This window comes from Macrosteles quadrilineatus, unplaced genomic scaffold, assembly GCF_028750875.1.
Source record: "Macrosteles quadrilineatus isolate MER2022 unplaced genomic scaffold, UCM_ALF_1.0 Scaffold_3__2_contigs__length_128488019, whole genome shotgun sequence".
In the NCBI taxonomy this organism is placed as follows: domain Eukaryota; kingdom Metazoa; phylum Arthropoda; class Insecta; order Hemiptera; family Cicadellidae; genus Macrosteles; species Macrosteles quadrilineatus.
In genome coordinates, this window is record NW_026542596.1 from 116,090,618 (window position 1) to 116,378,975 (window position 288,358).

Sequence of the window (288,358 nt, forward strand, 5' to 3'; positions counted from 1 at the left end):
AGTAAAATGCCAGAACCATTAAATAATTCTTTGCTTTAGGAGGTTAAACTTGAAGTTCAGAACCCTAGATTTGACCTAGTTAGATTGAAAAGTAGCTTGACTGGTTTTATGGAAAATTTGTTACGTTTCTGGAAGTACTAGACGTTGTAAAAATAAATGTTTGTAATCCTAAACTAGTAATTTCTGAATTTAAATGTTTCAAATATGTTTTAAAGGTTTAAATGTTGTACTGTATTTGTGTGCTTATAAATTGTTATTTGCAGGTAAAATCGTTTTAACATAGCTGTATTTGAAAACAAAATCATTCATTTAGTATCTAATTATTTTGCAATTTTAATGTTCATAAAAACACTCGTATTTCAGTAGCCATTATTTTATTGCCAAATGTTTGTATAGTTAAAAATCTGTTCATATTGAGTTTATGTAGCCTATTCTGTTTAAAAAAAAATGTAAATATATGCAGTTTAAGTAATGTGTTTATCTTTGAGATTTTAAAAGATAATTTTGCCAATTTGTTCCAAGCATTTGCTAGAAATATGATTATTTGTCACAGTTAACTAAAGTTGTCACTGTACATAAATTTTTGTGTTAGGAATTTTCCTCAGATAAAATAGTGTTATTAAGGCACGTACTATTAATTTACTGTGTACACACAGGGTTTTTTATACCGACCCACTGTTACCGGACTTGTCACTACTACGAGAGGCTACTGTTTGGACATCTCTGGACGCCACCTTGGTGTCAGCCGCTCACGTGCCGACCTGCCGCTCACGTACCGACCTGCCGCTCACGGCCTACCGCTCGCTCAACTGTTGGACGATACGTTTGCCTCAGACACCCGGTCTGGCCGGATATCTTTTGTCTTTTGGACACTGTGTATGAAGTCTACATTTGGTGAGTGACTTTACGATTATTTATCTCCTGTGCAACGGACACTTGGACAGTGGCTAGTGAATCGTCGTGGGACGTCCAGGACCTACGGATTTATTTGTATATTTGTATATTGTAATATTTTGTGCCTTGTATGTTGTCTGTTATAGGTGTTCCGGTGGCCACCGTCATTATGTACCATTTTATAGATTTAAGAGGGATCCTGTTTGAGTGATTATTATTGGTTATTGATTAAGGGTTACGTATTGATTATTGCTGAATATTGATTCTGAGTATTGAATTTTTATGATTATGGTAAATTGATTATTATCGATTATTGAGTGCCGATTATTGATTATTGTTTGTAGATTATTGATTTTGATTATCTTTGAATATTGATTAATGGTTCTTGACTATTGATTACTAAACTTGTTTATTGATTTTGAATATTGAATATAGATTATTTTGGATTATTTAGTACTGATTATTAATTAGTAAGCTTTAATTCTGAAGTACTGCTATCCTATTCACTTTGAGACTGATAATAGAGTTCAATTACATTATTTGCTCATTTAGCTGTAGAATTTCAACTTGATTTGTTATCAGGGCATGCTTATCTTGAGATAAATAGAGCTTATCATACATATTTGGATTTTTATTTGACATTCCAGCTAGTTTCTATTTGGGCCGAATTAGTATAGAAAATCTTTATAGCTACTCTAGTTCTTAAGTATTTTGAGTGATTTTGGTGACAATTAAATTTAGGTATTTATCGGTAAGATAAATGGTTAGGGCAACTCAAGTCAATGTAGAGTATGGTCAATTGACATCACAGGTGTTAGGTTTACCCTGCTTACCACAAATATAGGCAACACTACTGGGAGATTGGTTCCTTGTGACAATCGACAGACAACTTGCCCATATCACAAGGTGGCGCCCTTTTTAATAAATACTATCCATCGTAGTGTAAACACCTCACTGGCCTAAGACACATCGCACCCCGCCCATTGAGCTAGTCTGGAGCAAACTTGTTGGCAGTTGGTCAATTTAGTCAAACTGTTACAATAACTACTAAGGGAGTATGTTTTATCCATGGTAAAATCAATGGAAGCGAAATGCTTATGGAGAATAGTCAGACTGGAATTTTGCCTCAGAAAAAAGACTTCATTCTGTATTCACCCGAAAGGGTTTGTGTTCATTGGTAAAACTACTAATTTGAAATTTGTGGATTGTTGATCTACACTATAAAGATGGATTTACCTACCTCAATCAGGTTACAGTCATAAATAAAAGTGGACTATTAAAGTCCATTTCCATGAACTACTGTTCCATCTCTTGTTTGCAATCAAATTCACACATTCATTTAAATCCGTTATAAAGAAAGTTGATTAGCATCATCGGATCTTATAAACTACTTAGCTCAACAATATAAATACAACTCGTAACATAAAATCAATGTATTTTCTCTTTAAACTCTCATAGCATTTTCAATTCTTTTTTCTGGATAGAAGCAGGATTATTGTCTTTGCACTGCCGACTGAAACAATATCATACATAAAATAAATAAAGTAAACAGTCTTTAACAACATCAGATAAAAACATAAATACATCATCTCCTTCTAGTCTGAGTAAGAAACTATTGATTTTGTGTGGTTGTACCTTAATTGATACAACTATTTTTATAAATAAAAATGTACAATATCTGACTAATTAACAAGCAGAAACAAATTAATTAACCATTCAATTCCCAAAGAACAATTATTCAATTATCACAAATAACATAGCAAGGTCTTCATGCTATTTAATTATTCATGCAAGCGTAACTTACCAAAAAAAATATTTGAACACTTAGCCTGGCATTTGATGCACTCTAAGGCGTGTTGTGTTGTCTCGTTGTGTTTAACACTATTTTGTGTAGAATTAGTTCTGATCATTGGCTGGGCAGACTAAGGATTTCTTGGCCAAACGAGACAACAATATAGGGCAAGGAATTAAACTCTGTCCAGTACTGGATTTACCAAGGCCGACTAGGCCGGTCTATGGCTGCAAGCGAGAGGAGGGCCCAGCAATTTGTAAAATAGTTATTTGTGTAACTAGTGTCCAAAGTGGCACTTTGCTGCACATGATAGAAATGTTACGGCAAGCCGCAGGTGAGTGTGGAGAGTTTATCGAGTGCAGCAAAGACCCTTTGCACTCAAGTTACACATTGTTCCTAATTACTACAAAGCATATAAATAATTATTAGTCTTTCAACACTATACAGCACATTTTTAGGTTAGGTTAAGTCCAAGCGTTGAACAAAACGGGATCTTGGCGTTGCCAACTTTTTTTAAACCATACACTTATTTATTATTGTATAAATTCAATCTACAAATTCTGTTTTTTTAGTGCCTAATAAAAGCAAACTATATGGAACAGTGGAGTGCAGCAAAAAAATGAGTGTGGCAACACTTGTTAAAATGAGTGCAGAAACTCCATCTAAGGGGCGGGCTGCTTTTGTTAATTTGGCCTGGGGCCACCAAGTACCCTAATCCAGTATTAACTCTGTCTTTGTCTGTGACAAGAGTTTATTGGGACGTACTGCATATTCAGATGTAAGCGAGCAGGATTGGTGGAATGTTTGCAAGTGATACCTCAAATCAGACATTTCGTTTTAGTTTTCAATAATTTTTACTGTATGTGACACTATTACAAATTTGTTTTATAGATCATGTGACAGGTTCCATCAAACAGACAGTAATGTAAATGCAAGAGTTTAGGATTGTTGGGGGGGCGTTGGGGGCGGATGAAAGAGAAAAATCTCCTTGCAAGGAACGAGGAAAGATGGTGCAAGCCTCGGGCCCATACCGTGTCACATACAAACCGCGGGCTGGTCAAGTACCAATAAATATATCACCACGGATGTATCTGTGTCTTACCAAGCTTCTGTTTAAATCCTCTCGTTGTCCCCTATACTTATTCACATCCCTGTAGGCTCCATCTTCTATTTCATTGAATCTTGATACAATATCCTCTACATTTCCGCCTCCCTGTTTATAACAAACTGATATTACTAATGGTATTTAATAAATTGATATTTAAAGCCAATTAAATAATTTACTCAAAGGAAATAGATTAATTTAAAATCAATGATATGCATTATAGCCAAATCCAAACCTTAGTAGCAAAAAATGCTGTAACCACTTTGTAAAAAGTGATGATCTAGGATTTGTTCAGAATGAATGTTGTTAAGCACCATAAACATAGGCACCATACAACAAAGATCTCTAACCACAAATTTTGTAAACTCAATCAAGGAAAATCAACAAAACTCAGATCAAAATTACACCGATTTAAGAAATATATAAATTAAGACAACCCATCCTGCTATGAAAAAATCGTATTGACAATAATCTAATATGTCGATCAATGTCAGCTCCCTAGCTGTTTAAGGTTCTAGTAAATTATTCTCGTTTGAGAACATTTAGTTTTCATGTTGTTCATAATGCCAAGCAAACCAAATGCACCAACTTACCATAAAGTTACCATTTTACAATATCTTTTGGTAATACCGGTAAATATATTTTGGATAAACTTACCATTTTAGTATATCCTTTTTGTGGGACATCAGCTGTAAGGCCAGGGAACTTAAACAAAATAAAAATTATTAGTTAGTTTTCATTCATAATGTGTAAAACATTCACAAATCTTCAGTTCAAATAATTGTTACTGTAATTATTTTGATTGCTATGTTGAAGAGAAGTAGATACTGATAAAGAAGAAGAAATATAAATAAAAAAAATTTACACATGAATTGAATATACCTATACTTGACTCTTTAAATCAAATATAAAAAATAAACCATTAAGGCAACGTCATGTAAACAATATCGTATTTCTAATTCTGTAGTTTATAGTTGATTCTTTAGACAATTACAATATTCATAAACTGAGTAAAAACCCCGCAAACACAGAAACAAAAATGATTTGCTCAAATGAAAACACTGAATAAAAGTTCTTGTATTTGATTGATTGTTAGTTGTCACCTCAAACACTCCTATAAAAAATAACAAGTTAAACCTACCGACACAGGCAGTGTTGTATAGATTGAAGGGGCTGGAGGTTGATCCAACTCTTGGCCACCTTTCTGTAAAATAAATGTCAGAAACAATTAAGATATTCATCATAGTATGTGGGGCTAACCAAACAAAGAATGTTTATTTAATTTGAAATGTGTTGTTTCAGAAAATGTACCCCTTTCTATTTTTAATTGAAATATTAAAATATTTAAAATATATATAAAAAAATAGATTAAAATATATTTTAAATGTATTTCAGTTATAAGAATACAATTTCAAAAATACACAAACACAATATAGAATTAACTCTTCACATTCACACCTTAGATACATTAAGACAGACAATACTCTATAATTTCAATAATCTATAATACTACAGTCAAAGGTGTTTTGAACATGTGACTTAAAGGAAAAAGTATTGTGCTTCGGCGATGTTTGCTAATATTTGGTATAATTAACTTGTGAAGAACTTTTTTTGTCATACTTACAAAGTTAGAATACATGTACCAGTAGGCAACAGTTTTGATTTGCTGCAATATTTAATACAACAACTATCACATGATTCTGGGTATGAAATTAAAAATGACCCACTAGTTTTGTACAGTGAACTTTATGGTACAAATTAATGTCAATTCAACTCAGCTGTAATAATTACCAACACTTGTAATTGCTCGCAACCAATACATACTGCTCGCTACCAATACTCACCGCCCACTCCTTCAAAAACAAGTTGATGAGAAGTTGCTTCTCGGTGAACAACCGGAGGAGGTCATCACCTTTAGAAAAGTTACTCTCAAAAATCTCAACTTTGCAGTATTCTATTATTGCTCTTGGATTATTCTACAAAAAACAACCAAAGATTAATGGAAATATTAATACTTAAATAACGTGAACAATGCCTCTTACACCATCTATTAATTGTTTTCTGGTAGATATTCCAATCTCACAATTAGGAAAAAATTATTTGTGTCTTTTGACAACGTTTGCTGCTGAAAACCACTGTTTCCTTTCTTTTGTACCAAAATTTCAACCATACTAAATTGAAAGAGCAGCTTATCATCTACTACACCATCTTTTTAGTCGCTATCAACTACCATAGTATGGGAAAACTAGAAGAGTCAAATACAAATTTTATTTAAGAACAATCTTACATCAGGTTTATACGGTTGTCTACTTCAGTATCCAATGTCAATAACCAAAGTTGATATGACTTTACTGTACTTTAAAGGATCATAGTAAAAATTATTTGCAATGCCATCTAATTCCAAAAACTTCATTCTAAATTACACATCTGTATTAAGTGTTTTTTACGGATTCTCAGTAGTTTCTGTGGTTATGTCCATTTAAAGTAAGTTTTAATTTGGGCACACCAATACCAATACCAAAGGTTGCAGGTATTTATGTGTTTCCAACATTTAAAATTACAGTCAATTTTTAACCTAAATTATCATTAGGCGTTTTGTGTTGGGATATCTCCAAATACATGGACAGGTTATCAATTCATGTTGTCTTTCTTTTTTAATTGAGTTTTGTTAATTTCTTCAAAATGTTGAGCTAAAATTAATTGGTCTTAAAAACATATTATTTTGTAAGTAGTCTTGCACATAAATTATAGGTAAATTACCATCAGTTGGCTGTCAGTGAAGACAATGAACTGACTAGTTGTGTTGGTATCAACGCTGCACAAATACAACGCCTCCCGACACAAAACAAGTGTAGCTGCGAGTAGATCTCTGAAAGCTGACTGAAAAAAATCTTCAATTTAATTTCTTAGTTTATATTTTTCATTAATTTTTTTAATAGAACAAAATAGGTGGCTTTGTAGCCTGTAAAATAATAATAAGAGTGTTGATATGGAGGACTGTATAGAGAGAACCAATATTATGAAATTTACATATTAAGTTCTTGGGTACTTTGGTATTATCCGGAGGCCACCCTCTTATACAGTGCGCTGCGGTGGTTATGTTAGGTTAGCTTATCATAAATATGTTTTTAGACCATTCCTCGTTTCGTTATGAATCAAAGGATACTAGATAAGTTAAGTCATACTTTCACCCGCCAAATCCCCTCCATGTAGGCCAAGATCAGGTTGTTGAACGGAGTGCAAGCATCACCTATCACCGCATGTATCTGTGGTATCCTTACACATTTGGTATCGTTAGATTCATAACGAAATGAGAAAAGTCCTACAAACATATTTATAATTAATGATAACCCAACCTAACATAACCGCCGCGCTGTATACCAACTTGGCGGAGTACATGTGGCAGCTAGCAGCGGTGACACATTCAACTCAATCCTCGCAGACATCGCTGCCTTCTGGGAGGCAGAACTTAAAGGCCGCTACTAATAGTAATCATGTCAAATTCGGACAGTAAGTCAATTGAAGTATGTTCTTTCCAAATATGTAGTTATTTTGGTCTCCGGTAAAAAAACACCTCTAAAATAAGTGGCCTCCGGATAATACCAAAGTACCAGTTCTTCTTATTAAGTGGCATATACTCTCATTTAAATCTTGGTATTCTTGTTAGAAATTTTACAATTTCTACCTGTTCAAAAAATTGGGTTCCTGATAGCAGTCTATTTTTGCTAGAAAAGAAAGATTACGGAAATCTAGGAGGACTGCTAGGTAGGTTAATAAAATCATTTGTTGTCTTACTTGAATTTTAAAAATGGATGGTTTTATAGTTTTCATCCTTTTATGTGACTTTATTGCATTGTGATATTATTGAACTGTGGAACTGTGTAGTGTAACTCCTACAAAACTAATCATAGTTTTTTAATGATTTGTTGTGTTGATTACCTGAGATACCATAGGTGAAATGTTGAGACCAGCCAGGCTTGGAATAGGGTTCTTTACGTCCTGAAAATTAATTAACAAACTATACATTTCAATCTAATACTTTATATAGCTGTCATAAAGTAACTCCACAAACTAAATTGGGTGTTTGGGTTCAAAAGATTGTACAGTCAATAACTACAGAAATTACATATATATTAGGTGAGGATGAAAAGTTAGGAAACAAAATATTTATGCACCTCAACATTTTCATTTAAGGCTGAAATAAAGCTTGAAAAAATATAGATAAAACTAGAAATGGACATGTTGTAACAGACTATTCTGGTAATACTTACGTTACAGTCTCGTAATAAGTTGCGGTAGTAGTCTCGCAGCTGTTCCCACAACAGTTTCAGTCCCGGGATCAGTCGGGAATATGTCTCAACCAACTCACGGGCAGGCACAACTGTCCCTTGGTCTGGGTTCTTTTTTATTTTTTCCTGAAAATGTATCAAAATATGAGGAAAATAACATACCTATAGATTAGAATATTATGGTCATCTTAAAACATTGAAGTTTTTTTAGTACTATATGTTGAGTTTTATAAATACAAATTATCAGTCAGTAATACTTGTGTTTTGCCAACAAAACAGTGTTAAAGCTGTGTTAGGGTATGTTTTATTTATAAGAACAGTCTCATTTGCATACTGCCCAACAACAATTTTCAGTAAAATAAAAATGAACTTGATCCAAAATATAATAAACATAAGCCAATTTTGAACAAAATAAAGAGTATTTGATCTAACTTTCACCATTAGGTTTCACGCTTTGAGTGGATTTTTTTTATATACTCACAATGGATATTATTATTTTAGTATATTGGTCATGTCTGTTTTTCAACATAACTTGAATCCCAAAATTCAACAGGCGTTGGATGTTGACTAGAACAGGTCTTACTATATTCTGCAAACATGAACAAACAATTAATGATTTGAAATAAAATCAGTTTTAGATTGAAACACTACTGTGCCCAGAGTTAAAAATAAGAGTGTGACAGTGTTCACCTTTTTTTACTTCCCCCCCCCCCTATACCATAGGATATGGAGAAAGTATTGTTTTTGTCATAATTTGACCCAAAAAAGTGGTTTTCGAAGTGATGTCTGTGTGTCTGGAAGTGTACAGAGCTAGGGACTACACCTGTGGTCCGATTTCAATGAAATTTGGTATGTAGGTTTTAATCCATTGTATAGCCAGTTGTTTTTTTTTATATTTTTTTATTTTGATTTTTAATGGGGAATTTCCCATAAAACCCCATAAAAAACCGGAAAAATCTGATTTTCTCAAAAATGGCATAACGATTTTGATAAAAATGTAGTACGTTATAGTCCTTTATATTCAGAACAAAATGGTACAAATTCCATTTCTGTAAAAATTACGGTTCAAAAGTTATTGTAAATTATGTTATTTTCCCATAAAAACCCCATAAAATAACAAAAAATAGGATTTTAGAAAAAAATCCGGTTTTGATTTAACATAGTATGTAATAGTCCTTACAATTTTGATAGTTTTTCATTTTTTAGAAATTTGGATTTTTAATGGGGATTTCCCCATATTACCCCATAAAATAACAGAAAAATCAGATTTTCCCAAAAATGGCCCAAACGATTTTGATAAAAATTTAGTATGTTATAGTCCTTTATATTCTGAACAAAATGGTATGAATCCCATTTCTGTAAAAATTACGGTTCAAAAGTTATTGTAAATTATGTTATTTTCCCATAAAAACCCCATAAAATAATGGAAAAATTGGATTTCCCCAAAAATGGCCTTAACCATTTTGATAAAAATTTTGTATGTTACTAGTCCTTTAAATTCTGAACAAAATTGTACAAATCTCATTTCTGTATATTTACTCTAACCACTTACACATGATAAAGGTTGTTGACAAACTTATGGGAGAAAGTATGTGTCAGAATGCTGATACCGTTTATTTATATTTTGGCCAGAAGTTGAGCTGTGTCTAAAATCATAGACAAAAAGAAATAAATATAGACTGTCAGCTGTGCTGCGGTTAGCATATATTCCGGCGCCGACCGCTAGGGGTAATGTGTAGTTACGGCGCACACCGCTGCAGCATCAAGCGCTAGCGACCGTTTCCATAACAACTTCGTAGTTGGGAGTAGTGTTGCCAACTTTGGAGGAATTCCCCGGAATTGGAGTTTACTGACTTATTTAATAATAAGCAATAAATTTATTTAAATGCCATTATTTATTGTATTTTTTTTAAAACATATATTTGTTATACTTTTGTAGTTTCATTACAATGATTCAAAGTTTTTCTTTACTAATCCATAATTTTAGCAAGTGGTTTATTGGAAGTTTTTGTTTCATATTTGCAAGGTCAAAATCTAATTAACCAGGGTGTCTAGTAGTCGGGGAAAACGGGAAAGTCAGGTATTAGTATTGATTTTCAAAATGGTCTTACAACGTTGGGATCTAAAGTTGGGTTAAAAAGTTGTCTTTATTTTGATATCAAAGTCGGGAAATTTAATGATTTTACCGCGATCGCGCTAGACAACGATCACGTTTCCGTGACGGCGCAAGACGATGATGATGTCTACACGACTGCGGGAGATGTTCTTAAACCGCGACCGTGCTAGACGACGTTTTCGTGACCGCGGGAAAAATGATCACGTCTTTTCTACGATCGCGCAAGACGAAGACGATACGATGATGTCTACACGGCCGCTGAAGATGTTCACGATTTTGCGGCAATCGTGGACGACGATGACGTTTCGGGACCACGGCATTCAATGATGATGTCTACACAGCCGCAGAGGATGTTCATGATTTTGACGCGATTGTAGAAGACGATAATAGCTATATAGTAAGCATTTCGTTTGCAAGAGTGGTAGTGCTGGTAACAGCTGGCGAGTAGTCGACGATGAAACCGAATAGAATACCGATAACCGATATCGAATGGCGATAACGCTCTAGCGGCAGATCGCAAAACCTTTCTTTGACAGTCTATATTTACTCTATTGTCTATGCTAAAATATACTCAGGAAGGACGAGGATTGGCAATAGTGTAGAAATTATTGAACAAGGAATATGTTCTCTTTGTCCGAAAACCTACATTTTTATTTTTTTTAATGTTCTTGATTTGTAAACCTGGGCTTCACACCACCGGATCACATACCTGTTACTCAGTGCACATAGCAACTATAAACCAAACCTTGATACAATTCATATTTTTATTTCACAACAAAGAAATTTGTTATTTGTATGATTCAAACTGAAGCCATTAAGATAGAATACCTGTTTTCTAAACACTAGTCCATCTGTGCTTCATCCTACAACTGTTACAATTTAAAAATAACAACAACAATTCTTACCGTGTTTTTTGGGTGTAAAGGCACCTGAAACAGAAAACAAAATTACCATCAATATATGATGTAGATTAAACATGATATTAATATGAAATCTGGGATGGTGTTTCTTCCATGAGATGAGGGTCCCGAGTTTTTAGCATGAACTACAATAGTATGAGAGCTTTATATTGTAGAGTAGTTGTACTATTTAAGATCATCTGATATTCATTATTCAGTATTTACTCAAAAATCAAGAGCAGAAGGGCCAGATTTTGAACTATCAAATGGTGCTTCAAACCTACTTTAGATTACAAGACAAACTGTTATGTATATAATATATACATAATATTATACTCTTGCATATAAGCACAGTACAAGCGGGAATGTATATCCATACCATAGCTGTAAATGCTTTCTACACTACACTACAATGTTTTAACAAACTTCCCATGCAAAGATTTAGTTCTGAAAACAGCTGTTTGCCTCCAGCTTAATTAATTGGGGTTTCATTATGTACTACTGTATGAAGTTAAAAACATAACTTCTCTTAGAGGTTTTGAGTAGTGATAGTTAGTCCTTTAATTGGTGAGTAAATCCTGAGGATTTTTTATTGTTAAGTTTTTGTATGGCGTAAAATATCATACATCACTTGTCCAAAATGTGTTTACCGTACTTGTATGGTAAACACCTATTTTCAGAACTAGTACTATTATAATTGTGATTACCTTTGGTGGACAGACTATTGTGACTGTTTTATTGGGTTCTTTAGGATCTTTAGTAACAGGAGGGACAGTAGGATCTTTGCCAGGAGGATACGTAATAGTACCAGGAGGATATGTAGGAGGGACAGTAGGATCAACAGTACCAGGAGGATATGTAGGAGGGACAGTAGGATCAACAGTACCAGGAGGATATGTAGGAGGGACAGTAGGATCAACAGTACCAGGAGGAACGGGGGGAAGGATGGGGTCAGTGATGCCAGGAGGTTTGGGACAAGGAGGACAGGGATCTTTGGGAAAAAGTGGACAAGGGGGTTGGGGACCAACTTGAGGGCCCGGGAAGCAAATAACTGTTCTGTTAGGAGGTGGGAAGATTATGGGCCGTGTTGGTGGACAGATTATTGACCCTTGGGGGGGTGGACAAACCACTGATGGAGGACATGGAGGGCACATTATTTGAGGTGGACCCGAAGGACACATAGCTTGATAAGGTTGACATCCTATTGTTGATCCGCACTGCGGGGAAGATTGAAATTGTGGACAGGGTGTACACATCATTTCTTGAGGTAGGCAGTTGTTGCCAGGTAATGACCCAGGACATTCAAAAGGAGGTAGATTACACCTCGGCAATCCTGAAGGAGTCTGGAGTTGTTGCAAGTTTGACGGTCCATTTAGATTAGCACTGTCTCTTTGGTCCTGGAACAAAAATGTATTAGTATTTTTGTTTTTTTAATTTAAATAGGCTACTATTTGGAAAATGTAGGGTAAAAATTATGTTCAAAATCCATAGAATTATCTACGGCATTGAGATAAGTTAAAACTAAAGATCTATTCAGGATATCACTATAGACATCAAAAATAAATTTAATTTAGAAAAGGAAAACCCTCATGTTATTGAGTTGTTTGGCCATATAAATAAGTAATCTATTCCATCAGAAAAATATTTTACCAAAATTATAAACATAAACACACTTACTTATCATTTACAACTTATCATTTGCAATTAAAAAACTACCAAAATATAACCGTTTATTCTACTAGTATGCTCTCCACTCTTTATCATCATCATATGAGGTTTAAATTTTATTGTGGCAAAATAATTCCAATTGTGACTTACTGAAGGCCCATTGTTAACTGGTGATGCCATAGTGAGTGCTGTAACAAAGTAGTGAAATCAGTTCTCATAATTTTCATAAACATAATTTTACTTCTGAGCAGAGAGAATATATTTATATCGGTAGTAGGTAGGCCTACTGAATAAACCTCTTACAAAAGTGCTGCATCCCACACAAATCACATAAAATTAGAGATAGAAATTAGGTGACAATTAGGTCCTCATGTAGACTAAGACTGGCTATTGTAGTTCTGTGTCTCATTGCACTATCTGGCAAAAATATACCATTTAGCATGCCTACCAATGTAATGGATCTTAATATTACAGGGACTAGGAAATTCTTTGCATTTAGAGGGACATGTACGTACATCAACAGAAACAAAAACATTTGAATTATTCAGTGGTGGGGAAAATACAGAGACCCTTCCCTTAGTTGTAATGTCTAGTGCCCGAGTCATGGAAAATCCACCTGTATATAGTTAGTAGAAGAGGACAAAACTAAAATTAAAGTTGGTCAATTTTGGGTGGTAATTGATGAAATAAAGTGGATCTTTCTTGAGTCATACAAACCAGGCAATATCTAGACTACTGTTTTTCAAATATGAAGTAATTAAGTTATATAGGTAATATACAACCTATTTTTTTTTTAATGTTATTTACCCTTTAGGCAATGAAAGGATGACATTTATTAAAAAGCCTCTTATAGTTTGGCAACGCTAAGATTATGTGATAGAACACTAAATGTATTAGGTAGGTATAATACTTGCATAAACATAATTTCACAACACAAATTTATAGTTTTACTACATGTAAATGTAATACTCACGTTAATTCTATTTATATATATATACAACAATTTTGAATCACGAAAAAATCTTGAGTGTTATGTGTGTAAATTATACAATGTTTGAGGGAACATTTAAAAACAAATATTTCTTTTATGAAACCATATGGATTTAACTATTAATACATTGTTGTACATGTCCCAGAGTATAGTGGAATTATGACACAGATTATATTGGTGAATCATAGATCAATTAATATGTATCAAAATTATAATAATGATATACATTTTTCAAAAGCAAAATGAAATAAAAATTATTGTTTTTTTTTTACTTATTTGTTGTGGTTGTTGATTCAGCTCTTTAAGCATTAACCTTTGAATACTTAAGTTGTATTAATTAATGATCAAAGCTTTTGGTGACAACATTATGTCAGGGGACTATCAAATATGGTGAAATTTAAAATGTCTTTGCCGCAGCAAACCTCCAGACTAAGCGAATTTCCATTTACCTGGCAGGATTTCTACTATAATATTCCCTGAAAAGTTTAAAATTTATTTTAGTGAATTTCCCCATAGGGAAGTAGCTATTACTGTAGGTGGCATGGTAAAACCATAGACTAACCAACACAAGTAGACTTCTCATCCCATTGTAAATTTTGAAGCTCATTTTAGATGTCTACTTAATGTACGCCACACTAGGCGCTAGAGTCGACGAAATTTTGTTTCTATTATTTTAGGGTTAATTTCTTGATTTGTGCTTTACTGTTTGGTTAAATAACTAGGGGACAATTTATTGTTTATGATTAGATCGTATAATTTGGCTAAACGAGGTTTTAAATGACTGTATTAACGGGAAACAAATTGTAAACAAAACACGACCTCTACATAAACCGTACAGAACTAACAATAAAATTGTCTTCAGCTGTTCCATTAGGATGAGAAATCTACTGAGGTAGTATGTATTATCTATGGTAAAACCTAGGCCCGGGACCGATTTACTTTTTCATTTTGATGTCTACAGAGGCCAAAAACACCATTTGTTCAAATTTTGATACCTATATGTATATAGCCAAGATATAATATATATACGTCCGTGAACGCGATAACTTGAGTAATTTTTGTCCGATTTTGATGATATTTGGTTTGAAAGTGTAGGATAAACTTGAATGAGTTCGGAAACCAGCATGATCGGACCATGGAACGGGGATTTATGGGGTAAAATGGTTTTTCTCATTTTGACCCTCAAAACACAAAATTTCTCAATTTCTCTCTAGACCTTTTTAAAGACCTTAAAAATCAAATAATTTATTACACAAAACTGTTTTTGTACCGTTATTGGTAACAGAGAAAATAAAATTAATTGTAAATTAAAATTTCCATATTATTCTTCTCGAGAATATTGTACAATGTTGTGGTTTGCTTGTTTATGGATCAAACTTGTCAATTTTATTTATTTTATACTAAGCCATTAATATTTTACTAAAAAACACACACTTTATTAGTTTCCTTGTAGCAGCAAACCTTGGTACTCATTGAACCTAATGTTATTTAAATAGATTTAAATTGAAAATCAATTCAGACAAATGGAAATCTTGCTTAGTTTGCAGGTTTGCTGCAGCGGGGGTATTCTATTTAAATAACACTAGCTGTGTGCACGTTGTACACAGGGGAATCTTGTAGTCAGTTGAAAGCTTCTTATATTCAGAACAGCAGTTGATTTGCACATTTCCAGATACGCTGACAAAACTATCATCGGACATTAATGTGCAACACCAACTATAACTAATTTTTATATAGTGATGTGTTGGTAAGTAAAAATTATTTTTGCTGCTACTACCGTTTTTAAGGAAAAGAGCCAGTACAAAAAAAAAAATGTTTATAGTTAAGAACTATAGTACGTCCAACCAATAAAATGCGTTAAACAAGTCCCGAGGTTATTAATCTCCCTTGGTTTTGGATTTTCGAAAAAAAAAAATTATCCGGAATCAAATTTATTTCCCATTAATTGCACTATTTGTAAACAACTTTTAATGTAAACATATCGGCTATCGGTGACAGTTTTTAAAAAACAACCTTATCTATGTTGGACTTTCACTCATGACCTGTACATAAGCAAACATGATTAAAAATGCTCTCCCCTTTAGGTTGATAAGCATCTAGACTGCCAGTGCAACTCCTAGGATCGTAGGATCGTGGATCAGATCGAAAAAACCCCCACCACCGCTCAGTGCCGATGGCGTGACGTCAACCAACTGCAACGATACGGAACTGAGTCATGAGCCTTTGTGGTGTAGTGGATAGCGTGTCGGGCTGATAATCTGAAGGTGCCGGGTTCGAATCCCACCGGGAGCACTAACTTTTTGTCAACAATTTTTTTCATATCAGCAAGTTTGGTTGGTTTGGTTAGGTTATAACAGTTTAATTTTATAATTAAAAGATTGTAAAATTGAATTTGAGACATTTATAATTTTATTTTTAGAACAGAGCTATTTTTTGATTAGTAAACCTTCATTCGAGTTTATCATTATCAGCAAGTTTGGTTAGTTTGGTTAGGTTATGATAGTTTAATTATATTTAATTCAAATTCAATCTACAAATTATACGTTTTGACAGCGACAGTGATACAGATAACAATTTTCCGCGAAGAGTTAGATAAGTTATGCTGACGCGCCGGTATTATTCGGAAGCGTACGACATGGTGCGGTGGTGGGGGGTGATCTACTGATCTGATCCACGATCCTCGGGCTCGGAGTTGCACTGGCAGTCTAGACGCTAGTTTTAGGTTGTGGGCCCAGGGGGTTCTAGACTCATGAATTTAATATGTTCCTAAGTAAAAACTTTTTTAATCTAAATAAATTTATCAGTCAGCCTAGGTTAAAGTGTAACGTTTGTTCTTGTAACATCTCATAACATTTTCAAGATATGACTTGTACTGTAAATTACCGAATTGAACCTCTAAACAAAAAAGTGTTGTGCCCAAACAAAGTTTCCAGTGGGTTGCGCCAGAACCTATGGTAACCGCAGCATGGCTGACAGTCTATATTTAATTATTTTTGTCTATGCTCTGACTTACAACTAGACATTCCATCCCCATGTTAAAGTTGTTGTCAGTTTTTAAATTAAATTCGTCGTAGTTGATATGAGCCACCAACAGATTGCGCTGATCTAAAATGTAACTAATTTCTGTCGAATACACAATGTTTTTTACCAAGTCAAACTTCTGCAATGACTTATTATGAGCTATATCAACTGTTATGTATGACCCATCAACTTTTTCAGCAACAAAAATTAAGGTAGAAATAGAGTTTTAGACACGCATTCTGTGACTGGCTCACACAACTACATGTTTTTTAATAAAAAAAAGTTGCAATGGCTGGTCTATAGAAGGGATGTCTACTTCACTATACAATAGTCAGTGAGTGTAAATTACATATTTTTGGTCGAGTTTTCATCCACTGGATGACCAACTAGTATAAATAAAATGCCTACTTTGCAGTATTTTAAGCCAATGGCACTTCTGGTTCAAGTAAATGTGACATCTACTTGCAGTAACTTAAGTCAATTGGTATATTTGTTACACATAAATCAATGAAATGCCTATCCAAAGTTAATGGTACGTCTAGTTCACATAAATGGAATAGCTATTTGGAGTATTTAAGTCAATGGTGCATCCACCTAATTCTGGCGACCCTAATTATTGGTAACTCATTTTATAGTAAATTATGCTCAATGATATTCATCCCATTGTTCTTCCCTTTTTCTCTGTTCGGTGTTTGTAATGTGCTTGTGCTATATTTAGATTGTTCGTTGACTAACATATATTTATGACTCTTGTTTACCTTTTTATAGTTATCTTGCAAATACAGAAACCTTCGTAAGTTTAAAACTCCCTTGCAGTTCGACAAGGGCTGAGCTATTTTGTCAAGTGATATTTAATGGTTTCTAACGTGATGCAAGCTGACTTGAACATTTGTCATTTATTGTTGACTTGAGACTTAACTAATTAACAGTGAAATTGTTAAGCTTTTTAGTATTTAAATTTGGGTGATTTCTATATAAAACTTATATTTTTACTTTCCTGTATATTAAACTCCATTTACTCCCTATAGTTCGAAGTCACAAAGTGTCCAACTATCGAGGTTCTACTGTAGTACGTCCATGTTGAATTTCTAAAAGTTTAAATTCACATAGGGAAGTGCCCTGTGGTCCAATTTGTACCATTTCAGATATATACCTTCCTGTGGTTGGTTACTCTGACTGTGCTAAATTCCTTGCAGATCACTTCAGCCGTTCAGGAGTATTTGTAAAACAAAAGCAGGAGTGTGGTATAAGAGCTTCGCTTCGCTTTGCTCAGATATAGAGCTACAAAGCTTTGCACAAAGTTACTGGATGTAATAATCTATTTGATCACACATTTAGTGATCCGCTACTTCCTCAGGGGGACAGCCCGCTACAAGCTAGGAGAAAATCTTAAATGTAAGCATAGGTTGTTATGCATATTATGAAATGAGAGGTATTTATAGTAGAGTACAGAGCCACAAACCCGACCTCAAACGAAGGCCCTGAGGAAGTAGTGGATCACTGAATATGTGAATAGTTATATTTGTGTTACTAGAGGGCGAAGTGGACCTTTTGGTTTTTCTTTTCCGAGTTCGTTTGCCTCTTCTACTTGACCGATTTTCATGATTGAGGTCTCAAATTGAAGGTGTGTACGCACAGATTTCACATCAAGCATTGGCATTTATTTATCTGCTGTATTAAACATTAATTACTCAACCCAAAAAACATAAATTTGATTTATTTTCTAATTCTTACTTCAATTTACTGTAATATGAATTTCACTAGTTATAATAATTTCAAATTGGATGAGTTTTAAGCAAATACAAGGTACCAATATAAAAGTAATTTTTTATAAGGTTTTTCTATGAATAAAAATCAATAGCTCCAGTATTGTTACGGTTTTTTATATGTTTTGGACTCATAACAATCATTAAATTATAGGCTTTGATTTGAGCTATTGATTGTTTCAATCAGTTAAGTTCAAGAGCAAAACTTAAGAGTTAAGTTTTAAGAGTTGTATTACTCAATCAAAAATCGTAAATTTGATTATTTCTCGGATATGATATTTATATGATATTTTTCAACGCTGCGGAGCAGCATGGGTCCTCTAGTGTTAAGAAATGAATAATTTTTCAAAACTGTTTTCTATGCAATAATGTATCTAATTGTATTCAATGTAAAATAATTCCAATTAAGGAGAAACATTCAAATAATTTAACTGGTAATATTTGGAAAATAATTTATTTTAAGGAAGAACGTCTGTAGTTCTAAATTTGTGTTCAGTTAGTAAATTTTTGTTTTTATTTCATTATATTTTACGGTACAGCATATTGTCAATAGTCGTTCAGTTATGATTTGTGTTAGACTGTATATTTTTAGTCTTAATTGTTTTCTTTTTTAACAGGAATTTTATTTAACTTTTTCAAGACGGGCCATTTAAGTTGAAATTTCATGTTAGCAAACTTACATTTTTATTACATTGATCAGACTTGTAACTACTATGTGAGAGCAGTAAAAATAAATTTTCTATCACGCCAGTATTTGCATAGACAAACGTAGCTTGAAACTGAGATTTTTAAATTTCATTGTGCATCAGAGTGTTTATCTTATCATCTAAGACTAAAGGAAAGGTTGTATATTTAGGATACATGCAACCAAAAGATTTATATTTCATTATGTTTTTTTGTAAAAATATCTTGGAAATAAAAATATTTTTTCTTTGACTACTTAAATAAACATTGTCTACATAACATTAAACGTACAAAAGAAAGAAAAAAAACTACTGGATTGGTATTGTAATTTGTCTTTAACGCCAAAATAAAGAGTACAGCAATACAAAATCATTTCCCTGCGCTTTGTGGGCTTGCATTTGCTGTTGCCACACTGGGTCCTTTAGGATTTAAAGGTTTACATTTTTCAACCATGTACAGTTCACACAATTCATCCCTGAAACAAAAGTATAAATAAAAAAGATTATTAGTTTTTTTTCCTACTACTTTTCACAATTTTTTACATAACATAACTGCATCACTTAACAAGTTTATATAACAAATTTCAACGTACCTTATTAACTTTCAAGGACTCCTCATCTCCTGCAAACAAATTTCAGATCAAAATAAAAAAAAATCAAATTCATTACAACCAAGATCTGTTTTGTTGCAGCACAGTAGTTAAAGGTAGACTATAGATAGGAGTTTTTTTTAGGATTATAGTCCCGCAGGCTTACCTGAGAAACTTCGAGTTCAGGGATAATAGATAGGCCTACACAATACAACAACACAAAACAAAACACTGATATTTCATCCTGATGTAGGACTTTTTCACAGAATAGTTTGAAGAGAATCTCATAAATATATTCTTGGTTTTAATATATTTCAAGTACAGATGTAATTAAAATGTACTTAAAAACTCTTATCAATTCTCATAAGCATATTTATTTAAGTTTTGCAAATATTTCATGATGTCTCAATTTTTAATAGGTACCAATTAAAAATGTTACTAGCTGGCCTGACAGATGTCGTGCTGTCCTAATGTTGTTTTATGTCAAATGTTCGTTCCTTTTCAAGATTAACTCGTTCAATCACGTCCTGGTTGAAGTTCGTTTGCTACGCTTACTCACCATTAGGTTGGAGCTCGTTTGCTGCGCTCACTTGCCTTCAGGCTTAGCTCGTTCGCTACACTAACTCGCCTCCAGGTTGAAGTTTGTTCGCTACTCACCTTTTGGTTGCAAATTAGCTGTGTTAATAAATTAAAAAAAAGAATAGTGCTGCACCCTGTAGGTAAACCTATTCACTTTTGAATGCCATTGAACATCACAGAATCAAACAGTTTTTTGAACTAGCTGTTAAGATTCTTTAATTCCATTTAAATATAAGTACTCATAAGGTTAACATGGGAAACTCCAGAGCCACTGGGGCAGAGCCCTTTTTCGGATCTGCACCAAACTGCACACAAACTTTTCTGGGGGTGTATATATAACAACCCCAAATTTTCATCTTGAAATGAAATATTACTTTACTATCACAATAAATTTCACAGATCCAGCGTTAGCTGGTGAAACAGGTTATATTGTCAGAGATCTTAAACACTAAGTTACATAATAAAACTAAAATCCACATATACTTATCATTTAAATATTCGGAAATGTTATTATAATTTTTCTGTAAAAGGTATTGTTTGAAATCATTTTTAAATTTTGAAATACACTGTTAATTTCATTGAAACTAGTGGGTAGACTGTTGTAAAGCCGTAATCCCATATAATAAGGAGACCTTTCATAAAAACATAGGCGATGTCTTTGGATATTGAAAATTTGTTGAGCGTGTAAGATACGGATGACTGACTTGTTTATCATTGTACATTTGATAATTAATTTTAAAATTCACCATAATTTTAAATATATAAAGTGAAGGCAAATTTAATATCTCATATTTAGCAAATAAAGCTCTGCATGAGGTTCTTTTAGGCATAAATGATAAAATCCTTATAAATTTCATCTGAATTTTGAAAACTGCTTTAGAAAAAGAAGTTGCTCCCAATAATTCAATCCCGTATTGCAAGACAGAAAAGAACATTGCATAGTATACTGTGAGTTTAATTTTTAAATCACATTTAAATTACATTTCTCAAAACCAAAACATACATTTGAAAGCAAGCGGTATTTAATTTACCAACAAACATTCATTTTTATGTGTGTTTTCCATGTTAAATTCTTATCGATATTTAAGCCCAAAAATGTTGCATTTTCAGTAAAGGTGAGTGCATAGCAACGCTGGTGGCGCTGCCTAGGAATTGACAGGCAAAGCTCTCTCAAAGTACTTAACGCTTTTTACCATGCAGTTGGCGTTCTGGGTTATAGTAGTATGTTTTCTGTGATTGCGTGTAGTTTAGTTTTGTTCTCCATCCAATAAGATTGTACAATTGCCTACTTCGTATGTACTTATTACCTAGTGTTGGTTAGTCTATGAGATTACATTTCAAAATTACACTACCTACCTGCTTAGCCTTTTTAATGGCAAGATCTTGCAAATTCTCCAGTCGCTGACGGACCCGATTAAACTGCAACAAGCAGATAAAATCATTAAAGATGCCTATAGTTTTTCAGAAATTATCAATGTAAATCTGTTTTTATTCATGTAAACTTTATGGTGCTAAACATTATTTGGAGCTATACTAAATTATAGCTATACTAAATTGGAGCTATACATTATTTGAGCAATACAATCATCGAGTACACAATACAATAGAGAGGCTACTTGGAGCGCCCAGTGAAGCCGGCTGAGCGGCCGGAGGTGTCGGGCCAACATGGCGGCGCTGTCCTAGTCCGAGCGTCAGACTTCCCCGCACCCGCCCCCCTGCCATCACTAACACCACCAGCCACCACCACGCCTGCCTCCCCCAGACAGTGCCAGACGTCCAGACGATTTATTTCGGTGTGCAAAGTTGTGACTTTTACACGCATCAAATGTCAGTGTTAGCCGTAATATGTTGTCGGACTCTAGTGAATCGTTCATAAGATGGTTAATTGTGCAGCGTTTGGGTGTACTAATCGGACAGCAAACAACAAAAAGGGATATCGACCACCCGCTGGTATAACATTTCACCAGGTAAGCATTGCTTCTTGATCAATACCTTTTTATTTTATTACCAATAGGCCTAAACACAAAACATCGACAGACCAAATACCGGTATCTAATGATAACAAATACCATAGTCGGTCACCCGATCAACTAATTATTCTTTTTCATGTAGGCCCTATGTCTTAAGTGTTAACGAATTAGGAAGAGATTTGTTTATGCCTAATGAACTATGAAGTTTTTTTACTCTTTGGTTAACGTTAGGTTAATCATTGAATAATGGTAATTAAATTTAAAAAAAAGAAGACCACTTTATTAAACAAAATAACAGTATCAGGCCTAATTTATAAAACTAAATACTGTATAACTATTTTGTTGTTTTTTGTCTCAAAAGGGAATAAACAGCTTCTTCCTAGATTTTCAAAGCAATTATTATTACTTTTACAAGATTTGCTGTTTTTTAAGAGGTTTTTAATTTTTTTAGTTCCCTAAAGACGAGCACCTGAGGGAGAAATGGACTATAGCAGTGAGCAGAAAGGACTGGGAGCCATCGAAGTGGAGTCAGCTGTGCTCCGCACACTTCAGAGAGTCAGATCTGGACCGGACGTCTTCATCATGCGTCAGGTTGAGGCCGGGAGCAGTCCCCTGCGTGTTTCCAGCTCAAGGAAAAGAACTTCCCAAGGAAAGAAAGCCATTGAAAAGGACAGTCGATGAGGTATTTAGCACTGGTGAGACATATGTAGGTGTTTTAGAGTCCCCAAGGAAAAAGAAATTAAAAAAGGAGCTTGACAAAACTAAAAGCTTGCTGCAGACATCAAAAAGAAAAGTTAGAAATCTGAATCAAAAAAAGAGAAGGATTACAAAAAAAATTGGTAACCTTAAAAGTATTATAACTGTTTTAAAAGACAAATTAAATATTGCCGATGAGAACTGTTTACTGCTAAGTTCTTTATCAAAAACATCAGCATGCCTGTTAAAAAGATCTCACGAAAAAAATATCAATCCAAAAATGAGAAAGGTCTACGAGGATCGCCTCAAAGCCTTTGCTATAACTCTCCATTTCTTATCCCCCAAAGCTTACAGATTTGTACGGAAAACATTTGACACAGCCTTGCCGCACCCCAGAACGTTGTGTAGGTGGTACTCAACAGTTGATGGTGAACCTGGTTTTTCACAGGAAATATCAAGAGCTCTAAAAGAATACACTAACAGAAACGGGGAAACATTGTGTGCTTTTATGCTAGATTCAATGTCTATTCGTAAGCATATAGAATTTGATGGTAAAAGATTTCATGGTACGGTAAATGTGGGCGTTCCTTTAGAAGATGATAACGCACCGCTTGCAACAGAGGCCTTAGTTTTTAACTTAGTATTTTTAAAATCCCATTTAAAACTTCCTGTTGGATATTTCTTTGTTTCTGGTTTAACAGGAAGTCAGCTGGGCGCTTTAGTAAAGCAAGGGTTGACTTTACTGCATGATGTTGGAGTAAAAGTATCATCACTGACTTGTGATGGAACAGCATGTAATATTTCGATGGGTAATATTTTAGGCTGCAATCTAACAAAAACAGAATTGATTACCTACTTCCCCCATCCAATTACGCAAGATCCTGTATTTTTCTTTTTAGACCCAAGTCATATGGTAAAACTTGTAAGGAACGCATTTGGCGATCTTAAAATTTTAGTTGATGGAAATATTATTGAATGGCGATACATTGAATCTTTGTATAAACTTCAAACAGAAATTGAATTAACCCTTGGTAATAAACTGACTAAGTCACATATTGAATATTGGAAACAAAAAATGAAGGTCAAATTAGCGGCCCAGTTACTTAGTACTTCAGTGGCTGACTCTTTGAAATTCCTTTCAGACAACCATGATGACAGATTTATAAACTGTTCTGCAACTGTTAAGTTTATAAGATTATTTAATGATCTTTTCGATATTTTAAACTCTAGGAGTATCAATGAGAAATATAAAAAGCAGGCACTATATCCCAAGAATATCGAAAGTACAAACAAATTTTTGCAAGAGGCAAAAAACTATATCTTACAGTTAAAGAATAATATGGGTAAGCCAATTTGTGACACTAACCGAAAAACGGGTTTTATTGGATTCTTGATATGCATAGACAGTGCTATGGGTATGTACAATCGATATGTCCTTCATAGTTCATCAAATGCCCAACTGAAATTTCTTCCAATGTACAAAATAAGTCAGGACCACTTGGAGCGCCTCTTTGGTTATATAAGGTCATGAGGCGGCCATAATAACAATCCAACATGTAAACAGTTTACATCAACTTTTAAAAGAATACTGCTCCATAAGGAGTTGGAGGAGAATGAAAGTGGTAACTGTCTGATCCTAGACCGATCGTTAATTTTTGACGTGAAGTCAAAACAAAATGCGCTAGTCGCATTAAACAGTACATTATCAGAATGGCGTACCTTGGAGGAAAATGCTAAAGAATCTCTCTCAAGTATGGATGAAGAAGAAGATTTATTTGTTCCTTCTTGTCAGTCGGATATAGAATTTAATATTGTAGAATATATAGCTGGTTTTGTTGTAAGGTCAATATCTTCTAAATTATTGTGTGAAGATTGTGTCCAATGTTTAAGAAAGGACAAGAACAATATTTTTTTAAGTTTAATTGTAAGTAAGGATAGGGGAGGGTTAGTACAACCGTCCGATAGTGTTATCAAAATATGCAAAATTTGTGAAAGTTATTTCAAGAGTAAGTTTGGAGTTTTTAATAACGATCAGAATTGTCTAGCTGATAAAAACATTATTAGTAAAATGACAAATTACATACTAAGCAAGTGTATAGGAATAAATTTATTTCCTGGAAACTTACATTTCTCGGAAATTGAACTGGATGATAATCATTTTTTTTTTGTTATAAAATTAATCGCTAACAAGTATTTTTCGACAAGATTACACTATTATTGTAAGCTAAGAAATGAAAGCCTTCATAAAAGTAAAGTGAGACAACATTTGAATAAAACTGTTATTTTTTTAGGCCAATAAATATGTTGTTTAAGTACTTTGACTACGTTATTTTACACCCAAAATCACCTACAGAATAACAGAATGCTGTAAAAATAGTTTTAATTCGTTGCTATACCCTGTCAGTTCTGCATAATCAACCCTATTTCTCATTATGAAAATCAACGTATCAAACTATTAATTATTTATCCTTTATAAAAATATAAAGTCTTGATTAAGAATGAAACTTAAGTACTCTACAACACTTGTACATATAGAGGCGGCAACATTTTATATTTATTGGTAAATGAAATGAAACACAACAAATAAAACAAAATAATGTTCTGGCCGGGCAGCAGCGGATTACGGCGGCGGCGCGGCGATCTAAAAGACCGTTTTGCCGCCTTGCTTCTACCTGGAATTATGAAAAAACCAGTCACGATAGAAAAAAAAGTTTGGAATAAAAAATTAAATTCATTTATTCCTCTACAACTTTCCCGCTGACAAAATGTCTCTGACCAAAAAATAAAAAATTTTCTCACAGAACAACTTTTTCATGTCACGTTTTAAAAATCAGAACGACATGTGTGTAATAAAAAATTCATACAACGATAAATACAACTATTATCAATGTAAAATTTATACCATCGTTATCATTAGAAAATTTTCTAAAATCATGCCAAATTTCATCGATATCCTTCAACATTAACTGTGGGTAATGACAGTGTATTTGTCGCGCGATTTCACCGTGGAGTGAGCGCCCGGCTCGAAGATTTCGGGCTGGGTGTCGGGCCAATATGGCGAATCCTGCTTCACTGTAAATGCATAGGATAATATCCGTCTGTCTTCTCTATTGTATTGTGTGCTCGTTGAATACAATACATGAAATTAAAATAAATGAAATTAAAAATGTCTATATTTAAGAGGGGAAGTTAGGACTTGTAAGTTCTCTCTACCATTTTACCTCTAAAACATAAATAAAAACTATTCACTTAAATAAATAAATTTAAATAATCTAAAGTACCATAAATAAGGAAACATGAAGAAATTAAATTTAGTAGCCTAATCCCATTCACACAAGCCGCCAACAACCTGTCATACCAGCGCCAGAGACTCATACTCATGCCTGCTCAGGCATAATCTATTATATGTGTTCAATATAAAAGATTTAATCTCTGCCCCAATATATGGATTTTATATGGTCAGGAAGAGAATTCCACATTCAAATTGCAGATACCAAGAAAGATTTATTAAAAACTGTTAATACTGTTCGATGAAATGGTGACCATACATAGTAGGTATTTTAAGCCAAGTATGAATGGAGATGAGTGTAGGATGAGTGGCGCGATCTTGTAGTCTTGTTAGTGACTGAACAGTTTTAAATATAAAATGAAACTAACATTATGTTACATAGTTTTTACTTCCATTTCAAAATCATGAACAACACAAAAACAAAAACAAACAAACAATTAAGTCAGCTGAAAACTATTTAAATTAATATATCTGTTTTAAGACAGTACAAACTCTTCCCCCATGAAATAATTCAAAGGATACTGTCGATTCTATATCTTCCGAAGTTGATTTATGTGCCGTCTCCATAGCATGTCATCAACAGCAACGGAGTACATAACTCTTCCAATTCTTTTCTTTATTTCGCCTTTTCTCCAAACAATTTTGCCATTTTTCACCATTTCTCTTACCAAAACATGTTCACCTTCTTTGAATTCTCTTATGGTTCCTTTGAAAGATGTACATCCTTGTTGGGCTGTGCGAAAAGTAGGTTTCAACGTTGACTCTAATGAAGGTCTCAACACATCTAACGAATTCCGCAGTTTTCTTCCAAACATCAACTCTGCCGGACTTTTTGTTGTTGTTGATGTCGGTGTTCGTCTGTGAGATGAAAGAACTTTAAGAAGTTTGTCTTTTAGGTTTCCATTTGTGTCCACTTCTTTTCTTAAGTACCTTTTCACTTCTTGAACATAGCGTTCTGCTTGACCATTGCTCTGCGAATTATATGGTGCAATGGTTCTGTGAATAATACCATTCTGTTTTAAGTAATTACTAAACTCTTCTGATTTAAATATTGAAGCATTGTCACTCACCAATGTATAAGGTAGGCCGAATCTTGCAAAAATATCTTCCAAAAACTCTATGGTTTTCTTTGATGTTGCTTGTGTCATGGGACAGGCTTCTAACCATTTAGAGAATGAATCTACAACCAGTAAAACGTATTGATTTGATACAGGTCCTAAGAAATCAACATGTATTCTTTTCCACGGTGCATTTTCTGGTTCCCATGGATGCCACGCTTTAGCAGGATTCTTCTGATTTCTTTGGCAGGGTGTACACTGTTTCACAAATTGTTCTATATCGAGATCCATATCTGGCCACCAGACATAACTTCTTGCAAGGGCCTTCATCCTAACAATTCCTGTATGAGACGAATGTAGATCATTCAAAACACGTTTTCTCAGGGTGCGTGGTATAATAACTCGATCGCCTCTCATTATACAACCGTCCACTATACTCAATTCATCCAAGTGTTTTTTATACTCCTTATGACCCAATGGTTTACCTCTTAGTAAGCAATCGTAAATATCTTTCATTACAATTTCCTTCTGAGTTTCCTCTTGAATTTCGTCCAGCTTCACAGGCAATACATCATTCATTGAATTGCCTAATTTGGTATAAACACGCTCTGTTTATGTCATCCATGAAATTTTCATCCTCTTTTCCTATTATCGGTGCTCTCGAAAGGGCATCAGACGAGACATTCTCCTCAGAAGTTATATGTTGAACCTCGTAGTCAAAACCTTGCAGGAATATGGCATACCTTAGAAGTCTTTGCGCAGTCATTCGTGGTAATTCCTTTGCGGGGTTGAAGATAGAAACAAGTGGTTTATTATCTGTTCTTAAAATAAACCTTTTGGAAAACACATATTAAAAAACTTATTTACACCCCAAAAGATTGCTGTAGCTTCTTTATCGATTTGAGAATACGACCGTTCCGTGAGCGTAAGAGTGCGAGAAGCGAAACATATTGGTCTTTCCGATCCATCCGGGAGAGCGTGTGAAAGAGTAGCTCCAAGCCCTACTGGACTGGCATCAACTGACAGAATAATTGATAATTTAGGGTCATATGGAACTAAAACTCTATGTGAAGCAAATTCCTTTTTTGTTTGAAGCCAAGATTTCTCACATTCTGAGGTCCAGGTAAACTTTCTACCACCTCTGGTCAGTTCATACAAAGGGTGTAACAAGCTTGAGAGATGATTGACAAACCTTCCATAATAGTTAATGAGACCCAACCAGCTTTTAAGCTCATCTTTATTGGTCGGTCGGGGAGCATTTACTACCGCCTCCACTTTGTCTTTACATTTGTGAATACCCTTTTCTGATATTTCATGTCCTAAATACACAATCTTAGCTTTAAATAAATTACATTTCTTACTATTGACTCGCAAGTTATTATTGGATAACCTTCTGAAAACTTCTTTTAGCCGATCTTTGTGCTCCTCTAACGTTTTACTCACTACTCTAATATCATCGTAAAACACCGTAACACCTGGAATGTTGTCTAGAGCTTGAGATATGAATCTTTGCCACTCAGCTGGAGCATTTTTGATTCCGAAAATGAGTCTATTGACAGCATATACACCCTTATATGTACTAATGGCCTGTACTCTGGCACTCTTGTTGTCCATGGGAATGTTTAAATACGCTTGAGAAATATCAATAGTCGAAAAATACTTACAGCCACTCATGCTCGCAAATATGTCATCCAATGTTGGAATTGGATAATGATCAGGTTCCAAGGTCTTATTAACTGATACTTTGTAATCAGCACAAAGCCGAATATCCCCGTTTGGTTTAACTATCGGTACTATAGGTGTACCCCATTGACTGTAGGTCAACTTTGAGAGAATTCCCTCCTTTTCTAACCTGTCAATTTCATCATTGACTTTATCCCTTAAAGCAAAAGGAACAGGGCGGGGTGGCAGGTAAACCGGCTTAGAGTTTGGTTTCAAACTCAAATGAGCTTCATAGTTCGGTACTTTACCCACTCCTGGTAAGAAAACATTAGGAAATTCGCTCTTAAGATTCTCTATAAACTGGTCTTTTTTATGATCTGTTTGATCTTCTGATACCTGGTTTAATGAAGGAAGCTCAATTTTGAACAACTTTAACCACTCCCTTCCAAAAATACTGTCTACGTTCCCCCGAATAACATACAGGTTGCCCACAGATATTTGATTCTCATAGCAAATTTCGACAGTCGCAAACCCTACCGGGCGAATTATTTCTCCTGTATAGGTTCTTAACGGCATTCTTGTTCTATTTAGAATCTTACCTGGAAATAATTTCTTAAACAGATGCAGCGGTATAGTACTGACCGCAGCACCAGTATCTAACTCAAAAGAGTTACGCTTATCGTCAATGGTGCAGTCTAACATAATCTTTCCCGGCCTGTTTACCATTTCGGGTTGATATGCATCATCCGAGAGCTTAGACAATTTAGTACATTTCTTCTTTCTATCCACAATGGATAACATTGACATAAAAGGTGGATTTTGACACTCACCTTCCTCTTCATACTCATTTCCTGTCGAAGCGTCATCAGCTTGTCGCATGTCCTTTCCTTTCACAATTCCAACATTTAATGTCTGCTGGAATTTCGCATGCACTTATGTGATGGTGTCCCCCACACCTGAAACATGATATTTTACTACCCTTTCCTTGCAAATATCCAGCGCTTTTCTTCCCTCGAATCTGAAATTGTTCTCCAACTTTTGATTGCAAATTTGATTCTTGGATTTTCGTTGTTTCACTTTTGATTTGCTCAAAGTTACTTGCTATTTCAAGACACTGGTTAAACGTTTTATCTTCGTGAATTTCAATTAATCTAGACAGAAATTTTCCATCATGAATGCCCGAAATAAACTGTTGCCGCAGATGAACGTCAGATGTTGATGCATTACATTTTGGACATTTAAAATCACATTTACTGGCTAAGGTTTTCAGATCTTTGGCGAAGCTGCCTACAGATTCACTCGGATTCTGGATTCGTTTAGTGAACTTATGTTGTTCTGCAATAATACTTCCCTTAGGTTCCAGTAATAATTGTAAAGCTTCACATATTTCGTCATAACTTTTATCCTCAATGTCACATGGGCTTAGATTAATTCTCAGGTCGTGAAATACTTTAGGTGTCAATAAATTGATCAAATATTGCTTTTCTTTAATTCTGACGTGATTCCGTTTAGGTCAAAAAAGTTGTCTAGCCTTACCATGTATGAACTCCATGTCTCATTGTCTTCATCAAATTTATCAAAATTAGAACAGAAAATAGGTTGACTGGGTGTTAATATACCTTCTTCTACTAGCTCCTGGTGTCTCTCACCCTTCCTCCTCCTCATCCTCGTCGCCATTGAACAGTTTTAAATATAAAATGAAACTAACATTATGTTACATAGTTTTTACTTCCATTTCAAAATCATGAACAACACAAAAACAAAAACAAACAAACAATTAAGTCAGCTGAAAACTATTTAAATTAATATATCTGTTTTAAGACAGTACAGTGACTAAGGCCGACATTCCTTAGACACAGCTGTTAATTATTAGCCCATACAGTTAATGGCAACTAAGGGACCTACAGTTTATAGTGGAATACGAACCACATTTTTTCCTTGGTATATACGAATTGGTCTAATTATCAGGATAGTACTGCGGATAGTCGTAGTACTCACTTGTGTGGATGTTAATCCACACCAGGGAGCATCACATCCACAGTGCATGCCTATAAATATCCACAATTCGTGACCTCCTAGTAGCTGGATTACAGGACGAAGCCACCCGTCCCAGTCACATACACCCAAGAATTGGTGTAGATAAAAGGTAAGAGCCTCTACAAGTGGCACGTGTGCTGATGTCAGAAAAAAAATGGAAGTTATCTGATAAGTACTTGGGAATGTTACTATTAATATTAAAGGAGAGTAGAAGACGGAGGGTGTGAAATTCCCGAAGTTCTTTTAAATTCATCAATGAAGGCAGGTTGAAATAGGAAGTAACATGGTCGTATCGCCAAACATGAATCTGATACAGGAATTCTGCGCTCACTGAATTCGAAGTCTGCTGGAAACTTCATTAGTCATGTCATTGATCACCACATCACAGTAGTTGAAATATATACATCTAAGATTCCTGAATTATTTGTCATGTCCAAGTACTGTAATTAATACCAGAACCGTTTGTGACGCAAAATTCTAGGGGGGGAATAAACTAGTATTCACCAAAGTCAGGCTAGGCCTACCCCTAGAACCGGCCACACTCAAATTTCTTCCCCGGAGTGCTCAGAAGGAGCCGAGAAAAATCCAGGGGTCGATACGAAGTTGTCACGGCTTTGACTGATCAATTTATTTAAATTTAATCGAAGGCTCAGAGCTCTAGAAGCGCTCAGGAAATCCTGCAGACGCCCAGGTGGAGCTATATCATCCCAGCCTTCGTTAACGTGTTTTGGTAAATTTTGCCTAACCTTTGGAATGACTCTGTAGGACCGACGAGTATCCAATCATAAGCCAATTTGATGTAAATACTCGTATTAAAATGCAACTAATTAGTTAAAGACGTTGGTAATCAATCTAATGTCGAATAAAAGGTAAAAAAACAATTCCTACAGAGTCGTCGGGGCCTAATTAATATAACTGAACGGATAATTTATCGTGATATGATTTAAAATAAATTTAATATGAATATTGTAGCTGTTTGATTGTTCAAATCAGCTGCTCCCAAGACTTGATTCTTTCACCCGCCAAAGACGGGGTTTAGAACTTAGACGACAAGTCTCGGGGTATTAAAACGGTGAAAACGAGATATAATTTAGACGTGATAATTCTTTGTTAAGCGAACGGAGAAATCGTAATTTCGAAACTAATTAATTAAAATAAAATAAACGATCGCCACCGCTAGTCACTGGCAGGCAGGAACTGGCGGGTCAAGACTCGAGTTGAGATATTAAATTAAGATAATTCGTAATGGAATTTTAAGAAAACGAAAAGGTATAATAAGTAAAGTATGCGTAAGATAAAACAGAAATAACGTAAAACGTAAAAAGGGGCCTAACTAGTATGGTAGCTAACCTTCGTGATAATCGTAGTGTCGTTGTATTCGTAACCCGTGCGAGCTAGTCGGTGGTCAAACAGCGAATAATTCTTGTCCGGCTCAAATCATGATTTCCTCGGTCGAGGCTTAATCGCTCTGGTGGTGAGTTTGAGAACTAGCCAACAGCTGATCGGAAATTCACCTGATGAGCCGGTCTAGTTGTCGTCTGTCGATGGTCAACCAACACCATTTCGAGGTTAAGTGATGTAGTCATCGGCGTTAAATATTCGTAAAATCGGTCGTTTTAACTTTATTATGTGAAACGAAGTGCTATTATGAATAAATATATCGTTGTGGGTGTGTTTGTGTACTTCACTGTTATTAAAAGTAGGCCTACGTTCTTTGGCCCATAGCCCAAGCTATGGCCAACACATAGGCCTAGGAGTAGGATGTTGTGGGTAAAAATCGGGTAAGTTATGGTGTTTGTTGACTAGCAATACGTTTTTACCCCCTTTAAAATTTGGTACCTCACACGTTACTCAAAGTTATTGAACACAAAGTTATTGAAGTAATATGGCAACATTAAAAAACTGCAACGCTGAAAATCTAAATATTACACCATAGATTAAAGCAACTGCTTTAGTTGCTGGGTAAGCTGAAATAAATTTTAATACATGTTTTAATCCCTCTTCTCAAGTCTGTTTTGGTTTGATATAACTGTAGTAATTCTTGAGTAGGTTGGTGTACAGTATTCTAATTATTTCTTGTTATGATACTGAGGTTTACATTGCATTATATTATTATTTTATTTTATCATCTATATAATTAATACGCTACATGAAACATTGTCGGTTGAACTCCTCCGCCATTTCTCAACCGATTTTATCCATTGACATCTCATTGGAAAGAGCGTGTCGCGTAGATTTGCAAACTGGCCTTACATTTTTTTAAAGTCCCTTGGGCTCTGCCCCAGTGGTTTTGTTAGTTCTCATGTTATCCTTATGGAGAACTTAATTGTTTACATTTTGATCAGCTGTATAATTTAATTGCTGTTATTTATTTATTTCAATTCAATGAAACACATTGAGTACATTTATTTACCATTTGAGTTTGTTGATATTTACTATTTGTTTACATTTTGATCAGCTGTATAATTTAATTGCTGTTATTTATTTTTCAATTCAATGAAACGCATTGAGTACATTTATTTACTATTTGAGTTTGTGTAAACATAACCCCCAAGACGGATCGTGTTAGTATAGCTGTATCTTAAATTTGTGTATTTATCGTTGTTTTGTGTTGCTATGACGGATCGTGTTAGCATGATTGTAACTTAAATTTGTGCATTTATTTTTGTTTTGTGTAGCGATAATTTGTTTATTTGTTGTTATTTTTTCTTTTAAATGCCTCCGACGCGACAACAACGAAACATAGACAGGAGGCGTAATCGTGATAACGACCGCAGCTACAGAACACTGGGGCGTAATAGGCTTAACTCATCAGTCAGCACCTGACCCTGGACAATCTCAACTATTAGGTTACAAATGCGCCCTAACACTACCCCAAAAGGACTTTTCGTTCTCAATTGGCCCTCTATCAATGACTTGTGTTGCCTGTACAGCGAGGCATTTTGAGAAGGAGAAAACCGGCCGGAATGCTTTAGGTTTATCAATAACAAAGATAACATGGTCAGAGTTACACACCGGTAATCTTTCAGTCGACTCTTTTAAACTCATTGTAAAAATGACTGTTATTCGTTTTGAAATAGCTCCTGTAATATTTTGAAATTGCTCGAATTCGAGCAACATGTACACTAGTTATGACTTTAAACAGAAAATCCATAATTGTATAAACTTATAAGATAAAACATACTCCATTAGTAGATTGTCCATCCGTATGGAACAGCTGAAGCCAATTTTCAATTTGTGGACTGTTAGTTCTGTCCGGTGTACTGTAGAGTCGTGTTTTGTTTACAATTCGTTTCTTGCTAATTCAGTAATTTAAAACCTCGTTTGATTAAATAAACCTATCCAATCATAAACAACAACTTGTCTACTAGCTATATAACCAAACAGTGAGTCACAAATCATGAGAAACTATGCCTAAAATAATATAAACAAATTGTAAACAAAAAACAACATCTACAGTAGCACACTAAGTCTCCGGTAAAAGCCAAACCAAAGCAAATCTTGACACCTCAAAAGGTCATGTGCACAGTTTTCAGGGACAGAAAAGGCATTTTGCTCGTTGATCTTTTGCCTTGAGGCCAAACAACCGCAAATGTGACTAAGACAATTCTTCAGGGCTTTAGCTGGTACGTATTTACCATCCTCCGGGCAGCACCGACCTCACTCCAAGGGATTTTCATTTGTTCCTGTATCTGAAGTCTTTTCTCGGTGGTCGGCGGTTATTCAGTGATTAAGAGCTGAAAGAATATGATACCTCTTGGTTGACTAAACAGTTGGAACATTCTACGATGGTGATATACTCAAACTTACCACATTATAACAAATGCCTGGAAAATCAATGAAGTTACGTCAAAAAATAGAACAAGAGTTGCAGATTGTTTTTTTATAAATTTCATTGTTGTCTATGTACACGTTATTTTTCTATTTCAAAATGGAGCTTATTTTAGGAACATACCTCCCAGTTTGATTCAGCAGTTTGGTTTTTAGTATGGATTTAATACGCACATATAATATACCAGTTTCAAAAATATATTTGGATTTGTAGTATTGAAATATGTCGCTGTACTCACCCCTTGCCGCACCAACTCTATAGGATTGTCAGACTGATCTTCAATGTTATCCATGTTGTGCGGTAATCTGTCAACTACTCCTTGAGAATAATCAATGCCTTTAGGTGAAAAAAGCACTGGGTTGTGTGGATCTACAAAATCAGGCTAAAACCAAAAAAACATATTTACATGTTTTATTTACACTGTGTTATTTTCATTTTTCTCTTTAATCGTAATCCTATTGCTTTTTACTAATAGTTAAGTTAAATTAAAAAATACCCCCGCCGCAGCAAACCTGCCGACTAAGCGAATTTCCATTTGTCTGAATTGATTTTCAGTTAAATATATTTTAATAACATTAGGTTTAACGAGTACCTAGGTTTGCTGCTACAAGGAAACTAGTAAAGTGTGTTTTTGAGTAAAATATTGATAGCTTAATACAAAATAAATAAATTTGCCAAGTTTGATCAAAATATATCCATAAACAAGCAAACTACAACATTTGACAATATTCTCCATAAGAATAACATGGGAATTTTAAATTTAAAATTTTTTTAATTTTCTCCGTTACTAATAATCGAATAAAAATACTTTTATATACTAAATTATTTGTTTTTTTAAGCTCTTTAAAAAGGTCCAAAGAGAAATCGGGAAATTTTGTGTTTTGAGGGTCAAAAGTGAGAAAAACCAATTTTTACCCCATAAAACCCCCCGTAAAGCCCTGTTCCCATGGTCCGATCGTGCTGGTTTGCGAACTCATTCAAGTTTATCCCGCTTTACACCTTTAAACCAAATTTCATCAAAATCGGACAAAAATTACTCAAGTTATCGCGTTCACGGACGTATATATATATATAAGTCTATATATATATATATATACTAGCTGACCCGGCGAACTTCGTATCGCCTAAGTTATAGGTTTCCCCTAAGACAGACCGATGGAAAGAAAGTACCGTTACGTTTAATTTTCAAGATGATCTCGTTCGCATCGCTCAATCACGTCCTGGTTGAAGTTCGTTCGCTACGCTCACTCACCTTTGGGTTGGAGCTCGTTCGCTACGCTCACTCACCTTTAGGTTGGAGCTCGTTCGCTGCGCTCACTTGCCTTCAGGTTAGCTAGTTCGCTACGCTCACTCGCCTACAGGTTGAAGTTCGTTCGCTACGCTCACTCACCTTTTGGTTGCAAATTAGCTGTTGTCATAAATGTAAAAGAAATAAAATAATAGTGCTGCACCCTGTTGGTAATCCTTGTAACTTTAATGCTATTGAACATCATAGAACAGAACAGAACCAACTTGTTTAATTGAAACAGCTGTTAAGATTCATTAATTCCATTTCTCATAAGGTTAACATGGGAAACTCCAGAGCCACTGGGGCGGAGCCCTTTTAAGAATTTCGAAACGGGAAATAGTTTACGTCCGATTCGCATACCTACAGAATTTACACACCAAATTTCATAACGATCGGTGAAGTCGTTCCGGAGGAGTTTGCAGACAAACACTGTGACACGAGAATTTTATATATTAGATATATCTAATATATAAAATTCTCGTGTCACAGTGTTTGTCTGCAAACTCCTCCGGAACGACTTCACCGATCGTTATGAAATTTGGTGTGTAAATTCTGTAGGTATGCGAATAGGAAGTAAACTATTTCCCGTTTCGAAATTCTTAAAAGGGCTCCGCCCCAGTGGCTCTGGAGTTTCCCATGTTAACCTTATGAGAAATGGAATTAATGAATCTTAACAGCTGTTTCAATTAAACAAGTTGGTTCTGTTCTATGATGTTCAATAGCATTAAAGTTACAAGGATTACCAACAGGGTGCAGCACTATTATTTCTTTTACATTTATGACAACAGCTAATTTGCAACCAAAAGGTGAGTGAGCGTAGCGAACGAACTTCAACCTGGAAGCGAGTTAGCGTAGCGAACGAGCTAACCTGAAGGCAAGTGAGCGCAGCGAACGAGCTCCAACCTAAAGGTGAGTGAGCGTAGCGAACGAGCTCCAACCCAAAGGTGAGTGAGCGTAGCGAACGAACTTCAACCAGGACGTGATTGAGCGATGCGAACATCTAACCTGAAGGCAAGTGAGCGCAGCGAACGAGCTCCAACCTAAAGGTGAGTGAGCGTAGCGAACGAGCTCCAACCCAAAGGTGAGTGAGCGTAGCGAACGAACTTCAACCAGGACGTGGTTGAGCGATGCGAACGAGATCATCTTGAAAATTAAACGTAACGGTACTTAAATTAAAAATAGTCAAAGGCAAGACAACAGACAACGTCTGCCGGGTTTTCCATCGGTCTGTCTTAGGGGAAACCTATAACTTAGGCGATACGAAGTTCGCCGGTTCAGCTAGTATATATATATATACATATATAAAAATTTGAACGAATGGTGTTTTTGGCCTCTGGGGACATCAAAATGAAAAAGTAAATCGGTCCCGGGTCTAGGTCTTACCGTGCCACCTACGGTAATAGCTGCTTCCCTATAGGGAAATTCGCTAATAGTTCTCATCTATGAGGGCATTATTATTCTAGAATAAGTAAACTTTAACCTGCAAAAAACTGGTTTAAGCACAAAATCTCCAAGCTTCAATGCTCAAGAATGTTTGATATAAGAATATACAGGCTTCAAAACCTTTTAGCAACAAGGATTTCATTTGACTTAGACAAAACAAAAAACCTGTCGTTTGATTGGATCAAGAGCGGTGTCAATTTTTTTATGACCTTTCTTGTATTCATGATTTTGTTTAGAGATGATACTGGTTCAGTAATGATTTTGTACTTAGTATGACGGAAATTGGCTAAAATAATTCCTAGAATAATTTTGTTTCACAGAGAGCTTTAGGTGAAAATAACGGGTGAGGTTCATTTGTCCGAGTTTTCAACTGTCCGAGTTTGTAAAAAATTACAAAATATTTGAAAAATCAGTTGTCCGAGTTTCATTTGTCCGAGTTTTGATAAATAATCAATAATATGTAGACAAATCAACTGTCCAAGTTTTCATTTGTTTGAGTTTATTAAATTATTTTTAAAAATATCGAAATATCAAGTGTCCGAGTTTTTAACTGTCCGAGTAGAGTCAACATCAAAAATGTGACACCACGCGCCGAGGATCACTCGCACAATGCCCGACTTTTTCGCAGAAGAGGTTTACATCGGCTTCTGACCAGGCGCCTGAGACGCCAGTCTAGGCGCGCGGTGTCACATTTTTGATGTTGACTCTACTCGGACAGTTGAAAACTCGGGACACTTGATATTTTGATATTTTTTTAAATAATTTAATAAACTCGGACAGTTGATTTATCTAAATATTATTAATTATTTACCAAAACTCGGACAAATGAAACTCGGACAACTGACTTTTTTAAATAGTTTGTAATTTTTTACAAACTCGGACAAATGATGTGATCCCAAAACAACTACTATGAAGTCTACTTGAGCTGTACCTAATCTAAATTATTTTTAGCAATTTAAACCTCTTTGATACCCAACAGATATACTTACAACACGTTTTGGACTTTCTAAAACTCTCGCTTGGGGCGATTCTAATATCTCAGTTGCTTCCGATACTGCCATTTCAAGCTGCAACAGTAACATTAATCATTAAAACTAGATAAACAGAAATAAAGCAAAAGGACTAATATAAACACTTCATATAATATAAGATAACAAAAATTGGTCTGAATATCTTTTGAAAAAGATTCTGTTAACTCAATTTTATAAGTGAACTGCCTTTCTTCTTACAGCTTAAGAAAAACAAATACAAATTTCCTATATACGGTATTTTTCTACAGAGTTATCAAGATAATCTTGGTCTTGTACATGTCATGTTCTTTCTAATAATGGTGTATTGTGTGGAAATGACTAAACCAATCTGCAATATCAACTGTCCTGGCCTACTATCACAGCTGTACGTTGGGCTATAGTGAATTACAAGACATAAAATTAACTTGATACTTGTTATTAAAGTTAATACAATTGAATGTCTCTGTCAAAAAAACTTTAAAAAATTCCCTTCTGTGTGGGGTATTTTGTTTTCCAAAAATACATAGTACTTACAACCGATTAAATGGGCAGCAAACTGTTTGTTGCCATTGGGATGGTCAGAATGTTTTTGCGTTTTCTGAAAATATTCACTTTGTTACAGAAACATACTTACCCTATCAGTCAAAGGTATTCCCCTGATGGGACTTATACTAGTGTTTCTCTCCCCTCCATGCAGTTTAGGACTTGCAGACTCACCCCGAGTGGGTCGACCTCCAGACCTGCTTACATGCCCCTGGGGTGCACTACCACTCCGACCAGAGGGCACCCTCAGGCCAGTCCTCCTGTTTGGAGTCGGAGGATGTCCACTTGCAGCAGATGATGTACTTGGAGTAGTCCGCAGTTTCGAGGAATCACGTACTGGTACACCTTGTTGGGAATTATTTTTTTTCAGTTTTCCAGTAGTAAAAGACTTAGGTAGAGGCCTTCCAAACGCTTTTTCTCTATCCTCCTTGTACTCCCTGCTCGGAACAGCTTCTTGGCGTCGGTCCCAGTCTGTCTCTAAGTCCCGGCGAGTCTGCATCTGATGGACGCTGCGCACATAGCCTTCTTCATAACACGAGTTAACTGGTGATGGGGTCAGCCTACGGGGAGGTAGTAGCTCCCCCTGTCTCACACTGTACTCTGGGTCTTGTTGTGTGTACGTGAATGGAAATTCTTCCGCATTATCGTCAGGTCTCGGAGGAATGGCTATTTTGATCACTCTTCGTTTCAACATCACTCGTTTTTTTCTACGGGCTGCAGGAGCCTTTTGGTTCTTAAGAAGTCCTGGGAAATGTCCTTGTAATGGTCGCTGGACAACCTGTAACCAGCATTAATTGAAAGTTGAGGTCAAACCAATTTTTGGCTTTGGGCTGATATTGCTTTGTTATAGGCTATTTACAATCAATTTTTCTCAGCAAGTTATGTGATCAACATTTTATGTAAATGTATTACAGTAAAGTTTACCATAGGTAAAATGTTTTGAAATGTCTAACAAAATAATGAAAAAAATCTCAATTTATCTACTCTTTAAAAATAAACATAAATGAAATGAAATATTTATTTGTCACATAGAATTTACATAATTGTGATACATCACCAGTAAACATATGACACGTCAGTTTTTCAAACAAAATACATGATATTATTTATTTTGTTTTATTGTAGTTACCATAGTAATATATTAAAAAATAAGGTCGAAAGATTAAAATATAACAAAAAGAGTTACCTAGGTAGTTACAAAAAAAAATTCATCAACTGAATAAGGACAAAGTAGTTCCAAATGTTCCCTAAGTAGTTTTTTAAAAATATCCATCTTTTCTGTCGATTTGATTTGGTTAGGGAGGTGGTTGAATAGCTTCCTACCCATATACAAAGGTGCTTTCTCATAAATAACTGTTCTATGGATAGGGAACTGAAGAGTGTTTCTATGTTGAGTGTTATATGGATGTTGGTGATTTTGTGATGAGAATGAGATCAAGTGTTTTTTAACAAATATACATAGTTGATATATATACACAGCATGAATTGTTAATAGTTTCAAATGTACAAACAGAGGACGACAAGAAGTACGAGGTGCAGTGTCAGTTAAAACTCTTATGGCCTTTTTTTGAAGAATAAAAAACCCATACAAAAAAAAAAAAAACATACAAGTAGGATTGAAAGATTAAAAAGAGTTTTATATGAATGTCTTAGGGAAGAAAAGTTAAAAAACAAATGACGTGTTACATGGTTGTGTGATTTGCAAGTCTTAATGCAAATGGCACTAAAAAGATACTCATTGATGGTGAGAAGTAGGATAACTTGATAACTTGTCTATTTTACCTGTGAAGGTTTGGACCAAAGGTCCACTCCACCACCTTCACAGGCTGGAAAGTGGAATATGGTAGGTTAATAGTATATAATATGAGTATAGAGTATGGAATATTGTTCATTAAGAGTTTTTTAATTGCTTCTGTTGATTTAATAAACATCGAGGATGTGTGCTCAATTATGATTACCTTAAATAATTTATCAAAACACTTAACACTCTTTACCTGTGGAGGTGATTGTTTGTACGGACTAATAAATTGATCAACAAAGTTGAATTCATGTTGCATGTCTTCTCTGCTGCGTCCATAAAACCCCATTGCTTCCATTTCTGCTTGCGTTCCTTTTATTTTCTGAAAAAGATTGTAAGTAAAGTTATCGATACAACTTTTGATGTTTAAAAGCCATCCAACCTGTTTTTTGTAGCATTTGGTGGACTATACTTTTAATAAATCGGTGACTTTCAAATGTGAACACGGTATGGAGTTGGATTTTACAACAAATTTAAAATATACGGTAGCCTTCCAGGATTAAGGACTCAAATACAGATCTTTTAAGCCTGACAATTCAAACTGGCGATCCTTGTGCGTTTTGTATTTTGTGTCAGCATAATGATATTGTGTTAAATAAAAACAATACTAACCAACAAATATAAAGAGAGAGAATAATTTTGATCCAAGCTGAAAACCGCATTGCCCAACCAGATAGAATCTATACGCTGACCTTAGTCGGAAAATATGTGACTTCGGTGACTAGTAGACGGTTGATTAATGAAATCAGGAATAATAAACTGTTCACCAAGTAAACATTCTTGTATGTTGAACCCAAACATCTTTTGTATCTAGATAAAAAATTAAAAGTATGGTATTATAGCAGTATGTTAATATCAAACGTATAGGCCTACATTCAAATATCTATTTAAAAAAAGGCGTACATATTATGCCTATATCACTTATGCTTGAGTATGATCATTAAAAATAAAATAATATATTTTTATGTTATTAGAATATATACTGGATAGCTTGATGAAAGACTTCAATATCAAATTAAAGTTTGAAAATATGCTTATAAACTTATAATTTTAAGACACAATCTTCTTCAATTTTAGTAACCTTAACTGTTATAACACTACTTACTCCAGCTGTATTAGCTGCCTCAACTGATTCCTGAGCAGGCCTCTCAAGTGACGCAGGCTGTAACAGGAAAAATAATACCTTATTTTTGAGGAACATTAGAGGAAAGAGGTAAAAAACAAAATGTTTTAAATGTTTTTGGCTATTTTTTATTCCCAATATTTTGGTGTTGCCAGATTAAAGATAAAATATTTACTATGAAAGGGTGTTCAAATTAACTATTGAATCTTTGACCATTTTCCTTGTCAATTTAAAATGTTACAACTAAGACTTATAAGTCCTCTCTAGATGAAGACTCCTTAAAAGTAGAAACCGTTAACCTAAGCAGGGCTACGCAGGAATCACTTTTGCAGCAAAATGAGTTAAAACTACTATTATTTTTACTACAAATGGTTTGGGGACTAATAAAATCAAATTAATTAAGTTGTTTTTTTCAAAAATAGGTTTTTACCACCTTAACAAACTTAGGCCTACCAAGTTTTGTTAAGGCGGATTACTAAAATAATTTGAAAGCCTTCAAAACAATGAATACAGTAGGCCTACAACATGTTATTTATTATTTTATCTTTAATTTGACCCCAAAATAATTTTCTAGAGTTTGATTCTTTACTTCTGGAACTCAGGGTCGGCCTTAGGTAGTGTGGAGCCTTGTGCAAACAATCAGAGTGGAGCCCCCTTAACTTATTGACTACAGTACCAAAAGTTCTCCCCATCCCTGATCACTATAGGTTTTTGCTCATGTTCATATAATGATAAATTTCTGCGTTCGAGGAAACAATCATGATTATTTTTACTATCCAAGCGACTCCCATGGTAATATCTTGATCAAGTTCAGTGATCGTAATTTTTTTACTTGACACGACAATGTAAGAAATAGGACAAACTGTGATTATTGGTGGTTATTTTAGCCTAAATTTGCCAAGACCTTTAATATTTGTGTGTTTTTGTTTGGAACGTGGTTTACGTTTTGTTTTACATTTTGGATTAAGCAAGTCAGCTAATCTGCAATCATAACAATAAAAATTGTAACTAAATCCCTTCAAACAGTAGGCCTTCTATCTCAGAATTTCAACGAATTTTTGTTGATATCTATAGGCATCTACACGAGTAAAATATATCATCAATTAAACAATTTCAGAGGGATTTGAAAAACTGAAAACATGTAATTTAAAAAGACATGTGATGGTACTTGAGATACAGTTACTTACAGAAGCTGGTCTTTGGGAAGGAATGGAGGGGGAAGTCGCTCTGGTTGACAAAGGACTCCTGGATGTAACGCGAGATCTGAAGAGCAACCGAGGGTCATCCTGAGTGAGAGGAGGTGCTGAGGTAGCTGTCGCCCCACTCTGCTGATGCTGAGCAAACAATTAAACAATACATTAAACAAAAATTAACAGAATCTGTTGTATTAAGTCTGTCTTTTTATCATGTGTTTAAATATGTTTGTTGTCAGATGTTTTTGTAAACATTAGTTTAGTTTGAAAATAGAGTTTGTTCAAGCAAGATGTGTGAATAATATTCTTGTATAAGAAATAGAACATGGTGGCAGCTTAGTGGATTTTTTATCGAACAAAGTCTAAAACCACGCATGATGTCAAGTAAGGGCAGTAAAAAACGAAATACTCGTAGGCAAAGGTATGAGGACAATGAGGAGGATGCCCAAAGTGAATTCAACTACATGTCAGAAAGGGATTCTAGAAAGACTGAAGGTGAGTCACTAGGTTTTGCATTGGGACAGACAAACCGAGAAAATAATGCAGTAATGTGTACTCATACTCCTATGATAAATCTGACGTTACCAACTCCAGATACCTTCTCTTTTACTCCGAATGAGTGGCATTCCTGGAGGAATCGCTTTCAAAGGTACAGACGGGGGTGCGGTCTAGATAGCACTTCCGACGCTCGGCAAATCGATGTACTTTTGTTTACAATGGGTAGTAGGAGTGAAGATATTTTCGATTCGTTTTCACCAAAACCGAATACTTATGACGAGGCTCTTCGGGCCTTTGATGCATACTTTGTGCCAAGACGAAATATCATTTATGAGAGAACAAAATTTCTGAGACACAAGCAAGGGAGTGATCCATCTGAAAAATTCATAACAGATTTGCATGGTCTTGCAAAAACGTGTGCATGGGGTGAACTGAACGATGAGATGGTGCTTCTGGTCCTCATTATTGGTATGAAAGATGAGGCTCTAAGTGATAGACTCCAGCTGGACTCTCAATTGACTCTGGAGAAGGCGATTAATACCTTGCGCCAACACGAGGAGCTAGAACGCCAAAAACGTGAGCTCGCCAATACTAATGTTTTTATGGTGAATCAAACGTCAATACAAGTCGGTAAAACAAATCTGTCTGAAAGAGCTGGTGAACAGAAATTCACCGAGGATGCTATGAGAAAAAAGTGCAGGAAATGTGGTTATAACTGGCACGGATCACTGGCCGAATGCCCTGCTAGGAAAGCCAAATGTGACAAATGTTCCGAGATTGGACATTTTTTTCGATGTTGTCCCTCCTGCGAAAAGTGGATGAGAAAAAACAAAAACGTTGTTAAGGAAATCGAACAGCAAGATTCAGACAGTGGTTATCAACAGGTTCCTGAGATTTTCATAGGGAATATAGACAGCAGTGACAAAGCCTGGGTCCAGGAGGTAAAAGCAAGCTGTGGAAACCAAGATTTAGGTCTTATAAAATTTAAACTTGACACAGCAGCTGATGTAACCATGATTCCAGTAGGAGTTCTTGGTGATTTTATTAAGACTCTGCCTCTAGGAAAGTGCAAATCCCCTGTGTTTAGCGCAAAGAAGAAAGAACGAATCAATATTTTGGGAACTTTAAGGCTAAAGCTTGAACATAAGGGTGTATCAGTTTATGATCTTGCGTATATTTCTGAGGAGATCACTGTTCCACTTCTTAGCAGACGTTCCTGTGAAGAGCTGAACCTGGTGAGGAGAAATTTTTCTGTAGATTCACATGATATTGACTGGGCTACTAAGTATCCTACTTTATTTCAAGGGCTGGGAAATATGAAAGGAGAGTACAAGATTGAAATGAAGGAGAATGCAGTTCCTTACGCTATATCCACCCCCAGGGTTGTACCAATACCTTTAAAAACCAAGGTGAAAGAGCAGTTAGACGATATGCTTGAGAAAGGAGTGATTGTTCCAGTTGAACACGCGACTGATTGGTGCGCACCAATGGTAGTTTGCGCAAAAAAGGGAGGTGGGGTTAGGATCTGCGTAGACCTATCCAAACTCAACAACAGTGTGAAACGTCGGTTTTATCCTATCCCAAAGATCGAACTTTCATTGGCCGAGATCGCGGGAGCCAAGTACTTCAGCAAGATCGATGCGAATTCCGGGTTCTGGCAACTGAACCTTGCAGAGGAGTCACAAGATTACACAACATTTATCACCCCTTTTGGGAGGTATAAATTCCGTAAGTTACCTTTTGGAATTACGTCCGCTCCTGAAGAGTTTCAGCGCCGCATGTCAAAAGCTTTAGAAGGGGCAAAGAACTGTTTAGTGCACATTGACGACTGTCTGATATGGGGAAGAACGAAAGAAGAACACGACGAGTGTCTTAGGGCCGTTCTAGAGAGAGTGCAAGCTAATGGAATCACCTTGAATAAGCAGAAGTCGGAGTTCTGCAAGAAAACTGTGACATTTCTGGGGTTTGTGCTGTCTAAGGACGGAATCAAGCCTGATCCAAGCAAGGTACAAGCGATTGTGGACTTACCAGCTCCAAGAAACGCTAATGAAGTACAAAGATTCATGGGCATGATCACTTTTCTGGCAAAATTTATTCCGAACCGCAGTGAGATTTTGGAGCCAATTACGAGCTTGTTAAAGACTAAAAACGATTTCCTTTGGGGACCAGCTCAAGAAAACGCTTTTGTCACAGTAAAACAGATTTTATCATCAGAGCCATGTGTGACTGTTTACGATCCGCAAAAACCCTCGATTCTTTCTTGCGATGCTTCAAAAAAAGGTCTTGGAGCGGTTTTACTTCAAGTTGAAGGAGAAAGCAAGAAACCTGTGGCATATATATCTCGGACTCTAACGCCTGCTGAAGAAAACTACAGTAACATTGAGAGAGAAGCGCTTGCTTGCACATGGGCAAGTGACCGTTTGAAATGTTTCCTGATGGGTAAAATGTACACAATTGAGACCGACCACAAACCGCTTGTCTCAATTTTCAAAACACAAAATTTGGACGAGCTCTCACCGAGGCTACAGCGGTTCCGAATGCGTATGATGAGATACGATTATCGCATGACCTGGACCCCAGGAAAAGACCTTGCCATAGCAGATCTACTATCAAGAAGTCCTATTCCGGCTGACGAAGATGGCGAATTGACCGAAGAAGTGGAAGCCTTCGTCCACGAAATCAGTCTGATTAGTATAAACACTACAGATGAAAATGTGACAAAGGTACTTCACTCACAAATGAGAGATCCAATCTGTGCACAACTTAAGTTACAAATTTTAGACGAATGGCCTGTAAAATCAAGTTTACCTAATGAGATTCAAGAGTACTTTAATGTGAAAGACGAGTTAAGTTGTATTGATGGGCTATTGCTTCGAGGAACTCGGATGATAATACCTCAAGAACTACGAGCGGAAATGCTCGAGAGGCTTCACAGTGGACACTTGGGAATCACAAAAACAAGGAAACGTGCTTTGGGAACCATGTGGTGGCCTGGAATTTCTCAAGAAATAGAAAGGAAAATCAAATCGTGTCCAGTGTGTATTCAGAACTCAACTAATCACAGTGAACCATTGATTCCGAGAACCGTCCCGGATTACCCGTGGCAAAATGTGTCTGTTGACTTGTTCAAACACGAAGACAAGTGGTATATGGTTATCGTGGATCACTACTCAAGATACTTTGAAGTCGAGGAAATGCATCGAATGAGGGCTTCAGATGTGATTCGGGTTTGCAAAACCACATTTTCACGTTTTGGAATTCCTCAACGTGTTTATTCAGATAGTGGGACACAATTTCACCATATTGACTCAAGTGAATTTAAATTGTTTGCAAAGGAGTGGGGGTTCTCCACATTCAGAAGTAGTCCCCACCACCATCAGGGAAATGGGGCAGCTGAAGCAGCTGTGAAAGTAGCAAAAGGGCTAATGAAGAAAAACAAGGATAAATTTGAACTTGCCCTACTTTCTTACCGGACCTCACCTCTTGAAACCGGCTTTTCCCCATCTGAACTTATGTTTGGAAGGAAATTAAGAGACAATCTTCCATCTACTTTGGTTGGAAATCCTGTGGAAAATAAGAATTTTCTTGAGAGGGAGAATAAGTACCAGAATAAGTACAAGATACAATTTGATAAACGACATGGAGCGAGTGGTTTAAGTGAATTAGAAGTTGGAAGCATGGTATGGATCACAGATCTACGTCGACACGGTAAGGTAGTCAGGAAATTGAACGAACCACGTTCCTACCTTGTGGAAACTGACAAGAGAACTATTCGCCGAAACAGGAAGTTCTTAGTTCCTGCACCGTACTACGGAGGAGATGGAATTCTTTCAAACTGTTCATCCATGGTCCTTAATCGTCCATGCAACTCACGTGATCGTCCAGGAGCTGGCACAGTAACCCGTTACGGAAGGTCCATTAAGAAACCGAGGCGGTACTGAGGTTCATAAAGATGTGGACATCTTGAAGCGGGATGTTGTATTAAGTCTGTCTTTTTATCATGTGTTTAAATATGTTTGTTGTCAGATGTTTTTGTAAACATTAGTTTAGTTTGAAAATAGAGTTTGTTCAAGCAAGATGTGTGAATAATATTCTTGTATAAGAAATAGAACACAGAATCGTAAATCTTATTAGACTTTTGACTGACAAATAAAAACCTTTTCTTTGCATTAAAATCACCCTTAAAATGTATAAATAAGCACCCCTTTAGAGTATATAAATAAACACTCTCCCAGACTGTGTGTTTACATATAAATCAAAATCAAAATGTATCATGGTTATTTTTTATCAAGGAAGGGCACAATTGCCAAATGTTTACTACCAATCATGTTAAAGGTTATTTCTCTATTAAAGTGTATTTTTTAGTTAACCTGATTGTCCTTTTGAGTTTCAGTTATATTATTTTTATTTTTGAATCAACTTGGTACACAATCCTCGTATCAGAAATTTAATGTATTTATTTCAGGTTTGGATCTAAACAATTAAGGTCTGATTTGGGCTTTGTTGGTTCCTGCAACATTATTGTTTTGGGATGTGTTTCAACAGTTTGAGGGTCCAAATAAAAGTGTTTTTGCCATCTTTTCATAAAATCAAATAATAGTAATTAAAATAGCCGCCATATTGAAATGTTGAATTGGACCGACTTAATTGTTTCCGAACACAGGTTGCTTTCTACTTTTTCTCTTTATTTTGACCAATAGTACCAAATCCCAGAATTTAGCTGTTTATTTACGATGCTTAAACAATATTTAAAATATAAGCTGCAATAAAATATAAGGTAGTGAGATGAGAAACTGACAGGATCAAATGCCGCTTTGGCAGGACCAGGCGAAGAATCATGGTAGAGAGTGGCTAAGGGTTGTCTTCGCTGGGATGAGAATCCGTACGACAGGGGATGGGGCTGAACACAGAAATAACAACAATTATAATATAACACAAAAAATAAGATTAAATTAAAACAATATAGGTAAAATCAAAATTAAAAACAAAACTAAAGTAGAAACACAAATATAAAAAATTAAAATTATTATCTTATATGGGTTATTTAAAAGAATTGGTTTTTCATTTCCGAGTTCGTTTGGCTCTTCTCCTCGACCGATTTTCATGATTGAGGTCTCAATTTGAAGGTATGCACACTCATGTTTGCCACAGCAAATCAAATAGCAAATCAAGCATCAGCATATATATTTATCTATAATCCCACTCGGCTTATACGTAAATGAAATTTGCTACCCATGTATTTCTTATTGGAGTTAAATTTGGTTTTTCTTTTACAAGTTCGTTTGACTCATCTACGTGACTAATTTTTATTATTATTTTTATAAAATTATCTTTTATAGCGTATTTCTATGATAAAAAAATCAATACCTCCAGTATTGTTAATGATTTTTATATGATTTTAGACTCAAAATAAACAGTAAGGTATCTGTAATCCAAAAATGCTATGGGAAGGGAAGGAAACAGATCCGCGACGTAGGAAGCGATGAAGGAAGTAGTAAAGGTGTGCAGTCCGGAGAGTGGGAACTGTTTATGACGATAAGACTAAGGTATCTGCAATCCTAAAATGCTATGGAAAGGAAAGGGAGGGAAACAGGTCGGTGACTTAGGAAGTGGTGAAGGAAGTAGTAGAGGCGAGTTGTCCGGAGTGTGGGAACTGTTTATGACGGTTAGATTAAGGTATCTGCAATCTTAAAATACTATGGGAAGGGAAGGAAACAGATCCGCGACGTAGGAAGCGATGAAGGAAGTAGTAAAGGTGTGCAGTCCGGAGTGTGGGAACTGTTTATGACGATTAGACTAAGGTATCTGCAATCCTAAATTGCTATGGGAAGAGAGGGAAACAGGTCGGTGACTTAGGAAGTGGTGAAGGAAGTAGTAGAGGCGAGTTGTCCGGAGTGTGGGATCTGTTTATGACGATTACATTAAGGTACCTGCAATCCTTAAATGCTATGGGAAGGGAAGGAAACAGGTCCGCGACGTAGGAAGCGATGAAGGAAGTAGTAAAGGTGTGCAGTCCGGAGTGTGGGAACTGTTTATGACGATTAGATTAAGGTATCTGCAATCCTAAATTGCTATGGGAAGAGAGGGAAACAGGTCGGTGACTTAGGAAGTGGTGAAGGAAGTAGTAGAGGCGAGTTGTCCGGAGTGTGGGATCTGTTTATGACGATTACATTAAGGTACCTGCAATCCTTAAATGCTATGGGAAGGGAAGGAAACAGGTCCGCGACGTAGGAAGCGATGAAGGAAGTAGTAAAGGTGTGCAGTCCGGAGTGTGGGAACTGTTTATGACGATTAGATTAAGGTATCTGCAATCCTAAATTGCTATGGGAAGAGAGGGAAACAGGTCGTTGACAGGAAGTGGTGAAGGAAGTAGTAGAGGCGAGTTGTCCGGAGTGTGGGATCTGTTTATGATGATTAGATTAAGGTATCTGCAATCCTTAAATGCACAATAATAATAATAATCTATTTGTTTTATTCATTTTATTCCGTAAATTTAACTATTGTTGTTGTTCAAGTAGCTTATTATTATTTTCTCAGTGTCTATCGTATTATTTTAATTATCTGTTAGGTATATATATGTTGTGGTTGTTTTAAGTGTGAATGTAACTTTGCTGTGTTGCCAACCTGGCCAACGGCCCTTCCGGCCAATGCCTAAAGTGTTTATTTTGGCAGATGCCCTGCGTGGTATCTGGAAATGTAAATAAAAGCAGCAATAAAGCACTTTTTCATTCATTCATTCATTCAATCCTTAAATGCTATGGGAAGGGAAGGAAACAGGTCTTTGACGTAGGAAGTGGTGAAGGAAGTAGTAAATGCGAGCAGTCCGGAGTGTTTGTGGGAACAGTTTGTAGCAGTTAGAATAATGTATCTCCAATACTGAAATGCTATGAGAAGGGATGGCAACATGTCCACGACACAAGAAGTGGTGAAAGAATTAGTAAAGAAAGGCTAGCAGTGCGGAGTGTGGGTAATGGATTCATGTATCTGCAATATTATGACTGCTTTCAGAGTAAACTAATGATTTTCCCCGAGCAAAGCTCGGTCCCCAGGTACTAACTTTTTAACACCCCTATTCAATCTTTGGTGCAAACTAGTCATCAACACTTACAGTTGCTGAGGGTGCAATGTTGAGTTTCCAAGATGCTTCTTCTACAATATTTTTGACACGTTGAAGAAGATCTTGGTGCTCTGACTGTAAAACAGGTTTTAGATTAAGTAATAAGAGAATAAAATTTATACACATCATGAATTATAATGTAAAATACCCCCGCTGCAGCAAACCTGTCAGCTTGGAAATTTGTATTTGTCTGATTGAACACATTAATTATTCCAAGAACGTTAAATTGAAAGATCTCTCACAAACGCGGTAACTTCGGACTTGCAGTTTAGCTTATAGATCTATTTACAGTTAAACTTATCATTGTACACAAATAATTCCCTCAATATGAAAAATAATTCAACTCACCAGCATTGTCGTCTGCAGGGAAGTAGAACTGACTGCCGGGGTCAACTCCATTCCGTCATGTTGGTCAACCTAGTTGATCATAATAGGTACTACAATACAGGATTGTGTTAACACTTAAGGATTTTTTTAGAAGATTTCAGCTATCTTATTTAGGGAGTACTAGGGGGGAGGGAATCTGATGATTTTTAGTATAGGTACTAGGTAAGAGGTGTGTTTGGTTGGCACACAATGTGCCTGGAAAGACGCAGGTTGCAGCTCACAGAAGGATGAAGAGGAATCCAACGTTATTCAGGAAAGAGCTCTGGTGAATAAGAAGTCTGCTTAAAACAAGTGGAGGAGGGAGCCCTGGCCTCCAAACACCTCTCTCTCTCTCTACATTTGACTTATATCTATATATAAACACATAATATACTGTAGCTGCAAGGTGCAATCATTTTAAATTGGTTTTAAAATCCATGTTTTAGCCCCTGAGTTTTTGGACATAATGTAAGCCTAAATTACTTTGCATTTCCTGTCAGACAGCTCAGAAACATGTGTGTTCCTTTGGTGTTGGGATATCATCGTACTGGTAAATTGAATGTTAATTCAAATAACAACACAATTGTTCCAATGTCTGTCATTCATCGTAAACTGTCATTCACTTGTAAAACACAAAAATGTTTATCCTAAATGACTATGACAAAGTTTCCAACTGAGTATTTTTACAAGTATCTGAAGCTGACAATATGGAACATGCCCTCAACATACAATATTGTTTATCAAATGTATAAAATATATTGAATACCTTAGGTGATTCAGGCATGCATAAAATTAGCCATTTCTTACAAAAGGAAAATGTTTTTAATTGTTTGAACCAATTAGCCAGTATATAAACTAGCTGTTACCCACGGGCTTCAACCCGTTTGACTTCAAAGTATTATAAAAAACTATTGATTGGTTAAGTTAGGATGAAATAAACAAAACAGAATACAGCATTACAATAGTTATTTGTGCAACTAGTGAGAAAAGTGAGCAATTGACTCACTCGAGAGAAATCCTTACTCACGAGCCGTAGGCGAGTGAGGAATGGTTTCTCGAGTGAGGCAATTGTACTTTGAACTCGAGTTGCACATTATACTTTTCCTACAGTTACCATAAAACATATAAATTTGTGAAGAAACATAACCTATTTTTACACAGAAGTGAACTTTTAATAAAACATTTAATGTGAAGAGACAAATACAACAGTACAACAGCTGACCAGCTGATTTACAGCCAGTGCTGCCAACGTATTTCGCGCGCATACGACGTTGCCTACATGTTACGCGCTCACTATTTCGTGCCTTCACGTTGCAAATCTGGAGTGAGACAAAGTAATTAGAGTGAGACAATGTTAACATGTCTCACTGATGAGCGAATTGGCCACTTTGCTTTCTCAAATCAGTGAGAGAACATGTACATTGTTAGGTAACTGTAGGAAAACAAATAATCACACCAGATTTTAATAAGGTAATAAATAATTGAAAGAATAACATACAAATAAAAATAAGAACAGCTGAGGTATTTTTAACATTAAGTATATGGAAAGTTCCCTTTGGAAAGCAACTAAGACCTTAAAGGGCAATTTATGAAAAAATGGATAATTTTGCGCAAGGTTTCTTGTCATGACGAACATTTTAAGTATATGGTTTATGGGGGTGTGACTTGTAGTTTTCTCAAAAGTTCATGGGTACTTTTGCCTTTATAAAGGGTGCGCCAAAATAACCTGACGGATTTTAATACTAAATAACTCAAGAACAAACTACAATTTCATGTATTAAATAACGTTATATTGTACACACTACTATGCCATTTTCATTTACGAAAAATTATATCAAACAGTTTATATCGCCTTCTGCTAAACACAGGCATCCAATTTTTTTTTGCATATTTGCAGTCACCTTCGCCTGATGAATAGAAGCAATCGCTTCCCTGATACACTGCTTGAGTTCAGGGATGGTTTGAAATTTCGAAACAAACATTTTGCTTTTTAAGTATCCCCACAGCCAACAGTCACACAAAATTAAGTCTGAGATCGAGCTGACCACAGCACATCACCAAACCAAGAGATCGCTTTACCGGCAAAGAGTTCACGCAAAACTGACATTGAATAATTGGCTGTATGACAAGTTGCGCCGTCCTGTTGAAACCACGTGTTAGTCATGTCTATCCCTCATAACATCCGCAGTTGTGGAACCAATCCTCAAAAACATATGGTCCGATGACTCCAAAAAGTGCCACACCACACTGCACCACACTAGACAGTAACTTTCTTTTTACGACGTGATGTTTGACCAAACATAACCTAAAAATGGCATAACATAAGCAATCGTTCTCTACAACAATGAGGTCTCTAGCTAGTATAACAGCTGACTTATTACAAAACAGAAACCGTCAGGTTTTTTTGGCGCACCCTTTATATAAGCCAATATATATTAGCCTTTATATATAGAAGATGTATTAGCTATACTACAGGGTAACAGGGTAAGTACTATTTTTACTTACCCTGTTATACTGATCTACTGGAGGAGTCAGCATCATATCCTGAAACACACCTGAGAACTGAATAGTCAAAGGAAAAGATTATAACTGTGGTACTAAAAAGAATCTGTGTTCGAGGATAAATATCTAGATAAATAATTATTACTGTAGTCCCCAACCAACTTTCCAATGGTAAATAGGTTTAAAGAAGAACAAAAACTACAATGTATTATAAGAAGACATAACAAGCACCAATAGTGTATACACACATATTTTATTTAGTTTATTACTATTTTAAAAACAGGTAGTATACATTTATTTGTATTATCTCTAATCATTGACATATTTTTCCTTGACATTTTTTATTGTAGCTGAACATCCTAAAACAATCCCCTATTTTAAAGATACGTTTCTATAGTTTTAAGAACCCTTCTACTCAGGGCCGATTTACCGAATAGGCACGGTAGGCACGTGCCTAGGGCGCGAGGCAATTGGCTTTTCTGGGGGGCGCCAAAAATTTGGAAATTAAAAAAAAATTTGTGGTAGTATTTGCATGATATCGCGGTAAACTTCTGATAACCACTCGCGGCCGTATAGGCATCGTAATCGTCTCCCGCGTTTGCGGCAAGATTCTTACTATTTTCTGCAGTCAGGTCGTTTGGACATAAAATTATCGTCTTCCATGATCGAGGCAATATATGAACATATCCCCCGGTCGTGATGAGATTATTATCATCTACCGAAAATGAGGTAAAATTCTGATATTTTCCAGCGGTCGTGAGGACATTATCCTCGTCTTGCGCGATCGCGGTCAAATTCTGACCACCCCCGCGGCCGTGAAGACATCATATCGTCCCCGTCGGTCGTTTCCAGGACATAGTAGTCGCCTCCCGCGATTGTGGCAAAATGGTAATCATCTCCCTCGGACATATGGAGATAATCGTCTTCGGCGAATGAGGCAAAATTCTGATCTTTTCCTGCGGTCATTTGGACATTATCATCGTCTTCCGTGATCGCGGCAATATTCTGATCATCCCTCGTGGCCGTCAGAAATAGTTATTATATCTCCCGCGGTCCTGTAGATATCGTACGTATACGTATCCCGCAGTCGTGAATCCATGGTAATCGTCTCCAGCGATTGCGGCAAAATTTTAATCATGTCCTGCAGTTTTGTGGAGATCATCATCGTCTTCCGCGATCGCGGCAAAGTTCTTGAGGTTTCCTGCGGTCGTGTGGACATCAATCGTCTTCCGTGATTGTGGTAATATTCTGATCATCCGTTGCGGCTCTGTAGATAGTAGATACCACCATCTTCTTCTGCGATCGCAGAAAATTCTGATCATCCCTCGTGGCCGTGTGTAGACATTTATTATTGTCTCCCGCGGTCACGGAAACGTCACTGTTGTCATGCGCGATCACGGAAACGTCACTGTTGTCATGAGCGATCACGGTAAATTGAAAACTCTGGGTAGAAATACAAAATTCACGATTCAAAGATCTCCCGCATGATTCCCGGATATCCCGGTCGGTGTACACCCTGTTATATATATATATTGCAAAGGGGCGCTACTATTAGACGTGCCTAGGGCGCTGACAGGGTCAAAAACGGGCCTGCTTCTACTGAATTTACTTCCCTTTCCCCCTTGAGAACAACAAAATATATGTAAACTAATCTTACCGAAGTGGGTGGACGAGGAGGAGATATAGATAGAATGTCTGCCGCTGAGCGTTGGCTCTGAAAATATAACACCAAACAGGGGATATGAGTTTTTAGGTATAGTAAAAAATGATAGATACACGGTGCTGAATTTTATAAACGCTTTTTTTCTAACCTGCTATTAAGACAAAACAATAATATCCCACTTGGTTACTGTAATAATATTCCCAAAATATGTCTCAAATAGTAACTACTTTGTAAAAGATTACTTGATGTAATTAGTTAATATTTCATGTTTTTTACCTGATACGTTTAATACTTTTTAAAATTGAAATGAAATGGCAACCATACATTGGGTATTGAGCAATGCCGACATGTTGCTTATACAGGACTTTTAATTAATAGCCCATACAGTTAATGGCAACTATGGGACCTACAGTTTATAGTGGAATCCAAACCTCATTTTTGCCTGTAATTTACGGATTGGTGTAATTATCAGGATAGAACTGCAGACAGTCATAACTCACTAGTGCAACGTTACAGTAATCCACACCAGGGAGTATCGCTTCCCAGGGCTACAGATATACAAGGGCTGGCTCACTCCTTTGATGTTAGCGGTCGCCGCCTGATCCTACTTCCCCTCCCCCGCCCCTCCTCAGTGACGTAGCGGAGATACATCGGCGCGAGGCGCGACGGTAGCCTAGCACGGCAGCACAGCATATTAATAATTGTGTTTATAATAATGTAGCTTTATATTGTGATTTTTAAAGCGGGTTTCGTTAACCCTCCAACTTGCAATGGGCGAACTCTGTAGTGGCAAGGCATTTTTGGCGATTTTGCAGTAATATTTTTGAAAATTCATATAAACTAATCCAACAGATCAAACCTATGAACCGTATTTACTATTTCCAACTTGAAATGTTCGTAATGAAATGAAAAATTTGAAAATGGCAACAAAATTAATATTAAAAATATTGTAGAAAATATTGTCAGTAGGTAGAAAAATTGCTGCATGAACCAAAAATGCTTCATAAGATATACAAATTGTTTGGAATTTATTTCCCTACATGGAAATTCCAATTACCATATATACAAAGTTATGGCCCAAAAATAATAGAATGGCAATTTTCACGATTTTTTGATTTTTCAAATAAAACTGAATAAATGTATTATCAAGACATAAAGTAAAAGTGGTAAAAGTAAACATTTTTAGGCAATAATATTGGAGATCAAATGAAGTAAGAATTTTTTATGTATACTGATCATTTCAATAGATGTTTATGACTTGTAATAAATGTTTATATTTGTCGAGAAAAACATTTTGTTATTTACACGTATATAATATTTTTAAAACCCCACAAACCAACTATATAAAATGAAAGTAAACTTATTCCCCTACATGAATATACATAGTTATAAAGGCAAATATACACAAATAAATATTTTAGTTTTTTTCTATAAAATGCTGCTGTGCCTTTTTCATTTCGCGATTAAATCGTTTGTTAATTATGACGAAATGTTAAAAAAAGGGCTAAATGTAATGTCCCAGACCTCAAATTAAGTAAGTATATCGACATAAAACAGTTTATAAACTAAATAAGTACAATTTTTACAACTAATAAATACGATTAAAGTGATAGCATTTTATATTTGGTACTGTATTTTTTGTCACTCTTTAAAAAACAAATTCAAGTTAGTATTTTTCTTTTTTTTTAGCTCTGCTCAGTCATGAAAGATTCAAACATGTTAGTTCAATTTTGTCAGTTAAAACAGAAATTTAAATATTTGCAAGATCCTGTAAGGAAAAGAGACGACAATTTGATTGGCCAGGGTAACTCAGTGATTGTTTGAAGCACATGGTCTTCAGCCAATCACAGGGTTGCCTTGGTCAAACAAAACTTAATCACCCTTCTTGTCCGGCTCAGTTGTGCAAAACCAGTTGATAAGTAAAGTTATAGTTTGTTAGTTCTTTTGGTCAGTTACCCCACGTTTTGGGTAAGTCTCTTAAAAATTTTAAATTTAGTTAGTTTTATTTTAGATATGTTGACAGATGTCCTCTCTTTTTCAGATTTTGAATAAATCTCAATTCACAAAGATTCTAATTAATTTTATTTCTTTTAGGGCTCATGATTAAGAAGCAACTTAAAAATTTAAATAAAGTCAAGATTTGTTTAAGTATAGTATATCAAAAAGGAATTTTTAAAAGATTGAAACTTAATATAATTTTGATGAGCAGAGCTTATTTTCAAGAATTTAAGTTGAATGTTATTATGATAAAAAATGAAGATTTTAAAATAAAAGTTTTGTTCAATCATTTTCAAGAGGATATTATCTTTACCTGCTTTTGGCATTTAAACAAATTTTTACAAGTCAAGACATTAAAATATATTAATACATAAACTAGATCATGTGGGCCTAGTACGCTACAAATTCAAACCCGCGATATTCGTTGTTGGTAAACAGTCAATGAAGTTCACAAAAACTGGATAAAAAATAGTGTCTCAAGTTTCTAAAAGTAATGTCACATTACAGTCGAGGCACAATAAATAATATCGTAACTAAACATTTACAACTTATAATCACGATGTAAACTGATAAAGTAAAATCACACCAAAACTCGACTTGTTAGTTATTGGTCAACAGAGATTGAGGTTAGTTAGTCAGGCAACTTAATGTATTTTTCCAACTATATGTTATTTTAATGTAATAAAATATGTAGGGCCTATAATAAAATGTAATTGATTAATTGAAATTCTTTTCCTTCCTGTAAAAGTTACAAAATACTAAGTATAGGTAATGTATTTTTATACAACCTCATTTTATATAACCCCAATGAATCCTAAAAGGTATAAATAAGTAATAAATAAATACAATTGATAATCCATACACTAAGCAATTCGAGCACAGATATTACACAGTAACTTAATGCATTGAATCAATAACTTCAGTATTCTTAGCCATCGCTTTACATTCCACTCCCATCCTTAAATATCTAATTTGTTACTTATTAAAATTGATGTTATAAGTAATCCTATTTTAAAATCAATTGTTCAATCATTTTCAAGAGGATATTATCTTTACCTGCTTTTGGCATTTAAACAAATTTCAAGACATTAAAATTAAAATTAAAGACATTAAAGTCAAGACATTAAAATATATTAATACATAAACTAGATCATGTGGGCCTAGTACGCTACAAAATGCGCTACTCTGCTGTACTTGTAAAGTTTGGTGTCAAATGTAAGATATAAATTCTTTAATTTAATTTAAAAAGTGTTATTGAAGTAACTTAAAATGGCTCTAAAAGTAGAATTTTTAGTCAAACAAGAACTTCAATATGAACTAATAGTAAGAGGGATTGAGTTTGATTCCAATGACAGTGTGTCAGAACTAAGAAAGTTATTAAGAGCAGCAATAAAAATTAATGTAATGCCTAACCCTTATAATCTTTCAAAAAGGTTAGTTGTTGTTGACGAAATTCAAACTTTAACTAATAGTTTGCAAAGTTTGGAAAACAAAATCCAAGATCTTGAAGAGAGTAAAGACATAAATGGTTTTATTAGAGCAGAAATTAAAATTAATCACTATGGATCAAGAGTAAATAATTTAAGTCAGTTTAACTACACTGGCCATCACCGTGTTTTATCGTAAATTTAACACCACGGGATTTACTGTACACACACTCCCTTATTACTACACAAAGAAGGCCCCATAAAAATTTAAATACTACACTGGCCATCACCGTGTTTTATCTATGTAAGCTAGGCGTGGATGAAAAAGCTAAAGTAGAGGGTTTGATAGACAATAGACAATAGACAATGATCTTTATTTACATATTCGTTGAGAACAGTACATGCGTCAGAATAATAATTAAAATTTGTTGATTTAATATGTTGTTAAAGCTGGTTGTCAAGGAATTCTTTTTCTGAGTAGAATGGCCTTTCTTGCAGCCATGTTGTTAATTGGTTCTTGAAACGGTGAGTTGGTTCATTTCTAAGTTGTTCTGGTAGGTTGTTGAAATATAGGGCCCCTTTGTACGATGGCTTCTTTTCAAAGAGACTTAGATGGTGAGGTGGTATTGCAAAGCTTGAGGCGTTCCGTGTATTGTGATGGTGAATGTCTCTGTTTCTTGTTTGGTTTGTGGAGATGGCATGGAGAATTGCCTCACGGATGTAAAGTGATGTCAGTGTGAGGATTTTTAGTTCCTTAAATGCATCACGACTGCTTTCTTGATATTGAAGGCCTGCTAGGCATCTTATAGCTCTTTTTTGTTGGATAAGTACTCTTTTTAGGTAGTTGTTGGATGTACTTCCCCAGACCACCAGACCATACCTGAGGTGTGACTCGACCAGGGCATGGTAGGCTGTTTTTGCGGTGTCCAGACCACCAACCTGCTTCATTCGCCTGATGACATGAATGCCAGAGCGTAGCTTCTTGCAGAGTTGGTCAATGTGCTGTTTCCATGTCAGTTTTGAATCCATGATAATGCCGAGATATTTGGTACTATTTTGTGCTTCTATCCCAGGGATTAATACGTTTGTGTCTTTATTTTTAGTAGAGTAGTTCAGCTTGTTAGTTAAAGACATTGACAAGTTAAAGTGATTGACAAGTTAAAGACAGTAAAAGAGTCATTTGGTAAACTCAACTTTGATACAAACGAAAAAGCTACAGTAGAGCGTAAACTTAGTGAAAGTATTTTAGAAGAGGAGGAACTTGAAAATGTTTTTACAGAAAAGTTAAAGTGTGTAGAAAAAGTATCACAATCTAATTTAAATGTGCAAGAGGACCAAAAATGTAGTTTTGCTAAGCTACCCAATCCAATCCAAATACATTTAAGAAATTTTAATGTTTGTGATGGACTTGATGTAAATAAGTTATTAGGTTTCATAAGTAACATTTTGAAACTCAAGGATGAAACTGAGCTTACTGATGATCAAGTAATAGACTTAAGCTTAGGATACTCAACAGGACCACTGCATATAAAATTGCTAGAGTTCAAGCGTTCCAAGGTAAGCTTAAGTGTGCTTCATCAAGGATTACTATCCTATTTTGTACCTGTAGGTTTAAGGGAAAATTTGAAAAGAAACCTTGTAAACAGACCTCAAAGGGTTAATGAAGCTCTCAATTGCTATATGCTACAAGTCAAGGAAAATGCTAGGTTGTTAAATTGTGCCTATTCAGAACAAGAATTGGTAGAGTTAATAACAATAGGAATGAACCCTGAAACCAGATCAAAGTTGGTATTTTATAGTATGCCTAAATCTTTTGATGACTTAGATAAGTTATGTATACATGCTCAGAATGTCGCATACGAGGATGACTGTCGACGCTCCGTGAGGGTACCGGTACACAACACAACCCAAGGTAGGATGGTAAATAATATAAGTAGTCCGGTCAAATGTTTCAACTGCAATAGATTGGGACACATAGCAAGGAACTGCTTCAGGAGACAGGTAAACCCAGGACCGACACCTCAGAACAGATTCATTGTACCACCTTTTGCTCCTCAAAACCGATACAATGGACCACCTTTTGCTACTCAAATCCATTACAATGGACCACCTTCCGGACCACCTCCAGGACCGCAAAGTAGATACAACGAACCACCTTCTGCTCCAAAAAATGGGGTAAGTGGGGGAAAATCATAGATCTAAATAGGAAAGTAGGTTTTCCCCAGAGGAAGAGTAGAATATTCTACAACAAAAGCCAGATACAAAGGAGAATAAATTGCAATGAGGTAAGAAGATTTAATAAGCTAAATAATAATAATAATAATAATAATATTTAATAAGGTGTTGAAGAAATAAGTATGAAAAATCAAGACCAGTAAAAAACCAAAAGTCAAAATTATGTATGCTACCTACATTGAAGGTAAATATGGGGAAGCGTTTATCTGAAAATGTTCTATTAGATTCAGGAAGTAGTGTTAGTCTTATCAATGAAGATATGTACAAGAAGCTAAAGTCAAATAATTTAGTGAAGGAGATAAGGGGAGTTAATGTCAGTTGTAAGTCAGCAATAAATAACAACATAGATATCATGGGTCAGTGTTCCATAAAGGTTAGGATTCACAATTTCTCTTGGAATGTAGAATGTTTGATAGCAAGGAATCTAGTTTGGAAGGTGATTTTAGGTTCCGATTTTATAAAGAATTCTAACATGGTTTTGGATTTAAGTTCAGACACCTGCTATTTTAAATTTAGTCCTGAAACAAAAATTGATTTAAATAACAATCCCACAGTTATCAGCGCAAATGTAAATAAAGATATAGTAGTAGGTTGTAACAAGGCGAGTAATGAGATAAGACAACTTATTCAAGATAACCCAAGTGTGTTTACTAGTAAAATAGGAGAAGCCATTGATTTTGAAGTTGATCTAAAGTTAAAGGATTCTGAGCCTGTAAAACAAAAATGTTATCCCTTAAGTCCTCCAAAAAATAAGATAATGAAAGATATTGTTGATGACCTGTTAAAACAAAATATTATCAGACCCAGCTTGTCTAGCTATGCCAGTCCCAGTTTTCTTGTAAAGAAACCCAATTCAGATAAATATAGACTTGTAATCAATTACAATGCTTTAAATAAGAAAATTGAGCAAGTAAACTATCCCATAGGAGATCTCCATGAGTTGTACCACTATTTAAGAGACTCTGAGTATTTTACAGTTTTGGATTTAACACAAAGTTTTCACCAAATTAAGCTGAAAATAGTAGACACATTACTGCTTTTACTACTAATTATGAGTCCTATGAATGGAATCGACTCCCATTTGGCTTACATTCAGGAAGTGGAATTTTGTCATCTTACTTAAATAGAGTTTTCAAAGAAGAAAAATTTAAATTTGTCTTAAATTTTGTTGATGATTTGATAGTTTACAGTAAAAATTTAGAAGAGCATTTGTCACATTTAAAACAAGTAACAGAAAAGTTGAAACTACATAACCTAACAGTTAACCCTAGCAAAGCTGTGTTTGCTAGTAAACAAATAAGTTTTCTCGGGTACTTGATAAGTAAAAATCAAGTAACGATAGATCCTGACCGCACCATTGCTATCAAAAACTCAAAACCTCCTAGAGATGTTAAGGGTGTGAGTAGATTTATTGGTATGACTTCTTACTTTTCTAAGTTTATTCCGGAGTATTCAAAATTAGCAGCATGTCTTAATGAGCTTAGAAAGAAAAATAAAAAGTTCTACTGGACTGAAGAATGTCAATCTAGTTTTGATAAATTAAAGGAAGCCATTATCAATCCACCAGTGTTAGCTATTCCAGACTACAATTTGCCTTTCATACTACAGTGTGATGCGAGTGATAAAGCTGCAGGAGCGGTTTTACTCCAAGAGAACAATGGAGAAACTTATCCAGTAGCTTACTATTCCAAAAAGTTTTCTGACTCTGAAAAGTGTTTGTCAGTTTATCACAAAGAGGCCCTTGCTGTTGTAAATGCTATAAATAAATTTAGGAATTATTTAGAGCACAAGAAATTTACATTAGTGACTGACAATAGCGCCTTAGCATGGGTTTTAGGCAATTTTAGGAAGCTAGGTAAATTAGGAAGATGGGTAGAAACAATTTTAAGTCTTCCTTTTGAAATCCAGCATGTGAAAGGTAAGGATAATGCTGTAGCTGATTTTTTGTCCAGACACTTTGAAGCCAAAGAAGACAAGGTAGATGATTCTAATGATTTTGTAAATAATGTAAATAAATGTAAGGATAAGTATGAGAAGAAGATGATAAGTAGTGAAGTAAAAGATGACAATGCATGCAATTTATTTGTAAACAGTATCAAAGACTTTCCATTATCTTTTAGCGATTTTAAAAGTTATCAAAATGAAGGTAAAGAAGTGAGTCAAATTATTGATACTGTAAACAAAGGTACAAACAATGAAAGATTTTCTCTGAATAAAGGTGTTCTCATGCATCAAACTAAGGACAATTCTGTTAAGAAAATATTTTTACCTAAAAAGCTATTTGATATGGTATTTAAATATTTTCATGATTCATTTAGTGGTTGTCATTTGGGTGTATATAAAACAATCAAAAAGATAACAGAGTATTTTTATATGCCACACATATCTGAGGAAGTTAAGGCTAGAATCAAAAGTTGTGAACTGTGTAACAAAGGTAAACCATCACAAAAGGTGTTTCAAGGTCCCCTAGTGTCAAGCAATGCAAGTGCTCCAATGGAAAGATTGTATATAGATGTTTTTGGTCCCTTAACTAGAAGCAAAACAATGAACAATAATTTGTTAATTATAGTTGATCAATGCACAAAATTTGTTTGGTTGTATGCTATGCGAAATGCCAAATCTAAGACTATTGTAAATATTTTAGAAAACTTTGTTTTCAAAAACTTTGGTTTATGCAAAGAGCTTATCAGTGATAATGCTAAATGTTTTGTTAGTAGTGAATTAAAAAACTTTCTATTCAATAAAGGTATTATTCACAAAACTATAATACCCTATGTGCCAAGAAGTAACATTTCTGAACGCTATCTAAGAAACATAAAGGCTATTTTTCAAATATATTTTCACAATTGCCAAGACAAATGGGATTGCAATCTAAGTGAAATTCAATTAGCTTTGAATAGTGCATGTAATGAAGCTACAAAGTTTACTCCACATGAATTGATGTTCAGTTTTAAAATAAACAGTTCACTTTCAAATGTTTGGGGTTTAAATGATGTAATAGAAGAAAAAGTAAATGCAAGAAATTTAGCGGAGAAGTTAAATCAAGCTATTTCAAACAACAAGTCAAGAAACAAGTTAAATACAAATTTGCTTAAGTATAATGAAGAAAATAGTAAATATCCTTTCAAGAAAAACAGTATTGTTTATTTGAAGACATATCATCTGAGTAATAAAGTAAAGAAGTTTCAAGGGAAAACAGCACTCAGATTTGAAGGACCCTATAAAATTTTTATTTTTATTTCAGATGTAAGTTGTATTGTTCAAAAATTGAATGACCCTAATATTGTGAAAAGAGTACATGTATCACAATTAAAAGCTGAACAAGGGTAAAATGATAACAGGTAACAGGTAAAAAAAAAGGGTAAACAAAGGTCTGTTATTTTATGTAAAAGAAAATCTTTTTTTTAATTTCAGGTTGTTTTATAAGTTAAGATTTTATTTTATTTAATTTCAGTTTGAAATAAGTAGCCAGATGGAAAATATACATTGTTTTTAGAATTTATAAAATCATTGAAATGTTTATTAATAATGGAGAAAAGTTAAACAGTCAAACAATGTCTTGTAGGCTAAAACCGGTTTTGTACCTTCTATGTAGAATTCCACCAAACTCAAGATGCAAAGGACGACGACCTTGAACCTGAACAAACCACTTTCACTGGACAACACTTGACATGCAATCCAACACTGGAATAATTATATTTTATTTTTAATTTTGTAATTTTGACGCACACTTTGACACACACACAAAACTACACTTGACTGGACAAAACATTTCACTTGTCAAGGTGTGAAATCACTGATCACTTGACTTGCATTTTGGGCTGAGAAAGGAATATGGAATTTTATTGTTTGCAAAAATAGTTTTTTCACAATGGATTTTGAATTTGTCTGAAAGTAAAATAATGAGTAAATCAATGTCGCAAATGATTAATAGGCTGGTTACTAATTTGTCAATTGATATTTTAAGTGTTTAACGATTTTGTATACTTGTTTTATGTAATGTACGAGATTGGTGGAAAGACAGTTCAACGCAGGCCCTGCTTGCAATACACAAACCAGGGACACACTGACTGACATGAAACGTTTGGGACGAGGGCTCCTGTCTTACACGGAATGTACCGGGGAGGTCTGCCTGTCGTCTGCACCATTGTGTCACACTCCTAGCTGTCGCACCACGCGTTACCACCAGACACTATAGCATTGCTTTTTTTTATCTCTTATTGTAACCTTTGTTGTTGATTCTAAATGATTTCATTTGTAGATCAAATAATTTGTTTATTTATGTAACAAAAAAGTTAAGTGAGGGAAATTTGTAGCATTTTATATTTGGTACTGTATTTTTTGTCACTCTTTAAAAAACAAATTCAAGTTAGTATTTTTCTTTTTTTTAGCTCTGCTCAGTCATGAAAGATTCAAACATGTTAGTTCAATTTTGTCAGTTAAAACAGAAATTTAAATATTTGCAAGATCCTGTAAGGAAAAGAGACGACAATTTGATTGGCCAGGGTAACTCAGTGATTGTTTGAAGCACATGGTCTTCAGCCAATCACAGGGTTGCCTTGGTCAAACAAAACTTAATCACCCTTCTTGTCCGGCTCAGTTGTGCAAAACCAGTTGATAAGTAAAGTTATAGTTTGTTAGTTCTTTTGGTCAGTTACCCCACGTTTTGGGTAAGTCTCTTAAAAATTTTAAATTTAGTTAGTTTTATTTTAGATATGTTGACAGATGTCCTCTCTTTTTCAGATTTTGAATAAATCTCAATTCACAAAGATTCTAATTAATTTTATTTCTTTTAGGGCTCATGATTAAGAAGCAACTTAAAAATTTATATAAAGTCAAGATTTGTTTAAGTAGGCCTATAGTATATCAAGAAGGAATTTTTAAAAGATTGAAACTTAATATAATTTTGATGAGCAGAGCTTATTTTCAAGAATTTAAGTTGAATGTTATTATGAAAAATAATGAAGATTTTAAAATAAAAGTTTTGTTCAATCATTTTCAAGAGGATATTATCTTTACCTGCTTTTGGCATTCAAACAAATTTTTACAAGTCAAGACATTAAAATATATTAATACATAAACTAGATCATGTGGGCCTAGTACGCTACAAATTCAAACCCGCGATATTCGTTGTTGGTAAACAGTCAATGAAGTTCACAAAAACTGGATAAAAAATAGTGTCTCAAGTTTCTAAAAGTAATGTCACATTACAGTCGAGGCACAATAAATAATATCGTAACTAAACATTTACAACTTATAATCACGATGTAAACTGATAAAGTAAAATCACACCAAAACTCGACTTGTTAGTTATTGGTCAACAGAGATTGAGGTTAGTTAGTCAGGCAACTTAATGTATTTTTCCAACTATATGTTATTTTAATGTAATAAAATATGTAGGGCCTATAATAAAATGTAATTGATTAATTGAAATTCTTTTCCTTCCTGTAAAAGTTACAAAATACTAAGTATAGGTAATGTATTTTTATACAACCTCATTTTATATAACCCCAATGAATCCTAAAAGGTATAAATAAGTAATAAATAAATACAATTAATAATCCATACACTAACCAATTCGAGCACAGATATTACACAGTAACTTAATGCATTGAATCAATAACTTCAGTATTCTTAGCCATCGCTTTACATTCCACTCCCATCCTTAAATATCTAATTTGTTACTTATTAAAATTGATGTTATACGTAATCCTATTTTAAAATCAATTACTTTTATAAAATGCATTAATACCTAATAGAGTGAAAATTTAAAAACGTACGTTTTCAGGAAAAGCACTTTGCAAATTTTTTCCCCCTTTTTTCAAAACTTTTATTATTTTTTTTATTTAATTAACATTTGAAGTTTCATAAAAAGTCCATGGTAACGCAATATCTTTGGTAGTTTTTTTTAAAAAGAGCATCTTTAGTGGAAAAACACAAAATCCTGTCACGACCATAACAGACGTTTAAATGAATATTGAAAATAGTTAATATTATTTTTATAACTATGTTTTGCTATAAACTAATTTACTTTTATGACCATTATACAGTAAAAAGGTCACTGAGCTTTTGGTATATTTGGTCTTTCTAGAAAAAAATAAAAAAACTCAAAAAATTGAAAAAAAGCCAATAAAATCTTTTTAAGTTTGTATAACTCCGAACAAACTTACCTGAGACCCGAAAAATCGTTATGTTTGTATAAAGGTGTGCTTATTTTGTGTATAAAACATTGAAATATGACGATATTTTAATTTTTGAAATTTTTATGATAGAAATCGTAAACGTGATGGTCAGGGACAAGCGGTACGGTCGTGAATTTTCTGAAATAATCTAAATCTTTCTAAACAATCCTTCAATTATACTGTTAGTTATAATAAAAATATGTGTTTCAATTGAACTAAACTGTTCAATTTACAATTATATTAAAGTTATTGTCACGACCAAACACACTATAATCCATAAGGCTGCAATGGTCGTGAAAAAACCCGCGATGGTCGTGAAACTTTGGTCGTGAAATTACGTGTTATTTGGCTCTGTTCTGGCGGTAGCCCTGCACCTCATGTTCGAGGATACAAAGTGGACTTCTAGGTTAATCTAGCAATTGAAATATCTTATAAACAAAAATTAACACCATGTCTACTTCATCGAATGACTACGTACGGTCATGGACACACCAAAATTACAAAAAACACAATCTTTCCTTTATTAATCTTGTAATTCCTCCTTTCAATTCGAAACGACCGGCACTACAATCCTGACGTACACCCCGAACTAGTCTCTAAAACCAACTGACTCCATCGACGTCAGGCTTGCCACTGTCGTGCTCCAAAGTTGAAGATTTTTCCCAAATGGTCGTGAAGCCAAATCGAGGGACAGACTTATTTTGTCATGGTAGTCAGTTTGCAATGACAATAAAATTATAATATGCTCCTTTTTTGTAAGTTTAATAACCATTGATGACATAAAAATATGGCTTTATATATTTTGGCATGAATAATTAGTCTAAAAACAGCGTGAAAGTTGGAAAATGTACCCTAGGGACACGTCATGGTCGTGAATTTTGAGACTTTAAAAATACGAAAAAAATACCAAGAACCTATTTAAAACCAAATAAATGTGTGTAACATGTTGCCCCCGTCCCAAAAAATATTAAAACACATAATAATAGACTACAAATCCAGTATCAACGAAGTAAAAGGCCAGGGACATGAAAACGTACGTTTTTAAATTTTCACTCAATAATAAATGTCCAACATAGAGCTTAATAAACGCTAAATGTGCGGTAATACCAGCGCTCACACAGGCAATGATATACGGTGCCGGGCGCCCGAGGTATCGCCAATGAATACACAAACTATAAAGAAGAACAGGTCCTATGGACAATATTCTAACAGTATTTTCAAATTTGGCGCGCAAAATATCTGTAGTTCTGCACTGAACCACCACTCAGCGCTGTAGTCAAGTTTAGCACGCGGTGAAGTGCGAGAGAGAGCGACATACACTGTTTTCGCCCCCTCTCTCTTTCTCTCGTGGCCTGGCCCACAGGGGACGAAAACGGTGTATGTCGCTCTCTCTCGCACACACCGCGTGCTAAACTTGACTACAGCGCTGAGTGGTGGTTCAGTGCAGAACTACAGATATTTCGGGCGCCAAATTTGAAAATACTGTTAGAATATTGTCCATAGGACCTGTTCTTCTTTATAGTTTGTGTATTCATTGGTATCGCCGTGACGTCACAGCGGCGGAGTGGTGGGGAGCCACCTGGCATCACTTTCTGAGCTCGCGTGGCCTAGCCCTTGTATATCTCTAGCCCTGATCGCTTCCACAGACCATGCCTCTAAATATCCACAATTCGTGACTGCCAATTGATGACTGAACAAACACTCGTGGTGTTGTTTTGCAAGAAAGGTGTTTTGCCCAAGAAAGGCATAAGTGTTTGCACCTCTAAAAAAACATTCCATAATTTCTAAGCAAAAAGAGTTTAAATTTAAATTATTTTCTTTAAAAAAAATCTCTTAAAACAAATTTTAGTATTACTTACTGGTCCAATTCTTGGTGGTGACTGAACACTTCCAATCAGCTTATTGCTCTATAAAAAAATAAACAGAGTGAACAAATACACTGTCAATTGGTAGACTTATAACTTATAGAGTGTAATTCAAATCAAATTTGACCTCTAAAATTGATCATCTCAATATAACAAAAAATTGATACAAACCGACGGGGTTTTCTTGATGAACTAAAATTTGTGGCTCTCGTGATAATTGACAAATACCCTATAAAGATTTGAGTCTAATTATTTTTTGTCAAATTAGTATTCTGAATTTTAATTTCAACATATTTGTGGTTTAGATAAAAAATGATGAGGTATATATTTGTAATATTATTAATGTTTTGGCAGTAATCTTTTTCGAACGATAAGTACAAGATCAAAAGTATAGAATCATAAAATATTTGGATGTAAATTTTAGATTTGACTTACCATTTTTTCTAGATGACCCTGAAAATGAAAAAAAAAATCAAATCATCAAACCCATGACTTAAAGGAACAGAATTATTTGTCAAAAAGTCACACTCTTTTTTGTTTTTATTTTTGTATTTTGTAGGCCTACCTCTAAGAATGTTAAATCAATTGTCAAACATATCATATCTTATTTTAGTACAGCATTTTAGACTTTCTAGAGAGCAACCATTGATAACTTTATCCAGGTAAGCCATTTAAAATTTATAGGTATAGGATATTTTATTTTGATGCCAAGCTTATATTGAGAGAGAGTCCCACTCACAAAGCTTTGCCTTAATATTTTGTAGTATTTACTAAGCTCACAAAGCTTTTCCTTAATATTTTGTAGTATTTACTAAGCTCACAAAGCTTTGCCTAAATATTTTGTAGTATTTACTAAGCTCACAAAGCTTATCCTTAATATTTTGTAGTATTTACTAAGCTCACAAAGCTTTTCCTTAATATTTTGTAGTATTTACTAAGCTCACAAAGCTTTGCCTAAATATTTTGTAGTATTTACTAAGCTCACAAAGCTTTGCCTCAATATTTTGTTGTATTTACTAAGCTCACAAAGCTTTGCCTAAACATTTTGTAGTATTTACTAAGCTCACAAAGCTTTTCCTTAATATTTTGTAGTATTTACTAAGCTCACAAAGCTTTGCCCTCAATATTTTGTTGTATTTACTAAGCTCACAAAGCTTTGCCTAAATATTTTGTAGTATTTACTAAGCTCACAAAGCTTTTCCTTAATATTTTGTAGTATTTACTAAGCTCACAAAGCTTTGCCTTAATATTTTGTAGTATTTACTAAGCTCACAAAGCTTTGCCTCAATATTTTGTTGTATTTACTAAGCTCACAAAGCTTTGCCTAAATATTTTGTAGTATTTACTAAGCTCACAAAGCTTTTCCTTAATATTTTGTTGTATTTTTAAGCTCACAAAGCTTTGCCTTAATATTTTGTAGTATTTACTAAGCTCACAAAGCTTTGCCTCAATATTTTGTTGTATTTACTAAGCTCACAAAGCTTTGCCTCAATATTTTGTTGTATTTGCTAAGCTCACAATGCTTTGCCTTAATATTTTGTTGTATTTTTAAGCTCACAAAGCTTTGCCTTAATATTTTGTTGTATTTTTAAGCTCACAAAGCTTTGCCTTAATATTTTGTAGTATTTACTAAGCTCACAAAGCTTTGCCCTCAATATTTTGTTGTATTTACTAAGCTCACAAAGCTTTGCCTAAATATTTTGTAGTATTTACTAAGCTCACAAAGCTTTTCCTTAATATTTTGTAGTATTTACTAAGCTCACAAAGCTTTGCCTTAATATTTTGTAGTATTTACTAAGCTCACAAAGCTTTGCCTCAATATTTTGTTGTATTTACTAAGCTCACAAAGCTTTGCCTAAATATTTTGTAGTATTTACTAAGCTCACAAAGCTTTTCCTTAATATTTTGTTGTATTTTTAAGCTCACAAAGCTTTGCCTTAATATTTTGTAGTATTTACTAAGCTCACAAAGCTTTGCCTCAATATTTTGTTGTATTTACTAAGCTCACAAAGCTTTGCCTCAATATTTTGTTGTATTTGCTAAGCTCACAATGCTTTGCCTTAATATTTTGTTGTATTTTTAAGCTCACAAAGCTTTGCCTTAATATTTTGTTGTATTTTTAAGCTCACAAAGCTTTGCCTTAATATTTTGTAGTATTTACTAAGCTCACAAAGCTTTGCCTCAATATTTTGTTGTATTTGCTAAGCTCACAATGCTTTGCCTCAATATTTTGTTGTATTTGCTAAGCTCAGAATGCTTTTCCTTAATATTTTGTTGTATTTGCTAAACTATGTTAAGGAAGCGTACATTTCCCAGGGACATGTTGACGAGGGTTGAATCTCATAGATTTTTTCTGTTGAGCCCAAAAATACATATTTCTTCAAAATAGTATATTTCGTACCTAGGGCAGAAAATAAGGTTTTGCCGGCTCGAGCTTAAATCGATAGAGAGCTGCAAAACCATTTCGGTCCGTGGTACGAACGCTATTTTTCACCACACTATACCCTATTACCACTATTCACCACTATAATAATGCACACTGATAGTCAACACAATACAACTTAAGGTTATGTGAAGAAATCATTTGAGGAATCAGCAAAAATAAAAATTAATAGTTGCTAGGCAACGGTGACAAAAACACAATTCTATAGCAATTCTATGGATTTTGATTGTGTATTTAAAATGCATGTTTTAAGTAAGTAAGCGGACAGCTGATTTTGCGGCCCCGGCCTGTAAAAACCTGCTCGGTCCCCAAATTACGATGACAGCTGGCATGGCCAGCAAAACGTAACTTTCAACCACTGTAAGGGTTGTTTTTTTACACCTCACTTTTTTTTTTAAGAAGATCACGATGGAAGTCGGAAGAAAATGTTTTTAGTTGAGGGTCATCAAAAGTAGTACGAAAGACCAAAGGTTTTTGAGGTTAAACACGGTGAGGTAAGGCTCAAGCAGTTAGCGCGAGCGCCGATGGAGCCGCCGCCGAGGCCGAGTCAGACTGCCAAAACTGGTTTCTGCGCATGACCGGCCCAGACGTGCAACAAAACCACTGGGACCGGGCGCCGCCAGACAGTCTGTGCCATTTTGTGACCCAATCAACACGTCTCTCTCTAAGGTATAGTGCCTACTTGATATCATTTTATGATTCAGGGAAATTAGTAGTTTTACGTTTTGATATTCACGAACGATATTGATTAATTGATTTGCGATAATTTGTTCACGATAAACGAGGTTTTCGATTTTGATCAGTGATCAATTGGTATTTTTTTTGCAATTTAATTTAGATTTTAAATTGTGAAATAATTAGTTTGAAGTTAATGAAATTTTGCCGACTAGCAATATCAAATCCAAACGAGTTAGCATACACTAGGCTATTGAGGAAAGCAAAAGTTGAGCAAGGCCAATTGAGTATTCTAAAGGATTTTTACCTACACATCTTATATTACATAACCTCTGTGTCACCTTCCAATATCCCTCCTTTTGCTGAAGCATAAGCAGCATCCTTTGGGCAGAACACGCTACTCAATTACCTAAACCCTCTTGTATCGCAGGTAAGGAGTGATTTAATAGGTTAAGCCTTAGCCTAGTTGTTATTGAAGAACTATATAATTTGAGGGTGACAATAGCCTAAGCTTGTGTAATATAACGTCATATAAACTCAATGTTGCCTTCCAAACACCTCTCCTTTTGCTGAAGTATAAGCAGCATCCTTTGGGCAGTGTACGCCATTCTATAGCCTACTACCCTATCTTGTATGCTTAACGAATTGCTGGTACTTAATTCAACGTAGAGAGAGTTACGAGACACAATTAATTAGCTATAAGGTGTTTACGATTTAATAACGACATAACCTATTTGCCACGCACAACACAACAGTGTTCTGCTCGACGTTTTGTTATTATTTTGCGTCTGGTCCGAACTATCGATCGTATTGAAATCGATAGCTATCGAAGTTAACACCGAATCTACTACCGGAATAATAGTTTATATTTAGCCGTTGATTATAGTTGTTAGTGATTGGATCCTCGACATTGACTAGCGATATAGCATTTGATTTTGATCTGAATAGCCGCTAGCTATAATAGCCTAACAACTGATTGGTTAATAACATCTTTATTTCGTATAATAATAATACTTATTATTATTATCCAACTTGATTGACTTGAACGATTGCGTGAATATAGATAGCTGTTTTATAAATAGCCTAGGATAGCTGTTTTAGTGCTCGCATAGCTAGCGTTAGCCTGTTGATTATTTGGGATCATTAAAGGATAGTGGGGGGTCTTAGTTATCCAAATTAACATACCGTAACCTATCCTAGATTGCTGAAGTATATTCAGCATCCTAGTTAGCTGTACAGGCTATCTACCCTTAACCTTTTTGTTGTTTAGAGCGCATTTGCGTGGGTTTAGGGTAGCGACCGAGGATTATACGGGCGTTTAGGTAACGATTAACCTACCGTAACCTATCCTAGATTGCTGAAGCATATTCAGCATCCTAGTTAGCTGTACAGGCTATCTACCCTTGACCTTATTGTTGTTTAGAGCGCATTTGCGTGGGTTTAGGGTAGCGACCGAGGTTTATACGGGCGTTTAGGTAACGATTAACCTACCGTAACCTATCCTAGATTGCTGAGGCATATTCAGCATCCTAGTTAGCTGTACAGGCTATCTACCCTTAACCTTTTTGTTGTTTAGAGCGCATTTGCGTGGGTTTAGGGTAGCGAACGAGGTTCATACGGGTGTTTAGGTAACGATTAACCTACCGTAACCTATCCTAGATTGCTTGAAGAATATTCAGCATCCTAGTTAGCTGTACAGGCTATCTGCCCTTAACCTTTTTGGTTGTTTAGAGCGCATTTGCGTGGGGTTAGGGTAGTGAACGAGGTGCATACGGGTGTTTAGGTAACGATTAACCTACCGTAACCTATCCTAGATTGCTTGAAGAATATTCAGCATCCTAGTTAGCTGTACAGGCTATCTGCCCTTAACCTTTTTGTTGTTTAGAGCGCATTTGCGTGGGTTTAGGGTAGCGAACGAGGTTCACACGGGCGATTGGGTGACGATTAACCTACCGTAACCTATCCTAGTTTGCTGAAGTGTATTCAGCATCCTAGTTAGCTGTGCAGGCTATCTATCCTTAACCTCTTTGTTGTTTAGAGTGCATTTGCGTGGGGTTTAGGGTAGCGACCGAGGTTCATACGGGCGTTTAGGTAACGATTAACCTACCGTAACCTATCCTAGATTGCTGAAGTATATTCAGCATCCTAGTTAGCTGTGCAGGCTATCTATCCTTAACCTCTTTGTTGTTTAGAGTGCATTTGCGTGGGGTTTAGGGTAGCGAACGAGGTTTATACGGGCGTTTAGGTAACGATTAACCTACCGTAACCTATCCTAGATTGCTGAAGTATATTCAGCATCCTAGATAGCTGTGCAGGCTATCTATCCTTACCCTCTTGGTTGCATAGAGCGCATTTGCGTGGGGTTAGGGTAACGATCGGAGCGTAGCAAGGTTTAGTTTGATCCTATAACCTTTGATACCGATCCTAGTTTGCTCGAAGAACATTCAGCATCCTAACTAGCTGTACAAGCTATCGAACCTAATTCTTGAAATAGACTCTAAAGCGAGAATTGAATTAACAGATAACACGACACATAGATTATACACGACAACGTTTTCTCTCGCGTCTGATAGGGTAACGATGATGAGTGAATAGCGACAACTGGTTCGCACATTTCACTGAGTTACCCTATCATTTCAATAAAGGAATTTGATTAAACACAGACGATTGATAATTTAGATTATTCGAAACGAAATTAATATTGAGTGGGATTTCACATCAACAATATTTTGTTGATTCACATCGACCCCTGGAAATTTAAACCCAGCACTGCTGAACTATCTTTGGCGATAAGATAACGAAAACGACACACACACGGAAATTCCCTCACACCACCAATTAACGTATGTAATACAGTAGAGTCCCGCAAACTCGGTCCTCGATAACCCGGCAGTCTGGATAACTCGGTCATTACCTGGCTCAGAAAATTCGTGAATTTTTGAGTCCGAGTTAATCATGGACTCAAGCCAGCTTAAGTCAAATTGTTCGTAACTGGTACTAAGGATTTGTTGTACTATATCTGATGACTTAATACTGACTTGTAATATAAAAAAGGCTGTTAAAAAGCTTAAAATCTGTATTGTTCTCATTTTTAACCCTAGTTTCCGATAACCCGGCATTTCACAAACTCAGCATCCTTCCAGTCCACATTACGCCGAGTTTGCGGGACTCTACTGTACAGCCAAAAACATCATAGTGTGGTGAAAAAGATGTTTAAGGCTAATATAAAAAAGGCCTTATGCTAAGTATGAGATTGATTCATATTCATAATATACTGTACTTTTTCAGTTTTACTTACTGCCGTGTTGTCCAGGGCTTCTTCCAACCCCAATAATATATTCCAAGTGCTCTACAACAGAAATTGTGGTTTAAACAGCATCTATATTTTTATTTAATGCGATCTTGTAACAACATTTAGAGAAGTTCTACTTACTTAAACTTAAAATCTTAACATTAAAAGGGTTGTTAAAAGTATTTTCAAATATAAAAAAAAGTGTTAATGGAAAAAATTCTACGGTCTCAATTGATTTGGAGATTCAGATAGTATACCAGAGGAGTTTTGTTTTCATTGTTAGATATTCATGTTAAATACTCCTGTTTCAATAATGATAAAATCAGTTTTATAGTTAGTTTCAACAGTACAAGACTCAGAAAAGAACTAAAATTTATAGAAAAATGTAAAAAATAGGCTTATGGCTTAGTGAATGAATGAACCTTTGCTTTCTAGGTGAAACTTTTTTGTCAATCAGTGTTTAATCTAGAATGTTAAATACAACAAAAAAATTGTTTGGTTTTAACTTACAAGTGACTGATGAAGTGGTCCTGTGATTGCTTGGAACTAAAACATACAAATTGTTGTAACAATAAAACTTTACAGAAATGTAGATAGACAAAACTATTACTAAAGTTATTCTTTAGAGTAATCAAGTAGCTTTTATTGTATTAAGAGCACAATGTCAAATCATGAAGCATTAGCTAAGTGATACATTTCAAGAGCAGCAATGACTGTATGTGCTCGTAATTAGGACATACAAGATTTTTCCTACCAACATAATTAACTTATAGCTTGCAACACACAGATTAACTTTTCAGTTGTTTATTTTGGTACACGTCATATACAGAAGACTCTCTCTTATCCGGACTCCTCGGGACCGAGGCCAGTCCGGATAACGGTTTTTCCGGTTAACTCGACGTCCCCAAAAACTCTTTAAAACGGACTGTTTACTGTGATATTCGACTTAAATTTAGGAGAGCATTGTATTTAGATACGTGATCACTGATCTCAAATCTTTCCCACGAGAACAGTCGTTTCAGTACTGCCCACTTCCTGCCGATCTAGTCCGGTTAAACCAATGTGCTGATAAGAATTGTCCGGTTAAAGAGATGTCATTTCCGCCGAGTGTAGTCCGGTTAAAAGGTGTCCGGATAAGAGGGAGTCTACTGTAGGTTATGTTCGCTTTTTCTGTTATTTTAACTAGCTGTTGTTACCCACGGGCTTCAACCCGTTTGACTTCATAAGTATTAACATAGATTAAAAGAAGTAGATAAATAAAACTATTGGTTGGTTAGGTTAAGCTGAAATAGACAAAACAGAATACAGTAATAGAAAGAAACTAGGGGAAACCCGTCGAAATCGACGGTTACTTTCAAGGCTTACGTTAATTCATCTAACTGCGATGAATTGGGTGAAATATACATATTTTGAGCATTTAACATTGTTCAAAGAGTAAGTGTAAAAACAATAACAATATTGCGTTAGTTGCCAAATTTGGTTGTTCATTCAATGATTAAAATATTTCCTATCCTGTACGTCATCGGAGTTATTATTAGTATGTTATATGGTATCTCTTCCTTTGGTAGAACCTTTAAATAGTATTTAAATCGTATTGGTGGATCTTTTGTAGCTAAACACTTCCGTGATTTCATCAGTGTTTGAGAAAAAATATATGTTTGTTGAGAAGACACGTTCTAACTTCAAAGGGAGGTATATCCGTTACAGTGTAAGTTTGATTTTCCTTCGTCACTTCGCGTCAGTTCATATCGTACTTCTGTGCCAATGAATGAACCCTCTGGCATAGTTTTGAGAAATTGACTGTGGGGTTACTGATAAAGCTGGAATTCCTTGACATGGGGGATGTCAGTTAGTTGTCTCGGCTCGGCCTTATCAATAACATAAAGTTGTCAATATAATCTCTCTACGGAATGTTAGGTGTAGTGGAATACATGAAGTAAAGTTGGCTTTTATTCTTGAACTGTTAGGGGCCTCCTAGTTCATATGATCTTGGCGGCTTCATTGGCAATAAATAATGAAAATGACATAGCAATTGAACATTTCCAAAAAGCAAAAATACTGTAAAATGGCTGTTACGTATATATTGACGTTTACATATTGTTAATCAACGTATATGATAAATACTTTAATCCTTTAATACGTTTTTTTTTCATGGCGACCATTCATAGTAGGTAAGCCAAGTATGAATGGAGATGAGTCTAGGAAGAGTGGCGCGATCTTGAAGTCTTGTTAGTTACTAAGGCCGACATTCCTTAGATACAGCTGTTAATTAATAGCCCATACAGCGAATGGCAACCAAGGGATCTACAGTTTATAGTTGAATTGGAACCAAATTTTTTTTTGCATTGGTATTTATGAATTGGTATAATTATCAGGATAGCACTGCGGGTAGTCGTAGTACTCACTCGTGGGGACGTTAATCCACACCAGGGAGTATCGCATCCACAGTGCATTCCTATAAATATCCACAATTCGTGACCTCCTAGTAGCTGGATTACAGGACGACGCCACCCGTCCCAGTCAAAGGATTATGTGATCTAGTTTAAAAGGAATATGACCTTTCTGTCATGACAGTAGCTGCTTAAATAGTATTTTCTCTTTGTACCATATTTTACAGCCAAAATGTCGTGTTATTTTCAATAATGTTACTAATTCAGTGCGCCAAAGTCCGTAATATAGGCAGGTGCAAATTATTTGTCAAGATAGGTACCATTTTAGGCAATGTTAAGTTTGGATTTTATTAGACACAATAAGAGCAGATATTTCTACATAAATATTTGATATTTTGTAGAATAATATGATAAAATGTAGGCAAAAGTGGCGAAAAAGGCACACACCAACCCGTACAATAGATATAAGATAGTTCAATAAGAAATAATCTAAGAATTGCTGTGATAAAAGGATTTTCCACTGATTTCGTAATGGAACGTTATATTGCAAAACATGGCATGATAAAGAAGAAAATCAATTTTAAAATCAGAAAATAACATTGCAAATACTTATTTGGTAGAATTCAACTCCCAATAAATATGTGTTGTTTGAAATACAATTTAAAAATGAACAGCTGTTTCATTAAAAAGTATTATTCTCATGGCCAAAATGTAAACAACTCTGTGGAGGGATCTTTAAAGGCTTCTGGGGCAGAGTCCTAAGGGATTTTGCTAAGTTTTTCTTTTCATAACTCATCTACAGACCAAGACCTTTCTTTGGACACCTCTACCAAGTTTCTACGCCCAACCGTTCTCTCAAATTAGTGGGGACAAAGTTTCCAATCAAATATTTAGATTCCCCCATGTTAATCTTATGGGAGAAACTCCAACTTTGATGGCCTGTGGGGCAAAGCCCGAGGATTTTTACTACATGAATTGGTGAAAGGGGGTGTCTACACAAAAAATATTTTATTTTGACACGTCGTTTGTAAAAATCCGTCCATTATTAACGGAGGAGTAGTAAGTGTTTTCAAGAAATCGCCTTCACGTATTATATAAGGATAATCTCACCTGATTTTAATAAGGTAATAAATTAAAAGAATAACATACAAATGAATACAGCTGAGGTATTTTTAACATTAGGTGTATGGAAAGTTCCCTTTGGAAAGCAATTAGGACCTTATAGGGCAATAATAGATATAGAGGAAATAATGGATGGTTTAGAGCAAGGTTTCTCGTCATGACGAACATTTTAAGTATATGGTTTATGAGGGTGTGACTTGTAGTTTGGTCAAAATTTCATGGGTACTTTTGGCTTTATATACTGTATAGATAGATATAGAAGATTTTATGTAACCTAGATTGTCAATTTGGTGTAGTTTATCAACCAGGGTGGGGTAGTGAGAACTATACAACTTTATTTTGGTTACTAGATGATAAATATTGCAACAATGAGTAAACAGCAGATGTTCTCATAAACAAAATTGAACGTTACCATTTTAGTAACCATGGTGTTTTGGAATCCTGATTACCGTGCTATGCTGTAGAAACGTTTTTCTTAGAATAAGTTATTGACTCTTTTGTAAAAACACAGAGATTGTTTAGGTTGCATTTCAATATTGATTTGAAAAGGAGTTGTTTTGAGTCAGTTAACGATAGAGAAATGGGTATTATTATTTATAAGAATGGTGTAGGCCCAAAAACAGATTCGCACACCAGCCAATGTGGAGAGAGTATGAGCTGCAATCACTTAAGTCCAAAGAACAGTGGCGTAACAAATTTTTACAGGCCCCCCTGCAAACTTACTTTTTGGCCTCCCCCCTCTCATGAGTTATTTTTAGACCACCGATACAAAATAATCAAAACGCCCTCCCCCTCCCCCCAGAGTTATTTTTGGACCACCGATACAATGATCAAACAGATTAATTATAAAAAGAGTCGTAAATAGGCCTAAATTATGAAAAAAATATTAAATTAAAAATTAAATTATTAAATTATGAGTTATGTTCCATAAAAGCGCGTGTTAAGTATTAAATACTGAAATTTTCAGTTGTGGTTTGATGAAAGTGTTACATCACTACATCATTATATCCATTTTTATTACCCTGATAATTAGACTAATTCGTTAATTACAAGGCAAAAATGTGGTTTGAATTCCCCTATTAACCCCCTTAGGCCCCTTAGTTGCCTTTTGCTGTATTGGCTATTAATTAACATCTGTGTCTAAGAAATATGTCGGCCTTAGTCCCTTTCAAAACTAAAAGGTTGGGCCACTCATCCTACACTCAACTCCATTAATATAATCTATCTATCCTATACTCTAATACGAGCAATGTTTGCTTGTAGTATGTATGTATGTATGTATGTATGTATGTATGCTTGCACCAAGATCTCGAAAACGACTCCGACGATTTTCTTCAAATGTAAAGAGTTTATTCCTGGCCTAAAAACGAGTTTACTGCAGTTAGAACTGCTAACAAATATCTAATTACATAGAAAAATGAAACTAAAAGTCACATTTTGTTAACATTAGTCTTATGGGTTGCTAAGTAACCATCTTGGCTGAATTAAATAACAAGGAAAAAGTAAACAATAAAAGTCATGTAAGTTGTCTATCCACAGTATACAAGCAAAACAAAATACATTACAAAAAGAAAAACACCAGTTGTTACTATTGAGCAAAGATTATAGGTACTGAAGATTACTCAATACATTGTAGTCAAGGGAAGCAGTGTGGAGTGTGGGATCTGTTTATGACGATTAGATTACGGTATCTGCAATCCTTAAATGCTATAGGAAGGGAAGGAAACAGGTCCGCGACGTAGGAAGTGATGAAGGAAGTAGTAAGGCCAGCAGTCCAGAGTGTGGGAACTGTTTATGACGGTTAGATTAAGATATCTACAATCCTAAAATGCTATGGGAAGGGAGGGAAACAGGTCCGCGACGTAGGAAGTAATGAAGGAAGTAGTAAAGGCAAGCAGTCCAGAGTGTGGGAACTGTTTATGACGATTAGATTAAGGTACCGGTATCTGCAATAAAAAAATGCTATAAGGGAGGAAAACAGGTCCGTGTCATAGGAAGTAGTGAAGGAAGTAGTCAAGGCGAGCTGTGTGGAGTGTGGGAACTGTTTATGACGTTTAGATTAAGGTATCTACAATCTTATAATGCAATGAGAAGGGAGAGAAACAGGTCCGTGACGTAGGAAGTAATGAAGGAAGTAGTAAAGGCGAGCAGTCCCGAGTGTGGGAACTGTTTATGACGATTAGATTAAGGTATCTGCAATCAAAAAATGCTATGAGAAGGGAGGAAAACAGGTCCGTGACATAGGAAGTGGTAAAGGAAGTAGTCAAGGTGAGCTGTCCGGAGTGTGGGAACTAATGACGTTTAGATTAAGATATCTACAATCAAAAAATACTAAGGGGAGGGAGGGAAACAGGTCCGTGACGTAGGAAGTGGTGAAGGAAGTAGTAAAGGTGAGCAGTCTAAGGAGTGTGGGAACTGTTTATGACAATTAGATTAAGGTATCTGCAATCCTAAAATTCTATGGGAAGGGAGGAAATAGGTCCGAGACGTAGGAAGTGGCTGAAGGAAGTAGTAAAGAAAAGCAGTGTGGAGAGTTGGAACTAGAAACCGTTTGTAGCAGTTAGATTAATGCATCTGTAATACTGAAATGCTATGAGAAGGGAAGGAAACGTGTCCACGGCATAGGAAATGGTGAAAGAAGTAATAAAGGCTAGCAGTGCGGAGTCTGGGGAAATATTTGTGGCAATTATATTAATTTATCTAAAATAGTAAAATGGAAAGAGATGAAAACAGGTCCACGACGTAGGAAGTAGTAAAGTTTAGCATCGCAGAGTGTGGGAACCGTGTGTGGCAGTTAGATTAATGTATCTTCCATCCTAAAATGCTATGCGAAGGGAAGGAAACAGGTCCATAACGTTAGGAAATGGCGAAAGAAGTAGTAATGCCAGCAGTGCAGAATGTGGGAACTGTCTGTAGCAATTATGTATATCTGCAATTCTAAAAAGGTATAGGGAAGGAGGGCAAACAGATCCACGACGTAGGGAGTGGTGAAGGAAGTAGTAAATGCGAGCAGTGTGGAGTTTTGGAATGGATTAATCTATGTGCAATACTAAACTGCTTTCAGAGTAAACTAATGATATTCCTCGAGCAAATCTCGGTCCCCATCAGGTACTCTATATATTAATAGGCAAGCATGTTTCTTTAAAACCTTTTTTCTCAGCTCGTGTGCATCGTAGGGAAAATCTACGCATACCGTTAGAAAGATGTTTTCCTGTAGAAGTGCAGAATCCCTTTAAAAATTAAAATAGGCTCAAAAATAAGCATGAAAAATAAATTTGAAATTAAAAAAAAATTAACATGGGCTTTATGGGTTGCCATGTTGGCAACAAAATAACAACAAAATATAAACAGAAAATCAAAACAAATGGAAGAAATTGCAATCACATGTTTTATTTACAGCGTACGGTGAAAATAGAGAAGCCTGTACTTTACATTCCATCCCCATGTTGAAGTTGTCACCAGTTTTTTTAAATTAAATTCGTCGTAGTTGATGTGAAACTAAAATGTAAAATAATACAATATTGAAGGCCCCAGCCAACGTTCATGGCTCCAGGCTCCAAAGTAACAAAATGTTTGCAGACGACATAACTTAAGCAGTGTGCAAAATCACCGAGAAGTGAAATATTTCTCGGTGACGAAAGTGAGATTGCATAATAATCAAAGATCCAAGTTATAACACGTTAAATTTGTTACCCTAGTTTGTTATCACTGAAGATGCCTAACATAATTAAACGATAACTGATAACAACATATTATTAATAACATCAATGTTATTACTTGTTCAATGGGCCTACAATTATTGAATGATTGATAATACATTTAAATAAGAATGAACTCCAATTTTTCGGCCCCACTCGTCTCACGGGCCTCTCTGCTCACCGTTTCCCGCTCACCGGTTCGCGGGCCCTCTCATCTCCCGGACCCCCACATTGCGGGCCCTTCTGTTACGCCACTGCCAAAGAGGTCCAACAGGAAGCAGTTCTTGGCAATTCAAATTTCTAGATGTAAGAAGGGGGGGTTTTGCCCCCTAACAGGAAAAGGGTGCAATTCCAAAAATAGGGGGTATACATGGGTTTGTATGTAAAAAATAGAAATAACCTGAAATGGGAAAAATCCCTATCAAACGTGAAAAAGGAAAACTGCACATTTTAAGCTCTCTGAATAACTTACCAGTACTCTAAGATATGGGTTCAGGCTTTTGGATAGATAATAATATAGTTAAAGGCTAAATTTGAGGGTTTGCAAGAGGAAAAATTGCATATAGCCTTTGCTTTATGCTCTATAGTCTAGAGCCTAGCCTATGTGTTATTTTATTATTTAGCCTACATGAGTGTGAAAATATAAGTTTTCATGCTAAACCCCATTTAGAATAAATCTAAATAAAATCTATAATCTATAATATTAAAACGAAACAGTGTTTTTTATTTCACTCTGAGTCAACCACTCGACGGATTTTCATGATTTTTGTGTTGAAAGAAAGATAATTTTGAGAACTAGGGAATGTCGAAGCCATAATTTTAGTTTAGGGTCCCAGTTTTTTAGAAATTACGTTTTAATTTTAAAAAAGTCTAGCAGCCGACGCTAAGATTCTAAACTAGCTTTTGGCGTAATATAATTTGCTTAACATAACAGGTGGGCAGATTTTCCCATCCTTGTTAGTCAGTCGTGACGTCACGTTGATTCGATCGATTCGGGAAGCAGTGGCGTACCGACACAAATGGGGGCCTGGGGCGGCTATTCATGAGGGGGCCTATATATATATACATACACGCATATATACATACGTGTTTCGTACATAGTTTGTGTACGATTATTAAATTTAGATAGTTATAGGCTACTTTTTTTACTATTACTACTGCAATAAAATATTATATTACTAGTTATAGTTACTAAAGTTTCTATTCTGTATCAAATAAATTAGTATCAAGAGCAATATAAATAAACAATATAAATTTAGTAGTAAGTAAGATGAAGGTAGGTAACAGATATAGAACACAGCTAACATAAATTTGTATTTCAAATTTTATTCTAAAATTACAAGAAAATGTGTATATACAAAACTGGAGAAAAACGACATTCCAGTATTTCAGTGAAATGAAAATACGAGAAACACATTAAAATGTTTTTTTTCGAGCCTTAACTTCAGAAAACTGCTTGATTACTTCATCAAAATTTACACGTTTTGCAGTCTCATTTTCAATAGATAGCAAAGCCAAGCTTGTCAAACGAGATTGGCTCATTGTAGAGCGTAGGTAAGTTTTTATCAATTTGAGTTTGGAAAAACTCCTCTCACAAGAAGCCACAGATACACAAATGGTTAGAAACAGTTTAAGTGCCTCTGTTATGTTTGGCAACGATTCACGAAAGTCCATTTCAATAATAAATTGTAGCATTTTCAGTGATGTCCACGAGGCTGCAACATCAGTTCCTATGCTGGAAGCCTTCAGATGCCGTCTCAGTCTTTTTACTTCTGGTAACATCTCTTGTTCTTCTACATCGTCGAAAGCAGTGGTGAATCGGTTTATATAGGTCATCATAGTTTGGTCGTCTTCTAGTTTTGCAAGATTTTCTGAGTGCACAACAGCAAATTGTTCATAAACATTTTCCATTGATGTTAGTCTTTTTTCTAGTTCCTCATGAAATCTGTCGATGCACTCTAACATAGAGCGTTTCAATTCTTGTTGGGGGGTCAAACCTGCATCTTGGGCAGTTTCTCCTGGCATCATTTTTTTTACACGTTTGCGTTGTCTCCGTTCCAAGTCGATGTCCATTTCCGCACAAGTTTTTGTTCCGTATTCTAAAGCTTTGTCTGTCAGCTCTTCTCTACTATCTTCTAAAAATGTTTTCAACGTTTTAAGCTTTAGTACACACTTTTCCAAGCTAATACCTCTGATTTGAAGGTACTTTTGTGCATGGTTTACCTCCACCAAAATGTGGTACCATAAGTGCAAAAAAGAAAGAAAATTAAAATTACAAATGTTTGTCATCAGCAATTCCGCTGCTCCCCTTGTATCTAAATTTTCTGAAGGATCGCGCAGTTTCTCCACAGCATCAACCAGCTTTGTAAAGTTTTGGAGGATTGGTTTGGTTTTACCGCATCATGATGCGCACTCCATCTAGTCTCGCAAAGTCTCTTCACTGTCACGCCTACGGTTTCTTTAAGTATCTCCCATCTATGTGTAGAGCATGAAAACGTGTTGTAAATACTTTCCAAGGTTCCAAAAAATGTGACACAAACTGAAACACTTCCAAAAGCGTGAACGCCACATAGATTGAGGGAATGGTTTGCACAAGGTACGAAAATCGCTTTTGGATTTTGATCTTTAATTCTTGTTTGTACTCCTGTGTGGATACCTGACATCGTTGTAGCATTGTCATAACCTTGGCTCCTACAAAGTTGTAGATCCAAACCGTCCTTTTCAAGTGATTGGATTATGGCTTCAGTAATATCATGTGCCTTTTTTCCACCAAGCTGAATAAAACCTAGAAATGACTCTTTCACCTCTACTTCCCGGTTGTCAATTTTCACATATCTTATAACTTCACTCATCTGTTCCATGTGAGCTATGTCAGGCGTGCTATCAAACAGTATTCCATAATACTTAGCTTTTTTGATTTCGGAGATAATTTCTTTTTTGACGGCGTTACCCATGAGAGAAATAAACTCATTTTGTACAGCAGGCGATAGGTAAGAAACTGGAATTTTTCCTGCTTGCAACGATTGCTGAAGTCGTATGTTGTGCTCCTTTAAAACAGGGTCATAATGTGAAAGAAGGTCAACCAGTTCTAAGAAATTGCCACGGTTTTCAGAGTCAATGCCTTCTCTGTGACCTCTAAAGGGCAAATTCTGTGTAGCCAAAAAAAGTGTGATGTCTAAGAGCCTATGCAAAATGTCCCTCCATTTCTTCCTCTCTGTTTCCATGACTTCCTGGTGAGCAGCATCGATCGTTTTGTTAAGGAAAAGGCTTGCTTGAAGAGTTTTCCATTTTTCAAAGTTGTTAACATGTAATTCCGAGCTTTCGTGATCAGACACTTTAGGATTTAATTTCCACCAACTGTTGAATCCTGTGATGAAACTGGATGCCAAGGGTTTCTTTGGATTGTTATCAAAGAGCTTGCAACAGAAACAAAACAAGCATTTCTTTTCAGGAGAATAAACCATCCATTTTCTTAAAATCTTTTCTCCACTGGGAAGCCGTATGTAAAACCAATTACTGCTTAACTGTCGTGTGTGACCTTTGGAACTTTCACCAGGCTTCTCTACAGCTGCGAACGGCCCTTCTATGTGTTGATACATTTCACTCCCCCGCCTTATTATATCTGTCCTAATGCCATCTGGCACAGGAGTAGGCCAATTTCCAACATCAAAATCGAATGATAACTCCTCTGGTTCTTCTGGTGGATGCAACTCTGGGTAATAACGTTGCAAAGTAGATGTGTCTTCTTCATATTCCTCGTCTTCTACATTCTCTAATTCTTTATCTTCCTTGTCTTTCCCATTCCCTCCTTCTTCATCTTCAATGAATTCATCATTCCCTCGTTTCTCATATTCCTTGTCTTCTTCATTCCCCTGAACTCCTTTTACTTCTTCTTCATTTCCTGGTCGTTGGTCATAGCTTGTACTTGTACTTTCCAAAGATTTGGGCACATCAAGTTCCGCTTCATTGTTTGCTGGAAGTGATACCCTTTGAGTAAATTTCAATATTGAGCCTGACAGACGTTGAATTTCTTGTTCTTTAGCTTTTTGTTTTTTCTTCTTATCCCATCCACTTTGATAGTTTCGTTTCATTTTATCATGAGTCTAAAAAAAAACAATAGTTTTACCTCCATCTTTAAAATCAAAAGGCAAACTCAAACTCAACACTTTAAGCTCTTGCTCTAAGCCTTTTTTTTATATATTTCTCTGTTACTGTTATTTATTTATTTAGGTTACTGTGTTATGCACTACTGTATTATGTATGTTATCAATATCATGCATTAATTTCAACATATGTTCTTATTTACCAAAATAAAAATAAATACGATTATGTGTCTTCCTCTACCTCACCTGTACTATAAATAATAATGCAAAAAGAAGAAAAACAAAACATTGTGCAATCCCTATCAAATTGAAAAGTGCCGTCTAGTGTCTACTTCCACCCAATTTGGACACTGTTCATTTAAGGTGGTCCCTCAATACCAGCTTAGCCACACATTCACATCACAAAGCTAAAAGAGAAAGGGAAACTAATTAGGCCTACCGGTACAACCTTACAACTCAAATTATATTATTAAAACTAAAAACAACCCTACCAATTAAATAGGCCTAATTTGTTATCAGATAAAATACTGCTTCCATATATTTTTAAGATATGCCTACTATTTGCTAAAACAACCTATACTGTATAGGCCTACCAATACTTGCATCAAAACCAAATAATTTTAAATAATCTAAATAATCCAACTTCATACGATGAAGTTTGATATAAACGAAATAACTTACCAAAAACGTAATTTGATGACAAAGAGAAGTCGTAACATACAAGGAGCTTGTAGGCCTATGCCTATTCTAAATGCTTCAATGCTAATGCTTGATGACGAAATAGCACTATCACAGAAATAGAATAAACCACACGTTTATTATGTGGTTTATTAGTCACGTTAAGTATAAACCACAGTAAACGCTTACACTGACCACTACTTTAACACCAACACACTACACAGTGACTTACAACCTTCCAACCTTTAAACTCTAGCTCGTCGGGCAATTCAAATTCGCCAAACGGCCAAAGCGGGCGAGTCTATGTTTCTAACAGCGTTGGCCGTAGGGGTGGAAGCATTGTCCAAGGCCACACAGCCCCACGACAACAGACTACACTACAGAGTTGTTGGTGGTGGACGGCGGACACTGTCGCACATTGCTTGTAACGGCGTGTATCGTGCACACTGCACACACAATGGCATTTCAGTTTGTTTTAGCTCAGTTTTAAATAACTATGTAAAATAATTATAAATCATGATTGAAAATACATATAGTATTTTAAAAATAATTTAATTTTGAGATTTTCTCTTATATATTTTTTGAAAAGCTATTTTTGTATAAAAAAAGTCTACCATTCGGGGGCCTATGCTAGTGTGAGGCCTGGGGCGGGCCGCCCCCCCCACGGTACGCCACTGTCGGGAAGTCGATGTAGTTCTAAATATCGTCTATCGATATTTGATCGTTATTCGCGTCGAATTCGTTAACATAACATCATGGTTGATGGTTATGGTTGTAGGTTGTTATTAATGTAGGTTTAGGTTGTTTCTCTACAATCTATGAATATGAAGTATGATTGTGATAGTCACAGTAGAAAACGCTTTTAAACTAAAGTTATAGAACGGTCTGTAAATTAAATTTACCTCTCATATGCAAATCTAATTGTATTATCGGTAATAAGGAGCTTATAACCAAGTTGGACTTGGCTTGTGACCAAGTAAAAGATAAACAAGAACTTGAAGCTATTATAGTATTATACAGGTTATGGCCAAAATCCTGCTTACAAGCAGGCCTGCAAACAAATTTGCTATACGTAGATACTTCGGTTTCTTGCAATTTTAATAGAAAATTGGTCGTATGTATTAACAAAGTGTAATTTCGATTCCACTTGATCACCATCATTATTATCTTCTGTTGCCTCCATTTAAAATCCTCTTAAGCTGGGTTTTCCTAGACGCGGAGTCGGCCAGCGGAGAGCGGACAACGGAGAGCGGAATTGAAATTAACATGGCTTTCCGCTCCGCTGCTAGGAAAACAGTAACATTAAATTGCCAAAGACCAGCTGAGTCCGCTCTCCGCGTTCCTCTCTCCGCTGGCCGACTCCGCTGCTAGGAAAACCCAGCTTAATAGGCCTAGGCCTAAGTTAATACTTAAGTCATATAAATATAAAAATGTATAGGCCTAGGCCTATCCAGAAAACAACTTCTCGTAAGTTAAGTACGGGTATAAATTAAAAATTAAACTAGTGATGTTATATCTGAAAACACGATTAACAACTTTTCTTTCGTTACGCTTGTCGACATTACATGCAATCCAACCAAACAAAAACAAAGAAAGAACCAAAGAACGAGAATCTAGAGTCCTGAACCTAACCAAGCAAGATTCGAGAAAGAAGATGGAAGCGTTTCGTTTCAGCGATTCTCAAGTAAAGTAAATTAGGGGTATTCGATATCGACTATTGACTTGTGGAGCTATGCGATACCAGTACCATAACTGCATCGCATCAACGATGACGTGACGACTGACTAACAAGGATGGGAAAATCTGCCCACCAACATAACAGCTGTAAACATTCAAGGCGTTTCAGCTTTTGTATCACAAATTCAGCATTTGGATAAAAATGTAAAGACATACCGGTACTTAGGGTTGACTTATTTATACTATGTGTAATGCTAATCATTGATACGTTCAATTCTTCTGTAAGAGGATGGATGGCAGATTAATTAAATATACATAGTAAAATACTAGGATGTTCAAATTATTTTTTAAAGCAATCTTTGTAATCTTCGATCTGTTTTAGAGCAATATAATTTGTTTTAACTAACAGTTGGTTAAATATAAACTATGTAACTATGAGGTTATTTTATTTTTGTCATTGATTATAGGAAATAAGTAAGATTAGTAGAGATAATTAGACCACAGTTTTAACCAAAATTAAAAAAAAACCACAGTACAAATCGAGGCTCTGTACACGAGTCTTAATAAAAAGGATAAATGCAAATTATTTTACTGCTCCACTTTTCAAGGAAAGATTAGAAAAATAACAATGTTTACATGTTTTAATTCTTCATGGTAGCTTTTTGTTTACAATTAATGTTTGTCTGCTTTAACTTTGTTTGGATTAGGCCCGGAAATATTGGTGTCATAAAAAGAAGATCAAGAATAATCAGGAATCACGATTTTAAATTACCACCACAACCTCAGCCGGGTTTTATACAAAGATAAACAGATGGATGACATAGATTGAACACAACGTCAACATTGACCTAGGATACTGCAATTAGACAAACCATCCTTTTATGAAATCGTGTTCAGTTGTGGTTACGTTTGGGGGCGTCTATATCAGCGCCCCCAAACGGGAAAATATCAATTTTCTTTCAACTATGAATATATTGTAGTTTAAATTAACTAATATGGGAAATTACGATGTAGGCTACATTTATTCAATGAGGGTGGGTAATTATCAAGGATAGAACTGATAACGGTATGTATAATAAACATTGACAATTACGTCATTAGCTTTACTAGCGTGTTTACTTTTTATATTCCTGCTACATGTGACCATGATGTGACCAGTTCTTTTTTCAAATGAACGTTATTTGAACCAAACAGCTGTTTCAAAACAAACTGTTTTTATTTTTACTTTTAATTTATTTGTCTACGCTTATTTATTTAGCAACTAGCGGTTGTACCCGTGCTTTGCAACGGGAAGAGGACACAAAATAGAAACATTTTAATCTTTACGTCTGTTGCATATAATAGTTACACATCCGCCAACGCTTTTAGAAACAAAATTCAACTTTTATAGCCTAAATAGAAACGTTTAAGTTATATGACTTTTAAATCTGGTAAGTAGTGGATACCACCATTTTGGTTTTGATTAATTTTAAATCTTGTGTAGGCTGAAATGAGAAAAACTTACCAAATCTTCGAATAAAACATTGACATACATGATTTAAGTCAGCTGTTATAAACTTTAGAAATATTGCTGTGCCTTATCAATACAGTTTTTTTTTTGAAATATTAAAGAAACTATATCTATAGGTACTATAAAAATTTTAAACAAATAATTTAGCATTAAAGACAGCAGACAAAACTAATATCATTATCAAAGCATCAAGGACTAAAAAATGTAATAGCGAATACAGTATATGTTTCATTGCATCTCTGATTCTACTCTACAAAAATATCAACAAACAACTTAATTTACAAACTCGTTCTTTTAGTCAGTTCCATCGTCCATTGCCTTTACATTTTCACACTTACCATTAAGTAAACATAGTAACAGATATTTCATTGATTTTAGAAACAAAAGAACACTGTACTTTAATCAGTGCTGTGGCAAAAAACAAATAATAAATGTATCAAATTAAGTAAATGTGAACTGAAAGCTATGTTAAGATAAAATAAGAGTATTTTGTATTAGCATTTGATAATTAAATATAATTACATATATACAACAGATTTTAGAAAACAAAAATCAACGTACAATTTAGTTATTGATGATATTCTTTAGTTTAATTTAAGCATAGATTTAGCAAAACACAATAACTTAATTTACCTAAATATACATATAAAAAACAATGTGATGTGCAAGTTTAGTTATGTTAAGTTAATCCAACACATGTTAAGCAGTTAGAATTTATTTAAATTAGCCTCCAAATTCATATAAAACATCTATACTTTCTAATTTTAATACTGTTTTCATGAAAACATATCAATAACATTATTTTAATAACTTAGACGCTTTAAAAATCCAAAGCAGAGCCGGAGTTGATACAGCAACGGTTATATAATTTTTTTCTATAATCATTGACATAGTTTCATAATAAATAATCCATTATAAAAGGTTAGATTAAAATAAACCTACCTCATAGTTATGGAAAATATTATATTTAATTTCTTTGTACAAGCTGTCGCTTGGGGTAGCCACTGGTGTGGCGAGGACGCGCGACAGGTGTGGCGAGGCCACGCGTCTGACCGAATTTTTAACAGACATACATGTTTCTCAGGGTGAATAAGTAAAGAAGCTGAACTATTTATTTGACTTTTACTTAAGCGTCGTAAAAGTAGACGAAACAAAAGGATTTGGAGGCAATCCGTTACTAAAAATAAGACCTTCAGGGGTATTTTTCAGTTTTTTTATGATGATTTCAGAGATGACGACAAGATGTATTTTGTTTTTTTTTCGGGAGACGAGACGTTCTTTTTATAACCTTTTAGGAAGAATTTAAGGTGACTTATCCGTATCGCATAAGAAAATAAATAAATTTAATTTCAGCTAAGGAGAGGCAAGCACTTACTTTGAATTAAATATTTTAATGGTTTTTAATTGATTTAATCATAATAGTAATACAATATTAGCAGCAAAACTCAGCTTTGCCCGGGTCAACATCATATTCACAATAATAGTAATAATTGAGTAATAGGCTACAGACAGTATCATGAACTTAACTGATTCAAATGGTCAAAATCTCAAATGAAAGCCTTTGTTTTAAGGGGTAGTCCTATTTTAAGACTAAGACCTGTAGAATAACTCAAAGTGGAGTTACGAATAATTGATTGCAGGTAAGTGTTCAAATAATAATTATTATTGTTGATTCGTGATTCAGTAGCGTGCTTCACGTACGTCCGATCTTAATAATTAATAGCTGAAAATTCAAATCTGGAATTTTACTGAATGTTCTTAGACCAAAACATATAGGATAATGTAACCAGAACTGGCAAAATACGGCTTTATTTTTTTGGTCGAGTAATGCAGTAGATATCTGTTCGTGAATACCTTTAATTTAAGACCAAAATTATGAAAATCGGTCAGGTAGAAGAGCCGAACCGACTCGGAAAAGAAAACCAATATTTATTAATAAATAATTAATATAATAAAATGTTGAAACAAAAATCAGGACTGAGGCGAGGGCAGACAGTAGGGTCCGCTGTGGCCCGCGACTGTGGCTGCGCGTAATATACAGCATATGATAACATGGCCCGCTGGTGACGCGACAGTCGCGTGGGCTTGCGACTAGTAGCGAGGGTGCGCGACTGTCGCGGCGACTGTCGCGTGCCTCGCCACCGCAGTCGCGTCGCTTAATAAGCTCCATATGATAACATGGCCCGCTAAAAGTGGCCTTTGAGCAGTCGCGGTCGCGCGCCACTCGAGTGGCCGCGCATAATAAGGCTCATAGGCTACTGGCTAATGCAGTGAAATTGATATAAAGGATAGGTGTGACTATTAGTTTTGATGTTAGGACACCACAGTTTAATTATGTGTACAGTGAATTTTATTGGATACTATCATTTTATTTTAGCTCGTTTATAATCAGACCTACTGGGAATTGTGAATAGTAGTTATATTGTGGTGATAATTATTATGTAAGAGGCAGGTATGCTATGGAAGGTGGTATCGTTGACTAGGTCTACATACTTTTCAATTGACTATTACCATAGACTAACCAACACAAGTAGACTTCTCATCCCATTGTAAATTTTGAAGCACGTTTTTCGTGTCTAGTTCATGTACGTGACACAAAGGCGCTAGTGTCGATGAAACTTTGTTTCAATTATTTTAGGGTTAATTTCTTGATATCTGCTTTACTGTTTGGTTATATAACTAGGGGACAAGTTATTGTTTATGATTAGATCGTATTATTTGGTTAAGCGAGGTTTTAAATGGGTTTAATAACGGGAAACAAATTGTAAACAAAACACGACCTCTACATAAACCGTACATGAACTAACAATAAAATTCTCTTCAGCTGTTCCATAAGGATGAGAAATCTACTAAGGGAGTATGTTTTATCTATGCTATTACTCTCTCTATTAGGCGATCAGGCTCTACTGTACTTATAATCAGTGCGCGTCTGTGCGAATCGGCTGCAAATCTCACTTCAACGCTTTTCACACCGTAAAAATAGCAGAATTGCTGTTTTATTGTAAAATTATTGGATTCAAAATGCATATCATATAGGCCTATGATGGAATAAAAACGTATTTCGTCACACAACATTTGTTTACAAGAAGATTCTTCACATTAAAACTGCAAGAAACGTTGACTTTATATGTGTAAACTAGCTGATCTGAATTGTACACGGTTTTAACTGACTACTGAATTCCCGTACGTAGGACGGGCTAACACCTCGTTAACATGTTAAAAAATATTAATTTTACTCTAGTTATAGCTTGTAAAATATAAACTGAGGCTATAAGTTTCACCTGTAAATCATCTTCATTTTCAGTATTGCTATGTTTGGTTGAGTTAAGCTGTAAGTTAAAGCCAATTCCAATTTGTCTTCCGAAGACATTCCCCTATTCTTCTTACTTAAATTTACCATTTAGGCCCTACCTTTACCCCTAACAAATTTTCATACAGCAGACGAGAGACAGTAGCAATCTATCTAGCTAGATTGAAAATTTGCTATAACAGCTGTTGATCAGTATTGTTGTGATGCGTTAAGACCTGGGATCTCGGAAAGTCACTACTAATTGCGGGTCTGTGGGATTGTGGAACATATGCATCAATTCCTGGCACGTTGAAAACTACAAAACGTCCTTGGCTTTTCCTTGAGTTTTAGTTTTTTAGTTTAGTCAATATTAGTGCATAACGTTTTGTGGTGAAAGACTGCATTTTTTAGCAGTCGTAATTATCCCGTTTGCTGAGTGTCACCACACCCCAAATGTGTTATATAATCAATGCTGAAAATGTTATTTACGAAAATTACTGCAGACATTTTCCATCTTTCTATTTCTTGTTAAGTACAATAAATGGTATCTCTCACTCACATTTCCTGGAGCACCCAACTGAGGACTCTGTAACAATATAATAAGCTCATAATAAGTTGTTGAATTAATTACCTTCAAAAGACTTAGTAATAACTATTTCATATTGGAAAGCATTAGTGTAGCTGACAAATTAATAAAAGGTTAAAATACCTACCTGATTGTCCCATGGCCATGGATGTTTGAACTCATGGGGAAAATTACATAAGTTGCAATAACTTGTAAACCACAGTTTTTACAGCAATAGGGGTTGTATGTTCAGAGTTAAAAGGACAATAACGTACTAAATTTTAATCAAAATCGCTCAAGATATTTTTTGGGAAAATAATTTTTTTTTATTTTATGAGTTTTTTTGAGGAAATCACCATTAAGATTAAAATCTCAAAAACATGAAATGACACCTGGAGATACCATGGATTTAGTTCCCACAGGTGGTGTGGTCCAAGCTCTGTACATATCACACACATACAGAATTAAATGAAAATTTAAAAACGTACGTTTTCAGGAAAAGCACTTTTAAAATTTTTTGTTTCTTTTTTCGAAACTTTTTTTCTTTTTTTTATTTCATTGACATTTGAAGTTTCATAAAATGTCCATGGTAACGCAATATCTTTGGTGATTTTTTATTAATAGAGCATCTTTGATGGAAAAACACGAAATTTTGAAACGACCATAACGGACATAAAACTGAATATTAAAAATAGTTAATATTATTTTGATAATTATGTTTTGCTATAAATTAATTTACTTTTATGGCCATTATACAATAAACAGTTCACTAAGCTTTTGGTATATATATATATATATATTTGTACATATGTATATTTGGTCTTTCTAGAAAAAAAATAAAAAAATAAAAAAATTGAAAAAGCCAATAAATTTTTAAGTTTGTATAACTCAGAAAAAATTTACCTGAGACACGAAAAATTGTTATGTTTTTATAGAGGTGTGCTTATTTTGTGTATAAAACATTAATATATGATGATATTTTAATTTTTGAAATTTGTATGATAGAAATCATAAACGTGATGATGAGGGACAAGCGGTACGGTCGTGAATTGTCTGGAATAATCTAAATCTTTCTAAACAATCCTTCAATTATACTGATAGTTATAATAAAAATATGTGTTTCAATTGAACGACATGTTCAATTTACAATGATATTTAAGTTATTGTCACGACCAAACACAGTAAAATCCATAAGGCTGGATTGGTCGTGAAAAACCCCCGATGGTCATGCAACTTTGGTCGTGACATTACGTGTTATTTGGCTCTGTTCTGGCGGTAGCCCTGCACCTCATTTTCGAGGATACAAAGTGGACTTCTAGGTTAATCTAGCAATTGAAATATATCATAAACAAAAATTAACACCTTGTCTACTTCATCGAATGACTGCGTACGCGTACGGTCATGGACACACCAAAATTACAAAAAACACAAATTTGCCTTTATTGATCTTGTAATTCCTCCTTTCAACTCGAAACGACCGGCACTACAAAAACTTGATGTACACCCCGAACTAGTCTCTAAAACGAACTGACGCAATCGACACCAGGCTTGCCACTGTCGTGCTCCAAAGTTGAAAATGTTTCCCAAATGGTCCTGACGCCAAATCGAGGGACAGACTTATTTTGTCATGGTAGTCAGTTTGCAATGACAATAAAATTATAATATGCTCCTATTTTGTAAGTTTAATAACTATTGATGACATAAAAACATGGCTTTATATATTTCGGCATGAATAATTAGTCTAAAAACAGTGTGAAAGTTGGAAAATGTACCCTAGGGACACGTCATGCTCGTGAATTTTGAGACTTTAAAAATAAAAAAAAAATACCTAGAACCAACCTATTTAAAACCAAATAAATGTGTGTAACATGTTGCCCCCGTCCCAAAAAAATATTAAAACACATAATAATAAACTACAAATCCAGTATCTACGAAGTAAAAGGCCAGGGACATGAAAACGTACGTTTTTAGATTTTCACTCACTTACGCACACAGACATCACTTCAAAAAACACTTTTTGAATTCAGTTGGACCAAAAACGGATACATCCACCAAAAATTTAAACTCGAACATTTGGACAAAAACAATATTTACAGTATATGGGTAAATCCACAGCTATGTAATCAAAAAGGAACATAAATTTACAGTTGAATAAAGCAGTTGCGAATTTAAAATGTAGACCTACTTTTGCTGTACTCATCAATGGCAACCTCTGTTAAGTGAAAAAATAAGTCAGCCAATGGGTAGCTACAGCGGTTTACAGCTGAAACTATCTCAATCAATAGACTTAGGTTGATTGTGTATTAACCATTAACCATTAGCTATATGTTAAAAGCTACTCGGATAACACACTGTACATCTATATTCATTCACTAATCTAAGTAATCACAATTGTAGTTTAGCACTATAACTATTCACTACGAAGGTCAAATTTTGTAGGCCTACCTGTATCTGATAAGGGTCAAACTCCGATCCATGTTGAAGATAGGCATACCTCATTCCTTCTCTCCTCTATAACACAGTAGAATATGAACAAATATGTGTCTTTTCTACCTTAAACGAGACAGGTTGTCAATCTAACATTTTACGATTTAGCTATGGAGCATCTGGATTAATTTCAATAAATGAAAATGTAATCCTTTGAGAAAGTATGTATCAATAAGTCTTTCCTAGCAAAGACCACACCAAAACGGCCTAGTAACACCTGCATATAACCTGCTAGTAACCTGTTGCATTTAAAGCATTAAAAATATGGTATATGCTCATTTGTGCGTTTGAAGGAAATTAATGTATCGGTTTGTGTTGTATTCTCACAAGAGTTTCTTCAGAGTAACAAAGTGTATTCTGTGAAACAAACTTCTCTTCTTCGGCAAGTGACACTGTGGTTTTGAAAGCCTGTGAAACTTGAAACAGAGCTAAATAATGAATTCTCGGCAGTGTTTTACATTATTTGTTTGATGGTAATTACTCACAACAATTCATTAAGACCTTTATTCTGCTTCTGCTAACTCCACTTAATCTAGAAAGTAGTTTTTATTTGTGTATCTCAACTGTTATCACAAAAATGTGCATTCAGGAATTAGTTTCAAACACTGAACCGATTTCATGGTAAATTTAAAAAACTCACATTTAAAAATCATTGACTTTAGTTTGGATTCAAAAGGTAAATACCCCACCTGTAACTGGCGACAACGTGTTGGTGAGGCCAAGTACCAGCTTGGATATAAGTGGCCATGTCAGTAAGTAAGTGAGTAAGTATAGTCTATTCTAAGTTTTACAGTTTTACACAACAGGATCAAAAAGTTAGTGTGTAACGAAACGAGAATTTACAGCAACACACATTTTATCAGGGCCGGCTAGAGGGTGGGGCAGGGGGGATGCCTAGTCAGATGTAAATTTTTTCTGTACATGTAACATGTAATCGGCTTGAGTAAAAAGTTTTAGCATGGTTTTCCAGTTCCGCCGGCCCTGCATTCTATCTGTGGGTCAATTGAATCAAGTTCTTTCAGTAGCGTAGCCAGGATTACGTTAAGGGGGGGGTTATTCAACGTGACCATGCCGGGGGGCCTGGGGGGTCGAGAGGGGGGTCCGGGGGTCCCCCCCCCGGAAAAATTTTGAAAAATAATAGCTGTAAACTAGCGTTTTTATGCAATCTAGACATATTAATTTTTAAAACATAAATTGATTTTTAATTGAGTTTTTATTATATTTATCCTATTTGATTAAGGTGTTTAAACATGAATTTAAATTTGTAACATTTTACAGAAGAATATTAAAAATGTTACTAAAATAGTTTCTTAATAGTTTTGCATGCTTTTCATTTTGCTCACATTGGCCTAACTTCCGTTTCTTCCCAGGCCGCTTACAATTATCATCACTCATTTCTTCCGGGCTATCTTAGTTAATTCAACTTCAGATATGTAAATGTAATTAATCACAAGGATAATGATGAGATAACGTAATATTTCAGCACCCAATGATCGATACGTAATTTAAAGCCCCGTTCACACTGGGCGAGTTTACAAGCTACACGCCGGATTTTTTACACGCAGCTAGTAAAATAGCTCAGTGTGAACGACGAACTCGCTCAAAAGCTGCTTGTAAAAAAGCTCTTGAAAAAGTTGACGCTGCCGCTACTTTACACGCCAACTCGCCAGCTTTTGAGCGAATAGGCGTGTAAAGTGGCCGAGTGTGAACACAGTTGCTTGTGCTTGTGCGCATGTTATTCAAAGATGTCGGAGGATTTGGTTCAAGCTAGCTACTGAGCGTGTGGAAAAAGCATCGTGTGAACGACTACAAGCGCACTCGCCAACTCGCCGGCGTCTTTCTACACGTCTGCGAGTTGGCGAGTGGACAAGCTCCGTGTGAACGAAATACACGCACACTCCCCGACTCGCCGGCTTCTAACACGCTGGCGAGTAGCTTGTAAACTCGCCCCGTGTGAACGAGGCTTTTTATCTAAAAGTTCACAACCTCAAATCACGGTCAATTGTTTTACAACCCACTCAGTAACGCAGTAAGGGCATCAGTGATCTGTCTAAAGTGTGAGTGTCTATCTGACTACTGAACTGACAGTGACACTAACCAACCAGACTACTCTCCCGCGCAAAATGACGGCTAGGGCTAGCGAATCCACAGTGGGAACGGGGAGCGAGTAGAACTGGTGGAAGTGGAACCACTAGTACTGTTGCAGCTCTGACTACATGGCTACATGTGATAGAATCAATGCCCACCCCCGCACCATCAAAGCTTTTGGTGAATATAGTCGTAGTGTACGCCTTTTGCCGTGACATGAAAAATGTTGTAAAACACTTAATATATTTCTAAGACTAGGTAAATTGTTTAGCATTTTCTTTATTTACTGGTTAGCATAAAAGTATACTACGAAAACATATTTACTTCAACAGTAAAATATATAGGGACACCCAAGGGGGGGGCTGTAACCCCCAAACCCCCCCCCCCCTTGGCTACACCACTGAGTTCTTTTCTACTCTATTACAGGCTTCAACTTTGACTTGGAAATGGAATCTTATGTCCAAAATAAATTTTCTTTACCACTGCAAAAAAATGAACTAGGTACCACTGCTAGTAAACATTGGGTTGAACTCTGTTATTTGCTTTGAAGATTACAAAACTTACTCTGTCAACATAGAAATATCAAAATTTTAAATAGCCTGACAGATAGTCTGCTTCCTTTTCCCCAACAGAGGTATTTTGTTCATATGAATGATGATACATATTTTTCTGATTTCTATGGTTTTAATCATGTATTTAAAGGGTCAAAGTTGTAACTCTATCTCTCTCTTTCTCTCTCTCTCTCTCTCTCTATATATATATATATATATATATATATATATATATATTTATTTATTTATTATTTATCTCTTTTAACCAACAATATAGATAATACGCTATCAAACAATTCAAATATACCTGAGCATGCTCCTCTTCATCAAGAATAGTTTTAAAAATAGTAGATTGCTGAAACAAAAGTAATCATCAAAACACAACTCAAAGTTCATACAGATTATATTTATGGCTTAAATTAATTATTTTTAAATAGTAACAGAGGGTTTCTTTTAGAATTAGAACATCTTCAAAATTTTTAAATTGCACATTTCATCATATTTTGGTTAAATACTGAAAGTTGAAAGTGAAAATTGACCTTGTTTTGCATTTAATAACAGCATAGTACACTTTGAATGCAAAGAGTTTCAATATTTTATTGGACTTACTCGTATAAGGATAGGTTAAGATGAAAAAATTGCCTTACTATTACAATTTATTTTTATTTATATGCCTGCTTTAATATTATACATTTTATATCTTTAATATTTGTTAGTGAATTTCCCTAGGGAAGTAGCTATTTAAATTACTCCATTTTACCTGCTCTGAGGTGTTCTGTCACTATCATTAAAACAGTGATTTTATTATTCATCAATATGAACATTTTGTTTTTTTCTGACCTAACAAACGCACATTTTTGAACCTGTTAAAATGTGGTACAATGAGATATAATGTTTTATAAACCTTACAATCAATGCAAATATATACTTTGAGCTGTATTATCTCACACTTTTGGCAATAGTTAAGGTTTTGTTAAAACATTCTTCTCTTTCTTCCTGTTTCATGTTTTAAATAAAAACACAATTGAAGTTTCAATACTATTTATTATAAATTGTAATTAACATCGACAGAATTACATTTATGCTGCAGTTAATGAGCCGACATCTTTTATTCTGCATCGGAAATCAAATACACTTAAAAGAGAATACACAAAGACCAAAGAGTAATACCTCTAAACATGGACTTAACTATATACATATATCAACATCCCCTCTCTTTTACAAAATTGAAAATTTTAACTTTCCAAAATACAACTTTAACATTTTCCTTTCAAGTCTAACAAAATATACACCAAAACCTAATCATAAGACAACCGCTTTGGATTTCTTATCAATCTACCATTTCGGCTTACACAACCATCGAAACTTTTAACAATTTGTTCTTCTGATGAAATTCTAGGAGTTAGGCCTACTGGTCTTTGAAACAACACTGGACTACTTTGCGGAGAAATAAGGCTATTACCATTAGTACCTGACAAACTGATTTGTGAATCTGACTTAGGACTTGTTTCAGGCATTATGGTTTCATTACCTGTACCGGTATCATTAGACAAATCTGGCCTAATCATCTTCCTATTTCTTACAAACATTTTATCTTTCTCATCAGACAAAACATAGGATCTGGGGATTCTATTTTTTTCTACTACTTTTCCTGATGTCCAAGGTGAATCAACAGTTTTCTTAAAATACACTTTGTCTCCTACATTTAAAGAGGGTAACTCTTTGCTATTTCTATCATAGTACTTTTTAATACAATCTTTTCTCTTGTCTGACAAAATTTTGTTAGGTTTTGTTACTTTAGGCTGCAAACTACTTTTAGACAGTGGCAATAGGCCATTGAGTTTTCTACTAAACATTAACTCTGCTGGTGAAGGTTGATATTGTTTACTAGTGTTACGATAACTTAACAATGCAAGATACACATCAGACTTAGATTCTTTTGTTTTCTTCAGTAAGTTTTTCGCTATTTTGACACCTGACTCAGCTTGACCATTAGATTGAGAGTGTTTTGGACTAACTATCACTAGCTTAAAATCGTACAACACAGAAAACTCGTGAAAAGCGTTAGAAGTGAATTGACTTCCTGAATCAACTACTAAAGTAACAGGAATTCCATGGCGAGCAAATATTGATTTGCATTTCTCGATTACAGTTTTTGAAGTTATGTCTGACAAAGATACTAACTCAATATATTTAGAATAATAGTCCATTAGTACAAGAAAATATTGGTTATCAAACTCAAAAATGTCACCTGACACTTTATGCCAAGGCAAATCTGGTACATCATGAAACAACAACGGTTCTTTTGCATTCATAGGCTTAAACTTAGCACAAACACTACATTTATTTACAAAACTTTCAATGTCTTTATGTAAGGTGGGCCAATACAATAAATTGCGTGCCCTAATCTCACATGTTTGTTTTCCTACATGGCCACAATGCAAACTTTCAAGCATCATTTTATGAAGTGAACTAGGTACAACAATAGATTGATTTTTGAAAACAAGATCATCTACAACATGAAGATCATGTTTAATACTCCAAAATGGTAAAACCATATTACTGACTTCAGGCTTTTGAGGCCAACCTTTAGATATATACATCTTTAAAATACCTAGACATTCATCTGAACTGGTTTTTTCTCTTAGCAGGTTTAGTTTACTTTCAGACACGGGAAGATAAGATTTTAACATATTTACCTCACAAATGATGTCCTCATCTAAAACATCAATATCTTCTTTACCTTCTACTGGAAGTGCTGCACGTGACAGTGTATCAGCTATATACATCAATTTACCTGGCTTGTATACAACAATCAAGTCATAGCGTTGAACTTTTAGCATCATTCGCTGTAATCTTAAAGGAGCAGCAGTAATGGGCTTCCTAAACAAACATTCTAAGGGTTTGTGATCAGTTTCAACAGTTACTTTCCTAGAGAAAATAAATTGGTGAAATCTAGTGCAACCAAAAACTATGGCTAGCATTTCTCGTTCTATCTGACAATAATTTGACTGAGTCTTAGTGAGCGCTCTAGACGCATACGCAATTGGATTATCACCACATAACAATACAGCACCTAAACCAGTTGAGGAACAATCTACAGACAATGTTATTGGCTTACTTGGGTCATAATATGATAAAACAGGAGGAGATACTAACAAAGACTTTAAAGTCAAAAATGCATTTTGTTGTTCGGCATTCCATTGAAATAAAACATCTTTATGTGAAAGAACTCGCAAAGGAGATGTTACAGTCGAATAATTTGGAATAAACTTTGATAAGTAATTGGTAACTCCTAAAAATCTTTCCAAGTCTTTACGATCTTTAGGTATTGGCATCTCCTGTACAGCTTTAAGCTTAGAAGGATCCGGAGTTAAACCATACTCAGTAAACCGATGACCCAAAAACAAAACTTCACTCTCAGCAAATTTACATTTCCTAGAGTTAAACTTAATATTAAAATCCTTAGCTCTTTTTAATACTTCCTTTAATCTTAAATCATGTGTTTGTTTATCAGGAGCACCTATGCAAATGTCATCTATGTAGGTGACTACACCATCAATACCTTCAAATATTTGAGATACAGTAGAATGAAATATATCCGGTGCACTTGAGATACCATATGGCAAACGAAGGTATCTATATCTACCAAAAGGTGTATTAAACGTACACAACTTGCTACTAATATTATCCAACTTAAGCATCCAAAATGCACTGCTTGCATCAAGAGTTGAAAATATCTTACAATTATTAAACTTTGATGACACTTCATCTATAGTTGGCATTTGACAGTGTGTTCTTTGTATATACTTATTCAGGTTTCTTGGATCTAATACTACCTTTAGTCCAGAATTTTTTTTGTTTATTAAAACTAAACTGTGAACCCATTCTGTAGGTTCATTTTCTTTTACAATAATTCCATTAGCTTCCATTAATTCAAGTTCATTTTTCAAAGGATTTAACAAAGCGAATGGTACTCTACGACATGGTTCAATAATAGGCTTAGCATCTTCACTTAATGACAAATGAACTGTTGTAGGAATGTTACCAATACTACCATCAAAAAGTGAGCTGTATTCATTCAAAATGCTACTAACAGAATGTACCCTTTCATTAGGCCTATGCATATTTTGACCTAGAGCAATATTATTTACACTTTGGTTCTTAACATCAGACAATACCTGACCGTTGTAGGCTGTTATAAGACCTAAAACGCGACAAGAATTTAAGCCTAAAATTGGCGAACATTTCACATCAACTATTACAAAAGTAATACAGAACATTTTCCTGTTGAAAGAGCAATCTAAATCTACAATACCTAGTACCGGTATTTTTTCACCAGTTAGTGTACTAAGATTTATATTCGAGGTGCGTATTAATGCCTTTGATAGGCCTAGCCTATTAAACAAATCAATTGGGATGATATTTGTCTGAGCACCTGTATCTATTTTAAATGATATTGTGTGTTCCCTTATGTTCAAATTCTCTAGCCATTCATTAGCCCTGGATTTACACATGTAATTTTTAGGAACAGAATCATTAACTGAACATATATTACTGAATAAAAAGTTTTTGTCAATCACGTAATTAGATATAGATTCAGACGTGAGCGATACCGTATCAATTGAAAAATATTCTTGTGCACAAGTACTTTTAGAAGAACTGTCTTGCCTACCTTGCCTTATAGCTACATCTTTCGAATTAGAATCTAAACTTAGGCCTACTTCACAAACCTTTTTGGCTGATTTGCATACACTGGCAAAGTGGTTGTTTTTACCGCACTTATAGCACACTAAGCCATACGCAGAGCACTTGTTAATACCGTGATTTTTCCCACAATTACGGCAGTTTGAAATAAACTTCTTAGCACTTGTACTCTTGTTAGGCCTACCTGTCCCAGTTGATTTCTGCTGTGACGGTGGATGAAATTTGTTCCGTTGGTCCTGATGAACCTGTTTCTGTCTGAACGTTTGTGGTTGTTGGTAACCCCTCTCTCGTTGCTTATGGACGTTTACTGAATGGACATTATGTTCTGCTTCAAGTTCTCTGATGTGTTGTTTAGACAGTTCAGCAGCTTTACAGATTGCCAAAGTCTTCTCCAAGTTAATCTCCGGCTCTCTCAATAATCGTTCCCTGACATTCTGGTTTTGAGAGTTAAGCCCTGATATTAAGACATCGCAAACAAGACTTTCGCGGACAGAGTCAAATTCACAAGCGAGGCTCAAGTTAACTAAGTCTGTATAGAAACTATCGATGGATTCAGATGGCAGCTGTTTCCTATTTAGAAATTTATGTCTCAGAACCGTGAGGTTTTTCTTAGGCGAGAAATGGTTTTCAAATTTACTTACCACCACGTCATACTTTTTTGCATCTTCGGATGAGAGGTTGAACGAATTGAAAATGTCTATGCATTTGTCACCCAAATTATGTAGTAGTAGAGCAACCTTCCTATTGTCATTTTCAGAATTTAGGTTAGAAGCCAAGAGATAAATCTCAAATTTCTGATACCAGTGCTTCCAATTTTCGGCTAAATTGCCCTCGAAATTAAAATTCTGAAGATTGCATGGAACCATTGTGAAATTATCAGTTTTTCTAGACACAGTCCTTTGTTCAGTTTGTTGAAGCACGTTTTCATCTTCCGACTCACTCATTGTTATAACACATTTTTATGTTAATTTATTACTCACGCACTTGAATTTATTTGTATCCCACTTATAAGACACCATGTTTCATGTTTTAAATAAAAACACAATTGAAGTTTCAATACTATTTATTATAAATTGTAATTAACATCGACAGAATTACATTTAGGCTGCAGTTAATGAGCCGACATCTTTTATTCTGCATCGGAAATCAAATACACTTAAAAGAGAATACACAAAGACCAAAGAGTAATACCTCTAAACATGGACTTAACTATATACATATATCAACACTTCCCTCTCCTTCCTTAATCGTTCTTCTCTTTGCCTCCATTCGTTCTCCATCTTTTTGCTGTATCTGAAAGTGTAAGCACAGACAAGAGAATTTGTAGTTTGATGAAAGTTGGGCGGTGTATTAAACTATAAAAGAGGAAAAAGCGTACTTGTTCTTATAAAAAATGATTCCCAAAAAAAATATAAAAAATTATTATAAAAATGTTAATGACTATAATAATTAAAAAAATAATTGAGGAGGATTTCTTATGTAAAATAGTCTGAAGACCACTGGGAAACACTTTTATTGATCATCTTCTGTATAGTTCAGTGTACATAATTATATATATATGAATTTGAATATATTTTTATTATGTACATTTAATATCAATATCAATATTGGATCATTTATCAATATTGGATATATTTTTTTTTTGTGGGGAGGAGGTAAAAATGTATTTACGCACACTGAGATGCTCAATGGTCTCTCAGTAGTGCTGGACTCCCGCACGGGCTCAATGTCCCCGGACTACAGGACCAGCTAAAAACCCCATTCATCTCCTAGGACACTAGTCTGGAATGTTAAGTACAATACTTCAGGCTAGGGCTTTTTAACTATGCCACTGAGGCTCCCCTTCTTATTTCCTCTGAAAACTAAAGCCAGTCAAAATTGACTTTGTGTCGATTTTAAATTCCAAGGTTTAAAATCCGCGCCAAGGCAACGGACAACACAACTCCATTCAACCATGAGGTAACGCGGATTGAAACGAGGGCAAAGACCAAAACTAGTGCAAGTGCAAACTTCACTTGGAGCAACCCCATCAACTTTGAAGGTGGTGTGTCGCCGGTGTTAGGACAATTCTATCAATGTCTCATTCATAGCTTGGAAATTCGCGTTCGGGTGAAACTTGTACGTGCGTCAAAATGACAGCAAATGTCAAAATTTCATCGAATTGCTAATCGGGGGAGTGTTTTAGTTATAAGTGGAGTCAGTTGAAACTGCCGGATTGATGTTGCATTCCTGAGGAAATTTGTACATGCATCAAACTGATCGCAAACATCTATTTCTCATCGATTCGTCAATTATCGTGGAGGTTTTTCAATTTTTTCAAAATTATGCCAGCTCGAAAAACAAAGAATTGATAAGTCCTACACCGTGAAAAAACCGTTGTCGTGAAAATTTCGCTCGGTCAGACAATGCTTCAAGTCAGTTTTTAAATTTTGTCCGTGTGTCATCTTAGTCAGTATGAGAGGAAGTGTGTCGACCTGTGTACGGATGTAACTGTTTTGTATTGTCTGTGTTTTATAGATAACTTAGTATTGCCAATCTGCCATTTTATACTTTTCTGGTTCATACATAGTTTGCACAATCCTGTTATAGTTGGTCTGTCTACTTCATGTCCTAGTTTGTCAGCCTAGGACACAGTATGTCACATGTTCTTAAATTCAGAAACGAAAAATTATTTATTAAATCCGCCATATCACAATAAAGGTTAAGTTTGTGTTAGATATTATGAGAATTCAAAAAATTTATTACAAATGATTTGTTAAGCCAATTAAATTAAGAACAATGTTTATCTATGATAAAGGATTAAAATTATGTTTATATGTAAAGGTCTATTTCTGCAGTCACTAAAATTATTGTATTTTGTATTTCATATTTTATAATAGGCCTATTTCTGAACTTAAAAAATCATAAATTCCAGTGCGAGTGTTTGATTATGTAAAGAGGAGATTCTAGGGAAAACATTGTATTGTCCGCGGTTGAAGACTAGGAAATTATGGATCACAAGGATAAACTCCCATTAGCGTCAACAAAAATCAATTAAAATAAACAATTCAACAAATAATCAACTCAGAAGTCGATTGGCCCCCTGAATACATCAGTAGCACCTTGCAGGTCTTTGTGAATTATTCCCTCATTACACTCACAGAACAACTGGCCGGTTGTATGTTACAAATTTGGGGATTTTAGTGGTCCAAAATCAATTCTATAACACAATTTTCACAACTTCCCGGGACATTGCATGTTTGTGGGGTTGATAGGAATTAGGAATATTGAAATCACAATCATATCCTCCACTTGGACTTTTTATTGTTTCTTTTCGTCTCATTACATTCAACACTGAAATTGTTATACTTTCTTATAAATTTATAATCTGATTTAAATTTGCATCAATATACAATCTTTCTCTAATTTCTTATTTTATTTACCTGCAGTGCGACTATTTATAAATACCATGATTAAAGAGTGACATAACTTTTGGAGTAATCGGCTTAACCGAAACTTTGTTATATAACAGCCTTGATAGATACATTTTGTCTGGTTATTTAAATACAAAAAGAAGTAACACAAATTATTTGATCAGTATGCAACAATTTTACAACTTCTAGCAGTTCGAAGATTTGAAGGATTCACTATCTATTTTACTGTCACTTTTCAAGATTCCAATGTCACATCAGAAGTATTTATTATACTGTATATTGAATTTTAGCCTCCTGGTCGCATTTAAATACTGTAAATTGGTGTAAAATTCCTGCATTTATGCGATCTTGTTTGTAGCTGAGTTGCTACCGGTTTCAACTCACATTGGAGTCATCCTCAGGCAGTTAAGATGTCTTCTCGCTTCATTCGAAGGTCGTCAATAGATAATAAATAAATAAACAAAACACAAACACGTACACGGACATAAAAAAGAACATTTAAGGCTATAAAATACTGAAAATTGTAGGCCTACGGGACACGACACGACGTGATCGGACGAAAGTTATGTCTAGACCGAGTAGGGCCGGCTTGTTTCCAAGCGCCTAGCGCAGCTTGAGTCGGCATTCCACTTGTTGTAGTTCTATATGGTCGGGACAGTACGACAGTACAGACAGTCCGGGCTGATGGCTTTCCCCATTTGTTTCAAAAAGGCTCGTAAGTAACCGTGACCAGACAAAAACTGGGTCACGTTATACCAAACCTCACCACACTCTCGTTTCACCCATGGTCGGATGCTAGGAATGAGCCTGGTGGTCCAACGTCCCCGAGACTCAGTGTTGGCCTACTATTCGTGCTGCCAGCGGTTGAAACTGTCATGTTCTTCTTTGGCAGCAGTCTCTCTGCCTACTTCAGATCTCCTGCGGTAGATCGCCTGTCACTTCCTCACAAGATGGAAGACGGGGATGACACTGGTTATCACCATGGCTGCAGGCTCGGAGACCGTGCGGTAGGTGGAAGCAACTCGCAAGGCCCCTCGACGATGAACGGGGGAGAGCCTGTCACGGAAGAAACTCCTCTCCAGCACATGATGGGCTCAAACCTCTGCACCGTACAAGAGCACTGATTGGACAGTAGAAACCAGGGTACGTAATAGCTAATTAGTAATTACTAGGTCATCGTGATGGTACTGTGGTAATTGTGTGATCATCAACATTTCACGATGGCTACAACTGATTCAACCACAACTACTTATGTCAGAGTTTAATAAAAAAATATAAAAATACGACTATTACAAAATTGAGTTATATGGAGATATATGTAGCATTATGAGAGTTACATAATTGTACTTGGATATTATGTGCATTAGCCTATCTGAAGTAAGTTAACTTCTTGATCAGCGTTGTACAATTTATTAAATTTACGGAAAGTAAATAAAATATGTCTAATAAGTAATATTTTATATTCCCGCATGCTTTTCTGTTATCAAACGGAATTTTAAAATGGTACAGCAAGCTTGGTTAGTTATGCTAGGTTAGTTTAGAATAGTTTCGTTTCTTAATCCATACCGGTATATTATTTTGCCTAAACAAGATCAATTGTTAGTTGGCAATTTAAATGTGTTTGATGATAAAAACCGGAGGAATATGGATCGTGAAGGGAAAAAAATAATGATATATAGAAAAAAATCATCAATAATAATGATCTCCTTTAAAAGGAAAGTAACAGTAAGAACATCCTTGGAAACACACTTTTATAATGTTAACTCAAAAGGCAGTAAATAAGGTTAAAGTAAAAAAGCTTACTTTCAGACGTCTTACATAATTGACCATTAGCACGATTGTTGGCCTTGGTTTTTATACCTGAAATATTCTATAAGAATGTAGCATTTGAAATTCAACTGTCGTATATGCACTTTGTACTGTATAGTTCTACTGTTAAACTGTCTACTCTTTGTATTGCTATTTTACACATTCAAGCAATTCTCTAGTAACAAATAACAATAAATTGTTTCCCATCGGACTTTTCCTGCTGATCCACAACCAGAAATAGGGACCTGGGGAGAGTTTTGTTTTTGTGTAGGCCTACCCATTAAATTAATGGTCTATGGTTTTATATACCTTATTATAGCTAAATGCTAAATGCATTCATTAGGCCTAAATGAAAAGTGTTTAAGTTTGGCTTATTATCAGCACTAAATACTGTCTTCTAGAAGGATTATTTACCTTAATATTTGAGTGAAATGAGTATGCAAATCTAGAATTTTTCATTTTGTTTCATCTTGATGAAATATATCACATCACAGATAAATTTTGAACATGTTGACTATCTTGAAGCTTAACCAAAATGGTTTATGACAGTTTTTCCAATATCAGCTGGTTTCCCTATTTAATACTGAAGCTGATAGACTTTATTTTGCTGAGTATAATCTTCTATGTATATAAAATCCAATGTATGTTTGTTTGTCCTTGATGGACTCCGAAACCGCTCGACAGATTATAATGAAACTTTCAGGCATTATTAAGCATTATTCAAAGATGGTTTGTGTGAAGTTTGGTGCAGATCCACCCCAGTTGCTCTGGAGTTTCCCATGTTAACCTTATGAGTACTCATATTTAAATGGAACTAGCTGTAACCCGCGGGCTTTGCCCCGTTTAACTTCTTAATTTTCAAGATGATCTCGTTCGCATGGCTCAATCACGTCCTGGTTGAAGTTCGTTCGCTACGCTCACTCACCTTTAGGTTGGAGCTCGTTCGCTACGCTCACTCACCTTTAGGTTGGAGCTCGTTCGCTGCGCTCACTTGCCTTCAGGTTAGCTCGTTCTCTACGCTAACTCGCCTCCAGGTTGAAGTTCGTTCGCTACGCTCACTCACATTTTAATTGCAAATTAGCTGTTGTCATAAATGTAAAAGAAATAATAGTGCTGCACCCTGTTGGTAATCCTTGTAACTTTAATGCTATTGAACATCATTGTTTTGAATCTTGAAATAATTACCAGAAATGATAAAATAATTATTTCACAAACAGATTAGTAGGCTTCTTTATTTATTTCAAAGTCTTTAATAAACCTTTAAACAATTAAATTAATTCAATACAAAATATTTAACATGTGGTAAAACAAAACACAGTAGTTTAGAAAAAATATAACAGTCAGATCAAAAGGAAAATCAATGAAGTGAAAACATATTCAATAAAGTTCACAACATCCTCCCCCCATTTAAAATTGCTAAACAATTATGTGCAATTTTAAATCAGTAAAATCGCTGGGGCACTTTTACTTCTCTTCCACATCTGGTTTTCTTCTTAGCGAAATCAAAAACTTCGTTTTCAACTACTTCTTCTTCTCCAAGTGGTTTATTTTCTTTCATACACTCTTTTTCACAAGCTGTGATTTCTAATGGAAAAAGTCTTTGTAGTGGTCTTGTCAAAATACCATTTCCAGTTTTTAGTCTTGCGACTCTGGAGAATCCATCTCTTCCTGGATATACATCTTGTACCAACCCCAAAGGCCATCTTATTCGTTTTGTGTTATCATCTCCTATCAATACAACTTCTCCAATAATGGGTTCTCTATTTTTCTTGTTTTTTCCATTTTCAACGAGTGTAGCCAAATATTCTTTCTTAAACCTGTCTCTTAGTGATCTTCTTAATTTGTTTATATAACGCACTCTTTTATTCAAACTTAGACACTCAATTTCATCCAAATCTGGTAATTCAGCTGTTGATGTTGGTTGTAAGAATAAGGCTGGGGTTAATGGTTGTAAACAGTCATCATCATTCGAAAGATAAGTCAAAGGTCTTGAATTTACAGTTGCTTCACAATCACACAAAATTGTTGAGAGTTCTTCCTGCGTGACTGATGAATTTCCCAAGTTTCGTCGTAAAATTTCCTTTACCACTCCAATAAGTCGCTCCCACCATCCGCCCCACCATGCCGCTGAAGGTGGGTTGAACTTCCATTTAATCCTCTGGACAGATGAAAACTTTTCAATTTCATCCCAGTTGATCCGTCTGAGAAGATTACTTGTTCCAACAAAGTTCCTCCCGTTGTCTGAATAAATTGTGACAACACGACCTCTTCTCGCTACAAACCGACGAAGAGCAGAAATGAAAGCTTCCGTAGACAGAGAAGTTGTAAGTTCGAGGTGGATCGCCCTATACACAGCACATGTGAACAGAACTATGTATGCTTTTATACCTTCTTTTAAGAACAATGGCCCGGCAATGTCTACACCCGTTGTCTCAAAAACTTTTGAATCACTTATTCTTTCAAGTGGCAAGGGAGGAGGTGGACACTGAAGAGGTTTTCCTTTGTGTCGCTTACATATGACACATCTTGATATTATCTTTTTGACAGAGTTCCGACACCTCAAAATCCAAAATGTTTGACGTAAAATTGACACCAAAGTATTGATCCCAGTATGAAGATGTAGACGGTGCTTTTCTGCTATAAGCTTCTTCGTCATCTCATGGTTTGAGGGCAACAATATTGGAAACATAAAATATTCGTCATCGTTCATTAAAGTCAATTTTGATTTCACTCTTAACAAATCATTTTCATCAGTAAAAGTCTGCATTTTGTTTCTTGATGTTAACTCCTGAGACGATTCCTTTTGTATACACCACAGTAATTTTGTTTCCGCATGTTCTATTTCTGATCCATTTAGTTCACCAGAAGTCTTGCTTCCTTTTAAATTGTTATAGAAACGGAATATCCAACCAATTACCCTGACGTTCTTTGTGAATCGATCAAAATAATTCAACTGATCAGTGAACTTAGGATCTTTAACTGAAACAGATGAAACAACAGTTTTTCGCCTTTCTTGATCTACTTCATCTGCTGTTGCTATAGCTTCACTACGTGGCCACATGTCTTCTGAACGCTTTAGCCATTCAGGACCTAACCATCATTTATTTTCTGCCAAGGATTTTCCACTGCAGCCTCTTGAGGGAATGTCTGCTGCATTGTAAGCACCAGGGATATGACGCCAGTCTTCAACATTGGTATTGCGAGATATTTCATTGCACCTGTTTCCCACAAAAGTACTCCAGTTCCCTTTTGTCTTAATCCATGTCAGGCTAACCATTGAATCAGTCCAAAAATAGTATTTGCAATTAGGAATATTCAGGGTTGACTTTACAGAAACGAACAATCTTGACGCTATCAGTGCTGCTGTTAATTCTAAACGTGGAATAGTCAGAGATTTTGCAGGTGCCAATCTGGATTTGGCCTCAACAAGTTGGATTGTGACATGTTCACCTACTTCAACTCTTATAAAGATACATGCTGCATATGATATTTTACTCGCGTCACAGAATGTATGGAGACTTATGTACAATGAAGGACCTACACAATCACTAAACCTTCGAGGAATCCTACAACTTGACAAATAGTGCAAGTCTTATATCCACTTATCAAACTGTTGTAAGATATCATATGGTAGTTCATCATCCCAACCCAGTTTTAGCTTCCAAACCTGTTGTAGTAAAATCTTGGGGATCAAAGTAAATGGACAAGTGAATCCTATCGGATCAAATATACGATGAGATATCGACAATAAACTTCTTTTTGTGATTGGTTTATCAAAAATGCTTACAGAATTCACATTACAGTAAAGCTCGTCTGATTTTACATCCCACATTAATCCTAAGACAGGAACCGAGTTGTCTGAGAGATACATATTCTTTTCTTCAGACTTGTATATTTCTTCTGGCAGCGAAACATTACTTGCCCAACTATGAAGCTCAAACTTGGCTTTTGACATAAGAAGCTGAGATTCTTCTACAAATCGATGAAGTTCATATTCACTCTCTACACTGGTTACACAGTTATCAACATAGAAAGACTCTTTCAATTTATTTGCCGTATCTTTCATAGTTTCAGGAGAGTTCTCCAGGTGATGAGCTAAAGTAGCACTCAACAAAAATGGGCTAGAAGAAACTCCAAATACCACCCTACAGTGTCGAAACTCAGATATTTCTCTAGAATCATAGTCCTTCCACCACAAAAATCTTAAAGCGTCTCTGTCACTTTCTGTTAAACTAACTTGCAAGAAAGCTTTCTTAATATCTGAAATAACGCATATTGGGTGTTTTCTAAACTTCATTAGAAGAGCTGGAATTAGTTCTATTAAATTAGGTCCCTTTTCCAAACAAGAGTTAAGAGAATTCCCCCTACTATCGACAGCAGAAGCATCAAAGACTGGTCGAACCTTAGTAGTCAAACTGGATTCTTTGACCACAGCGTGATGAGGTAAGTAGTGTACAGGTCTATCAGTTACAGAGGACTCAACAACCCTTTCAATAATGTTTGAATTTAACCACTCTGAAAATACCTGATCATACTCATTGAACTTTTCTAACTTAATCAACTTCTTGGTCACTGCATGTAGTCGCTTCTCGGCTGTAACTTTGTTGTCCATAAGCTCCGGATGGCCTTCAATTCATGGAAGAGTCACCTCGTACCTATTTTCACTATTTACTACAATAGTTTTGTTAAAATGCTCCAAAACATCTGATGCATTCGCCTCCTTTGTTTTACTACCTGATGGATCAGTGATGCCCAAAACATCTAAACGCCATAGATCTGAAATGTCCATTTTAGCAAAGCAACTAATGCTAATAAGTGACTGGTAACTTTTTCCACATTGTCCCATTACTGTCCATCCTAACACAGTCTGAACAGCAACCAGAGTTTGATCTAGCTGTTCAATTTTACCTGTGAGAAGTTGGCCCAAGATATCAGCTCCTAGTAGTAACTGTATTTCTTCTGCTGCATCTTGTCCAATATCTGAAAGGTATATATTCTTCTTCTTTAAAATAGGAAAATACCTTTTTGTATCTAATCTGGGTATGTAATTACAAATCTTGTCTTGATCAAGCACATTAACTGAAATGCTGAATTTACCCTTTGTGTCACGTAACTCTACTTGGTAAAGATTATGTGGAGTCTCTTTAGTTTTAATACCTCCAAACAAACCATGAACTATTAATTCCTCTGAGGAAACTTAAATTAATAGAATCTGGTGAGGAATTTCCTCACCAGATTCTATTAATTTAAGTTTCTCTACACAGTCCTTTGAGATATAAGACCTTTGAGATCCAGAATCCAACAATGCTCTGACTAGTAAAGATTGCTGGTCAGGTCCTATTACTTTTACCAGAAGAGTTTGTAATAAGGTTTCCTTTTGATTTGCAACCAAGGACTCAGATTTGTCATTAATTTGCACACTTTCAATGACATTTGATTTGTTATAATCATGAGTATTACTGTGCACCATTTTCTCTAAACTAGGACACATTAAGCAGTAGTGTTTCTTTTTACAGATAGCACAGGTTACATACACTTTACATTTATTACTGGTGTGACCTAACTTTAAACATGAGAAACAAGCTCCCTTTTTTGTTACAAACTCTCTTTTTTCTTTCAAAGTGAGCTTTTGTAACCCAGAACAGTCTTGAGTGTTGTGACTTCCTTTTTTACAAAATAAGCATGTAGGCTTACTCACCACTGAAGAGCTGTCTGTAGCAACTATTGTAGATGCTGTAGGTAGTCCTTTCTCAAACTCACTTTTCAAACCAGGACGTTGGTGATGGTAAGATCTCTTCTGTGGCTGGGTGTCACTTGGTGTAGTGTCTCTGTCCACTGCAAAACTGTTCCGAGCAAGAGCTAAACGTTCTTCGCTTTCGACCTCGGAACGTATAAAATTCAACAATAGCTGTAAATAATTTGAATTAGATGACTCGCTACCTTTAAATTCACCTAAGCCTATTTTCTTTGTTGTTCTGTACCGCTCCCATGCTCTGAGAGTATCAGTTGGCAGAGCAGATTCAACCAGTGGGTATAGCATGGCAGCATACTTATCTGATGTGACACCGAGTGTTTCTAGGGCACGAAGTTGAGTCTCAAGTTTATCAGAAAGGGTTGAAAGTGGCATGATACTTTGTTTGTTGGCTTGTTTCAAAACTAAATTTAGTAATTCTCTTACATAAACTTCAATCATAAGTTCATCACGTGCAAACCTGGATTTCAATTGTTCAATAGCCGTGATGTAATTTTCACCAGAAGGAGGAAAAGAATCTATTAATTCCCTAGCTGATGAACCAGGTTTCAAGGATTGAATTAAATATTGAAATTTGTCTTCTGGTTTAATTTCACTATCTTCATGAATCTTTTTGTACTGACCCCAAAACCCAATCCAATTCCTAACATCCCCATCAAATGAAGGTAATTGCAATTTAGGCAAATGAAAGTTACGGTTTGGTCTGTAAATGTTTGACTCACCATTGATGGTAGGTGTTTTAAGAAACATTTCATACTTAGCCTTCATCAGGTACCATTTCTTCTTGTATTCTTCTTGCGTGTCCAGTTCATTGTCCAGATCAGCATCAGAAGCATCTTTCATCTGCATTTCATCAGAGATTTTCCCATATAGCCATTAACATGGTTATTTTGTCTTCAATTTGGGAAAAGCTCACTTTTATTTTAGTTTCTTTATCATTCATTGACAGGTCTTCATTATTAAATGCTTCTTCCAGTTCATTATAAACCTTGGTGAATAGCCTTCTGATCTGTGATCTTTTCTTTTTCATAATTTCTAGGCCTTCCATATTGTTATAATCTATTGACTAACCCAGATGTCTTAAATTAAAGAAAAGATCCTGTCACGGTCGCCAAAATGTTTTGAATCTTGAAATAATTACCAGAAATGATAAAATAATTATTTCACAAACAGATTAGTAGGCTTCTTTATTTATTTCAAAGTCTTAACTCTTTTTTTTTTTTTTTAACAAGTATTTATTTACAATCTATTCAATACTAGAATAATAAGTAAATTTTATAACCATCTTAACATGGGTTAGTTACACTCCATCAAGTGCACTAACATAAAAAAACTTTTAAAAAGTTTAACTAAAAACGATTTGGAAGGTCTATTAGATTAACTCTTTTGAGCCTATATGTAGCTTCACTATTGTCGAGGAGGTTGACTGCCAGGAAATTTGGATGGATTTCTAATTTTCTTTGGTATTTTTCACTTCAAAAAGAATTGGCAAAAAACAATATCACAGTTGCTTACAAAACCACGAACAAACTGTCCAGTAATTTAAAAGAAAGACAAACTGACAATAGCGACAAATTAAACAACACTGGAGTGTATAAAATAACATGTAATGATTGCCCCAGTTTTTATATTGGGCAAACATCACGCTCTTTTGCAACTAGATTTAAGGAACATTTACCTAGAAAGAACTCCAAATCAGCTTTTGCCAACCATATCATTGATTCAAACCATAGTTATACCGACATACAAACAAATTTAGAAGTAATGCATACTTGTCATAAAAGTAAATATATGGACACCATCGAGGAATTTGAGATTTACCGAGCAGCTAAAGTACATCCAAACCATATTTTAAACGAACAACTCTCATTCCAGTCTAACATTATTTATAATACCGCCATTCACATCCTGGAACAAGACAAAAGAAAAGGTTCTGATAAGAGAATTGAGGATGGAGGGGCTACCGACTACGGCACACGTCAGTCATGACTTGTCTTCTACCGGCGCCGGACCCCGTGTGTAACGTTTTTAATGTATTGGCCATGTTTATAAATGTTTTTTATCGTACCGTTCGTGTGTTATATGTTTTTCGGTGTGTTTGAATTGACGACCTTCACGTGAGGAAAATGTTTTAACTTTTTGACCTTCACCTTATGATGTGCTCCACGAGCACGAAACTGCAGTAGTGACAAACTACACGCAAGGACCATATTGACAGAGGTAAACTAAACCATTATTACATTTGATTGTATCGTGTTCTTTTCCACATTTAACACATCTAAATGGATGCCTACAGTAGGTTTTTGTGTGACCATATTGTTGACATCTTTTACATTGAACAATTTCCCTTTTCCTATAAGGGGGTTCAAAAGTTATCTTAGCATGTAACAAATACTGAATATTGAAGACGTCTTTGTTATTTGAACTCGGCTCTAAATCAACAAAGAACATTGACAGTGGCTGTTTGGTGGTTGAATGAAGTACATTAGAAATATTTCTTACCTCATGACCCATCTGTCGTAGTGCTTCTTTTAGTTCTTCTGTATCAACTGAATAGTGCATATTCTTCAATACAACTCTGTATGCTCGATCTTGTTTAAGCTGAAATGTATGGAAGCTGACATTACTCTCGTTAAGTTTTCTCACTATTTTTCTATAAATATCAGCAGATGTTGGAAGAATCTTAACTGAATTGTTATTTATGCATTTGTAGGCAAAAGCAGTAGTGTCAACGACAGATTCAAATGTTTGAATCATTGCCTTCACATTACCCACATCAGGAATAAAAATAGGTGGAGGCTTAGGTTCTGATGATTTTTTAGAAAAATTTGTTGGGATGTTAGAGTCCATGTCTTCATTATCTACATTTAATACTTCAAAACTGTTGCTAACTTCAATAGGCGTGTTCATGTCTTGTTTGGCCTTTTTTTTGGTTTCTATTAGAAACTTCTCCTACGTTTCTGCGTTTGGGAATCGTTTGCCAGTTGTCTGTATCGTCTTCTGACGTGTTTATCTTGCTAGGAGAATCAATCATAGCATCGATGATTTCAGATGAAAGAGAACCCTCGGTATTGGAGTAGTTGTGGTCAGAGAGGTGCGAGTTGGTGTAATTCACACCTTCGTCGGCCATTTCAAAAGAGAAATGATAGATAAACGTAAACAAATCAAACGGTACAGGTTATGAAATTTCAAAAGTCTAAATAGTTACCACGTTACACATCAAATCAAGTCTGAAAGTAACTGAGCATAACGGAATACTAACGCACATTCATTTATGACTATAAAAACAAAAACTAGCTATAAAAACCGAGTTTTTTTGTAAAAATAATCAAGAGAAAAATAATTTACAACTATGGTGTAAAACAATACACAGCTGTATTAAAGTCTTAACTCAACCTTTAAACAATTAAATTAATTCAATACAAAATATTTAACATGTGGTAAAACAAAACACAGTAGTTTAGAAAAAATATAACAGTCAGATCAAAAGGAAAATCAATGAAGTGAAAACATATTCAATAAAGTTCACAACAATCATAGAACAGAACCAACTTATTTAATTGAAACAGCTGTTAAGATTCATTAATTCCATTTCTCATAAGGTTAACATGGGAAACTCCAGAGCCACTGGGGCGGAGCCGATTGGACGGATCACGAAATTGATGGTGTATAAACCTATTCCATGAAATTCTACATGTATGTACCAAGTTTCGTGGCAATCGATTCAGCGGTGTCTGAGTTTATCACTGCCAAACAAATATACATATATATATACAAACATCCTCTTTTATACTTATAGATTAAAGAATCATAACAGCTGGTTGAACTAAAGAATTTTGATTCTGTGATGTTGATGTTCAATAGCATTAAAAAGTTAAGGTTTATCAACAGGGTGCAGCACTATTATTTTTTTTTAATTTATGACAATAGCTAATTTGCAACCAAAAGGTGAGTGAGTGTAGCGAACGAACGTTGTAAAGAAAAATAAAAAGTTCTTTTCTTATATTCTTTTGTAAGGAAAAACAACTACTTTATTTCCTTACTTAATTGATCAGTCCATCAAATAAAATCCCCTCACACCTTTATGTAATACAATTTAGGTATTCCATACAGGTGTGAGTATTATAAAAAGTTGCCCCCTGGTGGGGTTTGAAAATGAAATTTAATTTAATTTAATTGAACTACTGAGGACATACAATCACAGAGCAGTGCGCAGTGGAATTAAAGATGTTAAGTGGGTCCGTCCTGTAATTAAATATCCCAGAAGTCCGATTTATGGACCGTGAGAGGTCTGATATGTCCTCCTGAAAACACCTTCAATGATCTTAAATTTAACACTTCTTAAAATGTAATAAAATGTATACCAATACTCTGAATGCAAAATGTACTCTTGTTGAAATTCTATTAAAATATGGCAATGATTCTGTAGTACTGAAATATTAATACCAAACACTGATTAAACCAATATGTAATAATTTGTATAATAATATACAATTGACTGATATTGTATTTTATTGCAATTGTTCGGTTAAGCCGATTACCTTGACAAAGACCAACACAGGAGAATTAATAAAATTGTTGAAAGAATAAGCTTTGTATTGTCACTCAGAATATTTACAAATGTTACAAAATATCAATGACAATTCAAGGTTTTGTTCTACTAATACTTCTATTGAACAAGGGGAGAGTATTGATTGTGATTTATTTGACCTTCTTTGTGTAGTGTATGTCAAAATCATAGCTGGCTAAAAATAAAGCATACCTCTGTAATCTGCTAGCGGCAAAAGCCGGAAGTCCCTTTTTATACATTTTTGGAATGACAACCCGATAACCCCACATTAATATGCCATGCTCAATAGTTAGTTCGCTCCGCCTTATGAAATAAGGTCGTAATTCCTCGTTTACCTCATTAGGCCAGCCATACAAGACATAGCCAAATACCTTACTTAACTCGTGGTCTTTTTGTGTTTCCCTCTTAATATCAACAAAACTAATTGGAATATCTCCCTCCGCTAAAAATTGCAAATAGGTTCCTACATAAGGATTAGTTTTAGTTAGTAGGTAGTTAGGGTAGTTAGTGGGTTAGTTTTACCACAACACGGGGGGAGGAAATGTAGTGTATGTCAAAATCATAGCTGGCTAAAAATAAAGCATACCTCTGTAATCTGCTAGCGGCAAAAGCCGGAAGTCCCTTTTTAGGGCCAAAAATTGACAACAATGGTTTGTGGTCTGTTACTAGTGTGAATTTTCTACCAAACAAATACTGATTAAATCTTTTAACAGCAAACACAATAGCTAAAGCTTCTTTGTCTATTACAGAGTAGTTTGATTCGGCTTTAGACAATGTCCTCAAGATTCCAACAAACCGTAAACATGTAGTCGGCCGGGTTTTATTTAATTCCCCAAATGGTGTTTTTATTTCTAGTCATTGCACCCCAAACGTTCCAGTGGCGACGAGGTACGAAAATGACTCAACGCGTAAAAAGTTTTTAAGTGATTTAAGTGACAATCGAAGTGCACCGTAGCAAGGTACGTGTGTTTTTAAAAGTGACAATTGAACTTCTAGTGCACCGTAGGAAGGTACGTGTGTTTACAGAAGAATTCGGTCAAGTTAACTTCGAACAGTGCGTGTGAGTGAAACATTAATGCCGCTTGATGAGAACCTTATTGATAACCTTGGAACTTTATTAAATTTCAAGATGTCGTTCATCGGTGCGATCGGTCCTTTTGATAATTCGGAAGAAACGTGGGACTCATATATCGAGCGTTTTGAATTGTTTGTTACATGTAACGATATTACCGACGCTAAAAAGGTTAGTACGCTTTTGACGGTTGTCGGAGTGAAAACTTATAACCTGCTTAAAGACCTATGTACACCAGACAAACCTGCTACTAAGAGCTACGAGGATATTGTACGGATCATTAAGGGACATCTTCATCCAAAACCATCTTTTATTGCCGAAAGGTACAAGTTTAGTCTACGAACACAATTAGAGCATGAATCAGTCGCTGATTACATCGTCAACCTGAAGAAACTCTCTGTCAACTGCGAGTTTAAGGACAAACTACCGGATCATCTTCGGGACAGGATCGTAAGTGGGTTGAGGGACGACGCCACCAAGAAGAGGTTGCTGGGCGAAGAAGATCTCACCTTCGAGAAGACGGTCCAAATAGCCACATCGATGGAGTTGGCAGCTAGAGACACCGCGGCCCTGACCTACCACAACACGGGGGGAGGAAGTCGTCTCCACAACGTCGCTTCGAAGCAGCAGCAGCAGCAGCGGAAGCCGTGGCAGCGCTCAAAAAGTGAAGTAAAGTGCTATTGTTGTGGTAAATCTGGTCATTTAAAAAGTGAGTGCCGTTTTAAAAGTTTATCTTGCAATTTTTGTAAGAGGAAAGGCCATTTAGAAAGTGCGTGTCTGATGAAGAAAAACATTGGTGAGTCACAATCTAAATTTGCATTTAATGATAAGCGTAAAGATGGACAAAAGAACTGTACACCTAAGTTTACCTCTGGTAACAAGTCTCATAAGTATAAGCAAAACTATGTAGAGAACACAGGTGTCGATGACAATGACGATGATTATAGTGATTTAGCTAATTTATTTTCCATAAATGATGAGGAAAGTAAACAGAGGGATAGAATAAAACCTATCACGGTTAATCTTAAAGTAGAACATACTGTATTGCCATTTGAGGTTGACAGTGGAGCATGCGTGTCAGTAATTTCTGAAAAGTGTTATAACGATAATTTCTCTGATCTCGAATTAATGCCCACTAATTTAGTTTTGAGCTCCTATACAAACCAGCCAATAAAACCTGTAGGAAAACTTAACGTAAATGTACAGCATGAATCTGAGCATAAAAAGTTAACATTGTATGTTGTGTCTAAAGGGGCTAATCCTCTAATGGGAAGAGACTGGATTAGGGAACTAGAAATATCGATCCAAATCCCTAAAGAAAATAGTTTGAACACGGTTGAAAAGCTAGATCAAAAACCTGTAATTGTCAGTAAACTGTACAGTAAATTTCCTGAGGTATTTACTGATGTGTTAGGTTGTTACAAGGGAGATGCAGCTAGATTAGAGTTGAAGGAAAATGTAATTCCTAAGTTTTTCAAGCCCAGACCTATACCATTTTCGATCAAAAGTAAAGTGGAGTGTGAGATTGATCGATTAGTAAATAATGGGACTTTAACTCAAGTTAGCAATAGTGAATGGGGAACTCCAATTGTGCCTATTTTGAAAAAGGACGGAAGTATAAGAATATGTGGCGATTTTAAAGTAACGCTCAACCCCTATTTAGTAGTCAATCGCCACCCAATTCCAAGGATTGAGGACATTTTTAATAATTTACAAAAAGGGGAGACATTTTCAAAAATCGATCTTTCTCAGGCTTACACTCAGGTAAAGTTAGACGAGGAATCAAAGAAGTATTGTACAATAAGTACATCGAAAGGATTGTATATTTACAACCGAGTTCCATATGGTGTAGCATCCGCCCCGGGAATATTTCAGAGTATAATGGAACGCATTTTAGCTCACATTCCCGGCGTTGTTTGCTTCCTAGACGATATTTTGGTAACAGGAACTGATGACAAACAGCATTTAGAGAGGTTGATTCAAGTGTGTGAAACTTTAAAGAATCATGGTTTAACAGTAAGTCAAAATAAATGTCAGTTTTTCTGTAAATCTGTTGAGTATTTAGGGTACATATTAAGTAAACAAGGACTAGGCACATCTCCTAGTAAAATTGAAGCTATTGTAAACGCCCCAGTGCCTACCAATGTAACTCAGTTAAAAGCTTTTCTAGGTTTAGTCAATTATTATTCTAAATTTGTGCCAAGTATGTCTACCATTGTATCCCCACTGTATCATTTACTCAGAAAGGACACTCCATTTGAATGGAATTTATCATGTGACAAAGCGTTTCAATTAATTAAGAGCAAATTAGTTTCAGCTCCTATTTTGGCGCATTATGACCCAAATTTACCCTTGAGATTAGCTACTGATAGTTCTGCCTACGGGGTCGGAAGTGTGTTAAGTCAAACGCAATCAGATGGATCTGAAAAACCTATTTGTTTTGCGTCAAGGACATTGTCTAAAGCCGAATCAAACTACTCTGTAATAGACAAAGAAGCTTTAGCTATTGTGTTTGCTGTTAAAAGATTTAATCAGTATTTGTTTGGTAGAAAATTCACACTTGTAACAGACCACAAACCATTGTTGTCAATTTTTGGCCCTAAAAAGGGACTTCCGGCTTTTGCCGCTAGCAGATTACAGAGGTATGCTTTATTTTTAGCCAGCTATGATTTTGACACTTTGTTTCTGAGATATTAATAGCAGAGCCTCGGGAACCTAGGTTTGATTTATTTAGTCTATTTTTAGGCTATCAGGCTTCCCAAATTAGTGTATTTATTAACAACTGGCCAGTCGACTTTAATATGCAAAAGGGGCTATTCGTAGTTCTGTGTATAACACACTTTATTGCTCAGTGGCAAACTGGGCCAAATCGACTACTGAGTCGATTGTTTAATTTAGTTAATAAAATGACTTTTATGGCGTTAATGGAAGCCTATCCTTATAGCCTGTATTGAAACCTACCCTTCAACCGGGATAATGCTCTGGTTCAAAACTGAATTGTTACACAATCAAACACTCTCAGAGATCTCTATGTATTTTTAGAAGTGATTTAAATCCAAACATTTAAGTAAGAACAAATTGTAACAGTTTTCGTGACAGACAGATGATGATAGAATTTGAATTTACATAACACTCAAAATTAATAATATCACAGATAAACATTGCTCTTAAAAATTAATATACCATTTCAAATCAATTTAATAAATAATTTTAATTCGACTAGGATCACTATTATAAATTACATTCTTTATAGGACATGACAAAATTTAATAAACATATTTCCTGAATTTGTGACCATGTGCTTCGACATGCCAAATAAAACATGAATTGTTCAGACCAAATGAGACATGTATTCTGACTGTAAATAATTTATAATTAAAAAACTTTTTTAAACAAAACGTTTTTAAACAACGTTTCCAAAATATTTTTATTTGGAAAATAATTTACAAATAATTTATAAATATGTTGAGAGAGTATAAATACTTGTACGATTTAAAACGAAAAACGTTGGGTGCATGCAGTTAATTGATAATAATACATTAGTTCAGTAGGTGAAGGTAATCGTAAACTATCTATTGCATGCACCCCACGTTTTTCGTTTTAAATCGTACAAGTATTTATACTCTCTCAACATATTTATAAATTATTTGTAAATTATTTTCCGAATAAAAATATTTTGGAAACGTTGTTTAAAAACGTTTTGTTTAAAAAAGTTTTTTATTTATAAATTATTTTATACTTTTTAGTTTTAATGTGTGTGCATGTTAAATCTATTTCAATGAGAATGAGAATGAGAATGTGAATGATTTATTTCCTGAAAGCATAATAATATGTACAAGGAAACGTCAGTACATCAAAATCTTAGCCTAAGCCTGCAACACACCATGCAGAGAATTGAAAAACAAAAAACAAAACTTATTTATCATCACACATTGGCACTCATTGGTTAAAAAAACTTACTTACTTGGCCAGGTGAAATTTCAAAATACTCTTTGAATGAGTAAATCGGATTTGCCAACAGAAGAGATTCAATCCCCATTTTGAATTTTGCTTTCGGCAGGTTCCGAGCTGTACAAGGGAGTTTGTTAAAAAACTTATATCTCTGTATACAATAGCTGGATTGGACCTTTCTTAATCTAACATAGGGTACATTCAAGTCGTCCTTCCTCCTAGTATTGTGAGGGTGGATATCACTTCGGAGTTCCAGAGAGCCTGACTCCTGCTTAGTACACAGAAGAGATTGGTAAATATATAAGCTGTACACTGTCATAACGGATTCAGAAATAAAGATAGGTTTGCAGTGGTCTAGAAAATCAGCACCTGCCAAGATTCTGACTGCCGCCTTTTGGAGCGTCAAAACCCTCTCGACTCCCGGAGTGCCACCCCAAAGTCTTAAACCATAAAGAATTATGCTCTGAAAAAAGGCAAGGTAGGCAGTTCTTAGCCATTCAGTGGGTACAGAGTTCTTCAAGTTCTTGAGCAAGTGAATCACCCTGGAAAGTCTACTACATACAAAAGATATGTGACTATTCCAATCCAGCTTAGGATCCATTAATCCAAGTAGTTTAACGCTTGTGACATCTTGCTTCAAGCGTCTATATCAGATTAAGACAGAGGCATGTGGGAAATCTAAGGTTTATTTGAGTTTCTTTGCATATAATTATGTATTAGATTGCATGTATGGCCTACCTACTAACTATAAATATATCAATCTTTTTGATTTATTGTTAACTTTATAGAATACTAAATAAATAACAAATGACATTATTAACAAACTCCTTTATATCTGCAATCAGATTGTTTATCTTTATTTTGAAATGTTTGTTTGTATAAAGAATCTCTTGGGAGCAGAACCTGTACCTCTTAACCTCTGCTTTTTGAACTGTCAAATTTAATCATAATATAAATACATATTTTATAATATTTTTATAATTATAATTATATATGAATGAACACTTTTTAATCATGTTTTTGTTATTAATAATACATATATAATAATATTATAGGAAGGATAATATACAAATAAATATATATAATTTTTTGATCATAATATAAATACATATTTTATAATTTTTTCATAATTATAATTATATATGAATCAACACTTTTTAATAATGTTTTTGTAATTAATAATACATATATAATAATAATATAGGAAGGATAATATGCAACTAAATATTGACAGGTTTTTTTGATCATAATATAAATACATAGTTTAAAGTTTTTTTATAATTTTAATTATATATGGATGAATACATTTTAATAATGTTTTTGTAATTTATTATAAATATATAATAATATTATAGGATGGATAATATACAAATAAATATATATAATTTTTTGATCATAATATAAATACATATTTTAAAATTTTTTCATAATTATAATTATATATGAATCAACACTTTTTAATACTGTTTTTGTAATTAATAATACATATATAATATTATTATGTAAAAGATAATATGCTAACAAATATATATATACATTTTTTGTTCATAATATAAATACATATTTTAAATACATATTTATAAATATATATTTTATATATTTTAATTATATATAAAAGTATAATTTTAATAATGATTTTAATATTAATAATATATATATAATATTATTATAGGAATGATAATATGCAAATAAATATTTATACATTTTTTGATCATCATATTAATACATATTTTAAAGTTTTTTTTATAATTATAATTGTATATGAATGAATACATTTTGATAATGTTTTTGTAATTAATAATACATATATAATAATATTATAGGAAGGATAATATACAAATAAATATATATAAATGTTTTTGATCATAATATAAATACATATATTATAATATTTTTATAATTATAATTATATATGAATGAACACTTTTTAATAATGTTTTTAATTATAATAATACATATATATTAATATTATAGTAAGGATAATATGCAAATAAATATTCACAGGTTTTCTTGATCATAATATAAATACATTTTTTAGAGTTTTTTTATAATAATAATTATATATGAATGAACACTTTTTAATAATGTTTTTGTAATTAATAATACATATATAATAATATTATAGGAAGGATAATATGCAAATAAATATTGACAGGTTTTTTTGATCATAATATAAATACATAGTTTAAAGTTTTTTTATAATTATAATTATATATGAATGAACACTTTTTAATAATGTTTTTGTTATGAATAATACATATATAATAATATTATAGGAAGGATAATATACAAATAAATATATATAAATGTTTTTGATCATAATATAAATACATATTTTATAATATTTTTATAATAATAATTATATATGAATGAACACTTTTTAATGATGTTTTTGTAATTAATAATACATATGTAATAATATTATAGGAAGGATAATATGCAAATAAATATTGACAGGTTTTTTTGATCATAATATAAATACATAGTTTAAAGTTTTTTTATAATTTTAATTATATATGAATGAATACATTTTAATAATGTTTTTGTAATTTATTATACATATATAATAATATTATAGGATAGATAATATACAAATAAATATACATATTTTTTTGATCATAATATAAATACATATTTTATAATTTTTTCATAATTTTAATTATATATGAATCAACACTTCTTAATAATGTTTTTGTAATTAATAATACATATATAATATTATTATGTGAAAGATAATATGCTAATAAATAAATATATAAATTTTTTGTTCATAATATAAATACATATTTTAAAGTTTTTTATAATTATAACTATATATAAAAGTATAGATTTTAATAATGTTTTTAATATTAATAATTTATATATATTATTATTATAGGAATGATAATATGCAAATAAATATATATACATTTTTTGATCATAATATAAATACATATTTTAAAGTTTTTTTTATAATTATAATTGTATATGAATGAATACATTTTAATAATGTTTTTGTAATTAATAATACATATATAATAATATTATAGGAGGGATAATATACAAATAAATATATATAAATGTTTTTGATCATAATATAATTACATATTTTATAATTTTTTTATAATTATAATTATATATGAATGAACACTTTTTAATAATGTTTTTAATAATAATAATACATACATATTAATATTATAGTAAGGATAATATGCAAATAAATATTGACAGGGTTTTTTATCATAATATAAATACATATTTTAAAATTTTTATATAAAAATAATTATATATGAATGAACACTTTTTAATGATGTTTTTGTAATTAATAATACACTAGTGGCTTGTAGGGACATAAGTCCCTAAAAAGCGCAATAATGTAAAACAAATTATTCTAATATCTAAACAAACTCAGAAATATATTATCTATGTGTCAGAATAGATATCCCTGTACACCATATCTTTTGTGCAAAAAACAGTTTGTTGTTTGCCTTTGTTGATATTATTTTCAATAAATAATTTGAATCACTACATAGGTTCAACTCTGCTAAAAGCAGCGAACATATAATTGTTTGTGAATAAATACTGGTTTATTAAGGTAGCTTTGGTCTTGTGGTTGATGGTAATAGAGAAGTCTTCTCTGATTGGAATTTTGGAAACAGTCTTCGTCAAATATAAAAAAATAAAGGTGTGTTGAAGTAAGCTTAGTTCTTGGCCAACCCCGCTAAATTAGCATCCCCTACTCAGTTAATATTTCTAAGTTTATACTTCTTTGTTAAGGTTTAACAACATTAGTGTAACGTAAAGGCATCCCATTGACCAAACTTAACCCTAGATTTTTTCTGGTCAACATAAAAAAAAACTACGATTAGTGTAAGATTATGTGGTGGTATTCCTCTTAAACGTGTGATTAACGTTAAATATTCCATCAAATTAGGCCTAATCATCGGCTGATTCTTAACCCTGTTGTGACTGGTTAGGGTTTTATTACCCAGTTATCGAAACCAATAACGACATTACTTTTCATCATCAATCAATGACATGTATAGTTTTGGTTTGTTTAAGAAACGAAAAGCAACGGGAACTACCTCTAGGTTTTACTGTTATATGTGGATGCTCAATTTGCTATTATAAACCATCCATGCTAGGTTATATTATTTTAACCTCTTTTGCTTAGAGCAACAGACAGTACCTTTTAAAAATCTCCAAACAATATTGTTTTCCTCCCATTGGAACTTCTCATAGTACTTACTTAATTAACAAATATAAATTTCCTGTACGAACCTATTTCATCTTTATTCCCAGGTTGTCTTTTAAAAGTGGCCATTGAGTTTATTCCACTTTATAAAAAATACTGATTAAACACTACAATAAATCTCAGATTTAAAATGTAAGTAAATTTACAAAGAACGTGTAGAATAAATCTTGAACATATGTTTTTAAATAAAAACAAAGTAGGAGTTTACCATTTAATCATAAATCGTTAATTATTTAGTCAATGGGTTATTTCATTTTAAACGTAAAAAATACACAAGTTTAAAAAGTTTCACAGTAAAATAATTCATTTCAACATTCTATAACGTAACTAAAAAGTCTTAATTATTATAGGTGGGCTAACGTTATCCCTTGTTTTTTATATAGTTCATTGCTGAATTGACTGGCAACTAAGTAATCCAAATGTTAATATTGAGTACTGGCTTGATGATAAATCACGATCAGCTGTATTGAAGGAAACAAAAATCGGCAGTAAATGGCTTCTAATGCTATTCTTATGGAGAACACTTTACGTTATATCTCGTTTTCTGGTAACTTTATGGGAATTCTGCTATTTTTCCCGAGTCCCTGGGATCAAGACCTTTAATTAAAGACCTATCCCACTTTTCTGCGACTTACCAGACATCCACAATTTTCTGGTAAAAATTTTGTCTTACAGAATTATATATATAGATATATAATAATATTATAGGAAAGATAATATGCAAATAAATATTCACAGGTTTTTTTGATCATAATATAAATACATATTTTAAAGTTTTTTTATAATAATAATTATATATGAATGAACACTTTTTAGTAATGTTTTTGTAATTAATAATACAAATATAATAATATTATAGAAATTATAATATGCAAATAAATATTGACAGGTTTTTTTGATCATAATATAAATACATAGTTTAAAGTTTTTTTATAATTATAATTATATATGAATGAACACTTTTTAATAATGTTTTTGTTATGAATAATACATATATAATAAAATTATAGGAAGGATAATATACGAATAAATATATATAAATGTTTTTGATCATAATATAAATACATATTTTATAATATTTTTATAATAATAATTATATATGAATGAACACTTTTTAATAATGTTTTTGTTATTAATAATACATATATAATAATATTATAGGAAGGATTTTATACAAATAAATATATATAAATGTTTTTGATCATAATATAAATACATATTTTATAATATTTTTATAATTATAATTAATATATGAATGAACACTTTTTAGTAATGTTTTTGTAATTAATAATACAAATATAATAATATTATAGAAACGATAATATGCAAATAAATATTGACAGGTTTTTTTGATCATAATATAAATACATAGTTTAAAGTTTTTTTATAATTTTAATTATATATGAATGAACACTTTTTAATAATGTTTTTGTTATGAATAATACATATATAATAATATTATAGGAAGGATAATATACAAATAAATATATATAAATGTTTTTGATCATAATATAAATACATATTTTATAATATTTTTATAATTATAATTATATATGAATGAACACTTTTTAATAATGTTTTTAATAATAATTATACATATATATTAATATTATAGTAAGGATAATATGCAATTAAATATTGACAGGTTTTTTTTATCATAATATAAATACATATTTTAAAATTTTTATATAAAAATAATTATATATGAATGAACACTTTTTAATGATGTTTTTGTAATTAATAATACATACATAATAATATTATAGGAAGGATAATATGCAATTAAATATTGACAGGTTTTTTTATCATAATATAAATATATATTTTAAAGCTTTTTATAATAATAATTATATATGAATGAACACTTTTTAGTAATGTTTTTGTAATTAATAATACAAATATAATAATATTATAAAAACAATAATATGCAAATAAATATTGACAGGTTTTTTTGATCATAATATAAATACATAGTTTAAAGTTTTTTTATAATTATAATTATATATGAATGAACACTTTTTAATAATGTTTTTGTTATGAATAATACATATATAATAATATTATAGGAAGGATAATATACAAATAAATATATATAAATGTTTTTGATCATAATATAAATACATATTTTATAATATTTTTATAATAATAATTATATATGAATGAACACTTTTGAATAATGTTTTTGTTATTAATAATACATATATAATAATATTATAGGAAGGATTATATACAAATAAATATATATAAATGTTTTTGATCATAATATAAATTCATATTTTATAATATTTTTATAATAATAATTATATATGAATGAACACTTTTTAATAATGTTTTTGTTATTAATAATACATATATAATAATATTATAGGAAGGATAATATGCAAATAAATATTCACAGGTTTTTTTATCATAATATAAATACATATTTTAAAGTTTTTTATAATAATAATAATATATGAATGAACACTTTTTAGTAATATTTTTGTAATTAATAATACAAATATAATAATATTATAGAAACGATAATATGCAAATAAATATTGACAGGTTTTTTTTTATTATAATATAAATACATATTTAAAAATTTTTATATAAAAATAATTATATATGAATGAACACTTTTTTATGATGTTTTTGTAATAAATAATACAAATATAATAACATTATAAAAACGATAATATGCAAATAAATATTGACAGGTTTTTTTGATCATAATATAAATACATAGTTTAAAGTTATTTTATAATTTTAATTATATATGAATGAACACTTTTTAATAATGTTTTTGTTATGAATAATACATATATAATAATATTATAGGAAGGATAATATACAAATAAATATATATAAATGTTTTTGATCATAATATAAATACATATTTTATAATATTTTTATAATTATAATTATATATGAATGAACACTTTTTAATAATGTTTTTAATAATAATTATACATATATATTAATATTATAGTAAGGATAATATGCAATTAAATATTGACAGGTTTTTTTTATCATAATATAAATACATATTTTAAAATTTTTATATAAAAATAATTATATATGAATGAACACTTTTTAATGATGTTTTTGTAATTAATAATACATACATAATAATATTATAGGAAGGATAATATGCAATTAAATATTGACAGGTTTTTTTTATCATAATATAAATATATATTTTAAAGCTTTTTATAATAATAATTATATATGAATGAACACTTTTTAGTAATGTTTTTGTAATTAATAATACAAATATAATAATATTATAAAAACAATAATATGCAAATAAATATTGACAGGTTTTTTTGATCATAATATAAATACATAGTTTAAAGTTTTTTTATAATTATAATTATATATGAATGAACACTTTTTAATAATGTTTTTGTTATGAATAATACATATATAATAATATTATAGGAAGGATAATATACAAATAAATATATATAAATGTTTTTGATCATAATATAAATACATATTTTATAATATTTTTATAATAATAATTATATATGAATGAACACTTTTGAATAATGTTTTTGTTATTAATAATACATATATAATAATATTATAGGAAGGATTATATACAAATAAATATATATAAATGTTTTTGATCATAATATAAATTCATATTTTATAATATTTTTATAATAATAATTATATATGAATGAACACTTTTTAATAATGTTTTTGTTATTAATAATACATATATAATAATATTATAGGAAGGATAATATGCAAATAAATATTCACAGGTTTTTTTATCATAATATAAATACATATTTTAAAGTTTTTTATAATAATAATAATATATGAATGAACACTTTTTAGTAATATTTTTGTAATTAATAATACAAATATAATAATATTATAGAAACGATAATATGCAAATAAATATTGACAGGTTTTTTTTTATTATAATATAAATACATATTTAAAAATTTTTATATAAAAATAATTATATATGAATGAACACTTTTTTATGATGTTTTTGTAATAAATAATACAAATATAATAACATTATAAAAACGATAATATGCAAATAAATATTGACAGGTTTTTTTGATCATAATATAAATACATAGTTTAAAGTTTTTTTATAATTATAATTATATATGAATGAACACTTTTTAATAATGTTTTTGTTATGAATAATACATATATAATAATATTATAAAAAGGATAATATACAAATAAATATATATAAATGTTTTTGATCATAATATAAATACATATTTTATAATATTTTTATAATAATAATAATATATGAATGAACACTTTTTAATAATGTTTTTGTTATTAATAATACATATATAATAATATTATAGGAAGGATAATATACAAATAAATATATATAAATGTTTTTGATCATAATATAAATACATATTTTATAATATTTTTATAATAATAATTATATATGAATGAACACTTTTTAATAATGTTTTTGTTATGAATAATACATATATAATAATATTATAGGAAGGATAATATACAAATAAATATATATAAATGTTTTTGATCATAATATAAATACATATTTTATAATATTTTTATAATTATAATTATATACAAATGAACACTTTTTAATAATGTTTTTAATAATAATAATACATATATATTAATATTATAGTAAGGATAATATGCAATTAAATATTGACAGGTTTTTTTTATCATAATATAAATACATATTTTAAAATTTTTATATAAAAATAATTATATATGAATGAACACTTTTTAATGATGTTTTTGTAATTAATAATACATATATAATAATATTATAGGAAGGATAATATGCAAATAAATATTCACAGGTTTTTTTATCATAATATAAATACATATTTTAACGTTTTTTATAATAATAATTATATATGAATGAACACTTTTTAGTAATGTTTTTGTAATTAATAATACATATATATTAATATTATAGTAAGGATAATATGCAATTAAATATTGACAGGTTTTTTTTATCATAATATAAATACATATTTTAAAATTTTTATATAAAAATAATTATATATGAATGAACACTTTTTAATGATGTTTTTGTTATTAATAATACATATATAATAATATTATAGGAAGGATAATATACAAATAAATATATATAAATGTTTTTGATCATAATATAAATACATATTTTATAATATTTTTATAATAATAATTATATATGAATGAACACTTTTTAATAATGTTTTTGTTATGAATAATACATATATAATAATATTATAGGAAGGATAATATACAAATAAATATATATCAATGTTTTTGATCATAATATAAATACATATATTTTATAATATTTTTATAATTATAATTATATATGAATGAACACTTTTTAATAATGTTTTTAATAATAATAATACATATATATTAATATTATAGTAAGGATAATATGCAATTAAATATTGACAGGTTTTTTTATCATAATATAAATACATATTTTAAAATTTTTATATAAAAATAATTATATATGAATGAACACTTTTTAATAATGTTTTTGTTATTAATAATACATATATAATAATATTATAGGAAGGATAATATACAAATAAATATATATAAATGTTTTTTAACATAATATAAATACATATTTTATAATATTTTTATAATTATAATTATATATGAATGAACACTTTTTAATAATGTTTTTAATAATAATAATACATATATATTAATATTATAGTAAGGATAATACGCAATTAAATATTGACAGGTTTTTTTTTATCATAATATGAATACATATTTTAAAATTTTTATATAAAAATAATTATATATGAATAAACACTTTTTAATGATGATTTTGTAATTAATAATACATATATAATAATATTATAGGAAGGATAATATGCAAATAAATATTCACAGGTTTTTTTTTATCATAATATAAATACATATTTTAAAGTTTTTTATAATAATAATTATATATGAATGAACACTTTTTAGTAATGTTTTTGTAATTAATAATACAAATATAATAATATTATAGAAACGATAATATGCAAATAAATATTGACAGGTTTTTTTGATCATAATATAAATACATAGTTTAAATTTTTTTTATAATTATAATTATATATGAATGAACACTTTTTAATAATGTTTTTGTTATGAATAATACATATGTAGTGTAACTTGAATTAAAAACATCTTCAAGACATTTAAAATAATTTATTAACTTCCAAATTATAAACCTTGATACACTGACTTCTTTTTCTTTAAATTAACTTTTATTAAGATCATTCTCTGCTCAAATTTGATTTTTAACATTTACTTTTCTTTACACAGTTTTCAATATTTCTTGAATTTGAAATTATTATTATTTAGTTTCATGAGCCCTAAAAAAAATACAATAACATTAGAATTCTAGAATTAATACTGAATTGAGCTGAAAAGGAGCAGATGAGACATACATGAAAATAAAAAGGTTAAGACTATTAAAAATTCAAACAAACTTACCCAAATTGGGGTACCAGAAACTAAGATGGTTAATCACAAGTAAACTGAACTACAGTAATACCAAACTAAACCCGACTGAGGAAGAGCCTTGCAGCACGTGCTGTCTTATATACCTCCCCCTCCCCCAATGACGTCTCATCTACTTTACAAGAATTATTCTGAATTGACTTGTTACATTTTGTTATTTGAGCAGAGTTGCAAACTATTTCTTTAATAGTAACACAAAATTCAAATTTTATTTCAATACATAAACAAAAAAATATTAACCTAATCAAAAATGCTACAAAATTCCCCTGACTAAAATTTTTTGTTGGCAAAGAAATAAAATTCATTTATACGCCTTCACTAAATTCAAACAAAAGATTCTAATTCAAATTGTCTATTTTATCTTGTTACTATGTTTTGGTCCCATCACTTTGACGTAGAACACAACAGGTGAGCTCCCTTTTGGCATTTACTGGACCTTCGGGGAAGCATGACTGGACCTCCGGTGTATTTAGGTAGGTCAGGGAACAGCTGATCGGCTCATCCACTCTCATTAGCTAGTGTGTCTGCCCCGTCTGGTAGGTGGACTGCATTTGACTTCTACACCATATTCTCGTACAGCTCATAAAACAGTTTTAGACCAAGTATAAATAATAGGCATTGTAAAAATAAACAAGTTCCTTCACCCTTTTTAACATTTTCAGATAAATAATCGATTAAAAAGACAATTGAAGAGAAGACAATCATAATATGGTAATTAATACATATAAAACATTTCTTTTTCATTTTCCACATTCTTATTTCAAGTACATTAGTGTTTTGTGGTGGTCTTCACACTTCGAGAGTGTATGTCAAGTGCTAAGTTTGTGTATAAGTATGTTTTCGTGAATCGAAGTGTGTAGGTAAGTGCGTGTAAGTACGTGTGTGAGTGCATGTCTAGTCAAGTGTAGTGATAGTGAAAGTGGGTCGTTGCGGCCGGCTCAAGTTCAAGGTCAAAGTATGTTTGTGTCTTGAGAATCGAACTGGAATTCTACTTTGAGGTAAAAGACAAACATGATTTTGTAATAAACATACCAATAATGTCATCATTCATAATAATCTGAAAATCAAAATAAAAACATTGTTAACATTTCTTTGATTTAAAACCTGTTCATACTGTACCATTAATAAAAATGTGTATACATAAATATTTACAATACTCTTGATGTTTGTTTACATTGTTTATCCAAGCTTTAGTTGTGAAACATGAACTCTTTTGATAACATCAGGATTATTTAACTTTTGAATTATACAGCTGACACCTGAAATAAAGATTAATATTTTATAAGGTCCATCATACCTGAAAGCAGTTTTGGCTTGAAACTGTTTACCTTTGTTACTCAACTGATATGTCTTGACATAAACAATACTATCTTTCTTGAATGGATGCATACTTTTCTCTTCTCCATATTTTCTTAATTTTTCATTTGACTTGTTTCTCATTTTATTATTTACAATAGCTTGACTTAATTTTCCTGCTAATTCCTTCTTGTCCACTTCTTCCTCCAGTAGATCATTTAAATGCCACACGTTAGATAGAGAATTGTTTACTTTGTAGCTAAACATTAGTTCGTGAGGCGTGTACTTAGTAGCTTCATTACAAGCACTGTTTAAAGCTAACTGAATGTCACTTAAATTAGTGTCCCATTTATTTTGGCAATCATGAAAATAAATTTGGAAAATTGCTTTAATGTTTCTCAAGTATCTCTCGGCTATGTTACTCCTAGGAACATAAGGAATTATTGTTCTGTGCATAATGCTTTTACTGAATAAATAGTTTTTAAATTCACTGCTCATAAAACATTTAGCATTATCACTTATTAATTCTTTACATAGTCCAAAGTTTTTAAAAACAAAGTTCTCTAAAATATTTACAATTGATTTAGACTTCGCATCCCGCATTGCATATATCCAGACAAACTTAGTACACTGGTCAACTATGATTAACAAGTTATTGTTTTGAGCTTTCGTTCTTGTCAATGGCCCAAAAATGTCTATGTACAACCTATCCATCGGCGCTTGAGCACTACTTGACACCAAGGGACCTTCAAACACTTGTTGAGCCGCTTTACCTTTACTACATAGCTCACATGATTTTATTCTTTGTTTTACTACTTCCGAAATATTTGGCAAGTAAAAATATTCCGTTATTTTCTTGATTGTTTTGTACAATCCTAGATGACACCCGCTTAGTGAGTTGTGAAAATATTTATATACCATGTCTACCAAATTGTTAGGTTAATATATTTTCTTCGCACCTTTACCATTTGATTGGTGCATTAATACACCTCGGTTTAGTGAAAACTTCTGATTGTTAGTTCTCTCATTTATGCTGTCAATTATTTTACAAATATCCTCGTCTACACTTTGGTGAGACTTAAAATCGCTAAATGTCAATGGAAAGTCTTTAATATTATTAATAAAAAGTACTTCCTTTACTTCTACTTTCTTATTTGCTTCATCGTTGTTGGACTTAACACTAGTATTTACATTATTTACAACTTTCAACTCCTCTTCGACATTCACTTCTTTAGTTTCAAAATGTCTTGACAAAAAATCGGCTACTGCATTGTCTTTCCCTTTAACATGTTGAATTTCAAATGGTAGACTAAGAATAGTTTCTACCCACCTACCTAACTTTCCAAGTTTACGGAAATTTCCTAAAACCCATGCCAAGGCACTGTTGTCCGTTATCAGAGTAAACCTTTTGTGTTCTAGATAGTTTCTAAACTTATTGATAGCACTGACTACAGCTAAAGCCTCTTTATGGTATACAGATAAACATTTCTCAGAGTCTGAAAATTTCTTAGAATAATAAGCCACAGGTTTAACATCCCCATTAAAGCTTTGAAGAAGAACTGCCCCAGCCGCTAGTTCGCTTGCGTCACATTGTAAGATAAACGGCAAGTTGTAATCAGGTATCGCCAAAACAGGTGGATAGCTTCTTTCAATTTTTCAAAGTTACTTTGACATTCCTCAGACCAAATAAACTTTTTATTCTTTTTCCTTAGTTCATTTAGACATGCAGCTAATTTAGAGTACTCTGGTATGAACTTGGAAAAATATGACGTCATACCAATAAACCTACCTACACCTTTGGCATCTTTAGGCGGCTTACTATTCCTAATAGCTAATGTTCGGTCAGGGTCTATAGATACTTGATTTTTAGAGATTAGATAACCAAGAAAACTTATTTCCTTACTGGCAAATACAGCTTTACTAGGATTAACTGTAAGGTTATGTTTCTTTAACTTCTCAGTAACTTGTTTTAAATGATTTAAATGTTCCTCTAATGTTTGACTGTAAATAATCAAATCATCCACAAAGTTAAGTATAAACTTAAATTTTTCTTCTTTGAAAACTTGGTTAAGATAAGAAGATAGAATTCCGCTACCAGAATGAAGTCCAAAAGGCAAACGATTCCACTCATACAGTTCGTAATTAGTTGAGAAGGCCGTAATATGTTTACTATCTTCCGCTATTTTAATCTGATGAAAACTTTGTGTCAGATCTAGCACAGTAAAATATTCAGAATCCCTTAGATAGTGGTATAATTCATGAAGATCACCGATAGGATAATTAACTTGTTCTATTTTCTTATTCAACGTACTGTAATTTATTACCAACCTATGTTTGTCTGAGTTAGGCTTCTTAATAACAAAACTAGGACTGGCATAGCTTGACAGACTGGGTCTTATTATATCTTGTTTTAATAAGTCATCAATAATATCCTTGACAATTTTATTCTTAGGAGGACTTAATGGGTAACTTTTCTGTTTAACAGGGTTATTATCTTTCAACTTTAAACTAACTTCAAAGTTAATAGCTTCACCTATCTTGTTAGTAAAAACAGTTGGATTATCTTGTATTAGTTTCCTTATCTCGGGTCCTGCTTGATTACAGCCGACAACAATTTCCTTGTTTACATTTGCACTGATTATTGTAGGGTTATGACTCAACTCAATTTTAAAATCTGGGCTGAATTTAAAATAACAACTGTCTGCACTTAGATCCAAAACTAAATTTGATTTCTTGATAAAGTCAGATCCTAATATTACTCTCCAAGCTAGACTTCTTGCAATTAAAAATCTTACTTTCCAGGAAAAATTATGTATCTTTACAATTAGCTTACATTCTCCAATTATTGAAATATCGTTATTTATTGCTGACTTGCAGTTAACATTAACTTCCTTTGCTTCTTTAACTAAGTTACATTTGGACATTTTCCTGTACATATCTTCACTTATTAAACTGACACTACTTCCTGAATCTAAGAGGACATTCTCATTTATTTTATTTCCAAACATTACTTTAAGAGTGGGTAGCATAGGTTTTCCTATCTTAGATTTTAATCTTGTTTGTTGTACTGATCCGGAGTGATAATTTATTCTTTTACTGTACGAGTTAAATTTCCTTACTTCCTTATTGTTTATCATTTTCTGAACTTTAATTCTACCAGAGAAATTTGCACTCTTTATCCGGGAAAAACCTATTGTATTATAGTGGTTTATGGTTTTTCCCCAGTTGACTCGTTTTTTGGAGAGGTAGGGGATTCTTTGGCACGATAGTTAGGGGTGTAATTGTTTTGTTTCCTAAAACAATTGCGAGCAATGTGTCCGAGTCGGTTACAATTGTAACACTTGGGAGGTGTTCTTGGAACATTTACATTGTTAACCATCCGGTTGTGTTGTGACATAGGGTGTACTCTAATTGAACGTCTACAATCATCCTCATAGGCGACATTTTGAGCGTGAATACAAAGTTGGTCTAAATCTTCAAAAGTTGAGGGCATTTGATAAAATACTAACTTCGCTCTTGTTTCGGGATTCATTCCGATTGTAATCAATTCTACTAACTCCCGTTCAGAGTATGCACAGTTTAATAGTTTAGCATTTTCTTTGACAGCTAAAATGTAAAAATTAAATGCTTCATTTACTCTTCGGGGTCTGTTAACTAAATTTCGTTTCAGACTCTCTCTGAGACCTACAGGTACAAAATAACTTAACAAGTTTTGATGTAAAGCAGTTAAGCCTAACTTCAATCGTTTACATTCCAATATCTTGATATGCAAAGGCCCTGTAGTGTAACCTAAACATAAATCCACGATTTGCTCATCTGACAGTTCGGTTTCATCTTTTAGCTTTAATATGTTTCTGACAAAGCCTAACAACTTATTAACATCCAAACCATCACAAACTTGAAAGTTTCGTAAGTGAATTTGAATTGGATTTGGTAGCTTAGCGAAACTACATTTTTGGTCCTCTTGTACATTAAAGCTCGATTGTGTTACTTTTTCTACACATTTTAATTTTTCTGAGAAAACATTTTCAAGCTCCTCCTCTTCTAAAATACTTTCACTTAGCTTACGTTCTACTGTAGCTTTTTCATTTGCATCAAAGTTAAGTTTATTAAAGGATTCTTTTACTGACTTTAACTTCTCAATCAACAAGTCTACTTTACTTCTTTCATCCTCGCCCAACTTAAACTGATTTAAGTTCTTTACTCTACCTTCATAATGGTTAATTTTTATTTCTGCTCTAATAAAACTATTAATATCTTTACTATCTTTAAGATCCACAATTTTATCATCCAAACTTTGCAAACTATTATTTAAAGTTTGAATTTCTTCTACAACAACTAACTTTTTTGATAGATTATGAGCGTTAGGCATTACTTTAATTTTTATTCCAGCTCTCAATAATTTTCTTAACTCTGACACACTTTCATTGGAATCAAACTCAATCCCTCTCACTAATAATTCATATTGAAGTTCTTGTTTTAGTAAAAATTCTACTTTTAATGCCATTTTAGTTTCTTCAATAACACATTTTAAATCAAATTAAAGAAATTATATCTTGGACTTGTCATCAAACTTGAGTTAAGCAGAGTTTAGCAGAGTTGCGCATTTTGTAGTGTAACTTGAATTAAAAACATCTTCAAGACATTTAAAATAATTTATTAACTTCCAAATTATAAACCTTGATACACTGACTTCTTTTTCTTTAAATTAACTTTTATTAAGATCATTCTCTGCTCAAATTTGATTTTTAACATTTACTTTTCTTTACACAGTTTTCAATATTTCTTGAATTTGAAATTATTATTATTTAGTTTCATGAGCCCTAAAAAAAATACAATAACATTAGAATTCTAGAATTAATACTGAATTGAGCTGAAAAGGAGCAGATGAGACATACATGAAAATAAAAAGGTTAAGACTATTAAAAATTCAAACAAACTTACCCAAATTGGGGTACCAGAAACTAAGATGGTTAATCACAAGTAAACTGAACTACAGTAATACCAAACTAAACCCGACTGAGGAAGAGCCTTGCAGCACGTGCTGTCTTATATACCTCCCCCTCCCCCAATGACGTCTCATCTACTTTACAAGAATTATTCTGAATTGACTTGTTACATTTTGTTATTTGAGCAGAGTTGCAAACTATTTCTTTAATAGTAACACAAAATTCAAATTTTATTTCAATACATAAACAAAAAAATATTAACCTAATCAAAAATGCTACACATATATAATAATATTATAGGAAGGAAAATATACAAATAAATATATATCAATGTTTTTGATCATAATATAAATACATATATTTTATAATATTTTTATTATTATAATTATATATGAATGAACACTTTTTAATAATGTTTTTAATAATAATAATACATATATATTAATATTATAGTAAGGATAATATGCAATTAAATATTGACAGGTTTTTTTATCATAATATAAATACATATTTTAAAATTTTTATATAAAAATAATTATATATGAATGAACACTTTTTAATGATGTTTTTGTAATTAATAATACATATATAATAATATTATAGGAAGGATAATATGCAAATAAATATTCACAGGTTTTTTTTATCATAATATAAATACATATTTTAAAGTTTTTTATATTAATAATTATATATGAATGAACACTTTTTAGTAATGTTTTTGTAATTAATAATACAAATATAATAATATTATAGAAACGATAATATGCAAATAAATATTGACAGGTTTTTTTGATCATAATATAAATACATAGTTTAAAGTTTTTTTATAATTATAATTATATATGAATGAACACTTTTTAATAATGTTTTTGTTATGAATAATACATATATAATAAAATTATAGGAAGGATAATATACAAATAAATATATATAAATGTTTTTGATCATAATATAAATACATATTTTATAATATTTTTATAATAATAATTATATATAAATGAACATTTTTTAATAATGTTTTTGTTATTAATAATACATATATAATAATATAATAGGAAGGCTAATATACAAATAAATATATATAAATGTTTTTGATCATAATATAAATACATATTTTATAATATTTTTATAATAATAATTATATATGAATGAACACTTTTTAATAATGTTTTTTGTTATTAATAATACATATATAATAATATTATAGGAAGGATAATATACAAATAAATTTATATAAATGTTTTTGATCATAATATAAATACATATTTTATAATATTTTTATAATTATAATTATATATGAATGAACACTTTTTAATAATGTTTTTAATAATAATAATACATATATATTAATATTAAAGTAAGGATAATATGCAATTATATATTGACAGGTTTTTTTTATTATAATATAAATACATATTTTAAAATTTTTATATAAAAATAATTATATATGAATGAACACTTTTTTATGATGTTTTTGTAATTAATAATACATATATAATAATATTATAGGAAGGATAATATGCAAATAAATATTCACAGGTTTTTTTTTATCATAATATAAATACATATTTTAAAGTTTTTTATAATAATAATTATATATGAATGAACACTTTTTAGTAATGTTTTTGTAATTAATAATACAAATATAATAATATTATAGAAACGATTATATGCAAATAAATATTGACAGGGTTTTTTGATCAAAATATAAATACATAGTTTAAAGTTTTTTTATAATTATAATTATATATGAATGAACACTTTTGAATAATGTTTTTGTTATTAATAATACATATTTAATAATATTATAGGAAGAATTATATACAAATAAATATATATAAATGTTTTTGATCATAATATAAATACATATTTTATAATATTTTTATAATAATAATTATATATGAATGAACACTTTTAAATAATGTTTTTGTTATTAATAATACATATATAATAATATTATAGGAAGGATAATATACAAATAAATATTATACGCTACCCAGTACCCCTGTATGGCCAATCACCGGAGAGTAGGTAGGCTAGATTTAATTTGGACTTATTATTCTTCAACACCAAGCTAACAGCTAAGATGAGGTTTGCTGTGATAACCTATCATTAGGTGATTTCCCTCAGATGTTAGGATGCTGCACAAATTACTCCAATGCATGGTAATAACAAATTATAATTTAATTCTTCTAAATAAACGAAAATCCTTTATAATCTTCCTTATAAATGATATCTAATATTACTATATCAGTAATTAAATGGCAACAGTCTTACTTGGTAAAATTCCTACGATTTGACTGGCTTAAATAGGCTGTGATTCCCAGTTCCTACGGACTATGACTGTTTCAAGTACAGTAGGCCTAATGCTTGAACTCGTCTGTAACAATTTCAAAAGAAATAATAACAGGTAAACTAAAGTAATACTAGTTCACATAATTGAGGCAAACATAATTAATTTAAGGTGATTTTACAATTTATAAAATATTCTCAGAACATGTGCTTTTTCAATCCAAATGTAACATGAAAGTTGAGTATTTAATATTTGACATTTACAAAGTTATTAACTGACAGACAATCAAAAGAATATATATAATCATAGGTAAAAACATGGCAAACAAGATTATTTACAATACAATACCACATAAATCAATTTTCTTATTTTTAAAATGTTTTCTACTTACATTTTCACGAGTTTGTACAATTTTTAAGGGAATCAGCCAACTAAGAAAGATTTGAAGAAACAGCTCATTACAAAAATGACTTTAGTTAATTAACAGCTGTTCTCCAGTTCTGCCAACAAGGTGAAGTGTAAATACAGTGAATCTAGTTAGCCATTGATCATGATATTATATGTATATTATATTATGTGAATTAAAATAATTTAAATTTAATTAACATTTCCCTTACATCAGTATAAAATATCCCTCTACCTCTTTTTAAATTTGAATTATTTTAAAATCCAACTAAAATCTCTTTATACAAATCAAAGAAATAAACATACTAATCTTCACAACAAAATTTTCACTTATATCTACACAATTCAAATTCAAAATGAAAAAAGAAAATATATATTTCCCATCTGTGAACTTTTCTATAACTATGCGGTGTTCTTTGCGATGAGTATTTAGTACCAAAATTCACCGCGAGATAGCTATACAGAACAGACACATTATTATTATCCAACATAGTTACAACAGAGGCTAATAGATGGCAGCATCAAACAAGATAATCAATTCCTTCAACATGCGTGCTACGGTGCTACCAACATTCAAAGCAATATCTTTATTGATAATCAATAATCATCTTTTTAAATAATTCAAAATGTTCACGTTTCTTGTCCTAACAAACTATTTACAAATACATTTAAGTCATATACCCTGACAATTCAAGAAGTTGTATAACATTAAGATCATAGAACTCATTTTTCATTTGTTTTATCAACATTCAAAATCTCAAATAAAAAACTCTGTGTTGGCCAACCTGGAAAATAACATCAAGTGATTTGTTTTAAAGAAAAATCGCCATTTCAGTTTTGAATAGCTAAGCAGTGTGTTGTGTTTTGTGTGTCGTGTGATGTTTTACTTTAAATTTATAGTTTTGTGTTTATTTTGTGTGTGAAAGTGTCTAGTGTAGTTAAAGTGTTCCTTAAATCTAAAAGTAACTTACCATTCAAATCATACAAACATACAAACCATTCGTGTCACAAACATTCACGGATTTATACAAACATATACTCCACGCATTCATACTATGGTGCAATAACTTATTAGCGAACTCCATAAAATTTTCATTTCAAATCACTAGGCCTAACTTAACAATATTAAAATAACAAAAATTTCTGTCCCTACGATCTTAATTAATTATACATCAATCTTAATAATAACATAACTTTTCCTTTTCAACTAAAGTTGCATCCCTGGCATCATTCCATTCATGTATTTACAAGTTGAAACTTTGGTTTCAAGATAAGACCCGTGACCTGAATTATGACCTGAAATAACAAACAAACTAGGCCTACACTCATGGGTTGCATTGAACTAAACATTTACTTAACCTTTCTTACGAAACTTCTTGGCCTCATTGCTTAAGTAATGTGTACGAATAAGTACATGAGACTTTAACTTAAATGGATGTTTTGCTCTCTTAGGCGATAATCTCCACCAATGTCTGTCGAATTTCACACAGTTTCTTGAATTTCTCATGCTTTGGTTCAGGCTTTGCTTCATTTCTTCCATCGTTAGGTCGCTGCATATCAGACTCTTACTGTCCCACAGGTTGGTTAGCGCACAGCTGGGCTCATGGTCAAACATCAATTTGAAGTTGGATGTTTTGGTCGATGCATTGATGGCAGTTAGGCTGACTTGTAAATCGAGTTCTTTTTCCTTTTGATCTGGTACATCTTCTTCCTTTAACGTCACAGGAACATAGGTTTCTACGATTGATTCAAGTAGGCCTACCTTATTCATTGTGAATCCAACAGTTTTACACTCCACGATTTTTGTGCTCAAGGGCCGTTTTGTGTGATTGGGCCAGATGCCATACAAATGTTGATCAGTGATGTTAGCTTCATTTTTGCTTATTATTGCATTTCGTAAAAATGAAAGCAAGGGGGTCAATTCGAGTCCATTGCATTCTGTGATCTCACTGAGATAACCTTCAACAGGGTTAGGTAACTTGTATATAGGCATGGTGTGTATTTGCGTGTGATTAGGATTTGTAGGCATATTTAACATATTATTTTGCATGTTAGGGTTTTCATTTAGGTTAGTTTCAGTAGGCTCTATAGGTTTAATTGTAGTTTCTTGATTCGTCCCTTCCGGTGTAGAAGTATGATTTAGGTTAGGCCTATTTGGTTTTGTCGGGCTAGTTAACTGTTCAACTAAGTTTTCTTCCTCGACGATTGACTTATTTAAATCCTCTTCATATTGGTTCAATTCAGGTAAAGATACTTGGTTTTTGATTTCATCAAATTTGCTTTGCAGTTCTTGTAAATTGACCTTCAATTTGTCCAACTTACCGAAGCAGTTTGGACCTAACATACATGCGCTTATATTACTTATTCTAAGGTGCAGATGAGTACATAGAGCTGACATTCTTGCTATGTACAGGTTGCTCGGTTGGGTATCACACTGTTCTATAAGTAGCTGAAATAGATCTACCTTAATTTCTACGGTTTGAAGTTCAGTACTTAAAGCTAATTTCCCAATAAGATTGTTCACATCTGGTTGAACCTGTAAAATAGATCTGAGCTGTTTCCTGAGTGCTTCTACGTTGTTAAAGGTAGAATCTTCTCCTCTACTTAAAATTTCATACTTAAGTTCATCTTTACTTAAATAATTTAAATTGAATTTTTCCATTGTCGGAAATTACTGGACCTATTATACACAGAATAATTTTGGCAGTTTATGAATCACTTTGCTGAAACAAACTAATTTTATGGCAGAAGTTATGTCACTTCTCAAAATTTTCTTGTAGGCTAGCAAAGTTAACTTGAGGTTAGCAAAGTTCACCACAATGTCTTGGTTTAAATAGGCGCAAGGGTTGAAATTAATAATAAATAAGCAGAGTTGCGCACTTCTATACGCTACCCAGTACCCCTGTATGGCCAATCACCGGAGAGTAGGTAGGCTAGATTTAATTTGGACTTATTATTCTTCAACACCAAGCTAACAGCTAAGATGAGGTTTGCTGTGATAACCTATCATTAGGTGATTTCCCTCAGATGTTAGGATGCTGCACAAATTACTCCAATGCATGGTAATAACAAATTATAATTTAATTCTTCTAAATAAACGAAAATCCTTTATAATCTTCCTTATAAATGATATCTAATATTACTATATCAGTAATTAAATGGCAACAGTCTTACTTGGTAAAATTCCTACGATTTGACTGGCTTAAATAGGCTGTGATTCCCAGTTCCTACGGACTATGACTGTTTCAAGTACAGTAGGCCTAATGCTTGAACTCGTCTGTAACAATTTCAAAAGAAATAATAACAGGTAAACTAAAGTAATACTAGTTCACATAATTGAGGCAAACATAATTAATTTAAGGTGATTTTACAATTTATAAAATATTCTCAGAACATGTGCTTTTTCAATCCAAATGTAACATGAAAGTTGAGTATTTAATATTTGACATTTACAAAGTTATTAACTGACAGACAATCAAAAGAATATATATAATCATAGGTAAAAACATGGCAAACAAGATTATTTACAATACAATACCACATAAATCAATTTTCTTATTTTTAAAATGTTTTCTACTTACATTTTCACGAGTTTGTACAATTTTTAAGGGAATCAGCCAACTAAGAAAGATTTGAAGAAACAGCTCATTACAAAAATGACTTTAGTTAATTAACAGCTGTTCTCCAGTTCTGCCAACAAGGTGAAGTGTAAATACAGTGAATCTAGTTAGCCATTGATCATGATATTATATGTATATTATATTATGTGAATTAAAATAATTTAAATTTAATTAACATTTCCCTTACATCAGTATAATATATATAAATGTTTTTGATCATAATATAAATACATATTTTAGAATATTTTTATAATAATAATTATATATGAATGAACACTTTTTAATAATGTTTTTGTTATTAATAATACATATATAATAATATTATAGGAAGGATAATATACAAATAAATATATATAAATGTTTTTGATCATAATATAAATACATATTTTATAATATTTTTATAATTATAATTATATACAAATGAACACTTTTTAATAATGTTTTTAATAATAATAATACATATATATTAATATTATAGTAAGGATAATATGCAATTAAATATTGACAGGTTTTTTTTATCATAATATAAATACATATTTTAAAATTTTTATATAAAAATAATTATATATGAATGAACACTTTTTAATGATGTTTTTGTAATTAATAATACATATATAATAATATTATAGGAAGGATAATATGCAAATAAATATTCACAGGTTTTTTTTATCATAATATAAATACATATTTTAAAGTTTTTTATAATAATAATTATATATGAATGAACACTTTTTAGTAATGTTTTTGTAATTAATAATACATATATATTAATATTATAGTAAGGATAATATGCAATTAAATATTGACAGGTTTTTTTTATCATAATATAAATACATATTTTAAAATTTTTATATAAAAATAATTATATATGAATGAACACTTTTTAATGATGTTTTTGTTATTAATAATACATATATAATAATATTATAGGAAGGATAATATACAAATAAATATATATAAATGTTTTTGATCATAATATAAATACATATTTTATAATATTTTTATAATAATAATTATATATGAATGAACACTTTTTAATAATGTTTTTGTTATGAATAATACATATATAATAATATTATAGGAAGGATAATATACAAATAAATATATATCAATGTTTTTGATCATAATATAAATACATATATTTTATAATATTTTTATAATTATAATTATATATAAATGAACACTTTTTAATAATGTTTTTAATAATAATAATACATATATATTAATATTATAGTAAGGATAATATGCAATTAAATATTGACAGGTTTTTTTATCATAATATAAATACATATTTTAAAATTTTTATATAAAAATAATTATATATGAATGAACACTTTTTAATAATGTTTTTGTTATTAATAATACATATATAATAATATTATAGGAAGGATAATATACAAATAAATATATATAAATGTTTTTTAACATAATATAAATACATATTTTATAATATTTTTATAATTATAATTATATATGAATGAACACTTTTTAATAATGTTTTTAATAATAATAATACATATATATTAATATTATAGTAAGGATAATACGCAATTAAATATTGACAGGTTTTTTTTATCATAATATGAATACATATTTTAAAATTTTTATATAAAAATAATTATATATGAATAAACACTTTTTAATGATGATTTTGTAATTAATAATACAATAATATTATAGGAAGGATAATATGCAAATAAATATTCACAGGTTTTTTTTATCATAATATAAATACATATTTTAAAGTTTTTTATAATAATAATTATATATGAATGAACACTTTTTAGTAATGTTTTTGTAATTAATAATACAAATATAATAATATTATAGAAACGATAATATGCAAATAAATATTGACAGGTTTTTTTGATCATAATATAAATACATAGTTTAAATTTTTTTTATAATTATAATTATATATGAATGAACACTTTTTAATAATGTTTTTGTTATGAATAATACATATATAATAATATTATAGGAAGGAAAATATACAAATAAATATATATCAATGTTTTTGATCATAATATAAATACATATATTTTATAATATTTTTATTATTATAATTATATATGAATGAACACTTTTTAATAATGTTTTTAATAATAATAATACATATATATTAATATTATAGTAAGGATAATATGCAATTAAATATTGACAGGTTTTTTTATCATAATATAAATACATATTTTAAAATTTTTATATAAAAATAATTATATATGAATGAACACTTTTTAATGATGTTTTTGTAATTAATAATACATATATAATAATATTATAGGAAGGATAATATGCAAATAAATATTCACAGGTTTTTTTTATCATAATATAAATACATATTTTAAAGTTTTTTATATTAATAATTATATATGAATGAACACTTTTTAGTAATGTTTTTGTAATTAATAATACAAATATAATAATATTATAGAAACGATAATATGCAAATAAATATTGACAGGTTTTTTTGATCATAATATAAATACATAGTTTACAGTTTTTTTATAATTATAATTATATATGAATGAACACTTTTTAATAATGTTTTTGTTATAAATAATACATATATAATAAAATTATAGGAAGGATAATATACAAATAAATATATATAAATGTTTTTGATCATAATATTAAATACATATTTTATAATATTTTTATAATAATAATTATATATGAATGAACATTTTTAATAATGTTTTTGTTATTAATAATACATATATAATAATATAATAGGAAGGCTAATATACAAATAAATATATATAAATGTTTTTGATCATAATATAAATACATATTTTATAATATTTTTATAATAATAATTATATATGAATGAACACTTTTTAATAATGTTTTTGTTATTAATAATACATATATAATAATATTATAGGAAGGATAATATACAAATAAATTTATATAAATGTTTTTGATCATAATATAAATACATATTTTATAATATTTTTATAATTATAATTATATATGAATGAACACTTTTTAATAATGTTTTTAATAATAATAATACATATATATTAATATTAAAGTAAGGATAATATGCAATTATATATTGACAGGTTTTTTTTATTATAATATAAATACATATTTTAAAATTTTTATATAAAAATAATTATATATGAATGAACACTTTTTTATGATGTTTTTGTAATTAATAATACATATATAATAATATTATAGGAAGGATAATATGCAAATAAATATTCACAGGTTTTTTTTATCATAATATAAATACATATTTTAAAGTTTTTTATAATAATAATTATATATGAATGAACACTTTTTAGTAATGTTTTTGTAATTAATAATACAAATATAATAATATTATAGAAACGATTATATGCAAATAAATATTGACAGGTTTTTTTGATCATAATATAAATACATAGTTTAAAGTTTTTTTATAATTATAATTATATATGAATGAACACTTTTGAATAATGTTTTTGTTATTAATAATACATATTTAATAATATTATAGGAAGGATTATATACAAATAAATATATATAAATGTTTTTGATCATAATATAAATACATATTTTATAATATTTTTATAATAATAATTATATATGAATGAACACTTTTTAATAATGTTTTTGTTATTAATAATACATATATAATAATATTATAGGAAGGATAATATGCAAATAAATATTTACAGGTTTTTTTATCATAATAAAAATACATATTTTAAAGTTTTTTATAATTATAATAATATATGAATGAACACTTTTTAGTAATGTTTTTGTAATTAATAATACAAATATAATAATATTATAGAAACGATAATATGCAAATAAATATTGACAGGTTTTTTTGATCATAATATAAATACATAGTTTACAGTTTTTTTATAATTATAATTATATATGAATGAACACTTTTTAATAATGTTTTTGTTATAAATAATACATATATAATAAAATTATAGGAAGGATAATATACAAATAAATATATATAAATGTTTTTGATCATAATATAAATACATATTTTATAATATTTTTATAATAATAATTATATATGAATGAACACTTTTTAATAATGTTTTTGTTATTAATAATACATATATAATAATATAATAGGAAGGCTAATATACAAATAAATATATATAAATGTTTTTGATCATAATATAAATACATATTTTATAATATTTTTATAATAATAATTATATATGAATGAACACTTTTTAATAATGTTTTTGTTATTAATAATACATATATAATAATATTATAGGAAGGATAATATACAAATAAATTTATATAAATGTTTTTGATCATAATATAAATACATATTTTATAATATTTTTATAATTATAATTATATATGAATGAACACTTTTTAATAATGTTTTTAATAATAATAATACATATATATTAATATTAAAGTAAGGATAATATGCAATTATATATTGACAGGTTTTTTTTATTATAATATAAATACATATTTTAAAATTTTTATATAAAAATAATTATATATGAATGAACACTTTTTTATGATGTTTTTGTAATTAATAATACATATATAATAATATTATAGGAAGGATAATATGCAAATAAATATTCACAGGTTTTTTTTATCATAATATAAATACATATTTTAAAGTTTTTTATAATAATAATTATATATGAATGAACACTTTTTAGTAATGTTTTTGTAATTAATAATACAAATATAATAATATTATAGAAACGATTATATGCAAATAAATATTGACAGGTTTTTTTGATCATAATATAAATACATAGTTTAAAGTTTTTTTATAATTATAATTATATATGAATGAACACTTTTGAATAATGTTTTTGTTATTAATAATACATATTTAATAATATTATAGGAAGGATTATATACAAATAAATATATATAAATGTTTTTGATCATAATATAAATACATATTTTATAATATTTTTATAATAATAATTATATATGAATGAACACTTTTTAATAATGTTTTTGTTATTAATAATACATATATAATAATATTATAGGAAGGATAATATGCAAATAAATATTCACAGGTTTTTTTATCATAATAAAAATACATATTTTAAAGTTTTTTATAATTATAATAATATATGAATGAACACTTTTTAGTAATGTTTTTGTAATTAATAATACAAATATAATAATATTATAGAAACGATAATATGCAAATAAATATTGACAGGTTTTTTTGATCATAATATAAATACATAGTTTAAAGTTTTTTTATAATAATAATTATATATGAATGAACACTTTTTAGTAATGTTTTTGTAATTAATAATACAAATATAATAATATTATAGAAACGATAATATGCAAATAAATATTGACAGGTTTTTTGATCATAATATAAATACATAGTTTAAAGTTTTTTTATAATTATAATTATATATGAATGAACACTTTTTAGTAATGTTTTTGTAATTAATAATACAAATATAATAATATTATAGAAACGATTATATGCAAATAAATATTGACAGGTTTTTTTGATCATAATATAAATACAAAGTTTAAAGTTTTTTTTTTATTATAATTATATATGAATGAACACTTTTGAATAATGTTTTTGTTATTAATAATACATATTTAATAATATTATAGGAAGGATTATATACAAATAAATATATATAAATGTTTTTGATCATAATATAAATACATATTTTATAATATTTTTATAATAATAATTATATATGAATGAACACTTTTAAATAATGTTTTTGTTATTAATAATACATATATAATAATATTATAGGAAGGATAATATGCAAATAAATATTCACAGGTTTTTTTATCATAATATAAATACATATTTTAAAGTTTTTTATAATTATAATAATATATGAATGAACACTTTTTAGTAATGTTTTTGTAATTAATAATACAAATATAATAATATTATGGAAACGATAATATGCAAATAAATATTGACAGGTTTTTTTGATCATAATATAAATACATAGTTTAAAGTTTTTTTATAATAATAATTATATATGAATGAACACTTTTTAGTAATGTTTTTGTAATTAATAATACAAATATAATAATATTATAGAAACGATAATATGCAAATAAATATTGACAGGTTTTTTGATCATAATATAAATACATAGTTTAAAGTTTTTTTATAATTATAATTATATATGAATGAACACTTTTTAATAATGTTTTTGTTATGAATAATACATATATAATAATATTATAGGAAGGAAAATATACAAATAAATATATATCAATGTTTTTGATCATAATATAAATACATATATTTTATAATATTTTTATAATTATAATTATATATGAATGAACACTTTTTAATAATGTTTTTAATAATAATAATACATATATATTAATATTATAGTAAGGATAATATGCAATTAAATATTGACAGGTTTTTTTATCATAATATAAATACATATTTTAAAATTTTTATATAAAAATAATTATATATGAATGAACACTTTTTAGTAATGTTTTTGTAATTAATAATACATATATAATAATATTATAGAAACGATAATATGCAAATAAATATTGACAGGTTTTTTTGATCATAATATAAATACATAGTTTAAAGTTTTTTTATAATTATAATTATATATGAATGAACACTTTTTAATAATGTTTTTGTTATGAATAATACATATATAATAAAATTATAGGAAGGATAATATACAAATAAATATATATAAATGTTTTTGATCATAATATAAATACATATTTTATAATATTTTTATAATAATAATTATATATGAATAAACACTTTTTAATAATGTTTTTGTTATTAATAATACATATATAATAATATAATAGGAAGGCTAATATACAAATAAATATATATAAATGTTTTTGATCATAATATAAATACATATTTTATAATATTTTTATAATAATAATTATATATGAATGAACACTTTTTAATAATGTTTTTGTTATTAATAATACATATATAATAATATTATAGGAAGGATAATATACAAATAAATTTATATAAATGTTTTTGATCATAATATAAATACATATTTTATAATATTTTTATAATTATAATTATATATGAATGAACATTTTCTAATAATGTTTTTAATAATAATAATACAAATATAATAATATTATAGAAACGATAATATGCAAATAAATATTGACAGGTTTTTTTGATCATAATATAAATACATAGTTTAAAGTTTTTTTATAATAATAATTATATATGAATGAACACTTTTTAGTAATGTTTTTGTAATAAATAATACAAATATAATAACATTATAAAAACGATAATATGCAAATAAATATTGACAGGTTTTTTTGATCATAATATAAATACATAGTTTAAAGTTTTTTTATAATTATAATTATATATGAATGAACACTTTTTAATAATGTTTTTGTTATGAATAATACATATATAATAATATTATAAAAAGGATAATATACAAATAAATATATATAAATGTTTTTGATCATAATATAAATACATATTTTATAATATTTTTATAATAATAATAATATATGAATGAACACTTTTTAATAATGTTTTTGTTATTAATAATACATATATAATAATATTATAGGAAGGATAATATACAAATAAATATATATAAATGTTTTTGATCATAATATAAATACATATTTTATAATATTTTTATAATAATAATTATATATGAATGAACACTTTTTAATAATGTTTTTGTTATTAATAATACATATATAATAATATTATAGGAAGGATAATATACAAATAAATATATATATAAATGTTTTTGATCATAATATAAATACATATTTTATAATATTTTTATAATTATAATTATATACAAATGAACACTTTTTAATAATGTTTTTAATAATAATAATACATATATATTAATATTATAGTAAGGATAATATGCAATTAAATATTGACAGGTTTTTTTTATCATAATATAAATACATATTTTAAAATTTTTATATAAAAATAATTATATATGAATGAACACTTTTTAATGATGTTTTTGTAATTAATAATACATATATAATAATATTATAGGAAGGATAATATGCAAATAAATATTCACAGGTTTTTTTTATCATAATATAAATACATATTTTAAAGTTTTTTATAATAATAATTATATATGAATGAACACTTTTTAGTAATGTTTTTGTAATTAATAATACATATATATTAATATTATAGTAAGGATAATATGCAATTAAATATTGACAGGTTTTTTTTATCATAATATAAATACATATTTTAAAATTTTTATATAAAAATAATTATATATGAATGAACACTTTTTAATGATGTTTTTGTTATTAATAATACATATATAATAATATTATAGGAAGGATAATATACAAATAAATATATATAAATGTTTTTGATCATAATATAAATACATATTTTATAATATTTTTATAATAATAATTATATATGAATGAACACTTTTTAATAATGTTTTTGTTATGAATAATACATATATAATAATATTATAGGAAGGATAATATACAAATAAATATATATCAATGTTTTTGATCATAATATAAATACATATATTTTATAATATTTTTATAATTATAATTATATATGAATGAACACTTTTTAATAATGTTTTTAATAATAATAATACATATATATTAATATTATAGTAAGGATAATATGCAATTAAATATTGACAGGTTTTTTTATCATAATATAAATACATATTTTAAAATTTTTATATAAAAATAATTATATATGAATGAACACTTTTTAATAATGTTTTTGTTATTAATAATACGTATATAATAATATTATAGGAAGGATAATATACAAATAAATATATATAAATGTTTTTTAACATAATAAAAATACATATTTTATAATATTTTTATAATTATAATTATATATGAATGAAAACTTTTTAATAATGTTTTTAATAATAATAATACATATATATTAATATTATAGTAAGGATAATACGCAATTAAATATTGACAGGTTTTTTTTATCATAATATGAATACATATTTTAAAATTTTTATATAAAAATAATTATATATGAATAAACACTTTTTAATGATGATTTTGTAATTAATAATACATATATAATAATATTATAGGAAGGATAATATGCAAATAAATATTCACAGGTTTTTTTTATCATAATATAAATACATATTTTAAAGTTTTTTATAATAATAATTATATATGAATGAACACTTTTTAGTAATGTTTTTGTAATTAATAATACAAATATAATAATATTATAGAAACGATAATATGCAAATAAATATTGACAGGTTTTTTTGATCATAATATAAATACATAGTTTAAATTTTTTTTATAATTATAATTATATATGAATGAACACTTTTTAATAATGTTTTTGTTATGAATAATACATATATAATAATATTATAGGAAGGAAAATATACAAATAAATATATATCAATGTTTTTGATCATAATATAAATACATATATTTTATAATATTTTTATAATTATAATTATATATGAATGAACACTTTTTAATAATGTTTTTAATAATAATAATACATATATATTAATATTATAGTAAGGATAATATGCAATTAAATATTGACAGGTTTTTTTATCATAATATAAATACATATTTTAAAATTTTTATATAAAAATAATTATATATGAATGAACACTTTTTAATGATTTTTTTGTAATTAATAATACATATATAATAATATTATAGGAAGGATAATATGCAAATAAATATTCACAGGTTTTTTTTATCATAATATAAATACATATTTTAAAGTTTTTTATATTAATAATTATATATGAATGAACACTTTTTAGTAATGTTTTTGTAATTAATAATACAAATATAATAATATTATAGAAACGATAATATGCAAATAAATATTGACAGGTTTTTTTGATCATAATATAAATACATAGTTTAAAGTTTTTTTATAATTATAATTATATATGAATGAACACTTTTTAATAATGTTTTTGTTATGAATAATACATATATAATAAAATTATAGGAAGGATAATATACAAATAAATATATATAAATGTTTTTGATCATAATATAAATACATATTTTATAATATTTTTATAATAATAATTATATATGAATGAACACTTTTTAATAATGTTTTTGTTATTAATAATACATATATAATAATATAATAGGAAGGCTAATATACAAATAAATATATATAAATGTTTTTGATCATAATATAAATACATATTTTATAATATTTTTATAATAATAATTATATATGAATGAACACTTTTTAATGATGTTTTTGTTATTAATAATACATATATAATAATATTATAGGAAGGATAATATACAAATAAATTTATATAAATGTTTTTGATCATAATATAAATACATATTTTATAATATTTTTATAATTATAATTATATATGAATGAACACTTTTTAATAATGTTTTTAATAATAATAATACATATATATTAATATTAAAGTAAGGATAATATGCAATTATATATTGACAGGTTTTTTTATTATAATATAAATACATATTTTAAAATTTTTATATAAAAATAATTATATATGAATGAACACTTTTTTATGATGTTTTTGTAATTAATAATACATATATAATAATATTATAGGAAGGATAATATGCAAATAAATATTCACAGGTTTTTTTTTATCATAATATAAATACATATTTTAAAGTTTTTTATAATAATAATTATATATGAATGAACACTTTTTAGTAATGTTTTTGTAATTAATAATACAAATATAATAATATTATAGAAACGATTATATGCAAATAAATATTGACAGGTTTTTTTGATCATAATATAAATACATAGTTTAAAGTTTTTTTATAATTATAATTATATATGAATGAACACTTTTGAATAATGTTTTTGTTATTAATAATACATATTTAATAATATTATAGGAAGGATTATATACAAATAAATATATATAAATGTTTTTGATCATAATATAAATACATATTTTATAATATTTTTATAATAATAATTATATATGAATGAACACTTTTTAATAATGTTTTTGTTATTAATAATACATATATAATAATATTATAGAAACGATTATATGCAAATAAATATTGACAGGTTTTTTTGATCATAATATAAATACAAAGTTTAAAGTTTTTTTTTTATTATAATTATATATGAATGAACACTTTTGAATAATGTTTTTGTTATTAATAATACATATTTAATAATATTATAGGAAGGATTATATACAAATAAATATATATAAATGTTTTTGATCATAATATAAATACATATTTTATAATATTTTTATAATAATAATTATATATGAATGAACACTTTTAAATAATGTTTTTGTTATTAATAATACATATATAATAATATTATAGGAAGGATAATATGCAAATAAATATTCACAGGTTTTTTTATCATAATATAAATACATATTTTAAAGTTTTTTATAATTATAATAATATATGAATGAACACTTTTTAGTAATGTTTTTGTAATTAATAATACAAATATAATAATATTATGGAAACGATAATATGCAAATAAATATTGACAGGTTTTTTTGATCATAATATAAATACATAGTTTAAAGTTTTTTTATAATAATAATTATATATGAATGAACACTTTTTAGTAATGTTTTTGTAATTAATAATACAAATATAATAATATTATAGAAACGATAATATGCAAATAAATATTGACAGGTTTTTTGATCATAATATAAATACATAGTTTAAAGTTTTTTTATAATTATAATTATATATGAATGAACACTTTTTAATAATGTTTTTGTTATGAATAATACATATATAATAATATTATAGGAAGGAAAATATACAAATAAATATATATCAATGTTTTTGATCATAATATAAATACATATATTTTATAATATTTTTATAATTATAATTATATATGAATGAACACTTTTTAATAATGTTTTTAATAATAATAATACATATATATTAATATTATAGTAAGGATAATATGCAATTAAATATTGACAGGTTTTTTTATCATAATATAAATACATATTTTAAAATTTTTATATAAAAATAATTATATATGAATGAACACTTTTTAGTAATGTTTTTGTAATTAATAATACATATATAATAATATTATAGAAACGATAATATGCAAATAAATATTGACAGGTTTTTTTGATCATAATATAAATACATAGTTTAAAGTTTTTTTATAATTATAATTATATATGAATGAACACTTTTTAATAATGTTTTTGTTATGAATAATACATATATAATAAAATTATAGGAAGGATAATATACAAATAAATATATATAAATGTTTTTGATCATAATATAAATACATATTTTATAATATTTTTATAATAATAATTATATATGAATAAACACTTTTTAATAATGTTTTTGTTATTAATAATACATATATAATAATATAATAGGAAGGCTAATATACAAATAAATATATATAAATGTTTTTGATCATAATATAAATACATATTTTATAATATTTTTATAATAATAATTATATATGAATGAACACTTTTTAATAATGTTTTTGTTATTAATAATACATATATAATAATATTATAGGAAGGATAATATACAAATAAATTTATATAAATGTTTTTGATCATAATATAAATACATATTTTATAATATTTTTATAATTATAATTATATATGAATGAACATTTTCTAATAATGTTTTTAATAATAATAATACAAATATAATAATATTATAGAAACGATAATATGCAAATAAATATTGACAGGTTTTTTTGATCATAATATAAATACATAGTTTAAAGTTTTTTTATAATAATAATTATATATGAATGAACACTTTTTAGTAATGTTTTTGTAATAAATAATACAAATATAATAACATTATAAAAACGATAATATGCAAATAAATATTGACAGGTTTTTTTGATCATAATATAAATACATAGTTTAAAGTTTTTTTATAATTATAATTATATATGAATGAACACTTTTTAATAATGTTTTTGTTATGAATAATACATATATAATAATATTATAAAAAGGATAATATACAAATAAATATATATAAATGTTTTTGATCATAATATAAATACATATTTTATAATATTTTTATAATAATAATAATATATGAATGAACACTTTTTAATAATGTTTTTGTTATTAATAATACATATATAATAATATTATAGGAAGGATAATATACAAATAAATATATATAAATGTTTTTGATCATAATATAAATACATATTTTATAATATTTTTATAATAATAATTATATATGAATGAACACTTTTTAATAATGTTTTTGTTATTAATAATACATATATAATAATATTATAGGAAGGATAATATACAAATAAATATATATATAAATGTTTTTGATCATAATATAAATACATATTTTATAATATTTTTATAATTATAATTATATACAAATGAACACTTTTTAATAATGTTTTTAATAATAATAATACATATATATTAATATTATAGTAAGGATAATATGCAATTAAATATTGACAGGTTTTTTTTATCATAATATAAATACATATTTTAAAATTTTTATATAAAAATAATTATATATGAATGAACACTTTTTAATGATGTTTTTGTAATTAATAATACATATATAATAATATTATAGGAAGGATAATATGCAAATAAATATTCACAGGTTTTTTTTATCATAATATAAATACATATTTTAAAGTTTTTTATAATAATAATTATATATGAATGAACACTTTTTAGTAATGTTTTTGTAATTAATAATACATATATATTAATATTATAGTAAGGATAATATGCAATTAAATATTGACAGGTTTTTTTTATCATAATATAAATACATATTTTAAAATTTTTATATAAAAATAATTATATATGAATGAACACTTTTTAATGATGTTTTTGTTATTAATAATACATATATAATAATATTATAGGAAGGATAATATACAAATAAATATATATAAATGTTTTTGATCATAATATAAATACATATTTTATAATATTTTTATAATAATAATTATATATGAATGAACACTTTTTAATAATGTTTTTGTTATGAATAATACATATATAATAATATTATAGGAAGGATAATATACAAATAAATATATATCAATGTTTTTGATCATAATATAAATACATATATTTTATAATATTTTTATAATTATAATTATATATGAATGAACACTTTTTAATAATGTTTTTAATAATAATAATACATATATATTAATATTATAGTAAGGATAATATGCAATTAAATATTGACAGGTTTTTTTATCATAATATAAATACATATTTTAAAATTTTTATATAAAAATAATTATATATGAATGAACACTTTTTAATAATGTTTTTGTTATTAATAATACGTATATAATAATATTATAGGAAGGATAATATACAAATAAATATATATAAATGTTTTTTAACATAATAAAAATACATATTTTATAATATTTTTATAATTATAATTATATATGAATGAAAACTTTTTAATAATGTTTTTAATAATAATAATACATATATATTAATATTATAGTAAGGATAATACGCAATTAAATATTGACAGGTTTTTTTTATCATAATATGAATACATATTTTAAAATTTTTATATAAAAATAATTATATATGAATAAACACTTTTTAATGATGATTTTGTAATTAATAATACATATATAATAATATTATAGGAAGGATAATATGCAAATAAATATTCACAGGTTTTTTTTATCATAATATAAATACATATTTTAAAGTTTTTTATAATAATAATTATATATGAATGAACACTTTTTAGTAATGTTTTTGTAATTAATAATACAAATATAATAATATTATAGAAACGATAATATGCAAATAAATATTGACAGGTTTTTTTGATCATAATATAAATACATAGTTTAAATTTTTTTTATAATTATAATTATATATGAATGAACACTTTTTAATAATGTTTTTGTTATGAATAATACATATATAATAATATTATAGGAAGGAAAATATACAAATAAATATATATCAATGTTTTTGATCATAATATAAATACATATATTTTATAATATTTTTATAATTATAATTATATATGAATGAACACTTTTTAATAATGTTTTTAATAATAATAATACATATATATTAATATTATAGTAAGGATAATATGCAATTAAATATTGACAGGTTTTTTTATCATAATATAAATACATATTTTAAAATTTTTATATAAAAATAATTATATATGAATGAACACTTTTTAATGATTTTTTTGTAATTAATAATACATATATAATAATATTATAGGAAGGATAATATGCAAATAAATATTCACAGGTTTTTTTTATCATAATATAAATACATATTTTAAAGTTTTTTATATTAATAATTATATATGAATGAACACTTTTTAGTAATGTTTTTGTAATTAATAATACAAATATAATAATATTATAGAAACGATAATATGCAAATAAATATTGACAGGTTTTTTTGATCATAATATAAATACATAGTTTAAAGTTTTTTTATAATTATAATTATATATGAATGAACACTTTTTAATAATGTTTTTGTTATGAATAATACATATATAATAAAATTATAGGAAGGATAATATACAAATAAATATATATAAATGTTTTTGATCATAATATAAATACATATTTTATAATATTTTTATAATAATAATTATATATGAATGAACACTTTTTAATAATGTTTTTGTTATTAATAATACATATATAATAATATAATAGGAAGGCTAATATACAAATAAATATATATAAATGTTTTTGATCATAATATAAATACATATTTTATAATATTTTTATAATAATAATTATATATGAATGAACACTTTTTAATGATGTTTTTGTTATTAATAATACATATATAATAATATTATAGGAAGGATAATATACAAATAAATTTATATAAATGTTTTTGATCATAATATAAATACATATTTTATAATATTTTTATAATTATAATTATATATGAATGAACACTTTTTAATAATGTTTTTAATAATAATAATACATATATATTAATATTAAAGTAAGGATAATATGCAATTATATATTGACAGGTTTTTTTTATTATAATATAAATACATATTTTAAAATTTTTATATAAAAATAATTATATATGAATGAACACTTTTTTATGATGTTTTTGTAATTAATAATACATATATAATAATATTATAGGAAGGATAATATGCAAATAAATATTCACAGGTTTTTTTTTATCATAATATAAATACATATTTTAAAGTTTTTTATAATAATAATTATATATGAATGAACACTTTTTAGTAATGTTTTTGTAATTAATAATACAAATATAATAATGTTATAGAAACGATAATATGCAAATAAATATTGACAGGTTTTTTGATCATAATATAAATACATAGTTTAAAGTTTTTTTATAATTATAATTATATATGAATGAACACTTTTGAATAATGTTTTTGTTATTAATAATACATATTTAATAATATTATAGGAAGGATTATATACAAATAAATATATATAAATGTTTTTGATCATAATATAAATACATATTTTATAATATTTTTATAATAATAATTATATATGAATGAACACTTTTTAATAATGTTTTTGTTATTAATAATACATATATAATAATATTATAGGAAGGATAATATGCAAATAAATATTCACAGGTTTTTTTATCATAATAAAAATACATATTTTAAAGTTTTTTATAATTATAATAATATATGAATGAGCACTTTTTAGTAATGTTTTTGTAATTAATAATACAAATATAATAATATTATAGAAACGATAATATGCAAATAAATATTGACAGGTTTTTTTGATCATAATATAAATACATAGTTTAAAGTTTTTTTATAATAATAATTATATATGAATGAACACTTTTTAGTAATGTTTTTGTAATTAATAATACAAATATAATAATGTTATAGAAACGATAATATGCAAATAAATATTGACAGGTTTTTTGATCATAATATAAATACATAGTTTAAAGTTTTTTTATAATTATAATTATATATGAATGAACACTTTTTAGTAATGTTTTTGTAATTAATAATACAAATATAATAATATTATAGAAACGATTATATGCAAATAAATATTGACAGGTTTTTTTGATCATAATATAAATACATATTTTATAATATTTTTATAATTATAATTATATATGAATGAACACTTTTTAATAATGTTTTTAATAATAATAATACATATATATTAATATTATAGTAAGGATAATATGCAATTAAATATTGACAGGTTTTTTTATCATAATATAAATACATATTTTAAAATTTTTATATAAAAATAATTATATATGAATGAACACTTTTTAATGATTTTTTTGTAATTAATAATACATATATAATAATATTATAGGAAGGATAATATGCAAATAAATATTCACAGGTTTTTTTTATCATAATATAAATACATATTTTAAAGTTTTTTATATTAATAATTATATATGAATGAACACTTTTTAGTAATGTTTTTGTAATTAATAATACAAATATAATAATATTATAGAAACGATAATATGCAAATAAATATTGACAGGTTTTTTTGATCATAATATAAATACATAGTTTAAAGTTTTTTTATAATTATAATTATATATGAATGAACACTTTTTAATAATGTTTTTGTTATGAATAATACATATATAATAAAATTATAGGAAGGATAATATACAAATAAATATATATAAATGTTTTTGATCATAATATAAATACATATTTTATAATATTTTTATAATAATAATTATATATGAATGAACACTTTTTAATAATGTTTTTGTTATTAATAATACATATATAATAATATAATAGGAAGGCTAATATACAAATAAATATATATAAATGTTTTTGATCATAATATAAATACATATTTTATAATATTTTTATAATAATAATTATATATGAATGAACACTTTTTAATGATGTTTTTGTTATTAATAATACATATATAATAATATTATAGGAAGGATAATATACAAATAAATTTATATAAATGTTTTTGATCATAATATAAATACATATTTTATAATATTTTTATAATTATAATTATATATGAATGAACACTTTTTAATAATGTTTTTAATAATAATAATACATATATATTAATATTAAAGTAAGGATAATATGCAATTATATATTGACAGGTTTTTTTTATTATAATATAAATACATATTTTAAAATTTTTATATAAAAATAATTATATATGAATGAACACTTTTTTATGATGTTTTTGTAATTAATAATACATATATAATAATATTATAGGAAGGATAATATGCAAATAAATATTCACAGGTTTTTTTTTATCATAATATAAATACATATTTTAAAGTTTTTTATAATAATAATTATATATGAATGAACACTTTTTAGTAATGTTTTTGTAATTAATAATACAAATATAATAATATTATAGAAACGATTATATGCAAATAAATATTGACAGGTTTTTTTGATCATAATATAAATACATAGTTTAAAGTTTTTTTATAATTATAATTATATATGAATGAACACTTTTGAATAATGTTTTTGTTATTAATAATACATATTTAATAATATTATAGGAAGGATTATATACAAATAAATATATATAAATGTTTTTGATCATAATATAAATACATATTTTATAATATTTTTATAATAATAATTATATATGAATGAACACTTTTTAATAATGTTTTTGTTATTAATAATACATATATAATAATATTATAGGAAGGATAATATGCAAATAAATATTCACAGGTTTTTTTATCATAATAAAAATACATATTTTAAAGTTTTTTATAATTATAATAATATATGAATGAGCACTTTTTAGTAATGTTTTTGTAATTAATAATACAAATATAATAATATTATAGAAACGATAATATGCAAATAAATATTGACAGGTTTTTTTGATCATAATATAAATACATAGTTTAAAGTTTTTTTATAATAATAATTATATATGAATGAACACTTTTTAGTAATGTTTTTGTAATTAATAATACAAATATAATAATGTTATAGAAACGATAATATGCAAATAAATATTGACAGGTTTTTTGATCATAATATAAATACATAGTTTAAAGTTTTTTTATAATTATAATTATATATAAATGAACACTTTTTAGTAATGTTTTTGTAATTAATAATACAAATATAATAATATTATAGAAACGATTATATGCAAATAAATATTGACAGGTTTTTTTGATCATAATATAAATACATAGTTTAAAGTTTTTTTATAATTATAATTATATATGAATGAACACTTTTGAATAATGTTTTTGTTATTAATAATACATATTTAATAACATTATAGGAAGGATTATATACAAATAAATATATATAAATGTTTTTGATCATAATATAAATACATATTTTATAATATTTTTATAATTATAATTATATATGAATGAACACTTTTTAATAATGTTTTTAATAATAATAATACATATATATTAATATTATAGTAAGGATAATATGCAATTAAATATTGACAGGTTTTTTTTATCATAATATAAATACTTTTTTTATAATTTTTATATAAAATAATTATATATGAATGAACACTTTTTAATGATGTTTTTGTTATTAATAATACATATATAATAATATTATAGGAAGGATAATATACAAATAAATATATATAAATGTTTTTGATCATAATATAAATACATATTTTATAATATTTTTATAATAATAATTATATATGAATGAACACTTTTTAATAATGTTTTTGTTATTAATAATACATATATAATAATATTATAGGAAGGATAATATGCAAATAAATATTCACAGGTTTTTTTATCATAATATAAATACATATTTTAAAGTTTTTTATAATAATAATAATATATGAATGAACACTTTTTAGTAATGTTTTTGTAATTAATAATCCAAATATAATAATATTATAGAAATGATAATATGCAAATAAATATTGACAGGTTTTTTGATCATAATATAAATACATAGTTTAAAGTTTTTTTATAATTATAATTATATATGAATGAACACTTTTTAATAATGTTTTTAATAATAATAATACATATATATTAATATTATAGTAAGGATAATATGCAATTAAATATTGACAGGTTTTTTATCATAATATAAATACATATTTTAAAATTTTTATATAAAAATAATTATATATGAATGAACACTTTTTAATGATGTTTTTGTAATTAATAATACATATATAATAATATTATAGGAAGGATAATATGCAAATAAATATTCACAGGTTTTTTTTTATCATAATATTAATACATATTTTAAAGTTTTTTATATTAATAATTATATATGAATGAACACTTTTTAGTAATGTTTTTGTAATTAATAATACATATATAATATATAATATATAATATTATAGAAACGATAATATGCAAATAAATATTGACAGGTTTTTTTGATCATAATATAAATACATAGTTTAAAGTTTTTTTATAATTATAATTATATATGAATGAACACTTTTTAATAATGTTTTTGTTATGAATAATACATATATAATAAAATTATAGGAAGGATAATATACAAATAAATATATATAAATGTTTTTGATCATAATATAAATACATATTTTATAATATTTTTATAATAATAATTATATATGAATAAACACTTTTTAATAATGTTTTTGTTATTAATAATACATATATAATAATATAATAGGAATGCTAATATACAAATAAATATATATAAATGTTTTTGATCATAATATAAATACATATTTTATAATATTTTTATAATAATAATTATATATGAATGAACACTTTTTAATGTTTTTGTTATTAATAATACATATATAATAATATTATAGGAAGGATAATATACAAATAAATTTATATAAATGTTTTTGATCATAATATAATTACATATTTTATAATATTTTTATAATTATAATTATATATGAATGAACACTTTTTAATAATGTTTTTAATAATAATAATACATATATATTAATATTAAAGTAAGGATAATATGCAATTAAATATTGACAGGTTTTTTTTTATTATAATATAAATACATATTTTAAAATTTTTATATAAAAATAATTATATATGAATGAACACTTTTTTATGATGTTTTTGTTATTAATAATACATATATAATAATATTATAGGAAGGATAATATGCAAATAAATATTCACAGGTTTTTTTTATCATAATATAAATACATATTTTAAAGTTTTTTATAATAATAATTATATATGAATGAACACTTTTTAGTAATGTTTTTGTAATTAATAATACATATATATTAATATTATAGTAAGGATAATATGCAATTAAATATTGACAGGTTTTTTTTATCATAATATAAATACATATTTTAAAATTTTTATATAAAAATAATTATATATGAATGAACACTTTTTAATGATGTTTTTGTTATTAATAATACATATATAATAATATTATAGGAAGGATAATATACAAATAAATATATATAAATGTTTTTGATCATAATATAAATACATATTTTATAATATTTTTATAATAATAATTATATATGAATGAACACTTTTTAATAATGTTTTTGTTATGAATAATACATATATAATAATATTATAGGAAGGATAATATACAAATAAATATATATCAATGTTTTTGATCATAATATAAATACATATATTTTATAATATTTTTATAATTATAATTATATATGAATGAACACTTTTTAATAATGTTTTTAATAATAATAATACATATATATTAATATTATAGTAAGGATAATATGCAATTAAATATTGACAGGTTTTTTTATCATAATATAAATACATATTTTAAAATTTTTATATAAAAATAATTATATATGAATGAACACTTTTTAATAATGTTTTTGTTATTAATAATACGTATATAATAATATTATAGGAAGGATAATATACAAATAAATATATATAAATGTTTTTTAACATAATAAAAATACATATTTTATAATATTTTTATAATTATAATTATATATGAATGAAAACTTTTTAATAATGTTTTTAATAATAATAATACATATATATTAATATTATAGTAAGGATAATACGCAATTAAATATTGACAGGTTTTTTTTATCATAATATGAATACATATTTTAAAATTTTTATATAAAAATAATTATATATGAATAAACACTTTTTAATGATGATTTTGTAATTAATAATACATATATAATAATATTATAGGAAGGATAATATGCAAATAAATATTCACAGGTTTTTTTTATCATAATATAAATACATATTTTAAAGTTTTTTATAATAATAATTATATATGAATGAACACTTTTTAGTAATGTTTTTGTAATTAATAATACAAATATAATAATATTATAGAAACGATAATATGCAAATAAATATTGACAGGTTTTTTTGATCATAATATAAATACATAGTTTAAATTTTTTTTATAATTATAATTATATATGAATGAACACTTTTTAATAATGTTTTTGTTATGAATAATACATATATAATAATATTATAGGAAGGAAAATATACAAATAAATATATATCAATGTTTTTGATCATAATATAAATACATATATTTTATAATATTTTTATAATTATAATTATATATGAATGAACACTTTTTAATAATGTTTTTAATAATAATAATACATATATATTAATATTATAGTAAGGATAATATGCAATTAAATATTGACAGGTTTTTTTATCATAATATAAATACATATTTTAAAATTTTTATATAAAAATAATTATATATGAATGAACACTTTTTAATGATTTTTTTGTAATTAATAATACATATATAATAATATTATAGGAAGGATAATATGCAAATAAATATTCACAGGTTTTTTTTATCATAATATAAATACATATTTTAAAGTTTTTTATATTAATAATTATATATGAATGAACACTTTTTAGTAATGTTTTTGTAATTAATAATACAAATATAATAATATTATAGAAACGATAATATGCAAATAAATATTGACAGGTTTTTTTGATCATAATATAAATACATAGTTTAAAGTTTTTTTATAATTATAATTATATATGAATGAACACTTTTTAATAATGTTTTTGTTATGAATAATACATATATAATAAAATTATAGGAAGGATAATATACAAATAAATATATATAAATGTTTTTGATCATAATATAAATACATATTTTATAATATTTTTATAATAATAATTATATATGAATGAACACTTTTTAATAATGTTTTTGTTATTAATAATACATATATAATAATATAATAGGAAGGCTAATATACAAATAAATATATATAAATGTTTTTGATCATAATATAAATACATATTTTATAATATTTTTATAATAATAATTATATATGAATGAACACTTTTTAATGATGTTTTTGTTATTAATAATACATATATAATAATATTATAGGAAGGATAATATACAAATAAATTTATATAAATGTTTTTGATCATAATATAAATACATATTTTATAATATTTTTATAATTATAATTATATATGAATGAACACTTTTTAATAATGTTTTTAATAATAATAATACATATATATTAATATTAAAGTAAGGATAATATGCAATTATATATTGACAGGTTTTTTTTATTATAATATAAATACATATTTTAAAATTTTTATATAAAAATAATTATATATGAATGAACACTTTTTTATGATGTTTTTGTAATTAATAATACATATATAATAATATTATAGGAAGGATAATATGCAAATAAATATTCACAGGTTTTTTTTTATCATAATATAAATACATATTTTAAAGTTTTTTATAATAATAATTATATATGAATGAACACTTTTTAGTAATGTTTTTGTAATTAATAATACAAATATAATAATATTATAGAAACGATTATATGCAAATAAATATTGACAGGTTTTTTTGATCATAATATAAATACATAGTTTAAAGTTTTTTTATAATTATAATTATATATGAATGAACACTTTTGAATAATGTTTTTGTTATTAATAATACATATTTAATAATATTATAGGAAGGATTATATACAAATAAATATATATAAATGTTTTTGATCATAATATAAATACATATTTTATAATATTTTTATAATAATAATTATATATGAATGAACACTTTTTAATAATGTTTTTGTTATTAATAATACATATATAATAATATTATAGGAAGGATAATATGCAAATAAATATTCACAGGTTTTTTTATCATAATAAAAATACATATTTTAAAGTTTTTTATAATTATAATAATATATGAATGAGCACTTTTTAGTAATGTTTTTGTAATTAATAACACAAATATAATAATATTATAGAAACGATAATATGCAAATAAATATTGACAGGTTTTTTTGATCATAATATAAATACATAGTTTAAAGTTTTTTTATAATAATAATTATATATGAATGAACACTTTTTAGTAATGTTTTTGTAATTAATAATACAAATATAATAATGTTATAGAAACGATAATATGCAAATAAATATTGACAGGTTTTTTGATCATAATATAAATACATAGTTTAAAGTTTTTTTATAATTATAATTATATATGAATGAACACTTTTTAGTAATGTTTTTGTAATTAATAATACAAATATAATAATATTATAGAAACGATTATATGCAAATAAATATTGACAGGTTTTTTTGATCATAATATAAATACATAGTTTAAAGTTTTTTTATAATTATAATTATATATGAATGAACACTTTTGAATAATGTTTTTGTTATTAATAATACATATTTAATAACATTATAGGAAGGATTATATACAAATAAATATATATAAATGTTTTTGATCATAATATAAATACATATTTTATAATATTTTTATAATTATAATTATATATGAATGAACACTTTTTAATAATGTTTTTAATAATAATAATACATATATATTAATATTATAGTAAGGATAATATGCAATTAAATATTGACAGGTTTTTTTTATCATAATATAAATACATATTTTATAATTTTTATATAAAATAATTATATATGAATGAACACTTTTTAATGATGTTTTTGTTATTAATAATACATATATAATAATATTATAGGAAGGATAATATACAAATAAATATATATAAATGTTTTTGATCATAATATAAATACATATTTTATAATATTTTTATAATAATAATTATATATGAATGAACACTTTTTAATAATGTTTTTGTTATTAATAATACATATATAATAATATTATAGGAAGGATAATATGCAAATAAATATTCACAGGTTTTTTTATCATAATATAAATACATATTTTAAAGTTTTTTATAATAATAATAATATATGAATGAACACTTTTTAGTAATGTTTTTGTAATTAATAATCCAAATATAATAATATTATAGAAATGATAATATGCAAATAAATATTGACAGGTTTTTTGATCATAATATAAATACATAGTTTAAAGTTTTTTTATAATTATAATTATATATGAATGAACACTTTTTAATAATGTTTTTAATAATAATAATACATATATATTAATATTATAGTAAGGATAATATGCAATTAAATATTGACAGGTTTTTTATCATAATATAAATACATATTTTAAAATTTTTATATAAAAATAATTATATATGAATGAACACTTTTTAATGATGTTTTTGTAATTAATAATACATATATAATAATATTATAGGAAGGATAATATGCAAATAAATATTCACAGGTTTTTTTTTATCATAATATTAATACATATTTTAAAGTTTTTTATATTAATAATTATATATGAATGAACACTTTTTAGTAATGTTTTTGTAATTAATAATACATATATAATATATAATATATAATATTATAGAAACGATAATATGCAAATAAATATTGACAGGTTTTTTTGATCATAATATAAATACATAGTTTAAAGTTTTTTTATAATTATAATTATATATGAATGAACACTTTTTAATAATGTTTTTGTTATGAATAATACAATATATATAATAAAATTATAGGAAGGATAATATACAAATAAATATATATAAATGTTTTTGATCATAATATAAATACATATTTTATAATATTTTTATAATAATAATTATATATGAATAAACACTTTTTAATAATGTTTTTGTTATTAATAATACATATATAATAATATAATAGGAATGCTAATATACAAATAAATATATATAAATGTTTTTGATCATAATATAAATACATATTTTATAATATTTTTATAATAATAATTATATATGAATGAACACTTTTTAATAATGTTTTTGTTATTAATAATACATATATAATAATATTATAGGAAGGATAATATACAAATAAATTTATATAAATGTTTTTGATCATAATATAATTACATATTTTATAATATTTTTATAATTATAATTATATATGAATGAACACTTTTTAATAATGTTTTTAATAATAATAATACATATATATTAATATTAAAGTAAGGATAATATGCAATTAAATATTGACAGGTTTTTTTTTATTATAATATAAATACATATTTTAAAATTTTTATATAAAAATAATTATATATGAATGAACACTTTTTTATGATGTTTTTGTTATTAATAATACATATATAATAATATTATAGGAAGGATAATATACAAATAAATATATATAAATGTTTTTTAACATAATATAAATACATATTTTATAATATTTTTATAATTATAATTATATATGAATGAACACTTTTTAATAATGTTTTTAATAATAATAATACATATATATTAATATTATAGTAAGGATAATACGCAATTAAATATTGACAGGTTTTTTTATCATAATATGAATACATATTTTAAAATTTTTATATAAAAATAATTATATATGAATAAACACTTTTTAATGATGTTTTTGTAATTAATAATACATATATAATAATATTATAGGAAGGATAATATGCAAATAAATATTCACAGGTTTTTTTTATCATAATATAAATACATATTTTAAAGTTTTTTATAATAATAATTATATATGAATGAACACTTTTTAGTAATGTTTTTGTAATTAATAATACAAATATAATAATATTATAGAAACGATAATATGCAAATAAATATTGACAGGTTTTTTTGATCATAATATAAATACATAGTTTAAATTTTTTTTATAATTATAATTATATATGAATGAACACTTTTTAATAATGTTTTTGTTATGAATAATACATATATAATAATATTATAGGAAGGAAAATATACAAATAAATATATATCAATGTTTTTGATCATAATATAAATACATATATTTTATAATATTTTTATAATTATAATTATATATGAATGAACACTTTTTAATAATGTTTTTAATAATTATAATACATATATATTAATATTATAGTAAGGATAATATGCAATTAAATATTGACAGGTTTTTTTATCATAATATAAATACATATTTTAAAATTTTTATATAAAAATAATTATATATGAATGAACACTTTTTAATGATGTTTTTGTAATTAATAATACATATATAATAATATTATAGGAAGGATAATATGCAAATAAATATTCACAGGTTTTTTTATCACAATATAAATACATAGTTTAAAGTTTTTTTATAATTATAATTATATATGAATGAACACTTTTTAATAATGTTTTTGTTATGAATAATACATATATAATAAAATTATAGGAAGGATAATATACAAATAAATATATATAAATGTTTTTGATCATAATATAAATACATATTTTATAATATTTTTATAATAATAATTATATATGAATAAACACTTTTTAATAATGTTTTTGTTATTAATAATACATATATAATAATATTATAGAAAGGCTAATATACAAATAAATATATATAAATGTTTTTGATCATAATATAAATACATATTTTATAATATTTTTATAATAATAATTATATATGAATGAACACTTTTTAATAATGTTTTTGTTATTAATAATACATATATAATAATATTATAGGAAGGATAATATACAAATAAATTTATATAAATGTTTTTGATCATAATATAAATACATATTTTATAATATTTTTATAATTATAATTATATATGAATGAACACTTTTTAATAAGGTTTTTAATAATAATAATACATATATATTAATATTAAAGTAAGGATAATATGCAATTAAATATTGACAGGTTTTTTTTTATTATAATATAAATACATATTTTAAAATTTTTATATAAAAATAATTATATATGAATGAACACTTTTTTATGATGTTTTTGTAATTAATAATACATATATAATAATATTATAGGAAGGATAATATGCAAATAAATATTCACAGGTTTTTTTTATCATAATATAAATACATATTTTAAAGTTTTTTATAATAATAATTATATATGAATGAACACTTTTTAGTAATGTTTTTGTAATTAATAATACAAATATAATAATATTATAGAAACGATTATATGCAAATAAATATTGACAGGTTTTTTTGATCATAATATAAATACATAGTTTAAAGTTTTTTTATAATTATAATTATATATGAATGAACACTTTTTAATAATGTTTTTGTTATGAATAATACTTATATAATAATATTATAGGAAGGATAATATACAAATAAATATATATAAATGTTTTTGATCATAATATAAATACAAATTTTATAATATTTTTATAATAATAATTATATATGAATGAACACTTTTGAATAATGTTTTTGTTATTAATAATACATATTTAATAATATTATAGGAAGGATTATATACAAATAAATATATATAAATGTTTTTGATCATAATATAAATACATATTTTATAATATTTTTATAATAATAATTATATATGAATGAACACTTTTTAATAATGTTTTTGTTATTAATAATACATATATAATAATATTATAGGAAGGATAATATGCAAATAAATATTCACAGGTTTTTTTATCATAATATAAATACATATTTTAAAGTTTTTTATAATTATAATAATATATGAATGAACACTTTTTAGTAATGTTTTTGTAATTAAAAATACAAATATAATAATATTATAGAAACGATAATATGCAAATAAATATTGACAGGTTTTTTTGATCATAATATAAATACATAGTTTAAAGTTTTTTTATAATTATAATTATATATGAATGAACACTTTTTAATAATGTTTTTGTTATGAATAATACATATATAATAATATTATAGGAAGGATAATATACAAATAAATATATTTAAATGTTTTTGATCATAATATAAATACATATTTTATAATATTTTTATAATAATAATTATATATGAATGAACACTTTTTAATAATGTTTTTGTTATTAATAATACATATATAATAATATTATATGAAGGATAATATACAAATAAATATATATAAAAATTTTTGATCATAATATAAATACATATTTTATAATATTTTTATAATTATAATTATATACGAATGAACACTTTTTAATAATGTTTTTAATAATAATAATACATATATATTAATATTATAGTAAGGATAATATGCAATTAAATATTGACAGGTTTTTTTTTATCATAATATAAATACATATTTTAAAATTTTTATATAAAAATAATTATATATGAATGAACACTTTTTAATGATGTTTTTGTAATAAATAATACATATATAATAATATTATAGGAAGGATAATATGCAAATAAATATTCACAGGTTTTTTTTATCATAATATAAATACATATTTTAAAGTTTTTTATAATAATAATTATATATGAATGAACACTTTTTAGTAATGTTTTTGTAATTAATAATACATATATATTAATATTATAGTAAGGATAATATGCAATTAAATATTGACAGGTTTTTTTTATCATAATATAAATACATATTTTATAAATTTTTATATAAAAATAATTATATATGAATGAACACTTTTTAATGATGTTTTTGTTATTAATAATACATATATAATAATATTATAGGAAGGATAATATACAAATAAATATATATAAATGTTTTTGATCATAATATAAATAAATATTTTATAATATTTTTATAATAATAATTATATATGAATGAACACTTTTTAATAATGTTTTAGTTATGAATAATACATATATAATAATATTATAGGAAGGATAATATACAAATAAATATATATAAATGTTTTTTAACATAATATAAATACATATTTTATAATATTTTTATAATTATAATTATATATGAATGAACACTTTTTAATAATGTTTTTAATAATAATAATACATATATATTAATATTATAGTAAGGATAATACGCAATTAAATATTGACAGGTTTTTTTATCATAATATGAATACATATTTTAAAATTTTTATATAAAAATAATTATATATGAATAAACACTTTTTAATGATGTTTTTGTAATTAATAATACATATATAATAATATTATAGGAAGGATAATATGCAAATAAATATTCACAGGTTTTTTTTATCATAATATAAATACATATTTTAAAGTTTTTTATAATAATAATTATATATGAATGAACACTTTTTAGTAATGTTTTTGTAATTAATAATACAAATATAATAATATTATAGAAACGATAATATGCAAATAAATATTGACAGGTTTTTTTGATCATAATATAAATACATAGTTTAAATTTTTTTTATAATTATAATTATATATGAATGAACACTTTTTAATAATGTTTTTGTTATGAATAATACATATATAATAATATTATAGGAAGGAAAATATACAAATAAATATATATCAATGTTTTTGATCATAATATAAATACATATATTTTATAATATTTTTATAATTATAATTATATATGAATGAACACTTTTTAATAATGTTTTTAATAATTATAATACATATATATTAATATTATAGTAAGGATAATATGCAATTAAATATTGACAGGTTTTTTTATCATAATATAAATACATATTTTAAAATTTTTATATAAAAATAATTATATATGAATGAACACTTTTTAATGATGTTTTTGTAATTAATAATACATATATAATAATATTATAGGAAGGATAATATGCAAATAAATATTCACAGGTTTTTTTTATCACAATATAAATACATAGTTTAAAGTTTTTTTATAATTATAATTATATATGAATGAACACTTTTTAATAATGTTTTTGTTATGAATAATACATATATAATAAAATTATAGGAAGGATAATATACAAATAAATATATATAAATGTTTTTGATCATAATATAAATACATATTTTATAATATTTTTATAATAATAATTATATATGAATAAACACTTTTTAATAATGTTTTTGTTATTAATAATACATATATAATAATATTATAGAAAGGCTAATATAAAATAAATATATATAAATGTTTTTGATCATAATATAAATACATATTTTATAATATTTTTATAATAATAATTATATATGAATGAACACTTTTTAATAATGTTTTTGTTATTAATAATACATATATAATAATATTATAGGAAGGATAATATACAAATAAATTTATATAAATGTTTTTGATCATAATATAAATACATATTTTATAATATTTTTATAATTATAATTATATATGAATGAACACTTTTTAATAAGGTTTTTAATAATAATAATACATATATATTAATATTAAAGTAAGGATAATATGCAATTAAATATTGACAGGTTTTTTTTTATTATAATATAAATACATATTTTAAAATTTTTATATAAAAATAATTATATATGAATGAACACTTTTTTATGATGTTTTTGTAATTAATAATACATATATAATAATATTATAGGAAGGATAATATGCAAATAAATATTCACAGGTTTTTTTTATCATAATATAAATACATATTTTAAAGTTTTTTATAATAATAATTATATATGAATGAACACTTTTTAGTAATGTTTTTGTAATTAATAATACAAATATAATAATATTATAGAAACGATTATATGCAAATAAATATTGACAGGTTTTTTTGATCATAATATAAATACATAGTTTAAAGTTTTTTTATAATTATAATTATATATGAATGAACACTTTTTAATAATGTTTTTGTTATGAATAATACTTATATAATAATATTATAGGAAGGATAATATACAAATAAATATATATAAATGTTTTTGATCATAATATAAATACAAATTTTATAATATTTTTATAATAATAATTATATATGAATGAACACTTTTGAATAATGTTTTTGTTATTAATAATACATATTTAATAATATTATAGGAAGGATTATATACAAATAAATATATATAAATGTTTTTGATCATAATATAAATACATATTTTATAATATTTTTATAATAATAATTATATATGAATGAACACTTTTTAATAATGTTTTTGTTATTAATAATACATATATAATAATATTATAGGAAGGATAATATGCAAATAAATATTCACAGGTTTTTTTATCATAATATAAATACATATTTTAAAGTTTTTTATAATTATAATAATATATGAATGAACACTTTTTAGTAATGTTTTTGTAATTAAAAATACAAATATAATAATATTATAGAAACGATAATATGCAAATAAATATTGACAGGTTTTTTTGATCATAATATAAATACATAGTTTAAAGTTTTTTTATAATTATAATTATATATGAATGAACACTTTTTAATAATGTTTTTGTTATGAATAATACATATATAATAATATTATAGGAAGGATAATATACAAATAAATATATTTAAATGTTTTTGATCATAATATAAATACATATTTTATAATATTTTTATAATAATAATTATATATGAATGAACACTTTTTAATAATGTTTTTGTTATTAATAATACATATATAATAATATTATATGAAGGATAATATACAAATAAATATATATAAAAATTTTTGATCATAATATAAATACATATTTTATAATATTTTTATAATTATAATTATATACGAATGAACACTTTTTAATAATGTTTTTAATAATAATAATACATATATATTAATATTATAGTAAGGATAATATGCAATTAAATATTGACAGGTTTTTTTTTATCATAATATAAATACATATTTTAAAATTTTTATATAAAAATAATTATATATGAATGAACACTTTTTAATGATGTTTTTGTAATAAATAATACATATATAATAATATTATAGGAAGGATAATATGCAAATAAATATTCACAGGTTTTTTTTATCATAATATAAATACATATTTTAAAGTTTTTTATAATAATAATTATATATGAATGAACACTTTTTAGTAATGTTTTTGTAATTAATAATACATATATATTAATATTATAGTAAGGATAATATGCAATTAAATATTGACAGGTTTTTTTATCATAATATAAATACATATTTTATAAATTTTTATATAAAAATAATTATATATGAATGAACACTTTTTAATGATGTTTTTGTTATTAATAATACATATATAATAATATTATAGGAAGGATAATATACAAATAAATATATATAAATGTTTTTGATCATAATATAAATAAATATTTTATAATATTTTTATAATAATAATTATATATGAATGAACACTTTTTAATAATGTTTTAGTTATGAATAATACATATATAATAATATTATAGGAAGGATAATATACAAATAAATATATATCAATGTTTTTGATCATAATATAAATACATATATTTTATAATATTTTTATAATTATAATTATATATGAATGAACACTTTTTAATAATGTTTTTAATAATAATAATACATATATATTAATATTATAGTAAGGATAATATGCAATTAAATATTGACAGGTTTTTTTATCATAATATAAATACATATTTTAAAATTTTTATATAAAAATAATTATATATGAATGAACACTTTTTAATGATGTTTTAGTCCAGTCAATTCGTCGTGGATATCTACCTTACGTTACAAAAAATAACTGTTACGAGTTTTTTCCTTAACTTTATGTTTTTTGGGGCGCTGAATCCGAATCTGAAGAGATCCAACAAAAATTCTTTGTGCGTTTTGAGCTAGACGCAAAAAATATGAAAATTTTCGCACTTTTTTCAGTTTCTTGCTTATAACTCTGAAACTATACATTCTACTAAATTTTACCAATTGTGAAAATGAAAGATCATGAAATTTCCTACAAAATACATATGTATCATTCTTTATCAAACGCACAATTAGCCCGCTAGAGTGCGCTCCAAAAAGAGAAAAATATCACATTTTTGTAAAAACAGGTTTATTGCCAGATTTTTACATTTATTATTGAAAGTACGCGTTTATTGAAGGTGGACTATGTAAGTAAATTAAGTTTAAATACTTTACATGTAAGCCCTAATTAGGGTACAATTAAAAAATATCTAATTTATTTCAGAACATATAAGAGCAAAGACAATATTATTTTTAGTGACTTTTTCCACTGCAGTGGAAGACCGCTGCTTGGAGTCCCTCAAATGCGGTTGGTGTTCTTCTGTACAATACGGTTCAGTAATATCTTGCTTTTCCTTGTGGTTGGTGTGCTGATAGCTGGGTAGTTATTAATGAAATTATTTTAATGAGTTTAAAGTTATCGGTGGACAATTGAAATTTAAGACACGGATGTAGTTGTTCACTGGTTATATGCTGAATTTAATATTTAAAACAAAACAGTACAAAGACAGAAATTATGTTAACAGTTTGGAATACAAAATTATTGAATTGAATCGAGAAAAAATAACAAATAAGAAAATAGCTCACTGCATAAATGAGCGATTTCAATATAAAAAAAAACTGTCGGAGGACGCTTTAGGCGTCCCTGCCGCGTGAGTTTTGTTTTAAACACTGATTGTCACACTTTAAGCATCCCCAAGCCCTGACGGGCAAGGGAAGGGATATTAGGAAGTTACTTTAATAATATGACGAGAGCTTCCTTGTCTTCGATCCCTAAATTACTTATTTGTTTGTTATTCTTCAATTGTTTACCTTATTAAAATTAGATGTGATTATTTGTTTGTATTACTGTATTCTCTTTTTTTATTTTAGCTTAAAGTAACCAATCAATAGTTTTATTAATACTTATGATGTAAAACGGGGTGAAGCTCGTGGGTAACAGCTAGTATTATATGGTATACGCATTTTGGGATAATTGTTTCATAATGTAAAAGGAATGTTAGGTGATGTGAGACACGTATTAATGAACATTTAAGTATTATAAATATCATTCAACATGAGAATTCCCATTTCAAGATTTTGATGGATTCTGTGTCGTCCCTCTGAACTCGGTATTCTCTGTTGTCTACACTGCCTACATGCTGCTCAGAGATTTCGAAGTGAACACCACAAAACCTTTCCATCTCTTTGGTAATGTGAATTATGGATGTGTGCATTTGTAATCATCTAAAGGATATGCTATCAGAAATATTATACATTCTTAATCTACCCTCAATTTTAGTACTTCTCATGAGGAATTGCTCTATTGTTTTGTATATGAAGGTGCCATACCATAGTTTATCGGGACGACGGACTGTGAAGGCGTCTCCACAAGTGAAATTGACGATTTATATCACGTCAATGTTTGTAAAAAATAAAAAGAGAATATGTTATAATTAACTGTTTATGTTAAAACTGTGTACGATAATGCTTTATTATTCAACTTACAGGTTAACCAACCATAGGCTACTGTATAGTTGTAAAAATAAATGTCTAACTATGGCAAGTTATGTTTAACAGAATATTTGTCCTTTCGTTCATGATAAATCTTAGGTGTTTTTGGTGAAAGTAATTATTTGAGAGTGATTTTTTTGAAGCTAGAATTAAGTTAAATAGATAGTGAAATAAGTTACAGAAGGGAAGATGAGTGGAAACGCTGTACTTTTAATAATATATGTGAAAATATGGAAAAAAGGTTGTTTACAACAATGTAAAATTTTTGTCTTTTTGGAGCGGGTCCCAATTATTGTCTTTGCTTCTATTTGTTCTGAAATAAATGAGATATTTTTTAATTGTACACTAATTGGGGCTTACATGTAAAATATATCAACTTAATTTACTTACATAGTCCACCTTCAAAAAACGCGTACTTTCAATAATAAATGTGAAAATCTGGCAATAAACGTGTTTTTTACAAAAATGTGATATTTTTCTCTTTTTGGAGCGCACTCTAGCGGGCTAATTGTGCGTTTGATAAAGAATGATACATATGTATTTTGTAGGAAATTTCATGATCTTTCATTTTCACAATTGGTAAAATTTAGTAGAATGTATAGTTTCCGAGTTATAAGCAAGAAACTAAAAAAAAGTGCCAAAATTTTCATATTTTTTGCGTCTAGCTCAAAACGCACAAGGAATTTTTGTTGGATCTCTTCAGATTCGGATTCAGCGCCCCAAAAAACATAAAGTTAAGGAAAAATCTCGTAACAGTTATTTTTTGTAACGTTCAACTACCATTTGACTGGACTATTTTTGTAATTAATAATACATATATAATAATATTATAGGAAGGATAATATGCAAATAAATATTCACAGGTTTTTTTTATCATAATATAAATACATATTTTAAAGTTTTTTATATTAATAATTATATATGAATGAACACTTTTTAGTAATGTTTTTGTAATTAATAATACAAATATAATAATATTATAGAAACGATAATATGAAAATAAATATTGACAGGTTTTTTTTATCATAATATAAATACATAGTTTAAAGTTTTTTTATAATTATAATTATATATGAATGAACACTTTTTAATAATGTTTTTGTTATGAATAATACATATATAATAAAATTATAGGAAGGATAATATACAAATAAATATGTATCAATGTTTTTGATCATAATATAAATACATATTTTATAATATTTTTATAATAATAATTATATATGAATGAACACTTTTTAATAATGTTTTTGTTATTAATAATACATATATAATAATATAATAGGAAGGCTAATATACAAATAAATATATATAAATGTTTTTGATCATAATATAAATACATATTTTATAATATTTTTATAATAATAATTATATATGAATGAACACTTTTTAATAATGTTTTTGTTATTAATAATACATATATAATAATATTATAGGAAGGATAATATACAAATAAATATATATAAATGTTTTTGATCATAATATAAATACATATTTTATAATATTTTTATAATTATAATTATATATGAATGAACACTTTTTAATAATGTTTTTAATAATAATAATACATATATATTAATATTATAGTAAGGATAATATGCAATTAAATATTGACAGGTTTTTTTTATTATAATATAAATACATATTTTAAAATTTTTATATAAAAATAATTATATATGAATGAACACTTTTTAATGATGTTTTTGTAATTAATAATACATATATAATAATATTATAGGAAGGATAATATGCAAATAAATATTCACAGGTTTTTTTATCATAATATAAATACATATTTTAAAGTTTTTTATAATAATAATTATATATGAATGAACACTTTTTAGTAATGTTTTTGTAATTAATAATACAAATATAATAATATTATACAAACGATAATATGCAAATAAATCTTGACAGGTTTTTTTGGTCATAATATAAATACATAGTTTAAAGTTTTTTTATAATTATAATTATATATGAAGGAACACTTTTTAATAATGTTTTTGTTATTAATAATACATATATAATAATATTATAGGAAGGATTTTATACAAATAAATATATATAAATGTTTTTGATCATAATATAAATACATATTTTATAATATTTTTATAATTATAATTAATATATGAATGAACACTTTTTAATAATGTTTTTGTTATTAATAATACATATATATTAATATTAAAGTAAGGATAATATGCAATTAAATATTGACAGGTTTTTTTTTATTATAATATAAATTCATATTTTAAAATTTTTATATAAAAATAGTTATATATGAATGAACACTTTTTTATGATGTTTTTGTAATTAATAATACATATATAATAATATTATAGGAAGGATAATATGCAAATAAATATTCACAGGTTTTTTTTATCATAATATAAATACATATTTTAAAGTTTTTTATATTAATAATTATATATGAATGAACACTTTTTAGTAATGTTTTTGTAATTAATAATACAAATATAATAATATTATAGAAACGATTATATGCAAATAAATATTGACAGGTTTTTTTGATCATAATATAAATACATAGTTTAAAGTTTTTTTATAATTATAATTATATATGAATGAACACTTTTTAATAATGTTTTTGTTATGAATAATACATATATAATAATATTATAGGAAGGATAATATACAAATAAATATATATAAATGTTTTTGATCATAATATAAATACATATTTTATAATATTTTTATAATAATAATTATATATGAATGAACACTTTTGAATAATGTTTTTGTTATTAATAATACATATTAATTAATATTATAGGAAGGATTATATACAAATAAATATATATAAATGTTTTTGATCATAATATAAATACATATTTTATAATATTTTTATAATAATAATTATATATGAATGAACACTTTTTAATAATGTTTTTGTTATTAATAATACATATATAATAATATTATAGGAAGGATAATATGCAAATAAATATTCACAGGTTTTTTTATCATAATATAAATACATATTTTAAAGTTTTTTATAATTATAATAATATATGAATGAACACTTTTTAGTAATGTTTTTGTAATTAATAATACAAATATAATAATATTATAGAAACGATAATATGCAAATAAATATTGACAGGTTTTTTTGATCATAATATTAATACATAGTTTAAAGTTTTTTTATAATAATAATTATATATGAATGAACACTTTTTAATGATGTTTTTGTAATAAATAATACATATATAATAATATTATAGGAAGGATAGTATGCAAATAAATATTCACAGGTTTTTTTTATCATAATATAAATACATATTTTAAAGTTTTTTATAATAATAATTATATATGAATGAACACTTTTTAGTAATGTTTTTGTAATTAATAATACATATATATTAATATTATAGTAAGGATAATATGCAATTAAATATTGACAGGTTTTTTTTTATCATAATATAAATACATATTTTAAAATTTTTATATAAAAATAATTATATATGAATGAACACTTTTTAATGATGTTTTTGTTATTAATAATACATATATAATAATATTATAGGAAGGATAATATACAAATAAATATATATAAATGTTTTTGATCATAATATAAATAAATATTTTATAATATTTTTATAATAATAATTATATATGAATGAACACTTTTTAATAATGTTTTTGTTATGAATAATACATATATAATTATATTATAGGAAGGATAATATACAAATAAATATATATCAATGTTTTTGATCATAATATAAATACATATATTTTATAATACTTTTATAATTATAAATATATATGAATGAACACTTTTTAATAATGTTTTTAATAATAGTAATACATATATATTAATATTATAGTAAGGATAATATGCAATTAAATATTGACAGGTTTTTTTATCATAATATAAATACATATTTTAAAATTTTTATATAAAAATAATTATATATGAATGAACACTTTTTAATGATGTTTTTGTAATTAATAATACATATATAATAATATTATAGGAAGGATAATATGCAAATAAATATTCACAGGTTTTTTTTATCATAATATAAATACATAGTTTAAAGTTTTTTTATAATTATAATTATATATGAATGAACACTTTTTAATAATGTTTTTGTTATGAATAATACATATATAATAATATTATAGGAAGGATAATATACAAATAAATATATATAAATGTTTTTGATCATAATATAAATACATATTTTATAATATTTTTATAATAATAATTATATATGAATGAACACTTTTGAATAATGTTTTTGTTATTAATAATACATATTAATTAATATTATAGGAAGGATTATATACAAATAAATATATATAAATGTTTTTGATCATAATATAAATACATATTTTATAATATTTTTATAATAATAATTATATATGAATGAACACTTTTTAATAATGTTTTTGTTATTAATAATACATATATAATAGTATTATAGGAAGGATAATATGCAAATAAATATTCACAGGTTTTTTTATCATAATATAAATACATATTTTAAAGTTTTTTATAATTATAATAATATATGAATGAACACTTTTTAGTAATGTTTTTGTAATTAATAATACAAATATAATAATATTATAGAAACGATAATATGCAAATAAATATTGACAGGTTTTTTTGATCATAATATAAATACATAGTTTAAAGTTTTTTTATAATAATAATTATATATGAATGAACACTTTTTAATGATGTTTTTGTAATAAATAATACATATATAATAATATTATAGGAAGGATAGTATGCAAATAAATATTCACAGGTTTTTTTTTATCATAATATAAATACATATTTTAAAGTTTTTTATAATAATAATTATATATGAATGAACACTTTTTAGTAATGTTTTTGTAATTAATAATACATATATATTAATATTATAGTAAGGATAATATGCAATTAAATATTGACAGGTTTTTTTTTATCATAATATAAATACATATTTTAAAATTTTTATATAAAAATAATTATATATGAATGAACACTTTTTAATGATGTTTTTGTAATTAATAATACATATATAATAATATTATAGGAAGGATAATATGCAAATAAATATTCACAGGTTTTTTTTATCATAATATAAATACATAGTTTAAAGTTTTTTTATAATTATAATTATATATGAATGAACACTTTTTAATAATGTTTTTGTTATGAATAATACATATATAATAAAATTATAGGAAGGATAATATACAAATAAATATGTATCAATGTTTTTGATCATAATATAAATACATATTTTATAATATTTTTATAATAATAATTATATATGAATGAACACTTTTTAATAATGTTTTTGTTATTAATAATACATATATAATAATATAATAGGAAGGCTAATATACAAATAAATATATATAAATGTTTTTGATCATAATATAAATACATATTTTATAATATTTTTATAATAATAATTATATATGAATGAACACTTTTTAATAATGTTTTTGTTATTAATAATACATATATAATAATATTATAGGAAGGATAATATACAAATAAATATATATAAATGTTTTTGATCATAATATAAATACATATTTTATAATATTTTTATAATTATAATTATATATGAATGAACACTTTTTAATAATGTTTTTAATAATAATAATACATATATATTAATATTATTGTAAGGATAATATGCAATTAAATATTGACAGGTTTTTTTTATTACAATATAAATACATATTTTAAAATTTTTATATAAAAATAATTATATATGAATGAACACTTTTTAATGATGTTTTTGTAATTAATAATACATATATAATAATATTATAGGAAGGATAATATGCAAATAAATATTCACAGGTTTTTTTATCATAATATAAATACATATTTTAAAGTTTTTTATAATAATAATTATATATGAATGAACACTTTTTAGTAATGTTTTTGTAATTAATAATACAAATATAATAATATTATAGAAACGATAATATGCAAATAAATCTTGACAGGTTTTTTTGATCATAATATTAATACATAGTTTAAAGTTTTTTTATAATTATAATTATATATGAATGAACACTTTTTAATAATGTTTTGTTATGAATAATACATATATAATAATATTATAGGAAGGATAATATACAAATAAATATATATAAATGTTTTTGATCATAATATAAATACATATTTTATAATATTTTTATAATAATAATTATATATGAAGGAACACTTTTTAATAATGTTTTTGTTATTAATAATACATATATAATAATATTATAGGAAGGATTTTATACAAATAAATATATATAAATGTTTTTGATCATAATATAAATACATATTTTATAATATTTTTATAATTATAATTAATATATGAATGAACACTTTTTAATAATGTTTTTGTTATTAATAAAACATATATAATAATATTATAGGAAGGATAATATGCAAATAAATATTCACAGGTTTTTTTATCATAATATAAATACATATTTTAAAGTTTTTTATAATAATAATAATATATGAATGAACACTTTTTAGTAATGTTTTTGTAATTAATAATACAAATATAATAATATTATAGAAACGATAATATGCAAATAAATATTGACAGGTTTTTTTGATCATAATATAAATACATAGTTTAAAGTTTTTTTATAATAATAATTATATATAAATGAACACTTTTTAGTAATGTTTTTGTAATTAATAATACAAATATAATAATATTATAGAAACGATAATATGCAAATAAATATTGACAGGTTTTTTTGATCATAATATAAATACATAGTTTAAAGTTTTTTTTATAATTATAATTATATATGAATGAACACTTTTTAATAATGTTTTTGTTATGAATAATACATATATAATAATATTATAGGAAGGATAATATACAAATAAATATATATAAATGTTTTTAATCATAATATAAATACAAATTTTATAATATTTTTATAATAATAATAATATATGAATGAACACTTTATAATAATGTTTTTGTTATTAATAATACATATATAATAATATTATAGGAAGGATAATATACAAATAAATATATATAAATGTTTTTGATCATAATATAAATACATATTTTATAATATTTTTATAATAATAATTATATATGAATAAACACTTTTTAATAATTTTCTTGTTATTAATAATACATATATAATAATATTATAGGAAGGATAATATACAAATAAATATATATAAATGTTTTTGATCATAATATAAATACATATTTTATAATATTTTTATAATTATAATTATATACGAATGAACACTTTTTAATAATGTTTTTAATAATAATAATACATATATATTAATATTATAGTAAGGATAATATGCAATTAAATATTGACAGGTTTTTTTTATCATAATATAAATACATATTTTAAAATTTTTATATAAAAATAATTATATATGAATGAACACTTTTTAATGATGTTTTTGTAATTAATAATACATATATAATAATATTATAGGAAGGATAATATGCAAATAAATATTCACAGGTTTTTTTTATCATAATATAAATACATATTTTAAAGTTTTTTATAATAATAATTATATATGAATGAACACTTTTTAGTAATGTTTTTGTAATTAATAATACAAATATAATAATATTATAGAAACGATAATATGCAAATAAATATTGACAGGTTTTTTTTATCATAATATAAATACATAGTTTAAAGTTTTTTTATAATTATAATTATATATGAATGAACACTTTTTAATAATGTTTTTGTTATGAATAATACATATATAATAATATTATAGGAAGGATAATATACAAATAAATATATATAAATGTTTTTGATCATAATATAAATACATATTTTATAATATTTTTATAATTATAATTATATATGAATGAACACTTTTTAAAAATGTTTTTAATAATAATAATACATATATATTAATATTATAGTAAGGATAATATGCAATTAAATATTGACAGGTTTTTTTTACCATAATATAAATACATATTTTAAAATTTTTATATAAAAATAATTATATATGAATGAACACTTTTTAATGATGTTTTTGTTATTAATAATACATATATAATAATATTATAGGAAGGATAATATACAAATAAATATATATAAATGTTTTTGATCATAATATAAATACATATTTTATAATATTTTTATAATAATAATTATATATGAATGAACACTTTTTAATAATGTTTTTGTTATTAATAATACATATATAATAATATTATAGGAAGGATAATATACAAATAAATATATATAAATGTTTTTGATCATAATATAAATACATATTTTATAATATTTTTATAATTATAATTATATATGAATGAACACTTTTTAATAATGTTTTTAATAATAATAATACATATATATATTAATATTATAGTAAGGATAATACGCAATTAAATATTGACAGGTTTTTTTATCATAATATAAATACATATTTTAAAATTTTTATATAAAAATAATTATATATGAATGAACACTTTTTAATGATGTTTTTGTAATTAATAATACATATATAATAATATTATGGGAAGGATAATATGTAAATAAATATTCACAGGTTTTTTTTATCATAATATAAATACATATTTTAAAGGTTTTTATAATAATAATAATATATGAATGAACACTTTTTAGTAATGTTTTTGTAATTAATAATACAAATATAATAATATTATAGAAACGATAATATGCAAATAAATATTGACAGGTTTTTTGATCATAATATAAATACATAGTTTAAATTTTTTTTATAATTATAATTATATATGAATGAACGCTTTTTAATAATGTTTTTGTTATGAATAATACATATATAATAATATTATAGGAAGGATAATATACAAATAAATATATATCAATGTTTTTGATCATAATATAAATACATATATTTTTATAATATTTTTTTAATTATAATTATATATGAATGAACACTTTTTTATTATGTTTTTAATAATAATAATACATATATATTAATATTATAGTAAGGATAATATGCAATTAAATATTGACAGGTTTTTTTATCATAATATAAATACATATTTTAAAATTTTTATATAAAAATAATTATATATAAATGAACACTTTTTAATGATGTTTTTGTAATTAATAATACATATATAATAATATTATAGGAAGGATAATATGCAAATAAATATTCACAGGTTTTTTTTATCATAATATAAATACATATTTTAAAGTTTTTTATATTAATAATTATATATGAATGAACACTTTTTAGTAATGTTTTTGTAATTAATAATACAAATATAATAATATTATAGAAACGATAATATGCAAATAAATATTGACAGGTTTTTTTGATCATAATATAAATACATAGTTTAAAGTTTTTTTATAATTTTAATTATATATGAATGAACACTTTTTAATAATGTTTTTGTTATGAATAATACATATATAATAAAATTATAGGAAGGATAATATACAAATAAATATATATAAATGTTTTTGATCATATTATAAATACATATTTTATAATATTTTTATAATTATAATTATATATGAATGAACACTTTTTAATAATGTTTTTGTTATTAATAATACATATATAATAATATTATAGGAAGGCTAATATACAAATAAATATATATATAAATGTTTTTGATCATAATATAAATACATATTTTATAATATTTTTATAATAATAATTATATATGAATGAACACTTTTTAATAATGTTTTTGTTATGAATAATACATATATAATAAAATTATAGGAAGGATAATATACAAATAAATATATATAAATGTTTTTGATCATATTATAAATACATATTTTATAATATTTTTATAATTATAATTATATATGAATGAACACTTTTTAATAATGTTTTTGTTATTAATAATACATATATAATAATATTATAGGAAGGCTAATATACAAATAAATATATATAAATGTTTTTGATCATAATATAAATACATATTTTATAATATTTTTATAATAATAATTATATATGAATGAACACTTTTTAATAATGTTTTTGTTATTAATAATACATATATAATAATATTATAGGAAGGCTAATATACAAATAAATAGATATAAATGTTTTTGATCATAATATAAATACATATTTTATAATATTTTTATAATTATAATTATATATGAATGAACACTTTTTAGTAATGTTTTTGTAATTAATAATACATATATATTAATATTATAGTAAGGATAATATGCAATTAAATATTGACAGGTTTTTTTATCATAATATAAATACATATTTTAAAATTTTTATATAAAAATAATTATTTATGAATGAACACTTTTTAATGATGTTTTTGTTATTAATAATACATATATAATAATATTATAGGAAGGATGATATACAAATAAATATATATAAATGTTTTTGATCATAATATAAATAAATATTTTATAATATTTTTATAATAATAATTATATATGAATGAACACTTTTTAATAATGTTTTTGTTATGAATAATACATATATAATAATATTATAGGAAGGATAATATACAAATAAATATATATCAATGTTTTTGATCATAATATAAATACATATATTTTATAATATTTTTATAATTATAATTATATATGAATGAACACTTTTTAATAATGTTTTTAATAATAATAATACATATATATTAATATTATAGTAAGGATAATATGCAATTAAATATTGACAGGTTTTTTTATCATAATATAAATACATATTCTAAAATTTTTATATAAAAATAATTATATATGAATGAACACTTTTTAATGATGTTTTTGTAATTAATAATACATATATAATAATATTATAGGAAGGATAATATGCAAATAAATATTCACAGGTTTTTTTTTATCATAATATAAATACATATTTTAAAGTTTTTTATATTAATAATTATATATGAATGAACACTTTTTAGTAATGTTTTTGTAATTAATAATACAAATATAATAATATTATAGAAACGATAATATGAAAATAAATATTGACAGGTTTTTTTGATCATAATATAAATACATAGTTTAAAGTTTTTTTATAATTATAATTATATATGAATTAACACTTTTTAATAATGTTTTTGTTATGAATAATACATATATAATAAAATTATAGGAAGGATAATATACAAATAAATATGTATCAATGTTTTTGATCATAATATAAATACATATTTTATAATATTTTTATAATAATAATTATATATGAATGAACACTTTTTAATAATGTTTTTGTTATTAATAATACATATATAATAATATAAAAGGAAGGCTAATATACAAATAAATATATATAAATGTTTTTGATCATAATATAAATACATATTTTATAATATTTTTATAATAATAATTATATATGAATGAACACTTTTTAATAATGTTTTTGTTATTAATAATACATATATAATAATATTATAGGAAGGATAATATACAAATAAATATATATCAATGTTTTTGATCATAATATAAATACATATATTTTATAATATTTTTATAATTATAATTATATATGAATGAACACTTTTTAATAATGTTTTTAATAATAATAATACATATATATTAATATTATAGTAAGGATAATATGCAATTAAATATTGACAGGTTTTTTTATCATAATATAAATACATATTTTAAAGTTTTTTATATTAATAATTATATATGAATGAACACTTTTTAGTAATGTTTTTGTAATTAATAATACAAATATAATAATATTATAGAAACGATAATATGAAAATAAATATTGACAGGTTTTTTTGATCATAATATAAATACATAGTTTAAAGTTTTTTTATAATTATAATTATATATGAATGAACACTTTTTAATAATGTTTTTGTTATGAATAATACATATATAATAAAATTATAGGAAGGATAATATACAAATAAATATGTATCAATGTTTTTGATCATAATATAAATACATATTTTATAATATTTTTATAATAATAATTATATATGAATGAACACTTTTTAATAATGTTTTTGTTATTAATAATACATATATAATAATATAATAGGAAGGCTAATATACAAATAAATATATATAAATGTTTTTGATCATAATATAAATACATATTTTATAATATTTTTATAATAATAATTATATATGAATGAACACTTTTTAATAATGTTTTTGTTATTAATAATACATATATAATAATATTATAGGAAGGATAATATACAAATAAATATATATAAATGTTTTTGATCATAATATAAATACATATTTTATAATATTTTTATAATTATAATTATATATGAATGAACACTTTTTAATAATGTTTTTAATAATAATAATACATATATATTAATATTATAGTAAGGATAATATGCAATTAAATATTGACAGGTTTTTTTTATTATAATATAAATACATATTTTAAAATTTTTATATAAAAATAATTATATATGAATGAACACTTTTTAATGATGTTTTTGTAATTAATAATACATATATAATAATATTATAGGAAGGATAATATGCAAATAAATATTCACAGGTTTTTTTATCATAATATAAATACATATTTTAAAGTTTTTTATAATAATAATTATATATGAATGAACACTTTTTAGTAATGTTTTTGTAATTAATAATACAAATATAATAATATTATAGAAACGATAATATGCAAATAAATCTTGACAGGTTTTTTTGATCATAATATAAATACATAGTTTAAAGTTTTTTTATAATTATAAGTATATATGAATGAACACTTTTTAATAATGTTTTGTTATGAATAATACATATTTAATAATATTATAGGAAGGATAATATACAAATAAATATATATAAATGTTTTTGATCATAATATAAATACATATTTTATAATATTGTTATAATAATAATTATATATGAAGGAACACTTTTTAATAATGTTTTTGTTATTAATAATACATATATAATAATATTATAGGAAGGATTTTATACAAATAAATATATATAAATGTTTTTGATCATAATATAAATACATATTTTATAATATTTTTATAATTATAATTAATATATGAATGAACACTTTTTAATAATGTTTTTGTTATAAATAATACATATATAATAATATTATAGGAAGGATAATATGCAAATAAATATTCACAGGTTTTTTTATCATAATATAAATACATATTTTAAAGTTTTTTATAATAATAATAATATATGAATGAACACTTTTTAGTAATGTTTTTGTAATTAATAATACAAATATAATAATATTATAGAAACGATAATATGCAAATAAATATTGACAGGTTTTTTTGATCATAATATAAATACATAGTTTAAAGTTTTTTTATAATAATAATTATATATAAATGAACACTTTTTAGTAATGTTTTTGTAATTAATAATACAAATATAATAATATTATAGAAACGATAATATGCAAATAAATATTGACAGGTTTTTTTGATCATAATATAAATACATAGTTTAAAGTTTTTTTTATAATTATAATTATATATGAATGAACACTTTTTAATAATGTTTTTGTTATGAATAATACATATATAATAATATTATAGGAAGGATAATATACAAACAAATATATATAAATGTTTTTAATCATAATATAAATACATATTTTATAATATTTTTATAATAATAATAATATATGAATGAACACTTTTTAATAATGTTTTTGTTATTAATAATACATATATAATAATATTATAGGAAGGATAATATACAAATAAATATATATAAATGTTTTTGATCATAATATAAATACATATTTTATAATATTTTTATAATAATAATTATATATGAATGAACACTTTTTAATAATGTTTTTGTTATTTATAATACATATATAATAAAATTATAGGAAGGATAATATACAAATAAATATATATAAATGTTTTTGATCATAATATAAATACATATTTTATAATATTTTTATAATTATAATTATATACGAATGAACACTTTTTAATAATGTTTTTAATAATAATAATACATATATATTAATATTATAGTAAGGATAATATGCAATTAAATATTGACAGGTTTTTTTTATCATAATATAAATACATATTTAAAAATTTTTATATAAAAATAATTATATATGAATGAACACTTTTTAATGATGTTTTTGTAATAATAATACATATATAACAATATTATAGGAAGGATAATATGCAAATAAATATTCACAGGTTTTTTTTATCATAATATAAATACATATTTTAAAGTTTTTTATAATAATAATTATATATGAATGAACACTTTTTAGTAATGTTTTTGTAATTAATAATACAAATATAATAATATTATAGAAACGATAATATGCAAATAAATATTGACAGGTTTTTTTTATCATAATATAAATACATAACTTAAAGTTTTTTTATAATTATAATTATATATGAATGAACACGTTTTAATAATGTTTTTGTTATGAATAATACATATATAATAATATTATAGGAAGGATAATATACAAATAAATATATATAAATGTTTTTGATCATAATATAAATACATATTTTATAATATTTTTATAATTATAATTATATATGAATGAACACTTTTTAATAATGTTTTTAATAATAATAATACATATATATTAATATTATAGTAAGGATAATATGCAATTAAATATTGACAGGTTTTTTTATCATAATATAAATACATATTTTAAAATTTTTATATAAAAATAATTATATATGAATGAACACTTTTTAATGATGTTTTTGTTATTAATAATACATATATAATAATATTATAGGAAGGATAATATACAAATAAATATATATAAATGCTTTTGATCATAATATAAATACATATTTTATAATATTTTTATAATAATAATTATATATGAATGAACACTTTTTAATAATGTTTTTGTTATTAATAATTCATATATAATAATATTATAGGAAGGATAATATACAAATAAATATATATAAATGTTTTTGATCATAATATAAATACATATTTTATAATATTTTTATAATTATAATTATATATGAATGAACACTTTTTAATAATGTTTTTAATAATAATAATACATATATATTAATATTATAGTAAGGATAATATGCAATTAAATATTGACAGGTTTTTTTATCATAATATAAATACATATTTTAAAATTTTTATATAAAAATAATTATATATGAATGAACACTTTTTAATGATGTTTTTGTAATTAATAATACATATATAATAATATTATAGGAAGGATAATATGCAAATAAATATTCACAGGTTTTTTTATCATAATATAAATACATATTTTAAAGTTTTTTATAATAATAATTATATATGAATGAACACTTTTTAGTAATGTTTTTGTAATTAATAATACAAATATAATAATATTATAGAAACGATAATATGCAAATAAATCTTGACAGGTTTTTTTGATCATAATATAAATACATAGTTTAAAGTTTTTTTATAATTATAAGTATATATGAATGAACACTTTTTAATAATGTTTTGTTATGAATAATACATATTTAATAATATTATAGGAAGGATAATATACAAATAAATATATATAAATGTTTTTGATCATAATATAAATACATATTTTATAATATTGTTATAATAATAATTATATATGAAGGAACACTTTTTAATAATGTTTTTGTTATTAATAATACATATATAATAATATTATAGGAAGGATTTTATACAAATAAATATATATAAATGTTTTTGATCATAATATAAATACATATTTTATAATATTTTTATAATTATAATTAATATATGAATGAACACTTTTTAATAATGTTTTTGTTATAAATAATACATATATAATAATATTATAGGAAGGATAATATGCAAATAAATATTCACAGGTTTTTTTATCATAATATAAATACATATTTTAAAGTTTTTTATAATAATAATAATATATGAATGAACACTTTTTAGTAATGTTTTTGTAATTAATAATACAAATATAATAATATTATAGAAACGATAATATGCAAATAAATATTGACAGGTTTTTTTGATCATAATATAAATACATAGTTTAAAGTTTTTTTATAATAATAATTATATATAAATGAACACTTTTTAGTAATGTTTTTGTAATTAATAATACAAATATAATAATATTATAGAAACGATAATATGCAAATAAATATTGACAGGTTTTTTTGATCATAATATAAATACATAGTTTAAATTTTTTTTATAATTATAATTATATATGAATGAACACTTTTTAATAATGTTTTTGTTATGAATAATACATATATAATAATATTATAGGAAGGATAATATACAAATAAATATATATAAATGTTTTTAATCATAATATAAATACATATTTTATAATATTTTTATAATAATAATAATATATGAATGAACACTTTTTAATAATGTTTTTGTTATTAATAATACATATATAATAATATTATAGGAAGGATAATATACAAATAAATATATATAAATGTTTTTGATCATAATATAAATACATATTTTATAATATTTTTATAATAATAATTATATATGAATGAACACTTTTTAATAATGTTTTTGTTATTTATAATACATATATAATAAAATTATAGGAAGGATAATATACAAATAAATATATATAAATGTTTTTGATCATAATATAAATACATATTTTATAATATTTTTATAATTATAATTATATACGAATGAACACTTTTTAATAATGTTTTTAATAATAATAATACATATATATTAATATTATAGTAAGGATAATATGCAATTAAATATTGACAGGTTTTTTTTATCATAATATAAATACATATTTTAAAATTTTTATATAAAAATAATTATATATGAATGAACACTTTTTAATGATGTTTTTGTAATAATAATACATATATAACAATATTATAGGAAGGATAATATGCAAATAAATATTCACAGGTTTTTTTTATCATAATATAAATACATATTTTAAAGTTTTTTATAATAATAATTATATATGAATGAACACTTTTTAGTAATGTTTTTGTAATTAATAATACAAATATAATAATATTATAGAAACGATAATATGCAAATAAATATTGACAGGTTTTTTTTATCATAATATAAATACATAGTTTAAAGTTTTTTTATAATTATAATTATATATGAATGAACACGTTTTAATAATGTTTTTGTTATGAATAATACATATATAATAATATTATAGGAAGGATAATATACAAATAAATATATATAAATGTTTTTGATCATAATATAAATACATATTTTATAATATTTTTATAATTATAATTATATATGAATGAACACTTTTTAATAATGTTTTTAATAATAATAATACATATATATTAATATTATAGTAAGGATAATATGCAATTAAATATTGACAGGTTTTTTTATCATAATATAAATACATATTTTAAAATTTTTATATAAAAATAATTATATATGAATGAACACTTTTTAATGATGTTTTTGTTATTAATAATACATATATAATAATATTATAGGAAGGATAATATACAAATAAATATATATAAATGTTTTTGATCATAATATAAATACATATTTTATAATATTTTTATAATAATAATTATATATGAATGAACACTTTTTAATAATGTTTTTGTTATTAATAATTCATATATAATAATATTATAGGAAGGATAATATACAAATAAATATATATAAATGTTTTTGATCATAATATAAATACATATTTTATAATATTTTTATAATTATAATTATATATGAATGAACACTTTTTAATAATGTTTTTAATAATAATAATACATATATATTAATATTATAGTAAGGATAATACGCAATTAAATATTGACAGGTTTTTTTATCATAATATAAATACATATTTTAAAATTTTTATATAAAAATAATTATATATGAATGAACACTTTTTAATGATGTTTTTGTAATTAATAATACATATATAATAATATTATAGGAAGGATAATATGTAAATAAATATTCACAGGTTTTTTTTATCATAATATAAATACATATTTAAAAGTTTTTTATAATAATAATAATATATGAATGAACACTTTTTAGTAATGTTTTTGTAATTAATAATACAAATATAATAATATTATAGAAACGATAATATGCAAATAAATATTGACAGGTTTTTTTGATCATAATATAAATACATAGTTTAAATTTTTTTTATAATTATAATTATATATGAATGAACGCTTTTTAATAATGTTTTTGTTATGAATAATACATATATAATAATATTATAGGAAGGATAATATACAAATAAATATATATCAATGTTTTTGATCGTAATATAAATACATATATTTTATAATATTTTTATAATTATAATTATATATGAATGAACACTTTTTAATTATGTTTTTAATAATAATAATACATATATATTAATATTATAGTAAGGATAATATGCAATTAAATATTGACAGGTTTTTTTATCATAATATAAATACATATTTTAAAATTTTTATATAAAAATAATTATATATGAATGAACACTTTTTAATGATGTTTTTGTAATTAATAATACATATATAATAATATTATAGGAAGGATAATATGCAAATAAATATTCACAGGTTTTTTTTATCATAATATAAATACATATTTTAAAGTTTTTTATATTAATAATTATATATGAATGAACACTTTTTAGTAATGTTTTTGTAATTAATAATACAAATATAATAATATTATAGAAACGATAATATGCAAATAAATATTGACAGGATTTTTTGATCATAATATAAATACATAGTTTAAAGTTTTTTTATAATTATAATTATATATGAATGAACACTTTTTAATAATGTTTTTGTTATGAATAATACATATATAATAAAATTATAGGAAGGATAATATACAAATAAATATATATAAATGTTTTTGATCATATTATAAATACATATTTTATAATATTTTTATAATTATAATTAAATATGAATGAACACTTTTTAATAATGTTTTTGTTATTAATAATACATATATAATAATATTATAGGAAGGCTAATATACAAATAAATATATATAAATGTTTTTGATCATAATATAAATACATATTTTATAATATTTTTATAATAATAATTATATATGAATGAACACTTTTTAATAATGTTTTTGTTATGAATAATACATATATAATAAAATTATAGGAAGGATAATATACAAATAAATATATATAAATGTTTTTGATCATATTATAAATACATATTTTATAATATTTTTATAATTATAATTATATATGAATGAACACTTTTTAATAATGTTTTTGTTATTAATAATACATATATAATAATATTATAGGAAGGCTAATATACAAATAAATATATATAAATGTTTTTGATCATAATATAAATACATATTTTATAATATTTTTATAATAATAATTATATATGAATGAACACTTTTTAATAATGTTTTTGTTATTAATAATACATATATAATAATATTATAGGAAGGCTAATATACAAATAAATAGATATAAATGTTTTTGATCATAATATAAATACATATATTTTATAATATTTTTATAATTATAATTATATATGAATGAACACTTTTTAATAATGTTTTTAATAATAATAATACATATATATTAATATTATAGTAAGGATAATATGCAATTAAATATTGACAGGTTTTTTTTATCATAATATAAATACATATTTTAAAATTTTTATATAAAAATAATTATATATGAATGAACACTTTTTAATGATGTTTTTGTTATTAATAATACATATATAATAATATTATAGGAAGGATAATATACAAATAAATATATATAAATGTTTTTGATCATAATATAAATAAATATTTTATAATATTTCTATAATAATAATTATATATGAATGAACACTTTTTAATAATGTTTTTGTTATGAATAATACATATATAATAATATTATAGGAAGGATAATATACAAATAAATATATATCAATGTTTTTGATCATAATATAAATACATATATTTTATAATATTTTTATAATTATAATTATATATGAATGAACACTTTTTAATAATGTTTTTAATAATAATAATACATATATATTAATATTATAGTAAGGATAATATGCAATTAAATATTGACAGGTTTTTTTATCATAATATAAATACATATTTTAAAATTTTTATATAAAAATAATTATATATGAATGAACACTTTTTAATGATGTTTTTGTAATTAATAATACATATATAATAATATTATAGGAAGGATAATATGCAAATAAATATTCACAGGTTTTTTTTTTATCATAATATAAATACATATTTTAAAGTTTTTTATATTAATATTATATATATTATATATATTATGATAAAAAAACCTGTCAATATTTAATTGCATATTATCCTTACTATAATATTAATATATATGTATTATTATTATATATGAATGAACACTTTTTAGTAATGTTTTTGTAATTAATAATACAAATATAATAATATTATAGAAACGATAATATGCAAATAAATATTGACAGGATTTTTTGATCATAATATAAATACATAGTTTAAAGTTTTTTTATAATTATAATTATATATGAATGAACACTTTTTAATAATGTTTTTGTTATGAATAATACATATATAATAAAATTATAGGAAGGATAATATACAAATAAATATATATAAATGTTTTTGATCATATTATAAATACATATTTTATAATATTTTTATAATTATAATTATATATGAATGAACACTTTTTAATAATGTTTTTGTTATTAATAATACATATATAATAATATTATAGGAAGGCTAATATACAAATAAATATATATAAATGTTTTTGATCATAATATAAATACATATTTTATAATATTTTTATAATAATAATTATATATGAATGAACACTTTTTAATAATGTTTTTGTTATGAATAATACATATATAATAAAATTATAGGAAGGATAATATACAAATAAATATATATAAATGTTTTTGATCATATTATAAATACATATTTTATAATATTTTTATAATTATAATTATATATGAATGAACACTTTTTAATAATGTTTTTGTTATTAATAATACATATATAATAATATTATAGGAAGGCTAATATACAAATAAATATATATAAATGTTTTTGATCATAATATAAATACATATTTTATAATATTTTTATAATAATAATTATATATGAATGAACACTTTTTAATAATGTTTTTGTTATTAATAATACATATATAATAATATTATAGGAAGGCTAATATACAAATAAATAGATATAAATGTTTTTGATCATAATATAAATACATATATTTTATAATATTTTTATAATTATAATTATATATGAATGAACACTTTTTAATAATGTTTTTAATAATAATAATACATATATATTAATATTATAGTAAGGATAATATGCAATTAAATATTGACAGGTTTTTTTTATCATAATATAAATACATATTTTAAAATTTTTATATAAAAATAATTATATATGAATGAACACTTTTTAATGATGTTTTTGTTATTAATAATACATATATAATAATATTATAGGAAGGATAATATACAAATAAATATATATAAATGTTTTTGATCATAATATAAATAAATATTTTATAATATTTCTATAATAATAATTATATATGAATGAACACTTTTTAATAATGTTTTTGTTATGAATAATACATATATAATAATATTATAGGAAGGATAATATACAAATAAATATATATCAATGTTTTTGATCATAATATAAATACATATATTTTATAATATTTTTATAATTATAATTATATATGAATGAACACTTTTTAATAATGTTTTTAATAATAATAATACATATATATTAATATTATAGTAAGGATAATATGCAATTAAATATTGACAGGTTTTTTTATCATAATATAAATACATATTTTAAAATTTTTATATAAAAATAATTATATATGAATGAACACTTTTTAATGATGTTTTTGTAATTAATAATACATATATAATAATATTATAGGAAGGATAATATGCAAATAAATATTCACAGGTTTTTTTTTTATCATAATATAAATACATATTTTAAAGTTTTTTATATTAATATTATATATATTATATATATTATGATAAAAAAACCTGTCAATATTTAATTGCATATTATCCTTACTATAATATTAATATATATGTATTATTATTATATATGAATGAACACTTTTTAGTAATGTTTTTGTAATTAATAATACAAATATAATAATATTATAGAAACGATAATATGAAAATAAATATTGACAGGTTTTTTTGATCATAATATAAATACATAGTTTAAAGTTTTTTTATAATTATAATTATATATGAATGAACACTTTTTAATAATGTTTTTGTTATGAATAATACATATATAATAAAATTATAGGAAGGATAATATACAAATAAATATGTATCAATGTTTTTGATCATAATATAAATACATATTTTATAATATTTTTATAATAATAATTATATATGAATGAACACTTTTTAATAATGTTTTTGTTATTAATAATACATATATAATAATATAATAGGAAGGCTAATATACAAATAAATATATATAAATGTTTTTGATCATAATATAAATACATATTTTATAATATTTTTATAATAATAATTATATATGAATGAACACTTTTTAATAATGTTTTTGTTATTAATAATACATATATAATAATATTATAGGAAGGATAATATACAAATAAATATATATAAATGTTTTTGATCATAATATAAATACATATTTTATAATATTTTTATAATTATAATTATATATGAATGAACACTTTTTAATAATGTTTTTAATAATAATAATACATATATATTAATATTATAGTAAGGATAATATGCAATTAAATATTGACAGGTTTTTTTTATTATAATATAAATACATATTTTAAAATTTTTATATAAAAATAATTATATATGAATGAACACTTTTTAATGATGTTTTTGTAATTAATAATACATATATAATAATATTATAGGAAGGATAATATACAAATAAATATATATAAATGTTTTTGATCATAATATAAATACATATTTTATAATATTTTTATAATTATAATTATATACAAATGAACACTTTTTAATAATGTTTTTAATAATAATAATACATATATATTAATATTATAGTAAGGATAATATGCAATTAAATATTGACAGGTTTTTTTTATCATAATATAAATACATATTTTAAAATTTTTATATAAAAATAATTATATATGAATGAACACTTTTTAATGATGTTTTTGTAATTAATAATACATATATAATAATATTATAGGAAGGATAATATGCAAATAAATATTCACAGGTTTTTTTATCATAATATAAATACATATTTTAACGTTTTTTATAATAATAATTATATATGAATGAACACTTTTTAGTAATGTTTTTGTAATTAATAATACATATATATTAATATTATAGTAAGGATAATATGCAATTAAATATTGACAGGTTTTTTTTATCATAATATAAATACATATTTTAAAATTTTTATATAAAAATAATTATATATGAATGAACACTTTTTAATGATGTTTTTGTTATTAATAATACATATATAATAATATTATAGGAAGGATAATATACAAATAAATATATATAAATGTTTTTGATCATAATATAAATACATATTTTATAATATTTTTATAATAATAATTATATATGAATGAACACTTTTTAATAATGTTTTTGTTATGAATAATACATATATAATAATATTATAGGAAGGATAATATACAAATAAATATATATCAATGTTTTTGATCATAATATAAATACATATATTTTATAATATTTTTATAATAATAATTATATATGAAGGAACACTTTTTAATAATGTTTTTGTTATTAATAATACATATATATAAATATTATAGGAAGGATTTTATACAAATAAATATATATAAATGTTTTTGATCATAATATAAATACATATTTTATAATATTTTTATAATTATAATTAATATATGAATGAACACTTTTTAATAATGTTTTTGTTATTAATAATACATATATAATAATATTATAGGAAGGATAATATGCAAATAAATATTCACAGGTTTTTTTATCATAATATAAATACATATTTTAAAGTTTTTTATAATAATAATAATATATGAATGAACACTTTTTAGTAATGTTTTTGTAATTAATAATACAAATATAATAATATTATAAAAACGATAATATGCAAATAAATATTGACAGGTTTTTTTGATCATAATATAAATACATATTTTAAAGTTTTTTTATAATAATAATTATATATAAATGAACACTTTTTAGTAATGTTTTTGTAATTAATAATACAAATATAATAATATTATAGAAACGATAATATGCAAATAAATATTGACAGGTTTTTTTGATCATAATATAAATACATAGTTTAAAGTTTTTTTTATAATAATAATTATATATGAATGAACACTTTTTAGTAATGTTTTTGTAATTAATAATACAAATATAATAATACTATAGAAACGATAATATGCAAATAAATATTGACAGGTTTTTTTGATCATAATATAAATACATAGTTTAAAGTTTTTTTATAATTATAATTATATATGAATGAACACTTTTTAATAATGTTTTTGTTATGAATAATACATATATAATAATATTATAGGAAGGATAATATACAAATAAATATATATAAATGTTTTTGATCATAATATAAATACATATTTTATAATATTTTTATAATAATAATTATATATGAATGAACACTTTTTAATAATGTTTTTGTTATTAATAATACATATATAATAATATTATAGGAAGGATAATATACAAATAAATATATATAAATGTTTTTGATCATAATATAAATACATATATTATAATATTTTTATAATTATAATTATATACGAATGAACACTTTTTAATAATGTTTTTAATAATAATAATACATATATATTAATATTATAGTAAGGATAATATGCAATTAAATATTGACAGGTTTTTTTTTATCATAATATAAATACATATTTTAAAATTTTTATATAAAAATAATTATATATGAATGAACACTTTTTAATGATGTTTTTGTAATTAATAATACATATATAATAATATGATAGGAATTATAATATGCAAATAAATATTCACAGGTTTTTTTTATCATAATATAAATACATATTTTAAAGTTTTTTATAATAATAATTATATATGAATGAACACTTTTTAGTAATGTTTTTGTAATTAATAATACAAATATAATAATATTATAGAAACGATAATATGCAAATAAATATTGACAGGTTTTTTTTATCATAATATAAATACATAGTTTAAAGTTTTTTTATAATTATAATTATATATGAATGAACACTTTTTAATAATGTTTTTGTTATGAATAATACATATATAATAATATTATAGGAAGGATAATATACAAATAAATATATATAAATGTTTTTGATCATAATATAAATACATATTTTATAATATTTTTATAATTATAATTATATATGAATGAACACTTTTTAATAATGTTTTTAATAATAATAATACATATATATTAATATTATAGTAAGGATAATATGCAATTAAATATTGACAGGTTTTTTTTTATCATAATATAAATACATATTTTAAAATTTTTATATAAAAATAATTATGTATGAATGAACACTTTTTAATGATGTTTTTGTTATTAATAATACATATATAATAATATTATAGGAAGGATAATATACAAATAAATATATATAAATGTTTTTGATCATAATATAAATACATATTTTATAATATTTTTATAATAATAATTATATATGAATGAACACTTTTTAATAATATTTTTGTTATTAATAATACATATATAATAATATTATAGGAAGGATAATATACAAATAAATATATATAAATGTTTTTGATCATAATATAAATACATATTTTATAATATTTTTATAATTATACAGTCCAACCTCAGTATAACGAATCTGAAGGGACCGAACTGAATATTCGTTATATCAAGGATTTTGTTAAAACGAGGTTCGTTATATAGAGGTTAGGTTTGCAGGAATTTCCCTAAGTCGAGGTTCAGAACCAGCGTCGGTCAATATAGGTCGGGATTTGACCTCATTAAAATACAATTAAAGTAGCATAGGCTACGCTACAATACTTTACAGTGTTTACATTGTAAAGTAGAACCTAAATTATCCGGCAAAATAAAGGGGAGGGATCTTGAATATTGCGCAATCATGACAATGGCTTTGACCTTGGTACAGGTTAAAAATTGCAAGTTTAAAATCACAGCTTGTTCTAACCCTCCTAAAACCTAGCCAAATACTGTATTGCGTAGTCATAAACCATGTAAAGAACAAAACAAAACAGTAGAAAGTTTTGTAATCTAATGCTCGTGATGGGCCGGTAGGCTACTTACAGTACAGAACTGATTTATCACAACAGAGGAATGTCAATAATAATCATTAACTATAGCATTGGTGTTGCTAGTTGAAACAAATCGTATTGAAAACAATAAATTATTAGATAAGTCATTATAAAAGTGTATAATCATAGCCAACTTAAGGATAATAAAAACACTCGTAAAAGGAATGTTAAGATAACGATGTTGCTATTCTTTCTCTTTGGTTTTGTTTTTATATTCTTTCTTAGTTTTCTCTTTATCCGAAAATTGTACAATCCACCATAGTTATCCCATATCGCCCAATCACAGCTTACTAAACATTACGTCGTCATCAGTCCTCAGTGAATGAAATCAGTTCAGTTCTCAGTTGCAACATAGCGCGCGCAGCGACAGCAGACAAAGATGTAAAACTGAGCAGACGAATGTTAGCACAAGCGATGACGTGACCTTTCCATTTCATTTGATAAAGAAACAGATTTTCCCAAAACAATAATTGGGTGGGGGATTTGTTATATCGAGGGAAAGACGTAGACAATTCGTTATGCAGAGGTTAAATTCGCAATGTAGAGGTTCTGACAATGATAAATTCGTTATATTGAGGTGTCTTATTTTAGCCGAAATCACGAAAAATTCGTTAAATCAAGGTCGTTGTTATGGTTTGTTCGTTATGTAGAGGTAAAATATACATTGTGTCTTATGGAGAGTTCTAGGGGATTAAAAAAAATTCGTTATAGCAAGGAATTCGTTATATCGAGGTTCGTTATATCAAGGTTAGACTGTAATTATATATGAATGAACACTTTTTAATAATGTTTTAATAATAATAATACATATATATTAATATTATAGTAAGGATAATACGCAATTAAATATTGACAGGTTTTTTTATCATAATATAAATACATATTTTAAAATTTTTATATAAAAATAATTATATATGAATGAACACTTTTTAATGATGTTTTTGTAATTAATAATACATATATAATAATATTATAGGAAGGATAATATGTAAATAAATATTCACAGGTTTTTTTTATCATAATATAAATACATATTTTAAAGTTTTTTATAATAATAATAATATATGAATGAACACTTTTTAGTAATGTTTTTGTAATTAATAATACAAATATAATAATATTATAGAAACGATAATATGCAAATAAATATTGACAGGTTTTTTTGATCATAATATAAATACATAGTTTAAATTTTTTTTATAATTATAATTATATATGAATGAACGCTTTTTAATAATGTTTTTGTTATGAATAATACATATATAATAATATTATAGGAAGGATAATATACAAATAAATATATATCAATGTTTTTGATCATAATATAAATACATATATTTTATAATATTTTTATAATTATAATTATATATGAATGAACACTTTTTAATTATGTTTTTAATAATAATAATACATATATATTAATATTATAGTAAGGATAATATGCAATTAAATATTGACAGGTTTTTTTATCATAATATAAATACATATTTTAAAATTTTTATATAAAAATAATTATATATGAATGAACACTTTTTAATGATGTTTTTGTAATTAATAATACATATATAATAATATTATAGGAAGGATAATATGCAAATAAATATTCACAGGTTTTTTTTATCATAATATAAATACATATTTTAAAGTTTTTTATATTAATAATTATATATGAATGAACACTTTTTAGTAATGTTTTTGTAATTAATAATACAAATATAATAATATTATAGAAACGATAATATGCAAATAAATATTGACAGGTTTTTTTGATCATAATATAAATACATAGTTTAAAGTTTTTTTATAATTATAATTATATATGAATGAACACTTTTTAATAATGTTTTTGTTATGAATAATACATATATAATAAAATTATAGGAAGGCTAATATACAAATAAATATATATAAATGTTTTTGATCATAATATAAATACATATTTTATAATATTTTTATAATAATAATTATATATGAATGAACACTTTTTAATGATGTTTTTGTAATTAATAATACATATATAATAATATTATAGGAATTATAATATGCAAATAAATATTCACAGGTTTTTTTTATCATAATATAAATACATATTTTAAAGTTTTTTATAATAATAATTATATATGAATGAACACTTTTTAGTAATGTTTTTGTAATTAATAATACAAATATAATAATATTATAGAAACGATAATATGCAAATAAATATTGACAGGTTTTTTTTATCATAATATAAATACATAGTTTAAAGTTTTTTTATAATTATAATTATATATGAATGAACACTTTTTAATAATGTTTTTGTTATGAATAATACATATATAATAATATTATAGGAAGGATAATATACAAATAAATATATATAAATGTTTTTGATCATAATATAAATACATATTTTATAATATTTTTATAATTATAATTATATATGAATGAACACTTTTTAATAATGTTTTAAATAATAATTATACATATATATTAATATTATAGTAAGGATAATATGCAATTAAATATTGACAGGTTTTTTTTATCATAATATAAATACATATTTTAAAATTTTTATATAAAAATAATATATATGAATGAACACTTTTTAATGATGTTTTTGTTATTAATAATACATATATAATAATATTATAGGAAGGATAATATACAAATAAATATATATAAATGTTTTTGATCATAATATAAATACATATTTTATAATATTTTTATAATAATAATTATATATGAATGAACACTTTTTAATAATGTTTTTGTTATTAATAATACATATATAATAATATTATAGGAAGGATAATATACAAATAAATATATATAAATGTTTTTGATCATAATATAAATACATATTTTATAATATTTTTATAATTATACAGTCCAACCTCAGTATAACGAATCTGAAGGGACCGAACTGAATATTCGTTATATCAAGGATTTTGTTAAAACGAGGTTCGTTATATAGAGGTTAGGTTTGCAGGAATTTCCCTAAGTCGAGGTTCAGAACCAGCGTCGGTCAATATAGGTCGGGATTTGACCTCATTAAAATACAATTAAAGTAGCATAGGCTACGCTACAATACTTTACAGTGTTTACATTGTAAAGTAGAACCTAAATTATCCGGCAAAATAAAGGGGAGGGATCTTGAATATTGCGCAATCATGACAATGGCTTTGACCTTGGTACAGGTTAAAAATTGCAAGTTTAAAATCACAGCGTGTTCTAACCCTCCTAAAACCTAGCCAAATACTGTATTGCGTAGTCATAAACCATGTAAAGAACAAAACAAAACAGTAGAAAGTTTTGTAATCTAATGCTCGTGATGGGCCGGTAGGCTACTTACAGTACAGAACTGATTTATCACAACAGAGGAATGTCAATAATAATCATTAACTATAGCATTGGTGTTGCTAGTTGAAACAAATCGTATTGAAAACAATAAATTATTAGATAAGTCATTATAAAAGTGTATAATCATAGCCAACTTAAGGATAATAAAAACACTCGTAAAAGGAATGTTAAGATAACGATGTTGCTATTCTTTCTCTTTGGTTTTGTTTTTATATTCTTTCTTAGTTTTCTCTTTATCCGAAAATTGTACAATCCACCATAGTTATCCCATATCGCCCAATCACAGCTTACTAAACATTACGTCGTCATCAGTCCTCAGTGAATGAAATCAGTTCAGTTCTCAGTTGCAACATAGCGCGCGCAGCGACAGCAGACAAAGATGTAAAACTGAGCAGACGAATGTTAGCACAAGCGATGACGTGACCTTTCCATTTCATTTGATAAAGAAACAGATTTTCCCAAAACAATAATTGGGTGGGGGATTTGTTATATCGAGGGAAAGACGTAGACAATTCGTTATGCAGAGGTTAAATTCGCAATGTAGAGGTTCTGACAATGATAAATTCGTTATATTGAGGTGTCTTATTTTAGCCGAAATCACGAAAAATTCGTTAAATCAAGGTCGTTGTTATGGTTTGTTCGTTATGTGAAGGTAAAATATACATTGTGTCTTATGGAGAGTTCTAGGGGATTAAAAAAAATTCGTTATAGCAAGGAATTCGTTATATCGAGGTTCGTTATATCAAGGTTAGACTGTAATTATATATGAATGAACACTTTTTAATAATGTTTTTAATAATAATAATACATATATATTAATATTATAGTAAGGATAATACGCAATTAAATATTGACAGGTTTTTTTATCATAATATAAATACATATTTTAAAATTTTTATATAAAAATAATTATATATGAATGAACACTTTTTAATGATGTTTTTGTAATTAATAATACATATATAATAATATTATAGGAAGGATAATATGTAAATAAATATTCACAGGTTTTTTTTATCATAATATAAATACATATTTTAAAGTTTTTTATAATAATAATAATATATGAATGAACACTTTTTAGTAATGTTTTTGTAATTAATAATACAAATATAATAATATTATAGAAACGATAATATGCAAATAAATATTGACAGGTTTTTTTGATCATAATATAAATACATAGTTTAAATTTTTTTTATAATTATAATTATATATGAATGAACGCTTTTTAATAATGTTTTTGTTATGAATAATACATATATAATAATATTATAGGAAGGATAATATACAAATAAATATATATTAATGTTTTTGATCATAATATAAATACATATATTTTATAATATTTTTATAATTATAATTATATATGAATGAACACTTTTTAATTATGTTTTTAATAATAATAATACATATATATTAATATTATAGTAAGGATAATATGCAATTAAATATTGACAGGTTTTTTTATCATAATATAAATACATATTTTAAAATTTTTATATAAAAATAATTATATATGAATGAACACTTTTTAATGATGTTTTTGTAATTAAAAATACATATATAATAATATTATAGGAAGGATAATATGCAAATAAATATTCACAGGTTTTTTTATCATAATATAAATACATATTTTAAAGTTTTTTATATTAATAATTATATATGAATGAACACTTTTTAGTAATGTTTTTGTAATTAATAATACAAATATAATAATATTATAGAAACGATAATATGCAAATAAATATTGACAGGTTTTTTTGATCATAATATAAATACATAGTTTAAAGTTTTTTTATAATTATAATTATATATGAATGAACACTTTTTAATAATGTTTTTGTTATGAATAATACATATATAATAAAATTATAGGAAGGATAATATACAAATAAATATATATAAATGTTTTTGATCATAATATAAATACATATTTTATAATATTTTTATAATAATAATTATATATGAATGAACACTTTTTAATAATGTTTTTGTTATGAATAATACATATATAATAAAATTATAGGAAGGATAATATACAAATAAATATATATAAATGTTTTTGATCATATTATAAATACATATTTTATAATATTTTTATAATTATAATTATATATGAATGAACACTTTTTAATAATGTTTTTGTTATTAATAATACATATATAATAATATTATAGGAAGGCTAATATACAAATAAATATATATAAATGTTTTTGATCATAATATAAATACATATTTTATAATATTTTTATAATAATAATTATATATGAATGAACACTTTTTAATAATGTTTTTGTTATGAATAATACATATATAATAAAATTATAGGAAGGATAATATACAAATAAATATATATAAATGTTTTTGATCATATTATAAATACATATTTTATAATATTTTTATAATTATAATTATATATGAATGAACACTTTTTAATAATGTTTTTGTTATTAATAATACATATATAATAATATTATAGGAAGGCTAATATACAAATAAATATATAAAAATGTTTTTGATCATAATATAAATACATATTTTATAATATTTTTATAATAATAATTATATATGAATGAACACTTTTTAATAATGTTTTTGTTATTAATAATACATATATAATAATATTATAGGAAGGCTAATATACAAATAAATAGATATAAATGTTTTTGATCATAATATAAATACATATTTTATAATATTTTTATAATTATAATTATATATGAATGAACACTTTTTAATAATGTTTTTAATAATAATAATACATATATATTAATATTATAGTAAGGATAATATGCAATTAAATATTGACAGGTTTTTTTAATTATAATATAAATACATATTTTAAAATTTTTATATAAAAATAATTATATATGAATGAACACTTTTTAATGATGTTTTTGTAATTAATAATACATATATAATAATATTATAGGAAGGATAATATGCAAATAAATATTCACCGGATTTTTTTATCATAATATAATTACATATTTTAAAGTTTTTTATAATAATAATTATATATGAATGAACACTTTTTAGTAATGTTTTTGTAATTAATAATACAAATATAATAATATTATAGAAACGATAATATGCAAATAAATATTGACAGGTTTTTTTGATCATAATATAAATACATAGTTTAAAGTTTTTTTATAATTATAATTATATATGAATGAACACTTTTTAATAATGTTTTTGTTATGAATAATACATATATAATAATATTATAGGAAGGATAATATACAAATAAATATATATAAATGTTTTTGATCATAATATAAATACATATTTTATAATATTTTTATAATAATAATTATATATGAAGGAACACTTTTAAATAATGTTTTTGTTATTAATAATACATATATAATAATATTATAGGAAGGATTTTATACAAATAAATATATATAAATGTTTTTGATCATAATATAAATACATATTTTATAATATTTTTATAATTATAATTAATATATGAATGAACACTTTTTAGTAATGTTTTTGTAATTAATAATACAAATATAATAATATTATAGAAACGATAATATGCAAATAAATATTGACAGGTTTTTTTGATCATAATATAAATACATAGTTTAAAGTTTTTTTATAATTTTAATTATATATGAATGAACACTTTTTAATAATGTTTTTGTTATGAATAATACATATATAATAACATTATAGGAAGGATAATATACAAATAAATAGATATAAATGTTTTTGATCATAATATAAATACATATTTTATAATATTTTTATAATTATAATTATATATGAATGAACACTTTTTAATAATGTTTTTAATAATAATAATACATATATATTAATATTATAGTAAGGATAATATGCAATTAAATATTGACAGGTTTTTTTTATCATAATATAAATACTTATTTTAAAATTTTTATATAAAAATAATTATATATGAATGAACACTTTTTAATGATGTTTTTGTAATTAATAATACATATATAATAATATTATAGGAAGGATAATATGCAAATAAATATTCACAGGTTTTTTTTATCATAATATAAATACATATTTTAAAGTTTTTTATAATAATAATTATATATGAATGAACACTTTTTAGTAATGTTTTTGTAATTAATAATACAAATATAATAATATTATAGAAACGATAATATGCAAATATATATTGACAGGTTTTTTTGATCATAATATAAATACATAGTTTAAAGTTTTTTATAATAATAATTATATATGAATGAACACTTTTTAATAATGTTTTTGTTATTAATAATACATATATAATAATATTATAGGAAGGATCATATACAAATAAATATATATAAATGTTTTTGATCATAATATAAATACATATTTTATAATATTTTTATAATAATAACTATATATGAATGAACACTTTTTAATAATGTTTTTGTTATTAATAATACATATATAATAAAATTATAGGAAGGATAATACGCAATTAAATATTGACAGGTTTTTTTTATCATAATATAAATACATATTTTAAAATTTTTATATAAAAATAATTATATATGAATGAACACTTTTTAATGATGTTTTTGTAATTAATAATACATATATAATAATATTATAGGAAGGATAATATGCAAATAAATATTCACAGGTTTTTTTATCATAATATAAATACATATTTTAAAGTTTTTTTATAATTATAATTATATATGAATGAACACTTTTTAATAATGTTTTTGTTATGAATAATACATATATAATAATATTATAGGAAGGATAATATACAAATAAATATATATAAATGTTTTTAATCATAATATAAATACATATTTTATAATATTTTTATAATTATAATTATATATGAATGAACACTTTTTAATAATGTTTTTGTTATGAATAATACATATATAATAATATTATAGGAAGGATAATATACAAATAAATATATATAAATGTTTTTAATCATAATATAAATACATATTTTATAATATTTTTATAATAATAATAATATATGAATAAACACTTTAAAATAATGTTTTTGTTATTAATAATACATATATAATAATATTATAGGAAGGATAATATACAAATAAATATATATAAATGTTTTTGATCATAATATAAATACATATTTTATAATATTTTTATAATAATAACTATATATGAATGAACACTTTTTAATAATGTTTTTGTTATTAATAATACATATATAATAAAATTATAGGAAGGATAATATACAAATAAATATGTATCAATGTTTTTGATCATAATATAAATACATATTTTATAATATTTTTATAATAATAATTATATATGAATGAACACTTTTTAATAATGTTTTTGTTATTAATAATACATATATAATAATATAATAGGAAGGCTAATATACAAATAAATATATATAAATGTTTTTGATCATAATATAAATACATATTTTATAATATTTTTATAATAATAATTATATATGAATGAACACTTTTTAATAATGTTTTTGTTATTAATAATACATATATAATAATATTATAGGAAGGATAATATACAAATAAATATATATAAATGTTTTTGATCATAATATAAATACATATTTTATAATATTTTTATAATTATAATTATATATGAATGAACACTTTTTAATAATGTTTTTAATAATAATAATACATATGTATTAATATTATAGTAAGGATAATATGCATTAAATATTGACAGGTTTTTTTTATTATAATATAAATACATATTTTAAAATTTTTATATAAAAATAATTATATATGAATGAACACTTTTTAATGATGTTTTTAATAATAATACATATATATTAATATTATAGTAAGGATAATATGCAATTAAATATTGACAGGTTTTTTTAATTATAATATAAATACATATTTTAAAATTTTTATATAAAAATAATTATATATGAATGAACACTTTTTAATGATGTTTTTGTAATTAATAATACATAAATAATAATATTATAGGAAGGATAATATGCAAATAAATATTCACCGGTTTTTTTTATCATAATATAAATACATATTTTAAAGTTTTTTATAATAATAATTATATATGAATGAACACTTTTTAGTAATGTTTTTGTAATTAATAATACAAATATAATAATATTATAGAAACGATAATATGCAAATAAATATTGACAGGTTTTTTTGATCATAATATAAATACATAGTTTAAAGTTTTTTTATAATTTTAATTATATATGAATGAACACTTTTTAATAATGTTTTTGTTATGAATAATACATATATAATAATATTATAGGAAGGATAATATACAAATAAATAGATATAAATGTTTTTGATCATAATATAAATACATATTTTATAATATTTTTATAATTATAATTATATATGAATGAACACTTTTTAATAATGTTTTTAATAATAATAATACATATATATTAATATTATAGTAAGGATAATATGCAATTAAATATTGACAGGTTTTTTTTATCATAATATAAATACTTATTTTAAAATTTTTATATAAAAATAATTATATATGAATGAACACTTTTTAATGATGTTTTTGTAATTAATAATACATATATAATAATATTATAGGAAGGATAATATGCAAATAAATATTCACAGGTTTTTTTTATCATAATATAAATACATATTTTAAAGTTTTTTATAATAATAATTATATATGAATGAACACTTTTTAGTAATGTTTTTGTAATTAATAATACAAATATAATAATATTATAGAAACGATAATATGCAAATAAATATTGACAGGTTTTTTTGATCATAACATAAATACATAGTTTAAAGTTTTTTTATAATAATAATTATATATGAATGAACACTTTTTAATAATGTTTTTGTTATTAATAATACATATATAATAATATTATAGGAAGGATAATATACAAATAAATATATATTAATGTTTTTGATCATAATATAAATACATATATTTTATAATATTTTTATAATTATAATTATATATGAATGAACACTTTTTAATTATGTTTTTAATAATAATAATACATATATATTAATATTATAGTAAGGATAATATGCAATTAAATATTGACAGGTTTTTTTATCATAATATAAATACATATTTTAAAATTTTTATATAAAAATAATTATATATGAATGAACACTTTTTAATGATGTTTTTGTAATTAAAAATACATATATAATAATATTATAGGAAGGATAATATGCAAATAAATATTCACAGGTTTTTTTATCATAATATAAATACATATTTTAAAGTTTTTTATATTAATAATTATATATGAATGAACACTTTTTAATAATGTTTTTGTAATTAATAATACAAATATAATAATATTATAGAAACGATAATATGCAAATAAATATTGACAGGTTTTTTTGATCATAATATAAATACATAGTTTAAAGTTTTTTTATAATTATAATTATATATGAATGAACACTTTTTAATAATGTTTTTGTTATGAATAATACATATATAATAATATTATAGGAAGGATAATATACAAATAAATATATATAAATGTTTTTAATCATAATATAAATACATATTTTATAATATTTTTATAATTATAATTATATATGAATGAACACTTTTTAATAATGTTTTTGTTATGAATAATACATATATAATAATATTATAGGAAGGATAATATACAAATAAATATATATAAATGTTTTTAATCATAATATAAATACATATTTTATAATATTTTTATAATAATAATAATATATGAATAAACACTTTAATTATTTTAAAGTGTTTATTCATATATTATTATTATAGGAAGGATTTTATACAAATAAATATATATAAATGTTTTTGATCATAATATAAATACATATTTTATAATATTTTTATAATTATAATTAATATATGAATGAACACTTTTTAGTAATGTTTTTGTAATTAATAATACAAATATAATAATATTATAGAAACGATAATATGCAAATAAATATTGACAGGTTTTTTTGATCATAATATAAATACATAGTTTAAAGTTTTTTTATAATAATAATTATATATGAATGAACACTTTTTAATAATGTTTTTGTTATGAATAATACATATATAATAATATTATAGGAAGGATCATATACAAATAAATATATATAAATGTTTTTGATCATAATATAAATACATATTTTATAATATTTTTATAATTATAATTATATATGAATGAACACTTTTTAATAATGTTTTTAATAATAATAATACATATATATATTAATATTATAGTAAGGATAATACGCAATTAAATATTGACAGGTTTTTTTTTTATCATAATATAAATACATATTTTAAAATTTTTATATAAAAATAATTATATATGAATGAACACTTTTTAATGATGTTTTTGTAATTAATAATACATATATAATAATATTATAGGAAGGATAATATGCAAATAAATATTAACAGGTTTTTTTATCATAATATAAATACTTATTTTAAAGTTTTTTATAATAATAATAATATATGAATGAACACTTTTTAGTAATGTTTTTGTAATTAATAATACAAATATAATAATATTATAGAAACGATAATATGCAAATAAATATTGACAGGTTTTTTTGATCATAATATAAATACATAGTTTAAAGTTTTTTTATAATTATAATTATATATGAATGAACACTTTTTAATAATGTTTTTGTTATGAATAATACATATATAATAATATTATAGGAAGGATAATATACAAATAAATATATATAAATGTTTTTAATCATAATATAAATACATATTTTATAATATTTTTATAATTATAATTATATATGAATGAACACTTTTTAATAATGTTTTTGTTATGAATAATACATATATAATAATATTATAGGAAGGATAATATACAAATAAATATATATAAATGTTTTTAATCATAATATAAATACATATTTTATAATATTTTTATAATAATAATAATATATGAATGAACACTTTTTAATAATGTTTTTGTTATTAATAATACATATATAATAATATAATAGGAAGGCTAATATACAAATAAATATATATAAATGTTTTTGATCATAATATAAATACATATTTTATAATATTTTTATAATAATAATTATATATGAATGAACACTTTTTAATAATGTTTTTGTTATTAATAATACATATATAATAAAATTATAGGAAGGATAATATACAAATAAATATGTATCAATGTTTTTGATCATAATATAAATACATATTTTATAATATTTTTATTATAATAATTATATATGAATGAACACTTTTTAATAATGTTTTTGTTATTAATAATACATATATAATAATATAATAGGAAGGCTAATATACAAATAAATATATATAAATGTTTTTGATCATAATATAAATACATATTTTATAATATTTTTATAATAATAATTTTATATGAATGAACACTTTTGAATAATGTTTTTGTTATTAATAATACATATATAATAATATTATAGGAAGGATAATATACAAATAAATATATATAAATGTTTTTGATCATAATATAAATACATATTTTATAATATTTTTATAATAATAATTATATATGAATGAACACTTTTTAATAATGTTTTTGTTATTAATAATACATATATAATAATATTATAGGAAGGATAATATGCAAATAAATATTCACAGGTTTTTTTATCATAATATAAATACATATTTTAAAGTTTTTTTATAATAATAATAATATATGAATGAACACTTTTTAGTAATGTTTTTGTAATTAATAATACAAATATAATAAAATTATAGAAACGATAATATGCAAATAAATATTGACAGGTTTTTATGATCATAATATAAATACATAGTTTAAAGTTTTTTTATAATAATAATTATATATGAATGAACACTTTTTAGTAATGTTTTTGTAATTAATAATACAAATATAATAATATTATAGAAACGATAATATGCAAATAAATATTGACAGGTTTTTTTGATCATAATATAAATACATAGTTTAAAGTTTTTTTATAATTATAATTATATATGAATGAACACTTTTTAATAATGTTTTTGTTATGAATAATACATATATAATAATATTATAGGAAGGATAATATACAGATAAATATATATAAATGTTTTTGATCATAATATAAATACATATTTTATAATATTTTTATAATAATAATAATATATGAATGAACACTTTTTAATAATGTTTTTGTTATGAATAATACATATATAATAATATTATAGGAAGGATAATATACAAATAAATATATACAAATGTTTTTGATCATAATATAAATACATATTTTATAATATTTTTATAATAATAATTATATATGAATGAACACTTTTTAATGATGTTTTTGTAATTAATAATACATATATAATAATATTATAGAAACGATAATATGCAAATAAATATTGACAGGTTTTTTTGATCATAATATAAATACATAGTTTAAAGTTTTTTTATAATTATAATTATATATGAATGAACACTTTTTAATAATGTTTTTGTTATGAATAATACATATATAATAATATTATAGGAAGGATAATATACAAATAAATATATATAAATGTTTTTAATCATAATATAAATACATATTTTATAATATTTTTATAATTATAATTATATATGAATGAACACTTTTTAATAATGTTTTTGTTATGAATAATACATATATAATAATATTATAGGAAGGATAATATACAAATAAATATATATAAATGTTTTTAATCATAATATAAATACATATTTTATAATATTTTTATAATAATAATAATATATGAATAAACACTTTAAAATAATGTTTTTGTTATTAATAATACATATATAATAATATTATAGGAAGGATAATATACAAATAAATATATATAAATGTTTTTGATCATAATATAAATACATATTTTATAATATTTTTATAATAATAATTATATATGAATGAACACTTTTTAATAATGTTTTTGTTATTAATAATACATATATAATAAAATTATAGGAAGGATAATATACAAATAAATATGTATCAATGTTTTTGATCATAATATAAATACATATTTTATAATATTTTTATTATAATAATTATATATGAATGAACACTTTTTAATAATGTTTTTGTTATTAATAATACATATATAATAATATAATAGGAAGGCTAATATACAAATAAATATATATAAATGTTTTTGATCATAATATAAATACATATTTTATAATATTTTTATAATAATAATTTTATATGAATGAACACTTTTGAATAATGTTTTTGTTATTAATAACACATATATAATAATATTATAGGAAGGATAATATACAAATAAATATATACAAATGTTTTTGATCATAATATAAATACATATTTTATAATATTTTTATAATAATAATTATATATGAATGAACACTTTTTAATGATGTTTTTGTAATTAATAATACATATATAATAATATTATAGGAAGGATAATATGCAAATAAATATTCACAGTTTTTTTTATCATAATATAAATACATATTTAAAAGTTTTTTATAATAATAATTATATATGAATGAACACTTTTATTAATGTTTTTGTAATTAATAATACACATATAATAATATTATAGTAAGGATAATATGCAATTAAATATTGACAGGTTTTTTTTATCATAATATAAATACATATTTTAAAATTTTTATATAAAAATAATTATATATGAATGAACACTTTTTAATGATGTTTTTGTTATTAATAATACATATATAATAATATTATAGGAAGGATAATATACAAATAAATATATATAAATGTTTTTGATCATAATATAAATACATATTTTATAATATTTTTATAATAATAATTTTATATGAATGAACACTTTTGAATAATGTTTTTGTTATTAATAATACATATATAATAATATTATAGGAAGGATAATATACAAATAAATATATATAAATGTTTTTAATCATAATATAAATACATATTTTATAATATTTTTATAATAATAATTATATATGAATGAACACTTTTTAATAATGTTTTTGTTATTAATAATACATATATAATAATATTATAGGAAGGATAATATGCAAATAAATATTCACAGGTTTTTTTATCATAATATAAATACATATTTTAAAGTTTTTTTATAATAATAATAATATATGAATGAACACTTTTTAGTAATGTTTTTGTAATTAATAATACAAATATAATAATATTATAGAAACGATAATATGCAAATAAATATTGACAGGTTTTTTTGATCATAATATAAATACATAGTTTAAAGTTTTTTTATAATAATAATTATATATGAATGAACACTTTTTAGTAATGTTTTTGTAATTAATAATACAAATATAATAATATTATAGAAACGATAATATGCAAATAAATATTGACAGGTTTTTTTGATCATAATATAAATACATAGTTTTAAGTTTTTTTATAATTATAATTATATATGAATGAACACTTTTTAATAATGTTTTTGTTATAAATAATAAATATATAATAATATTATAGGAAGGATAATATACAAATAAATATATATAAATGTTTTTGATCATAATATAAATACATATTTTATAATATTTTTATAATAATAATTATATATGAATAAACACTTTTTAATAATGTTTTTGTTATTAATAATACATATATAATAATATTATAGGAAGGATAATATACAAATAAATATATACAAATGTTTTTGATCATAATATACATACATATTTTATAATATTTTTATAATAATAATTATATATGAATGAACACTTTTTAATGATGTTTTTGTAATTAATAATACATATATAATAATATTATAGGAAGGATAATATGCAAATAAATATTCACAGTTTTTTTTTATCATAATATAAATACATATTTAAAAGTTTTTTATAATAATAATTATATATGAATGAACACTTTTTAGTAATGTTTTTGTAATTGATAATACAAATATAATAATATTATAGAAACGATAATATGAAAATAAATATTGACAGGTTTTTTGATCATAATATAAATACATAGTTTAAAGTTTTTTTATAATTATAATTATATATGAATGAACACTTTTTAATAATGTTTTTGTTATGAATAATACATATATAATAATATTATAGGAAGGATAATATACAAATAAATATATATAATTGTTTTTGATCATAATATAAATACATATTTTATAATATTTTTATAATTATAATTATATATGAATGAACACTTTTTAATAATGTTTTTAATAATAATAATACATATATATTAATATTATAGTAAGGATAATATGCAATTAAATATTGACAGGTTTTTTTATCATAATATAAATACATATTTTAAAATTTTTATATAAAAATAATTATATATGAATGAACACTTTTTAATGATGTTTTTGTAATTAATAATACATATATAATAATATTATAGGAAGGATAATATGCAAATAAATATTCACAGGTTTTTTTATCATAATATAAATACATATTTTAAAGTTTTTTATAATAATGACATATGAATGAACACTTTTTAATAATGTTTTTGTTATGAATAATACATATTTAATAATATTATAGGAAGGATAACATACAAATAAATATATATATAAATGTTTTTGATCATAATATAAATACATATTTTATAATATTTTTATAATAATAATTATATATGAATGAACACTTTTTAATAATGTTTTTGTTATTAATAATACATATATAATAATATTATAGGAAGGATAATATACAAATAAATATATACAAATGTTTTTGATCATAATATAAATACATATTTTATAATATTTTTATAATAATAATTATATATGAATGAACACTTTTTAATGATGTTTTTGTAATTAATAATACATATATAATAATATTATAGGAAGGATAATATGCAAATAAATATTCACAGTTTTTTTTATCATAATATAAATACATATTTAAAAGTTTTTTATAATAATAATTATATATGAATGAACACTTTTTAGTAATGTTTTTGTAATTAATAATACAAATATAATAATATTATAGAAACGATAATATGAAAATAAATATTGACAGGTTTTTTTGATCATAATATAAATACATAGTTTAAAGTTTTTTTATAATTATAATTATATATGAATGAACACTTTTTAATAATGTTTTTGTTATGAATAATACATATATAATAATATTATAGGAAGGATAATATACAAATAAATATATAAAAATGTTTTTGATCATAATATAAATACATATTTTATAATATTTTTATAATTATAATTATATATGAATGAACACTTTTTAATAATGTTTTTAATAATAATAATACATATATATTAATATTATAGTAAGGATAATATGCAATTAAATATTGACAGGTTTTTTTTATCATAATATAAATACATATTTTATAATTTTTATATAAAAATAATTATATATGAATGAACACTTTTTAATGATGTTTTTGTTATTAATAATACATATATAATAATATTATAGGAAGGATAATATACAAATAAATATATATAAATGTTTTTGATCATAATATAAATACATATTTTATAATATTTTTATAATAATAATTATATATGAATGAACACTTTTGAATAATGTTTTTGTTATTAATAATACATATATAATAATATTATAGGAAGGATAATATACAAATAAATATATATAAATGTTTTTGATCATAATATAAATACATATTTTATAATATTTTTATAATAATAATTATATATGAATGAACACTTTTTAATAATGTTTTTGTTATTAATAATACATATATAATAATATTATAGGAAGGATAATATGCAAATAAATATTCACAGGTTTTTTTATCATAATATAAATACATATTTTAAAGTTTTTTTATAATAATAATAATATATGAATGAACACTTTTTAGTAATGTTTTTGTAATTAATAATACAAATATAATAATATTATAGAAACGATAATATGCAAATAAATATTGACAGGTTTTTATGATCATAATATAAATACATAGTTTAAAGTTTTTTTATAATAATAATTATATATGAATGAACACTTTTTAGTAATGTTTTTGTAATTAATAATACAAATATAATAATATTATAGAAACGATAATATGCAAATAAATATTGACAGGTTTTTTTGATCATAATATAAATACATAGTTTAAAGTTTTTTTATAATTATAATTATATATGAATGAACACTTTTTAATAATGTTTTTGTTATGAATAATACATATATAATAATATTATAGGAAGGATAATATACAAATAAATATATATAAATGTTTTTGATCATAATATAAATACATATTTTATAATATTTTTATAATAATAATAATATATGAATGAACACTTTTTAATAATGTTTTTGTTATGAATAATACATATATAATAATATTATAGGAAGGATAATATACAAATAAATATATACAAATGTTTTTGATCATAATATAAATACATATTTTATAATATTTTTATAATAATAATTATATATGAATGAACACTTTTTAATGATGTTTTTGTAATTAATAATACATATATAATAATATTATAGGAAGGATAATATGCAAATAAATATTCACAGTTTTTTTTATCATAATATAAATACATATTTAAAAGTTTTTTATAATAATAATTATATATGAATGAACACTTTTTAGTAATGTTTTTGTAATTAATAATACAAATATAATAATATTATAGAAACGATAATATGAAAATAAATATTGACAGGGTTTTTTGATCATAATATAAATACATAGTTTAAAGTTTTTTTATAATTATAATTATATATGAATGAACACTTTTTAATAATGTTTTTGTTATGAATAATACATACATAATAATATTATAGGAAGGATAATATACAAATAAATATATAAAAATGTTTTTGATCATAATATAAATACATATTTTATAATATTTTTATAATTATAATTATATATGAATGAACACTTTTTAATAATGTTTTTAATAATAATAATACACATATAATAATATTATAGTAAGGATAATATGCAATTAAATATTGACAGGTTTTTTTTATCATAATATAAATACATATTTTATAATTTTTATATAAAAATAATTATATATGAATGAACACTTTTTAATGATGTTTTTGTTATTAATAATACATATATAATAATATTATAGGAAGGATAATATACAAATAAATATATATAAATGTTTTTGATCATAATATAAATACATATTTTATAATATTTTTATAATAATAATTATATATGAATGAACACTTTTTAATGATGTTTTTGTAATTAATAATACATATATAATAATATTATAGGAAGGATAATATGCAAATAAATATTCACAGTTTTTTTTATCATAATATAAATACATATTTAAAAGTTTTTTATAATAATAATTATATATGAATGAACTCTTTTTAGTAATGTTTTTGTAATTAATAATACAAATATAATAATATTATAGAAACGATAATATGAAAATAAATATTGACAGGTTTTTTGATCATAATATAAATACATAGTTTAAAGTTTTTTTATAATTATAATTATATATAAATGAACACTTTTTAATAATGTTTTTGTTATGAATAATACATATATAATAATATTATAGGAAGGATAATATACAAATAAATATATATAAATGTTTTTGATCATAATATAAATACATATTTTATAATATTTTTATAATAATAATTATATATGAATAAACACTTTTTAATAATGTTTTTGTTATTAATAATACATATATAATAATATTATAGGAAGGATAATATACAAATAAATATATACAAATGTTTTTGATCATAATATAAATACATATTTTATAATATTTTTATAATTATAATTATATATGAATGAACACTTTTTAATAATGTTTTTAATAATAATAATACATATATATTAATATTATAGTAAGGATAATATGCAATTAAATATTGACAGGTTTTTTTTATCATAATATAAATACATATTTTAAAATTTTTATATAAAAATAATTATATATGAATGAACACTTTTTAATGATGTTTTTGTTATTAATAATACATATATAATAATATTATAGGAAGGATAATATACAAATAAATATATATAAATGATTTTGATCATAATATAAATACATATTTTATAATATTTTTATAATAATAATTTTATATGAATGAACACTTTTGAATAATGTTTTTGTTATTAATAATACATATATAATAATATTATAGGAAGGATAATATACAAATAAATATATATAAATGTTTTTGATCATAATATAAATACATATTTTATAATATTTTTATAATAATAATTATATATGAATGAACACTTTTTAATAATGTTTTTGTTATTAATAATACATATATAATAATATTATAGGAAGGATAATATGCAAATAAATATTCACAGGTTTTTTTATCATAATATAAATACATATTTTAAAGTTTTTTTATAATAATAATAATATATGAATGAACACTTTTTAGTAATGTTTTTGTAATTAATAATACAAATATAATAATATTATAGAAACGATAATATGCAAATAAATATTCACAGGTTTTTTTGATCATAATATAAATACATAGTTTAAAGTTTTTTTATAATAATAATTATATATGAATGAACACTTTTTAGTAATGTTTTTGTAATTATAATACAAATATAATAATATTATAGAAACGATAATATGCAAATAAATATTGACAGGTTTTTTTGATCATAATATAAATACATAGTTTAAAGTTTTTTTATAATTATAATTATATATGAATGAACACTTTTTAATAATGTTTTTGTTATGAATAATACATATATAATAATATTATAGGAAGGATAATATACAAATAAATATATATAAATGTTTTTGATCATAATATAAATACATATTTTATAATATTTTTATAATAATAATTATATATGAATAAACACTTTTTAATAATGTTTTTGTTATTAATAATACATATATAATAATATTATAGGAAGGATAATATACAAATAAATATATATAAATATTTTTGATCATAATATAAATACATATTTTATAATATTTTTATAATAATAATTATATATGAATGAACACTTTTTAATGATGTTTTTGTAATTAATAATACATATATAATAATATTATAGGAAGGATAATATGCAAATAAATATTCACAGTTTTTTTTATCATAATATAAATACATATTTAAAAGTTTTTTATAATAATAATTATATATGAATGAACACTTTTTAGTAATGTTTTTGTAATTAATAATACAAATATAATAATATTATAGAAACGATAATATGAAAATAAATATTGACAGGGTTTTTTGATCATAATATAAATACATAGTTTAAAGTTTTTTTATAATTATAATTATATATGAATGAACACTTTTTAATAATGTTTTTGTTATGAATAATACATACATAATAATATTATAGGAAGGATAATATACAAATAAATATATAAAAATGTTTTTGATCATAATATAAATACATATTTTATAATATTTTTATAATTATAATTATATATGAATGAACACTTTTTAATAATGTTTTTAATAATAATAATACACATATAATAATATTATAGTAAGGATAATATGCAATTAAATATTGACAGGTTTTTTTTATCATAATATAAATACATATTTTATAATTTTTATATAAAAATAATTATATATGAATGAACACTTTTTAATGATGTTTTTGTTATTAATAATACATATATAATAATATTATAGGAAGGATAATATACAAATAAATATATATAAATGTTTTTGATCATAATATAAATACATATTTTATAATATTTTTATAATAATAATTATATATGAATGAACACTTTTTAATGATGTTTTTGTAATTAATAATACAAATATAATAATATTATAGAAACGATAATATGAAAATAAATATTGACAGGTTTTTTGATCATAATATAAATACATAGTTTAAAGTTTTTTTATAATTATAATTATATATGAATGAACACTTTTTAATAATGTTTTTGTTATGAATAATACATATATAATAATATTATAGGAAGGATAATATACAAATAAATATATATAAATGTTTTTGATCATAATATAAATACATATTTTATAATATTTTTATAATAATAATTATATATGAATAAACACTTTTTAATAATGTTTTTGTTATTAATAATACATATATAATAATATTATAGGAAGGATAATATACAAATAAATATATACAAATGTTTTTGATCATAATATAAATACATATTTTATAATATTTTTATAATTATAATTATATATGAATGAACACTTTTTAATAATGTTTTTAATAATAATAATACATATATATTAATATTATAGTAAGGATAATATGCAATTAAATATTGACAGGTTTTTTTTATCATAATATAAATACATATTTTAAAATTTTTATATAAAAATAATTATATATGAATGAACACTTTTTAATGATGTTTTTGTTATTAATAATACATATATAATAATATTATAGGAAGGATAATATACAAATAAATATATATAAATGATTTTGATCATAATATAAATACATATTTTATAATATTTTTATAATAATAATTTTATATGAATGAACACTTTTGAATAATGTTTTTGTTATTAATAATACATATATAATAATATTATAGGAAGGATAATATACAAATAAATATATATAAATGTTTTTGATCATAATATAAATACATATTTTATAATATTTTTATAATAATAATTATATATGAATGAACACTTTTTAATAATGTTTTTGTTATTAATAATACATATATAATAATATTATAGGAAGGATAATATGCAAATAAATATTCACAGGTTTTTTTATCATAATATAAATACATATTTTAAAGTTTTTTTATAATAATAATAATATATGAATGAACACTTTTTAGTAATGTTTTTGTAATTAATAATACAAATATAATAATATTATAGAAACGATAATATGCAAATAAATATTCACAGGTTTTTTTTATCATAATATAAATACATAGTTTAAAGTTTTTTTATAATAATAATTATATATGAATGAACACTTTTTAGTAATGTTTTTGTAATTATAATACAAATATAATAATATTATAGAAACGATAATATGCAAATAAATATTGACAGGTTTTTTTGATCATAATATAAATACATAGTTTAAAGTTTTTTTATAATTATAATTATATATGAATGAACACTTTTTAATAATGTTTTTGTTATGAATAATACATATATAATAATATTATAGGAAGGATAATATACAAATAAATATATATAAATGTTTTTGATCATAATATAAATACATATTTTATAATATTTTTATAATAATAATTATATATGAATAAACACTTTTTAATAATGTTTTTGTTATTAATAATACATATATAATAATATTATAGGAAGGATAATATACAAATAAATATATATAAATATTTTTGATCATAATATAAATACATATTTTATAATATTTTTATAATAATAATTATATATGAATGAACACTTTTTAATGATGTTTTTGTAATTAATAATACATATATAATAATATTATAGGAAGGATAATATGCAAATAAATATTCACAGTTTTTTTTTATCATAATATAAATACATATTTAAAAGTTTTTTATAATAATAATTATATATGAATGAACACTTTTTAGTAATGTTTTTGTAATTAATAATACAAATATAATAATATTATAGAAACGATAATATGAAAATAAATATTGACAGGTTTTTTGATCATAATATAAATACATAGTTTAAAGTTTTTTTATAATTATAATTATATATGAATGAACACTTTTTAATAATGTTTTTGTTATGAATAATACATATATAATAATATTATAGGAAGGATAATATACAAATAAATATATATAAATGTTTTTGATCATAATATAAATACATATTTTATAATATTTTTATAATTATAATTATATATGAATGAACACTTTTTAATAATGTTTTTAATAATAATAATACATATATATTAATATTATAGTAAGGATAATATGCAATTAAATATTGACAGGTTTTTTTATCATAATATAAATACATATTTTAAAATTTTTATATAAAAATAATTATATATGAATGAACACTTTTTAATGATGTTTTTGTAATCAATAATACATATATAATAATATTATAGGAAGGATAATATGCAAATAAATATTTACAGGTTTTTTTTATCATAATATAAATACATATTTTAAAGTTTTTTATAATAATAATATATGAATGAACACTTTTTAATAATGTTTTTGTTATGAATAATACATATATAATAATATTATAGGAAGGATAATATACAAATAAATATATATATAAATGTTTTTGATCATAATATAAATACATATTTTATAATATTTTTATAATAATAATTATATATGAATGAACACTTTTTAATAATGTTTTTGTTATTAATAATACATATATAATAATATTATAGGAAGGATAATATACAAATAAATATATACAAATGTTTTTGATCATAATATAAATACATATTTTATAATATTTTTATAATAATAATTATATATGAATGAACACTTTTTAATGATGTTTTTTTAATTAATAATACATATATAATAATATTATAGGAAGGATAATATGCAAATAAATATTCACAGTTTTTTTTTTATCATAATATAAATACATATTTAAAAGTTTTTTATAATAATAATTATATATGAATGAACACTTTTTAGTAATGTTTTTGTAATTAATAATACAAATATAATAATATTATAGAAACGATAATATGAAAATAAATATTGACAGGTTTTTTTGATCATAATATAAATACATAGTTTAAAGTTTTTTTATAATTATAATTATATATGAATGAACACTTTTTAATAATGTTTTTGTTATGAATAATACATATATAATAATATTATAGGAAGGATAATATACAAATAAATATATAAAAATGTTTTTGATCATAATATAAATACATATTTTATAATATTTTTATAATTATAATTATATATGAATGAACACTTTTTAATAATGTTTTTAATAATAATAATACATATATATTAATATTATAGTAAGGATAATATGCAATTAAATATTGACAGGTTTTTTTATCATAATATAAATACATATTTTATAATTTTTATATAAAAATAATTATATATGAATGAACACTTTTTAATGATGTTTTTGTTATTAATAATACATATATAATAATATTATAGGAAGGATAATATACACATAAATATATATAAATGTTTTTGATCATCATATAAATACATATTTTATAATATTTTTATAATAATAATTATATATGAATAAACACTTTTTAATAATGTTTTTGTTATTAATAATACATATATAATAATATTATAGGAAGGATAATATACAAATAAATATATACAAATGTTTTTGATCATAATATACATACATATTTTATAATATTTTTATAATAATAATTATATATGAATGAACACTTTTTAATGATGTTTTTGTAATTAATAATACATATATAATAATATTATAGGAAGGATAATATGCAAATAAATATTCACAGTTTTTTTTTATCATAATATAAATACATATTTAAAAGTTTTTTATAATAATAATTATATATGAATGAACACTTTTTAGTAATGTTTTTGTAATTGATAATACAAATATAATAATATTATAGAAACGATAATATGAAAATAAATATTGACAGGTTTTTTGATCATAATATAAATACATAGTTTAAAGTTTTTTTATAATTATAATTATATATGAATGAACACTTTTTAATAATGTTTTTGTTATGAATAATACATATATAATAATATTATAGGAAGGATAATATACAAATAAATATATATAATTGTTTTTGATCATAATATAAATACATATTTTATAATATTTTTATAATTATAATTATATATGAATGAACACTTTTTAATAATGTTTTTAATAATAATAATACATATATATTAATATTATAGTAAGGATAATATGCAATTAAATATTGACAGGTTTTTTTATCATAATATAAATACATATTTTAAAATTTTTATATAAAAATAATTATATATGAATGAACACTTTTTAATGATGTTTTTGTAATTAATAATACATATATAATAATATTATAGGAAGGATAATATGCAAATAAATATTCACAGGTTTTTTTATCATAATATAAATACATATTTTAAAGTTTTTTATAATAATGACATATGAATGAACACTTTTTAATAATGTTTTTGTTATGAATAATACATATTTAATAATATTATAGGAAGGATAACATACAAATAAATATATATATAAATGTTTTTGATCATAATATAAATACATATTTTATAATATTTTTATAATAATAATTATATATGAATGAACACTTTTTAATAATGTTTTTGTTATTAATAATACATATATAATAATATTATAGGAAGGATAATATACAAATAAATATATACAAATGTTTTTGATCATAATATAAATACATATTTTATAATATTTTTATAATAATAATTATATATGAATGAACACTTTTTAATGATGTTTTTGTAATTAATAATACATATATAATAATATTATAGGAAGGATAATATGCAAATAAATATTCACAGTTTTTTTTATCATAATATAAATACATATTTAAAAGTTTTTTATAATAATAATTATATATGAATGAACACTTTTTAGTAATGTTTTTGTAATTAATAATACAAATATAATAATATTATAGAAACGATAATATGAAAATAAATATTGACAGGTTTTTTTGATCATAATATAAATACATAGTTTAAAGTTTTTTTATAATTATAATTATATATGAATGAACACTTTTTAATAATGTTTTTGTTATGAATAATACATATATAATAATATTATAGGAAGGATAATATACAAATAAATATATAAAAATGTTTTTGATCATAATATAAATACATATTTTATAATATTTTTATAATTATAATTATATATGAATGAACACTTTTTAATAATGTTTTTAATAATAATAATACATATATATTAATATTATAGTAAGGATAATATGCAATTAAATATTGACAGGTTTTTTTTATCATAATATAAATACATATTTTATAATTTTTATATAAAAATAATTATATATGAATGAACACTTTTTAATGATGTTTTTGTTATTAATAATACATATATAATAATATTATAGGAAGGATAATATACAAATAAATATATATAAATGTTTTTGATCATAATATAAATACATATTTTATAATATTTTTATAATAATAATTATATATGAATGAACACTTTTGAATAATGTTTTTGTTATTAATAATACATATATAATAATATTATAGGAAGGATAATATACAAATAAATATATATAAATGTTTTTGATCATAATATAAATACATATTTTATAATATTTTTATAATAATAATTATATATGAATGAACACTTTTTAATAATGTTTTTGTTATTAATAATACATATATAATAATATTATAGGAAGGATAATATGCAAATAAATATTCACAGGTTTTTTTATCATAATATAAATACATATTTTAAAGTTTTTTTATAATAATAATAATATATGAATGAACACTTTTTAGTAATGTTTTTGTAATTAATAATACAAATATAATAATATTATAGAAACGATAATATGCAAATAAATATTGACAGGTTTTTATGATCATAATATAAATACATAGTTTAAAGTTTTTTTATAATAATAATTATATATGAATGAACACTTTTTAGTAATGTTTTTGTAATTAATAATACAAATATAATAATATTATAGAAACGATAATATGCAAATAAATATTGACAGGTTTTTTTGATCATAATATAAATACATAGTTTAAAGTTTTTTTATAATTATAATTATATATGAATGAACACTTTTTAATAATGTTTTTGTTATGAATAATACATATATAATAATATTATAGGAAGGATAATATACAAATAAATATATATAAATGTTTTTGATCATAATATAAATACATATTTTATAATATTTTTATAATAATAATAATATATGAATGAACACTTTTTAATAATGTTTTTGTTATGAATAATACATATATAATAATATTATAGGAAGGATAATATACAAATAAATATATACAAATGTTTTTGATCATAATATAAATACATATTTTATAATATTTTTATAATAATAATTATATATGAATGAACACTTTTTAATGATGTTTTTGTAATTAATAATACATATATAATAATATTATAGGAAGGATAATATGCAAATAAATATTCACAGTTTTTTTTATCATAATATAAATACATATTTAAAAGTTTTTTATAATAATAATTATATATGAATGAACACTTTTTAGTAATGTTTTTGTAATTAATAATACAAATATAATAATATTATAGAAACGATAATATGAAAATAAATATTGACAGGGTTTTTTGATCATAATATAAATACATAGTTTAAAGTTTTTTTATAATTATAATTATATATGAATGAACACTTTTTAATAATGTTTTTGTTATGAATAATACATACATAATAATATTATAGGAAGGATAATATACAAATAAATATATAAAAATGTTTTTGATCATAATATAAATACATATTTTATAATATTTTTATAATTATAATTATATATGAATGAACACTTTTTAATAATGTTTTTAATAATAATAATACACATATAATAATATTATAGTAAGGATAATATGCAATTAAATATTGACAGGTTTTTTTTATCATAATATAAATACATATTTTATAATTTTTATATAAAAATAATTATATATGAATGAACACTTTTTAATGATGTTTTTGTTATTAATAATACATATATAATAATATTATAGGAAGGATAATATACAAATAAATATATATAAATGTTTTTGATCATAATATAAATACATATTTTATAATATTTTTATAATAATAATTATATATGAATGAACACTTTTTAATGATGTTTTTGTAATTAATAATACATATATAATAATATTATAGGAAGGATAATATGCAAATAAATATTCACAGTTTTTTTTATCATAATATAAATACATATTTAAAAGTTTTTTATAATAATAATTATATATGAATGAACTCTTTTTAGTAATGTTTTTGTAATTAATAATACAAATATAATAATATTATAGAAACGATAATATGAAAATAAATATTGACAGGTTTTTTGATCATAATATAAATACATAGTTTAAAGTTTTTTTATAATTATAATTATATATAAATGAACACTTTTTAATAATGTTTTTGTTATGAATAATACATATATAATAATATTATAGGAAGGATAATATACAAATAAATATATATAAATGTTTTTGATCATAATATAAATACATATTTTATAATATTTTTATAATAATAATTATATATGAATAAACACTTTTTAATAATGTTTTTGTTATTAATAATACATATATAATAATATTATAGGAAGGATAATATACAAATAAATATATACAAATGTTTTTGATCATAATATAAATACATATTTTATAATATTTTTATAATTATAATTATATATGAATGAACACTTTTTAATAATGTTTTTAATAATAATAATACATATATATTAATATTATAGTAAGGATAATATGCAATTAAATATTGACAGGTTTTTTTTATCATAATATAAATACATATTTTAAAATTTTTATATAAAAATAATTATATATGAATGAACACTTTTTAATGATGTTTTTGTTATTAATAATACATATATAATAATATTATAGGAAGGATAATATACAAATAAATATATATAAATGATTTTGATCATAATATAAATACATATTTTATAATATTTTTATAATAATAATTTTATATGAATGAACACTTTTGAATAATGTTTTTGTTATTAATAATACATATATAATAATATTATAGGAAGGATAATATACAAATAAATATATATAAATGTTTTTGATCATAATATAAATACATATTTTATAATATTTTTATAATAATAATTATATATGAATGAACACTTTTTAATAATGTTTTTGTTATTAATAATACATATATAATAATATTATAGGAAGGATAATATGCAAATAAATATTCACAGGTTTTTTTATCATAATATAAATACATATTTTAAAGTTTTTTTATAATAATAATAATATATGAATGAACACTTTTTAGTAATGTTTTTGTAATTAATAATACAAATATAATAATATTATAGAAACGATAATATGCAAATAAATATTCACAGGTTTTTTTGATCATAATATAAATACATAGTTTAAAGTTTTTTTATAATAATAATTATATATGAATGAACACTTTTTAGTAATGTTTTTGTAATTATAATACAAATATAATAATATTATAGAAACGATAATATGCAAATAAATATTGACAGGTTTTTTTGATCATAATATAAATACATAGTTTAAAGTTTTTTTATAATTATAATTATATATGAACGAACACTTTTTAATAATGTTTTTGTTATGAATAATACATATATAATAATATTATAGGAAGGATAATATACAAATAAATATATATAAATGTTTTTGATCATAATATAAATACATATTTTATAATATTTTTATAATAATAATTATATATGAATAAACACTTTTTAATAATGTTTTTGTTATTAATAATACATATATAATAATATTATAGGAAGGATAATATACAAATAAATATATATAAATATTTTTGATCATAATATAAATACATATTTTATAATATTTTTATAATAATAATTATATATGAATGAACACTTTTTAATGATGTTTTTGTAATTAATAATACATATATAATAATATTATAGGAAGGATAATATGCAAATAAATATTCACAGTTTTTTTTTATCATAATATAAATACATATTTAAAAGTTTTTTATAATAATAATTATATATGAATGAACACTTTTTAGTAATGTTTTTGTAATTAATAATACAAATATAATAATATTATAGAAACGATAATATGAAAATAAATATTGACAGGGTTTTTTGATCATAATATAAATACATAGTTTAAAGTTTTTTTATAATTATAATTATATATGAATGAACACTTTTTAATAATGTTTTTGTTATGAATAATACATACATAATAATATTATAGGAAGGATAATATACAAATAAATATATAAAAATGTTTTTGATCATAATATAAATACATATTTTATAATATTTTTATAATTATAATTATATATGAATGAACACTTTTTAATAATGTTTTTAATAATAATAATACACATATAATAATATTATAGTAAGGATAATATGCAATTAAATATTGACAGGTTTTTTTTATCATAATATAAATACATATTTTATAATTTTTATATAAAAATAATTATATATGAATGAACACTTTTTAATGATGTTTTTGTTATTAATAATACATATATAATAATATTATAGGAAGGATAATATACAAATAAATATATATAAATGTTTTTGATCATAATATAAATACATATTTTATAATATTTTTATAATAATAATTATATATGAATGAACACTTTTTAATGATGTTTTTGTAATTAATAATACAAATATAATAATATTATAGAAACGATAATATGAAAATAAATATTGACAGGTTTTTTGATCATAATATAAATACATAGTTTAAAGTTTTTTTATAATTATAATTATATATGAATGAACACTTTTTAATAATGTTTTTGTTATGAATAATACATATATAATAATATTATAGGAAGGATAATATACAAATAAATATATATAAATGTTTTTGATCATAATATAAATACATATTTTATAATATTTTTATAATAATAATTATATATGAATAAACACTTTTTAATAATGTTTTTGTTATTAATAATACATATATAATAATATTATAGGAAGGATAATATACAAATAAATATATACAAATGTTTTTGATCATAATATAAATACATATTTTATAATATTTTTATAATTATAATTATATATGAATGAACACTTTTTAATAATGTTTTTAATAATAATAATACATATATATTAATATTATAGTAAGGATAATATGCAATTAAATATTGACAGGTTTTTTTTATCATAATATAAATACATATTTTAAAATTTTTATATAAAAATAATTATATATGAATGAACACTTTTTAATGATGTTTTTGTTATTAATAATACATATATAATAATATTATAGGAAGGATAATATACAAATAAATATATATAAATGATTTTGATCATAATATAAATACATATTTTATAATATTTTTATAATAATAATTTTATATGAATGAACACTTTTGAATAATGTTTTTGTTATTAATAATACATATATAATAATATTATAGGAAGGATAATATACAAATAAATATATATAAATGTTTTTGATCATAATATAAATACATATTTTATAATATTTTTATAATAATAATTATATATGAATGAACACTTTTTAATAATGTTTTTGTTATTAATAATACATATATAATAATATTATAGGAAGGATAATATGCAAATAAATATTCACAGGTTTTTTTATCATAATATAAATACATATTTTAAAGTTTTTTTATAATAATAATAATATATGAATGAACACTTTTTAGTAATGTTTTTGTAATTAATAATACAAATATAATAATATTATAGAAACGATAATATGCAAATAAATATTCACAGGTTTTTTTTATCATAATATAAATACATAGTTTAAAGTTTTTTTATAATAATAATTATATATGAATGAACACTTTTTAGTAATGTTTTTGTAATTATAATACAAATATAATAATATTATAGAAACGATAATATGCAAATAAATATTGACAGGTTTTTTTGATCATAATATAAATACATAGTTTAAAGTTTTTTTATAATTATAATTATATATGAATGAACACTTTTTAATAATGTTTTTGTTATGAATAATACATATATAATAATATTATAGGAAGGATAATATACAAATAAATATATATAAATGTTTTTGATCATAATATAAATACATATTTTATAATATTTTTATAATAATAATTATATATGAATAAACACTTTTTAATAATGTTTTTGTTATTAATAATACATATATAATAATATTATAGGAAGGATAATATACAAATAAATATATATAAATATTTTTGATCATAATATAAATACATATTTTATAATATTTTTATAATAATAATTATATATGAATGAACACTTTTTAATGATGTTTTTGTAATTAATAATACATATATAATAATATTATAGGAAGGATAATATGCAAATAAATATTCACAGTTTTTTTTTATCATAATATAAATACATATTTAAAAGTTTTTTATAATAATAATTATATATGAATGAACACTTTTTAGTAATGTTTTTGTAATTAATAATACAAATATAATAATATTATAGAAACGATAATATGAAAATAAATATTGACAGGTTTTTTGATCATAATATAAATACATAGTTTAAAGTTTTTTTATAATTATAATTATATATGAATGAACACTTTTTAATAATGTTTTTGTTATGAATAATACATATATAATAATATTATAGGAAGGATAATATACAAATAAATATATATAAATGTTTTTGATCATAATATAAATACATATTTTATAATATTTTTATAATTATAATTATATATGAATGAACACTTTTTAATAATGTTTTTAATAATAATAATACATATATATTAATATTATAGTAAGGATAATATGCAATTAAATATTGACAGGTTTTTTTATCATAATATAAATACATATTTTAAAATTTTTATATAAAAATAATTATATATGAATGAACACTTTTTAATGATGTTTTTGTAATCAATAATACATATATAATAATATTATAGGAAGGATAATATGCAAATAAATATTTACAGGTTTTTTTTATCATAATATAAATACATATTTTAAAGTTTTTTATAATAATAATATATGAATGAACACTTTTTAATAATGTTTTTGTTATGAATAATACATATATAATAATATTATAGGAAGGATAATATACAAATAAATATATATATAAATGTTTTTGATCATAATATAAATACATATTTTATAATATTTTTATAATAATAATTATATATGAATGAACACTTTTTAATAATGTTTTTGTTATTAATAATACATATATAATAATATTATAGGAAGGATAATATACAAATAAATATATACAAATGTTTTTGATCATAATATAAATACATATTTTATAATATTTTTATAATAATAATTATATATGAATGAACACTTTTTAATGATGTTTTTTTAATTAATAATACATATATAATAATATTATAGGAAGGATAATATGCAAATAAATATTCACAGTTTTTTTTTTATCATAATATAAATACATATTTAAAAGTTTTTTATAATAATAATTATATATGAATGAACACTTTTTAGTAATGTTTTTGTAATTAATAATACAAATATAATAATATTATAGAAACGATAATATGAAAATAAATATTGACAGGTTTTTTTGATCATAATATAAATACATAGTTTAAAGTTTTTTTATAATTATAATTATATATGAATGAACACTTTTTAATAATGTTTTTGTTATGAATAATACATATATAATAATATTATAGGAAGGATAATATACAAATAAATATATAAAAATGTTTTTGATCATAATATAAATACATATTTTATAATATTTTTATAATTATAATTATATATGAATGAACACTTTTTAATAATGTTTTTAATAATAATAATACATATATATTAATATTATAGTAAGGATAATATGCAATTAAATATTGACAGGTTTTTTTATCATAATATAAATACATATTTTATAATTTTTATATAAAAATAATTATATATGAATGAACACTTTTTAATGATGTTTTTGTTATTAATAATACATATATAATAATATTATAGGAAGGATAATATACACATAAATATATATAAATGTTTTTGATCATCATATAAATACATATTTTATAATATTTTTATAATAATAATTATATATGAATAAACACTTTTTAATAATGTTTTTGTTATTAATAATACATATATAATAATATTATAGGAAGGATAATATACAAATAAATATATATAAATATTTTTGATCATAATATAAATACATATTTTATAATATTTTTATAATAATAATTATATATGAATGAACACTTTTTAATGATGTTTTTGTAATTAATAATACATATATAATAATATTATAGGAAGGATAATATGCAAATAAATATTCACAGTTTTTTTTTATCATAATATAAATACATATTTAAAAGTTTTTTATAATAATAATTATATATGAATGAACACTTTTTAGTAATGTTTTTGTAATTAATAATACAAATATAATAATATTATAGAAACGATAATATGAAAATAAATATTGACAGGTTTTTTGATCATAATATAAATACATAGTTTAAAGTTTTTTTATAATTATAATTATATATGAATGAACACTTTTTAATAATGTTTTTGTTATGAATAATACATATATAATAATATTATAGGAAGGATAATATACAAATAAATATATATAAATGTTTTTGATCATAATATAAATACATATTTTATAATATTTTTATAATTATAATTATATATGAATGAACACTTTTTAATAATGTTTTTAATAATAATAATACATATATATTAATATTATAGTAAGGATAATATGCAATTAAATATTGACAGGTTTTTTTATCATAATATAAATACATATTTTAAAATTTTTATATAAAAATAATTATATATGAATGAACACTTTTTAATGATGTTTTTGTAATCAATAATACATATATAATAATATTATAGGAAGGATAATATGCAAATAAATATTTACAGGTTTTTTTTATCATAATATAAATACATATTTTAAAGTTTTTTATAATAATAATATATGAATGAACACTTTTTAATAATGTTTTTGTTATGAATAATACATATATAATAATATTATAGGAAGGATAATATACAAATAAATATATATATAAATGTTTTTGATCATAATATAAATACATATTTTATAATATTTTTATAATAATAATTATATATGAATGAACACTTTTTAATAATGTTTTTGTTATTAATAATACATATATAATAATATTATAGGAAGGATAATATACAAATAAATATATACAAATGTTTTTGATCATAATATAAATACATATTTTATAATATTTTTATAATAATAATTATATATGAATGAACACTTTTTAATGATGTTTTTTTAATTAATAATACATATATAATAATATTATAGGAAGGATAATATGCAAATAAATATTCACAGTTTTTTTTTATCATAATATAAATACATATTTAAAAGTTTTTTATAATAATAATTATATATGAATGAACACTTTTTAGTAATGTTTTTGTAATTAATAATACAAATATAATAATATTATAGAAACGATAATATGAAAATAAATATTGACAGGTTTTTTTGATCATAATATAAATACATAGTTTAAAGTTTTTTTATAATTATAATTATATATGAATGAACACTTTTTAATAATGTTTTTGTTATGAATAATACATATATAATAATATTATAGGAAGGATAATATACAAATAAATATATAAAAATGTTTTTGATCATAATATAAATACATATTTTATAATATTTTTATAATTATAATTATATATGAATGAACACTTTTTAATAATGTTTTTAATAATAATAATACATATATATTAATATTATAGTAAGGATAATATGCAATTAAATATTGACAGGTTTTTTTATCATAATATAAATACATATTTTATAATTTTTATATAAAAATAATTATATATGAATGAACACTTTTTAATGATGTTTTTGTTATTAATAATACATATATAATAATATTATAGGAAGGATAATATACACATAAATATATATAAATGTTTTTGATCATCATATAAATACATATTTTATAATATTTTTATAATAATAATTATATATGAATGAACACTTTTTAATGATGTTTTTGTAATTAATAATACATATATAATAATATTATAGGAAGGATAATATGCAAATAAATATTCACAGTTTTTTTTTATCATAATATAAATACATATTTAAAAGTTTTTTATAATAATAATTATATATGAATGAACACTTTTTAGTAATGTTTTTGTAATTAATAATACAAATATAATAATATTATAGAAACGATAATATGAAAATAAATATTGACAGGTTTTTTTGATCATAATATAAATACATAGTTTAAAGTTTTTTTATAATTATAATTATATATGAATGAACACTTTTTAATAATGTTTTTGTTATGAATAATACATATATAATAATATTATAGGAAGGATAATATACAAATAAATATATAAACATGTTTTTGATCATAATATAAATACATATTTTATAATATTTTAGTGTCAAATTATAGAAATAACATGGTTCAGAAGCTATGTAAAGCCAATTCCTTCGAGTTTTGCGTTGTAAATATTAAAATTGTAAATAGTATTGTTTTTAATGATGACTTGAATTTTTTAATTGTTTGTTTGTACAGACCTCCACACAATAATGAACAAGAATTTATTAACTCATTTGAAAAGTTAATTCATCATCTATTGAAAAATAATATGTTAATTGTACTGTGTGGAGATTGGAATATTGATTTTCTTAATTCTGTTAATCCAAGTATTGAGAAGCTAAGAAATATCTTTTTATCTTTCAATTTACGTGAATTAGTTAATCATGCCACTAGAATCACTGACACCAGTGAAACCCTCCTTGACAATGTTGTTACCAATTTAAACACTGAAATAGTTTCATGTCGTTCATTTATAAACACATTATCAGATCATGATTCTCAGCTAGTATCTATAAGAACCAATTGCAAACCAACAGAATTATTTGTTAAGAAACGATCCTTCTGTAAACGTAATATTTCTAATTTTAAGGAAATTTTGTCTCAGGTAGATTGGAGTAGATTGCACCAGGTCAATGAAGTAAACAGTAAATTCGAATTTTTTCATGGTATTGTCAAAACATGTTTTAATAGATCATTTCCTTTGAAGAAAATTAAGAAAAAAAGGGGGAGAAACAAAAAACCATTGAGTAAGGAGTTGAAAGATTTTGCCAATAGTAATGTCGATTTGGGTATTCTCGTCCGAAATACTAAGGATCCAGCCTTGAAAGCACTTTTGAAAGAGAGAAAAAAACTGTTCAGGAGGCTTTTGATTCAGGAAAAACGTACAGATATCTCATGTGAATTAGAGAAAGCTGACTGCATGCAAAAGGCCCTTTGGCATATTGTTCGTAGAGAGACCTGTGAGTTGAAACCTCCTTCTTTACCCATCTTAAAATCCCAGGATTCATTAGTTCAGTCACCTTCTGAAGTAGTAAATCTTTTTTCGAAACATTTCTCAGGTTCTTTTGTTGGATCTACATTCGGTGAATCGTCTACTGCAGTCAATCTTGTCCAGCAGACCCCTCCAATGCATTCTTTGTTTTTGTCTCCAGTTTCTTCCAGAGAGATAGAGCAAGCAATTCAATCGCTTAAATCAAAAACATCTACAGGCTCTGACGAAATATCCAGCTCTCTTTTAAAGCAAATGTACACATCCATTTTAGACCCTTTAGTTTATCTGTTTAATGCTTCCATGTCATCAGGTATTTTCCCCGATATTTACAAAACAGCAAAGATTGTCCCGGTCTTCAAGAAAGGTGACAAATGCGATGTTAACAACTATAGGCCGGTTGCTCTTCTTTGCACTTTATCAAAGGTAATGGAGAAGGTTATGTATTCCAGGTTAATGAATCATCTAGACATGAATAAAATTCTCATACAAAACCAATATGGCTTCAGAGCGGGTCGCTCAACCACTCAAGCAATTGTTGAGTTTGTTCAGGATGTATTATCCAACCTTGAACAGCGCAAACCGGCCCTGAGTGTATTCTGTGATCTTTCGAAAGCTTTCGATACAGTTAATCACAATATTCTTTGTGAGAAACTGGAAAAATATGGTGTTCGAGGAGTTCCACTAGCTTGGTTCCGATCGTATCTTTCAAATAGAATGCAATTTGTTGAGATTTCAGGATTTCGGTCGCATCTCGCTGAATGCAAGTTCGGGGTTCCTCAGGGTAGTATTCTCGGACCATTGCTTTTTATCGTGTATATTAATGATCTATCAGCACATCTTCATTCAGCTAAATCAATCTTCTATGCGGATGACACAACCTTACTGTTTGGAGGTCCATGTTCCAATTTGCAATCTCGAGTTGAAGAGTCAGTTAGTTCACTTTTAAGTTGGTTATCGCTGAACAATCTTAGACTAAACTCCGATAAGTCCGTTTTCATGCAATTCCTAACTCTCAATAAGATCCCTGAATCCGTCTCGTTGAATAAGTTCGAGATAGAAGAGTGCTCTGTTGTGAAATTTTTAGGTCTAACTGTGGATAAAATGTTGTCATGGTCCAATCATGTATCACAGCTTTGTTGCAAGTTGAACCGCATCTGCCATGCACTTAGGACGTTGCAACCTCTTCTTGACTGGGAAATGTTAGTTGCAGTCTACTATGGTTGTTTTTTCTCAGTCATGACTTATGGTATTGAAGTCTGGGGTGGTTCTTCCCATGGTGATAAGGTCTTTACCGTACAAAAAAGGGCAGTGCGTATCCTCAATTGCTTACCACCACTCCATTCATGCAGAGGAGTCTTCCGGGAGAACAACATTTTAACTTTGCCTTCTATATTCATCTACAGAGCAATAATGTCTGCAGTAAATCATCTGAAGGATATTCCATCGGTTGGTCAATGTCATAGATACCCCACTAGGCATGGAGGAGATCTTCGTACTCCATGTCATCGTCTGACCCTTTCTGAAAGGAATGCAAATTTTTCGGGCCCATTTTTCTTTAATAGGCTTCCTGAAGAAGTAAAGCAGTGCAGTTCAAGGTTGGGTTCTAATGGTTTTGGGAAATTACTGAAAAATTATTTGGTTGAAGGTGAGTTTTACAGTACCGAAGAATTCCTGTCTGCCTGATCTTATTCAACATGGCATTTTTATTTTATTTTATTTTATTTGACTTATTTGTTTAAATCTTCAGAATAAAATAGATTTAACTAATTATTTTTCGTTTTGATTTAAATGCTACTAGACCATAAAATGTATTTGACGATTGAGATGTACATTGTATAATTTGTGCCCAATTCATGAATAAAACATGTCTATGTCTATGTCTATGTCTATGAATGAACACTTTTTAATAATGTTTTTAATAATAATAATACATATATATTAATATTATAGTAAGGATAATATGAAATTAAATATTGACAGGTTTTTTTTATCATAATATAAATACATATTTTATAATTTTTATATAAAAATAATTATATATGAATGAACACTTTTTAATGATGTTTTTGTTATTAATAATACATATATAATAATATTATATGAAGGATAATATACAAATAAATATATATAAATGTTTTTGATCATAATATAAATACATATTTCATAATATTTTTTTAATAATAATTATATATGAATGAACACTTTTTAATGATGTTTTTGTAATTAATAATACATATATAATAATATTATAGGAAGGATAATATGCAAATAAATATTCACAGTTTTTTTTATCATAATATAAATACATATTTAAAAGTTTTTTATAATAATAATTATATATGAATGAACACTTTTTAGTAATGTTTTTGTAATTAATAATACAAATATAATAATATTATAGAAACGATAATATGAAAATAAATATTGACAGGTTTTTTTGATCATAATATAAATACATAGTTTAAAGTTTTTTTATAATTATAATTATATATGAATGAACACTTTTTAATAATGTTTTTGTTATGAATAATACATATATAATAATATTATAGGAAGGATAATATACAAATAAATATATAAAAATGTTTTTTAATCATAATATAAATACATATTTTATAATATTTTTATAATTATAATTATATATGAATGAACACTTTTTAATAATGTTTTTAATAATAATAATACATATATATTAATATTATAGTAAGGATAATATGCAATTAAATATTGACAGGTTTTTTTTATCATAATATAAATACATATTTTATAATTTTTATATAAAAATAATTATATATGAATGAACACTTTTTAATGATGTTTTTGTTATTAATAATACACATATAATAATATTATAGGAAGGATAATATACAAATAAATATATATAAATGTTTTTGATCATAATATAAATACATATTTTATAATATTTTTATAATAATAATTATATATGAATGAACACTTTTTAATGATGTTTTTGTAATTAATAATACATATATAATAATATTATAGGAAGGATAATATGCAAATAAATATTCACAGTTTTTTTTATCATAATATAAATACATATTTAAAAGTTTTTTATAATAATAATTATATATGAATGAACACTTTTTAGTAATGTTTTTGTAATTAATAATACAAATATAATAATATTATAGAAACGATAATATGAAAATAAATATTGACAGGTTTTTTTGATCATAATATAAATACATAGTTTAAAGTTTTTTTATAATTATAATTATATATGAATGAACACTTTTTAATAATGTTTTTGTTATGAATAATACATATATAATAATATTATAGGAAGGATAATATACAAATAAATATATAAAAATGTTTTTGATCATAATATAAATACATATTTTATAATATTTTTATAATTATAATTATATATGAATGAACACTTTTTAATAATGTTTTTAATAATAATAATACATATATATTAATATTATAGTAAGGATAATATGCAATTAAATATTGACAGGTTTTTTTTATCATAATATAAATACATATTTTATCATTTTTATATAAAAATAATTATATATGAATGAACACTTTTTAATGATGTTTTTGTTATTAATAATACATATATAATAATATTATAGGAAGGATAATATACAAATAAATATATATAAATGTTTTTGATCATAATATAAATACATATTTTATAATATTTTTATAATAATAATTATATATGAATGAACACTTTTTAATAATGTTTTTGTTATTAATAATACATATATAATAATATTATAGGAAGGATAATATGCAAATAAATATATACAAATGTTTTTGATCATAATATAAATACATATTTTATAATATTTTTATAATAATAATTATATATGAATGAACACTTTTTAATAATGTTTTTGTTATTAATAATACATATATAATAATATTATAGGAAGGATAATATGCAAATAAATATTCACAGGTTTTTTTATCATAATATAAATACATATTTTAAAGTTTTTTATAATAATAATAATATATGAATGAACACTTTTTAGTAATGTTTTTGTAATTAATAATACAAATATAATAATATTATAGAAACGATAATATGCAAATAAATATTGACAGGTTTTTTTGATCATAATATAAATACATAGTTTAAAGTTTTTTTATAATAATAATTATATATGAATGAACACTTTTTAGTAATGTTTTTGTAATTAATAATACAAATATAATAATATTATAGAAACGATAATATGCAAATAAATATTGACAGGTTTTTTTGATCATAATATAAATACATAGTTTAAAGTTTTTTTATAATTATAATTATATATGAATGAACACTTTTTAATAATGTTTTTGTTATGAATAATACATATATAATAATATTATAGGAAGGATAATATACAAATAAATATATATAAATGTTTTTGATCATAATATAAATACAAATTTTATAATATTATTATAATAATAATAATAATATATGAATGAACACTTTTTAATAATTTTTTTGTTATGAATAATACATATATAATAATATTATAAGAAGGATAATATACAAATAAATATATATAAATGTTTTTGATCATAATATAAATACATATTTTATAATATTTTTATAATAATAATTATATATGAATGAACACTTTTTAATAATGTTTTTGTTATTAATAATACATATATAATAATATTATAGGAAGGATAATATACAAATAAATATATATAAATGTTTTTGATCATAATATAAATACATATTTTATAATATTTTTATAATAATAATTATATATGAATGAACACTTTTTAATGATGTTTTTGTAATTAATAATACATATATAATAATATTATAGGAAGGATAATATGCAAATAAATATTCACAGTTTTTTTTATCATAATATAAATACATATTTAAAAGTTTTTTATAATAATAATTATATATGAATGAACACTTTTTAGTAATTTTTTTGTAATTAATAATACAAATATAATAATATTATAGGAAGGATAATATACAAATAAATATATATAAATATTTTTGATCATAATATAAATACATATTTTATAATATTTTTATAATAATAATTATATATGAATGAACACTTTACACAAAAACATTACTAAAAAGTGTTCATTCATATATAATTATTATTATAAAAAAAACTTTAAACTATGTATTTATATTATGATCAAAAAAACCTGTCAATATTTATTTGCATATTATCGTTTCTATAATATTATTATATATGTATTATTAATTACAAAAACATCATTAAAAAGTGGTCATTCATATATAATTATTTTTATATAAAAATTTTAAAATATGTATTTATATTATGATAAAAAACCTGTCAATATTTAATTGCATATTATCCTTACTATAATATTAATATATATGTATTATTATTATTAAAAACATTATTAAAAAGTGTTCATTCATATATAATTATAATTATAAAAATATTATAAAATATGTATTTATATTATGATAAAAAACATTTATATATATTTATTTGTATATTATCCTTCCTATAATATTATTATATATGTATTATTCATAACAAAAACATTATTAAAAAGTGTTCATTCATATATAATTATAATTATAAAAAAACTTTTAACTATGTATTTATATTATGATCAAAAAACCTGTCAATATTTATTTTCATATTATAGTTTCTATAATATTATTATATTTGTATTATTAATTACAAAAACATTACTAAAAAGTGTTCATTCATATAGGTATAATTAGTATTATAAAAAACTTTTAAATATGTATTTATATTATGATAAAAAAAACTGTGAATATTTATTTGCATATTATCCTTCCTATAATATTATTATATTTGTATTATTAATTACAAAAACATCATTAAAAAGTGTTCATTCATATATAATTATTATTATAAAAATATTATAAAATATGTATTTATATTATGATCAAAAATATTTATATATATTTATTTGTATATTATCCTTCCTATAATATTATTATATATGTATTATTAATAACAAAAACATTATTAAAAAGTGTTTATTCATATATAATTATTATTATAAAAATATTATAAAATATGTATTTATATTATGATCAAAAACATTTATATATATTTATTTGTATATTATCCTTCCTATAATATTATTATATATGTATTATTCATAACAAAAACATTATTAAAAAGTGTTCATTCATATATAATTATAATTATAAAAAAACTTTAAACTATGTATTTATATTATGATCAAAAAAACCTGTCAATATTTATTTTCATATTATCGTTTCTATAATATTATTATATATGTATTATTAATTACAAAAACATCATTAAAAAGTGTTCATTCATATATAATTATTATTATAAAAATAATATAAAATATGTATTTATATTATGATCAAAAATATTTATATATATTTATTTGTATATTATCCTTCCTATAATATTATTATATATGTATTATTAATAACAAAAACATTATTAAAAAGTGTTTATTCATATATAATTATTATTATAAAAATATTATAAAATATGTATTTATATTATGATCAAAAACATTTATATATATTTATTTGTATATTATCCTTCCTATAATATTATTATATATGTATTATTCATAACAAAAACATTATTAAAAAGTGTTCATTCATATATAATTATAATTATAAAAAAACTTTAAACTATGTATTTATATTATGATCAAAAAAACCTGTCAATATTTATTTTCATATTATCGTTTCTATAATATTATTATATTTGTATTATTAATTACAAAAACATTACTAAAAAGTGTTCATTCATATATAATTATTATTATAAAAAAACTTTAAACTATGTATTTATATTATGATCAAAAAAACCTGTCAATATTTATTTGCATATTATCGTTTCTATAATATTATTATATTTGTATTATTAATTACAAAAACATTACTAAAAAGTGTTCATTCATATATTATTATTATTATAAAAAAACTTTAAAATATGTATTTATATTATGATAAAAAAACCTGTGAATATTTATTTGCATATTATCCTTCCAATAATATTATTATATATGTATTATTAATAACAAAAACATTATTAAAAAGTGTTCATTCATATATAATTATTATTATAAAAATATTATAAAATATGTATTTATATTATGATCAAAAACATTTATATATATTTATTTGTATATTATCCTTCCTATAATATTATTATATATGTATTATTAATAACAAAAACATTATTCAAAAGTGTTCATTCATATAAAATTATTATTATAAAAATATTATAAAATATGTATTTATATTATGATCAAAAACATTTATATATATTTATTTGTATATTATCCTTCCTATAATATTATTATATATGTATTATTAATAACAAAAACATCATTAAAAAGTGTTCATTCATATATAATTATTTTTATATAAAAATTATAAAATATGTATTTATATTATGATAAAAAAAACCTGTCAATATTTAATTGCATATTATCCTTACTATAATATTAATATATATGTATTATTATTATTAAAAACATTATTAAAAAGTGTTCATTCATATATAATTATAATTATAAAAATATTATAAAATATGTATTTATATTATGATCAAAAACATTTTTATATATTTATTTGTATATTATCCTTCCTATAATATTATTATATATGTATTATTCATAACAAAAACATTATTAAAAAGTGTTCATTCATATATAATTATAATTATAAAAAAACTTTAAACTATGTATTTATATTATGATAAAAAAAAACCTGTCAATATTTATTTTCATATTATCGTTTCTATAAAATTATTATATTTGTATTATTAATTACAAAAACATTACTAAAAAGTGTTCATTCATATATAATTATTATTATAAAAAACTTTTAAATATGTATTTATATTATGATAAAAAAAAACTGTGAATATTTATTTGCATATTATCCTTCCTATAATATTATTATATATGTATTATTAATTACAAAAACATCATTAAAAAGTGTTCATTCATATATAATTATTATTAAAAAAATATTATAAAATATGTATTTATATTATGATCAAAAACATTTGTATATATTTATTTGTATATTATCCTTCCTATAATATTATTATATATGTATTATTAATAACAAAAACATTATTAAAAAGTGTTCATGCATATATAATTATTATTATAAAAATATTATAAAATATGTATTTATATTATGATCAAAAACATTTATATATATTTATTTGTATATTATCCTTCCTATAATATTATTATATATGTATTATTCATAACAAAAACATTATTAAAAAGTGTTCATTCATATATAATTATAATTATAAAAAAACTTTAAACTATGTATTTATATTATGATCAAAAAAACCTGTCAATATTTATTTGCATATTATCGTTTCTATAATATTATTATATTTGTATTATTAATTACAAAAACATTACTAAAAAGTGTTCATTCATATATAATTATTATTATAAAAAAACTTTAAACTATGTATTTATATTATGATCAAAAAAACCTGTCAATATTTATTTGCATATTATCGTTTCTATAATATTATTATATTTGTATTATTAATTACAAAAACATTACTAAAAAGTGTTCATTCATTTATTATTATTATTATAAAAAAACTTTAAAATATGTATTTATATTATGATAAAAAAACCTGTGAATATTTATTTGCATATTATCCTTCCTATAATATTATTATATATGTATTATTAATAACAAAAACATTATTAAAAAGTGTTCATTCATATATAATTATTATTATAAAAATATTATAAAATATGTATTTATATTATGATCAAAAACATTTATATATATTTATTTGTATATTATCCTTCCTATAATATTATTATATATGTATTATTAATAATAAAAAACATTATTTAAAAGTGTTCATTCATATAAAATTATTATTATAAAAATATTATAAAATATGTATTTATATTATGATCAAAAACATTTATATATATTTATTTGTATATTATCCTTCCTATAATATTATTATATATGTATTATTAATAACAAAAACATCATTAAAAAGTGTTCATTCATATATAATTATTTTTATATAAAAATTTTAAAATATGTATTTATTTTATGATAAAAAAAACCTGTCAATATTTAATTGCATATTATCCTTACTATTATATTAATATATATGTATTATTATTATTAAAAACATTATTAAAAAGTGTTCATTCATATATAATTATAATTATAAAAATATTATAAAATATGTATTTATATTATGATCAAAAACATTTATATATATTTATTTGTATATTATCCTTCCTATAATATTATTATATATGTATTATTCATAACAAAAACATTATTAAAAAGTGTTCATTCATATATAATTATAATTATAAAAACAACTTTAAACTATGTATTTATATTATGATCAAAAAACCTGTCAATATTTATTTTCATATTATCGTTTCTATAATATTATTATATTTGTATTATTAATTACAAAAACATTACTAAAAAGTGTTCATTCATATATAATTATTATTATAAAAAACTTTTAAATATGTATTTATATTATGATAAAAAAAACTGTGAATATTTATTTGCATATTATCCTTCCTATAATATTATTATATATGTATTATTAATTACAAAAACATCATTAAAAAGTGTTCATTCATATATAATTATTATTATAAAAATATTATAAAATATGTATTTATATTATGATCAAAAACATTTATATATATTTATTTGTATATTATCCTTCCTATAATATTATTATATATGTATTATTAATAACAAAAACATCATTAAAAAGTGTTCATTCATATATAATTATTTTTATATAAAAATTATAAAATATGTATTTATATTATGATAAAAAAAACCTGTCAATATTTAATTGCATATTATCCTTACTATAATATTAATATATATGTATTATTATTATTAAAACATTATTAAAAAGTGTTCATTCATATATAATTATAATTATAAAAATATTATAAAATATGTATTTATATTATGATCAAAAACATTTTTATATATTTATTTGTATATTATCCTTCCTATAATATTATTATATATGTATTATTCATAACAAAAACATTATTAAAAAGTGTTCATTCATATATAATTATAATTATAAAAAAACGTTAAACTATGTATTTATATTATGATCAAAAAAACCTGTCAATATTTATTTTCATATTATCGTTTCTATAATATTATTATATTTGTATTATTAATTACAAAAACATTACTAAAAAGTGTTCATTCATATATAATTATTATTATAAAAAACTTTTAAATATGTATTTATATTATGATAAAAAAAAACTGTGAATATTTATTTGCATATTATCCTTCCTATAATATTATTATATATGTATTATTAATTACAAAAACATCATTAAAAAGTGTTCATTCATATATAATTATTATTATAAAAATATTATAAAATATGTATTTATATTATGATCAAAAACATTTGTATATATTTATTTGTATATTATCCTTCCTATAATATTATTATATATGTATTATTTATAACAAAAACATTATTAAAAAGTGTTCATTCATATATAATTATTATTATAAAAATATTATAAAATATGTATTTATATTATGATCAAAAACATTTATATATATTTATTTGTATATTATCCTTCCTATAATATTATTATATATGTATTATTCATAACAAAAACATTATTAAAAAGTGTTCATTCATATATTATTATTATTATAAAAATATTATAAAATATGTATTTATATTATGATCAAAAACATTTATATATATTTATTTGTATATTATCCTTCCTATAATATTATTATATATGTATTATTTATAACAAAAACATTATTAAAAAGTGTTCATTCATATATAATTATAATTATAAAAAAACTTTAAACTATGTATTTATATTATGATCAAAAAAACCTGTCAATATTTATTTGCATATTATCGTTTCTATAATATTATTATATTTGTATTATTAATTACAAAAACATTACTAAAAAGTGTTCATTCATATATAATTATTATTATAAAAAAACTTTAAACTATGTATTTATATTATGATCAAAAAAACCTGTCAATATTTATTTGCATATTATCGTTTCTATAATATTATTATATTTGTATTATTAATTACAAAAACATTACTAAAAAGTGTTCATTCATATATTATTATTATTATAAAAAACTTTAAAATATGTATTTATATTATGATAAAAAAACCTGTGAATATTTATTTGCATATTATCCTTCCTATAATATTATTATATATGTATTATTAATAACAAAAACATTATTAAAAAGTGTTCATTCATATATAATTATTATTATAAAAATATTATAAAATATGTATTTATATTATGATCAAAAACATTTATATATATTTATTTGTATATTATCCTTCCTATAATATTATTATATATGTATTATTAATAACAAAAACATTATTCAAAAGTGTTCATTCATATATAATTATTATTATAAAAATATTATAAAATATGTATTTATATTATGATCAAAAACATTTATATATATTTATTTGTATATTATCCTTCCTATAATATTATTATATATGTATTATTAATAACAAAAACATCATTAAAAAGTGTTCATTCATATATAATTATTTTTATATAAAAATTATAAAATATGTATTTATTTTATGATAAAAAAAACCTGTTAATATTTAATCGCATATTATCCTTACTATAATATTAATATATATGTATTATTATTATTAAAAACATTATTAAAAAGTGTTCATTCATATATAATTATAATTATAAAAATATTATAAAATATGTATTTATATTATGATCAAAAACATTTTTATATATTTATTTGTATATTATCCTTCCTATAATATTATAATATATGTATTATTCATAACAAAAACATTATTAAAAAGTGTTCATTCGTATATAATTATAATTATAAAAAAACTTTAAACTATGTATTTATATTATGATCAAAAAAACCTGTCAATATTTATTTGCATATTATCGTTTCTATAATATTATTATATTTGTATTATTAATTACAAAAACATTACTAAAAAGTGTTCATTCATATATTATTATTATTATAAAAAACTTTAAAATATGTATTTATATTATGATAAAAAAACCTGTGAATATTTATTTGCATATTATCCTTCCTATAATATTATTATATATGTATTATTAATAACAAAAACATTATTAAAAAGTGTTCATTCATATATAATTATTATTATAAAAATATTATAAAATATGTATTTATATTATGATCAAAAACATTTATATATATTTATTTGTATATTATCCTTCCTATAATATTATTATATATGTATTATTAATAACAAAAACATTATTCAAAAGTGTTCATTCATATATAATTATTATTATAAAAATATTATAAAATATGTATTTATATTATGATCAAAAACATTTATATATATTTATTTGTATATTATCCTTCCTATAATATTATTATATATGTATTATTAATAACAAAAACATCATTAAAAAGTGTTCATTCATATATAATTATTTTTATATAAAAATTATAAAATATGTATTTATATTATGATAAAAAAAACCTGTTAATATTTAATCGCATATTATCCTTACTATAATATTAATATATATGTATTATTATTATTAAAAACATTATTAAAAAGTGTTCATTCATATATAATTATAATTATAAAAATATTATAAAATATGTATTTATATTATGATCAAAAACATTTTTATATATTTATTTGTATATTATCCTTCCTATAATATTATAATATATGTATTATTCATAACAAAAACATTATTAAAAAGTGTTCATTCATATATAATTATAATTATAAAAAAACTTTAAACTATGTATTTATATTATGATCAAAAAAACATGTCAATATTTATTTTCATATTATCGTTTCTATAATATTATTATATTTGTATTATTAATTACAAAAACATTACTAAAAAGTGTTCATTCATATATAATTATTATTATAAAAAACTTTAAAATATGTATTTATATTATGATAAAAAAAACCTGTGAATATTTATTTGCATATTATCCTTCCTATAATATTATTATATATGTATTATTAATTACAAAAACATCATTAAAAAGTGTTCATTCATATATAATTATTTTTATATAAAAATTTTAAAATATGTATTTATATTATGATAAAAAAAACCTGTCAATATTTAATTGCATATTATCCTTACTATAATATTAATATATATGTATTATTATTATTAAAAACATTATTAAAAAGTGTTCATTCATATATAATTATAATTATAAAAATATTATAAAATATGTATTTATATTATGATCAAAAACATTTATATATATTTATTTGTATATTATCCTTCCTATAATATTATTATATATGTATTATTCATAACAAAAACATTATTAAAAAGTGTTCATTCATATATAATTATAATTATAAAAAAACTTTAAACTATGTATTTATATTATGATCAAAAAAACCTGTCAATATTTATTTTCATATTATCGTTTCTATAATATTATTATATTTGTATTATTAATTACAAAAACATTACTAAAAAGTGTTCATTCATATATAATTATTATTATAAAAAACTTTAAAATATGTATTTATATTATGAAAAAAAAACCTGTGAATATTTATTTGCATATTATCCTTCCTATAATATTATTATATATGTATTATTAATTACAAAATCATCATTAAAAAGTGTTCATTCATATATAATTATTTTTATATAAAAATTTTAAAATATGTATTTATAATATGATAAAAAAAACCTGTCAATATTTAATTGCATATTATCCTTACTATAATATTAATATATATGTATTATTATTATTAAAATCATTATTAAAAAGTGTTCATTCATATATAATTATAATTATAAAAATATTATAAAATATGTATTTATATTATGATCAAAAACATTTATATATATTTATTTGTATATTATCCTTCCTATAATATTATTATATATGTATTATGAATAACAAAAACATTATTAAAAAGTGTTTATTCATATATAATTATTATTATAAAAATATTATAAAATATGTATTTATATTATGATCAAAAACATTTATATATATTTATTTGTATATTATCCTTCCTATAATATTATTATATATGTATTATTCATAACAAAAACATTATTAAAAAGTGTTCATTCATATATAATTATAATTATAAAAAAACTTTAAACTATGTATTTATATTATGATCAAAAAAACCTGTCAATATTTATTTGCATATTATCGTTTCTATAGTATTATTATATTTGTATTATTAATTACAAAAACATTACTAAAAAGTGTTCATTCATATATAATTATTATTATAAAAAAACTTTAAACTATGTATTTATATTATGATCAAAAAAACCTGTCAATATTTATTTGCATATTATCGTTTCTATAATATTATTATATTTGTATTATTAATTACAAAAACATTACTAAAAAGTGTTCATTCATATATTATTATTATTATAAAAAAACTTTAAAATGTGTATTTATATTATGATAAAAAAAACCTGTGAATATTTATTTGCATATTATCCTTCCTATAATATTATTATATATGTATTATTAATTACAAAAACATCATTAAAAAGTGTTCATTCATATATAATTATTTTTATATAAAAATTTTAAAATATGTATTTATATTATGATAAAAAAAACCTGTCAATATTTAATTGCATATTATCCTTACTATAATATTAATATATATGTATTATTATTATTAAAAACATTATTAAAAAGTGTTCATTCATATATAATTATAATTATAAAAATATTATAAAATATGTATTTATATTATGATCAAAAACATTTATATATATTTATTTGTATATTATCCTTCCTATAATATTATTATATATGTATTATTCATAACAAAAACATTATTAAAAAGTGTTCATTCATATATAATTATAATTATAAAAAAACTTTAAACTATGTATTTATATTATGATCAAAAAAACCTGTCAATATTTATTTTCATATTATCGTTTCTATAATATTATTATATTTGTATTATTAATTACAAAAACATTACTAAAAAGTGTTCATTCATATATAATTATTATTATAAAAAACTTTAAAATATGTATTTATATTATGAAAAAAAAAACCTGTGAATATTTATTTGCATATTATCCTTCCTATAATATTATTATATATGTATTATTAATTACAAAATCATCATTAAAAAGTGTTCATTCATATATAATTATTTTTATATAAAAATTTTAAAATATGTATTTATAATATGATAAAAAAAACCTGTCAATATTTAATTGCATATTATCCTTACTATAATATTAATATATATGTATTATTATTATTAAAATCATTATTAAAAAGTGTTCATTCATATATAATTATAATTATAAAAATATTATAAAATATGTATTTATATTATGATCAAAAACATTTATATATATTTATTTGTATATTATCCTTCCTATAATATTATTATATATGTATTATTAATAACAAAAACATTATTAAAAAGTGTTTATTCATATATAATTATTATTATAAAAATATTATAAAATATGTATTTATATTATGATCAAAAACATTTATATATATTTATTTGTATATTATCCTTCCTATAATATTATTATATATGTATTATTCATAACAAAAACATTATTAAAAAGTGTTCATTCATATATAATTATAATTATAAAAAAACTTTAAACTATGTATTTATATTATGATCAAAAAAACCTGTCAATATTTATTTGCATATTATCGTTTCTATAGTATTATTATATTTGTATTATTAATTACAAAAACATTACTAAAAAGTGTTCATTCATATATAATTATTATTATAAAAAAAACTTTAAACTATGTATTTATATTATGATCAAAAAAACCTGTCAATATTTATTTGCATATTATCGTTTCTATAATATTATTATATTTGTATTATTAATTACAAAAACATTACTAAAAAGTGTTCATTCATATATTATTATTATTATAAAAAAACTTTAAAATGTGTATTTATATTATGATAAAAAAACCTGTGAATATTTATTTGCATATTATCCTTCCTATAATATTATTATATATGTATTATTAATAACAAAAACATTATTAAAAAGTGTTCATTCATATATAATTATTATTATAAAAATATTATAAAATATGTATTTATATTATGATCAAAAACATTTATATATAATTATTTGTATATTATCCTTCCTATAATATTATTATATATGTATTATTAATAACAAAAACATTATTCAAAAGTGTTCATTCATATAAAATTATTATTATAAAAATATTATAAAATATGTATTTATATTATGATCAAAAACATTTATATATATTTATTTGTATATTATCCTTCCTATAATATTATTATATATGTATTATTCATAACAAAAACATTATTAAAAAGTGTTCATTCATATATTATTATTATTATAAAAAAACTTTAAAATATTGTGTATTTATATTATGATAAAAAAAACCTGTGAATATTTATTTGCATATTATCCTTCCTATAATATTATTATATATTTATTATTAATTACAAAAACATCATTAAAAAGTGTTCATTCATATATAATTATTTTTATATAAAAATTTTAAAATATGTATTTATATTATGATAAAAAAAACCTGTCAATATTTAATTGCATATTATCCTTACTATAATATTAATATATATGTATTATTATTATTAAAAACATTATTAAAAAGTGTTCATTCATATATAATTATAATTATAAAAATATTATAAAATATGTATTTATATTATGATCAAAAACATTTATATATATTTATTTGTATATTATCCTTCCTATAATATTATTATATATGTATTATTCATAACAAAAACATTATTAAAAAGTGTTCATTCATATATAATTATAATTATAAAAAAACTTTAAACTATGTATTTATATTATGATCAAAAAAACCTGTCAATATTTATTTTCATATTATCGTTTCTATAATATTATTATATTTGTATTATTAATTACAAAAACATTACTAAAAAGTGTTCATTCATATATAATTATTATTATAAAAAACTTTAAAATATGTATTTATATTATGAAAAAAAAACCTGTGAATATTTATTTGCATATTATCCTTCCTATAATATTATTATATATGTATTATTAATTACAAAATCATCATTAAAAAGTGTTCATTCATATATAATTATTTTTATATAAAAATTTTAAAATATGTATTTATAATATGATAAAAAAAACCTGTCAATATTTAATTGCATATTATCCTTACTATAATATTAATATATATGTATTATTATTATTAAAATCATTATTAAAAAGTGTTCATTCATATATAATTATAATTATAAAAATATTATAAAATATGTATTTATATTATGATCAAAAACATTTATATATATTTATTTGTATATTATCCTTCCTATAATATTATTATATATGTATTATTAATAACAAAAACATTATTAAAAAGTGTTCATTCATATATAATTATAATTATAAAAATATTATAAAATATGTATTTATATTATGATCAAAAACATTTATATATATTTATTTGTATATTATCCTTCCTATAATATTATTATATATGTATTATTCATAACAAAAACATTATTAAAAAGTGTTCATTCATATATAATTATAATTATAAAAAAACTTTAAACTATGTATTTATATTATGATCAAAAAAACCTGTCAATATTTATTTGCATATTATCGTTTCTATAGTATTATTATATTTGTATTATTAATTACAAAAACATTACTAAAAAGTGTTCATTCATATATAATTATTATTATAAAAAAAACTTTAAACTATGTATTTATATTATGATCAAAAAAACCTGTCAATATTTATTTGCATATTATCGTTTCTATAATATTATTATATTTGTATTATTAATTACAAAAACATTACTAAAAAGTGTTCATTCATATATTATTATTATTATAAAAAAACTTTAAAATGTGTATTTATATTATGATAAAAAAACCTGTGAATATTTATTTGCATATTATCCTTCCTATAATATTATTATATATGTATTATTAATAACAAAAACATTATTAAAAAGTGTTCATTCATATATAATTATTATTATAAAAATATTATAAAATATGTATTTATATTATGATCAAAAACATTTATATATAATTATTTGTATATTATCCTTCCTATAATATTATTATATATGTATTATTAATAACAAAAACATTATTCAAAAGTGTTCATTCATATAAAATTATTATTATAAAAATATTATAAAATATGTATTTATATTATGATAAAAAACATTTATATATATTTATTTGTATATTATCCTTCCTATAATATTATTATATATGTATTATTCATAACAAAAACATTATTAAAAAGTGTTCATTCATATATTATTATTATTATAAAAATATTATAAAATATGTATTTATATTATGATCAAAAACATTTATATATATTTATTTGTATATTATTCTTCCTATAATATTATTATATATGTATTATTCATAACAAAAACATTATTAAAAAGTGTTCATTCATATATAATTATAATTATAAAAAAACTTTAAACTATGTATTTATATTATGATCAAAAAAACCTGTCAATATTTATTTGCAGATTATCGTTTCTATAATATTATTATATTTGTATTATTAATTACAAAAACATTACTAAAAAGTGTTCATTCATATATAATTATTATTATAAAAAAACTTTAAACTATGTATTTATATTATGATAAAAAAACCTGTGAATATTTATTTGCATATTATCCTTCCTATAATATTATTATATATGTATTATTAATAACAAAAACATTATTCAAAAGTGTTCATTCATATATAATTATTATTATAAAAATATTATAAAATATGTATTTATATTATAATCAAAAACATTTATATATATTTATTTGTATATTATCCTTCCTATAATATTATTATATATGTATTATTAATAACAAAAACATCATTAAAAAGTGTTCATTCATATATAATTATTTTTATATAAAAATTTTAAAATATGTATTTATATTATGATAAAAAAAACCTGTCAATATTTAATTGCATATTATCCTTACTATAATATTAATATATATGTATTATTATTATTAAAAACATTATTAAAAGTGTTCATTCATATATAATTATAATTATAAAAATATTATAAAATATGTATTTATATTATGATCAAAAACATTTATATATATTTATTTGTATATTATCCTTCCTATAATATTATTATATATGTATTATTAATAACAAAAACATTATTAAAAAGTGTTCATTCATATATAATTATAATTATAAAAAAACTTTAAACTATGTATTTATATTATGATCAAAAAAACCTGTCAATATTTATTTGCATATTATCGTTTCTATAAAATTATTATATTTGTATTATTAATTACAAAAACATTACTAAAAAGTGTTCATTCATATATAATTATTTTTATATAACAATTTTAAAATATGTATTTATATTATGATAAAAAAAACCTGTCAATATTTAATTGCATATTATCCTTACTATAATATTAATATATATGTATTATTATTATTAAAAACATTATTAAAAAGTGTTCATTCATATATAATTATAATTATAAAAATATTATAAAATATGTATTTATATTATGATCAAAAACATTTATATATATTTATTTGTATATTATCCTTCCTATAATATTATTTTATATGTATTATTAATAACAAAAACATTATTAAAAAGTGTTCATTGATATATTATTATTATTATAAAAAAATTTTAAAATATGTATTTATATTATGATCAAAACATTTATATATATTTATTTGTATATTATCCTTCCTATAATATTATTATATATGTATTATTAATAACAAAAACATTATTAAAAAGTGTTCATTCATATATTATTATTATTATAAAAATATTATAAAATATGTATTTATATTATGATCAAAAACATTTATATATATTTATTTGTATATTATCCTTCCTATAATATTATTATATATGTATTATTCATAACAAAAACATTATTAAAAAGTGTTCGTTCATATATAATTATAATTATAAAAAAACTTTAAACTATGTATTTATATTATGATCAAAAAAACCTGTCAATATTTATTTGCATATTATCGTTTTTATAATATTATTATATTTGTATTATTAATTACAAAAACATTACTAAAAAGTGTTCATTCATATATAATTATTATTATAAAAAAACTTTAAACTATGTATTTATATTATGATCAAAAAAACCTGTCAATATTTATTTGCATATTATCGTTTCTATAATATTATTATATTTGTATTATTAATTACAAAAACATTACTAAAAAGTGTTCATTCATATATAATTATTATTATAAAAAACTTTAAAATGTGTATTTATATTATGATAAAAAAAACCTGTGAATATTTATTTGCATATTATCCTTCCTATAATATTATTATATATGTATTATTAATTACAAAAACATCATTAAAAAGTGTTCATTCATATATAATTATTTTTATATAAAAATTTTAAAATAAGTATTTATATTATGATAAAAAAACCTGTCAATATTTAATTGCATATTATCCTTACTATAATATTAATATATATGTATTATTATTATTAAAAACATTATTAAAAAGTGTTCATTCATATATAATTATAATTATAAAAATATTATAAAATATGTATTTATATTATGATCAAAAACATTTATATATATTTATTTGTATATTATCCTTCCTATAATATTATTATATATGTATTATTAATAACAAAAACATTATTAAAAAGTGTTCATTCATATATAATTATTATTATAAAAATATTATAAAATATGTATTTATATTATGATCAAAAACATTTATATATATTTATTTGTATATTATCCTTCCTATAATATTATTATATATGTATTATTAATAACAAAAACATTATTCAAAAGTGTTCATTCATATATAATTATTATTATAAAAATATTATAAAATATGTATTTATATTATGATCAAAAACATTAATATATATTTATTTGTATATTATCCTTCCTATAATATTATTATATATGTATTATTAATAACAAAAACATCATTAAAAAGTGTTCATTCATATATAATTATTTTTATATAAAAATTTAAAATATGTATTTATATTATGATAAAAAAACCTGTCAATATTTAATTGCATATTATCCTTACTATAATATTAATATATATGTATTATTATTATTAAAAACATTATTAAAAAGTGTTCATTCATGTATAATAATAATTATAAAAATATTATAAAATATGTATTTATATTATGATCAAAAACATTTATATATATTTATTTGTATATTATCCTTCCTATAATATTATTATATATGTATTATTAATAACAAAAACATTATTCAAAAGTGTTCATTCATATATAATTATAATTATAAAAAAACTTTAAACTATGTATTTATATTATGATCAAAAAAACCTGTCAATATTTATTTGCATATTATTGTTTCTATAATATTATTATATTTGTATTATTAATTACAAAAACATTACTAAAAAGTGTTCATTCATATATAATTATTATTATAAAAAACTTTAAAATATGTATTTATATTATGATAAAAAAAACCTGTCAATATTTAATTGCATATTATCCTTCCTATAATATTAATATATATGTATTATTATTATTAAAAACATTATTAAAAAGTGTTCATTCATATATAATTATAATTATAAAAATATGATAAAATATGTATTTATATTATGATCAAAAACATTTTTATATATTTATTTGTATATTATCCTTCCTATAGTATTATTATATATGTATTATTCATAACAAAAAAATTATTAAAAAGTGTTCATTCATATATAATTATAATTATAAAAAAACTTTAAACTATGTATTTATATTATGATCAAAAAAACCTGTCAATATTAATTTGCATATTATTGTTTCTATAATATTATTATATTTGTATTATTAATTACAAAAACATTACTAAAAAGTGTTCATTCATATATAATTATTATTATAAAAAACTTTAAAATATGTATTTATATTATGAAAAAAAAAACCTGTGAATATTTATTTGCATATTATCCTTCCTATAATATTATTATATATGTATTATTAATTACAAAATCATCATTAAAAAGTGTTCATTCATATATAATTATTTTTATATAAAAATTTTAAAATATGTATTTATAATATGATAAAAAAAACCTGTCAATATTTAATTGCATATTATCCTTACTATAATATTAATATATATGTATTATTATTATTAAAATCATTATTAAAAAGTGTTCATTCATATATAATTATAATTATAAAAATATTATAAAATATGTATTTATATTATGATCAAAAACATTTATATATATTTATTTGTATATTATCCTTCCTATAATATTATTATATATGTATTATTAATAACAAAAACATTATTAAAAAGTGTTCATTCATATATAATTATAATTATAAAAATATTATAAAATATGTATTTATATTATGATCAAAAACATTTATATATATTTATTTGTATATTATCCTTCCTATAATATTATTATATATGTATTATTCATAACAAAAACATTATTAAAAAGTGTTCATTCATATATAATTATAATTATAAAAAAACTTTAAACTATGTATTTATATTATGATCAAAAAAACCTGTCAATATTTATTTGCATATTATCGTTTCTATAGTATTATTATATTTGTATTATTAATTACAAAAACATTACTAAAAAGTGTTCATTCATATATAATTATTATTATAAAAAAAACTTTAAACTATGTATTTATATTATAATCAAAAAAACCTGTCAATATTTATTTGCATATTATCGTTTCTATAATATTATTATATTTGTATTATTAATTACAAAAACATTACTAAAAAGTGTTCATTCATATATAATTATAATTATAAAAAAACTTTAAACTATGTATTTATATTATGATCAAAAAAACCTGTCAATATTAATTTGCATATTATTGTTTCTATAATATTATTATATTTGTATTATTAATTACAAAAACATTACTAAAAAGTGTTCATTCATATATAATTATTATTATAAAAAACTTTAAAATATGTATTTATATTATGATAAAAAAAACCTGTCAATATTTAATTGCATATTATCCTTCCTATAATATTAATATATATGCATTATTATTATTAAAAACATTATTAAAAAGTGTTCATTCATATATAATTATAATTATAAAAATATGATAAAATATGTATTTATATTATGATCAAAAACATTTATATATATTTATTTGTATATTATCCTTCCTATAATATTATTATATATGTATTATTAATAACAAAAACATTATTCAAAAGTGTTCATTCATATATAATTATTATTATAAAAATATTATAAAATATGTATTTATATTATGATCAAAAACATTTATATATATTTATTTGTATATTATCCTTCCTATAATATTATTATATATGTATTATTAATAACAAAAACATCATTAAAAAGTGTTCATTCATATATAATTATTTTTATATAAAAATTTAAAATATGTATTTATATTATGATAAAAAAACCTGTCAATATTTAATTGCATATTATCCTTACTATAATATTAATATATATGTATTATTATTATTAAAAACATTATTAAAAAGTGTTCATTCATGTATAATAATAATTATAAAAATATTATAAAATATGTATTTATATTATGATCAAAAACATTTATATATATTTATTTGTATATTATCCTTCCTATAATATTATTATATATGTATTATTAATAACAAAAACATTATTCAAAAGTGTTCATTCATATATAATTATTATTATAAAAATATTATAAAATATGTATTTATATTATGATCAAAAACATTTATATATATTTATTTGTATATTATCCTTCCTATAATATTATTATATATGTATTATTAATAACAAAAACATCATTAAAAAGTGTTCATTCATATATAATTATTTTTATATAAAAATTTTAAAATATGTATTTATATTATGATAAAAAAAACCTGTCAATATTTAATTGCATATTATCCTTACTATAATATTAATATATATGTATTATTATTATTAAAAACATTATTAAAAAGTGTTCATTCATATATAATTATAATTATAAAAATATTATAAAATATGTATTTATATTATGATCAAAAACATTTATATATATTTATTTGTATATTATCCTTCCTATAATATTATTATATATGTATTATTAATAACAAAAACATTATTAAAAAGTGTTCATTCATATATAATTATTATTATAAAAATATTATAAAATATGTATTTATATTATGATCAAACACATTTATATATATTTATTTGTATATTATCCTTCCTATAATATTATTATATATGTATTATTAATAACAAAAACATTATTAAAAAGTGTTCATTCATATATTATTATTATTATAAAAATATTATAAAATATGTATTTATATTATGATGAAAAACATTTATATATATTTATTTGTATATTATCCTTTCTATAATATTATTATATATGTATTATTCATAACAAAAACATTATTAAAAAGTGTTCATTCATATATAACTATAATTATAAAAAAACTTTAAACTATGTATTTATATTATGATCAAAAACCCTGTCAATATTTATTTGCATATTATCGTTTCTATAATATTATTATATTATTATTATTTATTACAAAAACATTACTAAAAAGTGTTCATTCATATATAATTATTATTATAAAAAAACTTTAAACTATGTATTTATATTATGATCAAAAAACCTGTCAATATCTATTTGCATATTATCGTTTCTATAATATTATTATATTTGTATTATTAATTACAAAAACATTACTAAAAAGTGTTCATTCATATATTATTATTATTATAAAAAACTTTATAATATGTATTTATATTATGATAAAAAAACCTGTGAATATTTATTTGCATATTATCCTTCCTATAATATTATTATATATGTATTATTAATTACAAAAACATCATTAAAAAGTTTTCATTCATATATTATTATTTTTATACAAAGATTTTAAAATAAGTATTTATATTATGATAAAAAACCTGTCAATATTTAATTGCGTATTATCCTTACTACAATATTAATATATATGTATTATTATTATTAAAAACATTATTAAAAAGTGTTCATTCATATATAATTATAATTATAAAAATATTATAAAATATGTATTTATATTATGATCAAAAACATTTATATATATTTATTTGTATATTATCCTTCCTATAATATTATTATATATGTATTATTAATAACAAAAACATTATTAAAAAGTGTTCATTCATATATTATTATTATTATAAAATATGTATTTATATTATGATCAAAACATTTATATATATTTATTTGTATATTATCCTTCCTATAATATTATTATATATGTATTATTAATAACAAAAACATTATTAAAAAGTGTTCATTCATATATTATTATTATTATAAAAATATTATAAAATATGTATTTATATTATGATCAAAAACATTTATATATATTTATTTGTATATTATCCTTCCTATAATATTATTATATATGTATTATTCATAACAAAAACATTATTAAAAAGTGTTCATTCATATATAATTATAATTATAAAAAAACTTTAAACTATGTATTTATATTATGATCAAAAAAACCTGTCAATATTTATTTGCATATTATCGTTTTTATAATATTATTATAGTTGTATTATTAATTACAAAAACATTACTAAAAAGTGTTCATTCATATATAATTATTATTATAAAAAAACTTTAAACTATGTATTTATATTATGATCAAAAAAACCTGTCAATATTTATTTGCATATTATCGTTTCTATAATATTTTTATATTTGTATTATTAATTACAAAAACATTACTAAAAAGTGTTCATTCATATATAATTATTATTATAAAAAACTTTAAAATATGTATTTATATTATGATAAAAAAAACCTGTGAATATTTATTTGCATATTATCCTTCCTATAATATTATTATATATGTATTATTAATTACAAAAACATCATTAAAAAGTGTTCATTCATATATAATTATTTTTATATAAAAATTTTAAAATAAGTATTTATATTATGATAAAAAACCTGTCAATATTTAATTGCATATTATCCTTACTATAATATTAATATATATGTATTATTATTATTAAAAACATTATTAAAAAGTGTTCATTCATATATAATTATAATTATAAAAATATTATAAAATATGTATTTATATTATGATCAAAAACATTTATATATATTTATTTGTATATTATCCTTCCTATAATATTATTATATATGTATTATTGGATCATCTTCAAATGGTCCAAAGTCGTTTGGTCCACAGTTTATATTGCCGTTCGTTTGGTCCAAAATCGTTTGGTCCAACAGTTAAAAACTCGTTCGTTTGGTCCAAAATCGTTTGGTCCAACAGTTAAAAACACGTTCGTTTGGTCCAAAATCGTTTGGTCCAAAAGTACAGGCCAAACTAGAAGTAAAATGTTGCATTGTGGAGTAAACTTATGAAATATACTGTACGTTTATATTGCCGTTCATTTGGTCCAAAATCGTTTGGTCCAACAGTTGTAAAACAGTTCGTTTGGTCCAAAATCGTTTGGTCCAACACATTAATACGAGTTCGTTTGGTCCAAAGTATAAACTATTGCGTCCCTCACATTGAAGGCGTTCAAATATCCGCCGTCGTATACAGTAATAATATTTATACAATTTTTGCTTTAAACATGTTGACTTTCTATGTTTTTAACGTTAAAGACGCCATGTTTTGTTGTATTCAAACCACTAAAGCGTACATAAGCAAACATAAAGCTCAATAGTGTATCATACGGTTGGAAATCTTATAAATTAACAGTTTTTATCACATTTGCCAACCTTTCTAATATACAGAGTGTATAGAAATTCAGTGGACCAACGTGTTTTAAATGTTTATCATACACCTTAATTTTTATTGTTGTACCTATTTACAATGATACAATGATACTCATTTTCGTACCTAGGGCCGAAAATGAGGTTTTGCCGGTTCGAGATAGTTTTTAAGTTCGAGACGAAATCGAGAACATAAAACAATCTAGAACTGCAAAACCATTTTCGGTCCGTGGTACGAACACTATTTTTCACCACACTACTACTATTCACAATAATCTATCTATATATTAATAGGCAAGCATGTTTCTTTAAAACCTTTTTTCTCAGCTTGTGTGCATCGTGGGGTAAATCTGCGCATACCGTTAGAAAGCAATTTTCCTGTAGGTGTGCAGAATCCCTTTATAAATTTAAATAGGCTCAAAGATAAGCACAAAAAATGAGTTTAAACATTTGAAAAAATTAACATGGATCTTATGCGTTGCCATGCTGGTGACGAAATAACAACGAAATATAAACAGAAAATCAAAACAAATGGAAGAAACTCCAATCACATGTTTTATTTACAGTGTGGGGTGAAAATAGAGAAGTGAGTATATTACATATTTTTGGTCGAGTTTCGACCACTGGACGACCTCTCGTAATAATTAATGCACACTGATAATCAACGCAACTTTAAGGTTATGTGAAAAAGTAATTTCAGGAATCAGCAAAAATAATAATAAACAGTTGCTAGGCAACGGTGAAAATAAAACAATTCTAATGCAATGCTATGGATACTGTTTGTGTATTTAATATGCAAGTGGGCAGCTGATTTTGCAGCCCTAGGGATGTAAAAACCTGCTCGGTCCCCAAATGACGATGACAGCTGGCATGGCCAGCAAAACGTAACTTTCAGCCTCTAATTAACGTATGTAAAACAGCTAATAACATCATAGTGTGTTAAAAAAAAACATTTTCAAACAATAAAAACAAATCAAAAACTCAAAGCTTTTACTTACTTTTAAATGATAAAATCAATCATAGACAAACAATAATTTACAACATCTGGTCTGGTTAATATTGCGGTTTGAATGAAAAGAAACATGTGATCTTGCTTCTAAAAACATTGCTCACTTAGTATTGATTATAAAAATAATATAAAAATAACGTTCAAACCACAAATTAAAGTGGGACAATACATATTCTTGACCATTTAAGGTGCTTGCTAAATCTAACACTTTAAACATGGTCTCAAATATGTATTAACTTACTTTCTCACGCTAACTGGCAATCACGATAATCAATATTATTGTACACATATAACTTCTAACATAAACATTTAAATTGCAATTTGAAACTAAATACTGTTAAGTACCAACTGAAACCAACTACTGTACAGGTAGTGTATGTTTTATCTAGGGTTCTACGCACGAGAATCGAGTAGTCAATATAAATCACAACAGGTAGTTAACACACAAGGACAAAAGTTTCGTAGTAAATATAAATCACTGACATCTTCAATAATTAAACGATGTTTTACAGAAATGAAATTTTCTAACATGACTTAACATTTTATGGCAAAAACTTCAACTTGAAATGATTGTATGTACTGTGAAACTCAACTATACGCAAGCGTTTTATATGTATGTGTATGTAATGTAATGTAAATTGAAAATTTAGTGATAACGCACATCCTTTATGGTAAGGGAAAACTACATTTTAAAGTTAAATATTATGTCGGCGAACAACGACAAAAACAACATTTGTGTAAACAAAATACTATTAACATAAACATTTACATGTGATTTAATTTGAAACCACCTTTTCACCTTTTAGAAAAAACAACATGAAACCACTTTGAACTGTGTAGTACACAATTTACACTTAATTTATATAACACAGTGAAGTTAGCCTTACGTACGGTTATGGCTTCGAAATCCCCTTCGTTTCTTAATTATCTATCATTCTATTTAAATTCATTTATATCCATAAAGTGGTTCAAAATATCAAAATAAAAACGCGTTTATATATATATATACAGTATCAGACTAGTATTTATCCGGCACGCGTTGCAGTACTAAAAACTAACTATTAAATGTATACAAACAAATATAATAAAATTTAAAAATATAGAATATAAAAATATATAAAAACTAGCAGAGTACCCGTCCTTCGTACGGGGTTGGAATATAAGTATAAAATGCTTATTGCAGTTATACTCAAGCTTTGCGATTGCAATGGGTGGAGGACACAGTTTGATAAAATTTGCTTTTTTAAATTTACAGTATTCTATAGTATTACACATCTACCATAGCCATAATGTTCTACTATTTTACCTAAACAATAGAGAAAAATAAATTATCAATTCGCAAAATATCACAAATTATTCATGAAATGAAAAACATATACATAACTGTAAACAATCCTAGTTTGACAGTTCTCATTGCGAATCACAGTTTTTTGTTGCTGCTTAGTTCAAATTAGCTGTTTTCATAAATGCAAAAAAAATAGTGCTGCACCCTGTTTGGTAAATCTTATAACTTTTTAATGCTTTTCCATATCATAGAACCAACTTTTTTAGTTGAAACAGCTGACTAAATTCTTTAATTCCCTTTAAATATGAATACTCATAAGGTTAACATGGGGAATTACAGAGCCACTGGGGCGGAGCCCGAAAGGATTTTTGAGATAAGAATATGCCTATATGTTAATCGGAAATGTAAGCTATCATCATGCCAAATTTCAGCCCAATCCGTCCAGTGGTTTATGCGTGATTGAACTTCAAACAAACAAACAAACACACAAACTTTCACATTTATAATATTAGTAAGATATAAATATTTAAAAATATAATATAATTTTTATAAAGGTACAACAATTACAAACTCTTTTCTTTTCAATAATTTATTCACGGTTCTCATGGGGAGTAAACATATAACATTTTGGGAAGTTTTACAAATAGGATATATCTTCGATGAGAAATTAACTTTATATATTTGTATTATTAACTACATAATTGTTACAAATACCATGACAAACACACAACAAAGACAGATTGAATTTTAATATATAGATAAATTAAATAAACCATATGTTTAACATTAAATGCAAACTCAAAGCAAAGTCAATGTTTATCCACAAATCTGGGAATTAAAACGCGTTGTTTTAAGATTGACTGGGGATAAAAAGTAAACATTACACAAACACATTATATATAAATAAATATATGTATATGTACGTGTATATAAATGCAAACATATCAATTATTTAAAAACGTAACACAAAACAACAAATAGGCCTCGGAAGGCAGGCGGTTGGGTTGACGACGTGACGGCGATTATTTGAACGCCTTCTATGTGAGGGACGCAATAGTTCATACTTTTGGACCAAACGAACTCGTATTAGAGTTTTGGATAAAACGACCCGATCGAATGGTCCACAGTGAAACGTACAGTCTATTTCATAAGTTTACTCCATAATGCACAATTGTAATTCTGGTTTTGCCTGTACTTTTGGACCAAACGATTTTGGACCAAACGAACTGTTTTACAACTGTTGGACCAAAAGATTTTGGACCAAACGAACTGTTTTAAAACTTGTGGACCAAACGATTTTGGACCAAACGAACTGTTTTACAACTTGTGGACCAAACGATTTTGGACCAAATGAAATACTCCCGTATTATTCATAACAAAAACATTATTAAAAAGTGTTCATTCATATATAATTGTAATTATAAAAAAACTTTAAACTTTGTATTTATATTATGATCAAAAAAACCTGTCAATATTTATTTGCATATTATCGTTTCTATAATATTATTATATTTGTATTATTAATTACAAAAACATTACTAAAAAGTGTTCATTCATATATAATTATTATAATAAAATACTTTAAAATATGTATTTATATTATGATAAACAAAACCTGTGAATATTTATTTGCATATTATCCTTCCTATAATATTATTATATATGTATTATTAATTACAAAAACATCATTAAAAAGTGTTCATTCATATATAATTATTTTTATATAAAAATTTTAAAATATGTATTTATATTATGATAAAAAAAACCTGTCAATATTTAATTGCATATTATCCTTACTATAATATTAATATATATGTATTATTATTATTAAAAACATTATTAAAAAGTGTTCATTCATATATAATTATAATTATAAAAAATATTATAAAATATGTATTTATATTATGATCAAAAACATTTATATATATTTATTTGTATATTATCCTTCCTATAATATTATTATATATGTATTATTAATAACAAAAACATTATTAAAAAGTGTTCATTCATATATAATTATTATTATAAAAATATTATAAAATATGTATTTATATTAGGATCAAAAACATTTATATATATTTATTTGTATATTATCCTTCCTATAATATTATTATATATGTATTATAAATAACAAAAACATTATTAAAAAGTGTTCATTCATATATAATTAAAATTATAAAAAAACTTTAAACTATGTATTTATATTATGATCAAAAAAACCTGTCAATATTTATTTGCATATTATCGTTTCTATAATATTATTATATTTGTATTATTAATTACAAAAACATTACTAAAAAGTGTTCATTCATATATTAATTATAATTATAAAAATATTATAAAATATGTATTTATATTATGATCAAAAACATTTATATATATTTATTTGTATAAAATCCTTTCTATAATATTATTATATATGTATTATTAATAACAAAAACATTATTAAAAAGTGTTCCTTCATATATAATTATTATTATAAAAAACTTTAAAATATGTCTTTATATTATGATAAAAAAAAACTGTGAATATTTATTTGCATATTATCCTTCCTATAATATTATTATATATGTATTATTAATTACAAAAACATCATTAAAAAGTGTTCATTCATATATAATTATTATTATAAAAATATTATAAAATATATATTTATATTATGATCAAAAACATTTATATATATTTATTTGTATATTATCCTTCCTATAATATTATTATATATGTATTATTAATAACAAAAACATTATTAAAAAGTGTTCATTCATATAAAATTATTATTATAAAAATATTATAAAATATGTATTTATATTATGATCAAAAACATTTATATATATTTATTTGTATATTATCCTTTCTATAATATTATTATATATGTATTATTAATAACAAAAACATCATTAAAAAGTGTTCATTCATATATAATTATTTTTATATAAAAATTTTAAAATATGTATTTATATTATGATAAAAAAAACCTGTCAATATTTAATTGCATATTATCCTTACTATAATATTAATATATATGTATTATTATTATTAAAAACATTATTAAAAAGTGTTCATTCATATATTATTATAATTATAAAAATATTATAAAATATGTATTTATATTATGATCAAAAACATTTATATATATTTATTTGTATATTATCCTTCCTATAATATTATTATATATGTATTATTAATAACAAAAACATTATTAAAAAGTGTTCATTCATATATTATTATTATTATAAAAATATTATAAAATATGTATTTATATTATGATCAAAACATTTATATATATTTATTTGTATATTATCCTTCCTATAATATTATTATATATGTATTATTAATAACAAAAACATTATTAAAAAATGTTCATTCATATATTATTATTATTATAAAAATATTATAAAATATGTATTTATATTATGATCAAAAACATTTATATATATTTATTTGTATATTATCCTTCCTATAATATTATTATATATGTATTATTCATAACAAAAACATTATTAAAAAGTGTTCATTCATATATAATTATAATTATAAAAAAACTTTAAACTATGTATTTATATTATGATCAAAAAAACCTGTCAATATTTATTTGCATATTATCGTTTCTATAATATTATTATATTTGTATTATTAATTACAAAAACATTACTAAAAAGTGTTCATTCATATAAAATTATTATTATAAAAAAACTTTAAACTATGTATTTATATTATGATCAAAAAAACCTGTCAATATTTATTTGCATATTATCGTTTCTATAATATTATTATATTTGGATTATTAATTACACAAACATTACTAAAAAGTGTTCATTCATATATTATTATTATTATAAAAAACTTTAAAATATGTATTTATATTATGATAAAAAAACCTGTGAATATTTATTTGCATATTATCCTTCCTATAATATTATTATATATGTATTATTAATAACAAAAACATTATTCAAAAGTGTTCATTCATATATAATTATTATTATAAAAATATTATAAAATATGTATTTATGTTATGATCAAAAACATTTATATATATTTATTTGTATATTATCCTTCCTATAATATTATTATATATGTATTATTAATAACAAAAACATCATTAAAAAGTGTTCATTCATATATAATTATTTTTATATAAAAATTATAAAATATGTATTTATATTATGATAAAAAAAACCTGTCAATATTTAATTGCATATTATCCTTACTATAATATTAATATATATGTATTATTATTATTAAAAACATTATTAAAAAGTGTTCATTCATATATAATTATAATTATAAAAATATTATAAAATATGTATTTATATTATGATCAAAAACATTTTTATATATTTATTTGTATATTATCCTTCCTATAATATTATTATATATGTATTATTCATAACAAAAACATTATTAAAAAGTGTTCATTCATATATAATTATAATTATAAAAAAACTTTAAACTATGTATTTATATTATGATCAAAAAAACCTGTCAATATTTATTTTCATATTATCGTTTCTATAATATTATTATTTTTGTATTATTAATTACAAAAACATTACTAAAAAGTGTTCATTCATATATAATTATTATTAAAAAAAACTTTAAAATATGTATTTATATTATGATAAAAAAAACCTGTGAATATTTATTTGCATATTATCCTTCCTATAATATTATTATATATGTATTATTAATTACAAAAACATCATTAAAAAGTGTTCATTCATATATAATTATTTTTATATAAAAATTTTAAAATATGTATTTATATTATGATAAAAAAAACCTGTCAATATTTAATTGCATATTATCCTTACTATAATATTAATATATATGTATTATTATTATTAAAAACATTATTAAAAAGTGTTCATTCATATATAATTATTATTATAAAAATATTATAAAATATGTATTTATATTATGATCAAAAACATTTATATATATTTATTTGTATATTATCCTTCCTATAATATTATTATATATGTATTATTCATAACAAAAACATTATTAAAAAGTGTTCATTCATATATAATTATAATTATAAAAAAACTTTAAACTATGTATTTATATTATGATCAAAAAAACCTGTCAATATTTATTTTCATATTATCGTTTCTATAATATTATTATATTTGTATTATTAATTACAAAAACATTACTAAAAAGTGTTCATTCATATATAATTATTATTATAAAAAACTTTTAAATATGTATTTATATTATATTAAAAAAAAACTGTGAATATTTATTTGCATATTATCCTTCCTATAATATTATTATATATGTATTATTAATTACAAAAACATTATTAAAAAGTGTTCATTCATATATAATTATAATTATAAAAATATTATAAAATATGTATTTATATTATGATCAAAAACATTTATATATATTTATTTGTATATTATCCTTCCTATAATATTATTATATATGTATTATTAATAACAAAAACATTATTAAAAAGTGTTCATTCGTATATAATTATTATTATAAAAATATTATAAAATATGTATTTATATTATGATCAAAAACATTTATATATATTTATTTGTATATTATTCTTCCTATAATATTATTATATATGTATTATTCATAACAAAAACATTATTAAAAAGTGTTGATTCATATATTATTATTATTATAAAAATATTATAAAATATGTATTTATATTATGATCAAAAACATTTATATATATTTATTTGTATATTATCCTTCCTATAATATTATTATATATGTATTATTCATAACAAAAACATTATTAAAAAGTGTTCATTCATATATAATTATAATTATAAAAAAACTTTAAACTATGTATTTATATTATGATCAGAAAAACCTGTCAATATTTATTTGCATATTATCCTTCCTATAATATTATTATATATGTATTATTAATAACAAAAACATTATTAAAAAGTGTTCATTCATATATAATTATTATTATAAAAATATTATAAAATATGTATTTATATTATGATCAAAAACATTTATATATATTTATTTGTATATTATCCATCCTATAATATTATTATATATGTATTATTAATAACAAAAACATCATTAAAAAGTGTTCATTCATATATAATTATTTTTATATAAAAAATATAAAATATGTATTTATATTATGATAAAAAAACCTGTCAATATTTAATTGCATATTATCCTTACTATAATATTAATATATATGTATTATTATTATTAAAAACATTATTAAAAAGTGTTCATTCATATATAATTATAATTATAAAAATATTATAAAATATGTCTTTATATTATGATCAAAAACATTTTTATATATTTATTTGTATATTATCCTTCCTATAATATTATTATATATGTATTATTCATAACAAAAACATTATTAAAAAGTGTTCATTCATATATAATTATAATTATAAAAAAACTTTAAACTATGTATTTATATTATGATCAAAAAAACCTGTCAATATTTATTTTCATATTATCGTTTCTATAATATTATTATATTTGTATTATTAATTACAAAAACATTACTAAAAAGTGTTCATTCATATATAATTATTATTTTAAAAAACTTTAAAATATGTATTTATATTATGATAAAAAAAACCTGTGAATATTTATTTGCATATTATCCTTCCTATAATATTATTATATATGTATTATTAATTACAAAAACATCATTAAAAATTGTTCATTCATATATAATTATTTTTATATAAAAATTTTAAAATATGTATTTATAATATGATAAAAAAACCTGTCAATATTTAATTGCATATTATCCTTACTATAATATTAATATATATTTATTATTATTATTAAAATCATTATTAAAAAGTGTTCATCATATATAATTATAATTATAAAAATATTATAAAATATGTATTTATATTATGATCAAAAACATTTATATATATTTATTTGTATATTATCCTTCCTATAATATTATTATATATGTATTATTAATAACAAAAACATTATTAAAAAGTGTTCATTCATATATAATTATTATTATAAAAATATTATAAAATATGTATTTATATTATGAATAAAAACATTTATATATATTTATTTGTATATTATCCTTCCTATAATATTATTATATATGTATTATTCATAACAAAAACATTATTAAAAAGTGTTCATTCATATATAATTATAATTATAAAAAAACTTTAAACTATGTATTTATATTATGATCAAAAAAACCTGTCAATATTTATTTGCATATAATCGTTTCTATAATATTATTATATTTGTATTATTAATTACAAAAACATTACTAAAAAGTGTTCATTCATATATAATTATTATTATAAAAAAACTTTAAACTATGTATTTATATTATGATCAAAAAAACCTGTCAATATTTATTTGCATATTATCGTTTCTATAATATTATTATATTTGTATTATTAATTACAAAAACATTACTAAAAAGTGTTCATTCATATATTATTATTATTATAAAAAACTTTAAAATATGTATTTATATTATGATAAAAAAACCTGTGAATATTTATTTGCATATTATCCTTCCTATAATATTATTATATATGTATTATTAATAACAAAAACATTATTAAAAAGTGTTCATTCATATATAATTATTATTATAAAAATATTATAAAATATGTATTTATATTATGATCAAAAACATTTATATATATTTATTTGTATATTATCCTTCCTATAATATTATTATATATGTATTATTAATAATAATTACATTATTAAAAATTGTTCATTCATATATAATTATTATTATAAAAATATTATAAAATATGTATTTATATTATGATCAAAAACATTTATATATATTTATTTGTATATTATCCTTCCTATAATATTATTATATATGTATTATTCATAACAAAAACATTATTAAAAAGTGTTCATTCATATATAATTATTATTATAAAAATATTATAAAATATGTATTTATATTATGATCAAAAACATTTATATATATTTATTTGTATATTATCCTTCCTATAATATTATTATATATGTATTATTCATAACAAAAACATTATTAAAAAGTGTTCATTCATATATAATTATAATTATAAAAAAACTTTAAACTATGTATTTATATTATGATCAAAAAAACCTGTCAATATTTATTTGCATATTATCGTTTCTATAATATTATTATATTTGTATTATTAATTACAAAAACATTACTAAAAAGTGTTCATTCATATATAATTATTATTATAAAAAAACTTTAAACTATGTATTTATATTATGATCAAAAAAACCTGTCAATATTTATTTGCATATTATCGTTTCTATAATATTATTATATTTGGATTATTAATAACAAAAACATTACTAAAAAGTGTTCATTCATATATTATTATTATTATAAAAAACTTTAAAATATGTATTTATATTATGATAAAAAAACCTGTGAATATTTATTTGCATATTATCCTTCCTATAATATTATTATATATGTATTATTAATAACAAAAACATTATTAAAAAGTGTTCATTCATATATAATTATTATTATAAAAATATTATAAAATATGTATTTATATTATGATCAAAAACATTTATATATATTTATTTGTATATTATCCTTCCTATAATATTATTATATATGTATTATTAATAACAAAAACATTATTCAAAAGTGTTCATTCATATATAATTATTATTATAAAAATATTATAAAATATGTATTTATATTATGATCAAAAACATTTATATATATTTATTTGTATATTATCCTTCCTATAATATTATTATATATGTATTATTAATAACAAAAACATCATTAAAAAGTGTTCATTCATATATAATTATTTTTATATAAAAATTATAAAATATGTATTTATATTATGATAAAAAAAACCTGTCAATATTTAATTGCATATTATCCTTACTATAATATTAATATATATGTATTATTATTATTAAAAACATTATTAAAAAGTGTTCATTCATATATAATTATAATTATAAAAATATTATAAAATATGTATTTATATTATGATCAAAAACATTTTTATATATTTATTTGTATATTATCCTTCCTATAATATTATTATATATGTATTATTCATAACAAAAACATTATTAAAAATTGTTCATTCATATATAATTATATTAAAAAAAAACTTTAAACTATGTATTTATATTATGATCAAAAAAACCTGTCAATATTTATTTTCATATTATCGTTTCTATATTATTATTATATTTGTATTATTAATTACAAAAACATTACTAAAAAGTGTTCATTCATATATAATTATTATTAAAAAAAACTTTAAAATATGTATTTATATTATGATAAAAAAAACCTGTGAATATTTATTTGCATATTATCCTTCCTATAATATTATTATATATGTATTATTAATTACAAAAACATCATTAAAAAGTGTTCATTCATATATAATTATTTTTATATAAAAATTTTAAAATATGTATTTATATTATGATAAAAAAAACCTGTCAATATTTAATTGCATATTATCCTTACTATAATATTAATATATATGTATTATTATTATTAAAAACATTATTAAAAAGTGTTCATTCATATATAATTATAATTATAAAAAAACTTTAAACTATGTATTTATATCATGATCAAAAAAACCTGTCAATATTTATTTGCATATTATCGTTTCTATAATATTATTATATTTGTATTATTAATTACAAAAACATTACTAAAAAGTGTTCATTCATATATAATTATTATTATAAAAATATTATAAAATATGTATTTATATTATGATCAAAAACATTTATATATATTTATTTGTATATTATCCTTCCTATAATATTATTATATATGTATTATTAATAACAAAAACATTATTCAAAAGTGTTCATTCATATAAAATTATTATTATAAAAATATTATAAAATATGTATTTATATTATGATCAAAAACATTTATATATATTTATTTGTATATTATCCTTCCTATAATATTATTATATATGTATTATTATTAACAAAAACATCATTAAAAAGTGTTCATTCATATATAATTATTTTTATATAAAAATTTTAAAATATGTATTTATATTATGTTAAAAAAAACCTGTCAATATTTAATTGCATATTATCCTTACTATAATATTAATCTATATGTATTATTATTATTAAAAACATTATTAAAAAGTGTTCATTCATATATAATTATAATTATAAAAATATTATAAAATATGTATTTATATTATGATCAAAAACATTTATATATATTTATTTGTATATTATCCTTCCTATAATATTATTATATATGTATTATTCATAACAAAAACATTATTAAAAAGTGTTCATTCATATATAATTATAATTATAAAAATATTATAAAATATGTATTTATATTATGATCAAAAAAACCTGTCAATATTTATTTCATATTATCGTTTCTATAATATTATTATATTTGTATTATTAATTACAAAAACATTACTAAAAAGTGTTCATTCATATATAATTATTATTATAAAAAACTTTAAAATATGTATTTATATTATGATAAAAAAAACCTGTGAATATTTATTTGCATAT

The 288,358-nt window shown here is 24.1% G+C and overlaps 3 protein-coding genes across 11 annotated transcripts; all 3 read right to left on the reverse strand.

The window, feature by feature from the left end:
• Window positions 1-2,312: 2,312 nt before the first annotated feature.
• Window positions 2,313-13,871, reverse strand: LOC128990167 (uncharacterized). Its single transcript, XM_054412447.1, has 13 exons — window positions 13,737-13,871; window positions 12,914-12,951; window positions 11,803-12,492; window positions 11,102-11,125; window positions 8,562-8,669; window positions 8,063-8,206; window positions 7,731-7,790; window positions 6,552-6,671; window positions 5,636-5,767; window positions 4,933-4,995; window positions 4,449-4,496; window positions 3,789-3,899; window positions 2,313-2,407 (listed from the first exon to the last, which is right to left on the reverse strand). Exons 2-13 carry the CDS (start codon window positions 12,941-12,943, stop codon window positions 2,387-2,389), a joined length of 1,551 nt encoding a protein of 516 aa, XP_054268422.1. The 5' UTR covers window positions 12,944-12,951; window positions 13,737-13,871; the 3' UTR covers window positions 2,313-2,386.
• A 5,671-nt stretch (window positions 13,872-19,542) lies between these two features.
• LOC128990591 (uncharacterized) lies at window positions 19,543-110,198 on the reverse strand. 9 transcript variants are annotated; one of them, XM_054413041.1, is made up of 24 exons: window positions 110,100-110,198; window positions 105,692-105,756; window positions 100,705-100,748; window positions 100,064-100,111; window positions 97,076-97,141; window positions 94,625-94,651; window positions 76,109-76,144; window positions 75,605-75,655; window positions 69,624-69,641; window positions 69,183-69,230; window positions 55,476-55,532; window positions 53,822-53,860; window positions 51,299-51,367; window positions 50,942-51,025; window positions 48,632-48,733; window positions 43,330-43,476; window positions 42,125-42,181; window positions 41,216-41,341; window positions 39,313-39,999; window positions 38,658-38,735; window positions 35,176-35,319; window positions 21,750-21,812; window positions 19,818-19,846; window positions 19,543-19,700 (listed from the first exon to the last, which is right to left on the reverse strand). In XM_054413041.1, the coding sequence occupies exons 2-23, from the start codon at window positions 105,741-105,743 to the stop codon at window positions 19,829-19,831; spliced, it is 2,061 nt and encodes a 686-aa protein (XP_054269016.1). In that variant the 5' UTR covers window positions 105,744-105,756; window positions 110,100-110,198; the 3' UTR covers window positions 19,543-19,700; window positions 19,818-19,828. The 9 variants fall into 9 exon arrangements, 8 of the variants coding, with proteins under 8 accessions (XP_054269016.1, XP_054269017.1, XP_054269009.1 ...); XM_054413042.1 differs by lacking the exons at window positions 100,705-100,748; window positions 105,692-105,756 and having other exon boundaries at window positions 110,100-110,194; XM_054413034.1 differs by lacking the exons at window positions 100,705-100,748; window positions 110,100-110,198 and having other exon boundaries at window positions 105,105-105,749.
• Window positions 110,199-111,126: 928 nt separating this feature from the next.
• Window positions 111,127-112,341, reverse strand: LOC128989488 (uncharacterized). Its single transcript, XM_054411381.1, has one exon. The coding sequence runs from the start codon at window positions 112,339-112,341 to the stop codon at window positions 111,127-111,129; it is 1,215 nt and encodes a 404-aa protein (XP_054267356.1).
• Between the last annotated feature and the right edge of the window lie 176,017 nt (window positions 112,342-288,358).

Bases quoted from the DNA above. Each gene is read 5' to 3' on its own strand.
- LOC128989488 (XM_054411381.1), bottom strand. From the start codon at position 112,341: ATGACGAAGAAGCTTATAGCAGAAAAGCACCGTCTACATCTTCATACT.
- LOC128990591 (XM_054413034.1), bottom strand. From the start codon at position 105,407: ATGAGTGAGTCGGAAGATGAAAACGTGCTTCAACAAACTGAACAAAGG. The intron at 94,652-97,075 runs GTAGGCCTACAA...ATATTGTTACAG, and splicing joins TTGACCCTTATCAGATACAG to AGTCCTCAGTTGGGTGCTCC. The intron at 42,182-43,329 runs GTAAGTAACTGT...TTCCTGTTACAG, and splicing joins CTTCCCAAAGACCAGCTTCT to CCTGCGTCACTTGAGAGGCC.
- LOC128990167 (XM_054412447.1), bottom strand. From the start codon at position 12,943: ATGGCATCACCAGTTAACAATGGGCCTTCA. The intron at 7,791-8,062 runs GTAAGTATTACC...ATTAATTTTCAG, and splicing joins ACTTATTACGAGACTGTAAC to GACGTAAAGAACCCTATTCC. The intron at 4,996-5,635 runs GTGAGTATTGGT...TTTATTTTACAG, and splicing joins TGTTTTTGAAGGAGTGGGCG to AAAGGTGGCCAAGAGTTGGA.